This window comes from Aquila chrysaetos, chromosome 22, assembly GCF_900496995.4.
Source record: "Aquila chrysaetos chrysaetos chromosome 22, bAquChr1.4, whole genome shotgun sequence".
NCBI lineage: Eukaryota > Metazoa > Chordata > Aves > Accipitriformes > Accipitridae > Aquila > Aquila chrysaetos.
The window spans coordinates 308,755-545,426 of NC_044025.1; the positions used below are offsets into that span (position 1 = coordinate 308,755).

Consider the following 236,672-nt stretch of genomic DNA (forward strand, 5'->3'; position numbering starts at 1 on the left):
GCTTCATAGCTTTGACTGCAGGGCAACACCAATTTGCTGATTTTAGGAGCACATCCCAGTTTGTAAGGAGCTCTGTGGTGTCCACTTTTGAACACCTCCTTCTGAAGACAGCCAGACCCAAGCTGGGGAGCGGCAGGCAGGGCTGCAGGACATGACGGAGTGAGAAGCAGAGCAAAAAATGCTCAGTCTCTTCAGATTAATTGACACAAGGGAAGACTCAGTCCTGGTCAACCTGGGGTAAGATGTCTGAAAACAGCTGCCTTTTGGCTCCAGGAGGAGAAAATATGGAGGGTCCACAGCTGGCTAGACAGGTTTGGACTAAAAATACCCTGTCTGGCTGCTGAGGACTGATGGAGGGTGATGTTGGAGTCTCAGATGCCTCATCCTGAAGGTCAGGACAGGGTGAGACAGGGACTGTAAACTTCAGGATCCTGAGGGGAGGGAGGAGGGTGCAAAGCACGCTCACAGTCCTGGACTTCAGGAGATCAGACTTTGGCCTCTTCATAGATCTGCTTAGAAGTGTCCCATGGGATAAGGCCCTGGAGGGAAGACAGGCACAGGAAAGCTGGTTGATACTCAAGGATCACCTCCTCCAAGCTCAAGAGTTGTCAATACTGACAAGCAGGAATGTAGGCAAAAATGCCAGGAGACCTGCATGGATGAACAAGGAGCACCTGGCCAAATTCAAACACAAAAAGGAAACATACAGAGGGTGGAAGCAAGGATGGGTAACCTGGGAGGAATACAGAGACACTGTCCAAGAACAGGAGGAGGTTAGGCAAGCTAAAGCCCAGCTGGAATTTAATCTGGTAAGGGATGTCAAAGGCAGCAAGAAGGGCTTCTGTAAGTGTGTAGGTGACAAAAGGAAGACTAGGGGAAATACAGGCCCACTGCTGAAGGAGATGGGGGCCTGGTAACACAGGACATGGGAAAGGCTGAGGTATGGAATGCCTTCTTTGCCTCAGCCTTTACTAGCACAAATGGCCTTCAGTAATCCCAGGGGCCAGAGACCAGAGGGAAAGTCTGGAGCAAGGCAGACGTACCCTTGGTGGAAGAGGATCAATCAGGTCAGGAGATAAACTGGACATACATAAATCCATGGGCCTTGATGGGATACACCCATGAGTGCTGAGGGAGCTGGCAAATGTCACTGGAAGGCCACTCTTGATAATCTTTGATCCATCATGGCAATTAGAAGTACCCAAAGCCTGCAGGAAAGCAAATGTCACTCCTATCTTTAAGAAGGGCAAGAAGGAGGACCCAGGGAACTACAGGCTGCTCAGCCTCACCTCCATGCCTGGAATGGGAGCAGCTAATCCTGGAAACCCTTTCCAGGCACACGAAGAACAAGAAAATATCAGGAGTAGTCAGCATGACTTCACCATGTGGACGGCCACACTTGGAGTACTGTCTAGTGCTGGGCTTCCCAGCAGAAAAAGAGACATGGACATTCTGGAGAGAGTCCAGTGAAGAGCCGCAAAGATGGTGAAGGGACTGGAGCATCTCTCATGAGGAAAGGCTGAGAGAGCTGGGACTGTTCAGCCTGGAAAAGAGAAGGCTCAGGGAGATCTCATCAATGTATATGAATACCTGAAGGGAGTGTGGAAAGAGGACGAGAGCCAGGCTCTTTTCAGGGGTAACCAGTGACAGGACAAGAGACGATGGGCACAAACCGAAGGATAGGAGGTTCCCTCTGAACACCAGGAAACAGTTTTTCACTGTGAGGGTGACCAAGCACTGGCACAGGTTGCCCAGGGAGGTTGTGGAGTCTCCATCCTTGGAGATATTCAAAAGCTGCCTGGACAAAGTCATGGGCAATGGGCTCTGCATGGCCCTGGTTGAGCAGGGGGTTGGACCAGATGACCTACAGAGGTCCGTGCCAACCCCAACCAGTCTGTAGTTGTGTGATTCTGTGACTTGGCACAGAAATGTCAGGGTGAGCTTTGCGGCAGGTAGGACAAAGTATGCTGGTGGACCAGGCACTGCTGGGTGTCCATCCAAAGGTTGCGAGCTTGCGGACAGATGACCTGCACAGGTTCCCTGCTAACCTGTGCTGACTGCACTGGAGGTGGGACAGTCGCAGAGCTGCTCACTTTGCTGGTTTTGGTGCTGAGCCAGGACGTGCATGTGTGTTTCTTATGTCAGACTATGAGCATTCACCAATGTCCTGGGTTCGTCTGGGATAGAGTTAATTCTCACATGAAGTTGGGAGGGGGCACAGTCAGAACAGCTGACCCAAACTAGCCAAGGGGATATTTGATACCATATGATGTCATGCTTAGTATATAACTAGGGGAGCTGTCCGGGGGGAGGGAGGATCATGGCTCGGGAACAGGCTGAGCATCGGGTTCTGGGTGGTGAGCAATTGCATTGTGCATCACTTGCTTTATACATTCTTTTACTACTACTACTATTATTATTATTATTATTATTATTATTATTATTTCTTCTCTTCTTGTGTTGTCCTATTAAACTGTTCTTATCTCAACCCACAAGATTTAACCTTTTTCTTCTGATTCTCTTCCCCATCCCACTGGGGGCAGGGAGCAGTGAGTGAGCAGCCTCGTGGTGCTTAGTTGCCAGCTGGGCTTAAACCACGACAACCATAAGGGCACCAAGGTGTATGGTGTGACCTGCCTCTGTTGCCTGGCTGACACTTGGATGGTGAACATCCGGGCTGAGCTCACCCAGGGAAAAGCAAGTTAAGCGCACGACAGTTTTTGGGATAAACTGATATATTGTATGGGCCAGGAGAAATGATAAGTACTTAAATATCTGCTTTAGTCTATATTTAAACAGCTACACAGCTACTTTGAATTTTCAAAAATGCTGTGTGCTGAGCTGCTCCTGTGAGATACAGACTGTTTGTTGAGCTGGCTGAAATACAAATTAAAGAGGTCAGCTTCGGGCAACTTTATTTCACAGTCCTGGGGCTGGTATTTAACACACACATTTTATGTGAGCATCTCATCTGAGTGCCAGGAACAGCATACACAGAAAGGAAGCACTGTCAGCCTTGCCCCTAATTTACAAGGCTTTCAGCTGGGCAAGTCCTTCCTGCAGAATGAAAGCTCTTGGCACAGCAGAGTTTTAACTAGACGTGAAGGGTCACTCCTCCTTTTGCTGTCAAACCAACCCATAGTAATGTGCAACCCATAGGTGACAGCTCTGCACCTTCCTGAGCAGTGCCTCGGGTGGCCCCCTGCCACCGAGGGGGTTGTGCTGGGTGGTGGTGAGACAATTTCCCCGTAGGGACTGATATGAGAGAGGAGGGATGCGCAGAAGGGTTTGGACCATGCAGTTTAAACACACGGGTGCAGGGTTTGGACCACGCAGTTTAAACATGCGGGTGCAGCCCATGTGTGGTGGCGAGTGGAGAGGCTGGTGGGTTGCTGTGTGGTGGCTACAGCCCCTCTGCCCCAGAGCAGGAGGGAACCCCTGGGATGCTGCATCCCACCGGCATGCCTCTGACATCTACCTGGGGTCTGCAGGGTCCAAGACTGGGGGCATATTCCCCCTTAAACTCACTTTTACTTTGCAGTTCCCCATTTCTACCCATCTCATGGAGCAGAGCAGAAAGAGCCACTGTAAGCGTGTCCCTTGCCGAGGGAGCTGGGCGGCACTACCTGGTGGTTAAAAATGCGTGTTTCATGTTTAAGTGCTCAGGCTGGATTTTGATCCCATTGTGGGCACAGCACACGTTTTCTGTTATATCGCCCTTCTCCTCCACAGTGGTCGAAGCTATTGTGCAGGCATCTCTAATGCTTTTTTCTGAAGAAAAATTAATGGCTGTGTAAGATATTTTATAGAAATAAATAGAACAGTGAGTTGCAAAAGGAGCTTCAGGAAAAGCAGTCTTACAAAACCTGGTTTCCTGCAGTGTCTCTGAGGGCCTGTACTGCAGTTGAGCTTTCACTGCAGTTTTTCCATACTGGAGGAGCAAGTTTAGGTTTCATTCTCCTGCCGGGCCACCATTTTTCATGCAGCGTAGGGGAACTTAATTATCCTGATATCTCTCACATCCTTATTTTTACTAAAATTGGCTGAAATACAAATGTTAATGGGGAAAGAAGGGGGCTGTGAGAGTACCCACTCCAAGCACCCTCAGCTGAGGCAGCTCTCTGCTGTTGGACGGTGCTGTGGAGGATGAGCTAGCATGTGGGCAGCAAACTAGGCCAAGCGCTCAGCTCCCGGGGCTGTCCTGGCCCGCAGCAGAAATGAAATCAGGGACATGCTGATGGTTTTGCTGCAGAACCTGGCAATGAAGCAGGACATGAAGCGCCTGTGAGTGCATGGGGGCTAGCAGAGCAGGAACTGTCCTAGCGCTGGTGCAGATGTCCCAGCGAAGATCCCAGGGGGATATTGAGCACAGAGAGGGGGAAATCCTGGCAATGACATAGGGGAATTACCACCAGAGGGCACTTAAATATTGCTCTTGCTGAACAAATGGTGTTTCCTAGCAAGAGGCCAGCTCTGGACTGCCTGACAATGCACATCCAAGCCTGACTCATTCCTGGCACAGAGAGCAAAGGAAAGCACTCAAAAGGCATTTGAGAAATCATGCATGAATGGGAATTTACTAGCAAGATGCAGAGGATTGAACTTTTCTTCCAGACTTTTTCAGACAGGTCTGCCAGTGGGTCTCCACCCTGCCTAGTCTGGCAAGGTGAGCAGTGCACCACTAAACCTTGACCTGTGTGGTACCCACGGGGCTTGGCACAGAGGAGAGGAGGTTTTTTTACACCTCCATCCTGCTCGCTATGAATATGACCTGTCTGCCACTCATCATGACTGCTGAGGAGACAAGAGTCATAGCCCTGGCAGGGATCCTGTCTCGGCACCTTCTGTGATGCTCACCTGGGTGCATCTGTGGCCTGCTTTTTATTCCAGAGCTGGGCAGGGATAGAAATATTATCTGTCTTCTAGGAGAATTTGGAGGGAATGGGGAAGGAAGGAATTGGGTAGGATTTCAAACTCAATTCTCAGAGCTCTTCAATACCCATGAGGATCTGGGTGCCAAATAAAGTCTGCAGATATGAGGACAGCCATGTGCTGCAGGTGAAGAATCACATTACAAGGATGAAAGAGAAAAACTTCCACCCTCATTTTGAAAGCAAGCCAGAGCACCCTGTTCATCACCCACATTTGTCTCAGGGAGGCACCCTGGGGCTCAGTAGTGGGAAGTGATGATTTGGCTGGGGTCACAATGCAGCTGCAGGTCTTGATGCCATGCTTGGAGATCTGCTCTGAGCACAGAGAACTTCATGAGGACCCTGGGGCTAAAGCAGCAATAGCTGAAAGTGCTACAGGTGTAGGTGATGGAGAACTGAAGGGAGTATGGTCTCTAGAGAGAAAAAGACTGCAGACAACAGAAAGCAGATGCTGTGTTAGAAATGCTATTATTTGACTTCCTCAAATATATGGAGAAAAGGGGTTTAACTCCACTGGGAGAAGAGAGGCCCCAAGGCCTCGCGGGAGCACCTTTGTGCACTGAGAATTTCACCTGGGTGGGCCCAGGGTGCTGGGAGGACAGGAGCAAGGCTTGCTTTGCAATGTGGCATCTCCCAGCACCTCCTGGGATCATCTGCCCGGTGATTCTCCTGCCTTTGAAGTGGCCAGAAGCCCGGGGAGGACCAGCAGCCCATCCTAGGTTTTGCAGCAGCATTTCCCAAGATGCATAATGTGAACCCTTCTGGGTATGGGAATTGCTTCCAAGGGACGTGGGACAGCAGCTTGTGAGGAGCCACATGTGTGCTGCAGCACATAGGCACTTTTGTCTGGATGGGATATGGGAAGAGTGGGTGACAGTATGGGGGGCCATGTGGGGTCCCCATCTCTGGGGTTCTCCCACTACGACCTGCCAAGCAAGTGCCCTCCTCACTCCAGCTGGAGCTATCGATCGGCTTTGTCAGGACTAGGTTCCTTCATGTTCTTAGGTTTGGCTGATTTCTTGCAATTAGCACTAATGAGTCTCTTTTGACAGTGCCTTGTCTCTGCTTCCCTGTGTCTTGTCCTTGACACATGATGCTAGGTGCTTCCCATTTTGTCCTGTGGCACCATGGAGGTCTTGGCAGCAAAGTCAGAGGGTTATTTTGGGGCTGCAACTTGTTGTCCTGGAGGGCCTGCCCGTAGGGGTTTCAGCTGGGGCGGGGGGGGCCCTGTTGCATCTCAGCTTTCCTGGAGGCTCCCTGATTTCTTTTGCTCTGCAAAGCCATGGTGCTGGGCGTGCTGTCCCACTGACCAGGTAGTTGTGGCTTTTCCCCAGGACTGGGGTACTGAGAGCAATGTAACAGGATCTCCTTGACTGCTGCTGGCAGAACGGGACCGTGGGGGGCACTGCTGGGCAGCCCTGCACTTTCCCAGCCCCCTTGAGCCATCCTGAGCCCTCTCACGGGGCTGGAGCAATAAGGGCAGGCTGGTGGGAGCAGGATGGCTGTCACTGCCTGCCCCTGCTCCTGGCTCCACGGGAAAGCCCTGTGCAGGTCCTTCAGGAAGTTAAATCCTGCTGGGAATTGGTGCAAGAGTGGTCTCAGCAGAGAGTCACGTTTACTGAAGCAGTCTTACCCTCTGGAAGAGCGTAAGCTAGGGTGGCAGCGAGAGGTACAGGATGGTCTTAAGAGAGAGCCCGTGCTTCCCTGTGAGCAAGCCCAGGAGAAATGGAGAGGAACCCCCAACAGGGAAGGATGTGAAAAACCAACATGCAAATAGTATATACTTGAGCATTGGCTCTGCAGAGATTTTTGGATAAGGGGAATATAAGAAACCCTCAAATGATGCCCCAGATGACTTGAGCAGCTCAACAGGGAAAGCTGATTCACAAAGTGATGTGCCATTGGAAACCTCCACCCCTCATCTCAGCCACTCCCTTCACTCTTGTCTTGTGTTACGTTCGCAGCCTACCCCAGCTCTGGATATCTGCCATTTGGATGGCACATGAGGAGAGGAGGACAGGACAGGTCTATCCAGCCCCAATGGGATATTGCATTGTCACGGCCTTGGCACCACGAGCAGTTGGCCACCCTGGCCCCCGCCCGCACAGAAGCATTTGCACTCTGTGTGCAAACCTGGGCAAACTGTGAGTGTGGCTGTGGTGCCACACGATGGCACAGGCTGGAGAAGACAGCCACATCAGCAGTTAAACCATTACTGCAAAGTCTAACAGAGTCTCAGCTCTGGAGTCCTCCAGTGCAGCTCCTGGTAAATCAGTTTTCCTACATTTTTCCCAAAAGTTCCTGTATCAGACTGCCAGGAGAAAGAGGGGCTGAACCGAAGACTTTTGTGAATACCAGTGCAACCATTAAAGAATTGTCTACTAAACCTGCAGTATTTTATAGTTGATTAATCTAAAATGCTGCATAGGAAAGTATTATCACCTCCTCCCCAGGCTTGGAACCTGATTGCATCAAACATAAATCTTGTAAATGGACTTGTACTTTTCTCTGGGAATTATTTAAATAGATGAGCATTTTATTTAATCTCACAACCATTAAATGTGTTAGGTCTAGCTGGAAGATCTGGGCAGAAATAAAGTGCATCACATTTGGGATGGGGCCATTTTGGTGTGGGAGTGAGGGCTGAAGCGATTGCACCATTTGTGGTCTCCAAGCACCAGTGAAAAACCTCTGTGCCAGCCAAAAACTGTTGGGAAGCAAAAGGGAGGCCCTGTTCCTGCTGGGAGGTGTTGGCGAGCCAAGCGCAGGGATGTCAAGGTAATGAAGTTTCATTTGGATTTTGTTGGGTTTAGACACAACTTTGGTGGATCTTTGCACACAGGTGTTGATGCATGTGTGCAGTCAGGACTGCCCAGGAACTGCTAAAATCCCCAATCCTTTGTGCTTCAGCTGGATTAGAGCCCTGAAAAGTTTTGATATGTATTTTTTCAATACTCACAATAGTGTGGTTTGGTGTCTAGTAAATAGCTGTTTAACAGCAGAACACACAGCAGTTGGCTTCGCTTATCCTTTAGAGATGTTGAAATTGGAGAAAAAGATTTAAAAGGCAGAAAAAAGAAAAGGATTAAAGAAAAGATGAAAGGAGGCAGAGTCAGACCAGACACAAGCACCTCGAGAGCCAAATCCAGCTGCTCACGCTCAGGGGTGCAGCTGGGAGCGGAGGTAAGGGCAGGGAAGCCTGCAGGTTGTCAGGGGTTGGAGATCAGGATGTGCCGAGCCTCACGGGGCATCTCTTTCCCACCTCCGATGTTTCGAAGCACCAAAGCCCTAGGTTGCCTCCATTTCCTCTTACCTCCCAACCCAGGCTGAGCACCTTGCAGGTCTCCTTTCTTTTCCTCTCCAAATTCCCCTTGGGCACCCAGTGGCTGAGGTTAGAAAAGCTGGTTTTGCACATGGCTTGCTCAGGATTAGCTACTACAGTGAGTGGAAAAACTGGCTTTTTTCCTCATTTCAAAGCTATTTAAGCCAAATGTTCCTGTGTGGACTTTAGGTGAAAATCACCACACTGTTTTTAGTAGGAAATCAGCTTTCCTAGAGTAGAAAGAGAAGCATTTTGTAGCCAAAGTTCTTGGTTGGATGCTGGGACACGGCAGGAGGACTGCACTCTGTGTCCTGGGAAGATGGTCTTCCTCCAGCTTGGTGGAAGGACAGTCCCCTTAGACCTGGGACAGCCCTGTAGACCTCTTAGGCTATGGCAAAGGAAAGGTGCTGAGCAAAAGTTTGGCTGAGCCATGAAATAGAGGTGTGTGGAGGCGGCAGGGCAGCACACCCCATGGCAGAGCCTGCTGCACTTGGCTGACACCAGTGGGTGCCCCCTCCTGGCATGGCAGCTCCCAGACCACCCCAAATGTGGGCTGCTGCCGGAGGGGTGGCAGCATGCCTGCATTTCTCTGCTGTAAATAATTACTACTAATATTCTACTTGAGATCAAAGCCCACATGCTGGACATGCACAGAAAGCAATGAGTTATTCCCTTCAAAATAGAAATGACACTAAAAAAAAATTGTAGCTAACTCTGCTTTGCCCAAATGAGCAGGTCTTTTGAGAGCTCACATATGTGAATGATCCAAGAGGTCTCTGCTGTTACGCTGCTCAGCAGATGGTTTACATTTTTCTGAATCACTGATTCCCATTTTGTGTCGAGGATCTGTCTGGGCAGAATTACCTTAGGGTGCACAACTGAAAGGCAAAAAAGCCAAAAAGGCAGTTCTGCTCTGACTGAACCAGGGGCCTCGACCCAGCTCTGCACTACAGAGAGGCCCAGCAGGAGTGTGGCTGTCACTGCACTGCCTTCCCCATCCTCGTCTTCCTCAGGCACCACTCTCCTAAGAGACTGAGAGCTGCCCTGGTGCATCCAGTTTCACCCAGTAATGGTGATTTGGGTGCCCTCATTCAGGTCCAGCCATCCTGGCTCCACAGGCAATGTCTGTCTGTCCATCTGCCCATTGCCAGGGCTCGGGCTGCATATTTTCCAACAACCCTCAAGGGAGAGCCTGGGTCAGCGGTGAGCACATAGGGCTGGGCCACCCGTTCTGCTCACAGTTCTCTCTTTCAGTAGGGGCTGGACAACTGGGAGACACATAGGCCACCAGTTCTCCAGTCCGAGGTTCATTTCCTCCTCCCCAGAGGCACTTGGTTAGCACGTGGGCTCTCCTGAGAAGCTCAGAGGTGTTGGCTATTTAAGCCATATACCTGGCATCTCACTACCCATTGTGGGCAAAATGAGGGCAGAAGACCATGTTGCTTGTAGGGAATGAGGCTGCATGAAGGACAGCATTGCTCAGGAGACCCTGCCCAGCATGCTCCCAGTTCAGTGGCACTGGGAGTTGAGTGGTCTGAGAGCAGGCCTTGAGTTGGAGCTGAGAAAGTCTCTTTCCTGCCTGTTCCTCTTGGCATCTCCTGCTGTGGCCAAGAGAGGTGCCAGGGTTGTGCCAACACATTGGCAATAAGGTCTGACGGCCTTAAGACTGGCAAATGTCCTGGGATAGGCAGTGGTGTTGCCAGATATTCCCACCAGCAGTCCCACATCTAATGGCTGTGTGCCCACAGCTGTTTCAGGAGGATGGACTGGGTAATCCCTCCCACTCCCCAAAAGCCATGGCTGGGCTGCTCTTCCAGCCAGGGGCTGCAAAGGCCATGCCAGGGATCCTTGTGTTCTAGCACTCTCTGCACTTGAATAGGGACACCATGGCCCAAGGTGGCACATGGGTGGTTCCCTGGCTGTGACACCAGCATGACACCTGGCTCCAAACAGGGTCCTTCACTCACTGAGAGACTTTCTGGTGCTGCTCCCATCTGTAGCTCACCTTTCCCAGGTGTCCTTTGCTGTTGCCCCAATGATAGTGCTTCAGAAGCTTCTTTAGGTTCATGAATATTTAGGCCTTGGTAGAGCTGCAGATTTTTAAAACCAAAAGGTCATTTCTAGGGGACCTTCATCCCATGTCCGGCTTCAGAAAGGGTGTAGAAACACCTGCCCACACCTTCCACGTGACAGTGCTGAGTTGCAGGGCTCTGCTCTCAATTTCGAGGTCTTGCGTGACTGTCAGTCCAACATCACTTGCTTAGCCATATCTTAGGCATGTCCTCAGTGCTATCATCTTCAGGCCACTCTCTCTTTCTATGCTTTTATGCAAGAGTCATCTGCTACCAGAAACCTCTTCTATGCAGGTACCTGTAGAGATGCTCAGGGCAGATTGTCTCTCTGCACTAAAGACATCACGCTGCTTAAGTTTCCCAGTGTATCACAGCTACCATACCTTGAATGGTATTTATGGAAGGGCTCCAAGCTTTCATTAAAATAATAGAAAACCCATGAATTTATTTTTTGCTGCCAGTAGGCGTGCAAGGGGGTAACAAAGTGCAATAATAGTTTTCTACGTAAAGCAAATTAAACTGGCATTTAGTGTACTAATTACTAATTATTGAATAATTATTTGCTATTGCTGTATCCACTGTTACTAACTCCATCACAGAGAAGCAAAGGCTTGCTGAGAAATCATAGAACTGCAGGCTAAAAATGAACTAAGGGAAATCCACCACAGAAAATGCAAGGATTAGGGCCACTTAGTGCCATGGGGCATCAGGAGGGCCAGGAGGAGAAGCAGGGCCAGAGGACACCAAAGCTGGGCACATGGATTCCCTATGCCCCTGCTGCTCTCTATGATGGGACTCACAGCTCATCCTGCACATGATGTTACTTTTAGTGTGCTTAGACATAGTGTTTGGCTAAACGTGTGTCTGCAGTTCCTTTGAATCGCACTTCCACCAAAGATTTTGTCTGCAGGGTTTTCGGTACATGGGAGGAGCCATGATGGGGAGAGCCCTACACTGGAAGATACCTGGGTGCCAAGCCCCCATTGCTCAGGCAGGGATGCTCCTGGGTGCTGGTTCTGGCACTGTGCAGTGCTGGGCTCAGCCGCTCCTGCCAGGCATCACCATGACTCAGCCCAAACATAGGACCTCCCAAAGAGCAGTGGGGGCTCACCTGTCTCCAGCAACCCCCACTTCACCCTCCATTAAACTCTCAAACTCCCTTCTTGCAGTCACTGGTCAAAGCAACAGGTCAATCACAAAGTCTTTGGGGCATCAGCATCTGCTATGAGCCAGAACAAACACTAACAGGGTGGGGGGACACCACCAACCAGAGGGAAAGCTGTTGCTGCTAGAGGTGATTTTTGTCAAGGAGCGACATGATCTTCCACCTGAATGGTATTATCTTGGGATAGATTTACTGACTGGCAAAGTGAGGGGAAGCATGAGCATCACTAGCTGGTGGAGATAAATCTGATCTCTGTCACTCAGGAAAGCTTCAAAGAGCCTCTAACACCAGGGACTGCTCACTCTCGGGGTAAAGCAGCTCCTCCTGCGCTTAGAGGGAGCCCAGCAACCACATCAGGCCACTGACTGCTCTTGTTACTGTCGGGAGGCCATTCTGCCCCTCTGCCGGTGCAGCAGTGGAAAGTGTTGCGAGGTGCTTTTCCACTGCCATTCCTGGAAGAGATGCTTGCAGCGGGTTGATTTTCACAACCAAGGTGAACAGCCTCAACTGGAAATGCTTTGCAGGATGCAAACTGCAGTGAAGGTTACAGCTGTAGTTACTGTTCGTCTCACCTGGCAGGGTAGGGAGACAGCACTTTGCAGGATCTCCTGCTTTCAGTTTTAGTACAATTCAGTTCTTCTTGTCAATCCTCAAAGCATTTGCTCCTCCCTCCAGGCAGCCCGGGTGTGATGGGTGCAGGCTAGCTCAAGGAGACACTTCTGGGAGGGAGAGCGAAGGGAGGCGCAGGGAAACCAAGCGTCTGTTGTAGAGGCAGTAGGGCTAGGCTGGGCTTTGCCGTTCAAAACCAGCCCCTTCCTCTCTCCCTCTGTGTGTACTGCTCTCTCAAGGTATCCTTGTAGGGGGTCAAGCTCTTCCGAGCATCCATTGGCATTGAGGGCTCAGCGTTAGTGCTAACAGGCTTTTGCTGCACTGCAACACGAACACAGCTTCCCACGGCAGCGTCTGCCTGACGGCTGCCCAGGAGCAGGCAGCTGCCTCCAAACGCCCTGGTCAAACTCGAGCAGCTGGAGACGTTTGTGCACCAGCTTGTCCAGGAGGTGCAGAGCAATGGCTCGCCAGCAGTGATGCTACCTTCCTCCTTGCCTGACAGCAGAAATCACCATCCGTCTTTGCCATGCCTTTGATTCCCAGGCCAACTTAAACGCTGGGTGAGTTATAAAATAAAATACAGTAGGAGACAAGACTCTCCCACCGCTCCTGTGGGTGGCTACAACAAATGATCAGATTGATTTCCCATCTGAACAACTATTTGATGTCATCATCAGTATTGCTTCTCCCTTTTAAGCTCCTCTCTTTCCCCACTTTTAGCATCTCCATATTTTAGACTTGGAGAAACAAATCTGGGGTGAAATAATTCAAATTATGGCTTTACAGTTACCATGCTTTGCTGGGTAAGCTGTTTGGACATGGATCAAGTTCATGTTATGCCTCCTCATTGCAATTATGCATTTCTTGAACTCAAGAGCAGTGTCTACTCCAAACACCTATATGGCAGTACTGGGAAGCTATCAGTTGGCTTTCCAGTCACCTTTCCACGCGAGCGGTGGTGGTGATAGCAAAAGTACCTGCTCTGGTTTCCTATGTCAGAAAATGCCACTCTATGACACTTCTTTCTTCTTGAATAACCTACTTTAGCCCATTTCCAGAAAAGACGGTGGGTTCTCTGCAATGCCAAACAAGCCAGCATGGGTTTGGTTGGAAGCCATCATGTGAGGCAAAGCCAGTTCAAGATGCTCCATATCTCATTGGAGTGTTGCCCCATCAGTTACAAACAAATGCAAGCACTTACTAAAAACACAAGTTTGTGATCATTGTTTTTGTCCAATGTTTCAGTTTTGTTTTTGTTTTAACCATTAAAATGAGAAGAGGAGCCACCAGAGGCTGCGGGATTAGAGCTGCAGGCACATCTCTGGAGCAGGTTGGGCCATCTACCTTGTTCTCTCCCAGCCTCTGTATTAAAGCATTGTTAGAGCTGCGAGGCTCAGCAGCGGGTTGAATCCTTTCCTGAGCTATGTTTGTAATGCCTCATGTTAAAAAGAGAGTAGGGTAGGGGTGGGTGTGGGAAATAAAGCTAATGAGGAAATATTTTCTTCCAAAATAAGGGCTTTGCATGGCTCAGCAAGGTGCAGAGCAGCTGTTTCCAACTTCTGAAGCACCAACCATTGGCCAGGGCTGGTAGGTATCAGCTTGGAGAAATATCTGTCCCAATTAAGTTTCCTGATGTTACTCAGCTAAATGTAGCCATTTTACCAGTGTGCTCAACTTCCCCCAAACTAGAAAGCAAATTACTAGGAATATACTACTCATAACCACGTGCTAGCTCTCATATGAGAAAAAGATGCATATAAATACACTATTCAGAAGAATAAGCGGAGAGCAGAATTATTTCCGATGGAAGCAGTGCAGGGTGCAGCGTTGGGATCGGTGAGCAGCTGGGGGTGAAAGGTTTGGGGAGAGCTGAGACTGCACTGCGGGGCCAGGGGATGGAAATCTTGGACCTTTCCAAACCAGAAAGAGCAAGAGGAGTGGGAAGGGTGAGTGGGTGGCTGGGGGAGACACTGGTCGTGTGCGTGGAGCGGGGTCTGGGCTCACCACTCCCCAGCTGAGTCACGGCTCCCATAAGCGCGAGGCAGCCAGCAGCATCGCTGTGGTGTGAGCACACTTGGGGAGGACGGGAATCCTGCCCTGAATATGAAGTGTGAAATCCACGTCCAAAAAAATTTTCAAATAGTGCATAATATAAGTGTTTGATGGGTTTTCTAACCAGGGATCTAGCATTGAGAGCATTAAACTAAACATTAGGTGACTTAGCATGCTGTACAAGAAAGCCTGGGAAATGAGAAATGCGGGGATAGATTGCATTATTTATAGTTTCATTTTTTTCCCAGTTTTGAATGCCTAAGAAAGAACAAACGTATGCAGTGCTTAGAGGGGGACACAGTGTGGCCAGACTCTGCATTTGCAATGACTGCCTGCTATTCTTGCCTGGTCCTTTTACATGGATTTCTCCACCCAGCCTCTCACTAACCGCACTCCTGCTGCTTTCCACCTGCGGCCAGAAATCCTGCCAACCCCACTCCATGCTGGGCAGGAGCCCCAAGGCAGGGCATCACCTACTCCATCCTCCACCCCAGGAGCACTGAAGTGCTTTGGGAGCCACAGAAGCCAGCTTCCCCATGTCAGAGAGCAGCCCCAGTCCTCTGCTGTTCGGAGGGGGTCGAAGCCCCCTGAATTCACCTTCAGCCTCGATGATGATCCAAAGCACTTGTCCGCTTCAGCTTCTCGTGACTGCTCGCAGACCCAAGGGCCTTGAGCAGGGTCATGGGGCCGGGAACATGGGGCTTTCCCACAGCCTTGTAACAGCAGAAAGCAGGACCGAGCCATGCTGGAACTGTTTGACAACTTGTTACCTTGAAGGATGGTGTTTTACTTCAATCCCAATGCTTTCTGCTAAAAAGAATAAATTATATATACACATGCATCAGGACTCAGACCGGTGAAAACTGCAGCTAAGCAGTACCATTTGCCGCAGGGCTTTCAGTTCAGAGCATGCTGCTCTGTCTCAGCAATGTAATCAGTTGTTTGGGACATGAAGGGGCAGTCTCATGACGTGGAGGGGGTTGGAAAACATTAGCTAGCACTCCTGTCAGATCTTGCAGGGAGAGGCATGCTTTGCGTCTTCCTCAGAACCTAATTTAAAACACAAGGATGCATTGAAAAAATCTGCTTTGGAAGATTTTAAAGAACAGCACGAACTAAAAAAGCAGCTGCCAAAATTAATTTCCAGCATTAAAAATCAGCACTGATGAGAGCCATCTTAGATCAAATAATTTATTTAGTAATTCCATGTAAACACTTCAGATTTACTAGCAAATACAATGCTTGCTGTTCTTTTAAATAGATCATTCAAAAAATAAGAATCTATTATTAATGGCAGGTTGACTAGAGATCTCCATACTACTGTACAATAAGGAATTTGTTTTCTAATGGATTTAACATCTTGATTTTTCTTGTTCTGCGTTTGCTTTACACAAAGCCCAAAGGACACACATTTGAACTGCTCCCTGACGATGCCACTGCGGACCGGGGTGTTTTGGGGAAGGTACGCAGGCAAATCCTCCCATCCTGGCATTGGTATAAGCTGATGTGAGAGTGGGATGGCAGAACTTGCGTGAACACTGTTCACAAACACACGCCTTTTCGGTCAGAAAACAGAAAATGAACGGTGGAGAACTTCTCTTTGGGATGTATAAAAGCAACGAACTCCATCGTTGGCATTTACTTATCAACACAGCAGTACACAAACACGTATCCACAGTCTCGGAAAAGCATCCTATGAGCTGGAGAAAGCAGTGGTTCTGAGGCTTGGTACACCAGTGCACTAAAACCAAAAGAATGATACCTTCTTACATAGTCAAATGAAAAATAAATATCTTTATTTTCTGCCTACTTTATTTCAGTTTTCAAATAAATTTTAAATAAATCTGTACAAAGTATACTGTTACAGTATATATTCGTAAGTTAACTGAAACGCCTAAGTGTAACAACACTACAATAAAGCAGTATAGATTGGCACATCTCTAATAAAGATTAACTTTTACACTCAAAAAATACCAACTCCCGTGAAAACCCTTGATATATTTTTGGTATTTTTATGCAAGTTACGTTGCAAACATATTACAGACCAATTCTCCCCTGCCTTAAAAAGAAAATAATTTCTAAAGGTTTTTCAGAGAACGTGAACATCTTTATGCTGTTAAAGGGACACCATCAGGCTAAAAGAGAGAGAGAGTAATTTTAAAAAAAAAGCAAAAACTTTGTTCAAAAATTGGCAAGTTTTAGACCTTGTGCACTTTCACCCATCTCACCGAGCTCCGACTGCAGTCGGTGCCAGGGATGGCAGGACCGTGGCAGCACCGCCAGGCATCTCGCCTCTCGCCGGGACTGGAGAGACTCCTCGTAGTGGCTGGATTTCCACCCGAGCCCTGGCTGCACGGATGCAAACTGCTGCGGGAATGTTTCCAGCCAAATACCCAAATGAACAAGAAACAGATTTTTTCCCCTTGAGATTAAAAAAGAATTAAGACACATGCACTGGGGGTGAGTTTTGCTCCCCCCCCCCCCAAACAAGAATCTAAAATTATCTGACAGTGTCCCTTTGCTCAAAATAAAGACTTCCGTACTATATAGATTAGATATTGAAGCAAACTTGTTCACAGGGTGAAAGAGCCAGGTACATTTCAAAATTCAAGTTTTCAAATCCAGCAGTTGTTAGATTCATGAGCTCTTGAAACCTCCTAATATTTCGTTAAATAATTCCAAACTGGAAATTGGGGGATAAATATTACAGATTAAGAGTGAGAGTTTTCTCTCTTAATCTTTCCAATGGTATATTAAATCAATGTTTACACGCTGAAAGTTAATCTTACATTAGAATGTAATGCAATATTGGCTGCAACATAAACCTATAAATAAATCAACTACCATAGATTAAACTCTGTTAAATATTTCTAAGTTAATAAAATATTGACAGTATTATAAAATTACAGTATTTACAATAAGAAAAAATCTAGACTAATATATACCTTTAACAGATCTCTTCTCCAATTTGGGATTGCAACGGAATTATGAATATATGAACAATTTATTAGAAAGTTGCATTGCAATTATCATTTTTCCATTAGAGCTAGAGAGGGTAATCTATCACTGCCTTTGAAAAAAAAGTAAGTGACTTCTGATGGTGGGGTGTAGCTTTTGAGTACCAAACTGGTAACAGGAGTCCTCCGCAAGACGTCTGAAGATAATGTAGGACCAGCCTCAATTGCTCAGATTAAAGTTGTATTACAGAACTGCCAGCAATCAGAACCACCCAGGCTGCAAAAGGGGAGGAAAGGTAGTTTTCAGCTCAAAGTGCACAGCTGGAAGGGCTCCCCTCATTTTGGACTCCAACTAAGGCTGCAGGAGCTTTGATCTGCACTCAAAAACTGCAAAAACCTCAGCTTTTGGGTTCATTAGGAGGAAATTAGCTGCTGGTGCTCCTTAAAGGGACATAGTTAGGTTGCAGCTATGCCAAAAACGCTCTTGCCAACCATGTACAATAAAACCAGGCTAGGCATTTGAGATCCTCTTTGGCTTGCTTTTTTGGGAGGTTGCGTTTTTTGGGTGTTGGGGCTGGGTTGGTTTTTTTTTTTGGGGGTTTTTTTTTTTTTTTTTTCATTTTATTTGCTTGGGAGAAAAAAATTGGCTGGGACTGTGCAGTCAACTCATTTTCTATTCCTCACCAGCTTCTCTGTTTCTTGAGTATTAGCATAACGCTGTTGTGTTTGGGTCGCAAACACTTGCGGAAAAAAAAAGGAGGCTTCAACACTCCCAAGTCAATTTGTCTTGGTATAAACCAAAACTCTGAAAAAATGACCTAAAGCAATTCCCGTCATTAAAAAGCGCCAGCTGCTTTTGGGGTCCCCGACACCTAGCAATGTCCTTTTAAGGATCAGACCTTTTACTTGCCCTTTCTCCTTGCCTTGGAGGAAGAGTTTACAGCAAATTTAGGAAGGGCAACATTCAAATTCTCTCCCTCCTCCCCACGTCATACTTGCTTTCTAGCAGCAAATTAGAAAAAAATGGGGGGGGGAGAAAATAATTTTCAAGTTCCTTTCCCGCCCTTCCCTCCCCCAGTCCTGCTCACTGTAAAACAGAAATGGCATTTTTTAGTGAATATTTTTGGATAAATTATTTTCTCAGCCCCAAGTCTGAAGATGCTTGTGAGGGACCTACCCGTTGGCTTTGGAGAGGTCAAGCAATTTATGCATTTGCAGGGGTTCCTATCAGTTCCCGTAGTGGGCAGCCGGGAACACCTCTGTCCTTAAAAGCAGGCTTTAAAACGGTAAAAGAATAATTTGTAAACTCGGGTCTACGTTACCAACAGAAGGCTCTAGGTCCTGCGGGCTCCAGTTCCCAGAGATGCAGAGCAGGAAAACTAGAAAGAAAACTCGGTACCTTTCAATCACCTGCCGGTTTGTACTGGGGGGGAGCGGGGAACGAGAGAGACAAAATGACAACTGACCTTATAAACAAAGGTATGTTTAGGGCTTCTGGTTTCAGGAATAAACCGATATTTACTGGTAAAAGTCTGCCAAAAAACAAAAACAGAAACACAGGATTACTGGTAAATATTGGTTTATACGGATAAGTTAAAAAAAAAAAGAGTCATTGTGCTCCTGATCTCCACGTGCTCCTGGGCAGGAGCTGAGAACTGCCCCGCGGCATCCCTACACTCAGCGGCATCTTTGGCAGCCGGACACCTCAAACCAGAAGCCTTGTGTTGAGAGGAAAGTCGTGTTTCTTTCCTTTACTCCCCTTAAACTACGCGTTTCTTTCTGGATCACCCCCGCCCCCCACCCTCTGCAAGGCTGGTCCTACAGGGGTTTGGCTCAGGGAATGGAAAGTCTTCTTCCGAAACTACTTGGAAATGAATTTGTACATAATATGGTATCTGATCACCAAGGCTGCTGGTGCCTGAGCCTCATCCGCTCCCTGAGATACCATAAAATATACAAGACTGAGTGTATATTTTAAATAAAGCATTTTCTTGTAAGTGGCATAAACCCATTCATTTTATTTACATGCTTATTTATTTCCAAAAATAGAGTTGGTCCACATTGGACAAGAGAAATCAAGAAGCCATACAGTAGAAGAGTTAAAGGTCCAACATTTAACCAAAGTACAATGAAATTCCAGAAGTCTGTGGCTGACTTGAACCACAGAAACATACACATGAGCCACACAGACATTTGTACATAGAGCATTATATTACCAATAATATTTGCAAACATGAGGTCAAGATGGCTAAAAACCCAGCAGAACTGAACCAGGGGTCATGGCTGAACAGAAGCGGGTGGTGAACAGCCGTCACTACCGCGGGGAAACACCACTCTCCAGAGATTTTGCTTCACTTTTTGTTTTTTCTTTAACTGAGAAAGTCCTAATTTTTCTGCCCTGGGGATCAAAATTGAGGACACGGTGAAAGCCAACCACACGTAGCTCCCTAAACGCACACCAAGCGGCTGGGCGATGTGCGGGCAGCATCACCCGCGGAGATGCCGGGGGTCTTGTACCCGCGAAGATGCAAGGAGCGCAAAACAGCGCGGATGCCAAACGGCACTGGGCACCCCCGGGGCTGGCTGTGCCGGGGCTGAGCTCTGCTCAGAGGACAAAAGCCCAGCCTAAAACCCGTCGGGTGTGATGCCAAAGCAGGGCAAATCCGCAGGGCAGGACCCCCGTCCTGTCTGCCCGGACAGACTGACCCTGCCCGCTGCTGCCTGGCCTTAAAGATCACCTGGAAAAGAAAAAGACGTATTTATACCCTTGTAGTGTGCTGCGGGGAGTCTGAAAAGGGTCTGGATGGGTTTTGTCTTGAAAACAAGGATTTCCCTCCTTTGTCATGGGCAACTTTTGGCATTAGTAATTTCAGTCCCGTCTACCTTTTCTGGAAGACCACATATAATTCAGCCTGAACAGACCTATGGTATTAGAGGATATCACACCGGACAGATGAGGGAAGTGATTTTTACTGAAACAATTTAACTTTTACACATTTAAAATAAAAAAGCTCGGAGGCCTGATTGACAGCAGAATAAAAAAAAAAAAAACAGAAAAGATGCATTATCTCTGTGTTATGGCCTGGTTTATCTCGGTATTTCCATGGACCTCACTGTGATAATACCTCAGTGTCTCTAAAGGATGGAAAAATAGATTTAAATCTGCATGTTCTCCTGCAGAGAATCACAGCAAGTAAAAGGGGGAAGACAGTTGTAACACTCCTGGTACTTCTACAAACAACCCCCTATACAGGGTAGAACCGCATTAAAAGGGTATAAATTAATTTTCCTTTTTCAAGTCATCTTTGACACTCACAATATTAAGCCTAGTCCAATGTGAATGCTAGTATAGAGCTAATTTACAGAATACCAACGATAATTATCTGTACCTAACAGGATTTAAAGGCAAGTATACTCGGTACATTTAGAAAAAAATACTATTACCAAAATGCCAGACCTTTGACAGCAGTTAAAACAGAAGCAGCCGTGCAGTTTTCTATGTGGACGGACAGCTTTTAGCACAAGTTGCTATTATCATCTGAGCCTGTAACGGACAACTTTATCTTCTGATTTGTCTTCTAGAATGCTTCTAATCTCAGATGTGAAATACATTTTTAAAAAGAGATGGGCCTGATCCCGTGCAGTTGGGTACATACAACACTCCCCAATGAAACTCAAAGCCCAAATTCCTAAAGAAAGAGCACAAGAGATTTTTTTTCTTACATCAAATAGCTATCATGCAAGCATACCACAACATTTTTATATTAAGTACTTCAAAGTCAGCTGGTATAATTTAACTAGAAGTGAGCAATCTAATGAAATTAGTATTTCTAGGGGGAGGGGACAAAGGTTGTGCCAGTGACAACCACCAGATTACCAAGGGAAAACAGCACAGGGACACCGTGGGCGTTAATGAACTGTGTTACAGGAGAGTTCACGCACAGCAGCCTCTCAGACCTTAGCGCCTAAATCTGTAATATGCAGTTATTTTCTATGGCAGTCTATACACCATCACTTCATTTGCTTTTGCTACCCAGAATCAGATATTCTTCTTCCTGAATGAGCAAATCACTTAAAGCCTAGCAATATTGTTGGAGCATTAAAAATTGCTTTTTTTTCCCTTGCCTGTTGCCTTGAATTTCCCAGGGTCATCCCCACCCCCTGCTTGCTCACAGTACCAGACCTTATCATGTCCTTCTGAATTTTCCAGTCATGGCCAGGCTGAAGTCACTTCTCTAGTATAAACCAACCACTCTGCTCTTTCAACTGTCAATTCTTATATTTAAACACTAACTCTAACCAAAAGCCTTGAGGTGCTTGCAGTTAACCTGCTCCTATTGCAAAATCCAATGACTTATCGAAGCACTTACTCTTTGGTACCACCACCTACTGAAGACAGGTAAGGTGGGAGAAGCAAGGGTATTTGCCATGACTTCTAGACTTTTAAGAAGCCTAAAACTAAGCTAGAGCAGCAAACGGTTGCTCTAGCTCACATCAGTTAGCTATGGGTCCTCCTAGGTCTCTTGGGAAGAGAGGTTAACACAGGTCTGCACGTGCGTGCACACAGACAGGGACAACCCTCCCTCAAGAACAGAGCTAGACAAGACCCGGAAAATGTTGACCAGACCTCTCTCCCTGCTCCCTCCCTTTCTGCCCATTGTCAAAACCAAAACCTTTTAGGTTTTTCTTGGTAAAAACAAAAGAAACCAGAACATATCCGCAACATTAGTTGCTGAGGCATGCTCTGGGATCTGGCAGACCTGCAAGTCAAGCTCAGGGTAGGAATTTGAACTGGGGGTGTCACATCACAGGAGAAATCTAGATGCCATGATACCCAGTATTCTGGACTTGTTTCTCCTCTTTGGTCAACCAGACTTTGCAGCCTGGATCTCAATGGGCTCACCAGAAAAGTTCAATGAAAATCAACCCTTCTCTACCTGGCAACTTTGGTTTTAACGAATCGGTGTTTTCCAGAGGAAACTCATTTGCTCAGAGGCCAATGATCTACTCAGGATGCAGACCTGGAAGCCTTCCATCACCATCTCCAACTAGAGTCTACCTTGTGCTGCCCAAGTGATCAACACCGGCTGCAACCAAAGATGGACTCCATGATATTTCACTTCTCATTACAAGCGCAATTTTTTAATACCTTCTTGGAAGGCCTTGATAAAAACCTTTTAAAACACCCAAATAAAAATCAGTTGACACTCCATCTCCTGCTGTTTGTCAACACGTTCAAAGATTCTGGTAGATTACCCAGAAAACAAGACCAATCATAGAATCACAAAATGGTTTGGGTTGGAAGGGACCTTCAAAGACCACCTGGTCCAACCCTTTTTCTTTGCAGAAAGTATGTTGCTTTCAATCTATCACATACTGAAGAGTTACAGCGCTTCTGTTTCTCTTTCTCAAACCAGAGTTCAGGGTTGCTGATCTGCAATTCCCAGTGACCCATTTAATACTTTAATTAAAAAATAATAATCCAACATTAGGATGTTATCTAGTCATGGAGAATACTAAGCTATTTTTTAACAGCCCTATTTTTGCTAGTAACTTAGCGTTTCAGTCTCAAGCTCTTTTAAAACTCCTAGGTACATCTGTTGCTCTTCCACTTGAATTTACTACTTTGCTCCAGCATCTCAACCTCAAATACTCGAGTTTCAGAAGGAGGCTCCTTATCTTTACCATCCAAAAGGACTAGGTGACATTAGGTAGGCTCTCAAACATGCCCTGTGCTCCAGCATGACAGAGAGAAGTCACTTAAGTAGTATGAAGTAGTGCAGAGAATTCAGTGTGTCTTCAGTCCCACATGCTCAGATTTTCTCCCCAGCCTTCTCTCTGATATACTCAAGATAGCACTTGCTCCCTCAGGCCCCCGGCTCTTCAAAGCTCCTCCTAAACTGCTTCATTTCCAGATCATGGGTTACCTGCCGTACAGCATGGCTCTTTCAGTCTACTTTGCAAGAGTTGGACGTCTGTCTTTTGATGGAGTCTTGCTGGACTCCAGAAGTCCCTTCCTTTATAACTATTTTACTTCATAACTTTATAACTATTTTACTTCGTAACTGATTTCCACTTCAGCTCTGAAGCTCCTTCATGACAGACCTCTGCCTAACTTGGACATCTCTAACCTTCCCAGGTATCGTGGGGCTGCTTTGACAAGTCTAAGGACTTTATTGTTCTGATCTTCTCCCCCAGAGTATTTTATAACACAAGACTCATTTTTAGTCCAGCACCTTCCACCACTGAGGATGCTGAACCTGTAATTGTACTGTGGTCACTGCTATTTAATGACTCAACGGTAATTATATCTTGAACCAGTTCTTAACGTTTTAGTCCTAAATCAAGGCTAACTCTATACCAGGCTGTTACAAGAAATAATCCTTTAAGTAAATCAAGATGTTTGTTCACCTAAATGTTAGCCAGCTCCTTCCCAAACAATCCAGCCAGATAGCATGGACATAATTGAATTTACTTCTTCTTACAGGTTTATGAAGACATGTGAGCTTGGTTTTCTCCCAAGCCCCATGAAATCCATAACCACCTTCTTGTCTGGAATAGAAAATTTCCTAATACCTCTGTGTCATTAAAATACGGGATTTATATCCAACATAAATTTGGCTGTGTGGTCGTCACTACTCCAATTTCCTCTCAGATTTTATGGCAACTTTTTAGATCTAGTGTTCCTTCACACCTTTATGACCTAGCACACCTATCCGGTATACCTTGATGGCAGATAATGCAGTATCTTACTGATTTTCATCACTCCCCCCAGCAGCTTTCAATCAGACCAGCCATGCCAAGGTCTTTTTACACTGCTGAGCAGTCTATAGTAACTATTTTTGTTTCATGTTTCCACACTGGTATACAGGCATTTTTCTTGTTTGGACCACATGCCCGTTTCTTATCCCAATCCCAACCAGCCCCACAGCTGGTTGCTCCTCCCACGTACACAACTCTGCTCTCAACCTCCTCATACCCCGTGCCGAAAAGTTGCCCCTTGCCCTCCAAGAGAAACGGGCACAGGTTTTTGCTCCCAACACTCCCATTCAGCGCCTTCGCCCAAGCCCCGACAGCCTCAGCCTTCTACCAGCACCGCGTTCAGTCCATCCTCCCAAAACCCTGTCCACTTTCTGTGCCATCAGTCTAGGGACACTTTGGCTGAAGTGGAAACCAGCCCATGCTGCGAAATCATGACTCCTAACTTCACCTACTTATCATACCCTTTCTACCATTTTCTCAGGCTCGCATTAAGACTTTAGGAAGAGGGACCGGCATGTCCTAAATTCTGTCTTCTTCCCAGGCACCCAAATTTAGCTTCCCAAGTATCTCAGCTTCAAGGATAACAGCCTCAGGCTTGCCCCAAGCACTCTGGTATCTTCCAGGATCTACTTCTCCACTCAACAGGCAACTCGTCAGATGGATCTCCTAAGCATCGGGAACAGAGCCTGTAATTTCCCATGACCAAATCCTCTGCCATCCAAACCTCCCAGAGCTACTTCTCCAGCTTCTGGAGGCATCTCCAGAACAGAGAACAACCCCTCAACCAAGACTTTAGTATTAAATTATAAATCGCCCCTTTAATCCTGTCCAGTTGCAAGTCAAGTTTCCGCAAATAAAAGGCAAGGCAGCCAGTGCTGAGGCGAGGATAGACCATGACCATCTGCACATGATTTGATGCCATCTCTTCTCCACCAGCTCACCAACTTTGGCCTCAAGACGTTTTCTGGAGCTTGGAGTGCCTCCACTTGTTGCACTGTATAGTATTTTATCAGAAGATAATAACTTGTAAAGTGTGTCCTCTCTGCACTCGTGTGTGCAGTTCCTAGTGCAATTAAGCCAAGGTTCTTCAATTCCCATAATTAAGCTAGGATTTTTACTTTATGACCATATAAGTCCATCTTTAAACTAAAAATAGACTGACTGTTAATGGATTCTTCTTTTAATTACTTTAAACCACCAATTAGAGACTTTCATTGGACAAGATAAGTTACATATGGCCTTGCAGAAGCCTGCAAGGACTCATTTACCAGGACTTTTATTGACAGTTGCAGCTCAGAAGCCAACTTTTTTTTTTTTAAAAGATCAAATGAGCCTCTGAACACAGCACTGTCAAAAGACCTATCCACAAACCAAACTGTTTGCATGCATGAAAGCAGAGATGACAATTACATGAATTTGCAGTGCTTAGTTCAGAATTATTAATGCCAGAAAATAATTCAAAGCCTCTAGTCCCTATTTTGCTCAGAGACCTGCCTGGTTGTCCTTCAGCAGCCCCTGGCAACGGTGATCCTACCATCATTTATTATTTAAATAAAATAATCTCTTTAATAAAAAGACATTTTGACCCCATTTATAACTCCGTACCTGACAAGACACTGGCTTCTTTTCTTCACTTCTGGTGCTGCTCAAACAACATTTTTCTTAAGTTGACCTGCCCACACAGTTCCTGATAAGCCAATGCTACATTGCCAGCTCTCCTCAGCATCACTTGAGTGGGAGGTTTAAATACCAGATTTCACAAAATCCTTTATCCATGCTTCCTAGCCCCGGAATTTCTTGAAGTATTGACAGATCAGCAAGCCTTCGCAGTTCGCCTAGAAATGAGACAGCTGGACCTGCTTCTGCTGGACTGACACAGAAGAGCTGGCTCTTGAAGACCCAGCACCCACCTCTTGACCCCCAGGTGAGTCTTGAGGAGTCTGGACCAGCTGACACCGACGTGCTGATGCATGCTCCCAAGGAGCTGCTGGTTTGAGCTCCTCTGCCCATACTAAATGCCCGAGCAAAAGGCAAGCCCAGGAAAAGCAAGTTCCAAACCTCAGGAGACTACAGGCAATAAAGCCAGCAGCTTGCATTGGACTCACAAACTATTGTGCAACCAGGACAGAACACAGAGAAATAAAACTTGTTCGCTAGTGAGACACTACAGCAAGCCCAACCAGGGGGAGAGAAAGGCACTCAAACCGACGTGGCTAACCTTCAAACCAATGTGGCTAACCTTCAAATGACAGCACTGCTCTGAGATGTCCTATCCAGACAGGTCCTGCCCAAGATGAACAAACACTGTCCTGCACGCTGGCACGTGACAGCACACCTTTCTACCCTGAGTTAGAAGAACAAAACCCACCCCACTCTTCGACCAGGGCTAACATACCAGCTGGAGGGCAGTGCAGATATGATGAGCACCTGGTGCTTTGAGCTCAAGTCGCACATCAAGACCTTCACCAGCAACGGAAAAAAACGCCACTGCTCATTTTCTCCACCCTCAACTCCCAGCAATATAAATTACCCAGGCATGTATCTTGTAGAGACTTAGCCTCCTCCAGCCGCCGTATGAAGCCTGCAGCTTCATCTCAGCACTGGCCACAACAGCACAGCTGATGACACAGAGGAGCTGAAAACATGCTGGAGCAGCAGAGACCCTGCAGCTCGCGTGTCCTCACATGCCAGCCCCAAAGTCCCCTGTGCCTGGGCTGGCCCACCTTACAGCAACTGCACATCGGTCCAGTGGGATGATGAGATGTCTCTGAGATCCCAGGCTCAGCTCCCAGACCTTCCCGCAAGCATGACAGTGCCACCTCACAGTCAAAACCACTGATGTGCATCAGCGAGACACGATCTCTTGCACCAAGACAGTCATCCATGGGGGCTGCTGCATGGTCTCTGCACCGTGTCCAGCACAAAATCCAGACCTGCTGGGGTCAACATGGTCATGGGGATTCAGATGCTGTTTGCAAACCACCTTTATGAGCAGCTCTCCATAGAAATCAACATGCTGACCAGGATGACATTTCAATGTGTAGAGGTTTTTCCCTGAAAAGCTGTCTGACTCTCTCCAAGGCATGCACTTTGGCTTCCTGGCAGCATGCAGTGGATCAGCTCCCACAACAGCCGCCTCCCTCCAAAGTCTCACTAGCCAAGAGGGCACATCCTTCTGTGCTGCAGATGTAACTCCACACCTCTCACCTCTCCGATCTGCGACAGAAAGAATGAAGCTTTTCTTTGCTTCCTGCATATTTCAAGATAGTGTTTCAAGAAAAAAACCCTTCTGCGCTACAGCCAGGAAGGCTCAGCATAACTCCCTCTGCCAGCGTTGCAGCTAGTCCTCTTTTCACTTCAGCCTCCTATGTGGCCTAAGCCTAAGAAAAGGCTAAGGTGTGTATTTTTGCAAAGCTAACGTCAGGATGGACAGCAAACCAACTGATGACCAGCAAAGCCAAAGAATTACCTGAATTAAGACCGAGTTATGTGCTGGGGAGATCCAGAAGATGCCCGTTCAAAGCAAGCGCTCTCCCAGCTGATGGCTGATCCAGAGAGGAGCAGAAGTATGCCGCATGTTGTGAACCTGAGCCTCAAGACAACGAGGTGCAAAAATGGCCAACCATCTACACAGGCAGTCTCCTGTTTTATCTAGGGCTACGTCTACATGAGCAATCAGTACAGACAGAGCCAAGTTCGCCAGCAAAGGAGTCACTGCTCAGGACCCAATGGTCACTTTATCTGTGTTTCAGGGATTTTACTCCCCCATGAGCTCTAGCTTGGTCTGACAGACCTAATGCCAACCAGTTGGTAGAACTCATCTTTTGGCTTAGTTAAACCCAAAATGAATCAGGTCATGCACTCTGAGACTGCTCCACAATAAAACCAAGGTACGTTATGCAGGGACAGCAGAGCATCTCGCTGCAGAAGTGCACACTTGACCCGAGCTGCAAAGCTACTGCAGACACCACCACGGCCCCGGGGATGTCTGGTGCGGGGTCCTGGTCACCCCAAATGAGACAATACCCACACGTAGGCAAAACCTACAGCCAGCCTGAGCAGGGCTCCATCTTGGCTGGACATGCTGCCTTCCACAGCAAAAGGCTCAGGACCAGATCCCCTCTCCAGGCAAAGGAGCACCAGCGGTATCGATCCCCAGAGGGACAGTGAAGCATTGTTCGGGGATATTCAGCCATTCGCTCTGTCTTGTTTTAATCAGTCAACACTCAAAAGACAGACAGCGGGGCCAGAAGTCCTCTATCTTTATCTTTTCTCACTTAATCTCCAGCTGACATTTTTCCATGAAAACATGCCTCATTCCTTGCTGTATGAATTCAACTCTCCCTCTTCTGTGACATTTTGCCTCAAACAGGCTACACAACTGTTTACTACTTGTACAGAGGCAGGCGTGACATGCTCCGACTCTCCCAAAACCCATGACTGCACGTCTGACTTCAGCCACGTACAGACACCAAATTGCAGAGATGGGACCAGCAGAGCTAGCCCAGCTGGGGAGTTCAGTCCCACGCCCCCGCCACCCTGTGTTCCCCTGGGATCAGCTGCCCGACACCCCTCAGTTGTCTGCAGCAAAGGGTCTGCCAGAGATGCTGTCATCTGGCTCTTGGGTGCTTCTCCACAAATGGCATCACCTACCCTCCCTCCTGAACACCAGTTCAGATGCTGAAGCACTCGAATGGTGGCCAAGCCGCAACTCGGCCGTCCACCTCTGCCAGCCCACCCCTCCCGCCTTGCTCTGAAAGGCTTTTCCCACCCTCCAGATGGACAACATCTCCTCCGCCATGACTGCGGGGAGCTTCTCCCCCAGGACAAACTCTTTTCACCCGGCCTGGTACCTGCCCGAGTCCACTGGCTCAGGAAACATCTTCATTAGCGACAACGGCACCATACCTCCCTGCAGGAGTGCAGGTCCGAATGCAAACCTGCTCGTCCTTTCCCTTCCAATGTACTTCTCCAGCAGCAACTTTTACGCCATCCAAATTGCAATAAAATATCCAGTATAACATTGCAGAAGTAACTCTGTGAACCCCTAAAAATGGATGATTTGGCATTTACTTCTCTCTGCTATCTACAGCTGGTCAGACCTGCATTAACGACAAGCAATGCACGGCCCAGTAAAGCCTCGTAGCCTACTTGTATTCTGCAAGAAGTAGGAGGCATTGCAGACCCCTATGTAGGCTGACTTTCCCCCAGACTGTAGTGCTGCTAAAACACAGTCCCATCGGGAACCGAAATGCTTTGAAAAGGTAGAAGGTAAAAAAGAAGGACAGGCAGGCTTAGAGAAACTCCCAGAGCAGACCCAAGACCGTCTAGCACGAATGGGAGGCAGCATCGCTGATGGGAGCAGAGCAGGCAGCCCGGCTCTGGCAGAGGAACTTCTGCTGCCACAAGAAAGGAGCATCCTTCCTGTGCCATCAGACCATCACCCTCAGTAATTTCAACACGAGAGATCCCACTTAAGAGAAAAAAAAATAAATGCCATGAACTTCAGGCCAAAGATGAGGCTCTGGTTAAAACAGGCTTTTAGAAAAGGTTATCATTTTGAAAGTCCATTTAGATTAACCTTAACTAGCTTTAAACTATATATAAGTACCTCCTTGCCATGCTCGCAACCCACGCACAACATTTTGCGGTGCCAGCGAGCTAAATCATGTGCAAGTGAGCGGAGTAAAAGGAACCACAGGCTTGAAAAAAAGCTCTGGGCTGAAATTATCTTTCATTGTTGCAAGTGGCGCAGGAGATGGCAACAGCAGAAGGAATCAAGAATAAAAATGGAACTCGCTTGTTTACCTTGTCGGTTTTGTCAAAACATTTTGACAACACTTTGCATGCAGCCCGCATCTCTGTTCTGCTACCAAAAATTCAGATCCTTTCACCTATCTGCACACATTATAGAAGAAAGCCAAGAAGAGTAAAACTTTTAGGGAGAGAAGTGCATGTGCAAAAAGTACAAAGCCCAGCACGAGAACTTAAAACTACGGTGGACTCTTCTCCCACATAGTCCCAACACCAACATGAACAGTGACCCTTCAATTACACAGGCTGAGTTAACAAGGAGCAGGCAGCCAGCAGAGGAGGACAGTAAGAAAATAAAAGGAAAGTTTGGGCAAGCCTGACAAAAATCAAAGAAGAAAAAAAAAAAGAAAGGAAAAAAAAAAAGAAAAAAAAGGTGCAAATGTGGATTTTAAATTTGTGATCAAAAAATAAAATCTTCTTGACAGTGTCATTTTAACAGAGAAACTCTCCAGCACTTTAGGCAGAGCCCTACCTCTCAAAAAGCAATCCAAGCCGGTAAGAGCAGCAGGTTTTGAATGAGCAAATTGCACAGCCGTGGAAGCATTTGCTTTCGCTGCCTTCTTTCCAACTCACCTAAGAGAGACTCGTTTTCTACCCTTTGGACTAGCAAAACCCAGGAAATTGGTTGGTTCTAGTTATACTTTGAGTTTTCGTGTTTCATGAGAGCCCCCGAAATGTAAACCTGTTTTAGCATTCTTGTACATTAATGTCAGGATTCTCCACTTCTAGCTCCCACAACTTCTGCCACAGACAAGTCAATCAGATTTGGTATATGCCCTGGAACGGGAAATGGAAGGTCTGGGTTTAAAGCAAACAAAAAATAATTATGTCAGTACTCTGCAAGGTGTTGGATCCAAACTTGGTGGATCTGCTGAAGTCTTCAATCCAAAACACTCAGTAATTTTACTTAAACAAAATTAAAAAAAAAAACCTTAACCTGTTGAACTTAGAGAAAAGAAGAAAGTGGCAGACCTTTGGGGAAGGGAGACAAAGTGTGTGGGTGCAAAAACATAAAGTGCCGTAGTTCACCACCTTAGAAGGTATCAGAGTTTTGCTTTGTTTGGGTTTGTTTTTCTTAAGTGCCAGGGAAGCGCGATTCCCAAAGGGTGGCTTTAGAGTTTACGGGCACCAAGGTGGAAGCATGAAGTGAAGACATGCCAAAAACATCAGGTTTTCATAAACCCTTCTTGAAAAAGTGCACCGTGTTTTTAGTAAAAATGCATATCTACCAAATCTCCACTGACCACGGGCCACTTGCGTACGCATCAATTTGCGGCATCAATGCTGACATTTTTGACTTCTCCTTCCACCCACCTCCCCAATTCTTTTTTCCTTGGGAGACATACAGCGCCACTGCATTAGAACGTACAAGAAATGAAAACAGTGAGTACGACTGATATAGATCCATTGACTTTTTATTACAAATGTACTTGATCACTTGGCTTCAAAAAAGTTTAAATCAACCCCTATTTTCTGTACGCCAGTACAAAGTAAAATCTATTTTACAAATTAAATACCTAAAAATTTGACAAAAATATTAAAGTTTGATGGAAAAAACAGTTATAAAAATCTTAAATCCCCTTTTAAGAAGGTAAGAGATAACATCCCCTCCCAACCCCCACAGTCCTGTTATACAATATTAATAGTCATTTTTTTAGAATAGGTAGGTATGTTATATCTTGCTGTTAGCATACAAGTCACTCTAATAGCTTTATCTGTATATACTCCAGTTAGTGCATGAATGCCATCTGATTGAATATAATCAACTATCTTTAACTGATCCCTAATTTACATTTCATAGCTTGCATAGTTTGAAGGGACAAAGGTTATACTACAGCTAATCGTAAAAAAAGGTGGTTACAGTGCTATTTTTAAAGGCAACAAAGTAATTGCTCCCCCCAAAAAAAGAAGTTATCGGTCGGCTCTGAGCAGGGGTTAAAATCACCGGCAGCTTTCTGCCTCGCTCCATAGACCGTCTCTGCCTCGCACCCGCTGCCCGCACCGGGCAGCCCCCCTGCGCTTTACAACAGTCGAGCTACAGGTTGCGAACCGCTTCTCAGCGAGCGCTACACCGAGCACATTTCAACCCCTGCAAGGGATACGCAAGAAAGTGACACTGTCGAGTAGTTTTTTTGGTTTCGTGGTTTTTTTTTTTTTTTTTTCCTTTTTCTTTTTTTTAAATTGAATTTTCCAAAAAAGCTCTCCACCGCATATGGGTACGCCTCGCTGGAAGCTCAGCGTCCTGTCCGCACCCCACAGCTGAGGTTGTGCCCACTGGCACGGCTGCCCCGCGGCTCCTGCCCGGCGAAGCCCCGACCCCCCCGGGCACCACGGGCCTCGGAGCCAACGCCAGGTCGGGTCCGGCCGGTCCCCTCCTGCGCCCGGGCAGCGGGAGGGCTGCCTCTCGCAGCACATCGCAAGCGGGACCACAAAAAAGAGGCAGGAATCAACAGCGGCTCGTTCTGGTTCTTTTTTTTTTTCTTTTTTTATTTAACTTCTCAGCCACAGAGCAATTTTACTTTTTTTTTTTTTTTAAACAAAAAAAAATAGTAATAAGGACTCTGAATTTGGAGGACGTTTCTCCGTTAGCGTAAAACCACTTAAAGGGTGGTTGTGTTTCAATGGTAAATTACTTGACAGTGTCCCTTTAACTTAAAAATGAAATAAAGTCAGTATTGCAATGAATTTCAAGTTTTCTTGCACGTAGTCATTATAAAGTAGTTTTTATCATGCTCTTGGACCTATTCTACAAGACATTTAAAAGCATATCATCAAGGAAAATATAAGGCATACTTCTCAGGAATTAGATAGCTTGGCACATTTGAGCATACTGTCTTTTTTTAAAACAACACATATGGTCAAATATACCTTTCTTCTTCTAACATTAAACAGGGTTTTCTGTACTTTGTTTTAAATACTGAGATATTAGAGCCTTGGTAAAGTACCGAGCACCTCCGGGAAAAAAAAAAAAAAAAAGAGCCAAAAAAAAATCAAAACATAAACAAAACCAGAAGCGAAATACCACGAACCTTTACAGTCATTTTTGTCTTTCATTACCATCATTCATCAAGTCCTAGAACATGCATAACGTGCGTTAAAAGAAGAAAAAACACCACCCAAAAAACAACGAAACAACGCAGAGAAGAAACCCAAAACCAGACAAAAACTGACCACAACTTCTCGGACACTGTTCACAAAACTGCCAGTGGGCTGTTACAGGCTGTACTGGTTTGACCGGAACCATGCGGCCCGTGCGCTTCTCGAGTCAGCCGGATCCCGGGCAGGATCCGGGCGGCACGGGTGAGGAAGACCACGGGGAGCAGCCTGCCTCGTTAGCAATGCTCCCAGGAGCCGGGAGGGTACGGAGGGACACTCTGCCGTGCTCTCATCGCCTCCCGCTACTTATTGCTGGGAACTACAAGCGCCGGACCACGTCCGTCGGCAGCGCGACAACTTTTGGGAGGGGAGTGAACAGCAGGACCGAGACAATCAATCAAGTAGCAAAAACAAAGCAATTAATTTCCTAACTACATCTAGCAGCATGGAGAATGCAGTCCCGCACACATCACAGTTGAAGTACAATAATCGATGGAACTGCCCATCCAGACCCTCCGATTCAAAAGCAGGTTATCAGACAAATGTTTACATGCAATTGAGAACCATTTCAAATGTCACATTACGCACTCCGAAAGCTTATTTTACTACTGGGAAATAGGAAAGTGCACATTAAAGCAATTTTAAACATTTCCAGTGATTGTTTAAAAGAAACAGAAACACCTCACTACCGGCATCTCGTATTTAACTTTCTGTGAACACTAACAGCAAACTTCTTCAAAGGGAAAGAATGCATGGTACAATGGAAACAGCTTGTTTTGACACTTACAGTACATCTCAAAAAAAAAAAAGAAAAAAAAAAGGGAATTATCATTTCAAATGGGAATAAAAAGACAGCGGGAAATAAAATTCTTTAAAACAAGCTTTTTTTTTTTTTTTCCCCACCCTTCCGAAACTCCATCCTCGACCATCAGTAAAGAAGCGCAGGCAGCTCCTGCTCGCGCAGGTGGTGCCTTCTACGCACAGCAGCTAGGTCTACCAGACGGCTAACTTTGCCAAAAGCATTAAGAAAAATGATTGCATCCCAAAAAAACTTCCGAGTGGAACAAGATCCTAGTTTCTCTGAAATGCTGTCTACTGAATTCCGGCCAAGAAAAGAAAAGAAAAGAAAAGAAAAGTTTTGTTTTCACTGTTTAAGGCATCTTTTTTTTTTTTTATAACGTTTTCTCTTCACTCATAATGATGATAGTCATGCAGCAGTTTAATGATAAAAATATATTAATATTTTACTATACAGCAGCAAGAAGTTAGTCAATTAAAAGCACACCAACTTTTTTTAAAAGAAAAAAAAAACCAAACCAACAAAAACAACCTGTAAAAGTCTATTATTATTCTTCTTATTATTACAAACGATTTCAATTTGGAGAACACACCTGGACAGATTATAGTGTTCTGACAAATCTGCATTTCCCTACCCTAGGCTTCGACCAGAGCCCGCGAGCACGCGCGCCGGCGAGGAGGCTGGGACGGGGAGGGAAGGGCATGGCTAGGCTCGCCAGGTATGTAGCCAGTAATAACTAGCACCACAGCTACATGGAAATCCGTTACAGACACACACCGGCTTGGCTTTCACTTTTAAACGAAACTCCGAACCCCATGGCTCAGTAGGATTACTCTGCAATTACGTCGCACTGATTTCTAACAGGCCTACAGAAGTTAACGGCACTGGCAAGGATCAAAGCATAGGTTCGGACCTCTCACGAGTTTAGGAGACAGTGCTAGTGCCAGTGGCGACACGGAAAGACTCGCTACCTGCTGTCCAAAAACAGGTTGACTGGAAACCGCTGCACGTCAGGTTAAGTACTTTAGGTACACAGAATAAAAAAAATATATTATGAACAATACAAGTACATCTCATATACACAATAATGACAATACGCCTACTCAGTTGTAAACCAAACAGGTGCAGAAAAAAATATTATGGGAGGAAATTCTTTACTTTTCTTTTTTTCTCTCTCTCTCTTTTTTTTTTCCTTTTCCTCTTTTCTTTTTTTTTTTTTTTTTACTATTTGAATAACTTTGGTTCAAACGTAAAAATCACAAGTTAGCAAATTTCATTTAAATGCCTTTTTTAATAATTTTTCTTCATGTTCACAGAAGTTTCACTGACCATTTTTATATGTTTAAGGTCCAGATGCAATGCATATTGTATAAAAGAGAGCACTTATTGTTTACCTTGCATGAATTAAACCTACGTACCTTTTAACTCTACAAACTTCTGCATAACATTTAGACAAAGCTCAGACACACAGCATGCCTAGCCCTCATATATATATACACATCTCTAATCACAGGTATATAGGGTGTCAAATATACTATAGTAACCTCCATGTAAGGTTCGAAATTTGGTAACAAAATGAGAAGAAAAAACTAAAAATATTATTTTACGTGTTCTAAAATATCTCTTTTTTTTTTTTGTGCTAAAGTCAAATGTTAGCTCAACATGAAAAGGACTTTTTTTTTTTATATAATTCAGCAATATTATAATCTTGACCATTTTTGCAAACACTTTTAATAATAATAGCTTAAACGTGTACAAAAGTTCTCGGTTAATTAGGGAAATAAACACTCAGTTCTTTATATTTTTAATCAAGTAGGAAACACAGTTCATATATAATGTTATTACTTTTTTTTGACTTTTTTTTTTTCTGTGTGTTTTGTTTTGTTTTTTTTTTTTGTTTTGTTTTGTTTTAGCAGCTGCTTACTGTTTGATACGGTGGGTAAAGTGGAGGAACATCCAGCGATGGGTGGCGGGTCGGAGGCGCTGCTGCCGGGCGGCGGGGGGCGCCGGGCGGGCGGCGCAGCCGGGGGGGGGCGCCGGGCAGAGGGGAGGGCTTCTCGCCGCCGCCCCCCCGCCCCGCCGCCCGCCCCCGCCCTCCCGCCGGCGGCGGGGCCAGTCCGCGTCCCGGTTGTCCTCAGTCCTCCTCGCTCCTCTGCCTCAGCAGCGCCTCGGCCCGGCGGCGCGGCGGCGCGGCGGCGGCCTCGGCCTCGGGGGGCGGCTCGGCCCCGGCGCCCGCGGGGGGGGCGGCGGCGGCGGCGGCGGCGCGCTTGTCCCGCTGCTTCTCCTGGATCTTCTTCATCTCGTCCGAGTACTTGCAGAAGGTGTGGCCGAACTTGGCCCAGACCTTGTAGGGGACGGTGATGGAGTTGCGGTAGGTGGGCTTCACCTCGCTCACCCGCATGAAGACGCCGTACTTGTTGGAGCCCACGTCGAAGAAGAAGCGCTTGTTGTCCACAGTCAAGGAGGTGCCCTCGGGCAGCTCGGCCGGCTCTCCTCCTCCACCCCGTAGTCGTCGATGAGCTTGGCCAGGGCGTCGCGGAACTCGATCAGGCCCTGGGCCGGCAGGGCGATGGTCTGGCCCTGCGTGGAGCCCAGCCCCGGGCCGCGGTTGACGGTCTGGCGGACGCGGAGGAAGCGCCCGCGCTGGTTCTCCTTCAGATCCATGTAGTACTTGCGGTTCTCCCGCACCAGGAACTCGCTCTTGAGCGCCCGCCGGGGCTCGTCGGCCGCCTGCGCCAGCTCGGGGGGCTGGCTGGGCCCCAGCTGGGCGTAGTGCTCGATGAAGTCGCCCAGGTAGTCGCGGAACTCGACGGCCACCGACATGGAGAGGGTCAGGCGGCTCTTGTTGCCGCCCGCCCCCACCTCGGCGATCTTGAGGAAGCGGCCCTTGGCGTTCTGCTTGACGTCCAGGTAGAAGCGCTTGTTCTGGATGTCCACCCGCTTGGAGGCCAGCTCCTGCGTCTCGTGCTGCAGGCCGCCGCCCGGGCCGCCGCCGCCGCCGCCGCCGCCGCCCGAGCCCGGCCCCCGGCGCCCGCCGCGCCCCCGCCGCCGCCGCCCTGCTCGCTGCCGCTGTCTCTGTCCGCCATGATGCCGCCCCCCGCCGCCGCCGCCGCCGCCGCCGCTCGGCCTCGGCCGCCGCCGCCGCTTCTCGCCCGGCGCCCCCCCCGCGCCGCCGCCCGCGCCCTCCGCCGCCGCCGCCTCCTCCTCCTCGGCCGCCCCCGGCCGCCGCCCGCCGCCGCCCGCCGCGCTCCCCCCGCCGCCGCCGCCGCCGCTGCTGCAACAGCCCCCGCGGCCACCAGCCGGCCGCTCTCGCGAGATCTGCGGGAGCGAGGAAGGGCGCGGGAAGGCGGCAGAGAGCGGCCCCCGACGCCGGCCGCCCCGCCGAGCCGGGCAGCAGCGCCGCGCCGCCGGGCGGCCGCGCCGCGCCGCGCACCGCCGGCCGCCGCCGCCGCCGCCGCCGGGCGGGGGCGGCCGCCCCCCCCGCCGTGACACCCCCGCGCCGTGACATTCCCCCCCCCCCGCGCCGTGACACCCCCCCCCCCCCGCCGTGCATCAGCGGGGGAGCCCGCCGGCGGCAGCGGGACGCGCCGTCGGGCTCCTCGGGAGGGATGCTCCGGGACGAAACCGTAGGGGCGACCGGGGAGGAACGGGGTCCGCCAGCGTCCCTCCCCATCCCATCCCGGTGCGGCGCTCGCTGTGCGGAGGGGCTCCCCGGGTGGGAGAGCGGAGAGGGGGGATACGGATGTATTCGGGGCTGCGAAGGGAATTAATTGATACGTCTGTGGCGCGGCGGCGTGCCGGCAGCGCCGGAGCTCCCGGGAGCGGAGCGGGGATGGGGGCCGGCGTGGAAGGGGCAGCTGCTGGCGGGCAGAGCTGCGGGCAGGGGACGGGGCAGGCTGCCCCCCGAGCGTCCCCTCCCAGCTTTGCTTTTTAGTCAACTGCCGCTGCTTTCTGCTGGTGGGTTTTGGAGGAGATCCCTTCGCTTCCAGTCCTTGTTACTGAAGCCCGAATCCTGAATCCCGAATCTCGAATCCCAAGCCAGCGCCAGCCCAAGTGAGGATGCTTTCTGCCGGTGCTGCAGGCCGGGAAGCAAACTGGCAAGCTGGGCTTGGCTAAAAGTCCCTTCCCTGCCTGATTCTCCGCCTGCCGCTTCCAGCACGGCGAGTGCTGACTTGCGCGGAGGGCATCACTCTACCTTGAGCATCCCCAAAAACCTGCCAGCGTTACACAAGGCAGTCGTGCTACGAGGCAGATTTCGCGGTGACCCGCAGGATGTGCTCCGCGATGGAGGAAATAACGTATGCGTTCATCGAGGAGAAGGAGAGTAAATTGCTAAGACATCTGCGTGTCTTAGAAGTTGCTTAGATATCATGGGAGGAACCCCCAGTCTGCCCCATTGTTACGATTAAAGCCTTGGTTATTAGTGACTCCATGGCTAATTAAAAAAAAAAAAGAAAAAATGGAGAGGAAAACGGTTTCCTTCTAATACAGAAGCGATGTTTCGGAGCTGCGGTGAGCTGCAGCTTGCAAGCTGTCAGCAGCTGGCTGTTGGCTTGCAGAAATGCCCTGAATGCCTGGGACGCGCGGTGCTACACGGATGCTACGTTTCATTTTCAGCCGGCCCGAATGCAAGAGCGTGCGTGGCCAGGCCAGCATCGCCGTGCTGCACCCCTGTGGCAGGCTGAGGGCTGATGCTCTGGCAGTCCCCGTCTCTCGATTTGCAATTTTTATCCTGAAGGCAAATGACATTAAACAACCCTAACTGAGGCCTAACCATGACACCTCTTGCTAACACCAGCAGGTATCCTTATGGAGTCTAAACCACTGCTTTATTCATGCGGTTGAGCTGGGAAATACATAACTGCTGAGGAAATGCATTTGGTGAAAACCTGGAACCCAAGAAGCACGTGGCCGGTCTGTCGCTGACTGCGGTGGCGTGAGAATTGCTGGTGGTGACGATGCTGCTCACGTGCAGCCAGTAGCAGAGGTTATTCTTCCTCCCCAATGCAGGCCAGCATTATTGCTTCCAGAGTGGATGCACTCCAGGTGGATGCTGGTGATCCCAGGAGCAGACCTGCCAATGTTTCTCCTTTGGTGGGATGGTGTCGGTGGGACCCTGCTTGCTCAGCGTCATTCTGTGTTGCTATTTACAGCGACTACCGAATATTCTGATTTTGAGTCTGAATTTGGCTTGAATACAAGCATTTGCTTATTTAAGTAACCAGAACAAAGCAAAAAATGTGTTTTTTCTTCCCAATGGGCAACCTTTTTCAATAGGAACTCTACCATAGCAGCCCCTCCTGGGCGTCTGGCCGTGGCTGTGCTGCCATGCTAGGTCTGCCCAGCACTAAAACAAGAAAACGTGGCCAAGACAAGCCTGGGATGACTGCTTGAATGAGGCAAGGTGCAAAACAGGACAGACAAAGGCAATGGACAAATGCAGGAGCCAGGGGAATCTCTTCATACCTTGTCCAGGTACTGATGGCCAAAGACTGGGTAGGGATCTTGCAGGGACCTCCTGGGTCACACGCTGCCTTCCCTTGCTGTTGCAGTCGTATCAGTATGTCCCATATGTTTATTAGGCTTCACGCTGGGCTGCTTCTGTGGGTTCTGCTGAAACCCATCCCAGACGTCTTTGCTCTGAAAATCAGAAATCAGTTCATCCCCAGCCTGAATATATCAATGGCTTCTTTACAGCTCCACAGCTTTTGGCTTGGAGCTTTCGCAAGGTTTTCTCATGTTTTCTCCCCTGCCACATGTCTCTCAGTAGCAATTATATCCCCTTCAGCCCCTGTTCTGGTAGTCTAAATAAGACCAACTTTTGGTAGTTTCCTCTTGTAAGATAAATCCTCCTTTCTTTGACTGTTGTAGTTCTCCTTTATCGCACCAGTTTCAGTTCCTCTGAAAGACAGGGGAGAAGGTTTTCAGAGTTGTGGCTGGGATTTCAGGCTTAAGATCAATGGGCCTTTTGTTTCAAAATCCAGTTCGGAGGGCTTTTAAGAACATATCTGATCATTACAGTGAGCATCTCAAATTTTGGAGCCCAAGCCCGTTATTCAGCTACAAAACAACAACTCTGCTGACTCCAAGAACTTGTACGAACATTTATAATCACAGGAGGGAACCTAAAAGCCATTCAAACAACAGATAAGATTAGTAACGAAAGTGGCTGGGATGCAATTGTTATTGTGCAAGTCAAAGAAAAGGCTGTCACACACGGAGGATGTTGCCAAGGAAGATGCATTCGAGTTGCCGAGCCATCCTTCTCCCATCCACTGTCCGGAGTCTCCTGCAGTCTTCCCAGATCTATTCAGGCTTAGTTGGGTGATCTGCTGGATTAGGAGGTGACTGAGTTTAGACTTGCCACTGGACACAGCTTTTTGCCAGGATGTGTCAGACCTTTGCCCTGGTCCAGTCCTTGTTCAGTGCTCCCACCGTGGAAAAAGGAGCATATTCTGGTTCAGAGTATTTCCTGAGCTGTGATGGGGCTTGGAGCAATAAAGCAATCAAAGCAAAGTTGCCATTACCATCTCTCAGAGCCAGAGCATTTAGAAGGCAGTTACAGCCGCATGGGGATGTCTGAAGTTGTGCAAAGGCTTAGACCAGCCCCTGAACCGGACCATATTACAGGATGGTGAAAGCTTCCTTTGCTTTGCATCTGGGTCCTCTTCAGAGCGTGCCTTTGGAGAGAGGAGTTCAGCATGGCTTGTGCACTGTCTGCGAGGCGTTGGTTGCCCCGTGAACAAGCCCCATCGTGTGCAGTGAACAAGAAACTAGCACACCACATATGGAAGTCATTTATGAAGACGGGAATGATGAACTGTGCACACAATAGAGTTGCTATTAGGTCTGTCGATCCTAATTAAAAAAATACTTCTCAATGAAAATTATTTATAAAAAGGAATCACAGTGACCCTAAATCAAATTATTTGTGAATGGTTTTTAGTCTCCCAGATCAGTTAAAACTCCTGTGTTAGTCACTGGACGTCATCCAAACTACATGCTGAATGAATAACATGTCTGCCAAATTTCTTTTTTTTTTCACCCTCGCCCAGTTTGGCACAGGACAGTTAAAGTCATTTTTCTAAATATCTTTCAGAACATCAAGCAGCTGTAAAATAACAATGGAAAAGCTTGGCCACGGTTAACTGCAGCCCTCCAGTTGTAACCGCTTCTCTCAAAAAAAGTCACTCCGGTTCCTTTGATGATCTCTTTTGGGTGAGGGGCCAGGCAAGGTTTCCCCCATGGGGGTACTGGAGGGTCACTGCCTGAGGGGTCACCCTGATAGGGAGCCTGGCTTCCAGATGTTCAGGAGTGGGGCACAGCTGGATCCAGGCTGGCCCTGGGTAGAGGGTTTGTGTCTTTCTGGCCACCTGCTAGAGAGTGACATCCCGAGGACATACCAGCCATTCCTTGTCCACAACTGCAGTTCCCATGGCAAACTGTGAAGAGACCTCTTTTGCTCGTTCTTCAAAAAAAAAAAAAGGGAAAAAAGGCAACTGGTGACTGCACAATGGCAGAACAAGTTCTTGCTTCTTGTGTCTGCAAAGATAAAGTGCTAATTCTTCTAAGCACCATGTGAAGTCCCATCCAAGTGAATTAAGTTTGGGATTGTTTTCGTGATGGCTTGTTCCAATTATGCAGCGTGCTTTCTCTTTTCCCTTGACTGGCCTGCAAGTCTCCCCGCTACCCTTTTCTCAGCAAGCTGGCTTCCTCCTCATCGGTTCTTTCTCTTTCTGACCATGGAGGATACTGTGGCAGCGTCACCTGCAGCAAGGGAGGTTCCTTGCCAGTTCTTGGTTCCCAGTGAAGTTAGAGGGAAGCGTGGGTCTCCAGCTCCCCACATAATCCAGTAAGTGCTGGCTGCTGTTCTGTTGAAAACTAGCAACAAATGGCCACCAAATTCTAATCTTGCTGGTTTTCAGTGACAACAATTTATAAAACCAGGGCTCTGTGCTCCTTGCCTCCTAAGGAAGAATAAGGAGTAGAGCCCAGCATCATTTACAGTAGTTAGGAAGGGTTATGCAACCCCTAAATGTGACCATGCCCTGGATCGACACCAGCAGACTGGGGCTACACTCACCCCACTTTACAACAGCCTGCCTCCCAGTATCCAGCTTGTTTGCCTCTAGTTGAAGCGGTGCGATGCCTGGCTGGGCCTCCTGCTTCCCTTCCCTCTTCCCATGCCCACAGTGTTGGCTGGGAAGGTGCTCCATCCCCAGGAGTGTCCAGGAGGAAGGGCATAGCTGGCTCAGTGGGACAGATGTCTCTGGCTCCTGCCGTACTAGCTGACTCATCCTTTTATTAGGATGAGGGCACTCCTGTGTTTTTTGCTGCATGATTCCTGTTGTTCTCATGCTGCCTTGCTGGTGTCTCTAGAGCTGTGCCTGGATGGTCCTGGGGTGCTGTTCCTACAGCCATGACTCCAGGTCCTTGACTTGTACAGCCGTGCAGCAAGCCAACTGACAGCCTCTCTGATCTTGCTCTTCTTTCTGGGCTTACGGACATGCTGGGGTTTGTGGGCTGTGAATCTATCCCCTCAAGGCATGTTTTTGGAAAGTGTGCTTTAGAAAGCACTGGCAGGCATTGCCTGCAGCACTTCTGGATTTCCCAGCCCTACCTGATAGAGATGCACCCCGCTCCTGTGCCAGAATACCTGATTTAGCCTGCCATTAATTTACAACCTCCAAAAGCTGCTGAATCAAACCAAGTAGGGTCACTAACGTGTTCAAGAGCAGTCCAACCATTGCAGGTTCCCACAGAAGAACGGGGTGGGAGAAGGCAGTGCTCTTCACACCGTGTGGAGAGAAGCCATTGCTCGAGACGGCCAGGTATGTGTGTGCCTCTGTCCAGACAAACCTCCATGCCTCCTCCAGGCTGGGGGAGCTTTCTGGCCTTTTGTAACATCTGGTTTCTGAGGTTAAAACTCCAGCTCTTCCCCGACGCAGCTTCTTGCAGTCTGGTGATTCTTTCCCACTACTTTAAACCCCCTTTCCTTAAAAAGCAGGTGAGGATGTTGGCAATTCCCAAATCGTGGACTAGATCTTTTACAATCCTTTGAAATGTCCTTCCTGTGTTCCCAGGTTGAAATAGCCTTCCGCAGCATTCAGACAACCTGCTGAGAGCTATGCAAGCTCATCATCTCACCCATCATTTCTCACCACATTAATCTCTGGATGGTACCCAGATGCCAGCCTAAAGCTACTGATTTTGTGGGGTTTCTTTCCTCCAGTTTTTCTGTCTGAAGTGTTGTCTCAGTGGGAGCGTAGGGCATTAACTTGACACGTGTGGAGGAAGTTTCCTATAGTCAGTGCATGTCCCCAAGTCCTTGGGGCTACTGGCCCAGGGCAGCTAGGGACACCAAGATGACACAATTTCTTTTGAGAAAACAGCTTCTGGTTGAGCTTGTCTTTCAGCCTCCTGCCTGTGCAAGTGGAATTTGACAGGTGGCTGCCCTGTGGAGAACCTTCCCTGGCTGGACCATGGTCTGGTGCTGGTAAAACCATTTCTTCAGGCTCTTTATGACTGAGCCTGTTGGGTGCTGGAGGTTGGATGTAGCTCTGCCACAGCTCCTGGTCAGAGCTGCCATGATTCATCGTGGCTGGGGAGGTGTGAGGAGGAACGCATCTTTGTGCTCCATGGCTTACTACGGCCAAGCTCCCCATGGGGCTACCTCATCCACCAGGAATGTTGAAATACAGTCAGATTTGTCCTGTTGGCCTTCCATGGCTCCAGGCCCATCACTGCAGTGAGTTTGTGGTTTCCTTGCTAGCATTTCCCAGGCCCTACCACCTTGTCTCAAGCGGTGGGATGTTTCCAGTTCAGGAGCCAGTCTTCCTTGTGAAGACTGCTGTCTCCACACGCTGCTTCCCATCGCCCTGCAGAGAAACTGCCTCTCCCAGCTCCTAGCTGGCATGTTCCCAAAGTGATACATCACTCAAGCTGGTAGAGAAGTAGAGTTTAGAGCCCTTGGGGATCCAAAGCTGAGGCAGAGCTGCCTCCCCACTTCCATCCCTCCTCGCTTTTCAAAATTCGTACACACAGCAAACGTAGAAGAAAGCTGTCAATAAAAATCATTGTCTGGGGCCTTAATGTTGGTGGCATTGTCCAGGTCATGCTGCTAAAGACATACCTCATCAGCAGCCCATTTACCCCTCACCCACTGTCTTCTCAAAGTACCAGCCAAAATACTCTCTTAGGCCAACTGGGATTTATTAGGGTACTGCAGGAGCCAGAGGTGGGCAGTAACCCTGTCTGCCCTGACCTCCTCAAGTCCCTTAGTGCACCCATCCCTGTTCACAGGGAGCGAGGTCGCTCATGGAGCTGGGGCGAAGGGGGGCCGTGGAGTTGTCTGAACTGACTATTTCCATCTCGGGCCAAAGAAATCCCAAACATTTGTGAGGATGAGAAAGAAGATTTAGAACAAATTGCAGTTTTGAAATGAGATTTAGAACAAATCACAGTTTTGCAGTTGTCAAGAAAAGAATGCTTTGCCTTTTTTTTTTTTTTTTTTTTTTTCCCAAAAGAGAAGTTCTTCTCCCAAGCTCAACCAGAAGTGATGTTTCACAACTGGACAGGAGCATTGGGGTCCACAGCATAACAACTTTCCCCTGCAGAGGCCATGCAAAGGATGCTGTGAGACAGGATGCCAGCCCTAAAGCCTTTCTTTTTCCTTTTAAAACTCTGACTTTTAATGCACCTTTTTCTTTCCAGCATAGCCCGATTCTTTGTGCCAGAGAACCTAGAGGGACAAGTTCCCTATTACCTTGGAGGAGATGTCATAGCTTTGGGGATGCAGGGTGGGACACTGTGTGAAACAAAAGACAACACACCACAAGGACTTAAAGGCCTCCCCACCCTCAAAAAAAAAAAAAAAAAAAGCAAGGAAGCATCAGCATAATCCTGTAGCACGTGCTTTCAGCCAGATACCACAAATCAGCTAAGTGGGACTAAAAACAATTAATCCCTCACAGAGAGGATGAAATCATTGCTTAGCATAAAACATGTGGATTGTCAGAATGTATTGACATGGCAGCAAATGCCTGGATCTTGAGATAGGATGCTAACCCGACTGTTCCCACTCTGAGAGGACACGGTGAGTCCTCAGCTCTCAGGTGGGCTGGCTGCTGCCAGTGTGGCAAAGTACCAACTCCCCATCCTCTGTGGGGTTTTGTTTACATGGCTCTGAAAGGAAGACTTCCTCAATACTCACACAACAAAGAGCAAACACCAACTGTGCAGATCAACCCATGCAGAACAGACAAGTGCTTAGATTCGTTACTGGATTGCAAGTAGTTGATGCTGTTGAGTTTAAATGTCCCTATGGTGGAACCTTTTGCTGCATTCAGCTAATGGTCGTCTCCTGCACCCTGCTCCCACCTAGTGATGTTACTGACTGTGGTTTTGAATCTTTGATCCTTGTGGTGGTAAGCTGCAGTCAGCACTGGCTAATGGATGTGTTCAAGGCTCATACTAGGGGTGTAAGTTCATTGCAGACCTGCCACTTGTGTCCTGGGGGTATATGTATGTGTGTGAGTGAATGCCGCCCTGCAGACACATAGCTGCTATCCAAAGCAGTAATTTAAAAGGATACTACATAAACCCAGGAATAGAGTAGGAGAGCAGAAGCACTGGAGCTGTGTGCACATATCATTAATTTAAACACTTCCAACTCCCCTTCCTCCCAATTCCAAGATACAGTGGACAAAAACATGCCCTGGAAGCTCTTGTTGATGCCCAGCCAGAGATGAGCAGGAAGGACCCAAAGGCATTTCCGCAGATCCTCTTGCAGTGCAGGGGTCTTTGGGGAGGTGTTTATAAATGCCTGTTCTGTTCACAGTGCTCTTGGCCCCTCTCTGGCTTGCAGGCAGTCCAGACTCAGCACTACCGCCATGGCCGTTGTCCAAGCTTGTTTTGAAATGCTTCACCCCCTGCTCTCTGCAGGGCTGCCCTGGTGCTGAGGCTGAGCAGGGAATTGCCCTGGAAGCAGGTCCACGCTCTCCAGGGGGGCTGGTGTGCAGATCCAGGAGGAGGGAATTGCCCTCTTCAAAGCTTCTCCTGGAGGTTAGTCATTGTTCTTCCAGCACCAGAACTGCACGGGACATGAGGGTCTTGTCCTGGAAGGAGATCAGTTGTGAGGTTTCCCTGCCATTGGGCACTCTGGGAAAGGGCTTTTCCAGGTGAGATCGTGCGTTTGGGTGGGGATGGCCAGAACAAGCTGGCAGCTCCTGCAAGCCTGGTGCTGTCCCTGCCACTCGTGTCCTTTCCTCTGCCCCTTGGTAGGGGTCTGCACACCTTCTTGAAGGGAGGGTCAGGGACAGACAAGGGCTAGCGGGAACCTTCTGCCTTCCTCAGGTCCCACCCCAGTGTGGAAAGCCAAGTGTTTTTTGCAGGGTCAGGTGAGCTGCCGAAGGGGCAGAGCTGGCTGAGCAGCAAATTGGCTGCAAGGAAAAGGTGAAACAGCAGTCTTTTATTTTCCCAAAACTGCAGGGAGCAGCAGCCGGAGGCGCCTGGCCAGTTGCTGTGGCAATTTGGGCACTGGCAGAGGGGTGCTGGGGAGCTGCGTGGCAGCTCTGGCTGGAGGAGGGCAACTGCTGGGTGCCTTTGGACAAGCACAGTGCTGGGGACCTGCGTGCAGAGTGGAGCCGAGAAGTTGGAGATGGTGCTGGCAGGAGGGAGCTCCATCTGCCTTGCCTTGGGGAGTGGGGTCTCCTCCTGTCTCCCAGGCTTGTTGCCCCAAAACACCAGGAGGGGTTACCATCTCCCTCATTTTCCTGGTGTTCCCTTTCCAGAGAGGAGAAGTACCTGCTTTCTGCCTCGCCAGAGCAGGCAGACGGTCCTAGTCTGGGGTGTGGATCGGGCTCTGAGCCCCAACAGTGGATTGCCCCCTTGCAGGGCACATGCCAGAGTTGCTGTTTCTCTCCCCGCTTGCTTTGCTGGAGGCTTCCTTGGGTGGCACTTGCCCGTGCACAGTGCCCTGTGGCCAGGTGGTGCTGTGGAGCCAAGGGAAGCCCAGGGCTACCAGAGGTGCCTGGCCTGAAGCCCCAGAGGAAGCGGCCCATTTCTGCCCCTGGAGCAATGCCTTGGGCTGCTAGCTCCTTCTTCTTAGTTATGACAGCAGAAGAGAAAGAGAGAAAGAGGGCAAGAACTGAAGCAGTCACGTGTCTCAGCATCTCTCAGCCCCGGTGCCCAATGTTTTCTGTGTTTCTTGCATTAAGCTGCCTTCCAAGAAGACTTGCACAGCTCCTGGAGCTGGGTCTGAGTTTTCACACTAGCCCTGTGCTCGGTCTTGCCCTTTCTGAGATAGGTGATGTGTCCCATGAGGTTGACCTTTCTCCAGAAGGCTGGACCCTCATGTGGACATGGACGCCACAGCCTTCCGGGCCGAGCCCAGATTCAAGCAGGGCACCCGCTGCTCCAGCTGGTGCTAGTGGAGCTTCTGCTGATGCTGTTTGGCAGTCATCAGGAGAATAATTTGGTTGGATCCCCTGAGACGAAAACACTTGGTTGACCATAAGCAAACCTATTTATGCAGATGCCCCTTGGCCTGGCAGGGAGCTTAGAGAATGTGGGAGCTTTGGTCCAGAAGAATTTATAGCTTGTGACTTCTAAACTACTCATTATGCAATCATCTACCTGAGAACAACAAAGGCATCTCGTTATCAGCTCTTCACAGCAACTGGCCATGGTGGCAAACAAACTCCTTTTGGAGGACATGAAGAGATGGTCCCTAAGTATGATTTGATGGAGCAGCATGGGAGTTTGAAGCCATCCTTCAGGTACTGCAACACTGGCCTGTTGTCTAGTCCTTCAGTGGCCCAGTCAGGTGGCCTGCACCACACCTGGGAGGAGGCATCCACCAGACCCCAGTCCCTGTCTTTGCCAGGGGGATAAAGCTGTTCTTTGAACCATGCTCCAGTGTCTTCCCTGGGCAGAAGCCACAGCTGTCCTTCAAGGAGAAGGAAGACCTGAACCGTGCATTGACCATGCTGATAGATGGAGGTATGGGCCAGCTCCGCAATCCTCCTGCAAGAGATGAGAGGGGGGCTGCCACTGATGGGCAGTGAATGTGATACCACCCTTTAAAAGTCCATCAGTTTGTGGACCTGGAGGAAGAGAAGAGCCCACCTAGCTTCTCACTTGAAGCTTCACCAAGAAGCAAAGGGGCTGTGACAAGGGTGTTGTCTAAGGGCAGCAGAGTTGCTTGTCATTCACAGGATGATGGGCTTGATATCTGCCAGCCCTGAGGTGATGAAGAGGCCCAGCTTATGACTGCAGAAGTCCCGTGTGCCTGACATGGGTGCTGTGACAAGGAAGAGTCAGACACAAGGTGGAGAGAAGTCCTCTGTTCATCGTCTGCAAGTGACTTCCCATGGGCTGCATCAAGAAATGTTGTATTGTAACAGGGAAATGTTTTAAAGTATCTAATTTTATTTATGAATTATTTAACGCTTGCTCTTATCTCTTTCAGAGCTGCTTTGGGGGTGTTTTCTGGAGCATCATCATGGCCGTGGGAGCTGGTGGCATTCCTTCCTGTCCTACTGAGACCTGGCTGGGGTTTGAAAACCTGGGATGCCTGCTCTCTGTGGTGTAGCTGGAGACTTCCAGCTCGAGGATGTTGTCCCATAACTCGTCAGTGTAATGGGATTTTGCTGAAGGGTTGTTTAATTAAAACCTCTCAAGCCATAAGCCAGACTCTTACCATGGAGGCAACATCTCTTTACTTTTCCCTGCAAGATGCCATGGGAAAAACTCTATAAAGGTACTGGGTCTCTTGATACTCTGGTTTCTTATAGTGCAAAAGAGGCTGCAGGGTCCACTCTGGCACGGTGTCCACAAGGAAATAGCTTCACTTTTATGAGGCAATTCCTTGGAGGAGGACAGAGTAAGAGAGGGTGGCATTTGCTGGGATGACCCTTGGTATAAGAGAAAGGGACATTTTTGTGCCCCAGTCCTAGAGGGATGATGGCAGCTGTCTGCCCTGGCAGGTCCCCCAGCACCTCGGGGGTGTTTGGATCAGATATGGGTTCCAAGGATGTCTGCTGGTTGTATGCTTTTAGATCAGCAAGTCCCAGCTGGGGTTGTGCGAACCCTGCAGTGGATGGGACAAGGAGAGCAGTTGACTGAATCAGGCCAGGAGGAGGAGAAAACCACAGCAAATCCATTGCTCCCCCAAATCCTGCTGCTGCGGAAAGCAAGGATTGCCTGGAGCCAATGAGAAATGCACCCGGCACAGCGAGAAGTCCTTCTCCTTCCTCAGGTTTCAATCTCACACAGTGTGTCTAGATAGAGGGGCTGGTTTGTTTTTATGGTTTACAACTGAGGATATTGCTTACGGGAATATTTTGGGAACTCATTAAAAAGAGAATTATAGACCCCAGCCCTGGCATGATTGAGATAAAGTGGTGTGTAAGTGTGCAGGAAACATGAATATCCTCTCAATAATTATATTCAATGAATTGTTTTACAGCTGCTCAGCAAATACCATGTGGTACAGGTGGGAAGACACAGTGCTCTGATCCTGCAAGGTTTGGATGGAGCAGGTAAGAGACTGCGTGAGTGGAGCACCCGGTTTGTGTTAGAGAGGAAAACTGTTTACAAAACAGGAGCATTAGCAAAACTGGCTTTGCCAGAGAGTTGTGGGATAGTCTGCAGCCAGCACAGCAGCTGCAGCCCTTGTTCTGCTGAAACCAGTGCTGGGGTCTGGAAAGGGAAGGGGCTCTGGCATGTGCGAGGGAGACCTTGTTCTGCACTGTGGGGTGAGGTGAGGTGTGGTGGGAGAGGGGGTTATTTCTGCGTCTCGGTAAGAAAGGCCTGACAACAAATGGCTTAATAAAATAGCTGCTTTAATAAGATAGAATAAAAAGAAGGATATATAATAGCTTGAAGGACCAAAAAGGAGAAAATTCTCTCCAGGGAAGGGAGTATGCATAGCACCACAGGAAAATCCATCCTGGGTCCACCCGATGCTGCACGAATGCAGGGTGCCCCACAGCTGAAGGGGTGTAAGATTTACTCACTCTTGATATTTCTCTTTTCACTCTGCCTTATTAAAACAGCTATTTTATCAAGCCATTTGCTGTCGGGTCTTTCTCACTGACACCGGAGAGGCCCCTGTACCACCTCCCCTCCAGCCCAGACATGCCTTGGGAAGAAGCAGGGAGTATGCCTGAGGAAGGGAGTGTGTGAGGGGCTTGGTGGGGGGCTTGCGAAGGACTGCTCCCCCCATATCGGGGCCACGGCTCCCTGCGGGCTCTGGCTCCTGCCTGCTCTCCGGCCATCCCCAGCCTGGGGATGTGGGAGGGATGTGCAGGAGCCCTGCTCTGAAGGGGCTCTGGGAGCCGCACTCAGGTCCTCACCGCTTCCCCACATGAAGAAGTCGTGACTCCTGCAAGGGGAGCAGGCAGGGGTTAAGTGCTCCGTGTTGTGTCACAGGCAGCCAGCATTTCCGACCCGCCCCCCCCCCCCCGGCCCCAGTTAGGTGTTGAGAAGTAGCCTTGCCAGACTGGTTAGAGCTCATATATCCCAGAGTCATAGGGTGCTAGGAGGGGTAGTGGGATGGGAGCCCTGGTATGCTCTGGCCAGTGCCTGCTTGCACCATGACTGTTGCCAGCAGTAGGTCAGGATGACCACGGCCTTGTTGGGCTTAGCCTCATTAACCCCCAACGATGGAGGACCCCTGCCCCCATGCTGTGCTCTCTCCTAGGGATACACCACCTCCTGGGAAAAAAAACAAACATCTGGATGTCCAGCCTGAGCACCCCAAGCTGCACTATAAGGCCATTGCCCCTTGTGACATGCCCCACCAAGGAGAGTTTGGCCATGTTGCCTTTGTACCTGCCCTCCAGGTAGTTTTTGGCCACCATTCATTCAGCCCTTAGACTCCTCTCAGCCAGACTAAATGAGACCACCTCCCATCATCCCTCCTTTTAGTCCCTGTGTCCCTAACCCAGCAAGCGTGTATGTGTGATCCTGTATTACCAGCATTTCACGAGAGGACAGAGCAGGCATTAACAGTATCCCCTAGGCCAGGTAAGCAGTGGTGATGTCTGTACCCCGTCACTCCTGTAGCAAGCAGAGACTCCTACTGAAGCCTCTGGCCTGGCAGCCTTCCCAGATGATGAATTTTGGATGAGGAAATACAAATTGTTGTCCCTGACTTTGCAGGGTTAATCTCAGTACAGATGCATGTGGTGCCGCCTGTGTCCTCAGCTCCAGCCAGGACGAGCACAGCAAAGGGCTGAGGAGGGAGCTACAGACCAGGAAAGATGTGTGGCCATCACTCCACGATATGTTGGGGAAAGTCGTGAAGCGCCTGTGGAGGGAGAGGATACAGCATGCACACACGTGCGTGCCCACGGATCACACGAGTGAGATGCAGCAGATGAGCTGCCTTGCTCTATTTGTAACCTCCCACTGCTGTTGAACAGACTTTGCAGGGAGGAGAGGGAGCTGAAAATGGAGCTGAAAATTGAAACTTGAGGCTCAGATGCTTGGAGTGGCTTAGAAGCCCAATTCAACCCTTCGCTCCCCAGGGAAACAGGAGCTCATGTGCCTCTTGGGCCCTGCATATTGCTCTCAAGCTCAGCACAGAGTGAGACTTCCATGCTCCACCTTGGAGCAGGAATCATTTGCATTAACTCATTGAGAAAAGGAGACATAAGGACACAATTAAACTGCAAAGCACACGATTACAGTGTGATATGAAGCAAGGAAAGAAAGAGGGAGGAGAAGGAAAAACAACTTGGTCTTTATCTTTTAATTTGCATCCCTTTAACTGGCTGAAGGAGTGCTGGATGAGGACAGTGGCAGTGTCATGGTGTGCCCCTCTGGGTAGGATCCAGCCTCCCTACCTGGGCATCACAGCAGGGAGGTTGCATTCAGCCCCTTACTACCTGAAAGCCTGACACCCTGGGTTGGATAGTCTCAGGTGGCTCCATCCTGGCCCTCCAGCTGGTGCAGGACAAGAGGCCGGTGTGCAGGGAACCACTGAAACCTGTCCTGCATGGAGGAGATGCATCTGGGGAGCTAACAGAGGAGCTGACCAACAATTCACAGGGCAGAGATTCCAAGGACTTGTCTGAGCCAAGGGATGTGGGATCACTTAGATTCATCCACGGGCATGAGTAAAAATCCCGTGGTGACGCTTAGTGAAAAATCAGACTAAAAGAGAGTAAAGCAAAGGCAACAGATAATTAAGCCAGGGCAAACGTTTGCAGCAGCTGTCTTGGGACAGAGCCTTCATCCCCACTCCCATATCCTTGACATTGCATCAACCAAACTGCACGCCAGGTTGCAAGAGCAGAGCTTGCACGCGCTGCGCTGGGGAGGACCCGAGACATCCAGCAGCTCTCCTCCGGCAATGGCTCTGCTCCTTCTGTGCAGTCACAGCCTGTGCCCAGGCCCAGGCTGTGGTTTCCTTCCTGGATTCAGCACTTGCTGCCCTGGGTGTTGTCTTTGGGGAGTGTAGGATATTCTAGGGAAAGTGCATGCTGATGGGGAGTCACAAGGGGAACAACCAGGTCTCATCTCCAGGTTTTTCTGCCCCTTATATGCAGCAGCCTGGGCACAGCCCACCCCTCTCCTGATCCCAGCCCTCCTTGCAAAGGACAAGATGGCAAGGTGAGGGATGAGGCTGCAGCACCCCTTTGGTCCTCCTGGCTTCTTGCCAAAACTGCTAATTAAAAAGCCAGCTTCATCAAGTGATTTTTCTGACGTGAAAACTTTTCCATAAGGAACTGGTCCCGAATCCACCAACTCATTTCACATTTATTTTAAATCTAAGCTTTATATCATGTAATTTCCTCCAGGGCTTGATTATCTTCTCAGTAAAAGTGCTGTTGTTCCGGTTTGTGAGACCTATATTTAATCTCGCCGTAAGGTCTCTGCACCTCTCAGCACAGGGCTTAGATGCTGCCACCTCAGCTCCTGGGCTTTCCTATTTATTTGAATCCATTAAACAAGTTACCACTTCTGTAATGTCAAGGGTGTTCTCCAGCCACAGGGTGCGTGCAAGCATTAACTTGTTGCTGCAGAAATGGTCTTCTGAATCTCAGAAGTCATTTGGCGAAGGTCTCTTGTCTAAACAGTGGCAGATGATATTTAAACAGGGAATCAAGGGCAAAGCCAGACAAGGAGCCGTGTCTATCTCTGTTATTGTGGTGGCACCTCAAGTCCTCCTTCTCTGTGTTTCCTACACCTGTAATAAGGTATATACCCACTCAGCATATTTTTACATCAAAATACACAGAACAGGCAAAAGTGGGAGGGGGAAACATGTTCCTGAGTCTGCAGACAGCCCTCAGCACTCAGTCAGAGGATCTGAGCAGCCCAGTTCACCTCGATGACACATATAGTTTGCAATGCAGAAAGCTCTTGTTTTCATGGAAATGCTTTCATGAGCTTTTCACTGGATGCACAGACCCCCCGTTTCAAACTTGCCAGCATCCCCCCATGGCCGTCAGCCTCATTTGTCACACCCCTTAGCCAGCCCCTCAATCTGGGCAATGCGCTGCCCATACAGAGCTCTGGGATGTCCTGAAGCAGGGAGGAGGGGTGCTGAATATGGACATTTATAGCATGAAACCTCTGCACCAACTGGATCAACTGCCACCTTGAATTAATTTGAAGCCTCCTGTGTCATGCTTGGCTGATGTGATGGTAGCACAGTTTCTGCTCTGTTGTGAGATGCAGTTGCCATGAGGAATTTGCAGTGTCGTTATGAGCTTAAAGTGCAATATTAAGGGAAGTTGCCACCCATGCTGGGCCTGGCTGCTCCTGTGCCAGCATCACTTGGTGGCCTTTTGTGCACGTTGTTGTGTCTTTGGCAGGAGCTTGGTGTGAAAAATTTTTCACTGGAGTTGTGATACACTTCTTGTTGGTCAAAACCTAGTGGTTTCTGGGTGAGCAAAACCCATGTGTACTCCCCCCTAGTTGATGATGTTATTTTTCAATGACAAGTTCGGGGGGAGGCAGAGGTGCTCCGAGCAGAACTGGTGGGGCTGTACATGGAGAGTTTCTCATGTCAATACATGGTGCTGCTTCAGAGAGAAGGTTCATTGCTGTCACACAGCCCTCCAGGCTGCTTCATCTGCTTTCACAGCAAAACTTTAAACAAATGTTGTTTGAAACGCCACCTCCAAAAGCAGGGGCTGAACTGGTTTTGAAGCCATGAGAAACAATCTTGCAGCAGATGACCTGGAGCCCCCTCACTACTTAAAACACTAAAGCTTAGGACAGACTTTATCACTGTGACGGCACCCATTTCTCAGTTTTGCATCCATGCCCTCTAGAGATGCATCGTTCACTCTCTAGACAAGCAGCATCATTGGAGAAGGCAAAACTGTATCAATGCTTTTACGACTAGCACTGTTTTTTACTTTTGCAATGGTATATCATGTCTGGCAATAGCTGGCTGCTTCAACTGCTGCATTTTTCATGGTGATTTGGAGATTTTGCTCTTCATTTTTCTTCTTCACAATACTTCTTTATAGTTCTTCCAAATAGAGGCTGTCCTGACTCGGGATATGCATGTAGCAACACCTAACTGATACAGACTTTATCTATGAAGGGAACTCGGAAGTGCGCGGACATACTTGATGTACTGACATAACTGTAATAGTTATTTAATACACAGGGGGGTGTAAGGAGGTTATGCAGAGAGAAGGGAAGAGAGAGAGAAAAATCACAGTGGCTGGCAAAGAAATCCAGTCCCAGGGGAGAGTCTCTGGAATGGAGGGGTGTGCTGGTTTTGGCTGGGATAGAGTTAATTTTCTTCATATTAGCTAGTACAGGGCTATGTTTTGGATCTGTGCTGAAAACAGTGTTGATAATGCCTAGATGTTTTCATTATTGCTGAACAGTGCTTACACAGCGTCAAGGCCTTTTCTGCCTCTCATCCCACCCCACCAGCAAGAAGGCTGGGGGGGAGACAAGCAGCTGGGAGGGGACACAGCTGGGACAGCTGACCCCAACAGACCAAGGGGATATTCCAGACCATATGACGTCATGCTCAGCATATACAGCTGGGGGAAGAAGAAGGAAGGAGGGGATGTTTGGAGTGATGGCATTTGTCTTCCCAAATAACCGTTATGTGCGATGGAGCCCTGCTTTCCTGGAGATGGCTGAACACCTGCCTGCCCATGGGAAGTGGTGAATGAATTCCTTGGTTTGCTTTGTTTGTGTGCATGGCTTTTGCTTTACCTATTAAACTGTCTTTATCTCAGCCCATGAGTTTTCTACTCTTACCCTTCTGCTTCTCTCCCTCATCCCACCAGGGGGGAGTGAGCGAGTGGCTGCGTGGTGCTTAGTTGCCGGCTGGGGTTAAACCATGGCAAGGGGTCTCTCACTGGTGGCCTGGAGACTGGGGGCTATAGTGCCCAGGAGCTGAAGATACACCCTTGTGCGGGGAGCATTGCCCCCACTGGTGCTATTTTGCACCCATGTGTCATCTTTCTGGTGACACATCACAGTGCCTGGCCCACACTGTCCTTCTGGGCGACAAGAAGTGTTGCCTCACTGATCGTCAGCTTTCTGCTGGTGTCCGCATCTGCCGGTGTCACAAGAGCAGTCCTCTGGCCCCGGGCGGGGTGGGCAGTGATGACAGAGCCATTGCTCTTCAGAGGCAGGCTCCCCTCTGTATCCTCCATCCTGAGTGGTGTGACATCCTCGCAAAGCTGGAGCTGCTGATAAATGTACTGGATGCAGATGTACGTATCTAAGAAACAGAGGCACAGTGAGCCAAGGCTGTATCGGCATGCCATTAGAATGATCAACGTGCAAAATTTGGGTACCAAGGCATGGACTGAAACATCTGATTGGAAGGCTGTGAGGAAAAAGGGAAGGCTGAATTGTTTATATTTTGTTTTCATTCATCATTCCTGCTCGTGTGGGTGGACAAGGAGTGAATGAGTTTCTTGGGGAGGGCAGCAAATAAGAGGCACACATTTCCTTGAAAGATGAGTGGCTTTTTTTCTTCCTTGCACCTAGGTTAATATGCCACAAAGGGGCTGGAGGGAACCCTAATAGCTTCTCTCCCATGTGAAAGAAATCATTTGCTCTTGATTTTTCTTCCCTTTGATTGCCATGTGCCGAGAGAAAAGGTTTTTCAGGATGGGTAGAGTCTCCCAACAGCAAATGTGCCCAACTTTTCTTTGGACTGTTGAAGCATCTCACAGAAAGACAGTAGGACAATGCTCTCACAGCTCAGGGAAGGGGGGGTAGCTGGATCAGGCCTCCACACCGTGATGGTCTCTTTCTGGGAGAGGCAGCACTGGTGCCTACAGCTACATCCCTCAGTTCTGCCTTCCCCTGCTGGCACTGGTCCAAAAGGTGATATTAATAGGCAGGAGATATGGGAACACAGTGGGGCAGGGGTAAGCCAAGGAAATCACTGAGACCGTGGCAGCATTGCTGGTGGAGGACTCCTGAGAAGGGTCTTGGTTTTCTTTGCTGCAGCCATGCTGCTTGTTGGAGCCTTTGACAGGCCAGTGGAATAGATTTTGGGGGTTTCTTTCCATACCGGTCCTTACCTACCTGGAAGGACTGCCAGTTATGGTTTATTTGACCATGGTCCTGCTTAGTCATTCTCCAGACTGGAGTCTCAAATTGAGTGCTGGGCTTTGCTTTTTCCGTATTATTTCTGAGTTCATCATTTATCATCTGCCTTTCTCATTTCACCCAAGGCTGTGGCAGCCTCTCCTTGGTGCCAGGAGTCTGGTGTGTCCTGGCAAAGGACTGGTTCCTGCCCTGCGTGGCAGGTACCGATGTTCTCCATGGGCCATGTACCTCCTGTTGCTGGGCAGCCCCAAGCTGAACAAGCTGAATCCTTGCAGAGAAGACATTGAGGTGGGAAAAAAATGTCTGCATTGGATTTGTTGGTGTTCAGGCATGTTTCTAAGCCTTTGTACAATACCTGACTGTCACAGGGAAGGAAATCTGTGTTCCCTTGGCTGGTGTATGGGTGGGGGTCTCCTGAGTCTGCCATCTTCACACCAGCAGGGCTCCAGGGTCCCTGCAGAGGACTAGGATAGACGCCGTGCTGGGGAGGGCTGGGGGAGATGGAGGGACACACTTGTGATGCACACATGCTTCCGAGGCTCGCCCGAAGCGGGAAAGAGCTTAGCACAGCCCCATGCTGGATAACACCAGCCCATCCAGAATACCCTGGGGTGGAAATGCAGATGCTGTGTTCTTTGTTATATCAAAAGCCCCATTTCTTTGACAGGACTTGCCCACATCGGCTCTGCAGGAACATGTCTTCAACTAATGTGGAGAAGGCTGAGGATCTGCAACCTGTGGAAGACACTGAAGATGTGCAGCCCCCCGCCTGTGCTTTTGGGGGTCAACATTTTTCCTCACAGAAGAGCTGCAGGGTTCCCTGAGGCAGGAAGGGACACTGGGACACTGCCCTTTGTGGCATCCCTTGGGACACTGCCCTTTGTGGCATCTGTCACCAAGCAGGGCTCTGTGCCAGGAGCTGCCTTGGCAGCGGGAAAGAGAGACCTGAGAAGCGCTTTGTTTTGCAGGCATCCCTGGGAAATTACAGGAGCAAAATTAAAGGAGGTGAATGAAAAACCAGCCCCTGCAGCAGTTGTCTGAGGGGTAAAAACCTCTGATGGTGCTGCTGAGCTCTTGGGGTCCTTTAGGCACGGTGGAATCTGGGCTGAGCTCAGATGCTCCATCTCCCTTTCAGGGTGGCAAATATGATGGGTTTTCACAGCAGGGAGGTAGGGGACAGACAGGCTTTGGAGAAATTAAAGCAGCTGGGGGATGAAACAGTTGTTTTCTGAAATAATGGCGCTTCATGAGGGATCCCAGCTTGTGCCTGAATGCAGAATGAACTGACTTTGCTGGTTGACAAAGGGAAAATATGGAAGATAAAGAAATAAAATCCCAGAAGGGAAGGGGTACAGATGGGTCAGAGACACAAACATTCAAGAGCAATTGCATTGAGATGGTTTGGTGCAGAAAGGTCTGGCTTCTGGTTGATGACAAACACAAAGCCTCTTTACTGAAAGGTGCAGTGGATTTTGCAGAAGAGAGAAGAAGCTGGGAAGTATTTAAATTTGCTGCAGTTTTGATCGTCCTTAAACAGGCTGAAAATTTGAAAACATGTGTCAGCCCTGAGACTAAGCAAGGATGATGTCAGCTAACAACCATGGTGACAAAGCTGGAGAAAACTCTTTCTGAGACAAAATGAGTAGCAGAAGAGGTCCCAAAGATGCGATAGCTGGTGATGCAGGCACAGCGAAATGGGGTTAGGGGTCCCTACGCTGAGGAACAGACATGGGAGCTGCAGAAAATGCATCTAGAAGCCAAGCATGAGAGTTAAAAAGTTCTGTTTGGCAAACTGGCTTTGGAGCCCAAAGATTTTTGTCCATCTCCCTGTGCAGATAAAACCAATGCAAGACCCTGGCCTACAACAAGGCACAGCCCTGGAGCCCCAGCACGCTTGCTCTTCCGAGCTCTTTCTAGAAAGCTTTGAAAAGACCATTGTGGCCAGGAGGCTGCATGGTGATGGATGGTGCGGCCCAGACGCAAAGAAAGACCCTGCGCAGATTACTGCCTAAGCCGCCAGGCAATGCAAAGCCTGGGGCGGTGATGTTAGAAAAAAGATGCGACTCAGTATCACCAGTCCATGGGCATGCTAGAAGTAAGCCATCACTCTAACTGTGCACTTTCCTATCAGTGAAACCACACCACCTCCTGCCTGGCTTTGCTGCCCTCAGTGGGTAATGAATGGTCAGCCTTGTCCCTGCACACTTTGGGCCATCTCCCTATGCATCCCCAGCATCCCCCTGGGAGAAGTGCCCTCCAGCCCTGGGGGACGAATTAGGACCTACTCCCTCCAGCTGTTCCTTTGGGACCTGTAGGGAACTCAAGCCTGACTTGTGGGTGAGGATCAGCCATCTGACACCAGCACACTGAAGGAGTCCTTTGGGCCCTTGCTGGTCTTCACCCTAACAAACAGAACCTCTCCTAGAGCCCACAAAGCCCGCTGTACGGCCAGGGTGCAACAAGCAGGGTGAGGGAAGGGATCCCTCCCCTCTGTGTGGCATTTGGAAATCCCAGCTGGAGGTTGGGTTGAGATTGGGACTTTCCAGCACTAGAAGGACATTGACAGACTGGCATGAGGGCAGCAGAGGTCAGGGGCTGGAGATCAGGAGGTATGAGAAAAGTCTCAGTGAGCTGGCTTTGTTCAGCATGGAGAAGAGGAGATCTCAGTGCTGCCGGCAGCCACCTGGGAGAGAGGCTAAAGGGGTAGAGCCCCTCAGATGGAGGGGGGGTGAGAGGCAACAGGCACAAGCTGGAACGTGGGGCATTTCCATTAGAGATAAGGAAAAGCTTTTTTCACCATGAAGGTGGTCAGAACTGGAACAGGTTCACCAGGGAGGTTCAAGCTTGAGGTAGGCATGACCCAGAGTGACCTACCCCAACTGGCCCTGCTGTGAGCGGGGGCTTGGACCATAGACCTCCTGAGGTCCCTGCCAACCTCAGTTACCCTGTGAACAAAGGTCAAGTCTTTGTGAGGCAATTGAAGAGACGTATTTTTAAAAGTACGTTATTTAGGCATCATTCTCTCAAAACCGGTGCTCAGATTGGGCTGGTGACTGCACCCAGGGCCTTGCCTTATTCATTTTATATGTCAAAATGCCCAAGACTAGTTGTCTTCACAAGAACTAGGCTGAACAGCAGGAGAAATACTGCTAAAAGGAGATGTGGGCAGTGCCCTTTTAGGAGGCCAAGTGTCCTGGACTCCAAATACCCCAGAGACAGAGAAAAACCACACTTTTCAAAGTTGCCCCAGAGGCCTCACAGTTATCTTGTGCTGAATGTCTCTCAGTGGTCAAACCACTGTGGTCCCACTAGGATTTCAACCTGCAAACAGGGAGAAGACAAGGATTGGCAACTCAAATGCTTGGGCATTAAACCATCTTTTTTGGTGAAGGGCAGAGTAGAGTGGGAGAGCTCCAGATCAAGTTATGCTATCAGCTATCTCCTTCCTTCTCAGGCAGAACCTGTGTTGCTGTCTGAGCAAAATGTTAGGGAAAGGGGAATTTCCACAGAGATTTGTGTCAAAAGCAGAGAGAAGTCAGGTGGTTTCCCTACTCCTCCAAGCAGCTTCCTGAATCCAAAATACCATCCTTCCCTCTGCTGTGGGAAACACTTCTGGTCCCTTCTGCCTCCACCTGTGTTCCTCTGCAGTTTTGCACGGTCACCAAACAGGGGAAAAGAGAAAGCTTTCAGGAACATCTGAAAACAGAAAGCCACAGAGAATCACAGTTAGTTAGCAAGAGAAAATGCACGCCAGAAATGCTCCTCAAGCCCTGCTGTTAACACACTGCGCTGCTTCCAATGCATCACGGTCCTGCAATGGCAGAGCTGTTCAGAGAGCTGTTAGCCTCCCCGGAGAGGGGGAAAAGCATCTGTCCTGGCTGGCCGCTCCATGGCTGGAGAGCTCTGTGTGTGTGTGCTGAGGCCGTGCCATCGTGTGCCAGCGGTGGGAGAACGCTGGCTCCTGCCCCGGGCAGCAGAGGCAGGGCAACACGAGGAAAGGCAGCGCTCGGTGCCTGTGCTGGGCACAGCAGCTCTGCTCCCTTCCCATTTTTCCTGATGGTTCTGGCTGTACTATGTTAAATGGAGAGCAAACCCTGGTCCTGCTATCTGTGCTCCTCTGCTCTCACCAATGTGCTCAAAGACCTGGCTCTTGTAATCTCTTGGGGTGTGCTGAGGGATTCCCTAGAGGCTGTAAAGCCACTGGGGTGGAGGCTGTGTCTCCATCACAGTGCAGGCAGGGCCGTGCATCCCTACTACAGGGTGTGCCCCTGCCCATTGCCTCAGAGAAGGCCGAGCCCAGCCTTCCTGCCTCTGGGTCACCTCCATCGCGATGGGACTATGGCCGCTCTCCTTCAACGCAGAATCTAGAGCAACAACAAATATGAAATCCTCTGCTGCTAATTTAGCATCTCAGATCCCTGCCACACTGTAGCAGCTGGGCAGCGAGGCTTTGTGCGTACAGATGCTTCAGGCTCAGCTTTGAAAATAAACCCAAATAAGCCACTTTTTGGAGATTAAACTGACTCCTCCTGGAAACCACTGCAGGGGAAGAGCGCTTGTTTATTAAAAAGAGACAGCAGGGATCAGGGCATGAAAGGAGGCTTTGTCTCCTCGGCTATTACCTTACTCCATTTGTCTCTATCTTAATGCCTTTTCTTCAGGTGTGCAGGGAATCTCAGGCACAAATCTCCCAGCTCCATCAAAACATTGGGCAAAGAGCTCCTAACATTGGGCCCTGCACCTCTCGGAAGCCCTGTGCCACCTGCAGCCACCCCCAAATGAGTGCATCTTTGGTGGCATCTTGGGGGGGGATGTCGGTCTGTGAACGCTTGGGGGCTTGGTGAGGGGGGCTGAGATCTCCATGGCTGAGCTGGAGGCAACACCATCTGTCTCCCATCTCCGGGGACCCCCAGGCCCTGCAGGAGCGGGAGACAGGGATGCAGGGATCCCCTCTGCTGCAGCGGGCATCCCCCGTGGCGCGGGGGGGGGGGGGGGTCCCCGGGCAGGGAATCACCTTTTTTTTTTTTTTTTTTTCCGGGGGGGTGGTGAGGTGGTGGGTGTCAGCATCCCGGGGGAAGGGGCGGCTGTGCGAGCATCCCACCTCCCTCGCTCGGAGGAGGATCCGCGCCGCTCCGCGTCGCGCCGCGCCGCGCCGCTCCGCTCCGCCCCGCCGCGCCCGCCGCGCCGCAGCCCCGCAGCCCGGCCGCCGCAGGGCCGGCGGGGAGCGAGCGGTAGCCGGCGGCATGAGGCGCGACCCGGCGCCCGGCTTCTCCATGCTGCTCTTCGGCGTTTCCCTCGCCTGCTACTCGCCCAGCCTTAAGTCGGTGCAGGACCAGGCGTACACGGCGGCGGTGGTGCTGGAGGGGAAGGTGCAGTCCGTGGGCCCCCCCGCCGGCGGCGGCAATGACAGCCGGGGAGCCGCCGGTCCCGCCGGGGGGGTCTTGGTGAAGGTGCTCGACCTGTGGCCCCTCAACAGCGGCGGGCTGCAGCGGGAGCAGCTCATCAGCGTGGGCTCCAAGGCGCCCTGCTTTAAAGTGAAGCGCAACCACCGCTACATCTTCTTCCTGGAGCCCACCGAGGAGCCGCTCGTCTTCCGCACCGCCTTCGCCCCGCTCGATACCAGCGGCAAGAACCTCAAGCGGGACGTGGCGCGGATCCTCTGCGCCGACTGCGGTACGGGCCGCGCCGCGGAGGCGGGGGGCGGCGGCCGGGGGGGGGCGCCGGGACCAGCGGCGGGGGGCGGTGATGGAGCTGCGGCGGGGAGCGCCGGCCGGCGGCCCGGCCGGCCGCGGGGCGACAGGTCCGTACCCCCGGGGCGGGGGGGGGGGGGTGGGGAGCGCCTGGCGATGCCCCCCCCCCCCCCCGCCTCAGCCCCGGCCGGCACCGGGAGACGCGCCTGCACCGGGGGCGATGCGCTCCGCCGGGCCCGGCCGCCGCAGCCGCGCTGCCCCCCGCCCCGGCCCCGCCGGCCCCGCCGGCCCGGCTCAAGGTCCCGGCCCCCCCCCCCCCCCCCCCGGCGCCGTGCCAGCAGCGCAGCCCCGAGCCCCGGTGCGGGGCGGGCGGGGAAGGGCCCGCAGCCCGGCTGCCGCTGCGCCCGGGGCCGCCGGCTTTCCGGCGGCAGCGCGCTGGAGCTCTCGGTCTCGGCGCTTTTCCAGAGCCCCCCCCCCCTCCGCCTCGGGTACCGTTTCCCTCGGTTCGCCTCGGTGGTGGCAGGCAGCCCCCGGCTGGGAGAGCCGCTACCGGCATGCGGCGGCGGCTCCGTTAACTCTGTGCGCGCTGGCGCTGCCCGATGCGTTCCTCTCCCCGGGCGTGTTTACTGATGGGGAGAGGGGCTCCTTCCCGGGGGGGTGCGGGGCCTGGGGCAGATGCTGGCTCTCCAGGTGCGCCCTAAGTGCCGGGAAGTTTCGCCTCCCTCAAAATACCGGCCTCACGTTGTGAAGTTGGCGTTCTTTTGTTCGTGCAGCGCATTTAGATGTCTCCCGTCAATGCACTCGCGCTGTTCTCCGTGCGTGCTGTGTGCTGATCCTCCACCACCTTTGTAAACGCGGTTATGAAATTACTTCAACGGGGAAGCGCCTGCCGGAGCGTTACCCCTTTTGTGCCTGGATTTTCCTTGCCGTCGTCCTCCGGCAGGGCAAATGCCTGCGGTGGGCTGGGCAGTGGGGGACAGGGCAAAGACAATGACTGCATTTTCCCCGGGTTAGGATCTGAGCTTACAAAAATGCGAGGCCGGCCCTTCATCCAGCTCGAATGTTCAGATACCGTGTCACAAAATCCGGAGAAGGCCGGTGTGAACCCGGAGAGCTCTGAGCGCTGCGCCGTGCCATCAGAAATGGATTTGAAGCTCTCATGTTTGGTGGGTTCCAAAGATGTACAGGGCGTATCTCCAGGGAATCCAGGTCCCCCACTCAATGCCAGCATGCTGTACTTCCTCATCAGGTCAATTGGCCTTTTGCCTCATTAAAAGCAAGGTGCCGTGTCAAGTTAAACTTAGCTCTGTAATGAACATACGTGTGCTGCTTTGTTGTTGTTGTTGTTGGTGCATTATTAACTAGGTGTTTCTGGGGCAAACACTTTGCTATTTGGGATTGCTGACCCCAGATTTTGAAAGCCAGACCTGTCTCTTTTTTTAGTTATCCAAAAGATATATTTAGAAGATTGCGTTTCCTGGGAGAAAGGTGGAACCTTGCATATCATAATATGTTGTTGAGGAAAGTGGGCTAGGGCTGCATACGAGAAAACTAATTTGGGAGACACTAATTTCATGTGCATCTGTATGTGGGCCATCGTGGACATAGAGGTTTTAGTGAAATAGCTGTTGCAGAGTTAAAAGGAAGGTAAATGGCGGAATTTCTCAGGACTGTGGTCTCATCATCAGGTGAAAGCACAGCAAAAGGTATGTGGCTTTTATTTTTTTTTAAAGCAAGAAGGATTCTTCCAAACTTGCGCATCTCTGAGCAGCAGGGTATGACTTTAAGAGGAACAGAGGCTGCTCCGTTGCTTCCTGGATCAGGCCCAAAGTGTTAACGCGTAGGCTGATGTAACAATAAGTTAAGGGATGTCATTCTGCCCGTGACACCTTCTTGGAGCTGATGCTTTTGTTTCTGTATTTTTGATGGTCTGAACAGGATCCCTGGCTAAGGGACTCTGCAGGTTGTCGGGAGCGTTGTCTCAGCAGAGCTTTACGGCAGATTGCAAAAGAAAAATAAGAGCTGGTGGTTGGGAACTGTCACAACTGTGGTTTGGTTCAGTGATGAAGATTAAACAGGAGCCTCAGCCTTCTGAACTTGTGGTTCCCCAAGCACTTCATGTTCTCAGTTCGGCTAGGAGGTTATTTCTGAAGGTGACATTCCTGGCAGCATCTTCCAATTCGTAGCACCCTAGCTGCTGGAAAGGTGCGTGGACTGGGAAACCAGGCCATGGTCTGCCTTCTTGCGCCTTGGTTTCTGCTGGGAGGGGAGATCCGGAGGGGTGCAGGGCTATTTCCCGTTCTTGCTGCAGGCGGGGGCTGTGGACAACGCCAGAGTTGGCAGGGGGTGAAGTGTCCAGGCACAACGTGCGCTCTGAGGGGCAGCCGGGCTGCAGCCTTGTGAGGGGTATTATGGAGCCAGGGGGACGGGCAGTGGGGCCACTTTGGAGTGGGTGGAGGGGGACCTCGTGGCTCTGATCACTCCAACCCCCCCCCCCCCCAAAGATGGAGGCCTCGCAGAACCATCTTCTCCCTGCTCTGGCTCCATGCCTGGGTCTGTTTTCTAGTGAATCATCCCCTTCTTGCAGGCTAAGGTGCTGTGTGTCCTCTGCTCTCGCTGCTTGCCGAGGTCCAGGATGCGTTGCAGGATTAGGCCTCTGGTTGGAGCATCTGTGTCTCTCTCCAAGGAACAGTCTCTGCTGTTTGCAGAGCTCACTGGGAGGGGGGAAAGTGGGTGGTGAGGCTCTGCACAGGACCCAGACCCTCGCCAGGCAGAGCCAGGAAGGCTGGAGGAGAGGGAAGGGTAGATGGGGTGCGGGAGGCAGAACAGGAAAGCCGGTCTGTGCAGCTGGCATGTGCGGGGTCTCGCCTGGACTGCTTCACATCTGCCCCCACCATGCTGAGGTCCAGGGAGAGGGATTCTCACTTTGGTCATCCCACTGCTGGGCAGGCTCTGGAGGCTGGAACTTCCCTACCTGCAAACCCCAGAGGTTTGCAGCTTCTGCATCTCCTCCCGGCCATGGATTTGCATCCCCTGGCACACAGGAAGCAGCTGGTCCCTGGGCCCAGGATCCTGCGGGTCTCACCACCCACTTGCCCATCTTAAAACCTCTTCTGCACTAGGAGTATTACTGTTTTCTTCATACTGTTATATAATGATTCCTGTTATTGCTTGTCCTCCTGTCTCTTTTCTTTACATCTTTTAGCTCCTTAATTTTGGGTGGTTTCTTATCTCCTTTGTGCCTACATGCACAGATCAAGGAGGAAGAAGTAGGTGCAAGACGCGGCACTGGCTCTCACTGGTGGGGTGGCTGTGTGGCATGGTATCCCTGCTGAAACCACTCCTGATCTGAGTCCAGAAAGGGGGTTGTGATCCTGACCCTCCTGGTCTTTAAGGGTCACTCCTGTCATCATCTGCTTTCCACTCTATATGAGTCCATGCTTCCTGTGAGAAAGATATATTTGCAGGTATTTTGCATACAGGAGAGGCTCTCGCTGGTGGGGATTTAACCTGTCTGGGCTCTGATTTCTGCTTTCACAGAGGAACAAATGTCTTCCTGCCTCCATATGCAGGAAGTTGCAAAGTAGCTTTAATTAGAGCTTGTACATCTCCTGGAGCACCCCACCGAAAATGCTGCAGAGTTCCAGGACGAAGTATGCGACTTGCCTGTAGGATTAGCTAGCTTAGTCTGGGCAAGTAATCTGGTGATGGCAGATCCCCAGGAGGATTTGCAGGCAGAGGACCTGTTGTTGCAGCAGGTACTTCTTGTGAGATGAGGTGTTTTTCTTTTTTTCCAGTCAGAAGGCACCTTGATCTCGATGGGAATCAGGAACATTGGACTCAGTGGCCACACGATGCTGGGAGCTGTTTATCTGTTGATTCTGGGAGCCAGGTTGGTTACAGCTGGCCTGCGAGGAGAGGAGGGAGGCCTGATTTTGAAGTGCCCGCGGGAAAATACAGCCCTCTGGATTACAGTGTAGGTGTTGCTGCCTGAAATAGCACTGGCAACTTTGGACCAGCAGCTCATGCAAAAATAGACCTCTCTGTTATCCTGCAAATCATTGGGCTTGCTCCAAGCCAGGCAGGCACAGGGGGAGGGTGCGGGTGGGCTCCAGCCACCGATGCCGGTGCTCTCCCTTCATCCCAGGACAGCTGTGGAGCAGGGAGCAGCAAAGCTGGATTTTCTCACGCGCCACCCTGCTAATTAGAGCTGTCTGAAACTATTTCTCACCACCTTCAGAAAATCACACTTCCTTAGGTTCGCAGAAGAGTGAAAACTTGCTTCCTTCTTGCCTTGAGTTTCTGCAGATGGGGAACGGTCACTTTGCTGCAGAAAGCTTTTACCCCTTGCAAGGGCGGCACATTTCTGGGTGCTCTCTGCTGCTGGTTAGCTGGCACGCAGGATTTGACCCGGGAGTGGAGCTGGGGTAGCTGGGTCCCCGTGGCCAGGTCAGCTCCTCGTCTCCCAGCTGAGCCAGCCGTGACAGGGAACTGGCAGCTGAAACTTTTCTCGGCCGGTGCTGCAGGTCCAAGTGACTTTAGCTGTACCTGAAACAACGGAGGTTGTCCACTCCCAGGCACGTGCCGTGTGTGGAGCAAATCCTGGCTAATTTCTCAGTGTCCCTTTCAGAAATGTTTGACTAAATAAAGCATCTCCCCAAGGATCTCTATGAGTAAGAGGAGACTAAAAAGGCTCCTGCGTGATCCCAGAAGTGCTGGCTTCTATATCTAGGGCCTCTCCATGCACAGCCCTGGGACACCAGCTGCTGCTCAGTGGCTGTCTTTGTGCTCTGCTAACTAATAACCCTTAGATATGGGCCCTGAAGCATAACGCCCTTTCTAAATCACAGGCAACACCTTGACTTGGGTTTGGACCTGGATCAGAAACTGGTGCATGCTTGGGAGCACAGAGGCAATAAACTCCATCATCAAGCAAAAAGGGAGCCATGTTCTGCTGCAGCTGAGCTCCCCTCTTGATTTGGGCAGCGTAAGGCAAAATGTGCCATGGTCACCAGGGCCTTGAGCCTTAAAGCGTTTGGCACACCCCAAAATCTACTGCAAAGACCCCCAAGGGATCAGTTTTGGTACTGTACTGCTGGGGTGAGGGTACCTCTCCCAGCAGGATCAGAAGGGGTTGCCAGTTCCTGTGAGCAGCATGGCATGGCTCCTACTGCCATGCTTTGGAGTGGCTGCTGCTTTGCCAGGTTTAGGGCATTGGATGCTGGTGCTGGAGTGTCCCTTGTCTCCGTTTCCCCTCCCGAGTCGCTAAGTGACACCACTGAGCGTAGAGGAGAGCTGTGCTGCCCTGGAACAGCACGTAGGCTTCCCTCAGCGAGCTGTGCTGGCCTTTGGCAGGCAGGGGTGCGGACGCAGCGAGAAGGGCAGAGGTGAGTGTCATGCTTGGCCAGGAGGAGCTGCAGGAGATCGATCCATGGTGGGCAGCAGGTTTGCGAGGCTGAGAGCCTGTGGGCGACTCTGGCCATCTCAGAAATTCTCACTGCAGAGGAGCCTGAGCGATCAAGTGCTGGGAAGCGATAAAGTGCTTCCACTGAGCTGGGAGGCGCTGGGGCTGTCTGGCAGCTTCTGCCGGACCTCCTGTGCCTGCTCGGTGCTGGGTGCGGCAGCGTGGTCGGTGCTGGTCGCGCTGGCAGGGAGCTGGGCTGGGTGTAGCAAAGATGTCAGTAAATCCTGCCTCTCTCTCTGCTCTTACTGCTGATCAGAGGAGGCTGCCAGGATGAGAGCACGCACCCTCCCAAACGGCTGGACCACTCTTCTGTGTCCTAATGGTGCCATTTGAATGAGAAGGCTCTGCCCTGCTCCTTGGTGAGGTGTTCTCTGCGCTGTGTGATGCTCTGTCCGGTGCAGATGGTGGAGGACGCTGGTCCTCGGCAGGAGCTCGGGCAGACGTTTGCGGCGAGGGGAGGCTCCGGAGGAAGCTCATCTCCCTGGCAACTTTGGCAGCCAGGCATCTGCTCGCCTACTGAATTGGGTGTGCAGCAGTTGAACCCCTAAGGGGTGCCAGCACCTCTCAGCACTTGCTTTCTCAGGTCTGGGGGGAGGTGGAGAGGTCTGCTAACTGCCAGAAATTTTGGGGACAGAGTACTGAGCCTGCAAGGGTAGGCTAAAGATCAAAAGGAAGATGAATCACTGTGCTGCTCTTTCTCTGCTGAATGACCGTGCTCCCAGTGCTTGCCTGCTGCAGCTTGGTGCTGGGCTGTGTACTGCAAAGCTTGGCCAGAAGGGTCAGTGAAAACTGCTTTCATTTAATTCCCATGGTCCAGCTCTGTCGTGGATAAGAGGGTGACCGGTCTGGAGGAGGAAAACATGAAGTTCCCCAGAACACGGGGTACTAGAGGGGAGCAAGTGATTTGCACCTTGAATGAAAACAATTTGTATAACTCCAGGCAGGGAAACCTAGGATGTGGTTGGGTGGGGTAGGATCACCTCTGTGCTCGGAGGATTTGGGGAGAAGTTTTGTATGGAAGTCACAGCAGACAGCACTGAAGCTGTTCAGGGAAGGGGGAGAGTTCATATTAGGGAAGAAAAAGGAAATGAGAAAATAAGAGGTTCACTGGGTTGGAGAGGGACAGGAGATGCTGCCTTGGGGACCCAGGGCACTGGTGTTCAGCTGAGTGGGGATTTCTTGTCTCTGCATGTTAGGGTCAGCCAACTCTTGCTGAGGTTGTAGTCATGTCTTGGCATTGCTGGCTGATTACCTCTGTCAGGGAATCCTCTCTGGTCGTCTTGTCTTTCCTGTCTCGGGGTCTTACCCCAAGCAATTGCTCTCTTAAGGTATCTCTGCAGTCCAAACTATGACCAGGGTGACCTCCTAGAAGTGCTCCCCAGTATGAATCAAGTGTTGGAACTGGGCTGGACCTCATGGTGGTAGCATGGGCTGAGCATGGCCCCAGCTGATGTGGCACCTTGAGGATAGAGCTGGGTGGGCTGATGGGAAGAAGTCGTGTGCAGAAAAGAGGCCAGAAGATGGCAACAGTTCTGACAAGGCTGTGGGAACAGCAAACCACAGGTATCTGCCCCTCTGCAAGGAGTTATCCCCTTGTCCCTGGTAGCCTGATCTGGAGCTGGGTGAGAGCTATCAGCAGAGCATTTTGACAGTAGGTTGGGCAGACACCCATCAGGAATGACCCTGGTACGGCTGACCTCCTTGCAGGCAGGCAAGGGATTAGACAGGTGCTCGGGTCCGTTCCCGCTCTGTTGTCTGATGTTGTATCCAGGGACAAGGTGCTTCTTCTCACAGCATCTCTGGCCAGGGCAGTCCTTTAAGGTCTCTTGGCTGGGGTTTGTGGCTGCAGTGGTTCTCACTGGTTCCCCCACCTGCCTCACGCCCCATTATCTGCAGCAGGATAGTGCCATCCTTTCCTGTATTCCTGTCACTTACTGTTTGCTGGTCTATGGAGGGCAACTGAGTTCATCCTTCCAGGCTGGAGTGCATGTCCTGAGTTTGCAGGAATGCCTCATAGTTGATGGCCTCCTGGAGGAGAGCTGGCTGCTGTCGTCTCTGGGCACAGCATCTCTCTGGGATGGGACACACGCACTTGATGAGTGGGGATGTGTCATACTTGTGACAGAGCACCCAGCTCCCACCCTGCTGACCCCCACTCTCAGCCTGTCATGGTGTGAGGGGACTGTCCTTTGCCCTCTTGATGAAGGTGAGGATTCTGGGAAAGCCTTCCCGATGGGTTCGGGTGCTGGAAATGAGCCTGTGGCATCTGCGGGTGGGAGCAGGGCCCCAGGGCTGATGCAGAGCAGATCTTGGACATGATGGTTTTCTCGGGCAGTTCTGGATGGGCAGTCCTGTGCCTGATGGCTTGTGGAAATGCTGAGGAGGATGGGAGGGCTTTGTAGAGCCTGTGGAAGGACATGCTGTACTACTTAGTGGGAGAGCTAGTCAGGTCCTGCCAGTCTGGGGTCGGAAGGCAGGTATTTGCATTCATTATAATCAATCACTGCTCATCCACTTTTCGTAATGGCTCAGTAATGAAATGCTGTTCAGGATCCTCTTGGTGGTCTCGGGGCAGGCAGATGGCTTGGCAGGAGGGTGGGGACTGGAATTAGCTCTGCTTTCTGGGCTGTCTCAAAGTTGGCAGCAATGCACCAGCCCTGGTTGCTGCACTCACTGGAGCCTGTCCCCATCGGACCCTGGCTCCCTGCTGGTGCACCGTCAGCTTTAGCTCTTCAGGGTGGACTGCACTTGGGTCAAGCCAAGGTGAGGTCGGGATCAGGCATGGCCTCTAACTGTCGGCCTCTACCAATGTAATGTGACCTTTCCCAGCATGCAGGGGTGCGTGGGTGTGTGTAGGACAATTAGCAATACATTCATTAGCCCTGCGAGTATGACAAGGAGTATGAGTGGGCTGTCAGGATGCCTTGCTTGGTGGTTGGATCTTCCCCATGGGTCCATGGGATGGTAGTAACAGCAATGATGGGAACGGGTGCCTCTGGCTCTTGTCTGTACCTGCTGCTCTGGGTGTTCCCTCCTTCCCACCTCCACCCCTCTGGTCTTCCTCAGCTGCCCTTCCGTGTGGCTTGGTGCAGAGGAGAGGAGGAGTGGGGACCTGAGTGGGTGAGTCTCCCCTAGGCTGCTTTCAGCCTCGAGCCAGGCTGGCAGTTGCTACTGGGAGTCCAGCTGAAGTCACCAGCGTCCCTAGGACAATCCCTTGCCATGCAGGGTCTCAGCTGCCTTCTCCCTGTATCCCTGCTGGGAGAAGGAGCTGTCTTCCCATCCTGGCTGCCAGGTTGTCTCTTGTGCTGCTGGCCCTGAGCTCCGTGGGGAGCTGGCTGGTGAGGCTGGTGTAACCTAGGGAACATCAGGGCCACTTCTCATGGAGCCATGGGACACATGCTGCCTGCTCGGGCAGCTGCACATTTATGTCCTGTGCTGGAACGAAGTGGAGATTCCTGTCCTGGGGGGACCCGGCGTCGCAGGGTGGTGCTACCTGCTGGCTTTGAGGTGACCTGGAGACCCTTTCTTATAGCGCTGGAGAGCCTGAGTCCCACAGACACGTCCCCAGATCCGCAGAGCTGAGGCAGCAAGAAGGAGCTGGAGGAGTTTCCCTGCCAGGTCCTTCCTGTGGCTCCTGGCTTGGCTTGGCACGCTCCATATACGTGGCAGGAGGAGGCAGTGCCCATTCCAGCATCCGCACACCCAGCCCTGCTCATCCAGCCTCTGGCAGTGCTGCTGGGCCCCAAGCAGATGGGACAGACATCAAATGAGTGTCCTACCACCCCAGTGCTGCCCTGATCTTGAACACTCACAGAAAGATGCATTGATGTCAGCAAATGGGGATGCAGCTGGGGTGGAGGTCTGTGGTACAGAGAGATCACTCTTCTCTGGCACGCTTTCTTCCTAGGTTGGTGATTTTAGCTGGTCTTACTGGCATGGGGGACGCAAGAGGCTGGGACCGTAGGATGACTGTTGTTTCTTGGACGTTCAGGCACAACAACAACTGCAGGCCATGGCAAATGCTGTAGGAGTCCCAGACCTGACGGTGCCCTAGAGCCCAAATGGGCTTACAGGCAAGGAGGAGAAAACCTAGAGGGGGCAAGGTGTTCTGGTGGGTTTGGGAGGATCAGATACAGGTGAGATGCTGGGAAAGGCCCTGAGGTTTTTGGGCACTGGGTAGGACATAGTGGTAGATGTAGGATGGTGTGGATGGAAATTAGGAATTCTTCTATACCTACAAGCACGAGGGTGATGGGAAGCAGCAGGCATGGGGTCACCCGAAGAAGGTCCTTTTTTCACACAGTGCCTTGCTGCAGAGTGCTGCTGGGGCCACAGGGAAGAAGAATCACACAGGCTCCCAGAGGCCATGCCTGTGTCTACAGCATGGTTGGGGTGCAGCTGCTAATTCTGCATTTTCCCAAATGCCTCGCTGCCAGAAGGGGTGGGCTACAGTGGGGAGAGGCACAGTACGGGGCTGAAGCAGTGTTGTGGTTTTGGTGTGCTCTGCAGGGAGGCAGTGTCATGTTTCTCCATTTATTGATCAGTAATTCCTCCATGGAGCCTGATCTCCATCGCCTGGACCATGCTCCAGAGAAGGAGCTTTGTGGAGTATTGAGCCCATTTCTGGTGTATGGACATTCTGTGTGGGGGATGTAGCACAGAAAGCCAGCTGTATGGGTTCATCTCAGCTCTGTGTCTGTGCAGTTGTGCTGGGTGCACGCACTGCAGAGAGGTGTGTTTGTGTGGCTTCATGCTCTGGAGGGAACTGATGCAGGCAAGGGGGCTGTGCTTGGAGATTTGTTTCAGTTCCCATCTGTGCCACTGATCATAGGAAAGCTGCTTAGCATCCCCACACCATTATTCCCTGCCTGGCAAGCAGGAAGGATGCTGCTTTGCACACTCTGCTAGGGAGCAGGCAAAACCTGGTAGTGTGATGGGCTCATATCAGCCGGTATCAGTGCTGGTAATAAGCAGAAATGGTGATGAAATCCTGTCCCCCCCTGCAGTGCCTTTCACTAATGGACCTCAGAGCAGTCCATCCCCCTGGGTGCAGGGCTGTCTCTGCTGCCAGCTGGTCCTTCCTGGAGGTGGCAGACCCTGCCAGAAAGGAGGCAGAGCCTGCAGTGGTACTCTGTGCAGCTGGGAGGATCTGAGTGGGTGTTTGGGGGTGGAGGAGCCCTGGCTTGTTCCTGGAATGGGTCTGCAAGGGACCTGCCTGGTACCAGCCAGCAGCGTGTTGACTCTCCTTGGGTGGCCATCTAGCTCCAAACATTTCCCAGCCAAGCTCAGCTCACAGCAAAGGTGTTAGATCCACAAAGACATAAACTTGAGGTCCCCAAACCTGATCTGCAGCGGCATGCTCTGTCTGTGTGGGGGAGCTGTGACGTGTGAAGAGACAATTTCTGTCAGTCCATTGCGTGGTGACATGCAGGCTTCTGGCATTCAGGCTGTTTTTCTGGTGCTCAGAACTAGCTGGGAGTGCTGGCGGTGAGCATGGATCCCCGAGGGCACTTGATGCTGCATGATGGTGTGGAGAGAGGATTTCCCAAGCTGTTAGAAGGCTGAGCAGCTTTGTGGTACATGCTGTGATGGAAGGATGCTCGGGTGAGGCAGGCTGCGTGGCTGGTCTGCTGATGCTTGCAAACTTCTGCAAATCAGTAGCTGCTGCATGGAGCTGAGAGATTAGGGTTGTCTTTTGTGGCTTGAAATGACCCTGAGAGTTCCCATCAGGGCCTATTCCCCAGCCCTCTGGGATGCTATGTGTCAGTAAATGTTACTGGGAGGTGATCCAAACCCAGACAGGCAGGGGTTTGTGTGCTTGTTTACTTCTGCAGACTCTTCCTGGTGAGAGGAAAGACAACGGCACTCTCCGCCTGTGCTGAGACAGCTCATCTGGGAGTCCTCCTGCCTCAGGTTGCAGACAGTTTCAGGCCTCTCCTTCCTTCCCAAGCATTGCGGGCTGAATTGCCTTCTGCTGCATGTCATCAGAGCAGTAGCACAGAGACCAGAGCTGTCACACCAGGACAGTGCAGGTGCAAGGAAGTGGAGGAAATCCTGCCCACAGTATTAATACACCTGTAGAAAAAAGAGCTGAATTTGCCAAGAAAGTGCATGCCTTTCTGTAATCAGACTGGTAACTGTGAATAAAACTATGGCCATTGCAGGAAGGAGTCTCCGGATGGTTCTTTGAGCAAGGATAGAAAATACCTTTCCGTGGTGAACTCTGAAACTGGCTGATGAGACCACCAAACCTCATATTTAGATGTTAAAACATCCAGGAGAGGAGCTCGTAACTCCCAAATCATAAGTACATGGAGAGAGTTCTGGCTTCAGAAGGGCAGATAGGCACACTGGAAAGTGCCATTAGGAAACTGTGACCTTTTGAAACCTTCCTGCCGGGAGAGTGGCTATGGTTTTCCTGCAGCGGCTGGTGCCAAGGCAGCCCTGGGCAGCTGCAGGACCGCAGCTGCCTGTTGCCCGTGTTGGGTGTTGGCCGGTTGCACGGGCTGCGACCATGCTGGTGCTGAGCTCTGGGCCACCTTTGCCAGCGGGAGCTCCTGGGGCTGGAGGTGGCTCCTTGGGTCACAGTGCTGGGCAGCTCTGCAGCTGGAGAGAGGGGTCTTGTTCTGTCCTTTGCCCTTGACACACTGGGAGATGTGTGGCTGTGCGTGCTCTGGTGTAGGTCGGGCTCTGAGAGACATCACTTAGTCCCTGCCCCTGCACAGATCCCTGCAGGGCTCGTGTCTGGGATGAGGGATACTGAGGCTTTGTGGATAGGGCTGATCTCCATCTGGGATGTTTCCTTATGTTGCACAAGATTTACTGAAAGCGTCGTGTGAACCTGCTGAGAGGGGACGAGTAGCAGAGTTTCCTTTCCCATCATCTCTTTTGTAATTCAGTGCCCTTTCCCATCACTCTGCCTTCAGGGAATTTCCCACCCCTTGCACTTGCCCGGTGGTCAGGCTGTGTCCCAGAGCCAGGAGAACAGCACTAGCCCTTTCCTCCTCTGGGTAGGCAGTAAAGTCCTTGGCTCTCCACCTCCTGGGCCCGTGGGGTGCCAGGTTAAATCTGACCTGAAGCACAGCACAGACGAGCTCTGCCAAGCCTCTGATTCTGGCCCAAAGAGGCTGCAGAGTCCAAGTTGTCTCACCTGAGTATTTCTTAAACAAGCTGGTCTAGGGGCCTTTCCAGAGATCCCAGCAGTGCGGTTAAAGCTGGTAGCAGACCTGCTGTCTCTGTCTCCTTTGGGCTGGGGGTGTGAGGAGGGGGTCAGCGATGCCCCATCGGGCCGTGGCTCCTGCCAGCTCTGCTGCCTGCTGTTGCCAGAGGCGAAACCTTGTGCCATGGCACAGGTGCCCAGATGCTGCACACCGGCAGCCAGATTTGAGGAGGGAAGAGTGGTCATGGTGATGGGCAGTGCCTGGGTGGGAGACCATGCACTGGGCTCCTCTTATTAAAAACTAAGGTCAGCAACCTGCCACGCAAATGAAATTCCCAGGAGAGTTATCAGATTGGTGGGAAGGGGGTGAGCATGGAGCCTGTGGAAAAAACATCCATGTCCCTGGGGCAGAAACATGTCCAGCAGTGGGGCTTGGAGGTTTGGAGATCTTTGCTGTAACAGACACACACCCCTCCCAGCAAGTGAGGCTAGTAGAATTTTATGTGGAGCACTTTTATGCTGGGCTAAACTAATGTTTTCTTGACGGGTGGGGGAATGGCATACATGGGGTAAGCTCCTGGCTGCAGCATCTGAGGGAGCCCGCCCCCCCCCCCTCCTTTGAAGTCTTACCTTTATGGCCGATGTTCTTCAAAATAATGTTTTTTTCTCCTTCTCTGTGTAACGGGTGACATGGGAAACCCTTCTGCAAGGAACTAAATTCTGCTTGTCACAGGGGCTTTCACTTGGCACTGTTGAATTTCCTTCCATGCTGCTGTTGTCTTTCTCTTTTCCCCCTTCTCTGCTCCTCCCTCCCACACATACTCTTCTCTATCGTACATCCTCAGCTTTCAGAGCAATAATTGCGGTTGAGCTAAGAAAACCCTAACACATTTTTAATGATGGCTTTGGTTCCTTTTTCTGCAGTGTTCTCTGAGGGCGCACCCTGTTTGAAAACTTGAAGGAGTTTCAATGACCTTTTTTTCCATTTAGACTTATTTTTTGAGGAAATTTCCTGGAAATTCAGTATTTGGATGAGAAGTGGGAATATGAAGTTGTCTGGTGTCACTAAATACACAGGACACGCAGGTTGGACCTGCCTGCTGGGAAAGACTGTTAGCACCCCTTCTAGGTCTCCCTCTTGCAGGAGTTTGCTGGTGAGACACAGGCATTTTTGTAGGAAGTTGTGTGATTTTTGAGGTGAAAAGTCACAAAAGTCTGAGACTGCCTAGAGGAAGACCACTGTGTCCAACCTGATCACCTTCTATGATGCAATGACTGGCTTGGGAGATGAGGGGAGAGCAGTGGACATTGTCTACCTGGACTTCAGGAAGGCCTTTGACACTGTCTCCCATAAGATACTCATAGACAAGCTGTTGATGTATGGGCTGGGTATGCAGTCAGTGTGGTGGATTGAAAACTGGCTGAATGGGAGATCAGTGGCACACAGTCTAGTTGGAGGGCAGTACCTAGCGGTGTTCCCCAGGGGTCAATACTGGGCCCAGTCCTGTTTAACAACTTCATTAATGATCTGGATGATGGGGCAGAGCGTACCCTCAGCAAGTTTGCAGCTGACACCAAACTGGGAGTAGTGGCGGATATGCCAGAGGGTCATGCTGCCATCCAGAGGGACCTCACCAGGCTGGAGAAATGCGCTAACAGGAACCTCCTGAAGTTCAACAAGAAGTGCAAAGTCCTGCACTTGGGGAGGAGCAACCCTAGGCTGGGACCAACCAGCTGGAAAGCAGCTTGGCAGAAAAGGCCCTGGGGGCCCTCGTGGACACCAAGTTCACCATGAGCCAGCAATGTGCCCCTGAGGCAGCGAAGGCCAGTGGTATCCTAGTCTGAATTACGCAAAGTATTGCCAGCAGGTCAAGGGATGTGATCCTTCCCCTCTGCTCAGCACTGGTGAGGCCACATCTGGAGTACTATGTCCAGTGCTGGGTTTCCCAGTACAAGAGAGACCTGGACATACTGGAGAGAGTCCAGTGAGAGCCACAGAGATGGTGAAGGGACTGGACTATCTCTCATGAGGAAAGGCTGAGAGAGCTGGGACTGTCCAGCCTTGAGAAGAGAAGGCTCAGAGGGGGCCTTATCAGTGTATATAAATACCTGAAGATGCTTTTGTTTTAAGTCTTTCGCAAGTGAACGTGCAGCGGAGGGGCCAGGCTGCAGAGAGCAGGGCTGGAGGTTGGGAACCACTGGGAGCAGCATGACTGGGTGCTGCACCTGGGGAAGTTGGGGCTGCAGCTGCAGTAGGCTGAGCTCTGCCCAAGCTGTCTCTTGGGCAAAGCGGGAGCCGGGATAGCATGAAGAGCAGCTCTTTGCCATCTTTGCCAGACTGGATTGTATTTCACAAACTCTCTGCAAAGTGAGGCCCGGTGCTAGTCTTGTTGTTGTTTGCAGACCTGCCCGTTCTCTGCTTCTCAGATGCCATTGCCTGCTCTCCCTGCTCTGTCTTCCCACGCAGATCAGTGACGCAGAAATGACAGGACCTAGGCAGCAGAGAATGGCTGTCAGGAAGGCTGTTGGGTGGACTTTTTGCCTTTCTGCCTTGCAGCTTGGGGAGCAAGCATCCTGCTTGTGGTGGGACTGCGAGCACAGTGATGCTTCTGCCAGCACACCATGTCCTGGGGCAAGGAGGAGAGCGGAGTCCAGCAGCCTGCCTGGGGCTTCTGGTCCAGCTGATGGCCTGAAGCTGCTGTTCAGACCTCTGCAAGCAGCTGCTGGATCAAAAAGGTTTGTGCAGACAAGCTGTGCCTGCCCCAGCCCTGCTGACCTCTGCTGTGACCCTGTGACCTATTTTCCCAGATGCTCCTTTGGCCCAAGCCACGGGCCATAGGCTGTCTGTGTGCTGCCCCATGCCGCATCATGGCCAAAGCAGCCCCTTTCCAGCCCAGCATACCGGCTGTGCTGCAGAGGCTACCAGACCAGCAAACCCACGCTGGCTTCTGCCTGTCCCACACTCTGCACCTGAGTCTGGCGTGGCAAAGGTTGCAAGATGGCTGGTTCGGAGGGGAGTAGGACAGGGAGCAGTGGAAGAGAAGAGGCCATGCCAAGAGGCCGGCTATGGTTGTCTTGGTACGTGAGGGCTGCCCTCCACCTGCCACTGACCCTTCTGTGCCTCAGCTTGTGCAGTGTGGGCTTTCTGGGGCTGCTGGCAGCAGTAGCACTGTGGCTGCTGCTGTGGCTTTGCATCCCTCACAGTGGAGATCGGTCAGAGTCCTTGGAGGAGCCTTCAGAGTCACATCAGCGTCACTCTCCTGGTAGCTGAGCCAGCTTGGTGCTGTGGTGGGGCGGGTGTACTCAAAGGAAAAAATACCCTGGGGACAACCTAGGAAACAGAGAAGCCACCATCAGCTAGAACTGTACAATGTTGCGTGACCTTTTTTCTCCCTCGAGCAGTCTTGCTCAGAGGGAAGTGGAGGACCCTTGATGTTGAGATACTGCACTGAGATACTCAGCAGCATGTGTGCTGTGTGTCAGAAGCTGCATGCTGCATGCGCAGGTGTTTATGGCAGGGAAATGAGGCAGCTCTGCCACTACCTGTTCCTAAACCATTTCTAGTTCCACCTGGCTGCTTAGGCAGTCAGCAGAGAGGAGGCAACCATGCTTCCTGCCTGTGGATGCAGGGATATTTCCCTCCCCTCCCCCTGCAATCAGATGCTTGCAGAGCAAAGCTTGCAGCAAGCCAAGCATCACTTGCACTCCATCAGACGTGGGTGTCTATAAAAAGCCTCTCTGGGGTTGCGATTGGGTGGGTTGGCTGTGCCACGTGGTCTCTCGTAAGGCCTGTGTTGCTGAGCAAGTGGCATTCCACTTATTTTTGGCACTAATAGTCTTTAGTTAATACATAAATTCAGCTTAAATTCTGGATGGAAAATAAATCCCAAGTGGAGGCTCTGCTAATAAGACGACAGACGCTTCGGGGAGCCTGGGACGCCTGTCAGCGGAGCGGTCGTGGCTGCTGAGATCTGAGAGCAGCAACATGTGCTGGCACAAGGTCCTTAAAAGTTACCATGAGTTGTCTGACTAAATTACAGAAGCATTAGACAGATGGCTGAGGTGAGCTCTAACTTTAACTGCTGGAGCTGAAGTCATTACAGCAAATGCCCCAGTGAGATCCCCAGTCTCATGCTGGCATGGTGAGAAAAGGGAGTCAAAGCATCAGTTTACATCTGACCACTGCAAAACACCCTTGTCACTGACAGTCTGACGAAAGGCAAGACTGGTCCGAGGTCCTCTGTCCTGCTTCTTTCTTGCTAACCCACTGCCAGTCACCCCAGGATGCTTCCCCACATCCCGGTTCATCCCAGGGAACCTTCACCCCAGATTTGGGTGTGTTGAGGACTGCATCCAAGTTGCTATGTCCTTCCAGCAGTGTATGTGCCTGTGAGAGCCTGGCTGGGGAAACGCATCCATGGTGGCCAATCCATGGAGAGTGTGAGACCTCGGAGCTTTCACCTTAGGCTTTGCTCCATGGGTTGGTGCCGTCACCTGAAGGAGGGCCTGGCTGAGAGAGCAGATCCCAGCAGCCTGTCAGAGGGTTTTGTGGCAGCATGCTCCCCAGTGCTGTGCCATGGGGCTCTGTGAGTGCAGCAGGATGGAAGGTCCCCAAGCCTGAATTCACCACACATACAATGGCTTTGAGGGTCGAGGCTGGAGCTGACTCATTTCCATGCCCCAGCAGGCAGGCTGCTCAGCAGCACCATTACCTTGTGGCTTGCTCACCCTACTGCTTTGCAGTGATGCCCACCACACATACACAGGGGTCTGCCTATGGCTCTGGCTCTGGAGCCCAACAGTGGGACAAACCCCAGTGCATGTCCTTTGCGTGACCATGCTGGAGCCATTTTGTGCCTATGTGCCAGACTGACAGGCCAAGAGGGATGTACTCATTCCCATGTCTAACTGCTTTCTGATTTCCTCCTCACTTTTATCCAGCTGCTGTGAGGTGGAATGCAAAATACGTTGGATGCTTTTTGAGAAACGGTCTGTACTTGTGAAGAAGCAGCTTTCTAGGGACCTTTCCAGGGGCATGCTGCACTGGGAATGAAAGCCACTGGTAGTCTGCCAGCATGTCCCACTCCTGCCCTTCCCTGCCCCGTCCCTTCCCTCAGAGCTGCAGGTGCAGGGTGCATGCCACTGAAAAGGGAAGGTGTCCTGGTGACTGGGCTACAAACCCTGTGGCTAACGAATTGCTTGTACCCTTCTTGCTACCTCCTGACAGGGTCCTGAATTTCATGAATTTCAACTCTTTCCAGAGTTGAAAAGGGATTGGAGGTTAACCAGAGTTTAGAAGAACACCAGTTCACCCCCGTCTCTCCTGCTGGCCTGCCTCACCTTGTGCACAAGGTCAGCCCCTGCGCACTCAACGTGTTAACCCCTTGTCAGGCAGAACTCTATAAGTCATTTAGGCCTCAGATCGATCTTGCTGGGGAGGTTCAGGTCTCAGTCTCAATCAGGACCAATGATACAGCACTGGCCTCATGAAGTGGGGAGAGTCTGAGGTAATTTCTTTCCTCAAGTTCCTTGCTCTGGATTTCCACTGGACCCTCCTTCTTTCCTCTGCAGTTTCCATCCAAAAGAGTGACAAGGAAAGGCTCAATTGTTTTGTTTTTGTGGGCAATGGTTTGCAATCGCATTGTTTTCCCATGTTCTTGGTGCAGGGGAGGGGGGGCTTATTCTTGAGCTCATTGGGGCTGTATTTGCTGCAGTAGGGAAAGCCCTGGCTAGTGTTACCAATGGGTATCCCTGATTCACAACACAAGGTGGTAAAGTCCCATGGGCAAGATCTAACAACCTTGAGGCTTTGTGAGGGAGCTGCAGGTAGATGCAGCTATTCCTTTCCTTTCTGATCCCCCACATCTGTGTTCCCACTGGGACCTGCCTTGGGGATGCATCATGCTGCAGTGGAAGCTGCAGCGTAAGATGATGCAGGGGCAGCCCTGGGATGCTCCTCTCTTGGAGCAGGGGCCTTGGGGAAGTAAGTGTGTGTATGTCCGTGTGTTTGTGCCAGAGGCTTCCTCTGGAGACAGAAATGATCAGTGCTAGAGACCTGGGGGGGGGGGGGGGGGGGGGGGAGAAATCTCAGCATCTTCCTACCCCGTAGCCAGCAAATAACCTCTTGGGATTGGTGGTTGCTAAGCACAGGGCTGGCCAATGAGCGAAGAGTGGTCCAGGCATGGGCTGGGACATCCTGGCTGGGACTTGCAGTCGGGTTTGTGCCCGTGTCCGGAGTGGACACACCACGGCAAGGGAGAGCGATGCACAGGAACGAGTGTTTTGCATGCAGTGGTGAGTCCCGGCTGCCTGAGGCAGAGCTGCACAGATTTGGCTCAGCCAGACCAGGGGCTGCGTCCCTCAGCTTCTTGTTCCCCCAAACACTCATGTCCCTGCTGCCCTTCTGGCCCCTGGTACTTCAGGTGTCCCTGTCCACTAGCCCCCTGTACCTCGAGCCCTTGTTTTGCACGCTGTCTGTGCTCACCAGGGAAGATGTGTGTCCTCTCTGCCTCTGTTCTCACCTCACCCCCACAGGCGGGGGTGAGGTGAGAGCGAGTTGGTTCTCAACAGGAAAAGCCCAGCGACAACTGTCTCAATAAAATAGTTTTAATAAGATAGAATAAGGACTATATATAGTGAGTAAATCTTATGTCCCTTTAGATGCTGGCCACCCTGCGTTTGTGCAGTGTCAGGCGGACCCTGGAGAGATTTCTCCCACGGCTCAGAGCAGATCCCATCGACGGAGAGAAGCTCTCCCTTTTTGTCATTCGAGCCATTACATAATTTTCTTACAAGAAAACAACTCTATTCCTAAAGGATGTTCTCACAAGAGCTCCTTGCTGCACAGATAGGTAAAGGCAAGGCCACGCAGGTGGGATAATGGCCGGTACCGAGTGGGAGCTGCCCGTGGGCTCCTCCGTTGCCATGAGCTGGCTGAGTCTGTCCTGTGGCCCAGGGATTTGTGCGGCACAGCCCAGCCTGAAGAGCACTCTGTGCGTCCAGCACAGCCCAGCATGTCACAGGCATGGGTGTACTCGGGTTATAGATGCATCACTAACTCCCCGATGTACAGTGGTCTCCTGGTCAGGATCAATACACTCCTGCTGCTGAAGCACTCCTGCAATGTGGGGTGCCTTCCTCCAAATATCCCTGGTCACCCTGCTGGTGCAGCTGGGTGCTCCAGGCTTCAGCCCAGTGTGATGCTGGGCTTGCCCATGACGAAACCTGAGTCTCCCCACATAATTTGGGCTCATCCTGGCCTCAGCCTCAGCCTCAGCATGCGCTCTGCTCCCAGCATGGTCCCAAACCTTCCTGCACTAGTGAGTGAGAAAGGGAGCTAGTCTGGCATCTTATCTGTTCTCATCAAATTGATTGTGCTACCACCAAAACTCGGGCTGTGCCCCAGAGTCACGGGACTGCAAGGGATGACTGCAAGTACCGCTATACATTTAAGGCTGTTCTTTGGTGCTGTTCCCCTGCCAGTGGAGAAGGTGTGCTCCCATGGTGCTGCCAGAGATAGTGAGGGAGGAGGCTACAGCAGCAGTCTGGAGGAGGGAGTGATTTGGAGATGGACGAAGGGTTTGGGGTTTATTGTGTAAGGAAATGGTTACTTCTGAATGGTTAGAGCATAGGGGGCTGGAGCTGTCTCTCATCGCTTCCATATAAACAATATCAGGTCTCCTTGGTGGAGCAGTCTCTCCTGCTGCTTGCTCCTTTCCCCCAGCAGAAGGGATGAGCCCCCAGATCTGTGTGCAGATGCTGCATTGCAGGCTGCAGCCAGCGCATGAAAGCCCCAAGACTGTTGGGTTGCTGTCAGCCTACTGGGCGAGACACGGCAGGGGACTGGGAGCAGGTGGGTGCTGGCGTGTGGGTCTGGAAGAAGTCAAGAGAAGTAATTTTGGCTCCCAAAGCAGGGGATCATGATGGCTGGGATGGGGTGGGAGATGAGCAAGGGGACAGGAAAAGAGCTGATACGGTTGAGAGAGAGCAGAAGAGGCTGATGCCATGGCAGCTTCTGTGGTGGCTCCACTCCCAGCTTGTGATGGGTTCGGATTAGCCATGAAATCAGGGCAGGGGTGCAGGGATGCAGGGATAGGCCTGTCCACAGGCAGGGCCAGTCCTGCTCTGCCTTCACTCTGCCTGCGGTCCCCACTCCATGGGGCTGTGCTAATCCCCGCTGGGTAAAGCAGGGAGGGAGCTGTGCTTTGATGGAGACAAGGAACGGTTTAGAGGGAATTAGAAGGGATTTGTGATGGTGGAGGAAATCACAGTAAGAGTGGCTGGCCTGGCCTGGGTCAGGAGCGCTGGGCTGCATAGAGAGGCTCGCCACCTGGGCAGGCACCTGAGGAGTTGCTACATGGTAATGGGGCTGCTCACAAGGGTTTCTCTTAAAGCCCTAGTTCCCAGAGTTGTGGGACTGCACGCAAATCTTGGTTTCCTTGGAGAAGTTCTATAGTGACTGAGAATACGAATGAGCAAAGCTCATCCCACCAGGAGATGAGTGAAAATGTCCCAGCATTTATTTAGTATCTTTTCTGTGTGCTTGAAATCCACCCCCCAGCTTGAGGGTGTCCGGCTCTCAGTTCTGCACTATTTTGGTTTAGCAACAAGGACAACTCCCCAAATCTCTCTGTTTGCAGATCTCACCCAAGGTTTCTCCCAGTTACAGATTGCTTCCAGTTGTTAGACCATGGTATGATTGCTTTGGGTACCAGTGTCTGCCATCGGTAGCTCAGAATCTGTTGTCCCAAGGCTTTGTTGTGCAGCATCGTCTCTCCTGGCTGGCTGGCTCCTCAGTGCTGGCTGAATGTGATGAGGCAGCATGCAAGATGAAGACGCTGCAGTCCACCATGCTGGGAACCTCTAGGGTCTCACAGACATCGTCTGTTCCTCTTGACTTGCCTGGACAGGAGGCCAAGGTTGATGGACAGAGATGGTGCTGATCCCGACTGCTCTGGTTGCTAATGGTTATGGAAAATGTCCTGCTGGCCTGGGCAGGTCCTTGGCTGTCATCGCCAGCTGTGTCTCTGCACCAGCAGCTGGGGCAAGTTGTTGGAGCAGTTTCGTTTCACAGCTCCAAGGATGCCAGGACGTGGCAGTGTCTGGCAAAACACAGGCAGGCTTCTCTGAAGGAGCGAAGGACCTGGCGGGTGGGTGGAAGGCTGACGGCTTCGCCAGCTGCCCTCAGCCTGCTGCAAAGAGACCACTTTCATCTTCCAAGGTAACGAACACCCAGCCTGTCAGTGAGATGTTTCTGAGCTCCCTGTGGTGTCTGGCAGGACTTGCCCACTCAGAAATCAGAGGGCTTGTTGGTCTTGGCAGGCAAGGATTTGGGATGCAGCTGGACTGTACTTGGGGCTTGCACCCCCGTTGTGTAATGCAGAGGCAGAAGCTGTGGGGTGGGTGTCCCATGTTCCAGCTGCTGAGCAGTGGTGCACTGGCGTGGTTTCCCTCATGCACAATAAGGGATACAGTGGGGAAGGCTAGAAACCTGCGGTCAGGTGGAAAACCTCTCATTGCTGCTGTCCCCAGGGGGGTCTGCAGTGAAAGCTCTGGCAAGGTGCTTGCCAGAGCTCTGCCTGGAGGTGGCCCTGCGGTCTGCTCTTACCACTGGGAATGTCTCTGCTCTGCTTCCTGCTGCTTTTCAGGCAGCATCCCTGGGAGGAGATTGCAAGACAGGAGGGAAGAGGACAGGGGCAGCACATGTGAGACAGCATCAGAGAGAGGGGTGTAGGAGAGCTGGTGGAGACGTGGTGGTGGGAAGACATGTGAACCCTTTGATTATTTAATTTATGATAATGATTTTCCCTGATCCCTGAGAAGGGTCAGCCAGGCAGTCTGTCTCGGAGTGGCTCACCTCAAGGTCATGGAGCAAAGGCTCCTTTGGAGGAAGGGCTGAAGCCAGTGCAGTCCTAATGTGCTTCTGGGCATCTTTGGCCAAGCCCAGTGCAAAGGGGCCTTTGCTTCCCCATGCAGGCTCCAACGAAGACTTGTGTCCAGCACAGACAGCATCTGACAAAGCTCCAAGGTAACAGAGCAATTCATCAGTGGCCTTGTCAGATGCTGGGGCCTCATTCCACTGAGTAAGGATTTTAGGCTGTGACATGCATTCATATACCCATTTAACTGCCAGCTCTAGCTGGCTGTTGTTTCCTGCTGTTGGAGGATAGGGTGAGGGATGGACTGACCTGCATTTTATTGGATCTACTTAATTTTTAATGCTTTATTTGCTGGAGATAAAACAAACTGAGGCAGGATTTGGGCTGCTCAGATAGGCAGTTCTTTCTCTTACACACTAGCTCTGTTGTGTGTCTGTAGCACATATGGTTTGCAGTACTGTGGGATGATGGGGAAAACTTGGCCCTCCTGTCCCACTGGGTGCTGGACATCTCTTGCCATGGCTCATCTCAAAATCCCTCAACTGCATTCCTATGAGATTGTTTTCTGGCACAGAGACCAACATGCAGCCTGTGTGCATGCTATTGAATACAACCACTGAAAAAGGGTTACCTATAGAGAAGGGTTCTTAGTCATGCCAGCTCTTGAACTGTGACCAAGGGTTGTTTCATCCCAGATAAAACAGTGTCAAGGAGTCTGCAACAGCATGAGAGAGCAGATGCTCACATTATCTTCGTGCAGCTTAATATACTGGTATTGCTATATCTTAGTGTCTGGTTTTCAAGAGATCACAGCTAATAGCGGCAGCAAGACTCCCGTGGTGCCCAGTGATATAAATACTGAGCCTTAGGACTTGGGTGAACATTTCTTTAGTGGTCACCCTTTGCTGTCCTGTGGTGCTTGTAAACCAGCAAAAACCCTAAACCCCAAAGGTTTTCTTTTGGGAAGGCAGGGGCATCCCATAGTGGGATGGCTGTTTCAGAACGAGCATTTATCAAACTGCGCCCTTCTGATCCCATCGTAGGAGATGATGGGTGCTGGGAAGGAGCGACAGCCTCTCCCAGCACAAGACTACTGGGCTTCCTGGGAGAGGTGTGGGAAGGCTGTGGAAACCTCAGACTAGGTCTGCTTTCTGCCCTTCATGGCACAGGGCTGCCGGAGGACAGGAAGCCGTGGCAGGTCAAGGTGCATGGAAGGGTTTTCATGGGATGGCTTCTCCATGGTGAGGGCCTTCAGGGTCCTTCCCTTCCGGAGGGTCTGGAGGAGGGAGAGCATTCCTGGGAGGGACCAAGCTCTGCCAACGGGCTCTGCAGAAGGAGTGGTTTGCTGTGGCCAAGACTGAGCAGGAGCCTAAAGCTGACTTTGGTGGTGCTACAAACTGCCCCCGGGCAGGAGCTGGTTCTCCATTGCGTTCGGCACGCTCTTTGGAGCTCACAACTGGAACATGCTGTCCTAGAAAACTGCATGTGTTAGTCCCAAAGTCTCCAAGGCCCTCGCTCCCATGTAGTGACATCCAGTTGCAGGAAAGTGGGACAGGAGAGACCTGGTGACAGCTCTGACGTGGTGCCAGCGTGGCTGGGAGGAAATGACAAGGTCTGCCAGCTCCCATACAATTGCTGGTCTGAGCCTGATGTGGCTTTTCCCCATGGGCTTAGAAAAACATGGAGGGGAAACCAAGGTAAAGAGGATGAAGGCTGGTATCTCGAGCTGGGCCAAATGCCTTTTTTTTTCCTATGCCTAAATTTTTTTCAGATCCTAATTAAGGACCAATTAAGTGATTAGCATCACCTGTGTCTTAATTAAGGTTAATAGGCAGCACCTGGGCCATAATGGTCTTCTGAAATTATCCATATCAGCTCTAAAGTACTTGGGGTGAAGCTTGTTCTTGCCACAGTGTTGTGGAGAAATCTGCCTGAGATGAGATGCTCAGTTGTAACACAACTACCACTTTGTGTTGAAAGGGACTCTCAGTTGAAAATCATACCTGGAAATAATAATGCGTTCCCTTATGTTTGTTTCTAATCAGACAGCTGATGAGGTGAAGTCAGGGGACATTCAGAAATCAAGTGCACTTGTCCTTGTTTTTATTCTACCTCATGGTACTCCCTCATCTCCCCAGTTTGGAGGAGGTGAGAGAAGCTGTCAGTTTTGGTGCTGCCCCATTAGTTTCCTGCTGGTTCCTGGCTCCTGTGTAGCCAGCTCTCACTGTCAGAGCTGTCTCACTCCTGCAGAGCCTGGCCGGGCATGGCAGTGTGGGATCTCTTGAGGGCCCAGTTGCACCTAGGAAACCGGTCTGGGATGCAGGAGCAGCCTGGGTACAAGTCTGGGGCCTCCTACATGTCCTATTCTTACTCTTTCTGCAAGCTGAAACAACCAGGATACATTTTAGTTGTGGTAAAAATATACAACCCTAACTCCTTTGATTATTAAAGGATTGTTTAAGTTTTACAAATACATGGGAAATAGAAGCAGCCCTTCTGCAATTTGGATGGTGTATTTGTGCACAGTACTGTTCATTCCATCACTTTTAGCCCAACTCTACTTTGGCAGAGATGACACCAAGAAACCAATGGGTTTTTTAGGTTTGCCACAGGAAATGGCTGGACACACAGCTGTCTGCTTTGTGGTCATTCCTGTGTAGACACTCATGTGCAGACCCCATAAATATATATATTTTAATAATCATAAGCAATGTCTTCAGGAAAAGCTGCTGATATTTTCCCTTCTAAAACTATGTCTTTTGCTCCTTGTGTGATTCCAGCGAATTTCCCATGGGATTGTTTTCCAGGGGTGGGGAAGCCAATGACGGGCAGCTATCACTGTGCAGCATTGTCAAGAACTTGCTGCAACTTCCAGTTGGTTTCTTGTGCACCTGCCATACAAAGTGGTCTTTGTCTTGATTTCCAGGCTGCAGAGATATCCCATGCAGGGATGCTAATGAGTGGCTCGATAAGACAGTGCTCAAGTAAGTTGTAACAGCAGTGGGTCTGGACACAGGCCTGGAGGTTTGCAAGGGCTCTGCCATAGCAGACCGGTTCTGTAGCCCTCCTGATCCCCACTTTCACCCAGACGCATGGAGGCTCCTTATGCTTTAAGCTGCTACGAGATGAGGAACCCTGTTAAAAGCTAGCTGTATCCTCTTGAACATCAGCGCTGGGAATTGCAAGAGATCATGGAGGATTCAGAATGACCAACTGAGAGAAGCGATAAGCTGTGCCCTGGGATGGGGACATACAGGGACAGAGGGCTGGTCAGCACAGTCAGGAATTGCCTGGGTGGCAGGCGGCTGGACGCGGCAGCCTTCCCTGCCCTTTGCCTGCCTGGAGTTGCCAGACATGGAGCAGATGGTTTCATCCACACCCAGACAAGGCTCTGTCTACGGGGCTGACATGGGAGGCAGAAGAGATGTGTGAAGAGCTACACATTCCCTCTGTCATTGCCTGCTTTCCCACCACTGTGCTGTGGCCAGTTAAGACTTCTGAGGAAGAAAGGGGTCAACAAGTGGGATGGCTGAGCACAAGGACCCCCTTGGTCCTAGTCCAGGTCTGTGGAGGCCAAGTGCCGGCAGAGGAAGAAGAGGACTCAGCTGTTATGTATAATGGGGACTCTTTTTGCAGGGGTTGCCAGTTACACACTGACCGTGGTGTTCGCCAGCTCCCGAGGGAGGAAGCAATCTGTGTCATCTCACAGCGGGCTTCCTTAAATCTCAGCCTGATTAAGCGGTGGCAATATGGGCTGCCCGATATGAAAGAGCCGTCCCCCAAAAGGGCCAATTGTTAGTGCAGAAATAGCCTGTTTCACTGTTTGCATTGCCCTTCAGTCAGAGGCCGGTAGCACATGAAATCATCAGATTCTGACTCCAAGTGAGTAGGAATCTGAAGATGAATAGTGTCCATCAGCTACCGACGTTGGTTTGGGTACAGACTCTGTTGGCCATACACCTGGGAAAGCTGCATTTGAACACTCTGGGTTTTTTTTCAACCTCAAGATGTCAGAGGGATTTTGGGAATATCCACTCAGCTTTTGACCTCTTGTCTGTCCTTGAAAAAGCAGTATTTGTGCTTTCCATGGTGAGGCAGTGGGCTAAAATACTCATGGAGTGCACAGAGAGATGCTGAGGCTTGCAAGGTGGCATTGCTATAGAAAGAGGAGGTGGTGTGGTAGGTCCTTGGAACAGTTTCTCCTGGATTTATGTGCTAGATTTTAGACAGATTTGTGAATGTGGCCAGTGGTTTTCCATCAGCACATTTGCGGAGAGCTGTATCGGAGTAGGTCTGGAAAAGGAGTTTGATACTCAGACATCTGATGAAAAATTGCTGTGTGTAGTTACGTCAGAGTTTATTCATTGCATAGAGATAAAAGCTTTTTTTGATAAAGCGCAGTCATCTTAGCTTGTGGCTGTTGTTTTTCTTAGTTTCTTGTGTATTTTAGGGATCTAATTAATTATACGGAGTGACTGATGCTCAGAAAAAATACAGTTCAAACTGAGCTGCAGTTTTCTTCATGTTTCTTTGCCTTCATACCCAGAAAGCAGTGAGCTGGAGCCTACCTTGGTAGCAGGTCCTCAGTATTCAACAGGCAAGAATAAAGTATTGTCAACTGTAAGTTGTCTGAGGTAGGGTGTTTGTGCTCATATACAGGCAAACATTGGTGCTTCTCTGATTTGTGGAGCAGGGAGATATTGAGTTAGTGTAAAGGCCAGCATTTATCCTTTTTGGCTGGTTGTCACTATGTAGAAGACATAAATTAAGAGTTGTCTGCTGGGATCCCCCGGAGACGTGATGAGTTTGCAGCATGTTCTTTGGAGGACATCAGCCTCAGGTTTTGCTACTCTGCTGCTCATCTGGGGTGGTCTACTCTTTGTCCGCAGGTTTCCAGTACTGCAGAGGGAAAGGTGGGACAGGCTGGCACCCTGCTTGTTTCAGCATGCCAGTTAGAAGTAACATTAAACTTGGAGATATTTATATGCAACTTCTCTTTGAAAAGCTTTCAAGGAGGCCTTGCCATCCTTTACAGATGAGATATGTAGGGATTGTTCACTCCCTGTTGAAAGGCAGGAGTCAGAATGCGTCGTAACCTCTTGAGCAGCGCTGTTAGACATCACAGGGCAGCTACAATCTCTAGCTTAGGAGGTGGGCTGAGGAGCAGTCTGCAGACAGCTGGGAAGGCACTGTCGGGGTGGGATCACTCTATACTCACCTCATTTCTTGTGGTCTTTACCAAGCTGCCTGCTGCTGCTGGGGAAGAGCAATAGTCTTGGCAGACTGTTGCTCTGACCCAGTACAACTTGTACCATGGGCCAGGTACAGATGCCTGAATTTCCTTGAGTGGTAGGAACAGAGCTTCAGCATCTACTACCAAGGGAGTTTCTTCTGTGAGCAGACCCTGACTCCCATGCCACATGACAAAGAGTGGCTTAAGTCCACAGTGCTTGAAGATGACTACTTCCACACTGTGTAATCTTTGGCCCAGGTCTCTTCTGGGTCCCTCGTAGTACTCACTGGCTCTGAGACACCATCAGTAATTGCTGGGGTTTCAGCAGTCCTAGATTCCTGTGATCTCAAAGAGGTATGGCAGCCCAAGCATGATCCATCATGTGCAGTGATCCATCACCTAGGAGAGGCCAAACTGATCTCCTCCAGACTACAGCCCACATGCAAAAAGCTGTACCTGCAGTGTGGATGGACAATGAGAGACTGGGATCTGGGAGCAAGACAGGGAGAAATTCTGTTGGGCAGTGCAGGCATACCCAGAGGGAGCTTAGCAATGCCTCAGTACCCTCCAAAGATGTTTGTTTGAGCCCTCCTTCCTGTCCATCCTAGCTATTCCTCTTGCCTCCCTGACGAGCATTGCCCTGGACTGCTTGGGCAAGTAGGTCTGAGGAGACTTCAGTTTCCATGGAGGAGTCTAGTCTGAGACCCAAAACTTATTTTGATACAGGGTCTAGTTAAAGCCACTGTCTCGCAGCAGGGAAGCTCCTTCTCCTCTCGAGTTATGTTGGGCTTACCTGTTTCATTCTCCAAGACCTATAAAGGCTCTCTAGAGCCAGATGGCAGATGTTAATACCTTTCTTGGGATTTAGACGATGACGTGTCATGCTGAGGGACCCTTTCCTATGCAGATGCCAGCTGCCACATTCAAGCATGGTGTGGTCAGCCCTCTGGGTTTTTTGCTGAGGGAAGCGGGGCTTGCCTGAGTGTGCAGCACTGAAGGCCAGCTGGTCTACCGGGCCTGGAGGTAGTGAAAGCCACTCTGGCCTCACATTGTCTTTCTCATCATTCTCTCTGCCTTGGGGACAGGCCATGCACCAGCAGGGACTTGATTGCTGTGATCATTTGGGCTGTTCAGAATCTGATGGGTCTGACTATCCCTGGGCTTTTCTAGGATCCAATAATCCCACCCCAAAACACACCTTTCTCCAGTCTTCTCCCCTCTCCTAGTAACAGTGTTAACCCTGCTATGTTCATGTCTCTCCCTGTCTCCTCCTTCCTTCCCCACAACATACTGACCATCCTCACCTGCGCCGAGCCTCACTCCCCTCACTGCCTGCCCAAATCTCTCTGCAGCTCATCACCACCAGTCTGTCCTGACAGGTTGGCAAAATTTGCAAAATGAAAACCTCTTCTACCGCATTTTTCAGTTTTGCCACCAAATTTTGACAGAGCCAAGAGCCTGGAGCTGCTTCTGCTGCCCTGCGTGTGCTCGGTGACCTGGAGGGGACCTAGCCGAGTCTCTCCTTAGCAGTTCCCAAGCTATTCTTTCTCTCATGTAAGTGCTCTTAAAATAATGATCTGGTCCTAAGCTGCTGGAGGGGTTCAGCTTTGAGACTGATGTTTGCCCCCACCTCTTTCCTTTCTTTCAGACTGTGCTGCTCTGGGAGGAGAGGGCAGCTCTTGGAGGACACTAGTCATGAGGAAGCCTGTTGGACCACCACAGCTCACTTCGATCCCAAGTTCTGCTGTTTTTAAAATAGGCAGTAGGCTGGCAGCTGGGACGTGAGAGAAGAGGAGGTGAGTTCATGGGAAGAGGACAGCCTTCAGTTCAAGTGCTTGGGGACCAGCTGGTGTTTCACTGGGATCCTGCAGGGCTTTTGCTGTAGGTGAGAAGAGGCTGTCCTAGGGAGCAGGGGTTGAGGAGAGTGTGATCTCATGGGGATATCATTTGCCTTTGGGACATACCTGAGCTGCTCATCTGGTGCCTTGGCTTTGTACTGAGTTCATGTTTGGAGAGATGTGCCCAACCTATTAGCTTGCCTAGGCCCTGGATTGTACCAATAGCCTTCTTAATGACGGACTTTTTGTTAGCTCCTCCCTCCTGTTGCCTTGAACTCTGTGGCCATCTCTTTTTGAATGTGTTTCCCCTCCCCAAATTTCTAGACTTGTCTCATGTATTACTGCAGAAGTGTTTGGGATCCAGCCTAGCTGAGATCATCACCATGATGGGCTGATTTTCTAGCCTCACACTTTGCCTTGATTTCAGGGTAGATCATGAGGTTAATAGAACATCTTGCAGCTGATTTATTTTTTGCAGGGATTTGAGTTCCCTGGAAAAACTCCGTGGAGAGATGCTCAGCTTAATCATGATTAAGGCCAACAAAAATCTGGTAGCTGATCCTCTGAGCAAAGAGGGGCTGTGTTTGATCAGTAGGTGAACCTGGGGCATCTACTGGAAACTGATAGTTTTTGGGGGCCATACTTGGTCTGTTTTCACTGTCTGGGCTGTACTACACTGGGCAGACCTGCTGGGTGACACGCTGGTCGGTATTCATGAGGGTGCCTTTATCTGGAGAAGGCTCCATCTGTTCCACAAGGTGTCATGGTTTTCTCTTTAATATCCTAGGGATTGTTGTCAGGCTGAGGACGTGTGAGGAAGGAAGAGACTGAGGATGCAGATGGAATGAAAGAAAATGCCAAGTGATTAAACGGCTGTAGATGAGTGGAGATATGGCTTAAGAGATTGACGATCGCCTGCTGGCTGGAGAGATGGAAGGAAAGATTGCATTCACGTAAACCAGGATTGCAAATCCACTCACACCACCCCCCCCCCCCCATGTTAAATTGCATTTGTTACTTGTTTTTAGCCTTCTCATGTGTAAACTTTCACACAGCTCTGTACTGCACCTTTATGGCCCCATCTGCTGTTTCCATCTCCCAGAACCTCTGGTCTGGTCTGGGGGCAGAAAGCCTATAAAATAAAACTTGTGCAGTCAAACAAGCTGTTTGCTGTGCCAGTGTTTTCTTTGGCTGATGTGTCTGCGATGCGTTCTTGTATATGCATGACTGTGTGTCAGAGTTAATGTGCACGGGTGAGGGATAATTCTCAGGTAGCCGTGCAGATAAAAAATGCATCAAGAATCAGTGTGTAATACTTTTGGGGGGCTTTCTTGAAACATCCTCTTATGAGAGTGGCTCTAATGCTTTCTGGACACTGCAGCTCATGGGCAGAAGCCATGGATCTCCAACCAGGTCTCTCTGCGCTCGCCCTGTGCGGGACGGAAACCCAGTGACTCGACAGGACTGTACTTGATGTGATTAACAAACTGCACCTGGAGTAAATTCCTCTCTCCCTCCCGTGGTGGTGCTTTATACAGTCTCTGGGGCCCAGGAGGAGCACGCGTGGGAGGAGAGCTGGCAGGACATGCTGCCCTGCTGCGGGGCAGTGCGTGGGATTGGGGTGGCTGCTGGAGGCAGGCAGGTCTGGCAGGGTGGTGGGAGAGGCTGGCCTGGCTGGGGAGGGTCCGCTGTGCCCAGCAGCACCCAGGTCTCGGGGACGGGTGGCCCCTGAGCGATTCCTGTCCCCCACTAGGTGGCACTGGGAGCCCTGCTATGGTGTCCCGGTCCCCCCCAGCCACGCAGCCTGGCCTGCCCCTGCCCCCCTCCCGTGCCAGGACAGTAGTACCCACGGCCCTCCTGGACAGGGAGCAAGGCACAGAGGGGCCCGTGAACTGCACGCCAGCCCTTTTCCTCCGGGAGCTGGCGTGTCATTTGGGAGCTGGCGTCATTTGGGAACTAGCGCTTCACACGTTATGCCGGAATCCTGTGCCTCACCCACTGACCCGGCCATGCTAGAAGTCATTGCGTTGCATGTGTCTCACTGGGAATTGGTGCACCGTGAGCGTCCTGGTGGGAGTCAGTGCATTGCATGCGTCCTGCTGAGAGTCAGCGCGCTACGCGTCTCACTGGGAGCTGGTGCGTCATGTATGTTGCACTGGGAGTCGCTGCACTGCGCGTCTCCTGCTAGGAGTGAGTGCATCACAAGTGTCCTGCTGGGAGCTGGTGTGTCACTGGCAGGCCTTGCTCTCCTGGGAGTTGGTGCGTTACATGTGTCCTGATGGGAGTCGGCGCAGCACGCACACTCTGCTGAGAGTCCGCGTGTCACACATTGGCTTTGCCTTGGTGGGATTCAGTGTGTTTTGCACGTATTCTGCCGTTTGCTGGTATCTTGCACGCTGGCTCTGCCCTACTAGGAGCTCTTGTGTGGCCTGTGTCCTGCTGGGAGTTGGTGTGTCAGGTGTATCCCACTGAGGGTCTTGGCACTGCACACATCCTGCTGGGAATCAGTCAGTCCCTTGTGTCTTACTGGGAGCTGGTGCATCGTATGGGACTCGGCTCAGCCCCACTGGGAGCCAGTGTACCACAAGTGTCCTGCTGGGGGTCAGTTCATCACATGCATCCTGCTGGCAGCCAGGGCATCAGCTGGGAGCTGGTGCATCACAGTTAGCCCTGGCTGGCTGGGTGTCAGTATGTCTCATATGTCCTGCTGGGAGCTAATGGATCCCACGTGTCCCTCTAGAAGCGTGTGTGTTGCCCTCCAGCCCTGCCCTGCTAGGAGCCAGTGCAGTGTGTGCTGACCATTCCTCATGACAAGTCAGTGAGTCTCACATGTCTCGCTGGGAGCTGGTGCCTCTCGGGTGTGCTAGGACTCTGTTTTGCTCTCCTGCCCTGCCTCGCTAGGAGTCAGCATGTCACACGCTGGCCCTGTCACTACAGCAGCCAGCACACTGCACACAGTGTCCCCTCCTCTCTCTGCCTGTCTGTTGCATGGCAGCCCATTCCCCCGGTTTGGTCTCCTCTCACCCAGTGCAGCAGACGTGATCTCCTCCTCCCATGAGGAGGATCAAGGACACCCGGCCACAGCTTTCTCTGCTGAAGACCTCCTGTCTGCAGTGGACACAGGGATGCCGCGGCGCTGTGATTATTTTAATTAATTTATTTTAAGTATCTGTAGTGACAGAGGTCTCTCCATGCCTGTCTCGGTGCCGGTGTTGCTGTGTGTCTGTCTCTCTCTCACCCGCCATGCCTGTCCCCTGGGACCTGCCCTGACAGCCTTGCATCCCACGGTGGCTGGAGCTTCCCCAGCCTTCGGGGACCCTCTTTGCCTCCACTGCTGGGCCCAGCACCCTGCCCTGAGGAAGCCGTGGTGGCGGGTGAGGGAATGGCTGTCGGCAGCACAGCTGGGCACAAAGCTGCCGGTCTCTGCCTTGTTCCTTCAGAGGGGGTGCATGCAGCAAAGCAGGGGTCCTGGCCATGCAGTAAGGAGGGGTGGCCTCAGTGGGACAGACCCTTTCCACCCAGGGCTGCTTTTGGTGCCAAGTGGGGTTTTGTGGTGGCTGCTACCTCCCCAGGTATGCACTGGGTTCCAACACAAGGCATGTAGATGTCCTGCCCTTCTCCTACAGCTCCCCAGGCTCCATGGCCTTCTTTCAGGGCTGCAGAGCCTTCCCTCAGGCCCTGTGGCTTCCCTCAGGGCTCTGGGGCCTTCCCACTGATTCCCGTAGCCAGCTCCCCATTGCTGTGGCCCGTGTCCCTCAGGAAACCCCCACGCCTGCTCACTCCACACCTCTAAACCTTCCCTTCTCCGTGTCCAGGCCTATGCTACTCTCGGTGCCTTTCTGATTATCCTGCCTTTCCCGCAGCAGCCTGGCTGGTGGCTGTTTTTCTGGGAGATGTGGAAATAAGATGGCCACCATGTGGGTGGCATTGCAGAGAGAGATGCTTGGGTGAAGGATGATGCCACAGGGACTGAGGGAGAGTTCAACCATTCTGTGGTTCTGGGGTTCTTTGGCATAAGGCAGATAACGTGAATTGAAGCAGCCAGCATTGCTGAGTTGGTGAGAGCTGGAAGCACTCATGCGATGCTTCCCTCCTTCCCCCTCGCCCTGAGCAGCCATGGGGTGGGTAAGAAAGGGGCTCAAGCCCTGTTAGTATGGCTCTCCCCCTTCAGAGCAGCTTTCTTAGGCTCCCTGCAAACTCAGGAAGAGGTGTCAGTGCTTTGGGGCTATTCCTAGACTTTCTGGAACTGGAAGGAGAGGAAAAAAAAAGGAGAAAAAACCCTCATTTTTATCCTGCTGGTGCTTGTCGTTTGACTGCAGTTGGGTGTGGCTGTGTGATGGGGCCGATGGGACAGAGGGGACAGTGGACCGTCCCAGGTGTCCTGGCAAGCCTCTCTGATAAAGTCCAAGCATGTGTCTGTGCCATACAGGCACCTGCAGGGACTGAGGAGCCGGTCCTGGCACACATCGTTATCCAGGGTTAGGCCATTGCATGCCGCTGATCATGGGCTGGGGAATGCCGGCACCCTGCCTGCACCATGCCTTGCCAGCGAGTCGCTGTGTGACTGTCATCCCAGTGCCTGCATCTTCCTCTCCGTGAGTCGGTGCTGGCCTGGGCTCTGGTGTGAGTGGGAATGGAGAGCACGTGTGTTACTCTTTCCCATGCAGGGGAAAGTTAGTCGCATGCTTCAGGCTGGTGTTTGCAAGGACATGACCTAGAGCTGGTGAAAGGGACTGGCAAGATGTGCAGGCACTTATGTACGTGCATATGCACCAGCCAGCCCTGGAAGGGGCTGCCGGACTTTGCTTCTCCACACATGGCTGAGTTCCTGGGCCAGGGGCGTTTGGTACCTCCACAGGTTATTTGCTTGCAATGGGCGAGACAGGTAAACCAGGAAACTGGGTGTTGTGGTTTCACCCAGGTAGGCAGCTCAGCACCACCAGCCACTCAATCACTCCCCACACAGTGGCATGGGGGAGAGAATCAGAAATGTAGAAGTGTGATATCTCATGGGTTGAGATAAAGACGGTGTAATAGGTAAAGCAAAAGCTGCGCGCACAAGCAAAGCAAAGTAAGGGATTCATTCACTCCTTGCCATCAGCAGGCAGGTGTTCATCCGTTGTCCGGAAAGCAGGGCTCCATCATGTGTAACAGCAACTTGGGAAAACCAACGCTGTAACTGTGAATGTCATCCCTTCCTTCTTCCCCCAGTTTTTTATTGCTGAGCATGACGTCATATGGTCTGGAATATCCCTTTGGTCAGTTGGGGTCAGCTGTCCCAGCTGTGTCCCCTCCCAACCTCTTGTGCACCCCCAGCCTTCTTGCTGGTGGGGTGGTGTGAGGAGCAGAAAAGGCCTTGATGCTGTGTAAGTACTGTTCAGCAATAACTAAAACAGCCCTGTGTTATCAAAACTGTTTTCATCACAAATCCAAAACATAGCACTATACAAGCTACTATGAAGAAAATTAACTCTATCCCAGCCAAAACCACTGGGAATTTCAAGAAATAAATGACCCCCCTCCTCTTCAGCTATCTGTGTTTCTTCTTGACTGGAAAACAAGTATGAATGACTTGTGCAGAGCTGTTATGCTGCCTCCATCAGGGTCTGCAGAAGTGAGGTTGTTGCAGTCTCTTGGTGTACATGTGTCATGGTTTAACCCCAGCCAGCAACTAAGCACCATGCAGCCGCTCGCTCACTTCCCCCCCACCCAACGGGATGGGGGAGAGAATCAGGAAAAAAAGTAAAACTCGTGGGTTGAAATAAAGACAGTTTAATAGGACAGAAAGGAAGATAATAATAATAATAATAGAATTGGAACATACAAAACAAGTGATGCATGGTGCAATTGCTCATCACTCCCCAGCTGATGGCCAGTTAGTTCCCAAGCAGCGATCTGCCCCCCACCAGGCCAACTCCCCCCAGTTTATATACTGGGCATGACGTCATATGGTATGGAATATTCCTTTGGCTAGTTTGGGTCAGCTGTCCTGGCTGTGTCCCCTCCTAACTTCTCATGCCCCTCCAGCCTTCTTGCTGGCTGGGCATGAGAAGCTGAAAAATCCTTGACTTAGTATAAACACTGCTTAGCAACAACTGAAGACATCAGTGTGTTATCAACATTATTCTCATACTAAATCCAAACCACAACACTATACCAGCTACTAGAAAGAAAATTGACTCTATCCCAGCTGAAGCCAGGACAACATGCTACTCTTGTTCAGCTGGAGCCCTGGATCTTCATCTGTGCTACCTGATGGTCTAGAATTAGTAGAAAGGCAATGGTTATCTTAACTTCAACCTCTCTTCATTTGTTTTCTTTGCCCAGCTGACTTTGCTTTTACCCATGAAGCTGTAATATCCATTTTTGTTTCTAGCTTTCGGTGACTAGACCTGGGTTTTACAACCTTCTGTCCCTGGAATGAATGTGGGAGCTGGAATGCTCGTTTGAGCTGTGTCTGTTCTCTGTTGCGTAGCTGCTTTTAATTCCTGAACTTGCTTTTATTTGATCAATGAGTGCCAATTGCAGAGTGCACATGTGATGACCCTGCTCAGGTGACCGCAGCTGCCCAGTGCTTTTACCTTGAGGTCAATCTCAGCTCAGACTAGATTTTAACTGAGGACTGGTGAAGCTCTGCAGATCCTGTTAGCAGCCTCTTGAGCTTGGTAAGACCTGTGCTTGCAGAGCAGCAGCCTCAGAGAGAGCAACTAAGGTAGGTTTGGATATGGTAAACGCATGAGAGAAAGACTACAGATGCCAGAGTGGGTCCTGTGTAAAAATGTTGCCTGTAGTGCCTAAAAACAACTATTGCAGTGGTGCTGGAAGTTGCGGCCAGACTGCTTAAATGTGCTCAGGTTGTCACTAGAGGGAGCAGCATGTAATTTTTCCTTAATCTTGAAAAAAATGACATGATGCAGAGACCCAGCTGGTGGAGCGGTTTGGCAGGAGGGATGTAGGAGAGGTGCTGGAGTCTCTTTGTCTTCATAAACACAGGTGTTTCTCTAGCTGCAAGGGAATCTCTTGTCCTGCTTAGCCAGCAAGGTCTGGGGGGGAGTGGGAGGAGCTAAGCACATTAAAAAGGTCAGTTTGCTGAGCAAGAATCACTTTCTTGACTCTCCTTTTGGCTCTTAGAAGTGCAAAGTTTTGAAGGCGGACAGGGCCCTGCCTAATGCAGGCACTGTATGGTCTGTGGGGGAGACGGCTGGAACGGGAGAGATGTTGCATTTAGTTGGCTTTGCCGCTACTGCGAATGAGCTGGGCTTGCTCTGTCTGTAAGGGGCCTGGTTTGACACATGCAGCTGCTGGAGATCTCCTTCAAGAGCTCTCTGTTATCCAGATTCTGGTACCATTGCCACTTGCATGGCTCTACTGAGTAGTGCTAAGTTGCATCTCTGTGCCATGCTGTGCTGCAGTGGACACATTCAGAGGTACCCCTCCAGGCCTAGAATCTAAATACAAGATGAGGAGCAAGGGAATAGAGACAATGCAAGGAAACAAAGAGACCATAATGGTATCCTGCCTTGCCTTGAATTGGATAATTCCCCTATGACTAGTTGGTGGGCAGTGGATTACTCAGTGGGAGGAAAGGGGTCTGGAGTCAGTCCTGTGAACTTCGTTCCCTCATTTGTAAAATGATGTTGTGAACATCTGGCTCACACATGGAGTGTGACACTTGGCTCACAGAGGCATATAAATGTTTTCAGATCCTTGAATGGCTGTTGCTGAAATGCGAAGGATCATCATTAATGAAGTCTGCAATAACACTGACGGAGCATTTGTGTTTGCTGCAATTTGTAACTATGTTCTAACACTTGTTAACGAATGCTATTGTGGGTTGCAATGCGACCAAGGAACACTTGAGGATAAACATGACGAAGTGGTTGTTCCTGGCTTGTGCTACTATTTATCACTGCAGGTGTTGAAACATATCATGTTGTGCAGCAAGGCTTTAAATGGGTGAATAGGGTAAGAGGGGAGACTTAGCTACCGCTACTTCCTTTGTGGTTTTTCCATCTGTTCCACTTACATAGGAAACACTGGCAAATGCCGCAACTGGCTGATATAAGAAGATCTGTTGTGATGGGGAGCTGAATATCCATATAACATCAGAAAAATCTAGCTGGTGGGCTGGAGGTTGGTTTTAGACAACATGGCTTGGAGTAACCAAGCTATTCCCCATCAAGAGACATAGGTGAGGTCCTGAAGAAGAAGCAAGTTCATACATAAGCCAAAGTTGAAGGCATAGAACTGAGACTAATCAAGCAAAGGCCTGCATGGATGAGCAAGGAGCTCATTACTGAACTCAGACATACAAAGGAGGCATACAAGAGGTGGAAGCAGGGACAGGTGACCTGGGAGGAGTATAGAGTTTCTGTCTGATCTTGCAGGGATAGGGTGACCTAGAGTTGGATCTGGTGAGGAGTGTGAAGGGTGACAAGAAAGGATTCTGCAAGTATGTAAATAGCAGAAGGAAGACTAGGGGAAATATGGGCCTGCTGTTGAATGGTGCCAGCGACCTGGTAACAAAAGACAGAAAAAACTGAGGTACTCGGTGCCTTCTTTGCTTTAGTCTTTACTGGTAAGACCAGCCTTCAGCAATCCCAAACCCCTGAGACCAGGGGAAAAGTCTGGAGCAAGGAAGTCTTACTCTCAGGTTAGGGAACACTTAAGCAAACTGGACCCATGAGTGCTTAAGAGACTGGAACATCTCTCATATGAGAAGAGGCTGAGAAGCCAGAACTGTTCAGCCTCGAGAAGACAATGCTCAGGGGGACCTCATCCATGTGTATAAATACCTGATGGGATGGAATGAAGAAGAGGGAGCTAGACTAGTGTCCAGTGACAGGACCAGAGGCAATGGGCACACAGGAGGTTCCATCTGAACAAAAAAACCCTTTCCTGCTGTGGGAGTGACCAAACAGTGGCACAGGTTGCCCAGAGAGGATGCAGAGTCTCCATGTGTGGAGATATTCAAAACCCATGGGACTCATGCCCCCTCCCCACCGTGCCCATCAGTGGGCATGGAGTCCTGTGCAGGCTGTGATCCTTCTCTGCCCCTTCTCTGCCTGTGGGGCTGACTGCCCTGCTGAGGCCTGGCATGGTGTATTCACACTGACTCAGTTGTTTCTTATTTCTTTTCTGACTGCATCTCCCAAGTTCTTGAGGTTGGTTTGAATCCAAAGCCTGTCCTGTGATATACTGGCAGCCTCTTCTGTGCTGGCATCATCTGCATGATGAATAAACCTGCTTCTTTTTATGTTACCTGGCTGTAAGTAAAAAGGCTAATTGGGATTGACCCAAACCCCATCTCTGTGAATCCTCACTTGATGTATCTTCCATCAGGCAGTAAGCGATTTATGACTACTCTTTGAATATGTTTTTTCTAGATGTTCTCCCATCGTATTGCCATTTGAAGCTCCCTTAACTTGCTTAAGAGACTATAGCCAAACAAATATCAAAAGTCTTACTAACATCAAGAAGTGATAACTGTTGTTTTTCCTCATCTACAAAGTTCTTTTGCCAGGCTGTCCAGGGAAGCTGGGTTGGTCTGAAGAGGCTGTGTTAGTTCCTGCACCCTTCCTTGCTTGCCTTTAGTGCTTATGATAATGAAGACTAAGCTAGTGGGTCTGTAATTGCCCTGATTTTCTTTTCTTCCATTTTGTAAAGCACCACTTCATTTGCCCTCTCTGTGGCCTTCTAAGGCTACCTTGGTTGTCTCTGGAGCCCAAAACCCAGCAACCTGCATCAGTGCCTTGAGATAAGGCTTATCAGGCACATCTCATTGGAAACCCTTCACATAGAAAAGTACTCCTTACTCTGCTCTTGCCTTATCTGAGGGTTAAATCTTGTCCTCTTGTAGTTGATAATAGCTGTGCTGTATCAGCTGCTGCTTTTTTCTCATACTGGTCTTTGTGACCTTCAACATGTATCCAAGACATCTGATAGCTTTCCAGCTCTGAGCAGTGGACATGCCATGTCTCCCTCTCATGACTGATGGGCTTAGAACAGTTTCTCGCCTTCACTGTTCCTCCAAAGCTAAGTGTCTTGGCTTTTCAGCTTTGTCCTTTTGTGTTTGTGAGACTGCTTTTAACTGTTGCCTGTTGTGATCTAATCTAGTGCCAATTCTGAACTCCACAAGGATCTCATGATTCAGCTGTATTCATCCCTTCCTTTTCTTCCTGCCTTTTGCCTGGCAGCGAGAAAGCTTGTTCAAGGCCCACTTCTTCAACAAACTAGCAGATCTGTAGCTGCTCTTTGTTTCTGTAGTTCACACTTCCAAGATATTCATGCCAAAGTTCAGAGCTTATGGTGGTTTGCCTTTCTGAAATCAGCATTTCTACTTTACTGGTACCCCTCTGAAGGCTCCCCAACTTTTTTGGGTCAGTCACCCTCACCCATGTTGCCTTCTATGTTTGTGTTCTCCCCAGTCCTCCACAGTGAGTCACTCCTGCGAGTAAGCCTATCAGTCACCTGCACCTTTCCTGTCCCAGCAACTTGTCCTCAGTATGTTCCATTTTGCCCTTTTGTCCCCAGAGCTGCTTCTCTGCACTGCCAGGACCTTCTGTAGGTCTGAGTTTTTCATTCGCCCCAGACCCTGCAGCCAGTGCCTATGTTCTTGAAACACACAAACAGTGTTGCTTGTCCTTCTCAACAGGCTGACACTTTTCTGGGTTCACTTTGAGTTCTCCCAGACAATCTGTTGCACCTAGTAAGTCATAATTCTGGTCATTTATAAAGCCTTCCTGTTTATTTTAAGCTAGCATCTCCAGGGCATTTGGCAAACTGATGTAAGGTTCCTTGTGCTCCTCCTACAGCAACTGTGACTCCTCTATTAGCCTCTTCCTGGATACTGCTGTCTGGACCTGTTGTGCTTTTGCTATAGCCACCCCTACAAAGTTACCAGGCTGTTTTTTAGAAAGAAGGCTCTTCAGCTCTTTTCTTGTCTCTTATTACCACTTGAATGTGGGATGCATGAAAGTTTTCTCCTTTCTGGTTTACCCTGTGGCATGTAGTGGCTGGCTATATAGTTGATACACATCACAGAGCAAATATGACCTTGCAAGTGTTCATTATTGTAGTGTTGCTAGATCTTCCAGATTCCAGAAGCATGGTCAAACTCAACCAACTATGGTCCTTCCACTGTGTTGACCAGACAACCTGCAGGATATTTGGGCTCTTCATATCTATGTTCTTATTGCCCAAGAGGATGTTGACATCTAGCTTGTGGTAATGAAGGCTTCTTGAGGTCCCTCTAACCGAGCTGCGGGATTGCAGGACACTTGACATGGAGATGTCTAGAACATGTAGCACAAGTAACTTTTATTCCTGGCTGGCATGGGAAGGCTGTGGTGAAACCCTTTGACTAGGAAATCCTTCTAAAGCAAATCAGAAGCCTTTTTCTTTTCTGCATTGGTGCTCTTGTTTTTCATTCAATGTAATGGATATCACGCTGGAATGAAATGGTGTGCAGCTCTGTGGGATTAGCAAAGACACTAGCTACTCTGCTGGTGTTAGTGGATCAGAAAGGCTGCTTTATTGTGTGTGGAATGAGTAGAGATAATCTTCCATTGAAGGGCTGGACAAAAGCCTTCTGTTTTTCCTGTCTGTATAGTTTTCTTTGAAAACCTGCTGATGCTTGGCTGGGTCAGGCCAGGATACACTGTGAGAGGATATCCAGGCCAGTATCCTAGATGCAGTGGTGATTAATAGGGCATCTAGTAATTTGCATCTTGGATACAGTGGAGACTGAAATAGTGGTGAGGACCCTTGTGCTACCAGGATGCTACTATGTGCAGTTCTTTTGTGCCACCAATTCTTTTTGGAAGTCCAGTCTGCATTACCATAGCAAAAGACACACAGGAGCTGGAGCTGACTGCCCCAAGGATGTCCATCTTCCTGCCACTACCTCGCTTTTGCCAGAAGTCTTTCCCTAGTACGCTAAGCGAATTTTAAAGTACGCCCATTTTGCTTGCTATGATGACTCAATCCAATACATTTTTCTCTTATTCCATTAGAGCATTTTCCCCTTTGCCTTTTTCCTTTTCCTTCATTGAAAGCTTCTGAACTCTTCTTGTAGTTTTCGGTCCTTCACTTGCTTCATCTCTGTGTGGCATCCTGTTCCTGTGAAGGTGCTAAGCGCTAGGAAGTGCGGTCCTCTAGATCCATAGACCATGGGCTGGTGAATCTGACCTTGATCTAACTCTAGCATAAAGAGAATTTCTGCCCTTTTACTGCTTGCTTTTCCTCTAAGGGATCCAGTTACTTTCAGTGCCACTTTGGCTGCATACAGCCACTAACTTGCTGGGTATGAGATCATCTAATGATGAAAATGAATGTGTAAAACGGCTAGTATTTTAGTGTTGGTGCAAGCAATGAACATTTGTTTGGCTCTTAAGACTGTTATGTAGGAGATGTAAAGCTCTGTTCTACCACAAGCCATAGAAGTCTACAGAAATAACTGACCAGGGGCAGAGAGAAGGATGTAGTTGCAGAGACTATATCTGATGAAAAGAGACCACTGGCCTGTAATGCCCAGGCTGGGTTAGCAACAGAACAGGCACTTCCCAGCGTGTCCGCAGTTTTCCTCACTGTGCAGTTCAGGGCAGATGCTCTTTGCAGCGCATCTTGAGCTTGAGGGGTTAATATGATAATGTGAGCTATCCTAAAGCAGTATGCATGATAATACAGTTAGCTCTTCTCTTGACATATATAATCATAGACTTGAGATCAGGGCACCTTCCCTTCAGTCAGACATAGTGATTGCTGGTACCAGTCACAGGTTATAAACTAATTTTGGCAGTTGGCCATAAAACTGCTCCTTTCGGTGAGACACAGAGGCGTCTGGTGTCAGCCTGACACTAACCATTTGACCAGGGAAAGGCATCTCTCCTGGTGGGATTGCAGAAGGGCTGGTGCTGTTAGCGAAGGTAGAACTATAGAGAGAGTTTATATACAGTTATAACCCTGCACTAATAAATATTAAATGCCTGTTATCAGGCCTGGTGTTTGGTTTGTGGCCCCAGCTTTTTTGCCTGCTTTAGTGGTTATCCACTGAAGGCAACAGGTTTATCAGCAAGTTCAAGCATGTTTGGACTGCAAGGTCTCTCCTGGTGTCTGGCACGTGAAATTATCATAATCTGCCTTTAATATCCCACTCTGTACTCTGGGTGCCATGACGCACAATCTCTGCCCTGCACCTCTGGTTTGGGTTACTAGCTGCTCAAAAAGGCTTTAATCCTCTCTCCATCTCTGTAAACACTGCAGGGTACTTATTTCGTTGCCCCCCCCCCCCATCAATGCAAAAGTTTGGCAGGGTGCCAGAGCCTGCAGGCTCACATGGGCAGAAGAGCCTGGGGCTGCTCTTCAGGGGAGCAGGGTGGGCTATGCTTATATGGTGAAGGGCAGTCCAGAAGTGAGCATGGTGGTTGTTTGTCCCTGTGCTGCCCAGACTGCCATTCAGTGCTGGTGGCAGACATGTGGAGCTGTGTCCTTTCAGCCTGAAAGCTCCGTATTGCCTTCAATGGCTCTTTCCCCAGGAGGGTGGGGAATGGGTCACCAGGGTCACCAGGGAGGTGGGGGATCTCCATCATTGGGGATTCCTGGGTAATGGGTGCAGGAAGTGCAACAAAACCACTGCAATGGTGAGGAATCTGAAATTAAATGAGCAGTTGTTGTAACAATATTCTCTCAAATGGACTCTCTTGGTCCCTGAATCACCATGTGTTTGTTGATAATGGTAGCAGTTTTGCCAGGATAGAAAATGGAGGATCAACCTCCTTCAGATCTCTTGGCTTGCAAAAGATGAGTGCGCAGTCTGCTCAGACAGTTCATTTAACTGTGTGCTTCCAGGGAGTTCAGTTTCACTTCCCAAATCCAAACCAGGGATTAAGAACAGGGTGGTAATTGCTGTTGGTCCACCTCATTTCAGCAGCTTTAAAAAAGGAAAACAGGGGGGAAAGATCATATTTTTGATAAGGTTTGGGGTTTTTTTTCCTGGCTCACTGGCACAGAAAGCCAAAACAAACCAGTCTGGAAAGAGGCAATGTGTCTTATTAAGAAACAAAACAAATCACAGAACCCCACCAAAGCTAACAGGTTGCTAATGAACTTCCTGTCTGAACGCGATTGTGCTTGTCTGTAGTAGGGCACCTGGAAGGTATTTTCATTGTTTTCCCTTCTTCCCTCTGTCAGGGAAGATGGTATGTTTAGTTCTCTCCATCCCAGGTTGTGAAGCTCTAGGAACAGTTGGGAGAGCTCTCCCTCTGCTGCTAATGCAGTAGTGGTCATTTCCATCTCAGCCCAGAGCTGCTGGACTTGCCCTGTTGAGAGGATCACTGGCTCCTAGGTCACTTCACCAGAAGAAAATGCTTCCAGATAGGGTCAGTAGCCCACCGGGAACCGACTGAGTCAGTTAAGAAATGATGCTGTGCTCTGCCAGAAGAGTTCAGTTTGGATAATTACAGCAGGTCATTGGAGAACGACAGGAGTGGAAAGTACAGATTAAGCCACTGCTACTTCTACTGTATATATGTTATGCAAGGAAGGAATATGACAGTGTCATAGGGACTCAGTTAGAAAAGATATTTCAGACTGGCTGTGGGCAGCAGAAAGTTTGGACAGAACTGCTCAGAGATCCAGACTGGTCTGAGCCCAACACAGGGTTATTTTGGAGCTGGTGAGGTAGGTATGGGCTTCTTTCTTTTGTCCCAAGACTGACAAACTTTACCGTTGCTGTTTATTCCAAGAGGCAAACTTGAGTTGTATGAAGTATTACAGATATAGTTTCTTGGTTGTTTAGCTAGACATCCATTCCCAGTCTAGTAGAACAGTGTGAGATGTCTACAAGGTGGTTGTCACTGTGCTCTGAGTATTTGGTTTAGTCCCCTCCTGTAAGCTTCTCCACCACAACATGTTCTGGGATCTTCACTATGTGTGTGAGGATGTGAGGAGGGGCTTTGGGTCCTGTGACTCACTCTGGGGAAGAAGCTTAACTGTGTGGACTAAAGAAGGATGTTGTTGTCTTGAATGGAAAATGGCAGGACCAGCATTAAGCACTTTATAGCCCTCCAGCAAGCCTTTTTGCAAAGAAGCTTAGATTTATTCCAAGCTGAAAGCATAGCTCAGCCATTAAATTATATACCAGAAACATAGTCAAGGGCCTGAGGAACATGTTTGCATGTGCTTTGATTTAAGGGATGTGGTATTGGTGTTCAGGTAGAGAGCTTAGGTATGTAGACAGCTGTCTGTGCTTCAACCAGCTCACCCTTACACAAGACACGTGCACCTGCAGTGGTGTAAAACACTTCGATTGTCCTTAGTCCCTGTTTCCAGGCCTGCCTTTTGTTTCTGGCTTCTCCCTGTATCGTGGATCCAGCAGCTTGGAGGAGAACACATATCTGTTTGCCTGGTGCGCTGTCTCCAGGAGAGCTTGGGTTCCTCCCTACTTGTTAGGCCTCCTGCCTGCAATGTTGACGTGCCCAGTCATCATCTTCTTGTAATGCCTGTTTAGCCTTGTTTGCTGTCTAAGGACTTTCTGAGGCTGTGGTGGCATCTCCCAGGGCCAGTGCTGGCAGATCATAGTGTTCAAGTTGCCTTTTTTATCAGACTTTCAGGCAGTCTGCAGGAGACCTGTGCAGAGAATGAGTCTCGATGGGTTGGCAGAGATGTAGATAGAAGGAAAACCATGTGCATGTTCTGCTGAGCTGGAAGATGTCTCAGGGGTCTGTCTGTTGTCTCAGACGCTGCTGCTCAGTGAGATGCTTGTCAAGTAGCACATGAGTACACAGTTTAAAGGAGGACAGTGATAAGCAATACTGCAGGATGTGTCCCTTCAGGCCAGCCCAAAGGGCACAATTAGTTCCAGAAACTCCCAAGGCATTACAGTATGGGGAATCTGTACTCCTGAGAGCTGGATAAATGATTTCTACATTATCTCAGTTCGGGAGTCTCTTGCTCAGACCAAAAGGAGGTATTGCTTCCTGTACAAACAAAGACCTTGGTCAGTCTCTTATTCCAAGGCAAATCATGGTTAGCTGTGAAGAGGGAATGTCTGTTGGTTTGGAGTCTGGTACAGCAGGGTGAACTGCGGCTCGGTTTTCCAGGAAGTGGAAGCACAGGGAAAACTAGCACTAGCTTTCTAAGGCCAAATTCAATGCCAGTGAGAGTTTGATAGGAGAAGGGACATAGATTCATCCCCATTGACACCTCGGTCCATTTGGTCCTGAGATTTTTAGCTACTTTCAGTTGGCCTATGAGCACAAAAATGATATCATGGTAAAGGAATTCCTAAGCAAGAACTGCCGCCTCATGTGAAGTTATTTAAGCGTATCTCATGATATATTTTTATGCGTTGGTAATTATCATCCATACCCAGATTGCCCTACTTACGCTTTCCTCTTGTGTCATTACTTGTTCATGCAGGAGTGTTTTCCTCGGGGGATGTCATCAAATACATTATAAAAGTAGAAGACACTGAAGTGTGTCATATATAACCTTTTGCATTTTTTTTATAACTGGCTTGTATGCAATTAGCATAAAATACTTTAGCATCAGAAGTTTCCTAGCAGAAGAGACCAAGTGGATTTGAACAGGCTCTAAGTCCCACTGTCCCAGGCAGAAATTTCACCAGGGGAGCTCACACCAGCACTGCAGGGAAGGCTGAGCAAGCAAATTGAGGAGGGCAAGCAAGTGAATGTTGTAGTTTTCAGAAGATTGTAAGAAAAGCACTGAACTGATTTCAGCTCCAGAGTGGATTGGACATGTCCTAGCATATTGATCAGGATATAGTAAAAGGCTGCTTACTGGCCTGCTTTCTCAGCAGTGCTGTTGATTTCTTTCTGCTTTCTCAGAAATTGTTAGGTCCAAACAGCCCCCTTCTGCACAAACCTGGCTGTATAGCACGTGCATGCATACAGGTGCCTGGCTCTGAAAAGTGTTACCCGAGCTGGGCAGAAAATGCAGGTGTCAGAAGAGATGCTTCCATTGAGACTAGAACCAGAAAGAAGCAGAAGACACCATGGGGGAGGAGGATCTCTGCTCTGGGGACTGCAGGTATTCCCAGGTCCTTTAAGATGGAGGAGGTGCCGTTACCTGTCCTGCAGCCCCCATGAAGGCTCTCAGGAAACAGACATGGTTTGTGGAGAGATGCTCTAATACTGTAGGTTCCTGCTCTGTCAGGATGCAGATCTGGCCACCAGTTCCCCAGGCCATCAGCTTGTCTGGAAAGGGTAATGGAGCTTGCGTGGACTCTGCAGAGGCCAGATAGACACTGGGTCAGTACTGAGGGAAGCAACGCAGCTGTGAGTTGCCCCGAGGAGTGGTGGAGTGGACCATCTAATTTTGTTGCAGTTCTGGGCTGACAGATTTGCACTGACCATGCTAATATCTCTGTTGTACCAGCTGTGAGCCTAATCCAACATCTAAATGGCATTCTCTCTTCCTTGCCCCAGTATCCTTTTCCCTGTGCCTACAGGCCTGTCTCATTGCTACGTTTTCCAGCTGGCTGCACAGGGTTGCAATAGTTACACTAGCAGCTGAGATACTGGAAAAATTGCTCTGTAGGGTTGGGCACAAGTCCCTCCTTCTGTAGCTCTACTGACTTTGGTGTGTTGTGTAGGTGGTGGGTGTGGGAAGAAAGTTACCTAGAAATTTGTCCTAGAAGAAACTGTTCATGAGCATTGGGGCCAGTGGACCCTGGCTTGCTTCGTGACAAGCATTGCAACTGGTCTTCAGGAAAGTTTCCCCATCAGGTAGGGAGTTGTTTAGGGCTTTATTGGACAGCAGTGTTACAGTTAACAGCTGCGGCAGCTTTCATCTCTCTGCTCTCTCTTGTTCCCCTCCAGAACACTCCCAGGCTTCTGTGCTGTCTCTCTGACTCTTCTTCCATCTGCTCTTTCTTGACCTTATCTTGTTCTTCTCTCTCTAACATATACCCTTTTCTCCAGCATTAGGTAGCTGCTTTTTGGAGGAAAATCATCACCCGCAAGGCCTGTGGGCATTTCTGCAGAGACATTGCATCCTTTGGAGCTTTGTGGAGGCATCATTTCTTTCTCTTCTGGAACATCCTGGTGACATCCTCCAGGCAGCCACACTTACTCCAGTGCGTAGTAGGGTTAGAGGCTTCCTGGGCACATAAGAGCCTTTGGGCCTGGTGCTCTGCCTCTGCAGACCTTTCTGACCGCTACAACCTCTGCATTTCTGCCCATCTGCTTAAATGGAGTTGAAATCAGACAGGAGAGTCAGAAGTTTCTGGAAGGAGAAATACAGATTCATGCACAGATCAAGCAGTTTAATTAGACCCGTTTCTTAGGTAAAAAGGCTGAAATGTTTTTTCTGGTTTCTAGAAATGCAAAGTTCTTCCTTATCTGAACATAGGTCCAGCCACCAAATCTACTGTTCACCAATGTAGAGCAGTTCTGCTAGAGAGGGAGAGGTTTGAACAGAACTAAAGGAAGGGGTGGGGAGGAATTTGAAAAGACCTACAAAAGTGCCCTGATGAAGGCATTGGTCTGCTATTGGTCTGCGTGGTCTAATAGTGGCAACCTTGCTACTGCGGGGAGTGCTTTATGGATCCTTGCCCACATGGGATTGCTTGTGTTGGTTTTGTTTCCACACTGACTGAATCTTGCAGATTCCAAAACCTGGCATCTAGATTAATCAAATGTTTAATATGGGGGCTCCCTGCTCCACACCCAATTGTCTGTGGCAACAAGCCTGAGTAAGGATTTAAGGTCGTGGCCAATTCCCTTCGATGGCATTCTTTGGGTAGCATTTGGCCCCAGTGAGTGTCAGTGGATGCTCGCTCACCTATTGGTTACTGGAGTCACATCAACCCTTGCTTTCCTCCTGCAGGGATCTGTTGTAGAGCCACATGCGTGAATCTGAATCAATTTTGCAGCTGCTCCAGGCACTAACATCAGCTGGACCACCACAAAACAGAAGCTTTCCCTGTCCATGGAGGAGAACTGCTTTTCTGGCTCCAGATCACTGGGGCTGGCCTCAGTATCCCTGTTAATGATGTCCTGTGAGTGGCAGTGCATGATACTCCCATGATCATCTGGGAGGAGCAGGTTTCGGCTTCCAGAACAGCTCCGTGACACCTACCTGGCACTGGTTTTTGGCTGTTGTGTTTCCTAGCTGAGATTGCACAGTGTGTGCTCTGGCCTGGGACTTGCCAGCAGTTCACTGAGAAAACAAGATGGGGTGGGTATCGTGGGGCATCTGCCAGGTTCCTGCCAGGGGCTGTGCTGCAAGCGTTAACTCTCCCAGCAACTCTGCTGAACCTTTTGCACAAACTCTGTGTTTGTCAGTTAGTGTTTGCTGGGGCCAGGCTGTCCCTGCTGTGAGGAACCTGGCCTAGGTGGAATTTGGAGGTGTTGTGTGATCTGCAAAGGCCAGGTGGTCCTGATGCAGGCTGGAGGAAGGCAGTGAGGACACATATATATATATATATGTATGTGCAGGGAAGTTTGGACCTTCATTTGCCTTTGAATTTCTCTGGCAAAATGAGACATTTTGCCCTGTGGGTTCTGTAGATAAGGGATCATGTCTATATGCTACTTCTGCAGTAGTGAATACCATGTCTGGGTGCAGGGTGCTGGCTGAATTTGGGGTCAGGAACCTAGAGATGAGACTGGAGGTAGGTGCGTCATCTCCAGGGAAAGCTCATAATTAACAGCAGACCTTACTGGTTTGGCACAGCACAGCCTTTGCCTTCAGACCCTCTAGTAAATACCATGCCATTGTACGATCTGGAAGACCTCTGATTTTTTTTTCTTAGTCCTCTTAAGGTACTAACTAACATAATAATGAGCCTATGCAAACTCCCAGAAATGGGAGGAATATGTTCACTGCTGGCTTTCCTGTAATGGCTTTATACTCACAAAGGGTATCTGATCCACGTTGGGAGTTCTCACCTGTAGGAGGTACAAAGACAAGAAAACACCACTCCTCGGCTTCCTACACTAGCTTAGAAGGTAAAAGATGTCAGGAAGGCTTTTGCCTGGGTTGCTGATTGCCTCCCAAAAGGTGAGCCTGTGTACCCCCCTTGGCTTGCTGTCATGCAGTGTCCTGAGTGTCCAGGTGGGAACACTTCAGTGGGCCTAGCCCAAGTGGGCTAGTGACACTCCAACTCACTTCCCAAGTTCATTCCCCACCTCAGAGCACACGGGCTGTGTGGAGAACATGTGGAAGAGCTGGAATGGATGGTGTGACCACAGGGTGGTTCTCTGAATTTGACTGGTGGAGCCGCTTGTTAAAGACCCCTGTGGGTGACCTCTGGGGGCCCTTAGGAGGGGAAGGCATGAGTGGGAGAAGACAGGGGAGATGCCAGAAGACATTCTGAAGTAAATTGGCCTGCAGGGAAAAAGAAGACCTGAACTGGATGGTGGGAAGCTCATGCTGTGTAGAAAGTGATGTGACTGCACTTTTCTCTCGTTTCTGGACAGTAAATGGAGTGAACTGAAGGGGGCAAGCTTAGAGCTTGACTTCACAGTATGAAGACAAAGCAAAGTCCTGGGTGGAGAAGGGGCCTGGGAAAGAGCCTTCTAGGAGGAGGGGAAGTAACTTGCCATGGTGAGCTGTGCTGTCGAAGAAAGCCAAGGTTTTGAGGAGGTCTTTAACTCATTTCCCATGTGATAATTCCAAATTTCCAATTTTTTTTTTAAATTTAAATTTTAAATTGTCCATTTTTAAGTACCCAGGCCTTGGATAATCTCTTTCCTTAGTTTTGGCAAGCACCAATGCCTGTGCTGCTTTCATCAAGTCTTCCTTTTATACCACCATCTGGAAACTTCGCTTCTCAAATCTCTTCCTGGAGATTCCCAATCGAGTCTAGAACATCTTCATGTTCTGCTCCTAGTGACATGAATTCTGACCTGGGCACTGCATGGAAGACCTCTGTTCATACCTGGAGAGTGCTAGTGACTCTCTCATAAAAGATGGAGTTGGATTTAACTGCCAGGCCTAATAATTTCAGTGGTAGTTATTAACAGAGATTTCCCTTCGGGATGATCCCTTTTATGCAGGGTTCTGTTTTGCTGCATTAGCTGCATGGGTTCCCTGCCTGGGCTGCAGAGGTCCTGGCTGTCACGGTCCTGACACGGCCACCCCAATGACATGCAGTTCAGCGGTGCCGAGGTGCCATGCTCCATCAGAGCAAGTGGCTGAAGCACTCTAAGAGGTCTAACTGTGTAGCCACGGTTCTCCCCAGACCAGACCCACAGCTTGAGGCTCTGGGACCTGAACAGAGATGCTGAGGGCAGATTTTTGGGTCTACATGATAGGATGCTGATGTACCAAGCAGAGTTGAGATCTGATGCAGAACTGACTCAGTATGTGTCTAGGGCATCACATGATCCTTAATGTTACAGTGCCACAAGATGTAAGGGGCTGATCCTGCCACCCTCACTGCAGGAGCAGGATCTTGTCACTGTGGCTGTTGACCTGAAGAAAAAAGTTTTGCTGGTACCTCCACCTGCCCTCAGTTAGCACTGACAAGGCTTTTCAAGGCACCTGTTAAAGAGGGTCTCTAACCCCTCAGGAATTCCTTTTGTTCATAATCCTCTCCCAAAAGAGCCCATTAAAAAAAGAAAAAAGCTACAGACAAGTAATTATTGCTGATGAGAAGAGCTGTAAAAAAAGGACAGGTGTAAGCTAAAGGGCGTGTTCTCCCCTTGATATAGCAGAATTTTGTGCCATCAACCTCTAAAAGTCTGGTACGAGATTCCCAAACCTCCTCAAGAGTGTCTTAATGGATAAATAAACCTGCTTATCCTCTGCACACAAGTGCATTGATCTAAAGCAAGCAAGAAGCTGTATTTTTGTTGGATGAATGGGAAAATCCAGTCCTAAGCTCTCTGAGGGCTACGAAGTGATCTTGTGTCTGCATTCTGTATGCAGGTAACTGGGATAGAAGTAGTGGGACAAAATCCAGCGAGAACCTGGCAGAGGAAAGAGAGGTCTCAGTGTGTGAAATGACCAATGAATGCATTGTAGTGCTAAGGATAAATGGTTGTGTCTAACGTCTGTGCACACCTGGATTATGTTCAGCAACATACTTTGAGACCAGTAAATTTATCTTGGCAACTTGCTTTATTTAGCTGCAGCATGCAAATGTGAGGCTGCTCCTGCCTTTCACTCCTCATATGTCAGCGTGACTTTGAAGTGACAGATTTCCCCAAGATATGAAAGTGTCAGCATGCCATGAGCAACAGCCAGAGCTCAGATGAAGCTGGAGGTGGTGATTTTTCTCTGCATGTTATTTATCTGACTGCAGAGAAGCATTTTTTTACCCTGTTCAACACATGCTTTTGAAACAGAGGCTGAGTGTGATGCTTTGGGAAATCCCCTCCTGAGACAGACCTCTCCTATGCAGGTAATAGTCTCTGTTCCTTTATTTTTAAATCTCCTGTGCCAAAGGTTTTCTCTGTCTTCCACTGACAATTGGAGACAAAGGGATTTTTAGCCTCGTTTTTCTGGCTGGAAGGGGGAAGGAGCCAGACTTCCCCCCAGCTTTAGTCTTTGGGTGGCTTCACTCCCCAGGACGAGAGCTGCAGTTCACCCAGCAGCACTGACTCCGCTTGTGTTGCTAAGGCGGCATGTATGGGAGCAACAAAGCACACGCTCCGCTACGTTAGCGAGGCAGGCTGGATGGGACATGCGCTTCTAGGCACAAGCTCCTGCTTGCTTCAAGGCACGGGAATGTTTCTCTGTGTGGAAATGGCCCTTCTTTGATTTCCCAGCCCTCCCCTGCCGCCTGTCATGATGGCTGCCAGCTCCTCCCGTCTGTGTTGCTCGGAGGAGCCCGCTAGAGAAGGCAGCCTGGGTAGCTTGGCACCAAGGCAGCGGGGTTAGCAGTCGCCTTGCCAAGTGCTTTGCTTTTGTCTCCATGGCTTGGGGAGGTAGTGTGATTTGTGCTCTCGGTCACTGACAGGTCTCAGCTGACAGCTCCCTCCTTCTTTTGTAAAAATTACTTGCAGAGCAGCTAGTTGAGACATGACAAAGTTTTGAAAGAGGGAATTTCGTTTCCCATACGGTTTCATGAGAAAGGTCACTGTTCCACCCCCAGTGCCACTCTGGGTAAACTAAACACACACAGCTGCGCTTGCCGCACAGGGTGAGACAGCCTGATGCAGGCCAGGATACGCACGCCAGGGAACGGGTCGAGCTGGCACCGGGGCTGGGGAGAGAAACTCAGGGTTGGTGCTGCTGCTGCTTTACAGGGTGGGCCTTGCGTAGCAGCTCTGGGCAGGACTGTGGCAGCATGTCAGCTCTGTACGGCACGTCAGCTCTGTACGGCATTGTGTACCTCTGGAAAGGCTGTAGACTAAATTGCACTAGATCCCTGTGGTGCCCTGGCTGTGTGCAATGAAGACTTCACCGGTGCAATATCTGAGTATCAGCAAACAAAGAGCCCTGATGCTTCTCTCACCTGGCTGATTTGGCATCAGCATCGCCCCTTGATTTCCGTAAGAGCGTACTCATTTTGAATGGTTGTAACAAAAGAGGAGAAATGGGCTCTGAGAGTGTTTGGCCCCTATACCTGACTCATTTTCTGATCCTTTACTTGAGCAGATGTCTGTCTGTAAATCAAAGAGTGCCTTCAGCTTACACTTGCAAACAGTCCCACTCGTGGGGCTACTTGTAGATCAGCTGCTACTGCTGTGCCCCACTGTGACTCACAGTGAGCGGATCCTTGCCTTGTGCATAGCTGAACTGGCTCCCAGAGATCTCTTTGACATCAATAGTTGTTTCTCAGAGTGACTCAGTCTGGCATGGAGTGAGTGACGGCTGCAGCACTGGGCTCAGCAGCCACGTGGGAGGATTTCCATTCGCTAGCAGAAGTGATTCCAGCAACATGTATGCATGACATCTCCCTGGATGCAACAAGGACATCCACCCAAGGCAGCAGAGAAGCTTTGAGTTGAGGTGCTCTCTGGCCAGGAGGCCATTGCTACAGGCACCTCAGGGTCATGGCAATGAAGTCTGACAATCTTGGGTCTGGCAAAGACCTGTTTCCTTTGCTACCCTGCCGGCGGGAGGAAGGGAGTTTTGTAGCAAGCTGCTACCTCCATTGCAAACTTCCAACAGCCGCAGTGCTCTACACTGGTTTTGGACTCATGCATGCTGTTTTTCTGGTGGTGGCACCAACAACAACCACATTAAGTCCAAAATAACTGCAATGTGCCTGCCTGCCAAGCTCCATCCTCTAATACTTTGCTACAAGCCTGTGGTCTCTGTGATGGTGTGGTTTTGGGCCCTTGGTGCTTTTGTGTTCATTGTACTCAGTAGCATTTAGATTCTGTTTGGCTGGAACATGAGGAATAACAACAGTCTCTGCTTGTGAATTTCGTTAAAATGGTGGTTCTCTCTTCAATGTCTGCTCACTGCTGCTGACTTCCTCTTGCTTCCAGTTGCTTATTTGCCTTAAAAGGCAACAGAAAATTCTCTGTGCTTTTCCAATGGCACATTTTCCAGGTAAGGTGTGCCCAGAGGGCTGTTAACTTTCTGTGAATGGTAGCAAAGGGACCTGCTCCAATAGGAAGCAGATGTTCTCTGGGAAGTCCCATTGATTCAAGAGAGGCTGATCTGAGAGCCAGTCACTGGTGTGCGTGTGTGCCCTTTGCATGGTTCGCTCTGTTGTTAAGGAGCAGGAGCCGAGATGAGCATCAAGGCTTCGACACTTTGAGCATCAGTCATGTTCCACAGCTGGATACTTAGATGCTGTGAAGGGAAATCTCTTTGTCCCGTGTGCTTTGATGATCCACAGTCAATTGAATGCAGCTGTGACTTGGTGGCTGAGCCCAACCCAGATTACCCAAGGTGATTTCTGCCTTTTGGTACATGCAGCAGCTCAGCTTCCTTTCTGGGGAAATTCTGTGAGGAGAGGAAGGAGAAGGTGGAGTGTGAACAAAATGTAGCTTGGCTCCTTTAGCAAGACTGGAGCTAAGGGATTGCAGTGCTCAGAGCTTCAGTGACTGCAAAGGGGACGTGTGTGAATCAGAGAGCTCTGCCCAGGATGTCAGGAATAGAAGTGATTTTTATGCAAAGGAGAAGATGACTCAGGTGTATTTGAAGGATCAGTTAAAAATTGTTTTTTCTTCCTTATTGAGTACCGGTGTTAAAATGTAGCAGGACCTTAATGCTGTCACGCAACTGTGAGCTGTACGAGCATGTAACCCATACTACATTTTTGTCCTTCTCACTGGAAAAGCCTCTCAGTTTACATGTTCTTAGGACCCAAGGGTTGTTACAACTCAAATGCAGGTCTGAGACCGACGTTGGCTTCCTCCAGGAAGAAAAGGCTTTGTTAAGACTTCTGAGCCAGAGAGGCACAGATGTTGTGTCTCTGGGTTGGACAGGCAAACATCTCCCAGTGTGGAGAGGCTACTGAGCTGCTCTGCAAGCTCTGCTGGGTGTTCTGTACTTGTGAAGCTGCTCCTGTGGTTGTTAGGCCTGGACAAATGAGATCAAAACCTGGGTACCTGACTCTATGTCTCCGCCTTTCTCAATGAAACATAGCTCTGTTGAGTAAAGCCCTAAGCGGGGTGTCTGCTTTGGATGGTGGAAGAGATATCTCATTGTTTAGCAGGCTGTGCTGAAGGTACCAGCTGAGCAATACAGCACAGGGCTGTGCCAAGGGAGCTGAAGGAGCGATGCCCACTGGAAAGGAGCAGGGCTTGGTGCAGCGAGTTGTGTGTTCTCGTCAAACACGGCAAGTGGGCACACATGCCCACAAAAACCCAGGTGCGGGGGCAAAGGCCCAAGCAGAAGTAGGATGGGGGGTGGCTGGGCAGAGCTGCAGGTATTGTCACTCAGGTGTAACGTTACAAGGATTGTGTGGGCATCTTCAGCTCCCACTGGGCATGTTTAGGCAGATGAAAAATTAAACCAAAGACAAATTAAATTCCACAAGAGCATATAAATCGCAGCATGATCCTCATAAAATGAGCTCAGCAGCACTCGGCAGAAATGGCCCCGAACCCTGATGTTGCACGGCTGGTTATGTTAAGGTTTTGTATTGAGAGCCTTTTGGAAGACATTGTCTTGGAGGAGTCAGTGATCTTGAACATGCCATGTATGCTCTATTGCACCTTGTACTTAGGAAGCCCGTATGTTATTAACATAATCTGTAACTTATTCCTTTGGAAAGGAAAACTGTATGTGGATCAAGGGGTGAATGCAGTGATTCCGGTCGGGAGCCACTGTGCATGGAGAAGTCAGAGATCCACATCAGAGTGACCCTGAGTATGCCCAGGCCATGCTGTGCTGGGTGTCCAGCATAGCCTTCAGGCTGGGCTGCGCCACGCAAATCCCGTGGCTGCAGGACAGACTCAGCCAGCTCATGGTAATGGAGGAGCCCGCAGGCAGCTCCCACTCGGTCCAGGCGATTACACCACCTGTGTGGCCTTGCCTTTATCTAACTGTGCAGTAAGAAGTTCTCGTGTGAACATCCTTTCTGTTTGACAGTACACATGGTGAATAGAGTTGTTTTCTTGTAAGAAAATAATAGCTCAGATGACCATAAAGGAGATTCTCTCCAGGGACAGGATCTCTGCAGCCTTGTAGGAAAATTCATCTGGGTTCTGCCTGATGCTGCACAAATGCAGGGCTCCCAGCATCTGAAGGGATATAAGATTTACTTGCTATCAATATTTCTCTTTAATTCTCTTTTATTAAAGCAGCTGTTTAATTAAGGGATTTGTTATTGGGCTTTTCTTATTGACATCAAGAAAGAGCCCTGCACCTGCTCTCCCCCTCTCACTTCACCTGGTACAGAACAGGTTTTATAAAAACCCAAAGAAGAACTCTATATTTTTCTGTGTGATCTGAAAGCTGTTTGCTAACAAGTCTAGAGGGTTAGCATGCACAAAGGGGTTGGGGGTGGCTCAGCTCTGGCTCTGCAAAGTATGTGTTAAGAGTCCTAGCTTTTTAGAGGATTTGGCCATGCAAATGGTGTAAGGGGAAACCAGGTGAGTTTGGGTGAATTTGGGCCTGGCATTGCCCTTTGCATAGGCTGAATGTCATCTAGCTGGAGGAGACATCAGGGAGCCTCTTAGGACCAGGGAGTGTTCAGTATCCCAGGCCTAAGCTCAAAACAGTACCCAAATGAGGAGACGATAGCCAAGTTGTGATCCCCTGCAGAAGGGAGAGGGGTTGCTCTCCTGGTCGTCTGCTAAACTGACTGGGAGCTTCAAAATCTCATGGAAGGGCAGATGGGACCTTTGCTAGCTCTAGGAAGTTCTCCTTGGAACAAAGCAGCACTTCAATGTCATTTAGTGAAAGGGGGTGGTCTCAGAGTCTTTTCACAGGTTGCAACCCATGTATCTCCCTGGGCCACCCAGCCTGCCCACCCTCCTGCCTGTTGGGCCACTTGCTGTGGTATCCAGCAATTCCACTGCTGCTTAACACAGAAAAGCTATGCCCTGCTTTGACTGACCAGGCTGGGGTTTTACTCTCAGTCATTTGAACTGCAGAGAGGTCATAACCTGCAGAGAGCTGGGGTGAGGATTTTGGGAGAGGTCTGAACACCAAACTGTCTCCAGCCGCTCCTTGCTCTGTGTCACTTATGAACTCTCCTCTGTGTGCCTGGGGAAATAAGGCCACAAATGACACAGGTCCAGAGAGGCAATTTATAGCAACCCCCTAGATGTACGTGACGGCCATACCTCCAACTCACTACATGAATAAGAGTGTTTCAAACAGGTACCCAAGTCTTTTAAGGCTCGAGAGAAATCAGCCTGCAGGACCACCTGAGTCAGCATTGCCTACTCAGCCCCGTACTTATGTGGAGGGACCATGAACTTTGTCTAGCGAAAGGCTTTGGTCATGCCACAGCTGCCTAGATTATGTGCTTTTGGCAGTGTAGAGCTGGGGCTGAAAACTTCCTGGGGCTGCTGGTGTGAGTGTCCAGTGCTGCTGTTGCTAGTTAATTAGAGTTTGACCGGCTGGCTGCTCTCAGAGTGCCTCTCCTGTTCGTTAGCGATTCCATCTCTGTGGTGGCTGGACTTCTTTTTGGTGTTTGTAGGCTGCCCTACAGGGAGAAGGTGCTGGCAGCACTTTAAGTCAAGCTTGATTTGATTTACAAAAAGTTCCAGATCGGCTCTGTAGCTGATGGGGACTGAAAATGGATTGCACTTCCCTCATGTGCTAAACACAATCTCTCTCAGCCAGATGTTTGAACTCCTTTGCCCTTGCACACTCTCTACCTTCACCACTCAGTGCACTCATGCTCTCAGTGTGGGATGTGGATGCTTGAGTCCCAGCAGGTTTACAAAGTACTTGCATTGTCAGGCCAGAAGACTTGATGGGACTCAAGCATCCAGATCCTACACTGAAATATCATTGATGACCTGGGACTAGGTATACCCTGCTTCCATTCCTCCCCTCCAAAGCAGAGGCTGAGTCCTTTTTTCTGCCTTGTCTGTTTGTGCTGTAAACACATTGGATCTACACAGCCCCACCTGAAATCAAAACTCCTTTGAAGCTGTTAGATGTTCCCATGATAAACCAGTACCCTGATAACGATATAGCTCTCCCCAGAAATTATTGCTGTGTCCCTAAGCTCTTTCCAGCAGGTGTATCTCCAATCCCAGTAATCAACTGACTTTAAATCTTTTTCTTAAGTCCAGATTTCTGAGTCATCTTGTGCTGTAGTAAAATGGAGGTCCAGGAAAGGTGGACCTTCTCCCTGCAATGGTTAGACACATATGCTGTTATGCGATCTAAGCAGGTGCTTAACCACTATGTGAATAGAGACCAAGGGCAGATAAAAGGGTGTTTCCAACCGTCTTGCTCTCAGTGGATGCAGCCCTCAAAATCTGACCCCAGGTGGCAATATTTCAACTTGCACTGATTGCTGTTACTGCTTTTTGCCACAGAGAAATGCGATAGAAAAGACGACATCAGGCTTCTTTCTGTAACTTCTTCATAGTTTCCTCTTCATAATGCTATTGCCTCTTCCAGAATATATTGTTAAAATTACCCCTGACACTTGGTTTACCCATTGTCATAACACAGGGTTTGATGAAGGGGAGCTTTGCAATGGCTTGTTACACCTGAAATTCATTAGAAGGTCTCATCTTTTTGGATAATGAAATTACCCTCATAGGAAGGTGCTTCAGAAGAGACAAAATCCTTATGAGGCATAATACGGTCCTTGATTCCCAGTGTTTTCAGAGAGCTGCAAACCCTGCAAGGCTGGGGAAGGAACTGGCAAATTCCCAGGGCCAGTCAAAAATCACCTGTTCAAACATTCTTTCTGCCCTTTGTCTTCCAGTGCTGAGTGCTCCAGGGGCTCTGCAGCCCTTGGCTTCATGCGGGGTAGTGAGAGGGTGGCAGAAAGGCTCTCCCTTTTTAGTAGGGACTTATGTAACATTTTCAAGTTCTTCTCATGTGTTTCCTGCCCTTTGCTCAAGTAACTTCATGCTCAGAGAACAAGTGCACAAGTGCATAACCTCTAGAAAGATGCTTTGGAAGAGATCGCTCTCTTTTAGGGTTGGTCTGCACTGGGGAGCAATTAAATGTGTCTTTATTGGTCTTTATTTCATAACCTTCCCTGGGATGAGTGTTCTTCAGTCTTGTTCTTTTTGCATCCTGCAACTGTGGTGTGGTGTGACTTGCAAGTATCACTTTTTCTCATGGTTTTTCCCTGCTCCTGGGGTTGATGAGTTTGTGGAAAGATGGATCCTTATCCCCAGTGAATCTCAGCAATTCCCAAAGGGCTGGTTGAAAGGTGAAACCAAGTTGCATGAAATTTCCTGGCAGAAACCTAGGTAGGGTTTTTTCTTAACCTTGGCCAGAGCTGATCTTTGGCTTTGTAGGCTTGAAGCAGGAACTCAGCTTTCCAAAAGCGTTTATGAAGTACTAAATGAGCCCCACTGGGGTTTGCCTTGCACTAGCCTTCCAGAATTACCCATGCCTCCTCATGGGGATTAATGGAGATGATTCAATGATGCTGTCAATAATGGTTCCAGCAGGACAATCTGGCTTAGCACCATCTGTGAAGACAAAGATGTAAGTTTCTGAATGCTTTTGCTAAAAGAGAAATAAATCAGCCTCTTGTATCCAGCATATGCACTTGCTGCTCTTCATTTTGTAATGCTCTGGGCTTCCTTCTGTCCTCTCTTCACTGTCACCAAAAGCCTAACTCAGCCTTTCAGTTAGGAAAACTGTCTTGTTCTCTTTCTAGGTGACTAAACACAGAATGTTTGTTGTCAATATTTTAAAATATTTAGCTACATGAATTGAAGTGGCCTGGCTGTCAAATGCTGAAAATGCTGGTTACAGCTACTGCAGTTCAACACCTCTGAAAACCAGGTTGTGTTGGTATATGTTAAAGTGAAATTGGCTTTAGGTGCTTGGTCTGATGGAGACCGAAACCCAAGATGCTTGACTGCTGCAAAGTCGTTTGGGAAGGTCTGGCAGAACTGGGAGGTGAATGCAGGCACCATGGTCCTCCTTCTCTCTCTGTGATACTGCCGTGCATTACGCACTGGGGAAAGGAGGTAATGTTTACTTATGTTTATATCTGCAGAACCTGTACAATTTTACGTAAGAATAAAATAAATATTGTTTGTTTGAACAACGCAGAATGTCTGTTATTCCAGGAATTCCAGGGGTGGGGGGGAGTGAAAAGTGCTGTGGTCAGTTTAAGTGGCTGGAGCTGTGTCTGGTCTATTTGTCATTGGACTGAATCACCCTGTGCATATCTGGACACGTTTTGGGATTGTTTGTTTACCTGAGTGAATTCCTGTAATTTGATTGTACTTTCTGATAGGGGCAGATTTGTAGATCTTCATCCTATCGGATCCCTTCAAGTGTTTTAGTGCTGGACTGCTCATCTTAGCCTTATCTCAGACCCTACCCAGATGAGAACCTTGAAGAAGCAGCTGATCAAGAAATCCTTTGAGATCCATTTGTCATTGCTTCACTATGTGAGGGAGTTTTGTGTGAGGGAGAATTTCCAATATATTTTCCCCATAAAAGCAGATGAGGGATATATTAAGCTGCAATAATCAAAACCTTCCCCATAAAGCGAAGCAACAAGGAAAGCCAAATTGGCTGGGAGAAAATAGGAAGTAGCTGGACTGTGCAAGAGTCAAGTGACAATGAGCAATTTTAACCATACTGCTTCATACGTAATTTTCTCTTGTCTAGATTTCCTGGCTGGGACTCTGTGGAGATCCACACAGTTCATTGAGAACTGATCCAGATTTATTTGCATCCCTTACTTTGCAAAGGTTTCTAAGGTAATATACAATAACAAAGGAATTGAATAAAGACTAGTGATTTTTGGATTGTCTTTCCCCAGCTTCAAGGGGAATCTGATTTCTATAAGTTGGTGTGGCTGGAGCAGATCTCCTTCCAAAGCAGAGTGGTAGGATGGTGCATCTCTTTGGAAACCCCAGCTCTAACACATAAGGTAGCCAAGGATTTAATTTGGATGAACACCTCCGCTTCTCTCCATGAAACTGGCAGAAGTGCTTGAGATGATAAAACATCCCTCACCCATCTGGTAAATGATCTCTGCCAGTGAATTGCCTGCAGTTGATCTCAGCCCATGGAAAGAACAGCTGCTTAGCAAGGGGTCAAAGGATGAACTGTGCTGGAAAGAGCAGATGAGATGACACCTTCTTACGCTCAGTGCAGTGGCACTCTGGGCACGTCTGCGGCTACAGAGGCAGTGGGTGAAGAGTGGGTGGAGAGGCAGAGAAAGGTGATTGCTCCAGTCTTGTTTTGAGTTCACTGCAGGGGAAAGAAACCAGCAGTGCTTTGATAGGCAAGTTCTCCTTGGAACCACCTGGGGAGCCCAACAGTGCTGGGAGGCCAGGGACAAGTGGCTTACATAGCACATAGATCTGTTGAGGTCTTATTGTGTGGGTAGCTCTGAGGAGCAATAAGAAGACAGTATTCGGTCATCAACATTGGTGTTTAGTCTCTGTGGGTTCCTCCTTTGCTGGTCACAGTTTAGTGCCCCATGGGGTGGATGTGATGTCTGTGGGCAAGTGCACAGTTTCATGCTGCTAAAAGTCTTTATGCAGCCCCAAATGGCTCCCCAGCCCAAACTCTTCTTCTTGCTGCAGCACCATGGAAATGATAGCTATTTTCAGGCTTACAGAGATGAAGCCGGTGCCCAGGGCTGCACATGGAGTACCTGCGCATCCTAGCATTCCTTGCCTCCCAAGGCAGTGCTGTCAAGAGCTCATTCCCTGTCACAGCTGCAAATGAAGGCAGAGAAGGGCCAGCTGCATCCTTGGGGGAGTGAAGCAAGAATTAGGACTACTTCAGTGGAGACACCAGACCAGGAGGAGGAATTTATTGACAGCCCTACCAAAAAGAGATGTGGGCCTGGGCTTTCAAGTTGGGCATGACTGGATTGGGACTTCTGGTAGATATAAGAGCAAAAGAGCTATAAACCCAAGAGATTAGAGACATTGCAGAGATGCCAACAAAGATCCAGGCCTTGTCTTGGTGTAAACTTGTGTGAATGCTAATTAGGCTAGGGAAAAAAGTCGATTTAGAGGGTGGGAGAGTGGGATGGAAAGGGGCCCACTTGTCTCAGGAAAGACAATTTTTATGAAGACACCAGCTTCTTCTTAATTGTGCTCCCACATGTTTAAGGACTGGGCGTCCTGCAGAGCTCGGTGCAGCAGCAGGGTGGGAGGGTGCTGGCTAGGAGGGCACTTGGGCGTAGGAAATGCCCATTTTGCCTTAGGGACAGGGCTGTTTACAAGCTGCCCGTGTTGGTGGATTGTTTCTTTAGGTCATGGCGTGCCAAGTATTGTTTAGTTTAATAGCCCTGTTAATAGGATTATATTTGCCTGGACTATTACGTGAAGGAAAATGATTCCTACTTTGAAAGGAAAAGACACTTCAGTAGCGATGTTGCAAGACACACATCTGTCGTCAAATGCTGCTACTAAGCTCAGATGTCTCTGGGCCAGTGCCAAGGTTTCTTCTCATGCATTACCACTTGGACTAAGGAGGAACACACATGTGCACACAGACGTGCCTAGCAAGCCTGTCAGTAGCTTTCCATGCAGAGCCAGTGCTAGGAGTGGTGAAGGTCTGTGCTTTGTGGAGATGTCCTTGAGCAGGGGGTATCAAACTGGCATAATGAGGCTACAGTCAGCAGGTACCACAGCTGGGGTCCATCGAAATGGTACTGGTTGCCTGGGTAAAGCTGAGCCACCCCATACTGGTGAGCTTTGTGGATCAAGGTCTAGATCATGGTCTCTGTCAGAGCTCCTGCAGGGCATGAATTTACTAGTCTTTCTGGGAAGGTCCAAGGAGCACAGCTGGGACCTTAGTGTAGTGCACAGCTCTCTAGCTTGAAGGCTGCCAGTCTTGTGTTCTTCCCCCATCTCTGCCAAGAACATCTCTGTTCCTTTAAACACTTGGCTCTGTTTCTTCTGCTTTACTCCTGCCACCACCCAAGCAGGGTCAGGCAGCTGCTGGCAAGTGTGAATTGTGACAACTTGACATATGGGGTAGAAAGTTCAGTTAGCAGAACAAGAGCCTGAGAGAAGTGGTTTTCAATTGTGGAGCTCTAAAAATTTTTTCCCAGTAGGACTGTAGACTCCTGAGCAGCTTAGCTGCTCAGCCATGAAGTCTGGCTTTCTGGGCTATCTGCAACAGTTCAGAAATCAAACATGGGTAATTCCCTAGCAAGCAGCTAGAAGAATCCTGGGACTTAGTCACTGATTTATGCCTAACCTTTGGAGCCAGGACATGTGCGGAAGTCATTAGGAGGTCTTCAGCTGAGGTGAGCCGTTGAGAATCATGGCTTCTCAGCATGAGGCTGACCTGTTACTGTCTCTGTCCAGGCAGCCAAGAAGGCCAGCTAGGAAGTACAAAAAAAAAAAAAAAAAAAAAAAGAAATCCCACTGTAGGTTGCACTATCCAGCCTTATTCTATAGAAAGGGACTAATATGCAGCACCCTAAGGGCTGGCAAGCAGCTGATGTTTATAGATGGGTGAGAGTCTGTCAGTTCTCAGAGAAGCATAGGGCATGCAAATAAAGAATGAAAAAAGATATCCTTTTTTATAAGGGCTTTTCCTTCTGGGAGCTGGAGAAGGGTAACAGGCAGAGAGGCTTTTAAACCCAAGCCCGTTCATCCTTCACAATTACCCTGAACAGTCTCAGATGGGATCATCATTGGGGTGAGTGTTCAAACACAGCAGTGGTGGAAGGAGACCAGGTGCCTGGGTGTGGGCACCCAGAACTGGCTTCCCTTTTTGAAAATACTGTAACTGGACTGTGGGCATATTAGAAATCTCTGTGCCATGCATAAATACTCCATCTAGGCTAATATGTATATGGTTTTAATCTCTTCCCCTTGTTGAGTGATCTAACCTTGTTGAGTGTCCTCCACTCAACACCCAAGTTTTCCCCAGCCCAGAAGTTCCTGCTGCTTCTTCTGTCACTTCCAGTCACTCTGCTTGAGCCAGTGAATGTGAGTGCTAGGTGACTTGTGTTCCTCATGCCTGCCAAGGGGTGCTCCTGGCCCTGCTGGCTCTTCACCTGCTGAACTTTGTGGGTGTGGGCCAGCATTGCCTGCAAAATGTCATGAGTGGAGAACTCTGCCTCTAACCCTACTTCTGTCACAGAGACTGTGGTTAGGCACTTCATTTTGCCACATCATCTAAGACGGTTGTGTCGTAGGCCCTTCCTACAGACAAGAGATACAGGTATGTCCAGAGCATGACAGGAATCTGAAGTGGGTTGACTTGCCCTTTGGGGTGGCCAACATGGACTTTGCACCACCTCAGCCAGCTGGGGTGACTCTGAACTCAGGTGACCTGAGGACACTCATCATCCTTTGACTTCCCTACTGGTTTCCAGCTGCCATGCTGCATGTCATATGACTTTATGTGGCAAAGGCTGTTGTGATTCAAGGTGTAGGGGTGACAGTGCAGAGCACTACTACACAAGAACTCCTGTGAGAAAAATTCAACTGGGAAGCACAAGTCCTGGATGTAGTTGATGTTGTGAGTGGGCTCTGAGGTCTGGGCTCCGTGGCCCAGCCACCTTGTCCCAGGAGTAGCAGAGGCAGATGCTGGGACACAGAATGTGACAGACAGGAAGGGCTGTGACATCTCCAAGACCAAGGCCAGTGGGAGATGGATTGCTCGTCAGACATTTCTGAATGTGGAATTGCTGGGGGGGGATGTCAAAGGGCTGGGGGGTACAGGGCCTGATCCGTCTGGCTCCATCGCTCTACCCTGATGCATGCAACTGAAAGAGCCAAGAGGGACAGAGGTTGCTCTGAGCTGTCTCTTGTCACCCCATGCCTATGCCTCTGAACCATGGGAATCTCACTCATGGTTTGGGACAGTGAGGGAACACATGGGACTCTGCTTTTCTCTGTGCGATGTGTGATGTCTCAGAGCAGGATGGGGCCTTGGGTTATTTATGGGCATTGCTAACTTAGTCATCTGCACTGAATTTGCCTTTAAAATTACCAGCTTACCTTTGGGGAACCCAAAGGATAGGACTGAGTGGTGGGGTCACTCTAAGTTTTATGCCTTAGCTGAAAAGAGAAGCAGAACATCTTGGCTGTGCTCTAAACAGAGGCAGATGGGACAAGCATTTCTATTGCTTATGGATCAAATTATTCAGGGTCGAATGATTGCCAGAGAAGGTCATTATCATTTCATTATGGCACGGAAGGCAGAAAAAACACTTCATTATGTTAGACCAAGGAATTGCAGACAAGAGTCCTAAAGCAAAGACTCTTGTTGGGAATGGTGGAAATGGAAAAAATTTTTTCCCCACAAGTGGGGGAAATGTATGGGATCAAACCCTGTTATTTTGCCAGAAATTCTGCCATGTCTGCTTGTGTGCTTTATACAGGAAGATACTAATTTCTGTGTACACTTACCTGATTTAACAGAAGTCTCTGAGACAGAGAAAAGACTCTTTCATCAGGATAGCGGGCATTTAACACCATAGAAAGGGATGCACCATAGAAAGGTGCAAACACTGCCCTGTACCCTCTTAATCTCCAGTGTGCCAGTCTAAGGTCCTTACTAGTCCTTATGCAGCACTTTTTCACTGTTTGATCACTTGAATCACGCCTGTGGTGCATCATAGAGTTTCACTTGAGACCCTGGTCCTCTCCCTAGGGTTCCTTCCTGCTTGCCTCAATTTTAGCTGTGCTCAGAGAGGTATATTGCAAAGGGCCTCCATCATGAAACTTCCCTTGGGGCTGAATGAGGCCAATGGGGATCAGGCAGACTTGTCAACCAGCTATTTTTCTGCAGTGCTGTCAAAGGCTTGGCCTAAGACGGCTTTTCGGCAAAGACCAAACAAGGTTGGCCAGGCTTTTGGGTGCCTCCTCCCATTTCTTGAGCATTGTATTTGCCAGAGTTGTAGGTCATCATTAATGGGGTGGTGCTTGGTGGTTAGGGGAACTGCTGGGACTTGTGACCTTGCTTTGCCTAGCACACAGGCATCTTGAGCAGGAGAGATGCCAAAGTGCTACATTATGTAATGCAAATTTATATATATATAAATGATAGCTGCAGGGGAGTCAGTGTGAGGCTTCTGTTCGGAGCGCAAAAGCAGATACATTTTGTGTACTTGGGTTTCTGGCTTGCCGTGAGCTCTCTCTTCGCTGATGCACTTACCTGTCCTAGTCAGATAAAAGCCCACAGGCTTATGTGTGTGATTGCGACAACTGTATCTTTGATTGCTATGTGGACATAATGCAGATCATAACACATGACCTGCGTCAGAGCCTGACATTTCTTCCTGTAAATATTTTGCAGATGTTTATAAATGTATTTGTATTCTTTAGCTGGTAAGATCAGCTACCAAACATTTTACAAACAGGAAGGAATATCTAGTTCTTCAGTGAATTTATTTGCAATGTATAATTCATCCAGGTGTATCTGTGAATGGTGTCCTAGCCTGAGAAGCCTAAGATAAGGCAGCCTTCAGACTAGTTCTAAGAAGTTCATCCTGTGAATTGACACAGCATTCCAGAAAAAACTCTTTTCTTTTTGTGGTTTCCTATGAGAAGGATTTTTCTCAGCTTTAATATCTGCAGGGGGTAGTTACAAAAGCAGTTGGTCTGTCATTAAAGGAGGATGGAGGAGTCCTGTCTGACTGAGCAGCATGGTCATTCTCCTCCGTTAACTCTCTGCTGAGATCTGCAACTGAGCTGACCAAATGGTCTCAAAGTGGGTTTTTTTTGGTGTATTCCCCTCATCTCTTTTTGCGAAGTCTTATCAACCCTTGGCTTACAATGAGGAAGCCAGAACAGTAAAAGGAGAGACTGCTTTATGAAATGTCTAGACTTAATGAAAGCTGAGAGCACCAGGCCTCTCATGGGAGACCCCCTTTCAGAAATATCTAGGAGAAAGATGGTTAGAATTAAATTTTATAGGGACATTTAAATTCTCTTGTGGAATACTATGCCAGAGATAACCTTGTGTGAGGCTTAGTAACACATCTGGTCTATTATCATGATCAACAGTTGTAACAGTTCTTTTCTTATTGCCCTGTGTCAGTGGCACAAGTCAAGTAAGCCAAAAGCTGGAAATTCAAAATGGAAATTAAGCCTGACATAAGTTTCCTCTGGATATCACCAACAGTCAGACTGCCCAGGGCATCCAGCTCTGCAGTAAACTCCAATTTATTCCTGTAGAAAGGTCCCTTAGGTCTCTTCTGAGCCCCTTCCCTGGGTTGTTGCTGATAAGGGCAGATGATGAACTTGGGACTATTGCCATGAGCTCTCGCCTGCATGGTCTGCTGCATAGCTCTGGCAGTGAGTGAGAAGTCCAGGTTACATAGGCACTGTGGCCGGCAGAGAGGAAGAGATCCAAGATGTATTTTGTGCCAACTGACCACCTAGGCTTGTTAGAGCCTGTCCGTTACATGACCATCCCTGTTTTGCTGTGCTCTGCTAACCTGTTTGTGAGGTGTGATGCACAAGGTACAACAACTGTGCCTTTGGGGCTGCCACAAGGGCCCTCCAAGGAAGGGAGGTTATGTGTGGTGCAGAAGGAATGGAGGCAGCTGGGGCATGATGGGTGGGGGACATGGCATGAAGGAGCAGAGCAGCAGGACTGACGCTGCAGGTTCACCCATTGCGTGTAAGCAAGATTTCATCTCTATGCATCTGGGTGTCACTGGGCTTCTTCTGGATGTGGCTTGCCAAGGAACTGTGGTGGGACCTCAAGTGCCTAGAGATAACTTAGGCATTGCTGAGGCAACTTCTGCACTGTGAGTCCTTCTGGGAGACAAGGTGCACAGTGTGGATGTGCTCCTGGCAGGCGTATGTTGGCCCTACCTTGCCCAGCCATCCCCGGCTCTTCCAAAAGGGTGCATCAGTCCCTAACTTCATGGCTAAGTCAGTCATGTGAGCTGTTCTGTGCCTTCAGCCTTGGTGCATACTCAGGACATGGGTGTCACAGGACTGAGCTGGGAAGGAAAATGCAAGGGAGAAGCACCAGCAAGTTGAAAAGAAACTGAGATCTGATGCTGGGAAAGGGTAGAGAGGATAGTCAAGGGCAGGGATAGGCCAGGAAGGGAAGATGAACAAAGGGATCAAAACTAAAGACTAACACAACCAACTATTATCACCAAGCCTCAGCATCCCCTTGCCCATACTAAATGCTTCCTCAACTCCCGGTTGACCCTGAGGTTTTGCATTTGCCACAGTGCGAGAGAGGTAGGCCCTTCTGGCAACATTCACTGTTGGGAAGGTACTTCTGTTGGTGTACCTGCCCAGAGGGATGCCAAGTGCTGCTGTTGGTAGTGCAGTCTCCCACTGTCCTTCACTCCTGGGCCTTTGGTGATCTCACATGACCTCACTTAAGGTTTCATTTGGGGGATGAGGGATTTGAGGGATATGCTGACACACAGAACCTCTGCTCAACAGTACTGTGTCTAGGTCTCAACCATAAAATAGCTGCTGGGTCTGGGACTCCCACTCCCACTCCTGCCTGTGGTGGTGCTGACACAAGCTAAGGCTCTTAATTTTTAAGAAGTCATCTGGTGGCTGCCCTGGTGTCCCTCTGATTCATCTTGTCTGCAAGGAGGGAAATTCCCTGAAATACTACTTCTCAGGGCCTGGAGGTCTCCTGACATGTTGAGTCTTGGGCAATGGGCCAACCTTTGTGCCCCAGCTCTCTCCAGCCCCACTGCTGACTTACACCAGCATGGCCTGGCCTCCTGCAGCCACCCCCACCTCCAGCATAGCCCTAGAGGATCCACAGTCCCAGGGAACTTGGTGCTTGGTCCAGAGCCTCCCTAGCCTGCCTCCAATGCCCTGTCCCCAAAAAGCAGTGGCTCACATCTGCTGTGCCACCTTGAAGTGTATCAGGATCTCCAGCCAGGTTTCTGGCCATTAGCCTTCCTCTAGCTCAGAAGGTCCAGACTGGGGAGGTCTGGTGCTGACCCTGTCCAGGCATGCTGCTAGCCATGTCAGGCAGATGAAAGCAGGGGATGGTGGTTGCATCCTAACGTGCATAGGTTCCTTCACTCTGGAGGGGGGCTGCTCTGAGCTCAGACCTAGTGCATACTTTTGGCAGGAAGCTGAGTCTGAAGAACAGGCCTTAGTTGGTGTTTAACTGCATAGACAGATGAGTCTGGCACCAGGCCGAAATCTTGTATGAAGCAGAGGACCTGCCTGTCTCCTCCTTGCAGGATGGACTGAGTAGCAAAGAGCTGGCAGTACGTACCCATAGCAAAGGGTGAGGTGTGTGGACCCTGCAAGCAGTCAGCATGGGACAGCACACCTCCCTTTGCTCCGCACACTGAGGTCCTGCACAGCCTAGCCTCATGAGCCTGGCAGATGAGCAAATTGCATGGGAAAGGCTCAGGAACAAAGGCACCTTTGCTGAAGTGAGACAGCAGGGGAGTCTGAGCCAGCCTGGAGACAGTGCTAGATCTGCTCCTGACCAAAAAGGAGGGAGCAGTTGAGAAAATGAATACAATGTTTGCAAGGACTTCAGGAATTGTTCCCTTGTTAATAGAACTGCAATTTGTGGAAATATGATGGAGGGTGAAGGTCTGCAAATACTTAGAGGAATAATGAGCATTGTAAGCAACAAGCACCACGGGGGAGTATGAGAAATAGATTGTACCAGACAGGCCATTTCTGCATAATTACACAATTAGTGGACTGGGGAAGACAGCGGATAACCCTTCACAGTGTGCTGTGGTGCAGCGTAGACCTTGTTGGAGACTGGAGCGCCAATTAGCTGGAATAGCTTGCAATATGTGGAAAGGATTGATGGAGGGAGGAGCAGCCACGCCAAGTGCTCCTCTGGCAAGGGCGAGAGAGGAGATGCTGCCCAGGCAAATAGTCACTCCCCCCACTACATAACATGGTGGTGGTAACATGGAGGGACCGGTGTGGAAAACCCCCATGTTGGATTCTTGAAAGGCATAATACAAATGAGAGGAAAGAGCAGAGAATAAAAGGCGAGATGGAGGGTTTTGACAGTGAGCAGAAAAGGATAATCTCGGTTATAATCTGCAAGAAACACAGCTAATACCTTTGGGCAAGAACAATTATAGGCAGAATTATGTAATGAGAAGGAGCTGTTTGGAAAGCAGTAATTCTGAGAGAGCTCTGGCTGCATGAGCAGATAACAAGTCGACAGCAGGCTGTAATACAAAGGGGTGCTGAGCTCTTTGCTCCCAGGCATCCGCGGGGAGAGGTGGCAGTAGGTGGTATCTCCTTGGGCAAGCTGTGGCCTCGACTTTGCATTAGTGAACAAGGCAGAGGTGAATTGGCAGTGACCCAAAAAGAGGATGGGTTGGCTGGTGGAGGGCAGGAGGCCTTCCTTTGGCCTGGAGTAGCCAAATATATGGAGTGGCTGTGAGACGAGGGAGTGAATCAAAGTCTGGAGACGGCTCCTCTTGTGCTTTGTGCCCTCACACCTGCACAAGAGGCAGCCTGTTGGGGAGGACAAAAATAATAACGTGGATTGCTGCTGCTTCTTCCCTGCTGCAAAGTTGCAAGCCATTCCCTCAGGCTCTTCTCTCTCTGGATTAGAGAAGTTATGCAAAGAAAATGCTCTCTGCATAGCCCTGATCCTAAGGCAGCCTAGAGCAAGGCACAGATTAGTTCCCCTGTGTCCCTGTGGGACAGAGGGCTGCCTAAAATCCATGCAGGCTCTTCTTACCTGGCTGAATAGCTGGTGCTGTCAGTTCAGGCCTTTTCATGCTGAGTTATTTCTGGGAATCACCAGGGACACCCCTCTCCGCCTTCTTCCCCACACATCCTGGAGGAATCCCCTCTGCAGCCTGCTTTCTGTGCTGAGCATCACCTGGCTTCTCTGGTCCCTATCCAGGGAGAGTATGTAGCTATTCTCATGGCTACCTGAGCTCCCCCTTTCTTTTCTCCCATGGGCAGAGACAACAGCAGATGCTTCAACTCTCTCCCTGGAGCAGGAGGAGCAGAGCTGGCTGCTCTGGCCCTTCTCCATTGCTGTCCCCTGGCCAGCCAAGCACAGGTGGCCATGGTGTCAGTGCCAGCAGACCCTGCCCAGGGGGAACAAGTTCCCTAGTGTTGCACAGGCATGGGAAGGTGACGTGAACATCAGTACCCTCCCTGAATGGACATTTTGATGTTCTCCTGTACTGGGCCTGGCTAGGATAGAGTTAATTTTCTTCATAGCAGCTCATATGGTCCTGTGTTTTAGATTTTTGACCAAAACAATACTGGTAACACACTAATATTCTAACTTTTGCTAAACAGTGTTTGCACAGTATCGAAGCCGCCTCTTTTTCTCACTCTGACCCTCCAGTGAATAGATTGTGGGGGGTGTGCAAGGGGACACAACCAGGCACATGACCTGAACAAAGAGATATTCCATACCATATAACGTTATGCTCAGCAATAAAAGCCATCTTTGGCTTGGGAACTGGCTGGGCATCGGTCTGCCCATGGGAGGTGGTGAGTGATTGCCTTTGCATCACTTTTTTGTTTTGTTTTCCTCTCTCTTCTTCTACTCATCCTTCACTTATAAAACCATTTTTAATTTTTTTTTTTTTTAATCTTGATGCCCAAGTTTTCTTGCTTTTATTCTTCCTTTCCTCTTCCCCCATCCCACTGCGGGTGGGAGGCAGTGAGCGAGCAGCTGTGTAGTGCTTAGCTGCCCACCGGAGTTAACCCACAGCATCTCCTCCATTGAATCAAATGCAGTAGATCCAATTACTCTGTCGCTTCAGGTGCATTTTAGCCAGGCAAATACAACACAGAACAGCACCAGCCCTGCGTAATGTACTCGTCCATCTGATCACACTCTCCACCCACAACACTGCAGTCAGTGATGCTGTATCTGCTTTTCTTGGTCTTTTAAGGTTCCAAAAGAGGTTTCTGGGGAAGAACCTTTTCATTTAGGTAGAGATGTAATCTAATTGCTTTTTTAAACAGTTCTGTAAGGCAGAGCTCAGGTGTTTCAGTCAACACCCTTGCAGAGCCTTTCCAAGTAGTGAGATCTGGTGGGTATGTCACTGGTTGGACCTTGCACCTGCACTCTCTGGTGCCTGCACAGAACCAGAGGCAAGCTGGACCCATGGTGAGATGAGCCTGGGAATCCCCTTGCTTCATGGAGCCTTGTGAGCTCTTACACATCTGAGATGTCCTACATGCAGCCTCTTGCCCAAGATCAGATCTCTAGAAACTACAAGATCAGCTTCTGATTATTCTTGCTCCAGGTGGCCTCAGTTTCTCCTGTCCAACCTTCCTTCTGTCCAAGTTCTTTTTTGAATGGGGGAACTAACACATCAAATGTGCCTTTTCTGTCCTTGGCCATGTGACTGTGGCTTTGGATGCATTTTATCTTTGGAGAACATCGCCTGGGTCTGGGCACAGCCTTTAGGCTGTAGGTCTGAGGAACTAATGGATATATGGGTGTTGCAACGGGAAGGGGTAATGACAGTTCGGGGATAAACAAGTTAGAGTGATCGCATGTAAGCAGTACCTCCTATAGACTTCTCTAGGTTGTGCATGGGTCTGGCACAGTGCTTAGCAGAGGATCACTCTTAGATCCACTCATATAAGCAACTGAGGTGTTGTAATGAGTGCCTCTCATTACAGGGTCCACACATGCACGGGCTCTGCCTCTGCTTCCACTCCTCCAGCCCAAGACTGACCCTGTGAGCAGGCGGAGGGCTGAGGGGGAGAGGCTTCATGCTATCACTTAAATATAAACATTCCTAAAAGCAACTTTCTGATTTCTTTGTAGGAGGCTATAACCTGCTGGGGCCTTCAGCACTTCCAGCAGAGTTGCATCTAGAGAAAAAGAGACCATAAGAATTCATGGAATTTTTCACAAAACTTCCTGGCCTTTTCTGGCCAGACGTACTTGAAAGGCTTAGGATAGAGATGTGAATGGTGGATGCCCTGTTCATTGGTTTCACATGAAAACTGCTGTTGACTGCAGGAGCAGGAGGAGGAAATGGAAATAAGGAAGAAGTTTTGAAGGAAATGGCACATGTCTCTAGCTGGGATGAAAAGTGTCCAGGAGGATTTCAGAGACTCTGAGGGCTGGGGCGGCTGGCTCAGCAAGGGGCTGACTTCTGCTTTTAAGGTGTCATGGCTGGCTCATGGGCATGGGCACGGTAACTTAACTGGAGCTGTCCCAGACCAGTTAGTGAGCTTGAGATGGTTCACAGCAGGATTGTTCTGAGCAGCCTCAGAGGCTCAGTTTGCGAGAAGGAAAGGATAAGTCTGTGATTCAAAGCCCATCATTGAAGCCCATCAGCTGAGGCTTGGTTACACACAAGCCCTCGGTGCTGTCGCTTCCAAAGCAAGGATGAAGCATGTGTCCAAGCTCAGCACTGTCTGTCATGGCTGTGGTGGGCCAGGAGAACCCACCTGTGGGGTGGTCATAAGGACTCTCCGCATGGTACAGCACAGCGACTGACTTGCCTGCTCTGTGAGGGCACCCAAATATCAAAGGGCTGCTCTGTGAGGCACCTGTTGTGGTTTAACCCAGCCAGCAACAAAGCACCACATAGCCACTCGCTTACTTCTCCCTGCTCCCATTGGGATGGGGAGGAGAATTGAAAAAAAAAAGAAGTAAAATTTATGGGTTAAGATAAGAATAGTTTAATAACTAAAGTAAATAAAATATAATAATAACAATAATAAAATATAATAACAGTAGTAATGAAAAGGAATATGAAAAAAATATAAAGAGAGAGAAATAAAACCCAAGAAATGACAAGTGATGCACAATGCAATTGCTCACCACCTGCTGACTGATGCCTGAGCAGCTATCTGCCCTTCCTGGCCAACTCCCCCCAGTTTATATACTGAGCATGATGTTCTATGGTATGGAAAATCCCTTTGGCTCGTTTGGGTTAGCTGTCCTGGCCATGCTCCCTTCCAGCTTCTTGTACACCTGCTTGCTGGCAGAGAATGGGAAGCTGAAAAATCCTTAACTTAGGATAAGCACTACTTGGCAACAACTAAAACATCAGTGTGTTATCAACATTTTTCTCACACTAAATCCAAAACACACTGTACCAGCTACTAAGAAGAAAATTAACTCTATCCCAGCCAAAACCAGGATAGCACCCCATAGAGACACCCCATGGCACCCATCTTCTCCAGCAGTGGAACCTCGTCTATCCCTGCTTTGGACCCACACAGAGCAGTTGCGAGCAAGGGCTGGGATTTATATAAGCTGGCAGTGACTCTGCTGTCATTGGTGTCCAAGAGATGGGCTTGCTGAATGTGTCAGGAATGGGGAGAGGCCATCTTCAGGAGGCAAATCAGTGCTGTCTTCCCTGTCTTCCTGCCTGCTTTCAGAAGCAAATTCAGCTGGGTTTCAATAAGAGTAGATAACATATGCTCACTTCTCTGAGCAAAAATGTATATGGTTATAAGACATAACTGCTATGTGATAAATCATGTCAAGATGAGGATTTCATTCCTTAAGGGTGAAAAGGAAAAGATGCAATGTGAAATATCCCACTCAGGCTGGCTGGGTCAGGTCTCTATCAATCATCCACAAGACCTCTCCCATTTAGGAGCTGCTTTTGAACGTGCAGTGGGGGGTAAAGCTGGACTTGGGAATGTGCAGATGTGAAACATGAGCATGGCAAAATGCCATTTGTGCAACAGAGGGACATCAGGTGACGGTCAGATGGAACTTATCTGGGCCCTTATTGGACAAATAAATAGCTGTACTTGTTGCATAGTTTTTCTTTTTTCTTGCATGGCAACAAAAAATGTGGCAGCAAGAGGTGCAAAAAGAAGGATGGTATTTTCAGTTTAAAAATACCTTTCCCAGCTTGTTGGTTCCAGCAGACAAACCTATAACACAGCTTTTCTTAAGCTGATAATCCAGCAAGTGCCAACATCTTTTCTTCTGGCAGAAGATGCTTGTCGTGAGGAGATAACCCCCAGGATCTGGTTTTTACCCTGGTCCTGGAAGCGCGGTCTGAACAGCAATGACAGGAAGGCTGTGCTCCTTTTCAATAGTTTTGCTTCAGAGAAGCTGCTGGTAGAATTCTGCATATCTGCAGCTCAAGGTGGGTCAGCAGCCTGAGCTTTGCTGCTTTCACAATGCTGTAGTCTTTCCGTCAAGCCTGCAGTGTTTTGTAGGAACAGCGTCGTGGAGAAATGGTGTCCAGCAGATTGCCTTGATAAGCCAAAGGGATGCTGACAGGTACAGTCCTAGCATGTATTCTTTTATTCTACTTCTCTAGAAATAATGTGTAAGTATTTCTGGCTACCACCAATTTTGGGTCGACTCCACTGTTAAATAGGAGTTGACAGTTCTAGGATGGACCATGTAATGTGACACAGAGGTTCCCCAGAAGCTGATGGCCACCTCCTGGTGATGCCAGTGAGAGCAGAGTTAAGCCAATACCGAAGGCTTTTGAAAACACCACGATTTAAAATGGGTCATTGTGCTCCCAAGATTGCTGCCATAAATACAGCCTCAGAAGTTTGTGGAGCATGCGCGCCTGCCTTTGCTTCTGAAATTTGGAGACTGGAGGAGCTGGAGTGGGCTTGCTGTCTGGGTTTCAGCGAATATCAAGTAGCACTGATAGGTCAGCACTTTTTTTTAATCTCCATCAGGCTGGGGGGTGTTGTATTAATAATTTTTTTCCAGACGCAGACCTTGCTGTTGCAAGCTACGCTGTTTTCCCCTGGAGAGCACACTGCTGTTCTGCATGGGAGTGGTGCCTTATATGCTCCCAGAAAAGAAGCCAGAATGCAATGCAGCAGTGTGACTCTTAGCTGCGGACTCCGTTCTCCACTGAGCCGATCTGGGATTTTTGTTTGAAGAAGTAATTTTACAGCTGCTGACTGCAATGGATACTGTGTGGGGGAAGAGGTAGGGAGGTTCTCTTTCACCTGATCTCGGTTCTGACCTCCTGGGGATTATTAAGGAGCCCAACTTGTTAGGTTGGCATATAGGCAAATTCTAATGAGGGTAAGGACGCTCTGCCTGGTAAACTCACCCTGCTCCTCACAGTGTGGCAGTGTGTTGTAGAATCAGTATGCTGGATTTCATGCAAGAATTAGCTGTGCTTAAGTTATGGCTCAGTCTCTTATATAATTACATGCCTCCTCTTTTTTTAAGCTTAAAGCTGTACAGGAATTGTAAAGACTAGAAAAAACACAGGTTGATAGTGTTTTAGGTTGTAACTTTCCATGAGACTGTTTAAAGCAATAAGCATTCAAAGCTATTTTAGAAGGAAGTATTAAGTGATTTGTGAGAGCACAGCCATTAAAATACATGCTGTCCACCAGATAAGGCACCTGGGACACCAAACTAGAATACCCTTCCCATTGGTAGGTTTTATTATATCAGTGTAGCCACATGAGGACTGCAGTCGCTTGCTGGATTTAGCTCCTGTGTTTGCACACCGGGATTGTTCAGGAGAGAGCATATTCCGTACGTCTGTGATGCTAAAGCTGGATCTAGAGGGGCAGAATCCTGCCATGGGACAGGGACCAGCCAGTTGCGTAAGATATCAAGATGTACAAGATGTACAACTGCCAAGGCAAAAATTAATGTGCATATAATATTCCTCATCTGCTACAGGTGAGACCATGATTGCTGCCGTGGTACAAAAATACCCATATTGGGTGTTGCTGGTGCTGTTTCTTCCCATCACATGTCCCAGGCTGTTTAGGACAGCGGGGCCAAGCCAGCCACTTTTGCTTCTTAGACTTTGTAATTTTCATTTTCTGATGCTGAAGCTGAGCTGTGCGTTGTTGTGCACAGCTTCACCCTCTGAGCACTGTTCAGCAGTAGGGAATCTTTGAGTATTCATTAATTTGAAAAAAGGGGGGAAAAAGGGTAGGGCATCATCTTAGCTGCACTTGTTAACTTTAACAAACCTCTGCTAAACACAAGCACTTTGGAAAGATGATCCCAAGAAAATACAGACTTTTTGTCTTTAACAGGAATGAAGGCACTGATTTGCTGGAGTGGAGGAAGAGCTATTTATCTTCAGAAATGGTGGGGTGGGAGAGCAAAAAACCACAGCCTTCATATGAAGGAACCCATGGTAAAAGATATTTCAAAATGAAAATAAAATTGCAAAAGAAAAGAAAGGAGGGAGGGAAATGTGTTTTTTATGAGACACATCCATTCGGGAGACACGTGCTGGCAAGAGAGCTATCGCTAGCAATAAAACATCAAAGTCTCTCAAAAGTCTGTAGACCTAGCATGAAGTTATCACACTAAAGCAAGGGAACTCTGTTTGGGCCTCATTATGTCCAGTAAGTGCTGGCGTATTGATTTGGATGGCTGAATTAATCACTAGTGGTTGACATGGGGCCAGTGACTATGATGGGGTTTCATTCATATGGGCTAGCAGATGAGAGTCCTAATCATAAGTATATATATATAAGACACTCCTGAGGATTCAAAGGAACTGATTTCCTAAGGCTGAGGAAAACTGAGTGAAGTTGATTGGGTGTTAAAACATTCACAGGAAAATGTGAGTAAGAACCGGGAGCTCTTTGAGAAGAGGCCAAGGAATTTGAGATTTCAGAGTCAAGAAAGAGGACAAGGTTTAGCTAAAAGCCAACCTAGCTTGGTAGCAATGAAAGCAACTTCTGGAAGCAATAATAAGATTAACAAATTTAGAAAAGAGAAAAATAGGTAGCAATCCATGTGCATCTGGAGTTACGGTGTGTAGACAACAAGCTAAAGTCATCTGGAGGGAAATTGCCTATCAAATACGGCTCAAGCACAGAATTAAGGGACTCTAGAAACACATTAGCAAAGAGGAATATGGTTATGAGCCAAACAGTGAAATAACCATGTGGAAATCATAATTCATAATGACTTTGAAGACACTAACTGGTCGGTAACCACTATTATCCTGCCCTTGGAAAAGAAACAGTATGATGGGCTACTACTGTCCTGTGACCAAGAAACCATGGAGGATGTTAAAACAATGCTCAAACTCCAAATCAGCAGCTTGGTAGCTTTTGTCTAATAGTTCAAAGCGAGTTTGCTTAGGTGCTCTCTGGCGTATACCTCTTGGCTTTTCGTAAGGCTGTATACAAAGTATTCAGTGTGGTGAAGTCCTCTGCTCAAACTGGAAAATAAGTGGTGTAAGTTCTCTAACGTACCTTACATACAGGCGAAGAAGTGATCGACTAGCGCATACCAAAACATCATTGCTGGCAGGCAGTCACTGCTCCGTGAAGTGTTCCTAGTGAGATCATTGTCACCAGCAACCTGGAGGTGAGCATGCTCATAAAATTAGCAAGGGGACACAGAGCCTGATGGAATTTCAAGCACCAGTGGGAAGAAAGAAGCTAGGGAGGGTAATCTGAGTGGCTTGGCACACTGGCTCTTTTAAAACAAAATGAAGCTTCACCACAGAGAGCGGTGCTGTGAAGGAGCAAGAAATTCCTCCTAGTTAGAGAGCAGGGGACTATGTCTGGCAGAGCAGGGACTTGGTAGGAGCTGTGGTAGAAACACAACGGAACAGATTTTCCTTGTGAAGCCTGGTGCCCGAATGTGACTCTTGGGGTTTAAAAGGCTGGGAATGGGTGGCAGTAGGGATTTTGCCTCTGTATTTGCCTCTGCACACAAGAGACAATGGAATAGTGCCTGGTTTTTGTGTTCTTAGCTTAAGTAGGATATTGCAAAATGGGATAGCCACAGATATGATCCCTGAGCTGGAGAAAATGCTGTACAGCAAGCAATGGAAAAAAGCTTGACCTGTTTAGCTTATCAAAAAACAGATTGAGGGATAACTTGATTACAGTGACTAAGTACTTCCATGGGAGAAAATACCAGTTGCTGAAGGGCTTTTTAATCTAGAGGAGAAAACAAGAGTAAGAAACAATGCTGGACAGTGAAGCCAGATATTCCACTTCAGAGCAGGCAGACATTTTTAACAATGAGGGTGATTAACCACTGGGAGAAGATCCCAAGGGGGCTGATAGCTTGTTCATGTCTTGATGTCCATACACCAGGCGGGAGTGCTTCTCTGGACAACATGCTTTACTCATGGCCGTGGAATTGGATTTGATTCATGGATAACTGGATTGAATGTGCTACCCAGTGCCTTATGGCTTTTGGCCGCTTTGGGCCTTTGAAGCCCTTAGCTGCATCTGGGAATGATCTGGCAGTACTCTGGGGCTTTCCAGCTGGGGATCCTGAAGGACTTTTGAGGCAATGTCAGCATGGCCTGCCCTACAGAAGGGGATTGGGCTGAGTCACTCATCACATGTTGGACCTGTGGAAAAGGGCCTTGTTAACCCCCAAGCAGATGAGACCTGGGCTTAATCAACCACCTAGAGCTCCCAGAGATAGAGGACAGATATGAGAAGTGCAGGTAAGGGCTCTCTGGCTATTCCTAGCTTTTGGAAAGACCTCCTGGGACAGCAAAGAGCTGGGTGCAAGGGCAGGTGAAGTTACTCTGATTTATGGTAGGAGCAACAATATGAAGGGAAAGGTCAACTTAATCCCTCTGCAGGGTCGAAGCAGAATGAGAATGGGTTGCAAGCCTCTGCCCTTTTCTTTAGCCTCCGCTGCCTTTCACGTATCACTGAGGTCTCAACCTCAGCAGTTCCCCAAAACACTTATTTCTGTGATGCTCCAGAAGCTGTTCTGAACTTATTTGCAGCCAGAGACAGGATCAGCAAGCAGAAAACCACCTCTAGACTTCATGTGTCCAAGACGCTTTTGGGGGAGCTACTCCCATCCTGTAGCACTGCTCCCCTTGCCCTCCCACTGTAACCCAGTGCATCTTTTCAGACAACTGGGAGCAGTGAGCAAACGGTTAAAGTTTTGCTTCTCCACCCAGTGGTGGGTGTTGTCTGTGTCAGAAACAATATAAGAACAGTCGGAAGTTGCAGCTGGCAAGTAACATTTGGAGTAGCAGTCCTGGGGCATATAGATCTGGTGTGGACTGTCTTTTCCTGAGACTGTAAACACTTGTGCAGAATGTCCGAGAACAAGAAAAAAGGGAAAGGAAAGAGCAAAAAGAACAAAGAAGGGAAAAAAGGGGAAAGAGAACCTGACCCAGGAAAAGGTACTTCCCATTTTTAACAGATTTTACTTAAAGGAAGAAGAGAGAAGCCAGAAAGCCATCAGGAAAGTACTTGTGGGTTGCATGAGGGTGCAAATGATAGGGAGCATTTGCCAGGCAAGTGTGCAAATCTCTGCATCTCATTCATATTTCATGCTGTTATAGGTCTGCTTTCTTCTTGATCTTATCTTTTTTTTTTTTTTTTTTTTTTTTTTTTTTTTTTAATACCCAAAGCCCCAAGAATTCAGGGCAATGTACTCTTTCAAAAAACAGCAGCATTCGGTTCCTGTCATGGTGATACGGTAATTGAGGGGGTTTGTGCTAATTCTCTGGGGATTCTGGTGTGTTGTGTTTTGCTGTTTGGTTGGTTGTTTTCTTTCTCCTGAGGTAAATATCAAAACCCACTATTTTGGAGGATCACAGGGACTGTTGCTTGGGACAGACCAACTCTCAGAGGTCAGATTTAAGTTATAGCCTCACTTTTTGAGGTAACTGTATTGAGTTGTAGTTAAAGAGACGTGGACTGTAAACCTTCACTCTTTGCTGATATGCTTGTTAGTGAAATCAGGCTGTTCCTTAGAGGACATCTGACTGTTCCTTGCTGAATGAGCAAGGCAATATTTAAGATGTTGCGAGGATAAAATGTTTAGATTGCCTTTAACTGACAAAGTTCAGTTCTTGAGTAAATGGGGAGTATGAGCCGGGGCAATGCAAGAACTGTCTTGGAAAGAAACAGAAGGTTTGGTGGTAATGCAGCACAGTGGTATTTCTTTCTCTGTCATGGTATCAGGGAGGGATTATCCCTGGCTGTTTCTTATCTGTGGTTTTTCTGGCAATGTATTTGGACAGAGTGGCAACTCTGTCAGAGTTCGTGTTTTATCAGTGTTAAGAGAGGCTACAAGCTGGACCAGGTCCTGGAGGAGACTGTCAGTTTAGCTCTTCACTTGCCTGGATGCAATTCTGCTCTTGGTCCTGCTGTCATGACACTAGTGAGTGCTCTTGACCTGAACAGATTTGTTTTGGCTTCACACTGGCATCACTGGTGGCAGGATTTGTCCCTACCCTTTTTCATCCCTTTACTCTGAGCACAGAGACCCACCACCCTGCTGTGCCCAAGGCATGGGCTCCTCCATCGGCTCTGCCCCAGAGCTGCCAGAGTGGCAGCAGGTGCTGATGCCATGGCAGGCTGACTTCACACGTGGTCTCCTGCTTATGACATCAGAACATAGCTGTTGCTGTGGGATCTGGGAGGAGACTTCTTGGATAGTTTCAGGATGGGGAGCTTGAAACCACCAAGCAGAGGCAGCAGCTGCTTGAAGATGACCAGATCTGCCCAAGGGGCTCTGGAGTGTGCAGATACTGGGGGCTGTCTCACAGCCATTGGCAGGATGACCCTGCCTCCTAAGTGCATGGACAGGACAGGGCAGTGCCTACATCGTAGGCATCTTCTTTACTGGGAGCAGGATAGAGGGGTTGGTGGGACTGAGAGGCACTGGCTTGGGCACAGCAGGGGAATGAGGCACACTGGGATTGCTGAGAGAGCAACCACCTGCCTTGGGCCACGTGGGCCATGGTGGGGCCATGGGGGCTGCATGTGGGGAAAAGGACCGTGTGTGAGCTGAGGGGTCAGACCACACTGGTTTCTAGTGCCACATCAAAGCCCTGCAGTAGCTCACTGCTCTAGAGGGAACAGGTAAGGACCCTTTACCTGTAGTTACTCATGCTGACAACCTAGTCCTCTGTAGACATGCACTGTAGGGGTGTTTTATCACGTATAAATCGCACAACTGGACACTTTGGCCAGAGTGCAAACCCCCTTTCTCTCTACTAATGGATCCAGAGCAGAATTGGGGATGATTGCATTGATCCTGTCTGTACCTCAGCCAAAGAAAAGAAAGGGCCTGGGTTTGGCTTGCACAGCACAAACCCAGTCCTTTTATTGCATTCATTACTAACTAGATTACTTAGATTCAGGTCACTTGTTTGCCTTGTACTGCTGCAGAGGTTGCCCATTTTTTTGCTCTGTGGGTCCATCAGAGGAAGACATTTGGTTGTCTGTGGTGTCTCTGAACGAAATCCTACTTTGGGTTGGGTTGGTTGGGATCGGTGGAACCTGTGGACACCATTTCCCATCATGGTCACTTTTGCCATGTGGTCTGAGGGGCACCACATCAATGCTTCCCCAAAAGGACTTTTAGAAGAGAAGAGTTCCTCCCCTGATCACTTCTAAGCAGATACCCCAGTCCTGGTACATAGACCCTCACTCCAGGCAGCAGATTATCCTGTGCATTCTATTTCTTCAGCTTGTGGCTGGACCTCGGACTGCCTCTCCAGCATGCTCAGGCTGATGCAAAAACCCAGCCCTGGCACAAATCAGGCAACTGGCAGGGCTCTGCAAGGGGAATTTGTGTTTTCTGTTTTTCCCCAGGTTGTAGTATTTCCATGCAAATAGGGTGTGCTGAACCCTCTGAAACCAGGAGGCATAAGAGGAACCTACAAAAGTCTTACACACAGACTCTAAGGAGATCCAGACCAGCAACATTTGTTTGATTGCCAGTGCTGGGGAGAATTGGGATGATAACAGGGTGGAAAGCCTTCCTTCTTCACACTGCATCCCTGACCAGTCTCTGGCTGTTGAGGGCCAAACTTTGTTACCTATGACATTCTGATAGTCTTGATCTACCCTTGTGCTCATAGGTGTCTGCCTGGGAAATTACCCTTAGACATGCCTTCATGGTGTGCTCTGTAGAGAGCCCCAGGACAGCTCTGGCACAGAATAACAAACACTTTGACTTCCAGAGGTGATCTCTCCAGCCCTGCCAGTTAGTCTGGGGGAATTGCCCCATGTAGTAAAGCTATTCACTGCCAGTGAATCAGAGCAGCAGAAAAACCTGTTAAAGGAAGAGAGAGCTGAAACAGTAGTTTCAGGAAAGAGCATCAGTGTGCCATGGGGGGTGCTAGATTTCCCCTGAGGGATCTCAGACTCAGGGGAGGAGAGGATTCTTCCACTGAGGCTTTCAACACAATTATTTTGGCTTCTGTGAATGTGTAAAAGAGGATTGTTGATCTCATGTGAAGTGCTAGCTTTGTTCTGAGGACGAGGGCTATCTTTAACCTAAACTCACATTTTTATGCCTCAAGTCATGCATCTGTCCTAAAGTGAGCGCCTCGGCTACAGATCTAGCCAGTGGAACAGCCTGTGAAGGCCTCCAGAGGGAGATGGTGTCCTCCTGTGAAGAAGCACCATCACCATCCCTCTTTTAGATATTTGTAACATGCATTGAAAGATAGACAGACTGTGTCCCACCCAACACACGCGGAAGGCACACCCTGCAGGGACTACGTGAGCTGCAGAATGTAGCAACAGACCAGCAAATAAATGTATAATGTTCCTGCAATGCTGGCAAAGTTCAGGTCTGTAAGAAAACTTCCTCACTGCAAGAGAAGATGGTACTTTATCAGACACTGGATGGCTTGTGGCAATCAAAAGCTTGACACTGAGGCAAGACTGTGAGTGTAAAAGAAGCTGCCTTTTCACACTCTGAAAGATTTGGGGTAGACTTTGGAGAAATGGGACAAATGGACTGTTGCCAATGCAAAAGTTCAGAGCAGAACAGGGTGAGCAAACGCCAGAGCTGTGGCAGTGGATTAGGAGGCCAGTGCACGAGCCTCATAGGGAGACAGGCAGAAGGACAAGTAAAAGGGCTGGAGGAAGCCTTGGTAGTGGGGTAGGCAAGGATCAAGTTGGAAAGGGAAGGGGTATGAGACTGCAAATAGTCTGTGCTTCATCCGTACTTCTGTGAGGTTGCTTGGGGAGAAAAGACCAGAGAAATGTAAAGTATTTGGTTGGTTAAATTCCCCAGCAATTCCAGGCATTCTCTCTTATTTTTACTTGGCGGTGAGGAAGACATTGCGTGTGCTTAAGTTTTTTGTTGTTTGTCGGTGCTAATAAGGCTGGCAACACAGGAATTTTGCCTTTCTCTTGAACTGCCCATGGCAAATGCTAATGTTGGAAAACTACTTGGAGAGCAGGTGAAGAGTCTCTGCAGAGAGTATCTCATGTTTCAGTAGGAACCACCTTGACCCCAGTTCCCAGATGATTCAGGATGTGGTAGAAAGGTTGTACAGAAGGGTATTGCTATTGAAACTCCAGAGGCCTTAAGGAGGAAGGTGCCCCTGGACACAAACCAGCAGTGGGATTGCAGCAGAAGCAGGTATATGTTAGCCAGGTCTACCAGCCTGGGATGCTTTAGGATGCTGCCACATTAACATGGAATTTGGTGAGGGATGTGAAAGTCCCTTGCAGATGCTAGGTGCGGGCTTTGTGGTGGAAGCTCATGCTATCAGAGATGCTCAACAGTAGCGCAACCAAACCAGTTACTTCACTGCTGGCTAAAGTATCTCTGTGTGATCTATGTCCACATTGCAGGGTAAACATGCTCTTAATTTGTTCTTAGTCTTCTGTTTGTAGGAAAGACTCTAATTCTAAGGACCTCATAGAAACATTAGCCAAAAGGTTTGTTTACAAGAAGGATATCCTACAGTAGGAGTTTTGTTTTTTATAAACACCCAGCCACAGAAGGTACCAGATGTCAGCGGTGCTCCAGGATCTGTCCACATGCATGTTTTCACTAGATTATTTCCACTGGCTAAACTAATGGACTGCTGTTACCATTGCCATGTGGCTGAGAGCACGCATGTGGCCAGTTACCACGGATCAGTGAACGTGCAGTAACTTGCTCAGCTTTGGGAACCGAGGGGGTCTGACTCACAAGCTCCAGTGATTCATGCTGGGGTAAAGGAAGAGGTTATATGTCCCAGCTGCTTTCTGGTCTTTTTGCTGGAGCTTGCTAGCTCTACAGAAGGAGGCATTGATAAATGAGCACGCAGCTCTGTTCCTCCACTGTCCATGGCTCATAGTCTCAGATGTTAATACAAACAGAAGGGTTATGGGAGAGAGACCCAGCAGGGTTGAGGAATAACCTGTCTCTCCATTCAGGCAGACTAGGGGGCTAGGAAGTCCTGGCAGAGGGGCAGAATGGTACATTAGTAAGTAATCCCACCATGGATCTCAAAGTTGGTGAGTCAGAGCCCTGGGCATCCCATTTTCAATCCCTTTTTGGAGGTGGGTATAAGTAACCTGGGAAAGGCAGTCTCTGGTGAGAGGAGGAACACCTGGAGAGGGGCTGAGCACAGCCTGGCTGCTGACCTTTGAGGTCATGCCCTTGGCTCATTCTCCAGCCTTTGCTAATGTGACAGGCTTCAGCTGCAAAGAGGCTAAAGGAAAGCTGTGTTGCCATGAACAGCATGGCTCTGTCACCCTTCTTCCTGCAGCTGGACTGCCAACCTCCTGCTCTGAGTACTACCCTGATCTCAAGTCTTGTCTCAGCACTGAGCTGTAATGGGACTGCAGCAGTGCTTGAACTCAAAACCGACTGGAGAAGATGGGATGAGACTAGAGCAGGGTGAGTGTGTGGACCTACATCCCACTTCTTCTGTTGCTTAACTCCAGAGGCAATGAGAGGAGGGGAAACGAGCCTCTTGTTCCTCTGACCCCTCCTCATAGTCCCTTGGGCTCCAAGGAACACTTTCAGGTGCACAACGGGAGTTCAGCACTGGGGTTGTGTGACCCTGTGCCTTTTTCAGTGCCTGGGAGCTTTGTTATAGCGGGACCATGGTCTTGCTATAAGCAATGAGCTTATGACGAGCTGTGGGTCATACATGGCTCTTGCTTGGATGTGCTTTTTTTCTTCTGGGAGCGAAGCTCCATAAAAAACAAAGTGTCTCTGGAAGAGAACTTGGAAGAACGTAAGTTCAAGAACAGCTGAGCTTGCAGCTTGTGACTAGGACCATAAATCGAGGCCATTCCCTTTGGCTGAGAAGTCACAGGACTGTGAAGTCCCAGCAAAGGCTGGCCGTCTGCTTTGTGCTGAAGACTGTGTTCAGGACAGAGGCCGTCAGGCAGTGAGATAACCTGGAGCTTTCCTTTGGGAAAGCTGCATCTCGTATCCCTGAGGATGAGGCTGGAGGGGAGTGGAAAGCTGGGTAGGAGCCACCCACCACTCCTGGTTCACCCAGAAGTTTGCTCTGTGCTCTGTCAAGCTACTCGCCCTGGTTTCTGTCAGTGCGTTCTGTCCTGGCGGCTGGTCACCCTCCACTGATCTGCCAGCACCAGTGAGGTGGAGGGACCTGCTGGCAGCAGAGGTGGTTTGGGAGGGCAAAGGCCACTCCGCCTGGGCTGGCGCTCGGACATGCATCACCTGTTGCACTGACCTCCTGTCTGGGGCAGCGTAATGAAACTCACATGATTGGGAAAGGTGACTCTGCCCAAGAGGGAAGCTCTCACTGCACCCGCAAGGGCCTGGCTGGAGCAAAACTGCAGGTCCCCTCAACCTCCTGTGAGAGCAGCCAGAGCAGTGCAAGATGTGCGTGGCCTCCTGGCCAGGACACAGTCCTGGCTCCTGTGCTGTGCTCCAGACAGAAAGCTCTGTTTTGAACTGACATGACCTGGGATCGTCTCCTCTCTGATGAGGGCAGTGTTATGTTGCTGCATTTTTGAAATGTTCCAAATTGTAACAACAAATACAAGTAATAATGGTAAAATTTAAACATTTAGGTAATTAATAACTGTGGTAATTAGGCTTGGCAGACTCAGTCATTAGTCCTTATAAAGGATTTTAGTTCAGGCATGTCTGGAAGGTATAAGCTCCTCAGTATGAGGGAGAGCTGCTTTGCAGAGAAGAGCAATAAGCCACACAAGGCTGTCTCCACGCAGTAATGGTGATGGTCATACTTCTGAGGAGTCTGATGGTCCTGGAGCTCTTCTACAGCTTGTCTCATCCTTACTATCCCCTTAAATTTTTGACTACACGTGGAAGTGAGAGCCCAGTTTTTCTTGCTGAATTTTCATGCCTGGTGAGGATGGGGAGGGGAAGGGAACCGCATTTGCTCTCCAAGTCTAAGATTGAGTGGCTGGCAGCTCAGAAGAAGACAGACAGCTACAGATGTGTGAGATGATGGACAGAAAAACTGTTTTTTAGGGAAGCAGTGAAACTTTAATTTACCTTAAAACTGCACTAAAGTCAGGTGCTTTAGTTTTTTGTTTTAAAAAACACACCCCAAAAATTTGAAGCAGATTTCCTTCATAATTGACTGATGTTTGGAAGCCCTTCAGAGAAGCCTCTTTTTGGTGTCAGAATTTGCACATTTGCTTAATTTGAGGGTAAAATTGGGTTAAAATCCATCAGCCAGGTTCTCAGCAGATGTTTCTCTGACCTATCTCCTCTGGCTTTGTTGGTGTGTGTGTGATATGTACCAGCTGAGCATCTGACCCTCTTGCTTTCAACAGCTTTTTGATTTGAAGGCTAGGACTTTATTCCAACTCCAAAACTGTGTATGTGTACATGTGTACATATGTTTGTGCTCATATGAATTTTTTATTCGACTTTGAAGTCCATGGCACTTTGCAAGACTTCCCTGGTTCCTGATATACTCCAGCCCTCTGGGGGGTGTAGGTATGCAATTTTGGCTAGCACACTACTCTGGCAAAGCCTGTACTGATCCTTTTGCTCCTTGTATGCCTCTTGTACATCTCTTCCTCCAGTCAAACCATTGACAAAACTCCCATGCTCAGCAGCTATGTCTCTGGTTCAAAGCACACCAAAAGAGCTCTTTGTGTTCAAGCTGTTTCCCACCTCTCGGCTTGACCTAAGTGCTCCCAGAGAGAAGCCTCCTTGCTCTGGGGGCAAACTGGTCTTACTCCAGGAGTGGTGCGTGCACAGGTGTGGGTTTGTGGAGTCTACTCAGAGCAGCTGGTGCTGGTCAGATTATTGATAGCGCTCCCACATTCGTGATGTGACAAGTCAGATCAGCAAATGAGCTCAAGTCCCAGCAGGGAACTGGCTATTGATGCTCTTGGGAGAAAACCGGCCAGGGAGCTGAGGCAAAGGCACTGCCTGCTCCCTTGAACCTGTCCATGTCCCCTTTGCCTGCACTGTGTGGGTGTTCAGATGCCTGTCTCTTGTGTCCATTTCCAAGCTCTGGTGAGCGGGGCAGGGCTGGCAGAGAGGAATGCTGAATTTGGGCCAGGCAGAGGAAGGGAGAATCTTTCAGCTGCTAGCACAGTTGTTCTGCATGGCAAGGTAACCAGCTTCAGCCATGCCCATGCTAACTTGCTGCTCTCTGCAGGAGAGAAGTCTCAGCTGCACTACAAAGCAAAAAAAACCCCAAACTTAAAAATCACCTGCCTGACTGCCATTGCAGGGTTTGCAAGCAAGAGGAATACTGATGGGGGAGGAGGCTTGGGAGACACTCCAGTGGCTACTGCTGCTGGTATATTGCTCCCTTTTGGGTAGACAGCTGGCAATGCAAGGCAGGGCTTTCTCAGCCAGCAGGTTTTCAGAGCCAGCCTGTATTGCTGCTGTGCCTGCTCGATGATGCAATCACTGATGGACACTGCAGCTTATGCAGCAGCATCAGTTCTACATCACGCAATATTCCAGTGCTAGGCTGTGTGACTTCTCCGATGAGTGGAGCAAATTGCAGATTTTGTGCTATGAATCTTGGTTGCCTGAAAATGACTGAGGTGTTAAAGTAATTCAGATCCAGAAAGTCTTGCTAACAGGTCCTGGATGCCTAGGTCGAGGTGCTGGAGCTGGGCAGGATGTCTTTCAAAGGCCAGGAGTCTGCCTGATTGCTACTACCCAAGAAGCAGTTTGTTTCCCTTGCAGAGATCATGTGTGTTTCATCTGCTCATTCAGGCTTTTGCCTGAAGGGCAAGGACAAGGAATGTGATGAACTTCTCTTTGGCATGGAAGTGTATTTTGCTTCACATTTGTCAATAAATGAGATTAGGTTTCTGTATTTGTGCTGAGAATCTGCGTGAGAGGCACGTTTAATGAATGCTAAAATAAACTCTCTAGCTAGCTGTTGGGTAACAAACACAGCTAAAACTTTCATCGCAGAAAAGGTCCTAACATTGCAGAGATGCCAGTTATATGATTGAGAAAAAGAGATTCAGCCCAAACCAGAAATTATCCTGGATCTTACCTGAAATGATGAGTCAGTACCAAAAGCGTTGTGTGTATAATAATGTCCATGCTGCTTCTATACTTGAAAGAACATTTCCCACTCAGTCCTGTGTTACCTCTCCCAGTCCTTCCAGGTATGAATAGTCTTTGTCTAGAATCTGAACCTTTTCCCCTAAAAAGGTCATCTCAGGAAGATGAGAGGCAGCACAAATTACCTATTTCTGGGTGTCCTTCCCACTGCCCATCATGATGAACCCTGGGCATGCCCTGTCTGTCCAGCATTCCATTTAGGAATAAGAAAACCTTTCTGCCATCTGAAGTGGACACATTTAGATCAAGGTAAACTTCTGGGTATCTTGGTTTGGGACTCCCTGAAGAAATGTCAGTGGGTGGATTTCAGGAGGGACATCTTGGCAAATAATGCTTGTAGTTGGGGGAGAAAATGGTAAAAATCTGGAGGAATGGTTGCAGTTGATGGTTAACTGAACAATTGAGTTTCCTGCAGGAGGTGAAGGACAGTGCCCATCCCGTGCTGTGGTGGTGGCTTGTAGGTGCCCAGACTGCACTGCAGCAGCCTGTTCTTAATGACAAGGCTGAGGATCTGACTCAGCTTTCCTGATTCACAGTTGTGCACTTTCAGGCATGAGGATGAAGAGATTTGTTGATAACCAAAGAAGAGCTGTCAAGTGAAAAAGGTTTCCGTGGGCAAACGGTCCTTGCCAAGCCAGCATGGTGCCTGCACTGCAGTCAGGAAAGAACATTGCTACATGAAGACATTCTGAGCAAGCTTTTCTGTTGCTTGCTTGTTTACCAGGATTGGTAAAGCAGCAGTAAAGGCATGCTACAATTTTGGGCTGTGTAGCCCTAGCACCTAGCCTTTACATACTGGTTAGAGTGCATACTTCTGCCTCTTCAGTGCTCCTCTCTCTCAGCTAATTTATCAAGGCAGGCTCATGGATGCTGATCTATCCTGCCACTGGTGGTGTAGGTGCTGCAGACCCTTCCCAGGGCGAGTGACCTCAGCTTCCACAGACCTCCCAAGCTTTAATTTTTTTCAATAATACTTCTAGGTCTTTGACTGGCAAACTTCCAGGTGTAAGACTGCCCTCCTGAACATGCAGACAAGCAGCTCCAATGCTGCTGCTGTTGCTTAGGACTTTCCTAAGCTGCATTTCAGGGAATTGCTTCTTTTTGCGGTTGATCTTATCCATTCTGTCTGCTCCTAATGGGCAGAAGAGAAAGCAGGAGTGGCAAAGAAATGTTGTACAATGGAAATATGTTGATAACAGCTTTCAAAACCACCTCTGTCCGCATAGCATGCATTTGGTTGGTTGTTTGAATTATTAGTGCTTCTGGAGAGGTTTTCTTGTCTATCCTATATTTAGAAAATGTGGGCAGGCCATGCAATTTTAAGAACAAGCCTTGTGTTAGCAGGGCCATTGCTCATTTCATGTATTGTAACATTTTGTGTTGGTAATGTTTTGAGTCAGTGTTTGAGAGAGATGGCATGAGTCACAGCTCTGGTTTTCTTATGGGGTTAGGTAGGTGTCTTGTTCATTTTGGGGGGTTAGAAAGGAAAAAAGAAGCAGTAGTAATCTGAAGCACTGCCAACAGTTTTGGTTTTATTGCCAGAACTGTGATAATCTGGTATTTCCCGTAAAGCCCCAGGTATCGCTTTATTTTCTGGGAATCTTCAATTTCTCTTATCCTTTGTCATCGCAGGGCAAAGCCAGACAGTGTGTCCTTTCTGGGGCCTAGACATTCACAGTATCAAAGATAATAACAAGCCTCAAACACATCTCTAGGTGGATAGCTCATTATAGTTAATCCTATATCACCATTTTTGAGAAGGAGAAGAGGCCCAATTCATGATTTCCAGGGGACCTGAGTGTGTGGCATCTGTCCGTCCTTTCCTCTTTTCCCCTTCTTCTCTTCATGGTCTGTTTTGCAGGTCAGAAGAGACGCTGAGTGTCTCTCGTACATATCTGGTGTCTTCTCACGCTAATGGAGAGCCGCACGTCTCTGAGCCTGCCCCATCTTTTCTGCCACGTGCAGGCTTAGCAGCCGCCTCACTGTAATACTTGGGCCCTGGTCTTGAAATGGCTTGGGTGCTTCCCCCAGCAGGGGCGTTTTTTTGCATTGAAGCCTCAGGGCTTGTCTGCACAGGGAGGCTCTTGCAAAACATGCTTGGCCTAGGGTGTGAATTTAAAGGGAAAGAACTGTTCTGCATCAGATTCCTGCCTTAAAATCTCTTACTCTGCAGAAAAAGGCTGTTATTTTTACTGTGCTGCAGGACAGACTTGGTTGAACAGCTGCACTTGACCTGAGCAGCCAAAGGCTCTTGTGGCAGCTCTCTTCTGAGCTGGCCTTGGGTTCTCGTTGCTGGCTCCAGTCAGCACCGTGGAGGAGGCGAGGGTGGCAGGGGGGAGGCTGGTGCGCTTGGGCTCCCTGTGTACCCACAAAAGGGGGGCCGCTTCAGAGCAGAGCCTTCCTTGGGGGTTCTTCGTACCCTCTGGAGAAGCCACCCTGAGCAGAGAGGCTGTGCAGACCAACTCGAGTTGACAGTCCCCCTTCCTCAGGTTTGGGCTTGGATTAGCTGCTCGAGTCCAAACCTGTCAGAGCAGCCTGGGACTCAACTTGATGAATTACCCTGAGTCAGCAGCCCTTCTGCGCTGTGCTCCCAGTCCACGTGAGCTGGCTGAGTTGCTGGGGCAGTATGCTACGGGAGTTGAATGTAGGTATGGTATTTTGCTTTGTGGACCACAAATATGGTCCTCACTGAGAGCTATCGGACTGGCCAACCTAGCTGTAATCTGTGGCCCTCAAGTGCCAGAGCGTGAAGCTTCCTGAAGCCTTCTCCTCAAATCCACCCCTCCAGCGCTGTCTCAGTCCCACCAGGCCAGACCTCACATGCTGGGGAAATGGTCCTGTGGGGAGCTGACTGGGGTCCATGGGTGGCCTGTGCCTGCTGAGCCGAGGTCAGAGGCACGGTGGTGGTCCCCAGACCAGCTCCTGGTGGTGGATGGAAGGAGGTCCCATGCCCCTAGTCACACTGGTGCAAGGCTGCTAAGTGCTTTCCATGTGAAGCATTACTGTGGCTCTTGCAAGAATGGTGTGTGAGTAGGGAAGGACCTTTGCATTTGAGAGTCAGGGAAGGGACCCTGGAAACAGCTTGCACCTTACAGGATTGAAACCTGAGCTCTCTGAAAGGAGAAGGGGCACCATGACAGTACAGAAAACCATGCAAATGAAGCACCCGTTCTTTTTGTCTCAGCTGAGGCCAAAGGTGGAAGCCCAGACATCCCTAACTGCTCCCGGCCAGTTTTCACTCAGTACATCAGTATACATCAGTATCCCCTGGAAGTTGGTGTCACTGCAGTCACTGAAGGCAAGAGCATAGCAGGACCGGCAGAAAGGGAGAGACATTTATATGAAACATAGGCATGCTGTCAGCTGGATTAACTAGGGTAAAAATGCATGCGAGGCTTATAAGCCTCTGGGCATCAAGGCGGAAAACCAACTCTGTCCTTGAGAGAATGCAGAAGACTTCCCTACTGGGAAGTTATTCAAAAAGAGTAAGTGATACTTGCTGCCATGAAGTGGAGGTCCCTGTCTAGCAAGGGGCATGGTCTAACCCAATATGGCAGCCTCTGTGCAGCATGGTGGTCTTTTCTGGCTGCTTTCTGTGCCTGTCACGAGTCCCCATGCGTCACCGAAGCCTTCCCCTGTTCTTCGCTGCTGGAGTTACCCTGCTAACAGAGTTGGCTGCTTGAGGCCTCATCAGGGCTGAAATGATTTATTCCTCAGCCATTTATTGCAAATGAACCATTGGAAGTCTTTCAAAAGCCATCTTCTCTTGACCTAAGTTCAGCTAAATGTTTCAGCAGCATCAGCTTTACATAACAAGTTAGAGGTAGAGGAGAATTCTGGGAGGATAAGGTTTATGTTGATAAACAGTCCTTGCTGACCAGGATCTTGGTCTCAAAGTTACCTGGTTATTTGGAGGATCACTGAGGGGGCCTGGAATTACAAGCCAACTATCCCAGAAAAAAATGTGATGGCTTGCTTGTTTACGCCAGGTATCTGATAAAAGGCCGAAATATCTGTATGAATGCAGGTAATACTTTGCCAGCATTTAGATTGTAGTAATGTCTCTTGATAGAGCCCTAGCACCCCAAATTAATTCCAGTTGTTAGGGACAGGAGAGCATCACATGGGCTGAAAACTGGGTGGGGAGGACCATGAACAATGGATTAGGATAAACAGCAGTGTGTCAAATTGTCAGGGGAGTGAAGGAGAGTGCAGTGTTGGGAGCTAAAGTCTTGCCAGTCGCTGCCCTTCATGGTGAGCCACGCATAGTTAACCTCTGCTGTGTTTCCTTGGGGCTCCTACAGCAATTAAGGGGAGTCTGTGAGTGTACTTGGGAAGTTGGATCTGTTCCTCTTTAGTTACCTGGGAATGTTTTTCAGAATATCCTTCATATGGCAGGGCTGATGTGTGATCCTGCCTGAGGTGTCCGTTTAGCTTTTGTTCATGTTCACAAAGACGCTCCCAGTTAATTATCCAATATTTTGACCATGCATTTATTTGCCACAAAATTACAAAGGGAGGAGTGCAAGTTGAAAAATGGGATGAAAAGCATAATAGGGTAGGCTGCGCTTGACTGTGATGTTCAGTCTTCATGATCCCCTGGCTTTGGGTGAGACCCAGGCAACTACTGTCATGGGTCCTTGCTCAGAAGCACCATTAGAAAAGGGGATCTGGGATAGATTCTTCCTCTGTACATGTATGGGGGTCCTGTAGTTACAAACAGCAGCATCTAGGTGAGCAGGAAGACTTTCTTCTTTTGGTGTTTCAGGCTTGACCATTACATAGAGGAACTGCCACTGCAGGGACAGACAGGGCATGAGGGTAAAGAGCAGTCACATTTCACGGAGTGTGAGTACAAGTGGAAGCTCAGCTTCTACATCCAGCACCCAGGGGGAGAGTGTGACCAGATCACGACACAGCCTCAAAGCAGCACTGAAGTATTTACTAAGCTGTGTGTGGTAGTGTAGCTCCTGATGCACCATCTCAAACTGGCAGAGAACCAGAAAAGCAGCACCAATATTCAGGTGCCTGTCTGAGAGAATGATTCAGGCCTCTTGATTTCATGAAGACAAGGCTGCCTGGAGCTCCTCAGTGAGATGTGGGAGGTACTCAGCATCTGCAGAAATGAAAGGAGGATGAGGCTGGGGCTTAAGAGTGATGTTCAAGGTTTTCAAGATCATTGATTTTGCAAAGAAAGAAAAAAAAATGCATCTCACAGCCAAGGTGAATTGAGACAGGAAGGACAAAGATGAGTGATTTTGATTACTTGTGATTGGTGACAGCTGGCATGGGCAAGGAGAAGAAAACAGAAAGAAGGGGCAGCGTAAAGGATTGGAAAACAAAAGGAGAGATGGGCTACATCTTTGGGAATAGGTGAAACATCTCTTTTGCACCTGGGGTCCAAAAGAGCCTCAAAGGTTTCAATAGTTGATAATGTGGCTGGGTTCCCTCTCACATGCTAACTAGTGTGCCCTTGTACTGACAGCCTTTCTTGCAGGGACCCTGAGCCTTTTCCCAGAGGGGATCTAGTGTTGCCTGTTGGAGAGGTTGTGAGGCTGGGATCAGGTATATTCTTGAAGAGAGCCAGATCCTGGGGAACTCTGTGGGATGCAGTGTAGATGTGTAGTACTAGGTTGTTTGTGTGTCTGGATCTGTGTCTGGATCCTGGTGAGTTGGATGGATGTTGTAGGGCTGATCCCACCTCAAGGCAGGGATGTGGTCTGCTCAACTTCTGAAAGGTTCTTCCAAGCTTATTCTTGTAATCCTGTGATTTGTTGTCCCCCTGAACCCCATCTTTGGGCCTTTCCAGGTTGGTTCTGTGGACACAGAAGATGGTAAATGTCTATCCAGGCCTTTCCAGAGCAGCTCCTCAGCACCACTGCACCTTCTACATCTTTATCAGAAAGAAAGGCATATGCACAGGGTATTTAGACTGAGTGTTTCCTACAAAAATGTTCCCCAGCAGAGGAGACCCCACTCTTTCCATCAGGGTTTCCATACTGTGTCTCAGACTCCTGAGTTTCTAAGTGGTTGCATTCCTCTGCATGGAGCTATTCAAGGATGGCTTGGAGAGATGGTGAAGGGGAGGGGCAGTGAGAGCGCAGAAGTGAAGGAGCAGCTCTGGAGGAATTTTGCTTAAGCTGTAGTCTCTGGGCAGAAAGTTGTCTTCTTTCTTGTCTAGCTCAACTACTTCTTTGCTTTTCCCTGTCACTTTTGTATGGAGATGAGAACCATCCATGCTTATAATACAAGATGAATCCCACATTGTGCCCTGTCTTTCCTCAGGTCTTCCTTGGATCTCAAACTCCTTCTGCTTGTTGTCACTGCTGCTTAAAATTGGCATTTGTGGTGGCATCCAGAGGTCCCGACTGCAGCATTGTTCCCCTTGTGCTATTCGCAGCACAGAGTCATAACAAGAGACAGTCCCTGCCCCAAATATATTAAGTGGGATCTTTGAGAGAGGAAATGGAAGCACAGAGAAGGGATGTGAATTGTCCCACTTTACGCAACATTTCTGGGATAAAACCCAGCACTATTAATAGCTTTTTGCTCAACAACCATCTTTTGTTCAGAACTCTGGTTTTCACCTTAAGTTGTTTGTATTGTGCCGGATCTGTTGGCCAGTTTGGCGAAAGTTCCCACCTTGTGATCTACAGCTAGTTGTAAAGCAGGTCCAATAAACCCTTAGCCATTTTAAACTCAGAATAGTCTTTCTGCTTGAGCCACCGCTATGTTGCCTATTGTCTTTTTTTCACTCACATTTCACTGCTGCATCATTGGTCTTTGTCTTTGGATGCTTGCATTCTGCAATATCTCCTAGAAAAGTACTTGTGTCACACCTTCCTTTGCTGCTCTTCCCTAAATCCTTCAGTGGAGTAGCTGGAGAACCAGCAAGGGTTTGCTCACATCAAAAACTCAAATTTGCTTTACCTTCCTTCGTACTTGTTGCCCATAAATATTCTATAAAGTGAACTTTCTGAAGGAAATATTTGTGGAATCAGAAACTGTTGATTAAATTTTAACGAAGAGTCACAGGAAGCAAATTTTAAAATTGCAACTGTATGTTTGTGATAATAAGAGCTCTGTCACTGCTGTCAGGGACTAGAATTGATGGAGGCCACAAAATCTCTTTATCCAACCAAAATGAGCCAGAGTTGCTTGATTTTTTTTTTTTAAAGACAAGCCACAAAATGCTCATGAGCAATTTACAGGCCAAAAATTAGCCAGGATGGCTTTCCAGAGAATAGTTCTGAAGAGTATTGCAATAAGCAATAGTCAAATATAAAACGAGGGAAAATAAGGATAAAAAAATTAATCAGGAAGAGCTGACATCCTTGAGACTCCTGGCAGCCATAAATCAGCCCGGTTGGGGGACATTTCAGTGTAAGCCACCCATCGCTGCACTTCAGTGGGGGTCCGGAGCTATTCAGAACAATGCTGGGAAGCCGCACTCTGGACAAGGCAGGAGACACGCTGTGTTAGTGTCTCCACTGGGCAGTGCCCAGAGTCCCAAATGGAATTTACAGCTAGCTGCTTCCCTGCAGCCCACGGAGGAGGGTGGCCCCTTCTCTGCGGGGCTCGGGTGCTCCCTCGGCTCGGCCAGCACGCGGGCGCTGCCAGCACGGAGCACCGCCGGCCCCTCTTTGCAGATTGTGTTCTCTTGTGCTAAGGGTCCTGCTGATTTCAACGGAGAGGTCAACGTGTGGAAGAGAGCAGAACTTGGCCTGACGTGGGCCGTCACTGCAGCAGCGGCAGAGACCCAGGGCGTCCTGGGCGTTGGGAGAATATTATAATATAGGGTGGTAATTCCATCTGTGCTTGGTGGGGTTTGGGCTTGTATGTATCTGGCTGCCTTGAAAAAGCTGTCTCAGGGATGATCTTTATTTTCTTTCCTTTTCCTGCGTTTGAATGAAAAACAGACCTGCGGTCACTGTCTGAGGTTCTTTTGGTACCAGTGCTTTAAAGCATTTCTTGAACTAACAGAAAAACTTTTAATCTTTCTAATATAACATTACAGAGAACAAACAAGTCTTTAATGCAAGCCCCAGGGTCTCTTGTGGGGAGATCCCGATAAAAACACGGCTTTCTGTTTTGGAAATACCCTCTGGTGGATTTGTCAAAACCCTACCAGAGACAATGGTGAACTTTCAAAGTAAGCAGAGACATGGAAAAAGAAGATCGTAATTAAGACTGCAAGTGGTTGGCTTTTGTCACGGAATGCTAGTGAATATGATTTTATAGGTTAAAAGTTAAAAATCCCCCCGCCTCAATGTTAGAGACTGCTAATTGAATTTATTTGTCCAGACATTAAAGTGCTTTCTTCTTCGAATGCCTGCTCTGTGTGGTGTTTTCACCTGGTCGTGTATGAAACACTGGGATGTCCTCTGGTCCAGGACTTCCTGGGAGGTCGAAATACCCCAAAATGTTGCAAGCTGGGCTGCCGCATCTGACCTTCACTTGACCTCTGCCTGCCCTGAATTAACATCTTAGTAACTGATCCCAAGTTTTGCTGATTTTTCCCTACTTGCTGATGTTAAGCAGGTTTAAAAACACTTGTTAAAACTGATGCTCACCTCTAAGTGTGCTGGGGCAGGGAAGGGGGCAGATTCTGCGCTGGGATTTTGCTGGTGTGGGCTGGGTTTGAACAGTCCCTCCGCAGTGAGGTGCTGCAGACGGTGCTCTGTGTTTATGGTCTTCCTGACCTCAGACCTTACATCTCGGTAATTAATACCTCTGGAGTCCTCATTCTATTTAAATACAATATATTGAGAGAGGAGGAAAAAGATGTCCAGAAGTGCTGTGCTATCTAAAGCTGAGAGTGCATCCCTGGTCCTTTGCTTCTGCACCTAACTTTGATGGGCATGAGACAGGGCTAGGCAGAGAGAGAAGGGTTTACTTGGTAAACATTGCGTTTCACTCAAAGACTCGGTCGCATTTATCTGTTTGTAGTGGCCCTTCTTGCTGATTTATTTGAAGGACTTGGTGGGTGGTGTTTGCGGTTGTCCTGTACCCATAGCATTGCAGAGGCTCTTGTTTTTGCAAGTTTACCTGCAATGCTCCTACTAGTCCACGATGGTGTGTCTTCTGTCCTCTCGTCACTGGGAGAGCCCAGGTAGTGCAGGCAGTCTCTGTTAAAAGAATTTCAGCTCCACTTTAACTGAGCTTTTTTCCCCCCATATTTTAAAGAAGCACTCCTGTGGCTGATAGAGCTGTAAAACACCAAATAGTTTTTTTTCATCCCTTTCTAGAACCGATGAAATTCCACTAATGGCCATTTTACATCAGCAAATCTTTCCCTGGAACCTGAAACGTAGCCTTTACCTTTGCCATGACCGTAATGGGTCTATATATGGTTTCATGTACAGATTTTATAATAAACATTTAATGAAACAAGTTTTTTTACTAACTTAGATTTGTTTGTCTCCTGGGGTGAGGGTTACACTTTGGTGATTGAAAGATGATGGATGCCACCCAGGTCTTTACCAGGGTACTAGGGTAAGTAATTTGTGCTTAGTGTGCAGTGGCTGAAACAAAGAATTAATGTATTTTAAAGTTTTGGATGCTCTGGGTAATTCATTTGTTGGCTGAGTCTTGACTGGCAGTCCACAGAGTATGGGTGGGCCATTTTTCTAGCTGATTGTGAAGATAGAGATAAAGCTATATTTTATGAATTGCTGTTTCCAAGGTCATCTGGAAATTGAGCAGTTCATAAAATATATCTTTGTTCAAAGATATATTTGATTATATAAAATATGATCCCAGAATCAATTGGGTACAAACAAGATGTTGCCTTTAGGGTTGAAAACACATTGTTAAAGGCATGAAGAGCAGAAATTGTTGCTGCTGTCTTTGTGTGGCTATTGTTTTTGGTTTTAATAGGAACAGAATGAATGACATTTTTCCACCAGACCACTTATGCTCAACTATACCTCCAGGACAACTTCCTGGCCAAAAATATTCAAAACAAACAAACACAATAGCAATTCTACTCCAATTACATTGTTTGCAAACCAGCTAGTGTTCATAGAGTACTAGGTTTGGCAAATCCAAGCACTTCAGCCCTGGCTTTTAATATTGGATATTTGTATGTGAATTACTTGTAGCTGTTGTGCTATTCAGGTAAGTGTTTGCGTGGCCATGTGCATGGGTACCTCCAGCACTTCTGCCCAATTTGTGATAAAAGCATAACCCTAGCTGTCTTAACAATTTGGGTGAAAAGCATGGGTACTGGGAAGACATCCTTGCCCAATGGCCAAACGCTCATTGATTTCAATGAAGCTGAGATTTCAGCCTAGGGCTCTGAACCAAATCATACACACCAATTTCAAAACTTTCACTTGAAAGAAGAATAACTAAATATTAAGTGTGAGAAAGAGAAAGGCAGAGGAGGAGGAATTTATCAGTTGCTCTTTTATGTAAGTGGAGCCAGTATTTGTGAGAGGAGAGTGAACTTGCTGACTTTGTGGCACCTTTTCCTGTGGTTTGAGCTGCCAGAGTGATCCTATAGAGAGCAAACCTAAATCAGCAAACCTGCTTGTGACTTTCCAGTCATTTTTCTTTGGCCAATGGGAATGGTCATGGAAATGCTGATTGTTGTAACTCACAGGTTTAAATATATACAGTGCTGTGGATTGGCATCGTAGTAATTTTTTCTCCCTGAGGTAGAGGGCTACAGGAACCTAGTTAAGGGAAAAGAACTTGTATGGTAAGGGTGCTGTGGGACACGTAGGGAGGAATAATGCAGTTGTTCTGGCTCCAGCAAGGTTTCCAAGCTTCATTCCAACCCCAGGTCTGCTGATCTCAGTCTTTTCAGCATCTTCACACTCCCAGTCATCTGGGTACTCTCCACATCACTGTCTGTTCTCTGTGAGTCAGCTGGGTGGGTGTCCTCAGCAGACCCTCTAGGACCTGGAGGAGTGGCTCCTGCATTGTCATACCTAGTGTCTCCAGCTGTCAAAGTGGAACCTCTCCCAGGAACACAAAGATATGCCTCTGACTCCTGCTGGCATACTCTGCAGGAAGGGCACAGCAGCAGGGTGCATGCTAGGCACAGAGTACTTCTCCCGTGTCCTTGGAGAACTTTGGGTTATTAACCCTTGCTGAAGCCTATGTCTTTGCAGTTACTGCACAGACAGACTCATGGACAGTGCAGGCGAGGTGTAAATGCCCAAAGTGAGCCACATCATCTAGTGCTGGCTCCCACAGTGGCGTCCCTACCATCACAGATCTAGTAAGAGAAACATGGCTATGTGTTAATTAAAAGGCCTAATAGTGGCTACAGCAGAAGGCTGCCCCTTGGAAATTTAAATTTGACTTTGTGGTTTACCTGCCATGTACCCCTGCCTAGGATGCAGAGATCTGAGTGAGCTGCTGCAATGTGCAGAGACAGTCATGTTGACAGCTGTGAGAAAGTTTGATCATCCTTTTTGCATAAACTGGAAATATAAATTGCCTAAAGCATAAAGCATATTACTAATACTATATTATATTTTATATTCTCAATTTGGAGCCTGTAGTTACCCACTGGTGGGTTCCGGCAGAGGTTGGTATAGGGTGATATGTCATTTTGACATCAAGGTTCTCTTCCTGCAGGCTCAGGTCTGTGTGTGTTTTGTGGAGGTTGTGTCCATCTGTTGAATAAAGCCATGGTCTTTCACTCCCTCCCGTGTTTCAGATGCAGCTTTAGTTAAATACAGCCCTGTTACCTTCAGTGGCATTGGAGGGTCACAGACTCAGAGCAGTTCTTGTCACCCTGCCACCAAAGAGTTGAACTCTGTTCAGAGTCCCAGCTGCAGACACCACAGCCTGCCTAGGTACGCAGCAGTGACTGCAGTTTTACCCTCTCTGTAAAAACCCAGAAAAAAGGAGGATAAACACTTAGAGTGTGTAAAGTGTTAAGCAAGGCTTTTTTTTCAAGTGGGCCCCATGTTTCCATTCCTTCTGGCTGGAGGGAGCCTTCTTCAGAGTAGGTCCCTCTTTGGCAAGTTGGCATTTGCAGCCAGTATTAAAAAGGTCAAAGAGTCAAGGTGGGCAGGAGCTGCTGCTGCTGAGGTTCAGTTTTGTCTCCTTGTCAAATAAAGGCCAAAACAAACACAAGCCAAAGGAGCATTGCCTCTGATAAAAACAGTAGAGGCAGCAAACATACCAGAAGCGGTAGGGCTGCATTAGCCAAGAAGTAAGATGTATTAGCCCAGTGTATGCTGACCCACCAAAGACACGTCTGGTCTCCAGACCTGCATAGTAGTGCTCTGTGCCAGGGATATGTGTCCTCACCTTGTAGGAGAGATGACAGAAATGGGAAAAATTTGGTTTGTTAAGGAGTCGCCATCTTTGTAAAAGTTTGTGTTTGAATTTGGAGCAAGTCGAGGCTGCAAAACATTTCCCATGGAAGGATGAATTCTGAAATTTTCCATCTGGGAGAACATTGAAACTCTCCCATCTGAGCTGCCCTCCATAAATGGGAAGGCCTGTACTCCTGCGGGTGAGACTTTGAACAGCAAAGTGGTGGGGACTCTCCAGAAGAAGCTGAGGGAATAGCAACCTTTGGGACGTGGCTTGGGCGGGTGTCATGCCTCCAGACCTTGTACATCAGTGGTGAGGAGCCTGGAAGCCTCAAGGACTATGCCTGTAGCATCCTTTGGGTGCTGAGAACTGGGAGCACAGACCTGTGGAGACACTGCTGGACCTGCAGCTTCTCCACCCCAGTGCAGTAGCCCAGCGGCTGGAAGCCCTGGCGCCTGTGGGGAAGGGCTGTCCTGGGGCCAATAGCTTGGGCGGTCTGAGAAACCCAGCTGATTTCCAAGAGATCACCTGTGCAGCTTCCCTCCCCTCCTGACAGAGGAGGGGTGTCCTGACCTGAGGATTACAGTTGGAGGGGGGGAGTGTGCTGAAAACCATTGCTCTGATGTAGACATGTCAAGGCATCACACCTGTGAGTTTGTAGGTCCTAACTCTCCTCACATCTCCCCCCATTCCTGTGAGAAAGTATTTTTCAGGCTCCCTTTTCCGTGGCTGGGGGAATTCAAACTAAGTTGCCTTCTTCCTCAGCTGCTCAGAGAGACACAGAAGGATCATACCCTCCCAGTTCTCCAGATCCACCTACCTAAACATTTTGCCACCCCCCATGTGCCAGGCAGCGTGGGGGAGCCTCCAGGGGTTGGCATTGCATCCTCTGGAGGAGGCCAGGAAGATAAGTCACGTCTGTTCATGAGGTCTGTTGCCCAGAGATCCCAGATGTGTCTGTAGATTGTCCGCTCTGGAGGATCTCCCACAGTGAGCAAGACACAGCTCTGGAAGCAGTGTTTGTGGCTAGTGTTGCTGGCTCTTAAAGAGTTCACTGAGCACCTTTCCCAGGATGGCTTGCTTCTCCTCTGTGCTGCCGAGGGGTTGTTTATGTACGATGCTTTGTGGGTGGGATGTGGTTTTGTTGCTGCTCCGTTGTTGGACTCTGTTTGGGCGCTCTGCCCGTTTATGATTAATGATATTTTGAGTTGAGACTCTAAGGTGCTTTCAAGCATACTTCAGGTACCAGAAGTGAAAGAGGTGTTGTTATCATCAAGGTACTTCAATGTAATATCAGATGTAATCAGAAGTGAATTAATTAAAGCAGTGTGTATGTGTAAGTCCTTTTATGTTGGATGTTCAAGCAACTCACATGGCATAGTTTAGAACTCAATTTTTTTAGACTTTTCTAACCCCCTTCTCTCCATGAGAAGGTGGTAACTCAGCAGTAGATGCCAGGACTGCTGTCAGAGGGCAAACCTCTCCTGCAAAGGCCTCTTAGTGAAACAAGACTCTTGAAACAGATTAAGAAATTGTGTGCATTTGTTGATCCCAGCCCCAGCACGTTTTAGGGTTAATTCTTATGGCTTACGCAACTGGTGTAGGCTGAGATCTAATGGTTGCTTGGGTTTCATCTGACCTTGGAGTGAGCAAAAACCTGTAGAAAATCTGTGGTGATTGTTGGTCTCAGCTCTACCAGGACTAAACCATCCTTTCTGCAGCACAGCATAGTCTTGACGTGCTTGTCTGTTAGAAAAATTGCCTGGAGAGCAGCTGCCTCTTTTGTCCAATACCTCAGGCTTTGTGAGGCTGGTGGTTCTCCACCCCACAGAGAGGAGACTTGAATTCGGATAGAGGAGGGGTTGACAGGATTGCAAAGTGACCTAAATGATTGCATGAAGCAACCTGTAGCCTCAGTCTGAAAAGCACTGCCAAAACCCTCCTCCTCATTCTCGTGAACCCAGTGGCAGTGGTGGCTGAGTGGTGTGTTTTGCTAAACTAGCTGTGGAGGAGACCACGAGCTGGCAGGCCAGAGCCCTGAGATTCAGATGAGGAGGAGCTGAAATGGCAGCTTGAGCTCAGCCTGCGCCAGGATGATGGAGTGACTTGGGTGGCCCTGGTTCGGTGTTTTGGCTCTGACAAAAGCTGTACTAGCCACATCTGAGCAGCAGTAACCTTTGTGGAGGAGGCTAGGAAGCCAGGAGCTGGTGGAAACGTGGGGAAATTGGACCTGGACCCTGCTTGGTATACATCTGAGACTGTTTGCCAGGGATAGTATGTTATCTTGATATGTATGAAGCCAGTGTTTGTTTTCCCAACACGTTTGAAAAAGTACCAAACAGGGAGGAGACTAAAATGACCCCAAATGTTCAGAGCACTAGAGAAAGGGGGCACTTTTAAAATCCTCGCATCTATTTGAATCAAGCTCACGACTTTCTGAGCAGCAACTCTGTGATTTGGACAGGGCAGAGATAGGAAATGGGTCGATGTTGAAGCTGAAAATGAACCAAAATGTAAAACTTTATCATTGACATAGTCCAGTATTAGCACTCTGTGTGCTGCTTTGGTCTCTCGAGCTACTTTAGTTTACTGTTGGAGAAGGTTGAAAGGTGATTCATTCATAGTTTACAAGTACCTAAAAAGGAAAGAGGTTTCGGGTTGCTACATGGGATTCAAATTTACCAGAGAAAGGCAGAGAGATCTCTTGGCTGGAAGCCAAAGTTAGAGAAATTCAGGCTAGGAATAAGGGCTGCAGTTTAAACAATATGAATAAAAAACAGTGGAATGTCTTTGGCTGGCATTAAGCAGACTCATCAGCAGTTAATGGCTCTAAATGAGGATTTCTGTGTTTTTCTAAAAGATGCAGGAATTATGAAGACTTTCCAGCCCAGAGCAGCCCTTCCAGGAGACCAAGGCTGGGCTTCCCTTTTGACCGGAGCAGCCTGTGCATGGCTCTGGATGCTGCGTCCCCAGGCTTGGGGCTCTGCCTGCTCTTCCCATGCTGCTGTCTAAGCACAAGCCACACTTGTAGTGTAGCAGTAAGGCGCACAGATGTGCTGGGCGTCGGGGAGCACGGCTGTGTTTCTTTGTGCACAGTGCTTTTCCCAGACGCAGTCCAAAATATTTCTGGATTGGATTCCCCTTTCACTGGCCTGTCTGATTCAACCAGGGAATTACAGTCCATGAAGTGTGGCTTGTGAGCTGAATGCACAGTCCTTTTCCCTCCTGTAGTACAGCAGCCGAAGACATGCAATCTGGGGAGGAAACATGTTCTCCTCCCTTTTTCTGGACAGGACTCTCTGCTGGAGGGGTGGGATGCAGGCAGAGCCCCTGCCCTGTGTGAGCGTCAGCTCCATCTCTGCCGCACTTGGGATATGTCTCTTTGGACCTGCCTGTTTAGGAATGTCATGTAATTTATCACTGGAGGCCAAGAGCACAAGGTGCAAGAGGTGCATGGGTTTGAGTGAGATGTGATTCACGTCGGTAGGGAGGAACCAGGGAATAGACATCTTGGAAGGTTTCTTGCTTGTCTCTTGGCCCTTTCCTTCAGTGATCTCCAGGTTTCTGGGCTTTGCTCTGCTCTTGCCAGCATTTTCTGGGGAGGGGGACAGGGCTGACACATCTTTCTCCCAGGCCATGCTGCCTGCTTCATAATTCTGCAGACCACAGGCCTGGAAATAATATGAAGCAGATGCACCAATGCCAAGGTCAGGACCTTCCCAGTATTTAAGGCATATGTATACTGTTGGCATGGTACAGGGTGACCTCAGTGTACAATAGGAGCCAACCGACACAGACATTCAGACAGAATAAATATTTGACAGACTCTATTTCTCTATTCCCCCAAATGACTCCTATAAAAGCAAGGTCCTGTTTACCTTCCCAGCTGTCCGTGCACAGTGTTCTGAGAAGAGGCAAGCTCTCTTCTCCATTCATTGCCTTCGTGCTCTTCTGGGTGACCCATTTCCAGGCAAGGATCAGGGATACTGACTTCACAAAATCCAGGACACCTTGGATTTTCACAGAACTCCTGAAATTTGGGGAAAGCTGAGATCGTTTTTGTTCAGAAGTCTCCCTGTTTGTGCCAAAGCACAGTGACCTGGGAGGCAGTGCAAGACATCAGTGTGCAGCCTGAAGCAATTGCCTGCAGCTGTCCAAGCCATTTTTTGTGCTGTCCCTGCCCCATTAGCACGTGTGCAGCCCTCCCCTCCTGTTGCCTGTGGCACAGGTTTCTAGGAAGCCTGCAACAGGCTTGGGTGTGCAAAAATAACAGTCAGGAAGAATATTTGGTGGGGTTTATTCTTTTTTCCTTGGTGTACTAAACATGCTTCCTTTGCACTCCTGGATCTTCAGTTTGCTTCTGTGCCTTGGTGCCAGCATAGCTGTGCAGCTCAGAGTCAGCGGAAAGTCTGGCATGCTTGGGACAAGATCTGCTGTGTTACCCACCGACGTGCTGCCAGGCACCTCTCCTCTCACGGTCGCAGACATCTCTGGGTTTGCCTTTCAGGCACTGTGAGCTTTGCCCAGCCAATTTGTGTTATCCTGAACTGTTCAATTTCTGTCCATGTTGTATCTTTTTGATTAAGGACAATTTAGCTTCTCATGCCCTCGCACATAAAACAAAAGAGTAAGAGAGTCCTCAGAGTTTCCTACCACAGGAGTATATGCCTGATGATTGTTGTGCTTTAAGATCACTTTCAGTGAAAACAGTCTTTAAATAAAACCAACCTGTGGTAACTTAGCTTGGCATAAGGAATGAGTGGAGACTTACAAAGGTCTATAAAATAGTGATTGCTCTAATGAAACCCATCCAGTTCTTCCTCCTTTGATTACTCTTCCATATCGCAAGATCAGAATGCACTAGGCAATTAAAAGATGGCTTCTGCCTATTAGACAGAGGAAATACTTTATCTGTAACACATCTTAGACAAGTGGAAACCATCGTTACCAATATTCTTAAGGCAAAACTGGCAACTTGCTATTTTCTTTTTTAAGGTTAACACTGAGAATGAAAAAAGGGAGCTAGAAGAGTGCAGAGCTGTCAGTTGAAAGAAAAATTGCAAGTCTGCTAATCCTTTCATGTCAAGTGTAATATAAAGCCTGGCAGAGATTGATAAGAAGTGTCTCCCTCTCTGCCTGATGTTCCAGGTGCATGGTAAAATCACCTCTCTGAAACACTCAGGAAAGCTCACATGCAGAGCCAGGCTTCAGACTAGAAAGGCTGCTGACCATTTTAAATAGCTTTATTCTTTCACTTTTCTAACTGCAACCTGAAGAATAGCGGTCCCTTCCCTTCTCATCCTTTATATGCACAGGTTTTCATTGCAGCCCCTCTCAGTGGCTGTTGCTCTGCTGCTGACGCCGTCATGCTGAATGACCGTCTGTCTTAGCAGCAGGCACGGAGCATCTGTGGCACACACTGCTGGGGGACCGGGACTGCTCTCCGTGACCTGCCTCTGCTCCTTCTGCAGTGAAACGCTCTGGCTGCGGGTGGTGGGGCTGTGGGATTGGCAGCATGCCCGTCGGCAGCAGCAGAGGTCATGTAGGTGTTGGTAATCGTCGGCAGCGAAGGCGGGATGCAGGGAAGAAGTCTCGGAAGAGCGTGAGCTCCTGCACCCCTGGCCCCGGCCTGGTGGGAGAGCCGGGAGAGCAGAGCAAACCGCTGCTCTAGCAGGAGACACGCGGGTCCTGCCTCTGTGAGTAAGGGCGGCCGTGGAGCGCTCGAGTCTGGCCACATGGAGCAGAGAAAAGAGTGAGCCAGACCCCGGGGATGCCTCTGTTCCCCATGTGGATGTTTCTGACCCCACGATCCTTCCCTGCGTGTGTGCTGGTAAAACCTGGGGAGCCGAGCTGGCGTGCAGCCCCTCCCCAGCCATCACGGGGCAGCAGGGGCAAGCGCTTTTCCCAGGGAAGGGGGCTCGGTGGGCTCACATTGCTTGTGCGCAGCCTCTGAAGGAGGCAAGTTTCACATTGTCTGGTTTCTCTTTTTGTAGCTGTCCCTCCCAAACTGAAGAAACTGAAAAGCCCAAACGTTCATGTTGGCGAAAAGATTTCACTGAAATGTGAGGCGACCGCTGGAAACCCTCAGCCATCCTACAAGTGGTTTAAAGATGGCAAAGAGCTGAAGAAGAGCAAAGATATCCGGATCAAGTATGGGAATGGGAAGTAAGTATGCTATGTGGCTGCTCTGCCTCTGCTCACTAATAACACTGAGTGTCGGGGTCCGGGGGACTGTCTGGCTAGAAGTGGTGCTGTGCTCTCCAAGTCACTGCTGAGCGATACTGAGATGCTTCCTCGGAGTCACAGGACCATGCACAGCCCATTTACCATGCATGGGAGAGTGAGCACGATTCCCAGTTTCCTCAGAGAGTAGTGGAGAGAGAGGAGCAAGGCATGCACAGGATAGGTGCTGGATTTGTAGATGGGGCTCTCCTTGGGTAACTGTGTCATTGGATATCTGGGAGGGGTGTGCAGTGACCTGCGGAGATAACTCTTTCCCTGCTAGCTGTAGACTGGTTGTAGGCAGCTCAGGTTACCTGTGGTGAATCCTGCTTTGTGATTAGGGGTTTTTAATGCAGAAGCTATCCAAACTCAACAGTTGCCCCACCAGCCAACAGCGGGCCTGCATAAATATGGGAAGAATCACTCTGTTCTCTCCTGAATTTAGGTGGACTCGAAAGAATCTAAGGCAACTGCAAGAATACAAGAGCACATCACGATACTCTCTGATTAGGGCCCCTAGTCACCCGCCAAGGCCTTGTCTCATACAAGAACTTCCATCGCTGCACCCAGGGCAAGCTCTATCGTGGCTGCCCCAAACTCCCCACGCAGCGAAGCTCTCAGGCAGCTGCCGTCAGTGAGTGTCATCCTAGGTAATGCCTCATTCAGGCAGTGCAAAAACACCAGGAGAAATAGGCCCCAGTGACTAAACTAAGGGGTTCTCACTGGGAAATTATTTAAATGGTTCCATGTTGATATTTTTCAAGGCCAAGTGTTTACATAGGATGTATCTTAGAATTATTCCATAATCGTGACTATACTTACATGCATATATCCTGACCTAGCCAGCAACCTAACCAGTCAGCTTGCAACTGCTCAACCCATTGGAAAACTTGAAACTGATTCTTTGCTAACATAGGTTATGTCTGAGTGTGTGAAAAATAGCTCAGCTCTTCTCATTATGGATAGAAGCCACTAAAAAATCAATTAGAAAAATCGGTTAGTGCTTGAATGGGCCATTGTCAATTGCTCTAATTTAATTTCAGTCCTGTTGGTTTTGATTTCAAAGTCACACCCAAAATGGTTGACCTCCTTTGTAATAACTGTAGGATTCGTGGCTGGTTTAGGATGAGGCAGAGAGGTGGTCAGTGGAAGGCTTAGGCTAGAAACACCAGCGTATCCAGGATAACTGGCTCATATCTAGTGGATGCCGTCTGCTCAGGAAGGGCTGTCTGGGCTTGCAGGCAGCAGAGGTAGGGCAGAACTGTGCCTGCCTCTTTGCTCTGTCGCCCTCAGTATTTCTGTGGCCGTTGTCCACCTCATGGCCTCAGTGTGTACCGATGGGTACTGGAGCTGGGATGCCCTGGAGGAATGTCTGCACCACCCACTGCAGCCCAGCGTGGGAAGCCTGCCGGTCCAACCCGTGTGGACGCTGCATCCCTGCGGGCAGGCAGCCTGTAGGACCTTGAGCTCGCTGGCACTGGGATCTTGCAGGGATGTTGGGGAGCTATTTCTGTCAGAGCTAGAGAGAAATCAGCCCCAGACCAAACACCCAGCAAAATTCTCTGGGGAGCGATCCTGGCGGTGGCGAGAGGCGCCTCTTGCAGCGTTTCCCTGCTGTGCTCCCAGAGATCATAGTCCTTCCTTGCCTCCTGGCACCCCGCGGCCAGCACGAAGCTGTGACAGGATGGTATCCCACCCACAGTGGTGCAGGGCAGGCACGCACTCCCTGGGTCAGGGACATAAACATATGGAAGAAGGTTGATCCTCTTTCCTCAGGACACTGCTGTCAAGTCATAATTTTGCATTTACCAGTTTCCATGGCAACACGTTGGCTCACAGCCTGCCAGTGACAGGCCAAAGACATGTGCGTGCTAGAAGTTCTTCCTGCTGGCAGAATAAGCCCAAGGATAAACATTTTAAAGAAAGCTGAGCACCTGCCTCCTCCGGTGTCTGAGGCTCCCTCAGCAGCAAAGGTGTGAGCCCAAAGCATCCCCCACTGATCTGCCCCCAGAATTGCTTCCCATCCCTGCTCCTGCTCCCTGCTGCCTTTAAAACATGCCATTAAGTGGAGAGGTTGCCTGTCTGGGGCTGGGGCCTGGTTATGGAGACTCGACTCAAGCAGCTATCGAGCTGGGACAGCTCTGAGATGATAACCCCTTGTTGACCATTTGCCCCTTGTTGAACAGTCAGCAGTGCAGGAACACTTCTCCAAGCAGACCTGGATGGGCCTGTGCACACCTGGTCTGCCATCCTCAGCCTTCAGGCTCTCCTCTCCGCTGGGCTTGCTAGATCTCAGTGCTTGAAAACACCTCGAGGGCAGAGTGCTCACTGGCATTGGACCTGCCTCCTTCTGGTCTTGACTGCATGCAATAAACATTAAAAATTGCTCTGTGCATGCAGGCTGAGGATCGAGGGAGCCCTCATGACTTTGCATATCTCCATTAAGTAGCTAGGGGGACTGAGTTTAGTAGAGGGACCCGGACACGGGATATGGGTGTACATCATTACTTCCAGCACGATAGGAGAGGACTCTAGGCAAGGATAAGCATCCTAAACTGTAAAGCTCAGAAAGGAAGTCTTACTCTATGGTGATAAACTAAAAAATAGTGGGGTTTATACATCTGGCTCCACTTAGAGATAACACTGGTCTCCAGCTAATCCTCTGCTCTTCCTTTCAGTTCGGAGTGGAGTGGGGTTTCCAGAGGTCTAGAAATAGAGCACTGGGGAGGGACTTTCACAGAGAAAGTACACGGGGCAAAAAGCGACACAGCCTATGCAGCACCTGGCCAGGTGCACAGGATCATTTCTTTAAAAGTTTGATCCAAAGACCTAATACAGTTGTCTGCTGGAGCCAGGCAAAACGAGCCCTGCCAGGATGTGGAGGTGTTGTCCATAGTGTTTCACTTGGCCCTGCAAGTCCCCGGCAGAGCTGGGCAAAGCTCTGCGTTGGACTCTTTCTTTGTCTGCAACTCTGCGGTCCTTAAACAACATGCACAGGATTAGGATGGGAGACAAGAAGAACATGGTTGCCCTCTGTGACTCATTTCTCTACTCTTCTGTGCCTGGCTTTCCTCCTTATGTGTTTAAAGAGCCTTGAGATCTCTAACTAGAAAGCGTGACTGAAGCCCTTTTTTTTTTGTGATCAAGTTTTCATCTGATCCCACTGGCCCTCCTAGAGTAGGAGATTTCTTTGGAAATAAGGGAAGCATATATTGTAAGGAGGAGAGGAGCAGTTAACTGCATGTCAGCTCTTCAGCTTTTCCATCAATCATCTTCCCTCTTGTTTTTTAAACTTACCAGCAAAACTTCTGGTACCATCAGGCAAAGGAGTAATTTATTTTTCAATGGATATTTGCTGGAGGGAGGGGAACAATTCTGATTCCACCTTTCTGAACTGCATGTTCCATCTGTAATTAGTAACAGGCTGGGGCAAGCCTGGCTTGCATGAAGAGGAAACTTCTCTTTAAGGTAGAAGAAATTATTGGCTGGAATTTTATCTCCAGCTCAATTTAAATAAAACACAGTTGATGGGGAACCTAGAGAAATTACCCAGAAAGAATTGCATGCAGTAGTGAAGTACAGCATAGTGAGTGGCTCTCCCTCTGAGCTGCCAAAGCGATACCGTTTTCTCCTGAGCGTGTCTGAGATCTGATTGAGGCTGCTGGCTCCCAAGAAGTTAAGGTTGGGTTTTGACTCTCTGACTGTCCTGGCAAATGGTCAAATGCCAGTTGTGGAGAAAGCCAAGGGAGTTTCTGTTTGTGGAGGTGTAGAGAACCTACCCCACTTCAGGCTGTGCTCAGGGCTCAGCCCTGAGACATGTAGATCTTCAGCTGGAGTCAGAGGGGGTCCAGGAGCCTGGTAGTCTCCTAGCTGTGGCTGTCCTCACAGCCTCTTCTCTTTGTGTGCTCTTTTACCAAGGGAGATTGCTGGGGTGATGAAGTAGGCGTATCATTAGATTGGAGAGGGTTGGTGGTTCAGTTTGGGACAGGCTGACCATATGACATCCCTTGGGAGTAGTGTCCTACTTTCAGTATCACCAGGAATCCCTATTGTTAGCCTGTAAGTGGAGCCAAGGGATACCCTCCTCTCCTGTTTCTGTACAGTAGTCCCTCAGGCGATGCTAGTTGGGGCAGATTCATTGCTGGGGTCTTCCTTGTAGAGCTCCCTGCTGTAGATTATTCCCCACCCACAATGAATGGGGCTGTGGTCTTCCCTGTCCAGCTCACTGCTCTGGAATGAAGGCAAAAAAAAATAATAATGCCAAAGCAGCAGGGGAAAGAGAGTGCCAATAAAGATAAATGATTTCCTAATTAAGCCTGGAGACAAGGAGGGGCAAAGAGAACTGTTGAAGCCTTGTGGGAGCCAGAGTGAACCCAAGCAGGCTATACCACCACTCTGGCAGGGGTCTTCAGGCTGACATTTTTAAACAAAGGAAAAAGCTCATTTGACAATGGATCTTGCAAGAGCAATTCCAGATGCCTTGAAGCTAAGACTCTTCTCAAGCACCGGTGTTGTTATAATCACCAGGGGAGCTTCTGCCTTGCTAACTCTCACGATGTCATTATAAGTCTCCGATATTTGGGATTTGGTTTTAGCTGCTGAAGGCACTTTATTGGGGGGGGGGGGGGGGGGGGGCTGTGAAGGAGAGCATCTCCTTTGTTTGTCTGTTTGTTGTTTTAAAGGAGATGATGGACATCATCTTGGCCAATGCACCTGGGACTGAACCAGGGAATTTGAGAACTGAAAGGAGAAGCAGTTGGGTCTTGAGCTAGAACAATCCACAAACTTAGCAAGTTGGGGCTCCTAAGAGATTCAGGGAATGGGCATTTAATCAAACTTGACTGAGTTATAGTGGCTAACAAGTTACGGTCAGATGCTGGGATGCTTCAACTGGTGTGTGCAGACTTAGAGGTGGAAGGAGCTTTATGTACCTGAAATTTCATGTGGTTTTCTAGTGATGTTGGCCGCTTAAAAAAAAAAAAACAAAACAACTCTCCGTACAGACCTTAGCCCACTGTGGCTGCAAAATGTCACAGATTAGGTTGAAGCACTCATTGAGACATGAGCTGAAATACCATTCATCCAGTTTAAGTTAAAATACTTTGCCTTGAGGGAGGAGGGCTGGGGTGAGGGCTGAGGTTGCAGGCACTTCATCTGGGACAGCACATTATATACCTACAGGCATGAATTTGCCAGGTCCCCCTTATACTTCATGGAACAGGCACTGGTGAGGATCTGTGACGCGTACCAGTTGCAAGAAAATGACTTAAGAAGAAAAGAATGACATGCATCCCAAAGGCTCCAAACTCAGAAAGGAGCCCCAAAACTGTAACTGAATCTCTTGCACAACCCTGTGTACCACCATGGTGGTGTGTTTCGAAGAGGTTTTGGAGGGGTAGTTCTCTGTCCATCTGAAGGCGCCATCCCTTTCTCATGACCTTTCTTCCCACAAATGCTTTTTCCTGATCTGAGTATTTGCAGCCTGGCTCTGCTCATCTCCATTCCTGTGCTCTGCACAGGGCTCCCCCCAAGACAGCTGCTTTTAGTATGGCACCTCCCTCTCCTTCTCCCCTGTTTCTTTAAAATTAATTGGCTTTGCTTTAAAGGCCCTCTCAGGCCTTCCTCCCCTGCTTCTGGCAATCCCTGAAGTTTTGGTCCTGCCTCTGATTTGCCCAGTATATCAGCCTCCATCTACCATGTGATGTGATACACTTCCAAACTAGGACCTCTGTGCCTTCTCCTCAGCAACATTGACCCTCTCTTCCCCTCCCTGCTACAGAATGAGCTTGTGGTTTGGTTACTGAGACAGTGAGACCTCTGCACAGTGTCCTGGCTGCACACCTACCAGGGGTGCCTTGTCTGTACTGAGGTCATACACTCTTTAGGACAGGGAGGTATCTGTTCCACAGTTGGTGCTGGGAGGTCCCAGGCAGTTGGGAGGCTGCCAGTGTGCTCCTGTGAGCTACCACAGTAAGCAGGGAAAGAACCGGCTCTGAGCTGGCCTCAGAGTACTGCTCCAGGATCTACATTTTCTCAAAGAAATTCAAACCCTGGCATTGCGGTTGGAAGAAACATTCGTGGGATGGATCAATTGCCTTGGATTCCAGGACAAGTAATACAAGGGACCCTGCACTGACATCAGGTCTGTGCATCATCCTTAACCCAAACTCAGCTTTTATGTATTTATTGATTTCACACCCTGGCAACTGCCACAGACTTGCCTGGCACGAAGAGCAGCAGCACACAAGGGTTTGCCTCTCAACAGAGCAGCCACAAAGTCCACTCCAGGGACTGGTATGTGGTTGCATTACGTTGCCTCTGTTGCCCTACACCTCTTCCCATTGCGGGAACATCCGTGGCAATTCAGTGGTCCGGCCCCAGGCTGAATTTGAGGATAGAGGGGGGTTGCACAAGCGACCCTGCTCTTTGGAGCATCCTTATTGATCTTTTCCCCTTTTGTTGACACTGTGTGACCCAGAAGGCACTCCAGCTCTCACTCAGAGACCAGTGTCAGTGTCAGCTCTGCAGAGCGAGGACTGGTCGAATCTTCCTTTTAAAATCAGCCTGTCCCAAGCCTGGGCACAGAAAGACAACAGCACTGCTGAGCAGAGAAGGGGCAAATCTGCTTTTCAGGTTAGAACAGCACTTTAATGTTGGGGGACAGGGGTAGGACAGAGCAGGCAGAGGGGGACAGGGGATGGTTAGTCCTGCCCTGGGCACCTGCAAAGACATTAGCTGTCTTCCACACCTGCTTCTCCCACAGTCCCAGCAGGTCAAACACTGAGTGGGGCAGATGATGGGGTGAGAGGAGGAGGAAGGAGGACTTTGCCCACTGCAAAAGGAATGATGGCCAAGCTGAAAACTCCGAACCTTCCTGTCCTTACCCCTCTTATTTGATTGCTTTGCTTGAGGGCATTTTTTTTTCCCATTTCCATTTGCTGTTTCTGTAGCTAATCCTGAGCTAGCCAGATCATGCCCTAGAGTGCATAGCAGCCAACATAGGGCCACTTGTTTTTCTCAAGCACTGCAAGGCACAGCCGGCTTGCCCAGCTCTGCTGTGCTGCTTTGTAACTGAAGGGTAAGGAAAAGATTGGGGTGGTTTCCATCTGGCTGTGCAGGGGAGAGGATGCTCCTGGCTGCCACGTCTGCCCTGCTGGACAGAGGTGCTTTGCCACGGCCATCCCCACTCTGCTTTGCATTGCAGTGATCTCTTCTACCTGATTTTATCCCACTGTGTGCTGGACAAGATGAATGTGTTCCCTGAGGCCAGGGCACTGCAAGCCCCTGCTCCAGCCAGTGGGGCTGCCTGATGTTTGATGGTTGCTGGACAACACTTCTTGACTGTACGCTGAAGAATTGAATATTCTGAATCTTCTTGCCAATCATTAACCTGCTCTCTCAGGGCAAATGCACCACTGTGCAGAGTGCCAGGACAGCACACAGGCACCAATTAAATCTTTGGCAGGAGTGTAAGCAGTACACGTTACAGCGATTGCTGGCCTTTCTGCTCTCTGCAATATTGGTGTGCTCCCTGCCAGTGGCTGTCTGTGCAAACAGAGAGGAATGGAGTTAATAGGTAACCACAGCAGTGTATTCAGTGTGTCCTTTGCAAGGGTCATGTTTGGGAATTTCCTTTTCCTAGCATCTCAGGTGAGTTTACTATGTGCAGTGTTCTTCATTGACAATTTAGGGGCCACATATGGCGGTGTAGTCTTCAAATTCTCTTAATCAGCTGATTCCTTGACTTCTTTATTACTTATGTGTTAGCTACCCTATTTTTAGAAGACTAATAAAATACTACAGCGGTAGTAATCTTAGAACTATTTTTGTCCTGAATGATACTGAAGCAGCTGAACTCACACAGGGAACACTGAGTCCTCAGTGAAACGTAGGTGTCTCAGACACAGCTCGTGGCAGCTGCTCTCCTGCTCACACGCTCTGAGATGAATGGCTTTGTGAGGAGATGACCTGGGAAGACGGTCCCATTTCCACTTGGCAGTAGGTAAGAGGAGAAAAATGATTCAAGCTTGACCGAAGTGCTGGTGGGAACATGACTCCTGTCATGAAAAGTTCCTCCTTGGCTGAGATGAAGTGCTTGTTTCTTTTCCTCTGACTATACTGGAGGCCTCAGGGCCCAAGCTCACATTTAGATGTCTAACCCTGAGATGTCTAAATTACAGCAGATGAGGTTACCCTTCCCGGCCAGAATTTGCCAGGATCTTTGTGTAGGTCCCGGCCAAGGGCTGATTTCCCCTGTTTCCCATTGTAGTCCGGAGATTGGCACTGCAGAGGGTGATTTACTCATCGCTCCAAACTTCCCTCTGGGGGACTCTTTTCTCTTGGCCAGAAAGGTATTTTGGGGGATCTTCTTCTGGCCAGGCTGAAGGTCTCCTTGTGAATCCTATCCCCCAGAGCTTGCAGACAACATATTCCCCATGGCTTATTCCTCCTCTGGCACTACAGGAGATAATTAGTGTGTGGCTAAGTCATATGTGCTGAGGGTCAGAAAAGACAATGAGGCAGATTTTCCCCTGGAGTAAAGAAATGTCAACAGAGTTGCACTGCAGTGAAATGATGGGATCTGTCAGTGACCCTGGCCCTTTCACTGAACAAACAGCCTGGGGCAGCGCCTTCCTCCAGAAGAATGGCATCGTCTGGCAGCCAGGCACCCTTGTGAACTAACGTGGTAGGGCTTTCCCAGGGGCTGGTGTCCCCAAGAGACACGCTGCCCAGAAGGGCAGCAGGGGACTTGATACAAAACTCCTGCGCACGACGTAATTCCTCGTATGCTACTATTTGGTATTTCTGTAAAAACATGCCTCGGCCCTCAAGTGAACAAAGTACCTGCCCTCGGGGGCAGCAGGAAGAAGAACACAAACTTGAAAAACCAATTCCCTAGGCAGTTTCAAGATATTTCAGTAGCACTTGGAGATAGCAAAATAGAACAGAGACGAGCTGGTCATCTTTGTCTTTGCCAGAGACAGATCAAGCAAGGTCTAGTCTCTTTTACATCCTTCAGTTCAGTTCTTCTAGTGCACAGGCATTATCCATGTGAATTAAAAGGCACATGACTAATGCTGTGAAACGAGGTATCTCTCTGGCTATTTCAGTGCTTACTGGAATAGGGAAATTCTCTGTACTGTGGCTATGCTCCACATTAAAACTGATCCTCATCTGTACCCTTCATCTCTCTCCCCCAAGTCTGTTACCTGACATTATACAGCACAGTGTGGACACCAAGAATAGCTATACCATTGGTCTGGGGTATGAAAGCAGGAAAAAGCTCTTGATTTTTCAAGGGGATCTTACAATCCAGGAGAATTTCAACAAACTGTGATGGAAGATAAAAATAAGCTCTTCTGACAGTACAACAGTCTTGTGCATTAAAACAAAATAATCCTCTTTGGTTTCACCTTGATGCCCATATGCTATAAATACCAACATTGCTTTCTATTCTGCTCACAGTCCTCTCCAGTTCCAGGTAAAAGACCAAATGTCTCTCATCCTGTTCTTGGAGATGAATCTGTCAAGTGTGCCACCATTTCATTAGCCTTTTGTGTCACTAATAACTTACTAATTTGTATCTTTGGGACTTAAACCCCTTTATCTGTAAAAGATCACGTACATAGGTGATATTCTAATGCTGTAGTGGATTTTTCCAGCTACTACACACAGTGAAATGTGCTGTGCATATGAGATTGCAATGCAGCCAATTATCATTAGAATATCTGTCCTCCGGCAGCTGAAGGCAGCGTGTTCGTTAATGCTTTCAGCTCTGCATTGGCAGATAGCCTCAGCATGCTGGTGTGCGAGGGTGGTGTTTTCTACACGACTTTGAGTTAGAGCCTCGCTCTTCCAAGCTGCTTTCAACACGTGCTGCCTGCCTTTTTGCTTTGCGTTGCAGCAATAGCTACAAGCCTGCCACAGGGGTGGTTTATAAAACAAATGGTGTATTCTGTCAATGAGGGTTGAGACTGCTGAGAGAAAGTAATGGCTGTGCTGTGCTGGGGGCAGTCTTGTTGGAATTGCATGCAGTAATACCAGGAGCCCACCTCGCTCCTTTGCTGAGTGTTCCTACACCTGCCTCTGTGGAGGCAGTGGGGAATGTGGTCCTGGAGTGGGCACTACAGCCCAACAGAGCCAACCCCCTTTATCAGGTGCCCATCGTACCTCCCCAGCAAGATGCAGAACCCAACTGCCACCGGGCAGCAACAGGCTCTGGAGGCCCTTAAATGCTTTGCTGTCTCTTGGATGCTGCTTGACTCCTAAGGCATCACAGCAGCGAGGACCATGATGCCCAGGACTGTCACAGGTTGCTCTAAGAGACCTGAGAAAACTAGAAGTGCACAGCACTGGGAGTCAAGGCAGCTTTGCACCACTGAATCAGCCTGCTTTTTTAGGCACCCATGTTGGAACACGTTGGCCAAAATAACTGTCTTCACACAGTGGATTAGGGGAGACCTAGGATTAAAGGGATTCAAGAGATCTTTGCATACTGTCAACATTCATTTAAAAATTGCTCCACATGGGGCCTAAACTCGTGCAATTGAACACTCGACCGCATCCTGTAAAACAGGGCAGCGCCTGTATCCTGGGAGCTGTACCAAGTTGTCTCCAAGTGCTTTTAATTTACTAATATAACTAGTGAGATGTTCATGCTGTGTCCTTGCGCCGTGCCTCCCAGTAGAACAGCATGTCAGGGTGTTAAAAAGATGCCAGTGTGCTTCTGTGGAGGACTTCCTATGGACAATGATTTGCACAGCCCAAAGAAAAGTCCTTCTCAAATGACACATGTAACATTGCAAATATGTCCAAAGCTAATGATTATTTTCCACATAAAAGGAATTTTATTTGCCTTCAGCAACATGGGCCACTGGGACCTCTTTCTAAAGCTGGCAGTGTTTCCAAGTCTCTAAATAAAGCGACTGTATGACACAGACCTGAGATAAAAGCTTGGGGTAGAAAGCAGAGAGATGTTCTCACAAGAAGAGTACACAGGATGGTTTTTGATAAAATGGCTAAAATGGAAGGAAATGTAGTGAAACAGAGGGCCTAATGTGGGAGTCCCACTGTGGTCACAAGTGGTATTCAGTGTGTGTTGAAGGCTCCTATAGATCTCTGTTAAACCAGGCAACAAAAGGTTTTGCCTGTTAGTCAGAGAGACACCCCAGAGAATGAGACATCAGTCATAGCCGGTGGGAAAGGTGATGCTCGTCTTCCCCGTAGTGCCGCAGAGCTCTGCTGCAGAGCGGCTCCCTCCCCCATGAAGCACGCAGCACAGGTTGTTTGGTGACACCAGCAATCATCACGTACATCATCTTCTGCTCTTTCTAGGCACTTCTGGCTGATGAGATGATTGTGTGCATTTCAGCCCCACATGTTTGTAGTACACTGGAGTGTTTGTATTCGGGGGAGGCAAAGTGCTTGCCCTATTTGTTGGCCTGGATAAAGCTACAAGCTAGCGGTGTAGGTCAAACCACAGGGTTTTGATTTGCAGGCTGGGAAGGGATGAGTCCCCCCGACCCCGTGGGTGTTGCGTTTGAGTGTGTGGCACTGCTGAACGCAGCTGGTGAAGGACCAGACTGCTCAGCCTCCTTGTTGAGGAAAGTGCAGAACATGCATCTCATCTCCACATCTCTGTCTCACAGGCAGATCCCGCTGTCCATCAGTAAAGTGGCTTTTCTCCAGTGCAGAAAGTCTGTGTGCTGGGATGGTGGGGCTCTTGGGCTCAACCCCTCGCAAGACTTTCTGTGCAAATGAGAGCAGGTGTCAGACCAAACCATGGCAACATGCTAAGAGCAGTGGGTTCAGAGGGAGATGTTCATTTAGAAAATCATGGTGGTTGTGATTCCTGGGAAGGGTCTTGTCCGAATGCTGACCAGGCTAGAGTGCCTGTTCAGCTTGTGACGTCAGACAGCCCATCCTCTCAAGAAGGGGTGACGTACCAGGGCCAGGAATGGTTATCAGTTCACGAGGATGGCTAGCAATCGAGTAAGAAATGTCTGCTGTACTTTTCAACAGAAAGATTTCCAGACTGCAGTTCAACAAGGTGAAGCTGGAAGATGCTGGGGAGTACAGCTGCGAAGCGGAGAACGTTTTAGGGAAAGACACCGCAAAAGGCAGCCTGAATGTGAAAAGTGGTAAGTGAAGAAGCCAGCAAATGTCTCGAGCTGTCTGCCATTCAAGCAGAAAGCGGGAGGTTCTGCACGTGGTCTGTCTTGTATTTTGTTTCATGCTTTCAGGATATCAAGTAAAACAGTCTTGGGAGATAAGAAAAATGCAGCTTAGCATAAATGTTTATCTTTGTTATCTGTCACTGGCAATGTGGTTAATTTACATTTTAAATAAACTTACAGTCTATGTATTTTTTTAAAAGGGGAAAGGAGGAAAGAAAGCTGGTGGGCTTGATGTTTTCTTTTTTAAAAGAATTTCTGAGAAGCAAAACTCACCAGAAGACAAGTAATTAAACCATAGCTTTGTGATGAGTGAAGTTGCTTCTGGTTTTCATCCTAGAATGTGTGCTCCATCTCTTAGAACTCAGCGGATGGAGTCTGAGGTTAGGTGGTTTTATTATTATCTTGGTCATAATAATTATATTGCTTAACATGATGGTTTGGAAGCACCCTCCAGCTCAGAAAGTCCCTACAGTGGTTGCCAGAAGCCAGGAGGGTGCAACTAGGGGAGGGATGACTGTACAAGCTCTGTTTCCTAAGCTCTTCCTCCTGCCATTCACAATGGGCCACTGCGGGACCCTGGGCTCTGTGCTCTGCAGCCCTTTGGTGTGATCCAGTTTCTCTGTTGTGCTCTTATTAGCATGAGTCAAATGTGAAGGAAGGTAGCTTTCTGCTGCTGCTTTCTGGCATTATTTTCTCTGTTAACCTCTGCCTCAGCAGTGTTTGCAGTCCTGAATCTTTCATTCTGTGAAGCTGCAATATCACATAGCCTCCCCCTCAGTTACTCTGCCTGTAAAAACCCAGTGCTTGCAAAGTCTGGAGAAAGGCCATCCGTACTCAGACCTCCATGCCTTCGTGCTTCACATCCATGAAGTTAGCCCTACTGCTTTGCTGTGTTTCTTTCCAATCACGATAGGAAAAGTGTCCAGAGTAAGCTAACGGAGGCAGTGCCACTCCTTTTTTTCCGACTCACGCTCTGGCTGTCCCATCGCAATGTAGACTGTTCCTGTTTTGACTGGGAGCTGCATGCGCAACGGCTCCCTCCACGTGCAACGTGCACGGGCAGCACGTGCCGGCCACCAGAGCCCTGCCTGCCGCCTCTGCTCACCCTGCACAGTCACTAGCACTTCCTTCACAAGAGGAAGAGTGTGACTCCACTGCAAGGCTGTGATCCTGCACACTGCTTATGGCACCAGGAAAATGCACATCAGGCCACTACAGCTTCGAATGGCCCCCTCCCAAATGCACAGGTAATGGCAGCATTTGTCAGGGTTTAATTCTTCCTCCGCAGGAAGGCATGCTGTCTGGCAAGGACGGGTGGTTGCTCTCAGTCAGGTCACAGGGGGTATGAGGACACACCTGAGTTGCCCAGAAATGTGTTGAGACCTGAAAAGCAACCAAAGAGACCCAAAGATCTGGCCTGTACCTTTTCTAAGTGGGAGCTCCAGGCTGCAAGGTGCTGCAGATCCAGGAGGTTGCCTGCTGTGCCCTGCTGTGGCAGTGCCTTGATTAATCTGTTTTCTAAGCTGCCTTGCAAATCTGCCTTTGGCTTGCCCCTCTCAGCTGCATGCACACCCTGCCGCTCCTATTTGCAGGTCACCTGGCAGGACAGCAGTTGAATGCTAGTTGTAGTCCCTTGCAAAGGTAAATAAGAAGATGGTGATCGCTGTAGGCTTTTGCAGCTCTGTCACCCCCTTTGCACTCTTTTTTCACTTCCCCCTGGAGCTACCCAGAGCCGAGCAGCCTTCATCTGTGCCCAGGCACTTGCTGTTGTGGAGTCTCCCTCTTTCCTTACTGCTGGCCTTCCTGGGACCTTGACAGCTTTCCTCATTTCTGCAAGCTCCCTTCTGTGGTATCTTTCAGTAGAAAACTCCTCAGGGCATCTGCTTGTCTGAATCCAGATGTATTTCTGTCTTAGGTCCTTGGCTGCATTCTTCTCCAGGCTCCTTAGCACTAGTCCTATTGTGGCTAAGTCTCAACACAGTGCTGTGTGAAGTTTTAGCAGTTTATAACAATTAATCAGAGCAGACGCTTGAGCTGGCCTTCCCTCGGAGCCTTCCCCTCTTTCCCAGAAGCTCACTCCAGCTATTGCGGTTTCTGTAAATTCTGCTGCTTTATATTCTGCTTCTTTACTGCTGCCTGGTCCCTGGGAACCTGGTGCATCTGCCTGTCCTGCGCAGGCTGGCTGGACCTGATGCTCTGGGACCATCTGCTGGAAGCACACTTTCTGACCTGACACTTAGTATTGTTGGAGGTCCTGTAATGTTGCTGTGATACAGGCAGGTGAATCCAGGACTGGGAAAAAGTCCTGAGCTAACACCACATCTTGTGGTACAGAGACACGAGGTTTGGGGCCATCTCTGGGTGCCCCTGTAGAGAGGTGGCATTGCAAGAGGTGGCCTGAGCTGTTGAGGCTTGAGATGAGCATCGTGGAGCGAGGTGTCCTCAGCCCAACACGCTGTTCCCTTCCAGGGGTGCAGAGGCCAGAGTCAGAAGCTCCTGAGCCCACCTGAGTCTTGGCTGGCAGAGAAGGTGCTCACACATGAGACCCTCAGGCCCATGGATGTGAGGGTCTGAGATTCAGTCTTGGCTGGTAAAAATTTCTCAACCTGATGAGGCAGCGTTGCCATTGCAAAGCACTCTTTGCAAAGCACTCTTTGCTCTATTCCACTGCCACTTTTTGGTTTACACCAGTTTCAAAAGAGCACTTTTTCAGCCATGTGTATCTGTTGCAAGTCACTGAAAACACCACATTGAAGACACATTTTCTTTAGAAAGTGGCTGCAGTGCAGCAACCCCTTGTCACTTAGAAAATGCCCATCAGCCAAACACATCACCTCATCTCTCCTCTGCAATTCTGGTATTTCCGCAAAATACCAGGCTCAGAAATAAATGCTTTTGCATTGAAAAGCTTTGGGATGGTGTCAGTTTCTGAGGAAATGCTTCTGGGCTTAGCCAAAACATATTGTGCTTTGGTGCTATTTTCAGATTTTTATTACTTTGAGGTAAATCAGATGCTTTCTTAGAAAAATGTCCCATTTCCCAGTTCTCTTTATTGAGTAGTCTAATATTGGTATCACATGAGCATTAGGACACAGCAGAGATGTGACTGTTTCGGACTCTTTTTTCCTCAGAAAATTTCTAGACACCTCCTTAACTGACACACCTCCTCCCCACCGCAACCCTGCCTTTGCTAAACACCGCAGGAAAAATCAAACTTTTATACAAAATTCTTTCTGCTTTTACCTTTTCATGGTAGTCTCACCCCCTATCTCTGACAGGGTGCTGCACACACAGTGTAGGCTCCTGGTGCTTTCTCCTTTTTGCGTCTAGATGGTCGTGAAGGGCTTTGATCCTGAAGGGGCTGTTGCTGCCAGCAGGCTCGAGAAGAGCTGGTGACTGTGGACATTGGACTTTCCCAGTATCCTGGTTTATAAAGAGGAAATCACTACAAGTGCTCATCTCCCGTGTTGCCTTGGGCCATGGCCTTCATCTGTTTCATGTTCCTCCATCTCTTGTACGAGCATTACTTTGTGCAGCAGAACTGCACATACTTGTGGGATGGAGGCTCTTCAGATGATCTCACCTTTTCTTAAACTCCACACTTTTCTCACTGTCGTGTTCTGTGATCCCGTCTTTGCACTCTCGTGGCTGTCAGGGCTAAGAAAACCTCCCACAGTTTTGCTCATCACCTGCCGAGTGAATCCTGAACCACTTCTGCCTTTTTATCACAACAGAGATCCTAATGGCATGAGGCCCTTCACAGCGAGGGGACCAGCGTGCCCAGTGCAGGGGCACTCGTTTATCTGCCTCTGTTGCCCAGTTACCCATCTGAGCGTACTCTAACCAGTACTAACACGTTGACAGCCACCCCAGCCTGCGCCACCCAGCAGCACCTGCTCTTGTCCTCCTCCCTGCAGTAGCTAAGCCCACTCTTCTCTGCTCAAAATAGATATTTTGTTCACTACTTTCTTACCTTAATTTCCCCAGGAACAACGAAAGCACCACAAGTCTTACCAGCCTCAGAAACTAAAATAGTTGTTATGGAAGAAGAGTGTAAGTACCTCTCCCCCCACTCCCCCCATATAGCTTCTTTCCCCTTATTTGTTTTGTTTTTATGAGACAGTTTGCATAAATGCTTTATTGCCTCCTGGAATCTTCTTTAATCGCTACTTCTCTTTGATTTCTCCCAAAGCCACTGATCTTTCCCTAGATCTTTCAAAAAATATGATTTATATTGCTGGTGTCTATCTTAGAGAGGGAGAGGTTGATGACTATTGCAATGGTAACTTGAAGAACATGCTACTTAAAATTGCAGCTGGATTTTAAGCATTCCCAGCTCTTTCAATACATGGGTTTATTGATACTTGTAAGATGTGCTTGTTACAGCCTTTGATTTAGCAGGTTTTTTTGTTGGTTTGGTTTTGGGTTTGGGGTTTTTTTTGAGGATAGGTGAGAAAACCAAAAGAGGCTATAGGAAATACAAGAAAAAAGATTGCGTCTTCTAAGCATAAGTCATAAGAAAATTGCAGAAAATACATCTGCGCCCTCCTATCACATTTTTCCTTGAGTCTCTAGAAAACAAGAACAGATTTCCCAAAATGTTTAATTTGATTTAATGTGGCGGAAGTGCTTTTTAGCATTCCCTCCTATTCAGTTGTCACGAATGCAGTAGGAAACGGGCACACAAAAATAAAAATCAAAGTATATATACAAATGTAGATCTAGAAGCCATTGCCTGGCCCTTGGTTCAGCTCTTTCTGGTGGAGGGCATTATTTCTGTGTCGGAGAGTCTCTCCCTGCTGGGGGACACCGTGCCACCCAGGCAGCGTCAGCACGCTGGACAGCCTACCAGGATCCCGTCCAAATGAGCAGGCACCCGGAGAGCCGAGGACCAGGCGGTTATTTTGAGATCTGTGCTATATTTCCATTCCAGCTGCTCACGCCCAGAACTGACAGCACAGCTGGCTGTGCCTCTCTGTTGACAATTCCACTTTGCAGATTTTATGGGGATATTTCCTTCTTGGAAAGCTCAATCGTTTATGATTTTAAAGGACATCTGATTGCAGCCACAGCAGGGACCAGCCAGGTATCCTTTAAAAGCTTTTCTGATTAGAAAACTGCACTTGAAATTTGCTCTTGTGTTGTGCTTAGCCTTCCACTGCACTGGGAATATCAAGCTGAGATGCAGCACTATTAATGCAATGACCACACCATCCTTCCCCAGGATTTTTCCTTTGTGTTCACCAGCATAGAACCATGCTACATATTTGCATCGCATTAGACATATGCTGTTTTCACTAAAAGCCAAATTTCAACAATAGAAAGGAAACTGGCAAAATGCCGTGTGGCTTGCATGGAAGTTTGTCCTTTTGGAAAACTTCTTTCCTCTGTGGGAATATTATTCTTGACTGTCTGTTTTTATCGTAATGATGTGAAGAGATGGTAAAGTCTCCAGAATTAAAGTTGTAATTGACTTTTTCCTTCACATTCCTTTTTCGTGATCTCTCTCAATTGTTATCTAAGTAACACATAGTCCCCCTGATTTTTATGGTTACTGATGATCTATCATAGAATTGCACATGTGTATAACATATGGGGAGGTAATGAAGATGTTGTGAGGTGTGATGAACTGAAAAGCTGACAAGTATCTCATTCTTGTAAAATTCTTGCCTTTCTTTTAAATATCTGTATTCCAAAGCTTGTCTGGCACCTGTAGGTTGTCCCACCTCTCATTGTTTCACTGTAAGGTTGTAAAATGATCCACTGGATTTTAAACACCGTGTTGAGAAAGCACCATGCAAACTTTGTGGTAGCTGCAGTTCCCTGGGAAAGGAGAGACGGCCTCGCACAGGCAGCGTGGTCACAGTGCTTGGTCACTTCTGTTTGGCCCATGGTGCGAGGCAGGCATCTTACCAGGTAGGCTGGGCAAGGGTGTTAGAGCCTACACCTCAGGAAGCTCACCGTGTTCTGCCCATGGCCCAGACAGTCCCTATGGGCAAGGGGATAAAACCCCATCACTCCATGTAGTCCCACATGCCTCACCCCCTGTAGCCCTGTTGTTCCCAGTGTCTACATTTTTAACTAGTGTTTTTCCTGAAGGTCCCAGTTCCTTCCTGGATGGTCTGGCCTTCTTTCTACCCCTTCCTTTGGAAAAGGAGTGCATTATCACGTATTTCCCCCTTGGAGCACTGTTAAAGTCTTTCTTACCACCTCCAAGTGTAGCTGCTAGCAAATCCTGCCACATTCTGAGTCACCCCTGCCTTCCTCCTCCTCCAGTGGCTACAGACCTCTGGGCACTGCTTCATCCTTGACTCAAGGCAGGTTTACTCACCAGACAGCACTCAAAATGCAGCCCAGGCCTCCACGGTGTTCTGTCTCTGGTTTTGGGTAACTTTTTTCTCTGGAAGCCTATTTTTTGTCCCGCTACGTTCCATCTCAGCACCTTCCAATGCCTAGCTGACACCTGACACGAGGCAGCAGAGTGCAAGGAGGCAGACTGGTACCATAGTTTCTTGGAAACATCTGCATTGTTACGATGATGTGCATGGGATCTCACCCCCAGCTGCTGTCCCCCTTGCCTACATGCTGGCTGGAGCAGGACCTCTAGTTCCCTTTGACAGGGGCACTGTTTGGTGTGGGCCTCACAGATCTCATGACAGTATGGAGAAACCCAAGGATCTCATGGTGTTTCTGGTGTAGAGACAACCCTGATACCAGTCTGAATCTGGGAGCAAAGACAGCACACTTGGGAGATCTGGGATCTGATGGTGCTGCATTTCGAGAGCTGTCTGGATTCAAATCTGCCTTGCATCCTTGTCCAGTCCATGTGGATGCAACCCTATACTCAGGGTGAGTACTGGGACCTGTCAGTCAGTTGGGTTTCCCGATGCCCCCACTACATGGTATGTGCATGGCATGGGGTACCACTCAGCTTCATTCAGTGGTGTGGACACCTTCAAATGAGCTAGAGCCGTTTAGCAGATGTAACAAACTGGACCATGGAATGTGATGAGTGCTGGCCTGGTCACAGGGGTGTAGCGTTGATCTTAACACCAGCTTTGGTCCACATGTCAAGCTAGACTCTGAGGGGCAGATTCAGAAAGCAAAGCTGGTGTCTGGGAAAGTCTTTCCATGATGCTGCATATTTTGACATGGTACCACAGTCTTACACCTTCCTCTGAGTATATGCTTTTGTTTGAGCATTGTCAGACTAGAGCAGCCCTAGAGATACTTTCTTCAGAAAGCACTGGGGCTCAAAAGAGAAGCTATGCCTATTACTCTTATCAAAAAGTCTTCCTATTGAGCCCAGTAAACATGAGATAGTTGCAGTAGCCTCATCCATAGTGAAAAAGTGTTAAATAAGACGTATTATCTTGTGTTTGCCACAGGCTAAGATTGTGCAGTTGGATGGTCACAGCTCACAGGTAGGAACTTGCAGGGATGGGGTAACTTGATCATGTGCCCTGATGCAGAGAGAAAAGTCCTTTATGCTCACTTCAACATCCAGAGGACTCAAAATGGTAATGTGATCCTGTCACTGTGCAGCTTGAAGTAGCTAAACAAGGTTTGGGAGTCTGTGGCTACAGACCTGCTTGGTAAACAGAATAGGAATCAGTGTCAAAGTTTAGAAATATTTTGATGGAGGCAAAAATGTAAGAAGGTTCAAAGCAATCTGTAGAGCATTCTGAGATGGAAGGTTTATGCAGGACAAAGATACTAAAATCTTACCAGTTTCATTTTTAACAGGTAAGCTAATGTTTGAAATCTCTGAAAAGGTCAGGTAGTCCCTTTTGCTTGTTTTCTACTGTTGAGTTCTCCTCTAGTTTATTTCCTTGACTGCAACAAACAGGTAGAGTCTTGAGGGTAAAAAAAGGATACAGGCTGGGTGGAGAAAGCATGGTTTGTATACCACCAGGATACAAGGGGATGCGCCAGTGACAGGCAGATGTTCTAAACCAACATGTGGATCATTGCAGCTGCTCACCTGGACTCTGCTCATGCCCTTTGTCTGGGTCACTATCTAGCTAATCTGGTTGAGTGCCTTTACTTTACCGGCCTGTGTAGACTGGCAGTGCTGGCTGGGCTGTCTAATCTCACTCTGCGGGTGCTCTGCAGCAGAGAGAGATTTTGGATCAGATGAGAAGATGAAAGAGGGAGAAAGAGAAGAGGTCGTGCTGAGTTGTGCTGGGAACATGAGGACTGGGGGATAATGTGAGGCACCTGAATGAAAGCTGGGCTCTCTGGATTGATTTTGGGGGCCTTTATTTCAACTGCTGGGGATCACAAGCCCTCCCTGAAGTCCCTTTAGAGATCCCCGTGGGAAGGTAGGTGAAGCAGCCCTTCTTTCTCCAATTAAGTCTGACTGTCCACACACCAGTTTGGGTCCACAGATTTCATAGCTGTCATCCTGGTGATGTCATTGGACTAAGTTTGTAGGCTTATTGGTTTAGACTCATTCTGGCTCTCCCTCTTCCATTTAATACCTTCCCCAATGCTGGGTGTTGGAAATGTTTTCCTTACTTTCTCTCTCCCAGGTGAGGTAGGCCTGGTGGACTTGCATGATCACAATGGCTCAGTGATGTCTTCACTGTCATGTGGTTTGTAAGTCACATCTAGTTGAATGGAAGCTTCAGCATATACTGCACTAAGATGTACCCTGTAATTAAGGTTCAGCCAATTCCCCCAAACCTTGTCTCAAGTCCAGTCTGGCATGGCCTTTATTGGGTGACCATGGCAAACCTTCACATTAATTGGCTGGTCAATCTCTGGTCACTCCAGTCTGAAGGCACTGTGCTCTCCTGGAGCCAGTAATGCTACAAACGTGAGCGCTGTGCTGTTGGTTTGAAGTTGAAGGGTGTCCAGCCAGCCCAGAGCACGGGTAGAACAGAGAGGTCAGTCCACCAGGAGCCATGCGGACAGACCAGTTTTCAATATTAGACTAAAAATAAGTCCTGGCGTGGCCTCTGCTCAGATGATTTAAAACCCACAACTGGAGGTGTGGTTGATAATTGAGCAGAGCCTGCACGCATGCAGGCATGGTACCTTGACGTGTACGTGTTGGAGATCTCGCTGCTAGTCTGCAGAGAGAGCTGTGTTGTGCCTGCCTGCTGTAAGGTCTCGGTCATTGCTTATTTTGCACACTGTGTATTTTTTAAATAGCCATCACATCTACTACTCTAGATGAGATGTAAAGACAGGCCATTGTGACTGTAAAGGCAGGGATGGACAGTGTAGAGTGAAGTGTAGGATGGAAGTTGATGTCCCCTGGAAGAACTGAGGCTGTAAGCCCAGCCTTCAGAGCAGGCGGCTGTGTATCAGGAAATCTGCTCTGTCTGACTCCATCGTGTGATCCTGGCATGTTGCTTCACTTCTTGGGCTTCAGCTGTTCCTCCTGCAAAGCATACGTGCTGGCACTGGCTCTGCAAAAGGCTTTTTAGGTTGTTGAGCAAATCCCCTCATTGAAGTATTATGTTGCTGCTATTACAATTGAAGATGGGTATTTGGGAAAATAAAATGCTGCAGTGCTCACATGTGCATTCTGGGACCTTTGTGGTAGAGAAAAGCATAGGAAGGAGTCCTTCATAGGGGCAATAGCTACCTGTCCTATGGAAACACGCAGTCCCTTGGTGCTCAGAAACCTTTAAACTTGCTCCTCAGGGAAACACCTGAATAGGTCAGATGGGAGATGTGGGGAATGCTGCCTGTGTTGTTTTGACCAGCAATATCTGATGCTCTGAGATGAGTGTCCTGCAGTCTGCATTTGTATTTTGGGATGAACTTCTAGTCTGCAGCCATTGAGCCTCATGATCCCCTCAGGAACTGGGAACATAATTCCAGCAGGTTCTATTTCAATAAAATGCAGGGGTAAATATTGGGTCATTTCCAAATGAATAAACACGCAGGAGCAGAATTTTTATCAGCTCCAGAGTCCCCAGGCTGTTGCCAGGCAAGCCCCAGTCTGCACAGGCCCTTCTGATTTTATGTCCAGATAGCAGCAGTGAGCATCCAGCCTCTGTTCAGGTTTATTAAAGAGAAGAGAGTGTCATACCAGACGTACAGAAATCTGCCACAGAGAGAATGGTTAGGATCAACAGCCCTTCAGTGTATTAATCAGTGTAAATCATGGATTTAGTGTGGCTCACGCCAGGATTACAGTGCTACAACTAAGGAATAGCTTGGCCAGACACCTTCTCATCCATGTTCTCCTGACAAGCAGTTGGATGAACTCAGTTGAGAGGAACCTCAGCAATTCTGTGTTTTATCAGTAAGTACATGAGGCATATACAGAGCAGGCAATTTGTATACACTCTCCAACCAGCTGAGTTCATCTGTCTAACTGAATGTCTAAATATTGAGAGAATAAAGTGTCTGTACTCTGTGAACCCACCAGTCAAAGTTATTTATAAAAAAAAAAAGGAGCAGAGAAACTACTGCTGTCTCCCTGCTCTCCTCGACAGTAGCTGTAGTTTGTGAAAAATTAACTATAATTTATAGTCCAAGCTGCATTAATTAACTCTTTGCAGGGGGAATATTTCACCATATTTCTGGGAACCGGCTGGTGAGCTGTCTGCAAAGGTTAAATGACGTGCATGGTAGGAATTGTGTAAGAATCCCTGCACAATCATTAATGGCCTTTTTGCGTAGATGGATTGTTTGAAGGGAAGTCCACATGGCAATGTCAGTGCCTGTGGCTCTCCTCTCTGTTGCCCTGTCATTGATGTTAGTCCCAAATAACCTAGGCATGCAGTGGAAAATAGACGCTCTGAATGACTACGGTGCCCTGAATCTCTCATGTGTTTATGCTGCACTGTCCTCACCGACTGGGACAGCAACAATAAAACGTGGCTTCAGATTGTTCGCAATCACATTCATCAAGAGGCAGCCCTCTTTTCCTTGTCCTCACCTTATTCCCTTCTGTTGTTGTCAGCCCTGGGACTGAGATCAGCTGGAGATCTGACTTGCTGATGGGTTTGCTGCTCCAGGCCTTCTTCCACCTTAAAGGAGCTTTGTGACCAGTTTGCCTGTGTGTTTGCAGAGGCCCCTGTCTCAAGGGCACCTACCTTATTGCCACTGGTCTAATTTCACTATTTTTTCTAATACAAGAGCCAGGAAGGGGCAGGTTTAAAAGAAGTAAATGGAGATGTGTCTTTACACACTGTGTACGTAACACTGGAGCTCTTGTCATAATGTTCTAGATGCTACAAGATTAGATTTGTTCAAACAGCAACTAGACACATTCATGGAAGAGAAATCCGTCAAAGGCTACTAAATGTGAAGACACTGCGGCTGGCTTAGGTAGTCCCTGAGCTACTCCTCCTAGATGGCCAGAAGAAAACTATCATTGCATGCTCGGGCTGATCTTAACCATTGGCTGTTGGCCACTGTCAGAGACAAGACAGGGCTTTGGTTTGACCAGTACTGCTCAGCTTATAGTCTTATAATGGCCTGTATTTCACGACACTCTCAACAGGGAACTGAGCTGACTGCCTCTTTTTGTAGCCTTTGCTACATCTCTGCTGCTAACAAATGGCTCATAGTAATATGATTCTGTGATCCAGTTTTAAAACACTTTGTGCTTCTTTGGCAGAAAAGGCATGGCACTTGCAGAAAACAGAATTTAAAAGATAATGACATTAACAAGATGCTTCTAGGAGAACTGCTCAACCATGTATTTTTCTGACAGGCATAGCTCTGTTGACAGTTCTCTTTCCAGAAGTGCACAACATGCATGTCCCAAGCCTCATACATGTCAGTGTCTTTTTTATTTGTTTAAAAGGAACAGAATTGTTTATATGGGATGAAAATCCCATGCAATCTCTAGCTGGTCAGCACTGTAATCCACTCTGGTATCACAACATCACAGAGCACTGCATCTTCCCATCCACCTTTTCTGGTGAAAAGGGTACCTTTTTAACTGAGGTGTTTTCTATGGGGAGGTTTCTGGGCTCTGTTTTTATTTCTCCCTCTCTGCTCCTCCCTGACTGTGGGAAGGCTCACTCCAGAATCCTTTCCTGTAGGATTTATGATGTGAGACATTGCCAGATGGACCGTTTTGCTTGCTAGCAACTGGTACATTTGATGGTTGCAGGGGTGATGGCTTCCTGCAGGCTGTGCTTGTTCTTCATCCATGTGCCTTTCAATTTGCACCAGTGCTTTGGTTCATGAAGTTTCAGTGCTCCCTGAGCTGACAGCACGCTTGCAGCTTTAACAGGGACCTGTTCATTGTGCAGTTTTAAGGTACTTCAGTAAAAGCCTGCAAGCACTACAAACCAAAGGCTGCCCTGCGAGCATTTTTCAGCAGCTCCCGTGCTGTGTGCTGGCCAGGCAGCACTCAGGGACTGTTAGAAGGGACAGTGGCTGTCTTCTGTGTACCTGCTCCCCTGCAATTTTCACACTTCCCTGGCAGGCCCTTGCTTGCTCTGCTGTTGCTTCTGCCTCCACAAGACTGGCCCAGCCAGCCCCAAGAGAGCTGCAGAGCAAAGCAGGTAGCTCCCACTAGCCTGGCAGCCTGCACAACCTGCAGCTTCCCATGCACATGGACAGTGAAGCCCACGCACAGCCTGGCTCCGACTGTGTTTTGGGACACAGTCGCATGCTGCCAGGCTAGGTTTTATTTTCATGCTGATTTTTAAAATGGCATTTGGTGTTAAGGCTTGGTTTAAGTGGCTGGATCAAGTAATAGCTAAAGGAGAGGCCTTGCAAAGAAAGTCTGGGTGCTATCATACAGTTAGAAGTCCTCTGCCCCAAACCTGCAGCTCTCCACTGGCCTTAGAAGAAATATGCTACTATCTTGTAAAGGTATAAATTATACAGACTTGTTACAAAGCCATTACGATGGCTTCAGCCTCTAGTTCCCGTTAATCTTAATCAGAAGGGCTGCTGAATTTCCCTACAGAAGTTGGGGAGTTTTCATATTTGAGGGTTTTTTTGCAAGGGTTTCTTTGGTAGCTTGGTCAAATCATCGTCTGTTCTAAAACCCAGCATACACTCTAGTATGTGTATGCTGCTCTGCACATTTGGCTCCCAGCTGGCTGGCATTACGTGCCCTAGGAGGGGAGCAGCTATTTGCTGTCCCAGGGCCATGTGCATTTTCAGTCTTTGCTGAAGTATTTGCCATGTCTGGTTTGCAGAGCACTTTGGGACAACTTGCTCTGCCCTGGATAGCTGTGAAAAGACAACCCCAGAGGCAATGGTTATTCAAGGCAAAGCATAGAAATAGCTCTGCTTGGTGCATAACCCCAGCTCTGTCAGACAGCGGAAGGCGTTGACTTCCCTATGGCAACAGAAGACAATGGGGTTGGAGAACGCATCGGTTCAAGCAACATGAACAGTAAGCTTGGGTCTGCCTTGAGCTGTGTGCAGGTAACAGTGTGGGCTACTCCTGCTGCGCACAGCCTGATGAGAAAACTCCTCATTCAGAGACGCATGGGCCCCATGCAGTCAGAGAGAGTCCAAGAAACGAGAGCTGGAACGAGCTTGTTTGGTTGCTCATGTGCCAAGCATCACCCAAATGTGAGACGCTTTACAGGGTGCTGGGAGCCCTCCTTTACCTGTGAGAGCCCGGACGTGCCTGGCAGGCGCTGGGCTGGAGCTGGAGCGTGAGAGCGGAGACCGTGGCTCTGGCGGAGTGGGCTGCAGCCGGAGGCAGCAGGGCAGGCACCTGCGGCAGCCTCTGGGCTGCTCGGGGGCTGGCCGGGGTGCAGGGAGCAGCCGGGGCAGGCTCTGGCATGCCTCGCTGCTTCTCCCGTGGCTCTGACTAGCTCCTGCCTGCGGCTTTGGCTCCAGCCTTCTTCCTCGAATCCTGTGTCAATGAGGCGATCAGTCTTCAGCGACTGGTCTGAAGTCACTAACCTCTTCATGAGGTCCGTTCATGCTTTGGAAAACAGGATGGAGGAGGGTTTCTCCTCAGAAGCCTCTAGTACAGCATAAAAGGGACTGGAAAGCAGGTAGTAGCCACACTGCTGGAGATGTAACTGTGTTAGGGTATAGGCAAGGTGGGTAGTCCAGGAAGGGGGACTATCTTTAGTGAAGTTAAGTCTTCAGTTGGAAAAAGCAGATGCTTTTGAATGCCCAGGCCTTCTTTCAGTTATGTAAGATGGGTCTGCATTCCCCAAAGCTGGTCTGCTTTTGTAACCCGGACCAGTTGCTCTAACAAAAGGTTTCTCCCTTCCTAGAAGCCTTTGTCTTGCCTATGGAGACTCTCTGTTTTGGGCTGTAAGTTTGTCTGAGTCATTCAGAGGTGGGATCTGCAGTGAAATTCTGCAAAGTACTGTCAGTTTTGTTTGTACCTTACATGGCTGGAGGGCTTTTCTCCAGAAAGAAATTTGGATTTGGAAAAGCATCAGTATCCCAGGAAACTTGAGTCGTGCTGGCTGCCTCCCTTTTAGCACAGACCAGGGCTGACTGACTTCTACTGCTGAACTTCTGCTTGGTCTCCTGAGGCAGCCCCATTGGGGCATGACAGAGAAAGGCTCAGAAATAGGGGAGGGAGAGATGGAGCTGTTCTTGCTTGTGCTGGACCTGTTCCAGGGATAATGAGGGCACTTGCTGCTGGCTCTGAAAACTTATTTCCTCCCAAGGATGTGGAGCAATGAAATGTCCCCTGCAGTATCTCTGGATCTTGGTCCAGCATCGTGATGCAAATCAGGCCTCAGCAGCACGCCTCTGTGACTCTGCAGCACATGTTCTTCCTAACCTTCTGCCTGCCTGCTGGTGCAGGGTTGCATGCATGTATAAGGGGAAGGCAAGGAGAGGTGGGAAACGGGCACTTTTCCCTGCAGCTTGCCAAAAATATGATCTTGTCCTGACATGCTGGCTGCTTAAAGGAAGGCGTGCCCTCAACTCTTCACTCACTTGGCCACTTTTGCTGGGAAAAGAAAGGTCAAGTCACAGCCCCAGGACCTGGAGAGGTGAAGATGGGTCTAAAGGTACAGGCTGAGGTTTGTAGCTCTGTGGTTTTTACTTTGGCAAATGATCTAGTTGAAAATCGTCTAAGAAAACAGAATTGCCCAACATAGGAAATAACAGTATATCCTTTTTGTGTGTGTTTTTTTTTTTTTTTCCCCTGCAGTAACCACAACTCTCTCCTCCTGGTCCGGGCATGCTAGAAAATGCAACGAAACAGCCAAGTCCTATTGTGTCAATGGTGGAGTATGCTACTACATTGAGGGGATTAATCAGCTGTCTTGCAAGTAAGTGAGTGTAGCTCTTGTGTCAGTATGGAAATTACTTGGCCGGGGGAGAGGAGACTTCTGTGCAATTGCCGAGGAGGGGTAGCTCTGAAATTCTCCTGGCAATTGCAGTTTGACCCGTGCAGGTTCAAAAAGGGAGACTAGAGGGGCAGGGGTGGGGGAGGAGAGTTCATGTTTTCTTTTTTGTGTGAGTGCCACTGTTCACTTTTCCTGACTGCCTCTAAGAATATGTTTGTCCTGGCTGTTTCCTTTCCCTTTCTTCCCTTTCTCCTCTGCAGCTTCAAGGAAGGTCAGGTCCCTTTTGCTCTCCCTGAGCTAGGTCAAACCTCCACGTGCCCTGCTGACACATCCTCCCCTCCGAGCAGGCGGGCTTTCCCCAGTGCACAGCCACCTCCCTCCTCCATGACTGGAGGGGGTCCCTTGCCGAGGTCAGATTCTTACCTCTCCTGTCTGCAGCTCGTGGGCCGGAAAGGCATTTAGCACACAGCTGTTCACCACTCTGTGCCACTTTGTGGCAATCTGTGGGTTGTTTATTTCTCTGCTTCAAATGTTAAAACCTGCAAAAAACCCCAGGAAGACATACTAAGTAATCCTTGAAATGAAATTTCTTGGAGAGGTTAAGGTGGGGCTGCATAGTCCGAAGGATGTGGAATGGGATGTGAGACCTTTTCACCTCTGGTTCAAACCTCTTGCAGCCAGCAAGCGCGATAGCATCTCACAGCTCACCCTCCAAGCCTAATGGGGACTGTGAATGAAAAGTGCAGTCTGATTGCCAGTGCTGGAGATGTAGGTACCCAAAGCACACCTGTACCTGCCCCCGGGCTCCTGCAGAGTAAGCATGAGATGGTGCCCTGGGTGTGCATTCGCTGAGCAGATGCAGTCAGCTTCTGAGGTCACCTGGGGATCCAGGTGTCACTGTGCCTGTCTTGGAGAAGCCCAGACTATTTTCTCCCTGCTTGGCCCAGAGACCTCTCCGTGGAGAGGCACAGCTGAAGGTATTTACATCTGTGGACGTCAACCTAGTACCACTGCCACTGCATGGTGTGATGCTCACTAGACACCTCTGCTGTTCAGGCCTTGAAGGATGCATCTGAACAGAACCATCACCCCTCCTGAAAGGGTTGTGAGCTGGGTTGCGCTTAGCACAACTCCTCCCTTCTCCCTTTGTTTTGTCAAGGAGCAGTAGGAAAGACCGCGTGGAAATGCATTCTGCTGAGCTCCTGTGCTCTCACTTTCCAATGCAGGATCAGCTGTGGTGGGAAGGACATAGGATGAACAGCATCTTCCAGTTCTCCCAGGCTTGCCCCTTCAGACATGAAAAGAGCTGGGTAGGACAGAAGCCACATGCTGTGGGCTTCCACGTTTCCATGTGCGTGAAGTGATAGCAGCCCTTGTACACCACAGACCTGTGCTTTAGGGCAGTTATCTCTGCCGTTGGCTTCTTGGTGGCACTGTAAGTTCATCTTGCCAGTGTTCCCTATAGGAAACATGGGGGAAGCCCCATATGATGAATCAAAGTCACAGCCACTATTCTGGTGTAGCTGTAGCTGCAGGAAGCCCCAGCCGTTCCAGTCTTTCCATGCTGGGGAGGACTCGACCCTGGAAGCCTGGAGGAGCGTATAAATCAATATCTCTATCTGTAAGCAATGTGGTGGTACCAAAAGCATAGAACTCAAGACTATTTATTTGGGGAAGAACTTGAATCCAGATCCTTTTCAAATTGGATCAGTTTCTAATTACGGCAAGTTACCTGCATTCCTACCATACACAGCTATAATGGTAAGGCTCCATTTTTTCCTAATGAAGGATACGCATGGTAGTTATCAAGTGTCTTCAGCAGGTAGACTGTTTTAACCAAAGTAATTCCAGCCTTGCGAAGAAACAGTCTACCTTCAAACTGGGCTGCTATGATAGCTGATGAACAGAGGAGAAGCTCAGTGATGGACTCCATTAAGGTTTTATGTGCCATATGAAACAGACCTAATTATTTCATATCATTTGAAAGCCTTAATTCCTTACTTGCAGATGGTAAAATGATTTCCTTTTCTGATGAGTCCCAAGATACCAATTGCTAAAACCAGATGGGAATTGAATGGGTGTGTATGGAAGGGCAGCAAAGTGTTAACCAAAAGGAGGTGCTTTGAAGATCTGCGCTGTCACTATTCATCTGCTGGAAAAGACAGTTCTGCGTTAACAGGAACCCAGTGGACCCAAATGCCTTCCACACAGTACAGTCATTTCTGAAATTACTGCTTGAGAAGATATGTGGATGTTCATTCTCCTTGGGTGTTTTTATCATTAAATCATAGACTGAAGATAAGGAAGCCTGGCTTTTGAAGTAGTGTAATTTTAGAGTTTCTGGACTCCAGAAAACAACAGTTATAGAGGAATGCAGAAACATCTGAACTGAACATAGTATTTAACATAAAATGGCTTTCCCAATAACAGGGACGATTCCTGGGGAAGGCTGATGATGGGTAAACGGACTTCACATCTGTGTGCCTGCAAACTAGCAAAATGCTGAAATGTTTCACAGCTTCCTTGGCGCACCAAGACAGGAGATCTGCTGCTGTGGTTTGTGAAAGACACAATGATACAAATTCGGAAGAGAAACTAGAGGAGGCAAAGATGCAGGCTTTGACCTGCTTTTCTGAACTCTGTAACATGTGAGCCAACCTTAGTCCTCCAGCCACACCATGCCTCTGAGACATGGGCATTGAGGAGATCAATAGGTCCTTCTGCACACAAGCTTCTCAAAGGCCTTGGAGAACAAACAAGAGCCGGGTGAGCATCTTGAGCCAGGAGCAACATGTGTCTGTGCGCTGTTCCCACTGTGCTATTCTGATTAGAGTCAGCAGGGCCTTGGGGGGTCTTCTGGCACCACGTGCCAGCCTGCAGTCCTCCTTCACCCAGTGCTAAGGAGATTCTAGCACGCTGGCACCCGTGTAATGTTACCAGCTTTTCCAGCAATGGGTAGCTTTTCCAATACCAGCTATCAGAAAACAGAATTTTAGAGAGTTCTTGTTTGCTACCTGCCACCATCCTGTAATCAGCTTCCTGGAGTGGATTTCATTGTTTGCAGCTGTCCACAAGCATAGGAGATCCTTCCTTAGATGTTACCCCTGGTACTCCGGAGCAAAAAAGAGCAGCTGGGTTCTCAAATGATTTCTTCTCCTGAAGTGGCTCACGCTTGATTTCTTACAGATATTGCCTAAATTGGCAGCTGGCCTTTTATTATTTTTTTTTAACAGGCTTCCCAGGAACATGTTCCTCCTGATCTTTAAATTCTGGGGAACAAACTGTTTGCCTGTAAACCCACCTCCTTGCCATGGTTTAACCCCAGCTGGCAACTAAGCACCACGCAGCTGCTCGCTCACTCCCCCCTGGTGGGATGAGGGAGAGAAGCAGAAGGGTAAGAGTAGAAAACTCATGGGCTGAGATAAAGACAGTTTAATAGGTAAAGCAAAAGCCATGCACGCAAACAAAGCAAAACAAGGAATTCATTCACCACTTGCCATTGGCAGGCAGGTGTTCAGCCATCTCCAGGAAAGCAGGGCTCCATCGCACATAACGGTTATTTGGGAAGACAAATGCCATCACTCCAAACATCCCCTCCTTCCTTCTTCTTCCCCCAGCTGTATATGCTGAGCATGACGTCATATGGTCTGGAATATCCCCTTGGTCTGTTGGGGTCAGCTGTCCCAGCTGTGTCCCCTCCCAGCTGCTTGTCTCCCCCCAGCCTTCTTGCTGGTGGGGTGGGATGAGAGGCAGAAAAGGCCTTGACGCTGTGTAAGCACTGTTCAGCAATAATGAAAACATCTAGGCATTATCAACACTGTTTTCAGCACAGATCCAAAACATAGCCCTGTACTAGCTAATATGAAGAAAATTAACTCTATCCCAGCCAAAACCAGCACACTCCTCCATCCCTTTTCAATACACTTCAGCTAGACCTTGGACAGTATGTTTTTTTCACCAGGGAAGAGCCCAGAACAGACTTGGAGCTGTTGCAGAAATTGTATCTTTTTTGGATTGTGTGCTTGCATAATTTTGTCCTTAATTTGAAGTAAATTCTACACATGGTAGTGTCAAAGGAAGCCTGAACATGATACAATCTGTGCTGTTATCTTCACTCTGCAAACAGACCACCTGGAAGTTAGATGGGAGAATTGTGATCTGCCTCAGATATTCTGCAAATTTTCGGCATAAACCCAGGAAACGACTGAGCCACACGCATACAGAATTGACTCAACAGCCCTAGTAAATTAAAAAGCCCCAGGCTCTTGTTGACAGAAAGAATTTCTCGACCCTTCTCCAGACCATTTTACTCAGAGAGGCCTTATGAGTTGGACTGGATCCTCACCAAAACTGTAGGGAAGTGCTGAGTTTGAGTAGAGCAAATTCCAGTGCCTGCGGAAGGGATGCACACAAGCAAGTCTCAAGGTCTTGAGCTGGGCTGGGACACAGAAGAGCGGGGACTGGTTTGTTGTGTCCAGCTGAACATAGTGCTTGGGAAGGCTAGCAGCCTCTGATCTTGGGTCTGCCTCAGTCCTGGAGCCCATTGGGTTCTTGGCACAACTTAGAGCAGTTTGAGGCTGCTCTAATCTTTTATTGCTGGGTGCCATGCCCCACGGGGTTGTGCTAGTGGGTGTATCACAGCAGAAATACTCTTTTTCCCAGTTAGGTCTTGGCACATGTTATCTACAGTTGGGGTCTTCCCAGCCAAACAAAGAAACAAAGACAAGTCTCATTGCTGCACAGTCCTCTGCCTACTTAAACGCACTTCGTGACTCTTTTGTGTGGCTGATGAAATCAAAGTGGCTGGTGCCCTGGGCCAGGATCTTCCTAAATTGCATGGGATCAGAAGACTTAAAGAGCTTTACAGAGCAACACCCCCTCATCATGTTGTACTGGTTGTGCTTTCAAGAGTCAGGCTGAAGGATTTACAAATGCTGACAGATAAACAGACTCTTTGGTTTTGGGCTGACAGCATTGCATTATGTGAGAGAGTGACGTCAGAGGCCTGAAGGACCTCAGACAAAAAGTGAAAGTCAAGGAGAGAATAAAAAACAAAACAAAGCAAAAGAGAAAAGATCAATTAATTTTTAAACTAGTTGAGGTATGTAAATCACCAATTTACAAAATTACATGTTCACTTCCTAGAAGCCCATTTGCTTACCACATCCATGTATATTGTTTCCTGCAGATTTTCCCAGGAAAGGGGAAAGATCATTCTGAAGGGTTAACCACATTGCCGAGAGCTCCCCTGTGCTTTTCCAGAGCACCATTCAAAGGAGTGAACATCAGGCCAATCTCATACGGCCGTGGTTCTCTTTGCAGCACAGCTTGCTCGGCTCCCCTGTGGTGTGAGGAGCTATGCCATCCCTCTCAATGACTCTACTGATTTGGTCAGCACAAGTTTCACATTGCACAACCACAAGGATGTCACTTTGCCATGGATATACAAGCAGTTCTGCGGGGAGGTGTTGCAATATCCTTGGAAATGAAGAGCCCACAGTGTTGAACTAGGGGTGAAAATCTCCACATCCTGTTCCAAATCTCCTGAACCAGCCAGGACTCATTCATTGGGGTTTGCATGCTGTTTATCTTGGGTGATGAGATCAGGTACCTTTTTGGGTTCAAGTGGCCCATCTATGCATCTTGTTCAATGCATCCTTTTTAATGCACATATAACTATAGCAGACCCTTAAGCACCATCAGAGTGTGGAAGCTGATCCTGCAACAGTGACGCTCAGCAAAGACAACAGCGCAGATCCTGCTGAGCTCCCGTAGCTTAGTTGGAACTGCGCTGTTGTCTTCACTGAGCCCAGAAGTGGGTGTCCCTGCAGTTTGGACTCTACTATACAGCAAACATGCCTTGATTAGCTGCTCTGGATAAGGCCTCTGCATTTATTCCGGTTGCTTTCTTTTCTTCCCATCAGCGATTTTGTGGAGTCCAGCCTTTTGTGGCTCTCCAGAGCTTGATCATCTGGGACTGGTCAGGGGACAATGACAGAACTGTCTTCTTTTTCAGCCCTTTGCACAAATAAGCAACATGCTTGAAACATTTCTCCATTTGCTTATATCAGTGCATTGTGTCCTTCTGCTACAGCTTCTCCTTATCCCATTATTTTGAAGCACCTGCTCATTCACATTCTTCTGTAACATGGATTGTATTATGAGAGCTACCGAATTTGGCATACTTTAATTAAGATCTGAGGGAACAAAGGAAATGAGCCAACCCTTGCAAGATTTAGAACAACAGCTGGGCAGAAAAAGTTTTGCTTCCAGCAGGAACATTATGATAATGATGTTATTAATTAATAGCAGCAAATAATAATTAACAATAATTATTGCTCTGCCCTGATACAAGGCAAAAGGTCAAAGTTTCTCAATTTTCATAAATAAGTGCTCTGCAAACAACATAGAAGTAGGTCATTCAAACCATTTTGGTTTGTACTTTTTGAGATGCTTTATTTGACTGATCATCTTACTGCATTTTTTTTTACCATGTAAATATTTAACTGCAATTCATCCTGAACCCAAGAGCAGAACTTGTGGATTTTTTCAAAATGGGGTAAAAAAAACCATCTTAAATAATTGGTCAAAAGTGAAAGAGTTGGACACTTTCAAGCAACAACAGAATCTGGACAGAAAACCTGACCAGTTTTATTGAAGGCATTTGCAAGTAGCAAATATTCAGATGTGGCAATTTTTTTAAAATTTTCATGCATCTGATTAGGCACAGAGAGATGGAGTTAGGCAAGGGCAGTCTTGGGAGTTCACAAAGGCTAGAGAGGGGACAAGGTGCTGTCTGCAAGAGGTTGGTGCGGCCTTGTACTTCCCCAAGACTGTTCCTGCAGATACAGCTTTGTCCACTTGCCTTTGCCTTTGCCTTTGAGGAGAGACATGTTGGGCCTCCATAACACCAGTGAGTGGACCAGAAAGTCCAAAGGTAATATTTGCAAGAATAGTCTACCATCTCTGTAGTCCCTGCAAGAGCTTTCAAAAGGAGAAGGGACCCTGTTTTGCTGGGGTAGCCAGCCAAAACCTCTTGACTAGGGTCAAATGTGCAGGAATAAGGATGCCATAATCAAAGACCATCTCATGGCTCTTGACCTTAGTGAGCCTTAACTTTCAGGTATATCCCTCAGGCCATATGGTTGGCCACTGAAGAAGAGCTGCCCAGAAGCCCTTACCACAGGCAGCAGATTCTGCATGCAGAAGGGGTGATTTCCATTGCTCTTCCTGTCCAGACTGGGACACTCATGTGCAATTTCATGCTGGAAATTTCTTTGCTAGAAGTCACATCTGGAGCCATAGTAATAAATATCAAATCATCTTCTCCAGCCTAGACGTATGAGACAGCTGAAAAAAAAGGAACCATGAGCACTGCATGCTTTCAAAGGTCTCCTGGTCACTGTTGCTGCCAGCAGCCTTGTTTATGAGGAATCAGGACCCAGGGACACAGAATGGCACATGTGTCTTGACAGCTTGTATGCTAGCTTGGGAGGTGGCAGAAGGTGCTCGTGTTCACGAGGGCTTCTTTTCTGTCACTTTTCCCAGTGCTGATTCACTAGTAACTAAAGATGAAAAGCCTGAGCTGTCCTAGACACAGAGAAGACAGTTATCTGCTGCCTTCCATCTAGAAAGCTCTTCTCCCCACCCACACTAGGCTGACTGCAGAGATCTGAAGATGGGCTATATGGTAGCTGTCATGGCATCAAAGCTTCTTTGACACTTTTCTGTTTTGCTTTTTCACTTCTCACCATTTTTTTTCTCTGGGTTTTTATTTCCTTCCACCAGTTTTCATGTAATTTTCAGTCTTTCCTTAATGGCATGCAGCTTCAGTCACACTGAAGTTCCAGCCTTGGCTGACCTCTTGAGGATGTGCGCCTGAGACAGCTGTAGCTCCTTTCAGACAAAGCGCCTCTTTTTGAGGTGGGTGGGACATTTGCTTCATTCAGCAGTACCCTTGAGGCCCTTCAGTGTGCTCACAACATATGTGAAAACTCAGATCCCAGACAAATGGGCAGCACACTGCAAGCTAAACTGGATACCCTTGAAGACTCTGTGAATAAGTTCATTACTCTATCAGTGGTGATGAAAAAACTTCAAAAAGGATTGGGAAAACACCTTCTATTTTGGATGCCTTGTTCAAACCCCAGTGCAATCTCTTAAAGGTTTCTCTAAAGTCATGCTTCCCCAGGGCTGTCCTTGTGAGTCTGCATCCCCCAGCTGCCTCAGGTTTATACTCTTTGATTGCCAACAGGGCATCTTCTTCACTCCACTTCCCAGCACCAGCTCCCTCTGCTTCATCAAGGGGAAGGTCAACAGGCCTCATGTCTGATGGTAACCCCTTGGGCTGGGCTTTCCTTGGGAGCTGGCTGGCTCCCTGGTATTGAAGTGACATTGCTGCTATGTCTCCCTTTCCTGTGCTCCAAGGTGAATGTCCAAGAATGAGAAAAGAGGGTGAATTTTTCAAAGATATTTGCCTGACCAGGGAGTCAAATTTCCAGTTTCAAAAGTGACTTGGATACTGAGAAACTTAAGTGTATGACTAGGGAGTTCAGTGAAGCCTCATGCAGAGCCATGCCCTTAAGTTCTCCCCAAGCAGTTCAGGGTACACGAATATCCTGGCACACTTCCACATGGAGGTGTTAGCACAGGTCCCAAAAAACAGATGCTGTGTATCACAGAAAACAGGTTTGGTCGTGGGCAGTGAGGATGCACCAGCTTTTTTTGCTCATGCAGACCTAACAAAACTGCAGTGAAAACCAGCAAGAAATCAGATGCCAAAGCCATGTTAGTCATGCAGGGCCTTCCAAAGCTTTCTTCTGTGAGAGGGACAGCAGGTGAAATGTCCCCTGGACATGGGACACCCTGCCTTGGAGAACGGAAATGCATTCTTTAGGGGAAAGATGGACAGGTTTGAAGCTGTGGAGGTGTTGAGATGGAGAAAGATGGTAGATGGGATGGAGAGATTATGCAGCCTTTTATTAGCTATATCTTCTCCTTGGATCATGCTGGATTCAGAGGTGTATCTGCAGGTCCCCTGTAGGCATCCAGCACTGAGAGTCAGGCTACCTCTGGAGTACCAGCAGGTTGTCCCACAGGCAGATGGCCTCCTTTAGGAGCCTGTGGCAGTGGTGTATCACTGTCAGCAAATGCCTCAGCCTTCTCCCCTGGGAGTGTTAATGGGTGTCTCCAGGCAGGGATTAGACATCTATGCACTGGGGGAATGGTACCAGCCATGTCCATCGCCACAGCTGGGAGATCATTACACCTTGTCCTGCCTTGTGCCTAGCCACCTGGTGCCTCCTCAAGTCCTTCCCCAGACCTCAGCTGAATCTTACCTCTCCCATCCAGAGAGGAGCCCTCCAGCTTGGAGAAGTCTGTATACCTGCAGGCCTGACAGATGGGCTAGTATACCCTTGGTCTGTACAGCTGGTGCGGCTGCTGAGAGCCCCTAGTCCTCCCTCACATGTTGTGATTCCCACCTGCTGGCCCAGATCAGTGTTTGTCCATGATCAGGGAGAACTATTAAAAATCAAGGTTTTTCTGGTCATAATGAATAGGGAAGACTTCTCTAATTTCTACCTGTTCCCCCCAAGGAAACTAAATAGTTGCTGAAAAAAACTGTCTGTGTTCCCTTAAGCAAATAGAGAGAAGCAGGAATTCATCTCTCTTCTTGACTTTTTTTTATTGCCACTGGAGTTGCATATCTGTAACGTGCCATCTAAACATAAATCTGTCGAGAACAACAAACGCTGCCATAGCCCTTGAGCAACAGTGCAGAACTAATCTGCCAACAAGCTTTGGAACTACAAAGCTTTGGTCATATGAAACGTCAAATCCATCCCTTCCTCATCCCCTTCACTGTGCCTGCAGACTGGGAGCAGGTGTTAGCGCACCTTTGGGAGGCACGAAAGGGTCAGATCTGCACTGCCCACGTGGGGCTAGCAGTGGGCGCATGGGACCTTGACCTGGACCTGTCCTGCTCCACCCCACCGTATGCACAGGTTGGGACCAGTCGTCTGACACTGTGCTGAGGCTGCTCCAGCTGCTTGCTGTCCTTTGCAGTGGACCATCAGGGAGCTAAGTCATATACCTCAGGCTTGGGCCTCTGGTCCACATCCTTTTTGCTGAGGTATCTTTCAGTCCCTTCTTTGTTGACTAGCTGGGGCCTGCCGAACACTGAGGGACAGTGCGATCTTGTGGGTGACAGCTGAGAGAGAGGAACGTCTGACATGTATGACGCGCAGAGCCTCCAGCCCCGCTTACCTTGGGAAGTTGGAAAACAGATGTTAAGATGCTAGCTCTAATGATAAAGCCCTCTTAAGCCTAGAGGAGGGAGAGGTTGGTTGGGGAGGGAGGGAGAGAGTTGTGGGACAGGCAGGTAAGAGATAGGACTTCAAGAAAGCTAGGGATAACTTTGAGGAACTATCCAACAAGGCCACAAGAAAAGATGTGAAGTGAAGGAGAGAGATAAGTGCCTGAGGGAGAAGTGTTTGACCACCCACAGCTGAGCTCCCATCGCTTCCCAGGTTCACCTGCAGCTGTGGCGGTCACAACACAGAGGGTGCAGGTGCTGCTCCACAGTACACGGTTCAGCAGCTCCTGCTGCACCCCTGCCCACGTCCCAGTGCTCCCCAAACCTGGCTCAGCCTGGGAGCTGCTCCAGAGAGCTTACTCATGAGCTGGTGCACGTTTCTGGTGGCCCTCGTCCACAGGGCACCATCCCTGCCACATCAGCATCATGCTAATGTATAACTGGTGCTCCATGAGCTGGCACATCCCAGCCCATCATGTAACGTTGGTCAGGATAAGTGTGAGAGAGCCTTGCAGTTGGACAGCATGTGAGACCTGTTCGGTTCAGCTTTCTTCTCTGTCCCTTTCTCTCTGTTAACACAGAGACTCTGCACATGCTTTCTCTCTAACCGCAACGTAACCCTTTTCCCTGGAACATCCTGTGGGTAATTCTGGGGTAATAACGGGAGGATGCTTGCCGTACACAACGCTCGCTGTCGCCTGAGCAGCTGCTCACCGCTCTGTGGTGCCTCTTGCCAGTCTTGTCTAGATAGTAGCTCCAAGGAGAGTCTCTGAAAGTAGCATCCAGCTCATCTCGATCTTCCTGCCAGCTGGTGCTTCTAGCAAGTGAGAAGGAAGGAGGCAGGCAGAGGAGGAAAGGAGGGGTTTGGCTGGCTGCTTGAAGACCCAGGCCAAAAATAGAGCTGGAATGCTGATGTTGCAGGTGCCTGGTTAAAGAAAAGCGAAGAGTAAATACGCGCGTAAAGCCTTTATTTTTTCCATTCATCACAATGCACTTTTTATTTCTGACCTTAGCCTCAAGAATGGTGCCAGACATGTTCTGTGATTTCTCCCCTTTTCCCCTCCAGATGTCCAAATGGATTCTTCGGACAGAGATGTTTGGAGAAACTGCCTTTGCGATTGTACATGCCAGATCCTAAGCAAAGTATGTTTGAAGACAAAAAATACACCACACTACTTAAAACCTCCCGGGCACAGCAGTGGATGTAGAGTGGTCTAGTCAGGGATGGCTCTTGGTGTCAGCTTTGGGCTAGGGCTTAGGGATGCAGGTAAGGGTGAAGGCTGAAAGCAGACGGATAGGAGCCGTGAAAGGGATCAGAAGGGGCCTCAGTTCAGTCTGTTTGAGTGTCATTTTGCTATCTTGTTTCTCTCTTTCTGGTTTTCTTTCTTCCGGTAGGTGTCCGATCGAATTCACAGGAGACCGGTGTCAGCATTTCGCAATGGTCAGCTTCTCCAGTATGTCTGTTTCTACTTCTCTCTCTCCCTGGTTATTGTAGCTCTGTGTCATGTCCTTAAAGCAGGTTCTTCTGTTCTCCAAGAGCCCTCTTCCTGTCTTGTGCGCTCCCAGCTCTGCTTGGCCATAAGAGGAGCTGTGATCATGTCCAAGAGGAGAATCGGGGCTCTTGTTATCTCCCCATTTGTTAGAATGGGTTCTGCTTTCATTTCTGATTGAACTTAATGTTGCTTGCTTTTTTCATGCAAAATGCAAATAAGGCACAAGGTTATGTGGTGTGCTGTGTGAGAACAGTTTGTATGATAAGCTGTATCTGCTAGCATTACACTCTCAAGATAGACTATGTTGTGCAGTGCAAGAGATGTGCATTTTCCCATGACTCTTGCGAAGGGGTGTGTGAGTCTCTCTGTACCAACTGAGGAAATCACAGCAAGGGCTGTAATGAAATTTCCCCCGAGGTGAGGTTGTGTTTCTGTTTCCAGAAGCTAAACCAAGCATCAGTTGCTGTTCAGGTGAGATGGTTGGAGGCCGGCTCGGAGTCAGATCCTGGAGCACGCCCAGGGGGCTGAACAGGGCACACATGCACGCCTGGAGCCCCAGAGGTCACGCTGGTGGCTGCCACTGTCTCAGGGCTTCCCACACCTCAGTGTCACACAGGATACGGGCTACATCTGCTGACTGTGCACCTCAGAGTATATCCCTCCCGGACACAGAGATGTTCCCGTCTCTCCTAGGGGGTTGTACAGCCTTGCATATGGGATTGTGTCTAACGACAGTGACGGATCCTTTAACCTCGTATTCAGTTGGTGTAAATACCCTAGATCCCTTGCACTTAGTGCTTCCCAGTTTCTAGTGCCCAGTTCCTACAGGCTCTAGGTCTCCAGAGATGCCTCGCTTATAGACATCAATAGCTCATTTTGCTCAAGGCAGATAATTTTTCTGGGTCCATATTCAGACAGTGTCCCAGCATCAGTGGGATCCTGGTCTGGGTAAGGACTGACCTGAAAGGAGTGCAGGAAATCGGCCACGGTGACCCTCTGTGTGACCTATCCTGCCTCCACGCTGGCCGTTTGGACCACCACAAATGGTGGTTTTAAAAAGAGGCTTTTTAAAAAGAGCTACAAAAGAGGCTTTAATTAGTGGGAACCAGAGGAGAAATGCCTCTCCATCATGACTCCCTGATTGCCAGTACATCCTCTCCCACCGTTCTGTAAGAAATCCTGCAGTCTTCATCGTGATCTGGCAATAGCAGGACTCTCATTAGCACGTGCTAATAGCTGGCAAGTGCTCGAATTAGACGCCCTTCTACAGAGTATGCAGGCAAGATGCAAATGGGCTTTGTGAGGCCCTTGGGACAGCTTGATGTTTTTACATTGCCTTTTGTTTCAAATTGGCTTCCAAAGTTGAAACCTCCATTGATTTATTCTTTCAGACTAAAACATCCAAGTAAGCTCTTTTTAAAATGATAAAACAAAATGTTCTGTTTTGATCTTTAACCTGATGCAAAATGGTTTCCTTTCTGCTTTTAAGCCCATGGTGTCAGGGATCCTGACTGCAGATAGCAGTGGGATGCTCATTCAATGAAGCTGATTTGTAGCATGTTTCATGAGGTGGTATCCAACAGGCTTAAACATTATTGCTACCATGCTGCAAAACCAAAACAGGGTGAAAATGAGTTTTATGTCAGGAAAATGCCTTTTCAGAACATTAATAGCAAGAGTAAACAGTGTGTGTTTTTTCCCCAGCCTGCAGAACCCAGCTTTTTATGGGAATGAGATTTGTTTAAATTTTATTCATGTGTTAGAGGAACAATGCCAACTTTAAAACCAACACATGTACATTTCTTACCTCAATTCTGCTTTAAACCACAGGATAGTAAGGTAAAAACAGCTTAACAATCCAGGTTGCCTGTCTGAACTTGGATAAAAATAATCTAAGAAGATGATTCATATGTGTTTATAGCTGTTTTCACTTTCGGGTCACAGTTGGGTAATATATGTAGCAGCAACACTGCAGAAAAGCATGCACTGAACTTGCTATTCTGAATAGGAAAGGCATTTCACTTGAGTCTGGACTGTGCAAATGCTTACTTTCTACTTTAATCAATAATTAGGGCACAGTAGAAGTTGCTGTTGCTCTATAATTCACTCAGTGCTTCATCCCATATGGGTTCTGACAGGTCAAAAGCTGAAACAGATTAAATGAGGTTCAGGCACTTCCACTGGAAATAAAATAGCTCTGTCCTGATTCATGTTTTGAGAACATTGCCAGCACTTGACAGATACTTAAATAGTAAATAATGACACCTACGCTGGTATTGTTTTAAATGCATTTAGGGTATTTTAGGTTTTCAGGCCTAGATCGGAGCCTTCTGATTCTTTAACATAAATATTAAATTTTACAATATGACTTTTAGTAGTTATATCTCAGGGCTGATCAAGAGTCTCTGCAGAGTGAACTAAATTTAAGAAGTGGTTCTGAAAAGATATGGCAGATAGTTTTCTGAATTTGGGCCAGAGATGGAGATGGTGCAGCATCCCAGCATCATGCCAGATATTGTGTATCTTTCCTCTGGGAGCAACTTCCTATCTCACCGGTTTAAACCCTTATTCAGATCTTGCTCAGGTAAAACTCCCCATGTTCTCTAGGAGTACAGGCTATCTTTGTTTATTTGACAGGTAGCTCTGGAGGTTTGTTTTTCTCTGATTGTCCAAAATACCTGCTAGACCACTGCAATTATGAACATGAAAATCAGATTTTCTTGCATGTGATGTTTCTCTATGTAGCTGTTACAACCATATGGCCAAGTGCCTACTGCCAGACATTCTGAGTGTATACCCTACTGCTTGAAAACGAAGAGGAAATGTTAAAGATGGAGGGGTTTTCTATGTTATGCTCACACTGTTGCTATTTTCTAACAGATTGGTACAGAGGAACTCACTAGGAATTGTATTATTGGGCTAGCTCGGAGACCTCCCAGTCTGTCCTGGCTAAGCTCTTATTTGGATGAATAGCATTTGCTTTTGGTAGGAATTTGCAATAGCAGAATTCAAGCAAGTATCTCAGCCGTTGGTTCCTATCTGCTTATAAGGAGTTTACATTTTATTTTGCTTGCATTGTAATGCAAATGTAATGGGAAATGTGTTGAGATACTGGAGAAAAAAGCAAAGCATGCTAAACCAGCTACTTATCTGAGAAAATGGATGCATAGTGCAAACAGACAACATTGCTCTGGCCTAGTAAGGTGCCACTTCTGAGCAGAGCTGTGGTACCTGACCATGTCAGCTCTCTAAGCCTGCCTTTACCCTAAGCCTGCTTTAGTCTAAGCCACCCTGATGGTCTGTTTTCTAGCAAGGCTCATACCGTGAGGAGATCTAAGGCAGCGTGTTTATTTTGCGCAGCAGTGGCTAGGTATGTGTAGGCAGTTGGCTACCATCAGTCAGCAGACAGACAATAACCTGCTAAGCGGCAGCTACGCAGATGAGGGCCTTTGAGACATTGACACGTAGTAATCCCACATCCAGTAAGTATGGGCAAAGTCTCACAGGGAAACTTAAAAGCTTTATCCTGTTTATCATAGGTCAGTTTTAGGACAGTATGACAGATGGCTTTCCCACATTCATCAAAACAGAAAACCTACCAGAAGAAGGAAGGAAGGAAGGAAGGAAGGAAGGAAGGAAGGAAGGAAGGAGAGATGTCAGAGCAAACAACTGCACGTTCACTGAGATTAAAACAGTTGAAAGGTACATATCTGAGAAGAAAAAGATGTCCTGACTTAAGATGTGCTGACTTAAGCCTGCTTAGATCCCTTCTGTCTGTATGAATTTTCACTGATCTCAGTCTCTCTTGCACGCTCCTCCATCCACGCTTAAGGAATTGACTGATGGATCAAGGTTAGAAGATCATGTTGTCTGGGCTTTAACTAACCTGTAAGAGGAAAGCCTTATAGAGGCTGTACAATAGAACTGAAGGACATGAAAGAAATATTTAAAGCAGTTTTAATTTAGACTGAAGGAGATTTAATGGCAGTCAACAGAGGGGACAGTGATTGTCTGCAATTACTGTATAAAACACAGGAATGCCCTGGTAAATGAGAATGCAGAGAATTATTTCCATGGGTGATGAGTCATTAAATCATCTTACTAAAATGTTTTTCACATCAAGGTCTTCATATTTCTATGTCTCCATACAATTATAGTTGCAGATATAATTAATATATATACTGCATTGTACATATGATGGTAAAGTCATATTGTCTGCTAGTTTCAGGAGTTAGATCTTACAGTTATGATGTAACTCCAATGAAACCAGAGGGCTAGGAGATCCTAACTGCAAAATTTGACCTAAAGCAGGAATCCTCCCTGACCCTGGCCACAGAGAATGCAATGTGCAGGCAAGGAGTAACCAGCCATACTGGCAGTCTGAGTTCATGTCATGAACTCATCTTCTGACCCCTGTTCTCCCTGCCCCCTCTTTGCAGCAATAGTGCAGCCAGACAGTCATCATTTTTTCAGTGGGCTTTTAGACTTCTGTGTTAGAGGTTTGAGTCCAAATTCATACCCCAGGCTCCCTTAATAGTCACTGCAGAGGGTTCGGCACCCAAGGATGAACATCTGGCTAATTGAACTCCAGTGCTGCCATCAGGATGAGATGTCTCATCCTCCAGAGGTGCTGAGGGTGATGAGTACAAACTCGTAGGCTTAGCTGTCAGATGTCTCTACCAGAGCTCTGGTACAGGTACCTGCAGAGTCACAGATCACAGGTGTCTCTGTCTGGCTGTCCATGCACGAGTGAGAACAGAAGTTTAACACATCAAACTGTTGATCCACAGCCTGAATGAATCCATAGCATTAGTACCCAGGGACCATCTTGCCTTTGCAGTCAGATCTTCATCTCTGCTGGCACACATGGGTGAGAAGTTCAGCAATATTACAAAAGAGTCAGGAAGTCTTTCTAATATGAGAGCTTCTAGTGGGTACTGGAGACTCGCCCAATTGACAGATGTCTCCTGGGTCCAGCTTCATAGGCACAGCTATGGCTTGCAGCTCTTTGCAGAAGACAGAAGCATGTCCAAAATCATACTTCCTTTTAAGAAACTTTTTTTTTTTTAAAGCTGTGCTGGCACCTGTATTTCATAGCTGCCTGTTCTAAATCAGATCAAGATCTAGTTCCATCTTCTCTCTTCTACAATAAACTTTTCAGGTCTTTGTAAAGCCCTGCTGGAAATTTACTAATAAATGGCCAGGCTTTGGGCTGGCTGGTTGTAAAGGTTTTGTAAAACACATTGGCAGCTATGGCCTCACTCCTAGTGAGGCTGAGATACTGAAAGTTAAACATTGTGAAGGGGAACATTTATAACCTTGCCTAAGTCTGCACATTTGGATTCTTTCCACTTGCGATTTATGGAACAATTTAGAAATTTGGGATGAAGTTTTATGTTTGTGCTTGTCTCTTGTCTGTGGAATCTGAAATTTCATCTTAACTTTGCTATTTATTCATCTCCCAAAATAATTGTCACTGATCTGGAGGACAAATGTCATACTGTTCATCTTCTTGTTTAGTGAAACATTTTCATTTTCTACTTTGTGACCTAATTAAAGTTGAAGTCTGTAGCCTGCCTGTAAACATCCTGGAATAGAGCTGACATTCATATATGATCTAGCATATTCTCCATTTTTACTCCATATTTCATCTTAGTTGGTGTCTTCCTACTGGTCTGCTTTGGAAGCACAGAGCAGCATTTTCTGCTATCCATTGGGAGGGCAAGCTTTCTCTTCAACTTTGGGCTCCCCTAAGAGTCTGTTATTCAGGCATGAAATCCCCTTTTCGAAGAGGAGAAAGACAGCTACTCTTGTTGCATAGCACTCAGTGTAGTCATCTGGAAACACGGAAGAGAACAGCTTGGGCTGAGAAATCAGTCTTGCAGTCACAGACTATCTGGTCAATTCTGCTTGCAGTGGACACTGATATGAAAGTGTATCCTGAATTCCCAGCTTGATATGTCTCCCAGGACTCTCTAACTGTAGCCATTAAAAGTTTAGTGTGATGGGTCTAGCTCCTGAAAGATTTGCTGTGCGGCAGGACATTTCCCTTGCATAGGCATTACAGATTCCTTCGAACAACACATGACAAGCACGAGTATTTCTGACATGAGAACCATTTGTTCTTGAGCATCCGCTGCACCATCACTGGGTGTGATCTGTGTAATGATCTCAGCAGCATGATTCCTGCCCTATCATAACACATTTCCTGTAGATCGGATGTCTGGGTCTTCCCATCAGTCATTCTTTCCAAGGAAATTGCTTTCATAGAGCCTTTCCAGCCAGAAAAGCATAAACTGTTTCTACTTGCAGTGTCTGTATCAGGCTCTCCAGACTGGAAACAGCATGTTCCCACAGTGGCACACAAACTGGCTCCAACGCTGCCAACTAAACCATCACTGAAGCAGAGCAGTGTAGGTTTATCGGGTGAGAGGCTTCTTACTTTTCTGAGGGATGGCCACATTCACCCTGAAGCCACCAGACTGCACCCGGAGGAGTGTTGGTCATCACCCTGACATGTAAAAGTGACCCTTCTGACAGGTGGGTTTTGGACACTTGCTCCTCACACTGAGGTGAAGTGTCCCTGTGAGCAGAGGGATAAATGTATCACTTCAAGCTCTTCTGGGAAGGTCTAGATCTGAATTTCAGCTTTTCTGTTCACTTCACTTCAATTCACTTAGCAGTAGTTTCCTACCTATTGATTGTGATATGAAAATGATAAGTGGAAGAATACTTATTTTTTTTACCTACCTTTCTGTTTCCTCCTCCATCTCTTACTCATCTGAACCCTAAAACAATATTTAGGAGGATTTTAAATTCCACAAACATTCTGCAGCTTCCTTTCAATGACATGATAACCACTGACCACTTAATTACAGGGTGATGACTATGCTGTGGTGTGGCTGGGTAATTACAGGGCATTTGTAGTTTATCATAACAGGGTTATTCCTCTCCCCTGGACAGCAGTACAGGTTACCTTTAGGGATCTCCTGAAGTTAATCACATGCTAATCCACAGGAGCTTGCTAATACTCTATTGTTATGTATCTGGACTCTTGAGGCCGCCCAAATTATTTTTATTGATACAGTACTGGACAAGCTAAATGGCTGTGCAGTTTATGGAAAGTTTGCAGACTTTCTGTACTTGGAGATCCCACGTATTGCCCAGCCCTTAACATGAGCACAGTGTCCTCTGTCCCCAGCATCACGGGACTGTCTTGCATTGCTCCCTGTACCCCCTGGGGGGAGCCTGGACCAGGGTGCTGCAAGTATTACTCTTGTCTGTACAATTTATTATCAGTAGTCTGTCTTGCTGGTACTCAAATGTTAATTGTCCACTTTGTTTCATGCCTCGGAGCATGCTCTGTGACCCAGATAGCCCTCTGGGGGACCCAAGCATGTCTGGGGGGGAATAATGCATGCGGTAACTAAACGTCTTAATGATGTTCTTGAGGAACCTGAAGTGCATGTGAGCACAGGCCCAGTTTTCACAGCTATTTGCTAAGGCTTTTATCCTTCTTGATCACCCTATAAATCTACAGTTCAGTGAGAGCCATCTTGTCTTGAGGTGTTACTCCTTTAAGGACATTTTAGATTAAATGTTTTTGTCTGTTCATCTTTTAAAACAGGTAAAATACATTATAGAGAAAAACATAGTCACAAATTCACTGCAGATCAAGTAAGTGTAGGACTTTGTCTTCTGTCCAATGATGAGAAAAAAATCCACCACAAAATTTGTGACAGTGCGTTTACAGAGTACCCACCATACTGGTAGCACCTAAATCCAACTGAATTTGGTCTTTCAGTCCACTTCAGCTGAATGTCAGCCTTTGGGGGACTTGAGTGTAAGGTCCATGCATCACTTGACTCTTCAGCAAGCCCCGCTTTGAACAGCTGAGTCATACCAATCTGGGTGATGGCATCCAACCTGAATCCCACGCAGATGTGCTGCAGCTGAGATGAAGAGTGTGAAAATGAAACATTTTTGTCATCTCTTTCATATTTTTTCACTTTTTCTCTTCCTCAACTCTACCATGCTCACTGCCTTTCTCTGTTTGACAGCCTTCTGTCATATATACAGTAGTTAGGTATTTGAACATTCTAAACTACTGGTCCAGTCTCCTTTGGGATCAACACAGAAGAGCCTAGCTTAGCTTTTAGGTACAAGAAATAACATAAATACTGCAAAGTAATACGTTAAAGAGGCCAGTAGGTACTGTTTCTTTAACACTGATGGCTGCATTAGGAAGAATGGGTTCTATCTTAAGTCCAACATTTTCAGAAAGGTTCAGTAGGCACATTTGGAACAAGATTTTCCAAAAAACTTGCCTCCACTTCAAAAAGTTTGGGGGGGGGTCTCACAGCAGTTCAGGGTGCTCAGCCCTACCTCCTTGTCATGACCAGGGAGCATGTGTGGAGTTCAGACAGAAGGTGAGAAAAATAATACACCCATTTCCTCAGCCTAGAGCTACCACCTTAGTGCTGTCTCACTGTAATTTACTTGTGGTAGCCTCTGGATATATTGTGTCCAATGGAGCTTGTCCTGTGGGAGTTCAAGAGTACTGCTGCACTCTGTCACCACTCCTGGCATGTATCCGTTTGTCTCTACAGTTGGGATTCTATAATTTAATTTTAGCTATCCCAAAGGGTCCCTCTGCCACAAGCCTGGGATACAATACACCTCCCCATTGCAACCACCTCTATCAGCATAAAGTGAATCACTGTCTGGAGGAGCTGGAGGACTTACCTGGACCTCATGCTTCCCTCTGTATGGTTAACAGCTGCAGAGGGGACTGTTGCCCAAATGTTTCTAGGCATCCCCAGCAGCCAACTCGGCCAGACTGCTAGTCTAACTGGGAGGGTGAGTAAAGTGCAGGTTGACTCAACTGTTGCAAAACACAGTGCAGGTGCTACATGTCATGCTGAGCATCTTCTCCACCTAGCAGCAGATACACCCCCAAAGCTTTTAAAGATGTGTTACTTTTCCTGATCAACCTCTTAAAAAAGCAAAGGAGACTTCTTTCAAACATGGTATGCAGTCAGAAATATCTTTTGCTCCAGACCAAAATAAATTGTTGTCTCTAGGAGAAATTTTGATTTCTCAAACATGTTTGCTACCAAGCAGTATATTGTTGATATAAAATAGGCACGTACTATGTGGTGACCCATGTTTGTGAAGGTGATACCCCTCTGCTGAATGCAGAATGATTACATTTTGAAGCAATGTTTTTCCTGGAGTTGGTCCATCTCGTTAGCCTCTGGATTGTAACTTGTTGAATAATTTTGAACAGTCTCTTCTTTAAAGAAGAGACAAACCCTCCAAATCCCAGCCTACTTTTGAAGTGTCTCCTCCTTCACTGTCCCAGCACAGAAGGCAATACCTACCCAGGCCGGGAGGAACTCCTGAGCAGGGGAGGGGGAGAGTGGCTCCGTGTTCCATGTGTTCAGTTATGGGTGATACAGAAGCAATGTCTGTGGCCTGAAATGATTATAAGTGTTGAGTAGCCATGGACATCAGATGCAGGAGCATAGGCTGGGGTAAGGCTTCCTCTATCTTCAAAGCTACCAGTGGGTTTGTAGGCATAAGCAGGCACATACATTCCAGCTGCTGCATGATTGCATGGTTTCTCTCCTGCTCAGGGAACCTGTAGCTAAGATCCAATGAGCCAGCTAGCCGCATCTGCTCCATGGGGTTGGGGAATCAAAAGAAAATACAGTTCTGATGTGAGAGGGACAGTGGGAAGGCTAAAGTTCTTCAGGTCCTGCCCACCACCTCTGTTTGCACAGGCATTTCTGAGTTTGCAAAAAAACATGAAAATGTTTTGAATTGCATCCATTTGTAGCTATAGATGTTGCAGCAAATCCTGGAACAGGGAGGAAATGTGGCAGTATAGGCAGTATGCAGCTATCAAATGGATCAATAGCGTAGATATATAGATGAAATTTAATGTATCTCTACACACATTTGTCATAGTGTCAGTTGAAACAGTGTGTGTAATGGTAGCATGCCTTAGGAAAAGGTACAAGGCTAGATGTGATAACCAAGAGGTTTAGGATGAATGTATTCTGTCCAGTTCTCTGCTGCCCACCACATTGTGTCCATGTCACTGCAACTTGTACAAAATGACTGTGAAACGCATGGTAGAGTTTGCCATTCCTTTTGCACAAATGTGAGATGTGAAGCAGAGAGCAGCCAGGTTTTGTGGCCTTTAAATTACACAAAATTTTAAAAACCCCAACCCCACCCAACTCCCACCTCCCAAAAAAGGCCCCAAACATCAGCATTGATTTGAAGAGAAGAACCTGCTTTAGAAAACGTGTTTACATGTTCCATAACGATTAGTGCTGATTTCCCCCCGCCTAAATTTTGAACAGCATTGCAAAAGAAAGCCAATATTTCTGTGCAGCAAAAAGCAGTTCCTATGAAAAATATAGTAAATAAATCTGGACATCTCCAAGCTGCAAATAATCTTGTGTGTATGGTGATTGGGAACAACAGAGCTCACTTTTGTGTACAATGGTAAGTATGGAGAACTTTAATGTTTATGTAAGAAAAACTGTCTTTAGGTGAGGCCTGCACCAGGAAAATTACTAAAATTCAGGATACCTGTTTTGGATAACTGCATTGTGGATTCATTAGGTAAACTACTTTGTTTAGCACTATGTCTGCAAGATGAACTGCAGTCTTGTAATGAATATGAATCTGAAAAGAGATGCTCCAATTTGTGCTTTTTTCAGCATGCTTCTTGTTTCTAAAACAATGCAGAACCACAGCAGAAGTGAAACTTGGAAGATCACAGACTTGAGGGAAACTTTCAGTGTGATTTGCACTTTTAGATCTGCAAGGGATTCATTGCCTTGCCTGGGCAACTAATCCCTTGCAGCATCAGCGGTTCAACTGCAGATCTGTACCGCCCAGAACAGTGCTTGCACAACTGACACGCTGTCAGGTGATTTACAGGCAATGCTGCCAGATGACGCTGTGCATCCGAGACCAGACTTGAGGTCGTGGGCAGCAGAATCCTGCTGGCAGGCCTCAGGGCCCCGTGCAAGTGACCGCACATCTGTCTGCCCAGCGCTCTTCTTTGGTGCACAGGCCCCCGGGCAGAGAGGGGCGTGTGAAACCACGCAGGGCATATTTTGCCTATAGAAGGTGAATGAAGTTTTTACCAGGTTCATGCAGTTGCTATGTGTTTTGACCTGTCAGGAGTTGTTTCAGAACAAGTGTACCTTTTTTTCTTTCTTTTTTTTTTTTTTTCCCTGCCTAAACTGTGAATTCCATATCAGGTACTAACAAACATGGCTCATCTCAAAAGAATTCATAATTAACTAAAAGAATTCATAATTAACTTCCACTGCAATTTGTTTGGGTCTTTCTTTACATAAGATATAAGCTCTGGTGGGAATTTGAAGTGCTCTGAAGCATACACTGTCTTCTGTGTAACTTCTGCTGAGCCTACAGAAAAGCTAACCTGCTGTAACTGCACAGTGTGTGTGTTTGTATATTAGAGATCTCTGACAGACCTGTTTTTCTTTTTCTCTTTCTCTTCCTTGTCTTCTTTCTGCATTGGCAGAGCATCTTGGATTTGAATTAAAGGGTATGGAACAACCATTCATTTATTAATCAGAAGCCATTAAGAGCTGCCCACATTATATTTATGGCTTTAATGGGATGATTAAAAAATCAGCTGTTCTGTTCTCTTCCCTGGCACCAAGATAGATGTTTGGATTAAAAAAAAAAAAAACCAAAAAAAAACCAAAGCAAAGCAAAACACAAAATCTAAATGTAAACCTATAAAAATGCACGTGTATTTTTAGCAGCACTTTTTTCTTTGTTTCAAGCAGCAGCCTGGTGTGTGTGGCGTGACTGGGATGTTACAATTGCCATACGTCTTCTCATTCAGCATGCTTTTGTGTATTTAACTGAAAAGCTGGAGTTTGTGTCCATCCAAAAGGTTGCCAGCAGGCACCACTTGGGAACGGGCAGGCATTCCAGGAATGAGAAGGCAAGTTTTAGGAAGATCAGGGGCTTTTATAGAAATTGCCATCCTAGACAAACTAAACTCCACTGGATCCTACAAAGGGTCAGGATGAGCTTTGCCATTCCTCCTCCCAAAGATTAGTAGTGTATTTCGGTTCTTGACCAGGAGGAAATTGTGCCAAGAAAGGCAGCATGAGATGAGTTAGTCTAGAAAACAGTGAGTCCAGGGAAGTCAGTAGTCTCCCATGAGAGTGGAGGGTGTAATGCTGAGCATCACAGTGGTAAGCTGAAGTTTGGAAAAACTGCAGCAACTTAAATGCTTTTAAAAATATCCCCTTTAGGCAGTTACCTGCTCCTGCCCAGTTGCTCATAATCATATTATTTTTCTTCCATTCTCCTCAGTCTGTTTTTAGAAATATATTGAGTATCTCTTGAATGAGCACCTGGGAAATCAAATCCTTGAGGCTAGGTTTCCCTTGAGTGTACAGGCCAATTGCAGGGAGGGCTTGGTCAGATGAGAGCAGAGAGGTTTGTCTTTATCGCTTCACTTAAAAACATTGACCTGGCAATGTCAGCCAGAGCAGATCTTCACATGAAGACCCTTCAGTTCCATTTGCTAGAGGTATGGGGACACCAATCTTTCACTTCTGGATCCTAAATTGTCTTCTTGGGTCCCTGAGGTGGAGGGACATGCACTAGCTGAAGCTGGAGAAACTTCTCTGTTTTTTGCAGGCCTGATCCACCAGGATTGGTGTGTATCCCCCAGCAGTTCTTCCCTGCTGCAGAAAATGTGTGCATTTTGTGGTCAGGTGTTTCAGAGAAAGTGGTGCTGCTAATGCTAATACACTTAAATAAACTTTAAAATTGAGGATTTTTGGCATCCCTTTTTTGTTGACCTTTTGTCCTTTTCCTCATCCATTCTCAATGTCATCACAGAACCGCACACATCCTGTTCCCAGTCCGCAGTCGTCTCTTCTGTCATTCGTCTTTCACTTTCATGCGTTGCTGTGACACCCATGGCTGGACTGTGATTCTGTCGGCATTATGTGGCACCACATGGTTTGTTCATAGTGATTGCTGCTGTAGAGTGACGATGCTGCTGATGAAGACGTGGTGTTTGTAGAGCATAGAGACACAAACGGACAAGTCCTGCTCCAGGATCTTACCTTCTAAAATACAAATTGTAGTGTGCATTCTCTTATTTTCTTTCTGTCACTGTTGAGATGGTTTTGTGCAACATGAAGATACTGTGTTACTGAGCATCAACTTTAATGAGATGTTAGGAGCCAAGCTAAATTGCTATCAGCAGGTCATTTAATTTTTACTTTTGCAGCAGTGACACACAACCTCACACTTCACTGCTTCACATAGCAGAGCTGTCAGCTCAAGACAGAGAGGCTAAATCTGCATTTCTGATGAGCTGAAACATTCTCCATGCAATTCAGGTGAAGGCTCAGGACAGTCAGACATGCCATAGTCAGGGTCCCATACTGACATGATCACCAGAAGAGAGGCTGTGATTTGAGCTTTGAGTGAAAAATTTTGTCATTTAGGTAATAGGTTAAAAAAAAGCCATAGTTTTGATGGCTTTCCTCTTTCTCCCTCCTCCATGATTCAAAAGGAACAATTTATGCTTGGAAAAAAAGTCTTTGTAGCAAAAAACATTGCTGGTGAAGAATCTTTGAAAAAATTGGTTTGATGGATGGGTCCATGGTGAAAACTGACCTCCTGCCCAGCCTTATTTTTTTTGGTAAAAGTAGTTTTTGCTGGGTAGTAGCAAAATTCTTGCCCAGTGCCATCTGTAACCAGGACATGATCCTAGCTGGTTTTCCTGATTCTGATAAAATCTCTGAAACTGCTGTCTGAAGGAAAGAGCTGTACAGCTGGAAGCCAGGTCCCAGAGGTGTGCAAGAGCAAGAAAACTTGTCTGCCATAGTTGCTGATGCCTGGAATAGGGCATCTGTGCAAGGGAAACACATCGCTGAAGGAGGTGTTTCACCCCTGAGTGAGTTCTTTCCCCATGCCAGCTCTACCTGGTTCCTTGTAGTAAGACACAAGGAGTATAAGGTCAGCCAGAACCCAGAACTCCCTCCATGAGCAGGTCCCAGGCCATACAGGCTCTGGCTCTGAGGAGGTACAGCCGGCTGATGAAGCTGCTGTGGCACAGTAACTTTCAGTCCAAGTGATAGCCATGACCTGTTGTTCCTGGTCCACACCACCATGGAGATGGAGTCTGGGAGAGTCTCAGCTGCCTGTGTCTCTAGTGAATGGTGGGACATTGCCTTCCTGGCAACTCCATCAGCACCCTGAGCACCTCATGAAGCCAAAGGCCAGTGCACAAACAAAATGGATGGAAATGCGTTTCTTTAAACTGTAGCTTTGCAGCACGGGCATGAAGTAAGCTCTGCTGATTATGTTTTGCATCTTCATGCCAGGGCTGTCATTCTCAGCCCTTGTTTAGCAAATCTTTCTTCATTCCCATTTTGAGAGTTAGATAAACATTTTTCCTAGCACTATTTTTTTCTTTCAAAAATGCTTTTTCCTTCCTAAAATGGCAAGCTGAAGTTGGTCTAAGTATTCAGTTATCTGGAATGTTTCATTGCTTCCCCCTTGCTTTTTTGCTAGAGGCTAGACCCAGGGGTTTCTGGGACCAGACCTGTTTCTCTTCTCATTTTATATTCCATTGTTTGGTAGTACTGGGATTTCATACAGTCCATTGAAGGTATTTAGTGTGGCATGGTGCACCATGCCAAGCACAGCAATCATGGCATGAGTTTTATTGCCTAATCTATATGAAAAAATATTTCGATGAATATTAAAGAAGGCACAAACCCCAATAGCTTTAACATTAACACATAGTGTGGAGGCACGAGGACATCATTCATAGATGCTGAACTAAAATGCTCATGGCAACTGTGCACTGAATTCTTCTCTCAGTCATCCAGCTGGAGAACCAAATTGCCTCTGCTGACCTCAGTGGAGATCGCTGGATGTCGCTGAAAAGAGCATCTGCTTGGTGTAGCCACAGAGGAAGAGGTGTCCGTACCTTGCAATTGCTGCCTAGGTGCAGTTCAGTTACACTGCAGGCAACATCCTAGCATTTCCTTGGAGCTTTGATTAATGTGAATGAATTACCTCACTTCCAGCATGGTCCGGGTTTCGGTGCAAGTGACTGACTTTTCTGGTTTGAAAGGTGGTCCATGACAAATGGTGATATTTGAGAGAAGCAGCAGCATGCTGCTTGAATTTTGTGTGTGCATCTGAGTTACCTGGTGCAATGGAATTAATCGCTTCTTAGGGTTTCATTAAAAATCCATAACTGTAATTGGTTACTGTATTTTAATTACTCCACTCCCTTTTCTTTGTCTAATGCGCTGTCACTTTTCCATCCTCATTCTGCTTTTTGACTGTTTTAGGATGTCCCTTTCAGCACCTACATGCTTTGGGGCCTGTTGCTCGGTGGTTTCTAGCACACTGCCGAGCTCCAGGGCATGCAGCCGCTGCAAGGAAAAGGCATTCTGAGTCCGTCAGAGCAGAGAGCCTGTGATGAGAGCATCACAGGGCATGCATGTACGTGGTGAGTGGGGGATGTTTGGGGACTTCCTTGGTAAGCTACTAAGTTGCCGAGAAGGGGGGATCTGCTGGAAGGGAGAGTCATGGGGCTTTTTGAGATTAGTCACCGAGTTATGCTGCGGGAAAAGAAGAGAAGGCGAGAAGTGTGTCTGAGCGCAGAAGGGGTGAGGTACTGAGCAAGAAAGGGCAAAGCTACAGAGAGACAAAAGGCGTGAAGGTCTCTTGAGGGGTAAGGTTGGGCCAGCTGGTCTCAGGTTTGGGGCAGCTGTTAGAGTTGGGCAGTGGATTGATAGGAGGTCTGACTGAGCCCTGTTCTCCATCTTACCCACATGCAGTGCTGGTTCCTGTGCAGCCAGATGCATCCCGGGTGCTGGAGCCCATTTGTAACTGGTTCCTTTCTCTCCATTTGCAGAAGCTGAAGAGCTCTACCAGAAGAGAGTTTTAACCATCACGGGAATCTGTGTTGCCTTGCTTGTGGTGGGCATCGTCTGTGTGGTAGCTTACTGTAAAACCAAGTGAGTATGGGTGGTTAACAGACAATAACTGGCCAGAGGTTACTGGGTGGTTCATGCTTCATGCTTTCATGCTCTTCACCCAAATGCTATTTTAAGGTGATGCTGTGCTATGGTATTCCCAGGAAGGTCTCCTGAAGGAGGCCAGTGAAGCCATCTACCAGGCTGTGCCTGAGCAGGATGTTTTCCTGGGACTATTTGCTTGTCCCCTGAATCAGCATCATCCTGCCCAGCCAGGTGATGCTGTGTTACCGGGAAAAGCTGGCCCCCAAGCCAGCACCTCATCTCCTGACAGCAGAAGCACACTGGGCTGCTGTGCAAGAGCTGTGGGCTCAGCTATGTACATTTCAGGGACTTTCAGAGCAATTGTGATGGAACAAGAGGCTTAGGGACCTCTTTTATGGCTAGCCTTCCCTGCCTGGACAGCACTTTTTTCCCTACTTAGCCTGCACCTCACCTCAGTTCAGGGTGCCGCTGGGACACAGGGTGGGGGTCTTTTGGAGTGGATACCCTGACAGGGGCACAGGTAGACTTTGCCACTTTGTGCTTAATGCAGGACAGGTCAAGTGCCTTGCCACCAAGGCCAAGCCAGGATCTGCTTCCCCTTTTCCTTCTCCCTGCTTTTCTCCTCTGCTCCCAGTGCCATGGTGCCTCTGGCTCCACTGCATTGTGCTGGGCCTTGTCTTGCAAAAAGGGACCCTAGACCCAGCTTTCCAAATTGACCATCATGAGAAATGTTCACCTTTTTTTGAAAAAGCAGCAGAAGGTGGCGAATGTTGAATGCATTGTTTCTTCCTGTTTGCAGCTTTCCAGAAACACCATTGAAACATCAACTGTGCCTGAGACTTGCCTTCTCTATCATCTGCATCCCCCAGGTGTCTCTGGGGGCAGACAACCCCATGAGATAAGTCTTCCTAATAGATTTTTCCCTTTCTGTTTTAAAGGAAACAAAGAAAACAAATGCATAATCATTTACGGCAGAACATGTGCCCTGCCCATCAGAACAGGAGCCTTGCGAATGGGCCAAGCCATCCACGTTTGGATCCTGAGGAAATCCAAATGGCTGATGTAAGACCTTTTGTCTCCATCTCCCTGCATGTTACTGACTGCCTATTTTCTACCAGGGATTTGACATGGATGTGTGTGCTTACACCCCTGTGTGCATGTGGTGAGGAGCAAAACTAACAAACTTGAACAAAAAGATGAGATTCTGCATAGAAACATTTCCAAAACCAACATCTGAAAAGAAATGTGATTTTACTTTGAAGCACAGGATGAGATTAGAGCACTTGGGACAGGCTTGTTTTGATGAATCAAGTGTGATCCTGTTTTCCTCTGAGAGAGATGTTCCCAATGTTTCCTGTTTATTAAGCTATCCCATCAAACCCTGCTTTGCGGCATGACAAATGTGATCAGTACGGCGGTGGCTGGAGCAATCGTGCTGAAGCATGTCTGATCTGGTCAGCACCGTGTTAGCCTACCTGCCTGTACCAAGAGTTGCATTATGGGCAAGGTTGGACATCCTGGTGGGGTGCCAGTGTCATGCCAATGAGAATGATCTAAGAATTCAGGACCAGATCCAGAAGTGTGGTTCAGCCACTCTTGTGGCTTCAGTCACATGAGATTCCCATCAAACTTCGTGATCACAGTAGGACCATCAAGGTGCTTAAGTGCCTTGCTGGACCAAGGCGTTGAAAGGGGTCAGAAAAAGAGAGGGGGGAGGCAGAGCCAAATGAAAAGTACTGATGGAAATGAGTACAATGAATCAGTTACAAGCTCTGCTGGGTCACCCTTTGGTTGTTAAAATTTAGCCAGGTTGAATCCCAGCCATGAAGGAAGAGGGAGAGGGAATTTCTAAGAACCACAGCCCTCTGGCCCCAAAGTACTGACTCCCCCGAAGAGTTAGTGTCCCTGTGAAAAGTAGTGCTTGTTGTTAGATGAAGGAATATCTCAGCATAAATATTTGGATTACACCTGGTGTTTCTGTAGGACTCATATCTCTGGCAGATCTCATGTGGTTTTTTTGCTGGTACTGTGGTGGGTGGATAACCTCCTGTGAGCAGAGAGGTTTTTCTGCTCAATAGCTACACATGGCACCACTGTCCTTGGGGGAACCCGTTGGCTCTTCATACCCTCCTGCAGTCCCTGTGCCATGGCCCTTCTCCAGTGTTCAAAGTGCAGGGGCAGAGAAGAGCCTGCAGCCTCCTTGTCTTTTTCTGTGGGGTGCGGAGCTGCTGAGTTCACTCAGTCCTCATCTGATTTCACTGGAAATAATCAAGCCAGCCAAATTTGGCTGTGGCAGCATTGGCAAGTTGGTGGCTGATCTGTGTGATTCTTCATATTTTACAGTATATTTCTAAGAATGTTTCTGCCACTGAGCATGTGATCCGAAGGGAAACAGAGACAACTTTTTCGGGAAGTCACTCCTGCTCCCCGTCTCATCACTGCTCCACAGCCACTCCAACATCCAGCCAGAGGTGATGTATACCATTTTCCCCTGAACTTTCTCCTGCTGCTTGCCTTAGGATGCTGTGAGATTCAAAGCCAGTAAAAGGTTTTCCTTTTCACCTCCCTTTCTGTTTTTACTTGATGTTTGGCACTACACTGGCATACAGGCCATGTCAACACTGTGGGTCTTTGCTGGCACAGCTAGTTAGTGAGAGGTGTGGAATGGTGTGATCCTTGACCTGCAGCGAGGTGCCAGCAGGAACCTGCAGTGCTGACATAGCTGGAAACTAGGAGGAAATGAAGTTGTGCTTTCATGCTTCGCACAGACACAAACAGGAGGATGCATCTAGGAAAGGTTTTGCAAGTTGTGTTTACAACCACACTGGACACCTGCAATAATTCATTAAGCACACACAGGTTATTCATTTCATGCTTGATATATTTAGAATGTATTTGCCTTGTGGAAGGCAATGTACACAAAATATCACAAAATGTTTTGGCCAGTTCCTCAAAGTTAGGGTCTGGCTTGGGAGTCACAGTTTTTCACCAGAAAAAACACTCCTGTGCAATTTATCACAGTCCAGAAAGTTGTGCTAGAATCTTAGCCTCTGAGGTGGTGGCACCTCTTTCACTGGAATTCTTTTTGAACCTCTCAGGAAAACTGGGGCTAGCAGGAAAGTACCAATAATTCTTGCTACACAGGATGAGGCATAATTTTTTTTACATTTCAAAATAGCCATTGGGGCGAAGAGCAGCATGGCTCAGAAACTGAAGTTCTCACAGTTTTTGAGAGCATTTAAATTGCAGATGGAGCTTCCCTAATTTTATGATGTCCAGAAAAGTCCTTCAAATGCTCTGGAGAAAGTCCTGTGCTGTTTTGAGTTTGGATGTTCAGGTTCTTCCTCTTACATAGCTCTTGTGCTTCTTCCAGTAAGTGATGGTGTTTCCCTAGGAGAACACTTGCCTTTGAAAAGTGACTGCAAGGTTCAGGGGGCACATATCTGCAGCCTGTCAATGACGTATAGATCACATCATTGCATCGACTTTGTAAAGCAAAAGATGTCCTTGCTTATTTACTTCATTAGCCCAATGTGTTTGTCTCCATTCGTCCAGGAATCAATGAATCCTTTCGGCTAAATCTCAAAGATGGCTCCTGGCAGGTTTCTTCAGGGTTCAGGCATTCATCAAGGATGAGCAACTACTCTCGGTGTACAATGCATCAGATCAACTTCAGATATTGAACTTAGGTTTTCAGGTGAATTCCTCCCCAGACTCCTCTGGCTAGACCTCCAACAAGTAGAGAGGGAGCCAAGAATGACTTGCTGGGCTGGAACTGACTGCCTTTGTCCTGGGAAATCCTACCCCCAGTGAGCTAGATGGTTTTCCAGGTTTTTTTCAATTTGTACGCTGCAGCCCAACCCTGGCTAGGACTGTGCAAGCTTGAGCCAGGCGCACAGAGGCTCCTGTACCTGCAGAGCTGCACCTTGCTGGCCTTCCATGCTCACAAAGTCCTGGGACCCTGGGGCCATCTCTGGGCACCTCCTGAAGATGCAAAGGTGTGTCTGGAGGGCAGCATTAACACATGACAGCTCTGGGGCGGCACCTAGCTTGCATAGCCTCTGATCCTGGCTACCTGCCACCTAATCTTCCTGAGTCAAGTACAGTGAGCAGGTGTTTCTTGAAGTCATGCCAGAGGCAAACTACTGGCATAATCAGGCCCCATTTTACTTGATCAGCACCTCTAATGAGGACGCTGTTTGAAGTTATAAATGAGTGTGGTGGTTGCAGCCAAGCGTGTGCCCTGGAGCCATCAATAATTAACAAGTTCTTGGGAAGTCTTAATGAGGCTTGCTCTCCTCTTCAAACCCCCACCCAAAATCCTCTGCCAGCACAGCTCCATCTGGTGCAGTTTGGGAGTTCAGAGCTGTTGCTCTAATGGATCACATATTTCTGCTCTGGAGAGGGGTCAGCCTGGTGGCCATGGTGCGGGTGGGCCCCCAGTGTGTGCATGGCCCCATGCATCCCTGGTGAGTCCTTGCAGGATGCCTTCTTTGCACCAAGACTAGGGCAGGTGGAGCTCCAAGTGCTCAGCAAGGTCTTGCCAACATATCATAGTTTTTGTCTAGCACTTTGAAAGTGTTTTGCTGCCAAAATCTTTTATAAACCGGTGGAAACTGAACATCTAGATCTACCTTTGGTATGCTTTTCTCTGCTGATGACGAAGTAATTTTGAGTGGTTTTTTTTTTTTCTGGCTCCTTTCTGGTAGCATTTCTGAAGGGGCTGTCACTTGGCAATGCAGATGGCACATTTGAAGATCCTTTGCAGGCTTGCCTTGGCACGGCCAGTGCATTGCTCCACACCCAGAACACTTTGCAAGCACAAAGCAGAATTGCCCTGGCCTCCCTCCAGAGGCTGTCCCAGCCGCCAGGAGGTGGTGTGATAAATACACTGGCTTGCCTTTCTTTACCCTCTAGTCATATCTCTAAAAAGCTGCAAAGAAAGGCAAATCAAAGCCAGGGTTGGGAAGCTGGGCATCCCTGGCCAGATGTATCCTAGTGAGAGAGAAGGGGAATGCCAGTGCAGAGCAGAGTGTGAACTGTGCCTACATGCAGCTCTTTGGAGAAGACCTTGGTGGGGATTCCTTGCTCACTGTCCATATGGGGTTTGCTCCACAGACATGAAAGCCACACCTGGAGCTTGGAGCGGACAGAGAGTCTGACTTCAGATTCCCAGTCTGGGATAATGCTGTCCTCGGTGGGAACCAGTAAATGCAACAGCCCTGCGTGTGTGGAGGCACGGGCTCGCCGCGGGGCTGCCTTCTGCATCGAGGACTCACGGAGGCCCATGACGCAGTATCGTGACTCAGTGGATTCTCTGCGGGACTCACCGCACAGCGAGAGGTCAGACCCCACTGCTTGGTGCCGCCCTGGCAGAGCAGAGGCGAGCCATGCCCTCTGTGCTGGACACAAAAATGTTTGCCTCTGCCCAGCCCTAGAGCAGCAGTCCTGTAGTAGTACTGGAGAAACTCCAGCTCTGGTCCTACCAGAGCAAGCCACTACCCCGAGAGGCCACTCTGGTAGGTGCAGCAGCAAGCACTACACTCTGCTTACCTGGTGGCAACATAGGTTTGGAGCACAGGGATGAGAGGAGCAGAAAATACCTGGCTGCAGTCAGCAACTGGTGAAGAAAAACTGGCTGAGAGCACACCCTGGGCAGCTCAGTCAGCTGGCAGCTCAGGCAGGGTCTGGCCTTCAGGTATACTGGGAAAAGATGTGCATCCTCAGCATAGTCCTGGATGGCCTGGTGAGCAGGGGTGCTGTATGTGAGCACAGCCTTGAGACAGAGCTCTGTATGACCCAGCCTTCCGGGGAACACAGCTGCAGAGCTAAGACACCATCAGCCGGTGAGAGGCAGCAACAGTCATCCTCTTCCCGAGTCTGGTTCCTCGTGGTGCAGAAGCACATCTCCACCCTTGCTCCAGCCCTTTGTGTGTAGCTGTGGGCAACCCTGGGTGGCCATGTGGCCACTTTGGGGCAGTTATCCCCAAATGGATATGGAGAGGAAATGAAATCTGCTTCTCAGAAAGAGGTGATGCTGGATGAAGGGCTGTTTGGAGAGGGGCTAGACCAGACCTGAGTTGCCACACTGATGTTGTTACTAGAGAAGATGAAAGTGGTAGATGCCTTTTTGAGATGGAAGACTTTTGCTAAGTCAGAGGAAGCAATGCCCAGGCTTTCATCATCTGTGGCCTGAGCAGGGGGAGGGCATTTTGGGGACTTTCTTTGGTGACAAGCCTGGCAGCTCCAGAGGGAACAGAAAGCAGCTGGCAGGCAGATGAGAGGCAGGGAAGTCTTGACTCAGCCTGCTGGGAAATGCTGCAAGGTTTGCAGCGATGCAGGGTGGGAATTGCACACCGAGTCCCTCGGGTGAGGCAGTCCTGGGATGCACAGTGCATGGTGCCCAAGTGCCCACTGAAGCCCAGCGGCTCATCGTCCCTCGGCACAGCGGTGCAAGGTCCCTCCTCCTGGTTCCTCAGGAGATGCCGAGCTCCAGAACCAGGTGTACCGGAGGCCTCATGGGTCCCCGCATCAGGTGTTCAGCAGAGCGCGGGCGCAGCTGGAGGCTTTTGGGGTTGTTCGGTGTCCAAACGGAGGTGTTGCTTTTTTCAGGTACGTGTCGGCCCTGACCACACCAGCACGCCTGTCGCCTGTCGACTTCCACTACTCGATGGCTGCACAAGTGCCCACCTTTGAGATCACCTCCCCCAACTCGGCGCATGCCGTCTCCCTCCCGCCGGCGGCCCCCATCAGCTTCCGCGTGGAGGAACAGCAGCCCCTCCTGCGGCGGTACCAGCTCCCCTTCCAGGACACGCAGAGGTACGACAGCTACTACCAAAGGAAGACCTACCTAAATGACAGCATGGGGAGCCTGCCCTCCAGCCCCTTCCGCATCACGGAGGACGACGAGTACGAGACGACGCAGGAGTACATCACAGCGCTAGAGCAGCCAAAGAAAACAGCCAGCAGCAACAGGCGGTGGAAAAAATCCAAACTGAACGGGCACATCCCTCACAGAGCCAGAGCCGTCCGGGACTCCTTCTCCTTGAGCAGCGCCTCTTACAGCGAGTCTGACGAGGAGCTGGTGGCCGAGAGCACCCCATTCCTAAGCACTCAGAACAATGAGGCGGCGCACACAGAGTCGCCCCCGCTCCATCGGCCAGGCGACAGCCGGACTCACTACTCCTGCAGCAGACACAGCGCTCACGGGGAGAGCGGGCGCAGCAGCCTGGCACACACGACACCCAAACCGGACCCAGATCCTCTCTAGGCGCCTCCCAGACTCACGCGCCCGCAGACGTAACCCGCATGGAGGAGGCTGAGGAGGGAGACAAGACAAAACAAAACAAAAATAAATATTTTTATTTTATATAAAAGAGGGAAAAATATAACAAATAAAATGTTTTATTTTCATTTTAGCAAAGTTGTCTTATAATAGCTAACGACAATGACTTTTTTATAGGGAATCTCTATTTATATGTAATGTCTTGATTTACAGCTTCCGAGAAAAAAAAAGTAAAAAAAAAAAAAAAAAGAAGAAAAGAAAACAAACAATAAAGTTAAAAAAAAAGTGGGCCAATTTTTGACTACTTAAAAATAGAAAACAAAACTATCGTGGTGCCTTTTGCTGTATGCTAGTGCTGGGATTCATGCCGAGGATTCTGTTTCAGTAGCATTTTTAAGATCATAGATTTTTGTTTGGGAGACAACCTGTCACAAGGGCGCTCTTCCATTGGAAGAAAACAGCCTCGTCACTTTGCCCTGTACCCTGCTATTAATGATCTTATTCTTTAAGGTATCGTTTAAACACACATCAAGAACATGAGTGGGAGCATTTCCATTATCATGTCTAATGGGGATCTGTCTTGCCCTGTAAAATACTTGTATTTCTGCTTAAATCAGGAGAAAAAGAAACCCAACAGCATCGTACTGAAATGCAGAAATAATGTTTCTTTTGCCACACAGGTAGGAAGACAAAATGAAATCGCGCAGCAGCAGCCCTTACAATATAGCTCTCAACCTTTGGCCATTTCACCTGTGGGTCTGAAGTTGGGTTGGCACAGGTTTGTAGTCGAACAAGGCAGACACCCATAGGAACGTGGTGAAATACTACCCCGTTACGTACAGTTGAATCCAGTTCACTGAAGCCAGCCCTGGCAGGCAGATGGCACTGCGCGGTGGGCCCAGCAGGGCAGTCTCCATTCAGCTGTGGTGCCCTGTGGCTGCGTTGCCATACTGGTGCCGCGCTGGCCGCGGCGTCCCCTTGATGGAGCGGTGTTGCTGCGGGTGCGGTGTTGGCCGTGGTGCCGCGTGCCGTGGTGCCGTAGGGCTGCCGGGGCCGTGTTGTCCCGCGTGCCGTGCTTGGCCACGGTTCAGGCGGTTCCGGGAGGACACCCGGAGGGCAGCCCCGGGGCACAGCACGGCCACGGCTTGCCCTGGATGCCGTGCCAGGCAGCTGCCGGCTGTGCTGCCCTGGGGTTTGGCAGGAGCCCAAGCGCTTTTGGCTCCGCTTGTTGCCCCTGAGTTGGCTGGGAAGGGCCCTGCGTGGGGCAGCCCAGCGAGCGGATTCTTCTGTACCGCCGTGCCGTATATTGTAAAGAAAGACGGTTGTTACCGTCACATCTTGCCATCGATGATGGACGTCAAGTTTCCGAACTCGGAGCAGCTCTGGCCATTGGCTCTGTGGCGCAAAGAGACAGTCCTGCGTGTCCAGGCGGCAGAGCATCCCCTGTGGAAGTGCCCCTCTCTCCTCAGTTCTCTGCAGCAAACCTGTTTACATTGTAGCCTGACTTTTTTCTTTTTGTATTTTTACTTCTGCATGTCCTTTGCATTTCAGATACTGTAGATTGGATGCATGGTGAAGCTGTGACTGAGAAGATAATACAACAATTGACAGTGTATTTCATTTAACTTTTAGCAATAAAGTAACTAAACCCTCTATTCCTCACCCATGATGGGGTCAGATAGAAAACTCTGCTAATTTGTCATAAGATGATTGTCAAAGTTTGCTCTGGATTGTCTGAATGTCAGAACTCTCGACTGTTTAACACTTGAACATTTTTTATATTATAAATAAAATAAGAAATAACAAGCTGTGGGCTGCATTAATCTCAGGCAATTTGGGGGGCAAATGGGCAGCTGTGACAGGTACCATACACAAAATCAGACTGGTTGAGGTTGGAAGAGACTTCTGGAGGTCATCTGGTCCAACTCCCCTGCTCAACCAGCTCACCCAGAGCCAGTTGCCCAGGACTGTGCCCAGTCAGGTTTTGAATACCTCCAGGGATGGCGACACCACAACTTCTTTGAGCAACCTCTGCCAGTGCTTGGTCACCCTCAAAGCAAAAAAGTGTCGTCTTGTGTTCAGACTGAATTTCCTATTTTTTAATTTGTGCCTATCGCCTCTTGTCGTGTCACTGGGCACTACTGAGAAGAGTCTGGCTCCCTCTTCTTCATTGCCTCCCATCAGGTATTTACACATGGATAAAGTCCCCCTGAGCCTTCTCTTCCCCAGGCTGAACAGTCCCAGCTCTCAGCCTCTCTGAGGCATCATATGAGAGATGCTTTGGTCCTGTAAACATCTTTCTGCCTTTAGAGGCCCAGAGGTGGGTGTTTTTCTACCTGGCATGGACATTTGACCTTCATGGCAGGGCTCAGGAGTGGAAGCTTACTGAGGTGAGTGGATGCTACCCACATGTCTCCTGGGCGGGATGCCATTTCTTCTCCACCTGGAGACTGGGAGATCCCCCTTCATCCCACCTGTGGAAGCTTTCTGTTGTGCCAAGAAGGGCCAAGATGCAAGGCACATACTTCACATGCTGGCACCAATTTCAGTGACTTTTGCAGTAGAGTGGAGATGTGTTGGGTCCAATTCTGCAAGTGCTGTGCCACCATGCAACATCTGCCTACCCACAAAACAGGTCCCTTCTTCAGCTCTCCCATGGCAAGTCTGTGTCTCTGGCTAGCCCCCATGTAGGGGAATCACTGAGAACATGGCGTATTCACAGGAAGCACAGTTCCTGAGGTTGGACCTGTGGCTCAGTCCAGCTCAGACCACACTCCCTTGTTCCTGCTCAGTGAGATGAACAGGTGCCCAAAAGTCCCAGCTGAACTCACCTAGTAGGAGAGGGATCTGCTACACACTGGTCTGAGTCAACCCCATAGGAATGCACAGAGCCATGAGAGAAGTCCCTGGTCCTCACAATGATGCCCATGCTGAAGGCCAGGCTAAGCACACCCACAGCCTGGGCTACTTCTGCTCCAACACCCCCAGGATGCCCATTGCCTTGGAGCTGACCTGACTGGGTCACAGGCCACCCCTAACATCCATTGCACATGCTGTGGGGACTCCAGCCAGAGAGAGGGCTCAGCACTTCACCCTGAATAAAGGCATCTCAACACTGATTTCCCAGAAGGTTAAAGGCTAAAGGATCCTGTCCTCCTGCCACGGGGCCCATGTGACCCAACAGCAATGTGTAAAGGAGGTCTTAGATGTCTAGGACTGGGGATAAAGGCAGTAGGATCAAGTGCTGATTTGGGTGACATTTGCCATGTAACCTTTGGACACATCACGTTCCACTTCTGCACAGCCCCAAGCCTTGCTGGATGAAAGCAGCAGTACTGTGCAGCTCTCCACCCTCCTGCTACTCTTGGGACAGGCTGCGACTCCCCATTGCCTTTGGTCCCCCAACTTATCTCTTCCAGGAGCTCCTGGAGTGTGGTGAGATGGACAGGAATGGGCAGGAAGCACCTGACCCCCTGGAAGGGACACACGTGGGAGGTCACAGAGGGTGAGGATCCTTGGGGAAACCAGCCACATAGAAGAGAGATGGGGGGCCTTTGGATTCCCCAAACAACCCCATCTCCCTGCCTGTCTGTCCTCAGCATCTGGGAGCTGGTGAGCTCTGTTCACGGAGAAGTCCACCCAGGGCTGGGACAGCAGCATCTGCATTACAAGGCGGCTGCAGCTCTTGGGCCTCCTGCTGCTGCGTTCTGGGCTGGGGTGCAGAGCAATGGTGTGGCCAAACCTTGGGGTGTGCTCAGTGCTTGGGGTGTGCAGCTGATTCGCACCAGGCATTAGCATTGCAGTCTGCTCTCTGGGTCCCTCGGAAAGGAGCTGCAGGTTTGCCGAGTGCTGCCCTGTGCAGGGGGATGTTTTACTGCTCCATGGTTTGCACGGAACTGTGATGCTCTGTATCTGCTGAGACACCGCTAGCTCTGAGCTGTGGCAGCCTCATGATTTCTTGTGGTGATTTCTTGTTCAACATGACCCTTGATTCCCATAATTGTGTTCTATATTTGGAGGCAGTTACACTACTTCAATTTTCTCTCCAACTGCCTCTGAAGGAAGCCTATATCTCTCTCCTTTTTCCCTGGCTGGTTTATTTTTAGACCCCTCATTTCCAGCCATGTGTATTCTTAGGGTTTGGCTGTAAATATTTTATAGCAATTTTCACAGGTGGGGGGAGCCACCAAACCATCCTGCCAGCTCTGCTCCGCATGTATGATGCCTTTGCTGCCCTTCCCAGAGGGGAGGGAATTGTTCCGCTGACACAGATGGGGTGATGCAAGCAGGAGAGGAGCAGGATCCTGGCTTTGGGATTGCAAAGCCTCCACCCCCCCAAAAAGTCTCTCTAGAATGAATGTGGTGTCAGGTTGTGTCCAGAAGAAGGGACCTGGCAGGAAGGCCAGGCTGAACCAGCACTGTCAGGGGATGCTGTCTGAGACCCCGAGCAGCCATGCTGCCTGCTGGAGGGCCTGGCACAGAGTGGGGCTGTGCCAGAAAGTATGTTTGGGTACCTCCAGGAGGAGAAAAAGCTGTGGCTGTTTAATTCCTCTGAGATGCTGCTCTTCTCTCTCAGTGGTGGGTGGCTGAGTCCTTCGTCTCCAGGCAGGGAAAG

The 236,672-nt window shown here is 48.6% G+C and overlaps 2 protein-coding genes and 1 long non-coding RNA gene across 9 annotated transcripts; 1 reads left to right on the forward strand and 2 right to left on the reverse strand.

Annotated features, from left to right (window-relative positions):
* Nucleotides 1-15,328: 15,328 nt before the first annotated feature.
* Nucleotides 15,329-35,668, reverse strand: LOC115334058. Of its 3 annotated transcripts, XR_005931112.1 has the most exons (4): nucleotides 35,504-35,668; nucleotides 18,575-18,640; nucleotides 18,431-18,487; nucleotides 15,329-17,385 (listed from the first exon to the last, which is right to left on the reverse strand). It is a non-coding gene; the product is annotated as an uncharacterized LOC115334058 (long non-coding RNA). The 3 variants fall into 3 exon arrangements; XR_003921025.2 differs by having other exon boundaries at nucleotides 15,329-18,487; XR_003921024.2 differs by having other exon boundaries at nucleotides 15,329-18,640.
* A 45-nt stretch (nucleotides 35,669-35,713) lies between these two features.
* Nucleotides 35,714-36,665, reverse strand: PURA (purine rich element binding protein A). The gene is given in 3 exon segments (XM_029998583.1): nucleotides 35,714-36,070; nucleotides 36,073-36,599; nucleotides 36,602-36,665. Coding segments are annotated over 3 exon segments (948 nt in total).
* Nucleotides 36,666-59,857: 23,192 nt separating this feature from the next.
* Nucleotides 59,858-233,863, forward strand: NRG2 (neuregulin 2). 5 transcript variants are annotated; one of them, XM_029997810.2, is made up of 12 exons: nucleotides 59,861-61,809; nucleotides 169,281-169,452; nucleotides 181,531-181,649; nucleotides 185,673-185,738; nucleotides 196,756-196,876; nucleotides 208,605-208,663; nucleotides 220,275-220,298; nucleotides 224,667-224,769; nucleotides 225,711-225,834; nucleotides 227,116-227,243; nucleotides 229,891-230,115; nucleotides 231,385-233,863. In XM_029997810.2, the coding sequence occupies exons 1-12, from the start codon at nucleotides 61,074-61,076 to the stop codon at nucleotides 232,040-232,042; spliced, it is 2,535 nt and encodes an 844-aa protein (XP_029853670.1). In that variant the 5' UTR covers nucleotides 59,861-61,073; the 3' UTR covers nucleotides 232,043-233,863. The 5 variants fall into 5 exon arrangements, with proteins under 5 accessions (XP_029853674.1, XP_029853670.1, XP_029853671.1 ...); XM_029997811.2 differs by lacking the exons at nucleotides 208,605-208,663; nucleotides 220,275-220,298 and adding an exon at nucleotides 208,276-208,352; XM_029997812.2 differs by lacking the exon at nucleotides 220,275-220,298.
* Nucleotides 233,864-236,672: the final 2,809 nt, after the last annotated feature.

What these genes read in the sequence shown, in the direction of transcription:
- NRG2 (XM_029997810.2), top strand. Translation starts at nt 61,074, where the DNA reads ATGCAGGGATCCCCTCTGCTGCAGCGGGCATCCCCCGTGGCGCGGGGG. An exon ending in ATTAATCAGCTGTCTTGCAA is followed by an intron (nt 196,877 to 208,604) that starts GTAAGTGAGTGT and finishes TTCTTCCGGTAG; the next exon opens with GTGTCCGATCGAATTCACAG. An exon ending in TCTTGGATTTGAATTAAAGG is followed by an intron (nt 220,299 to 224,666) that starts GTATGGAACAAC and finishes CTCCATTTGCAG; the next exon opens with AAGCTGAAGAGCTCTACCAG.